This window comes from Chelmon rostratus, chromosome 13, assembly GCF_017976325.1.
Source record: "Chelmon rostratus isolate fCheRos1 chromosome 13, fCheRos1.pri, whole genome shotgun sequence".
Classification (NCBI taxonomy): Eukaryota; Metazoa; Chordata; class Actinopteri; order Chaetodontiformes; family Chaetodontidae; genus Chelmon; species Chelmon rostratus.
Window position 1 is genome coordinate 21,054,648 of NC_055670.1, and position 288,358 is coordinate 21,343,005.

At 41.1% G+C, this 288,358-nt stretch overlaps 10 protein-coding genes across 14 annotated transcripts; 6 read left to right on the top strand and 4 right to left on the bottom strand.

Annotated features, from left to right (window-relative positions):
- Positions 1-13,581: 13,581 nt before the first annotated feature.
- On the bottom strand, positions 13,582-23,049 carry LOC121616371 (lactase-phlorizin hydrolase-like). Its single transcript, XM_041951111.1, has 14 exons — positions 22,527-23,049; positions 20,725-20,803; positions 19,848-20,526; positions 19,113-19,761; positions 17,287-18,840; positions 16,786-17,054; positions 16,367-16,657; positions 15,933-16,131; positions 15,325-15,515; positions 14,985-15,091; positions 14,735-14,866; positions 14,361-14,584; positions 13,928-14,164; positions 13,582-13,796 (listed from the first exon to the last, which is right to left on the bottom strand). The coding sequence occupies exons 1-14, from the start codon at positions 23,047-23,049 to the stop codon at positions 13,582-13,584; spliced, it is 5,349 nt and encodes a 1,782-aa protein (XP_041807045.1).
- Positions 23,050-25,019: 1,970 nt separating this feature from the next.
- Positions 25,020-35,925, top strand: LOC121616372 (lactase-phlorizin hydrolase-like). The gene is made up of 15 exons (XM_041951112.1): positions 25,020-25,554; positions 28,596-28,680; positions 28,782-29,463; positions 29,550-30,198; positions 30,406-31,959; positions 32,062-32,330; positions 32,438-32,728; positions 32,830-33,028; positions 33,339-33,541; positions 33,683-33,789; positions 33,888-34,019; positions 34,162-34,385; positions 34,545-34,781; positions 35,278-35,377; positions 35,904-35,925. The coding sequence occupies exons 1-15, from the start codon at positions 25,020-25,022 to the stop codon at positions 35,923-35,925; spliced, it is 5,289 nt and encodes a 1,762-aa protein (XP_041807046.1).
- Positions 35,926-37,770: 1,845 nt separating this feature from the next.
- Positions 37,771-45,925, bottom strand: gjc4b (gap junction protein gamma 4b). Its single transcript, XM_041950406.1, has 3 exons — positions 45,780-45,925; positions 39,368-40,541; positions 37,771-39,250 (listed from the first exon to the last, which is right to left on the bottom strand). Exons 2-3 carry the CDS (start codon positions 40,512-40,514, stop codon positions 39,237-39,239), a joined length of 1,161 nt encoding a protein of 386 aa, XP_041806340.1. The 5' UTR covers positions 40,515-40,541; positions 45,780-45,925; the 3' UTR covers positions 37,771-39,236.
- Positions 45,926-68,277: 22,352 nt separating this feature from the next.
- Positions 68,278-71,775, top strand: cxcr2 (chemokine (C-X-C motif) receptor 2). Its single transcript, XM_041950574.1, has 2 exons — positions 68,278-68,377; positions 68,752-71,775. Exons 1-2 carry the CDS (start codon positions 68,312-68,314, stop codon positions 69,826-69,828), a joined length of 1,143 nt encoding a protein of 380 aa, XP_041806508.1. The 5' UTR covers positions 68,278-68,311; the 3' UTR covers positions 69,829-71,775.
- A 2,757-nt stretch (positions 71,776-74,532) lies between these two features.
- On the top strand, positions 74,533-79,139 carry faima (Fas apoptotic inhibitory molecule a). Of its 2 annotated transcripts, none has more exons than XM_041950575.1 (5): positions 74,533-74,652; positions 75,616-75,746; positions 75,864-76,092; positions 77,052-77,101; positions 77,349-79,139. In XM_041950575.1, the coding sequence occupies exons 2-5, from the start codon at positions 75,633-75,635 to the stop codon at positions 77,496-77,498; spliced, it is 543 nt and encodes a 180-aa protein (XP_041806509.1). In that variant the 5' UTR covers positions 74,533-74,652; positions 75,616-75,632; the 3' UTR covers positions 77,499-79,139. The 2 variants fall into 2 exon arrangements, with proteins under 2 accessions (XP_041806509.1, XP_041806510.1); XM_041950576.1 differs by lacking the exon at positions 74,533-74,652 and adding an exon at positions 75,355-75,465.
- A 597-nt stretch (positions 79,140-79,736) lies between these two features.
- Positions 79,737-84,757, bottom strand: parp9 (poly(ADP-ribose) polymerase family member 9). Its single transcript, XM_041950814.1, has 8 exons — positions 84,554-84,757; positions 82,792-83,691; positions 82,325-82,537; positions 81,794-82,009; positions 81,615-81,675; positions 80,854-81,329; positions 80,582-80,741; positions 79,737-80,401 (listed from the first exon to the last, which is right to left on the bottom strand). Exons 2-8 carry the CDS (start codon positions 83,674-83,676, stop codon positions 80,124-80,126), a joined length of 2,289 nt encoding a protein of 762 aa, XP_041806748.1. The 5' UTR covers positions 83,677-83,691; positions 84,554-84,757; the 3' UTR covers positions 79,737-80,123.
- Positions 84,758-84,839: 82 nt separating this feature from the next.
- parp14rs1 (poly(ADP-ribose) polymerase family member 14-related sequence 1) lies at positions 84,840-98,433 on the top strand. 2 transcript variants are annotated; one of them, XM_041950662.1, is made up of 17 exons: positions 84,840-85,025; positions 85,141-85,241; positions 85,856-85,886; positions 88,834-89,121; positions 89,928-90,152; positions 90,291-92,542; positions 92,778-93,008; positions 93,211-93,432; positions 94,218-94,296; positions 94,525-94,671; positions 95,005-95,067; positions 95,230-95,406; positions 95,759-95,965; positions 96,055-96,666; positions 97,023-97,159; positions 97,369-97,543; positions 97,655-98,433. In XM_041950662.1, the coding sequence occupies exons 1-17, from the start codon at positions 84,851-84,853 to the stop codon at positions 97,936-97,938; spliced, it is 5,406 nt and encodes a 1,801-aa protein (XP_041806596.1). In that variant the 5' UTR covers positions 84,840-84,850; the 3' UTR covers positions 97,939-98,433. The 2 variants fall into 2 exon arrangements, with proteins under 2 accessions (XP_041806596.1, XP_041806597.1); XM_041950663.1 differs by having other exon boundaries at positions 88,837-89,121.
- Positions 98,434-99,254: 821 nt separating this feature from the next.
- esyt3 (extended synaptotagmin-like protein 3) lies at positions 99,255-109,811 on the top strand. 2 transcript variants are annotated; one of them, XM_041950766.1, is made up of 23 exons: positions 99,255-99,781; positions 100,614-100,655; positions 101,037-101,171; positions 101,376-101,452; positions 101,548-101,617; positions 101,716-101,805; positions 101,889-101,944; positions 102,080-102,200; positions 102,409-102,585; positions 103,055-103,137; positions 103,549-103,597; positions 103,817-103,906; positions 104,042-104,104; positions 104,190-104,249; positions 105,555-105,626; positions 105,813-105,899; positions 106,389-106,538; positions 106,816-107,162; positions 107,276-107,374; positions 107,720-107,851; positions 107,998-108,103; positions 108,355-108,404; positions 109,049-109,811. In XM_041950766.1, the coding sequence occupies exons 1-23, from the start codon at positions 99,428-99,430 to the stop codon at positions 109,086-109,088; spliced, it is 2,550 nt and encodes an 849-aa protein (XP_041806700.1). In that variant the 5' UTR covers positions 99,255-99,427; the 3' UTR covers positions 109,089-109,811. The 2 variants fall into 2 exon arrangements, with proteins under 2 accessions (XP_041806700.1, XP_041806701.1); XM_041950767.1 differs by lacking the exon at positions 104,190-104,249.
- A 1,768-nt stretch (positions 109,812-111,579) lies between these two features.
- dnah7 (dynein, axonemal, heavy chain 7) lies at positions 111,580-183,440 on the top strand. The gene is made up of 66 exons (XM_041950039.1): positions 111,580-111,648; positions 111,908-112,004; positions 112,152-112,329; positions 112,641-112,719; positions 113,044-113,224; positions 113,490-113,562; positions 113,820-113,945; positions 114,715-114,834; positions 115,510-115,693; positions 115,844-116,023; positions 117,081-117,353; positions 117,682-117,809; positions 118,165-118,243; positions 118,607-118,831; positions 119,002-119,148; positions 119,627-119,806; positions 120,628-120,768; positions 120,935-121,302; positions 122,796-122,982; positions 128,336-128,529; positions 130,968-131,166; positions 132,220-132,360; positions 133,434-133,646; positions 133,745-133,854; positions 134,372-134,540; positions 135,300-135,402; positions 136,246-136,373; positions 136,658-136,870; positions 137,484-137,582; positions 137,955-138,203; positions 139,355-139,504; positions 143,192-143,374; positions 144,934-145,110; positions 145,506-145,637; positions 147,580-147,801; positions 148,522-148,719; positions 150,926-151,081; positions 151,314-151,482; positions 152,066-152,192; positions 152,930-153,149; positions 153,392-154,018; positions 154,312-154,557; positions 154,870-155,099; positions 155,299-155,629; positions 155,758-156,104; positions 156,713-156,893; positions 157,285-157,470; positions 158,199-158,362; positions 159,305-159,459; positions 162,133-162,323; positions 164,379-164,512; positions 164,599-164,934; positions 165,155-165,281; positions 165,600-165,794; positions 168,352-168,444; positions 168,533-168,709; positions 168,913-169,074; positions 169,171-169,371; positions 169,597-169,758; positions 170,468-170,653; positions 171,420-171,557; positions 173,724-173,954; positions 176,282-176,434; positions 179,582-179,759; positions 180,574-180,677; positions 183,234-183,440. The coding sequence occupies exons 1-66, from the start codon at positions 111,580-111,582 to the stop codon at positions 183,438-183,440; spliced, it is 12,009 nt and encodes a 4,002-aa protein (XP_041805973.1).
- Positions 183,441-183,967: 527 nt separating this feature from the next.
- Positions 183,968-211,148, bottom strand: slc39a10 (solute carrier family 39 member 10). 2 transcript variants are annotated; one of them, XM_041951408.1, is made up of 12 exons: positions 211,102-211,148; positions 205,223-205,291; positions 203,203-203,285; positions 198,845-200,203; positions 197,812-197,986; positions 191,457-191,632; positions 190,351-190,515; positions 190,068-190,176; positions 189,680-189,988; positions 189,043-189,123; positions 186,708-186,898; positions 183,968-186,522 (listed from the first exon to the last, which is right to left on the bottom strand). In XM_041951408.1, exons 2-12 carry the CDS (start codon positions 205,242-205,244, stop codon positions 186,370-186,372), a joined length of 2,823 nt encoding a protein of 940 aa, XP_041807342.1. In that variant the 5' UTR covers positions 205,245-205,291; positions 211,102-211,148; the 3' UTR covers positions 183,968-186,369. The 2 variants fall into 2 exon arrangements, with proteins under 2 accessions (XP_041807342.1, XP_041807343.1); XM_041951409.1 differs by lacking the exon at positions 205,223-205,291 and having other exon boundaries at positions 211,102-211,130.
- Positions 211,149-288,358: the final 77,210 nt, after the last annotated feature.

Below are 288,358 nucleotides of genomic sequence, written 5' to 3' on the forward strand. Positions count from 1 at the left end.
TACATGAACTGTGATCCAGGAAACGTATACATTATACATGTGAAACAGAAGTTCTGGTTCAGCTTAAACCTCATTAACCACATGATGACAAAGGTCTGCACTGCCTATCGCTGGTATTCTCCAATGGGCATACATGTTGTTTAGGCAACCAACCGACTCAGTGGTTTAATGTGCGGACATGTTGCATTTAGCTCAAAGTGCAGCCTCACGGAGTTGCCAGCGTGGCCGTTGAAAGTCTGAAAGGAAACCAACACCTCAACACCTTTGTGGAAGTTTTTACCGATCATTTCATAAAGTGTCAGAATGTCAACATTTGACAAAGTGACAAAAGTGACTCTTTTTTTTACTGTACAAGTTTGAATGACAAGAAAATGTGGCAAGAGAGACTTTTTCTCACCTGTGCTGACACTCATTTTGTCAGTGTTGTCAGCACTGGTGACACTCGTCTGGGCTTTAGAAAAAAAAGAATGACAGAAAAAGAGGCTTTTATTGGAAATTTTCGCTCGCTGGAATTGAAGACAAAAGAGAAACCTAAATACTGTGACAAACCTGAATGTTGTCATTGATAGGGGCCCTGCAGCTATGCTGTATAATTTGACATTTTGTTTTAATTCGGCAAAGTGATGTCAACATAAGCCTAAATGAGTCACAGTCTCCACATTTGCACTTTTTGGTTGTCAGTTGCAATACTGCCAAAGTCAGTTCTGTGCCTCAGATGAAACTCTGCAACTGGATAGATTTGCTCCAAGTTGTCAGTCACCTGTCAGTTTAGTGCTTGCATGGTTAATAGCGAGGAGAGAAGATCTCTGACAATTGTGTGACATGGGTTGAACTGGATTCACTTTGCTTTCAGATTTTGGTGCTAACGATAAAGGCTAAACTCAACAAGGTAACAAACAAATGATTTTTAGGCTATTTATGACTGTGCAATATTAAATTTAAGATTTGTGGGGAAAAACAGGGACATACATGCTTGGTAATGTGTGGCCATTTGCAGGGTGTGGTGGGCAGGATTTGCAGGGAAGCTAACTGAAAATCGAATTCACCCTGAACCACCCTAACAGCAAAGGGGAGTGAGTAACTTTCATAAATAAGTCCAAAATTTCTGAACATCATTTATTGACTCTTCATTTATACTTTTGTGTATATATCACTTGCTCTTCCATCTCATGAAATGATGAAAGGTCACAGTGCATTCTGGGTAGAATGTGCTTTATGACCTTATTGTCTGTGTACTCCTTTGATTTTTGAAAGGTGGATATAAACAAAAAACCTTACCTGAGTTTTCAGAATAATGAAGCTCAACATAAGAATCACAGTAATGTATTAATTACTGTACATCATGAAATATAAAGACAAGCAGGCCACAACAAAGTGTTTTGTGAAGTATTACGGAAGGTTAGGAACAATTAGGGCACAAATTTAGCATAAAATGATAATTTGGTGAGTTATTTGGTGTTGGTGCCACAGTTGTGAGGGTTTGGGTTAGGGTTAGCCGTTAGCCGTTAGCCTAAGGCTGGATTCTACCTGTGGAGTTTTGGCGGTGAAGCCGTGCTCTCCTGAACTGAGAAGCACAGAGTAGAAACAGTAATCTGATCTGAAATCTTTATCAGATGGACAAGTATATCATAAACTGCATTAAAAGCCGAGGGCTTTATTCTGGTTTTTGTCAGTAAAAACAATATGCACTTTGTCTTCATTGCACCAAAATACTAATAAGCCACAACTAATTCCTCTCTGCTAACAGAAGCAGCTTGTACACCCGAACGCTGTCAACAACCCTCCAGAAATGCCAGTACAGGCCTTTCAAAACACCTGCTTCATCAAATCTATCTGCTTTTCTTCCAAACGCGACTGGAAATTCTATCTGAGCTCCCGAGTCATCCAAGATCTGCAGGAAATACACACTGTGTGCCTTCATTGTCATGTTGCTTTGACAGCAGTGGATGGATTTCCTGCACGTTATGACGGGAAGATCAATTCTTCCAAACCCACGATAGCAGAGCGTTCTCCAGAGAGCACGGCATTATCTTTTAGGAGATAAGCTAAAGTTGGCACATTTGCACGCCGTCAGTTAATGCAATTCAAAGTGGGACAGAGCAGCGGAGGGTAGATGCCCGGGCATGCAAATGTGGCATAGAGGATATACAGGGGAAATTGCTGGTACTGTGATAAACTGCTGCGAGAGAGCAGGGTTTTACTTGCAACCCTTTTGGTATAATCTAATAATATTCCTCTTTTCCATTATCTTATTTAATTTCAAGATTTCAGCCACCCACAGAAGAAGGGGAAAGGCTAACAGGGCGTATGTTTGTGCATCCAGCTAACTTAATTAAGGCCCAGGGTTTCAGTCCTTTCTGTCGTGAATGCTCAGCTCGTTGATTTGGCCCACTGGTGCAGCACAGAGACAACTTTCTTTCAGACTCAAGTGATTTTTAGCCAAGGTGAGAAGCAAGGTTTCTGACTCTGGATGTGGGGGGGGGTCACAGTATGCAAGATCTGCATGATTGCGTCCTAGAGGTCTATTGATAGTGTGGGAATGGGAAACAGGCCTGCAGGCTGTAATTTGTTCGTCTGTCATCTCAGCTGTCTGATCCACACATGGCAAAAGCATTAGAGAAGATAGCGAACACCCATTGAGCAATTCAATATCGAGGAACACGTGATCCATGACACATGAACCCCTTAGCGCTGTACGCTGCTCAGGCACACAGTCAGCCTGGATGATTAATGCAGAAGTATAAGCTGTTGCTACATCTTTAAAGTGGAATAATTGTGTCAAACTGTATTTCCATCCTGTGACATAAGATATTTATACATATCTTCTATAAATATCTTATGTCACAGTGTCTGGATTAGCGTCTGGTCCAGAGCGCTATTTAGCATGCAGGCTAAGTATTTAAGCCTGCGAGCTATAGCTGGTGTGGACTGTGGGACCAGAGGAAAGCTTCAACAAGGAGAGAGCACAGGCCTCAGTTGTTTCTGGTTGGGTGAAGCCAAGGACACTATCCAAAGTGTTAATGAGAAGATCAGCACTGAGGCTCACAGCACTGTAAATCCAGGTATAGTGGGTTTTAAAGGACCTGATCTGAGACCAGAATACAAATAAAAGGATGATGAAAATAAAACAACAACAACGAGGAGCAGGTGGATTCTGAGATTTCAGGATTTCAGGGATGCTTTTTTAAAACGGAATATAATAAAATGTCACACAGTACAATAGAAATATCAACCAACACAAATGACTGGAGCTCTGGAATGTAATTCAGAAACTCTATAAGAACACACATAAGTGGTTTTGGATGTAATACGAAGCTTTTCCTGTGCCGCAGGTTTAAAGAAGGGATAACCAACAGATAGCAACAATTCTTCCTCCACAGTTTAAGGTGCAGTAAGTGGATAAGAGGGATTAATGGTATCCAAGCCACAACACACCAGCCAATCCTGTTAAGCCAAGCCAGGCACGGTGGCAGGAGTTCAGATGTGTATGGCTGCAGAGATCCCTCGTGGGTCTCCTCACACTGAGGATCCCACAGATGACTGTTATCGTGCCTGCCTGCGTATGTGCCATCTCCCCATTGTACGTTCCCCCGTGTGTTTCTCTCACTCTGTCTTTTATTCTTTGTCTTTCTCTTCCCCTTCGTCGTCGTTTTGAAGTGCAGACTCTATTGGCGTGACTGTGGAGACGCACATATCCTGTCTTCTTCTTTCCACTTTGTTTCTACACCAACAGTCTTGCCGTAATTCACGGCAGGACCTAACATTCATACCTCCTTTATCTGTTTTTCTTTTGACACATCTGCATCTGTCATGATGCATTTGGGAAGATGGATTAGATTCATTTGAGCCAGATAAAAGGACTTTTGTAAATGGCTTTCTCCTGAATGTAGAAAAAAACTGAATTTAGCCATCATCTCAGTTGAGTCCAGTTCATCCTACAATTTCAAGTCATATCTGATCCCTCTCCCAGACCACTAATGCTGACCCCCGGTGATAATGAGACTGGGCTGTGTCATCCGTTCGGCTTTGTCGCTCGCACAGATGCTCAATTCATAGAACATCCATAAAGCAGAATAATCCCTCCTAGATTTACAGCGAAAGCCGGAACAGTTTGCTTCTCACTTTTCACTCTGTTCTTTATCTTGTGCTTTTCATTAGATTTGGCTTAAGAGTTCAACATAAGATGAAATGTCTTATTTCGGCGGATTAGGTGTAGCCTTGTTTCTGGAGTAGAGACAATCCCTTGTTTTGTTACAGCAAATTTCTGAATACCTACGCCGAACCTGAAACAAGCAACGCAGTACATTTTCTATGTCTAAGCTTCATATGTTCCAGACTGCATGCTTGTTCACGAGCCCACACAATAATGCTGCCTCGGGAACATCCGAAAGGCACTAAGAGGTGTGGATAACACTTCGGCAGAGTCAAAGTCCTGTGACAGTGTGATAAACAAAATTCAGCTCTAATCCACCGACAACACCAACACATTAGTACTCAAAAAGAGAGCTCGAGGAGTGACAGCGAGGTGGAAAAGGAGCTTTGATTCTTACTTTCAACACAGTGCATATCCACGCCAGTTTTGAGCAGAATTGCTATGGTAACAGCGGATTATCATCTATTACATAACTGAGGCTGTGCACTTAAACCCAGTGGATAAAGAGTCACATTGTGCTGGTTTTGTTCCTGGCTTGTACAGTATAGGCAGTACAGATCACACGGCATTAGTTCACTGATGTATAATTTGAATAACACAGATGTGAGTGAGTGTGTGCCTGACACACACCCTTACTGTACTATAGTGGAGTTTCCCATTTGCAGTGTTTCATTAATAAATATGTAAACAGATCATTAAAAAGTGAAATAGAATACAATGACAATCAAGAAATAACCCTGCAACCCTGCAGCTCCGATTGCACCCTTTGATTAATTCATGTAACCCTGATCCTTGAGAGAGTGATCAAAAACGGAAAACATTTGCACTAATGTGGTGGTGCACTGACAGGTCATGGATCCTCAGAAATTGCATTTAGAGTCTAGACTCTCATTCCTCAGATTTTACAATGTGTTTGTGTTTGTAAAGTTACCTCTCGTCTGTCAAACTGAATGCTTTCAAAACACTCAACTGCTCAAGCTAATTAAGAATGCATTTATTTCTAATTACTGCACTGGATCATATGCAGTTTTTGCTTGCATAAGGTCAGAGCATTTTCTCATAGCTAAAATGTTCTCGTAGCTAAAACTGTGTCATAAAAGTCATGCTAATCTCCAACATACATTAGAAAACTGTGCAAACGTTCACTCTGTGACTCTAAATCGGTGCCTGGTTGTCTTATTGGGAGAGAATAAGAGCCACTGCATGATTCACCTTCACACCTTATGACAGAGGAAGCTCATTAATGGGCACACACTTAACACACATATACATTCTGCATAATTCTAACACTGCATACATACACAGGAGAAATAGCATTACGGTAACACAAGCTCAATACAAGTGCCACGTGTATCTAATCAGAGCGGCAAAGATACTTTAAATGGTGGACAGAATTTATGGAAATCTGTAGTGATTTTACATGCGCCTTTTCCTCATGTGAGACTGGGAATATGACGAGTGACAGAAGTCATACGTGACATTTTAAATGTGTAGTTTTTACAGACGTGAATCTATCGGACTGATAAATTGCCATTGCCGTCTCTATAAACCAGGTTGAGTTCACCTCAGTGCACAGAAGGAGCCGCACAGTGAACACCTACAGGGAATTTAACCGTGCACTCCAGTCAACAGTGAAATCCACCGGGCGAGTGTACCTCTCACTCCTAATTACTATGTTCCCTGGTGAAATTTAAACTCATTTATTCCTTTTGTTCCCTGGAAGAACTTTTAATGTAGAGCCCCTTGAAACATTTTGATTGTGTTTTTTTTTTTTTTTTAAATCAAGAATAGCAGTTAAGCAGAGAACGGGTATTCACAGCGTGGTTGTAAAAGATGTCCAGCTGATTTAGTTAGCTCCATGTTATCATTACTGTAAGTGGGGAGTTAGTTCACTATTGTTGCGACTTTCCTCAAATTTTCCTAGTTTTTTCCGATTGTTAAATGTTTTCAGAGTGCACATGTGTGGTAAAGTGTGTGGTCATTTGGTACAATGGAGCATCACAATGTTTCTGTTATTCACAGTAAGATCAACGCTAAGAGTCTGCAACCATGGGAGCAACCCTGTGAGGGGTACTCAGCCACAGGGGAGTACTAATATCACCATGCTAACATGCTCATGACGAAAAAGCTAATATGCTGATGTTTAGCAGGTAATGTTTGCCATGGTCACCATCTGTGTGTGTTAGCATGCTAGCATTTGCTAATTTATTTTATCACTAAAACTAAGGCTGGCGGGAATTCATTAGATTTGAGGGTACATTGAATTTTGGCCTGATGGTGGCGCTGGGTGAAAAAGCTTAACACAGGTTTTCTCTGAAAGCTCTGGTTTTGAATGTGCAAAGTGTCACTCTGGAACCACCACTGCAGCTCAGCCCACCGTCTCGTGCGTGAGTCCAGCATTGATTCACTTTAACTACATTTGACTCTGTCTCACTCAAGTGCAGCAGTGGAGGCAGTGAAGGGCACATGAGTCAGTCAGTGACTCATTCCGATTCAACTGGCAGTCCTAAACTAAAAACTCAGTGAAATCCAGTATCACTTTTTCCACTTTTCCATGTTTTGCATTTTTGTTTTACCGGCACAAAGAAGGAGTCATAGAAACATGCAGCGAGAGACAGAAAGGTTGATGTCAGAGGGACCAATGCAGAAATGACAGGAAGAAGTACTGATGAGACCCACTGAAGTCACATTCCCATCAGCTGATGATCAGCTTCACTCGTGCATTGCCTTAATTCATCAGCTGCTTGGCTACCAGCTGACTAGTAGCATCCAACCATGTTCATAGAGGTGGACAAAGCAGCCTTACAACACCTTTTATCAGCTTATTGACCGTATCAGCCTGGTTTGCTGCAGCAGTGCCCTCCACCACCCCAACCCCCTCCTTATCTGTCAGGCTTTTGTTAACTTTATTCAGATCTAATATTTATGTATTTGGTTATTAAGGGGGATTAGTTTAGACTGAAGGAGCAAAGAGCCAAATGTAGCCGTGGAACCATTTGCTATAAACAAGAAATGTGTCTGACTGAAAAACAATCAAATCATATTTCGTTACTGCTCATACTGCTTGAGCAAACCAATATTTAGAAAAGTTCAAGATTTACTCTTGTTAAATTAACCTCTATTGTGTCTTTGATGATACATAGTCGCAGACAGGAGACACCCTTGGAGACACTTGCATGGATATCTGCAAGAAATTCACACATTTTTATAATGACAACTTTGTTCCAAACGCACGTCTCTGCTATCAGTACAGTGCAGAATTACAACTATCGTGATAATATAATAAACACACAGGATTTGCTACAGTACGTACCTTTACAGCACCGCTGTCACAGAGCTAATTAAATTGCTCGTCTACCTGATGATCCCTCACTATTTTGTTTGTTTGTGTTTCAGAGTGAGGAGTCAGCAGCACAGGTTCTACTCAGCAGGGCGAGGGAGCCCTGCAGAAGAATGGCCGACTACATCCTGTCATGGTGGGGCTGTTGCTAATTGTTTCCCGGAGACCAGTGGCACACCAGACAGCCAGACCTAATTAGGACTTTCAAACAATCCAACCTGCCAGATTGCTCAGACCCATTCTGTGAGCGGAGGCGCACAATGACTTTGCAATGATCTTATCAGACATGTAGAGTCACACACTTGTGGACATAGTGTTGCATAATGGCCTGGCTGTTGATGACATGGTGGCTGCTGTACTTTTTGGTAAGAACCAGATTTTTAATAAGATTTGTAAAGAGATGTAACAAACTTAAAAAAAGAAGAAGTAGCATTTGCTGAAAGTGGTTTATTTACAATATCTTGGTTGCGTCCAGTCTCCGTATCCGTTCTCCCTTCAATCTCCATCTCATATTATGTCTGTCTCCCTCTGTATATTGGATGATATCCAAAAAATGCAGAAGAAGAATAAAAATCAAAACAGAAAATAAGACTGTAGTAAAAAACCCGAGTGTGGTAGCTCATGATTCTCTTTTCACCTCTGAAAATTAAGTGTTATAATCTGCAGAGACTCTAAACTGGATTTGGCACTCAGCAGACATTGGTGAGCAGCCTGGTAGCCACAGACACACCAAGCTGTATGCCAGCTGTTGTGTGCCATCCTGCCGCATGTCCTTTGAAGTGCTGCAGCTAACCAGGCCGCATGGAGAATGAGCCAAGACGGACTGAGGATGCCAAATGGCATGCTACCACCATGTCAGTGCCCCAACAATAAAAATTAATCTATCTTTGAAACAGGGGTTATATTGCATCACACGTCTGACCAGAATTGTCCCCTCAAGGACTGTGAGGATCATTAGAAAGGGCACACATACATCTGGTGAGTGTACGAGACTGGCATGTTCAGAGGAAATAGCAGTAGGCACAGCGGTCGCCCCAACACAACAGGACCCCTCTTTTCAATTTCCTGCTCCAGTTTCCATTCCTGCTTTATTTCATGCAGGGACCTGTGAAGTGGGAACCGCGAAGAAAGAATGCAGCATTTAGCCGATATGGCACCGCAGAGCACAAAACAAGGAAATTGATTCTGTCAAAGGCAATATTTGTGATAATGATCTCAATAAAAACATAGGGTGATTTCAAACAGGGTCCCCTCAGGAGACTTTACTTCTAGCACAGCACTGGTCTCTAACTGGCTTTAAAACAAGTGCTGTACAGTTAAAATGCAATATCAGCCTGTTACCTGATGTGTATTTTATGTCCTCATAAAAACTAAAGCTTTTCTTTCACATCAGGCCTGATATAAGTGGTGATGATGTGCATACTTTTTCCAGTTTGATTTAGTAGTGGTTCACTTTCGCGTCTGGGTGGCAGATGTCTTTTCATCCTACAGCGATGGTGTTCTGTTTTCTTAGGATGGATCTAATGAATTGTGTGCATACTGTCAGCGAGGCCTTCGTCTGAATAGACACGCCTATCGCAGATATAATCCACTGACTTTTTTATTCACAGTAAACTCACTTACCAGCACATGTAATTTACACATGTAAGACACATTTTTAGCAAAGCATCTCAAATGACCTACACTAGACATTTTTATAGTAATCATGTATCAAATGACAGTGTGAAAACAATGTGAAAGTGTCACTCGTAACAATCCTTCAGAAAATTATCACCTGAATCTGCAGCTCGGCTGTCCGGCTCACAACTTCCCTGTTATAAAGTGCTCTGAGAGTGTTGTTCTCAGCTGCAGCGGGCAGCTGTTTTCAGAGAAAAAGCTCTAAAAGCCCTCTGCACACTACCTGCTCGCCACCAAACAACAGACAGGCACATTTAGAGACTAGCTGGTTAACATTAAGCAGCTAAAGAGCCAGATATTTCCCTCATGAGTTGGTGGAAACCAACAACAGAGCCAAAAGAGAGTGAATATTGGACTTAAATGTAGCTGTTGGAGAGAAACACAACTCTAAATGAATGATAATGTTGCTGGATGTGGAAATAAGCCACTGTTTGGCTTAACTAATCTTAAAAGGTGGTGAAATATCAATGTCATGTTCACAGCTTGTTTCCACTTCCACCCAAGTGGGCAAAAATAACCGGTGATTGCAAGTTTAAATGATTTCTTTCATGAATTGTTGAGGCGTCCCGGTGGTCCAGCTCGAGGCTGGACGGTGATGTTTGCTGTATGACATGACACTCTCTCTTTGCTCTCCAGCAGACGTACATGTTGATACAAATATACTGCATTTGCGATGAGCTTACATCAGCTGTTATATTGCTCCATCTGACTTTTCGGTCAAGCTTTTTTAAAAGAAGACAAAACAGCAACTCACTGCATTCATGTTCGTGTGTGTGTGAGAGAGCGTGTGCTTCACTAATTAGACTCATAAAAGTAACACACAGCAACATTCTCACTAACCTGGATTTCCACATCTAAGGTTGCCACGGGAAGCAGACACAACAACACCCAACAACCATTTATTACTCTAATTCTTTGCAGATGCCATGTTTGTGAATAGATTGCTTGACTTTTTGTTTCAGCTGAAATTTCCCAGTACAATTCAGTGATGAGTCATACTCATCGTGACACCTTGGTGAAGCTGTAAATTGTGCATATGGGCCTCAACAGTACTTTAGAGCCACAATCTACCCAGTGACAGGATTTGTTTATGCTTTGACTCACAGACCTGAAGGTAGAAATGACTGACAGTGGTTGAAAGTGTGTGATTCTGATTATTTTCTCCTCCTTTGTTTGGCTAAAAATGTACTTTAAAGGAATGACACCTGGTATAACCTTCAGATCTGTGTTGCAGAAGGTGCTGGCTCCGACAGCCTTGGCTCCGCTGGAGACATTCTTAAAGTATCACATTGCTATTATTGGAATGAAAATATTCCCCCTCCATTTTGGTAGGCTCCAATTCCAGCGTCCCATCCCACACGATTTTTGAACAATAATGTTTTCCTGGTCTAGTATTTCAACTAGGAAGATCTCAGCCTCTTTCCTGGAAGGAGAGAAAGAGTGGAAAACACTCCCTCTTTTCTGAAAAAAAGGGCTTTTGCTTTGGTAAAGTGTAATTTAAGCCCTCATTGTACGTCACGCTGGATTAGAAGATCAGTAAGAAGCTCAAAATCTAAACATAAAATATAAGCACCAGTCACACACGGTCAGGATGTATAGAGCTAGCAAACACACTTCAGAGCAAAGTTCTAACTATTTTCTTCGCTTTGAAAAACTCATGTTGAGACTAACTGCTCCATCTTGCGCCCATAAAAGCAGAGGGCCTACTAGGGAGCAAAGATGGCATGCAGCAGTTCGCAATCACCATCACTCTGCCTCCATGACACAAAAGGGAGACCTCCACCCAGCAAGCCTTTGATTAAAAGCAGAACATCAAATCTCATCTTTGTGCCAATGCCGCATGCGGTATGGAGATGTTGTGCAGAGCAGCAGGTGTGTGGTATATTGCTTGTGCTTGTTTGTCTGTGCATACGAGGTTGTCATGGACACAGATGAGGAACAAGTGTCTTGAGGGCCTAAGGCATAATATGACATCTATTGTGATGTAACATTAAATTTAAATGTTATGCAAATGAGCTGTCTTCAGTTGGAGGCTATGAGTGTACGATCGTTTATCTGATGAGAGCCTGAGTGCATCCATATCTATACTCAAATACGCTGGTGAAAACCGCTCACTTGAACACAGTTGGACACACACTGAAGATGTTGGAGCGATCTATAACAACATGCTCCCTCTCCACATATTATTGAAACAGCCAATTGAATATTGTGCTGTGTTAAACTGATGCTTTAAGTCTTCTGTTAGATTCATTCGAGCAGATTGAAAAGATTTGAGCTACGTCCTGAGTTTGAGTCTGGAGGTGATGAGCTCGGAGTTATTTTCCACTTCTCATGTTTAACTGCATAAATATAGCACATGACAGACGTTCCCTCTTGCCATTTCACCGGTCTGTCTTCCTTTTTAGTGCACATTTCAAAGTTGAATGCAGATGATTGTGTTACAAATTGCGTAATAAAGAATAGCCTGTTGATGTGCAGTCACACACACCAACACACTCACACATGCAAATTGTAATACTGCTGCTGCTACTACTGGATTTTAATGATTGAATTACCGAGTCGATACTCCGCATGCAGCCTGTCATGTTTTATTAACTGCACAGATTGTATGCAATTATTTAAACTTGTTATAACAGTTACACTTTCTGAGTCTTTGCAGTATCTTACAGGAGTGCGTGTAACCCAGAGATTGGCAGGTACTCATACATGTGCAAGTCATCAAACTTTTATGCAAGTTAATCAAGCTGACCTAAAAACCTTTCATGAAACTATGAGCGAATGTGTTTTCTTCCAGTCTGACTCATACCCCATCCTGACAGACTCGGGGGTTTTTAGATATTGAACAGACCCCTTGTTGATCCGAGCTGTTAAGGAGCGAGCAGGGGAGAGCACGCAGAGCAGACACCCACCGTTCGTTAATGCGCACATCCTGTTGAGAAGGCGGGTCGCCCTGGAGACCAGACTTAGGTATCCTAGCAGGAGTGCAGAGAAGATGCTTATTTGCCCTGCGAGCCTCTTGTCAGGGACGAGCTGTTTGTGTGGATCATGTTATTGAGTAGGACAGACATGCAGGGGCATGTTTGACTGGCTCCTCCAGGCGGTGGTGGTTTTCTAGCCAGAGGTCATTGGTGGCACAGCAGTGACCAAGAGCCTGCAGGTGTGGGATTGTGACCTGAGAGGTAATGGTTCAAATCCCCAGACCATATTGGATAGTAGTTGGAAAAGTTGAGGTAGAAAATACCATTCCTCCTCTTTAAGAACTCATATTGAGGTGCTCTCAAGCAACAAACTTAATTTCAAAATGGCCTCTGACTGACTGAGCAACAGTTTAAGACTGATGATGTCCCCAAAAGCTATCAAATGGATAAATAAAGTGCTTTATTCGTCCCACTGGGCTGGGAAACTCTGTGAGTATTACATGAGCATGAAGCAGGTTGTAGTGTCAGAGTATTGTATGCATTCCTTATCAGGATGTTGAGTACATCTCCTTTGATCAATCTGGTGGTAAAAGAGCAAAAAGTATGAAAAGCATGAAAACATGAAAGATGCAAGAGTGTGTTGCTCATAGTGAAAGCATACTGTGCTGAATAGCCTGATCTCCAATGTGTTTTCTTGATTTTCCGTCTTCAGTTCACCTTCTTCAGCCTTAGCTTTAGATAATGGGATTTAATAATGTGAAAATGCTCTGTATTGTAGCAACAGCAGCATCAGGGCCACTGTCCTCACAGAAAATGATTTACTGGCGCCATCCAGAGGACGTTCATTGACAGTGACACAAGTGTGTGAAAACGTCACAGGTATACTGGTAATCTTTATTTCTCAAAATACATATTGGAAATTCATATGAATCCATTATTTACAGAGTTTTTCAGTGTAGCAGGAAGCAAAAACACAGAAGTGTTTGAAATGAAACCGACGAGTGACTGTGTGAATGCTGATTCGAGTTTTTGAGCAAAAGCTGTGTCAAGTTCCAATGATACACATTGCAATCATGTTAAGGAGACACGTTGCCATTAATTGAGCTGTTCGCTGCCTCAAATGCTTAATTTCACTAAACAAAATCATAATTTATTTAATGCATATACTTATATTATACATATATAATGCCATTAGTGTCATATTTTGCTGGGAAGAAACTTTTGAAGTACATATTGATCTTTTTTCTTTCTGGACTTTTGGTGATCAGAAAAATTTCATAGGTTTTTGCTATAAAAACAGGTTGAGTGCCACTAAACCCTAAAAAAAGCAGCTGTTCTATATTGTTTTAAGATTCCGACAAAAAAACTACATTGAGTTTCCTACTAACTAGGCAGCCATTCAACCTGAGTGTATGAGCTGGACCTGGACAAGCTGTTATGGAGATTTCCCTTGCCTCCAAAACTTCCCTCACATTCTCTCCATCTCCATCTGATCACTCGGCAGCTGTCTTTAACTTCCTTCTGGCTTTCAGGAGCCGGTACACAACAAAGACAATACCAAGTACACTTACAAGAAGAAATACAAAGATGACATAAAGTGCAACTTCAGCATCATGAGGTGAAAGCTCCAGACCCAGGAAGTCCACCATGTTCAGGGGCAGAGTGGGGGCAATTGTGTGTGCAGTGGTCACAGAGGGGATAGTTGTAGCTGTTGAAAGAGACGGACAAGAAACAAGGAAAAAATTAATCATTTATTCCTGTTAACCTACTGTCGGATCTACAAGATTTCCCTCCTAAATTCTGCAATGACTACATGTTTTTTTTAATATGTGGCATTACCTTCAGGGTCAGGCTTCAAACACTCATGGGGCCCGAGGGCCGGGTCTGGGAAACCATTGCAGGTGATGATGGTGGCGTAGCGAGAAGCAGAGTTTTTAGGGATGCGAGGAAGAGTGGGGTCGGAGCGGTTCACATAGAAAAGTCCAAATCGCTCAGAGTAGCCAGCAGCCCACTCAAAGTTGTCCATCAGTGACCAGGCTGTATATCCTCTCAGATCAACTCCATCCAGAACCAGGGCTGAAAGATCAACAGCAACGCCTACATTTAATATGCATGTACATATCTAAACAATAATAATAATAATAATGATAAAAATAATGGTTTGGGTGTTCAGTTGATGGTGATATTAATAAATAATAACAATCTCAATCCAACAAAAGCAATAAAATCCCCATAAATCCACCCGATGCTTCTTTTTTATTGGCTGCGGTACCTTTCAGGGCCTGGTTAATGTAGTTCTCATAGTAGTGCGATCTGTGGATGTCATTCAAGTTCACTGCTCCTCGCTCTGAGATCCCATTCTCTGTGACATATATGGGTGGGTTTCCATACTCATCCTTAATAAACTTGAGGATTTTCCTAAATCCAAAAGGAGTGATCTTCAGCCAGAAGGAGCCAGATTCAATCCAGGTGCGGTCATGTGTGGTTCCAGTGCCCCTGGATGTTGGATTGAACATTGGTTTGCTATGATTTGTCGCATTTAAACAGGCAGCTAAATAAACTATGACATTCATTTGTGGGTTTAATTCCCAGTTGTGCCAACCCTGTTATCAAGGGTTTTCTTTTTTTTTTTTTTTTTCAACCTACCTGTCACCTTCATAATCCTGCTGCTTTCCCAAATCAACTGGGAATGAAAGAACTGTTGTGTAATGATTGAAGCCAAAGTAATCATGAGTCCCTTTGATCCTGTTGATTTCCTCAGGGGTGAACTCAGGTAGCCTAAATTGGAAATAAGAGTCTTTTTCAAAATCGTACAGCAAATGTCTGTCGATGACATAATATTGTATAACAAACCAAATTTCTGTGCTTGTGATGGTATGACCTATTTTTCACTTACCGTGATTCGGGGAGACCTGCAGCCAGGCTTCTTTTACGAATGATTGTTTTCATTAAATCAGGATAATCACCGTTGAAGATCGGATGGGCAAACCAGCCAATGAAGAACTGCAGAAAATTATGCGTTATATGATTATTGTAAGTTAACCTGCTTTGGATACCAGCTGTGTGGGGTAAGATTACACATCCCTATGGGAAAAACAGTTAAATCTATGCTTGACATACTTTTTTGAGCTTTACTTTACTTGACACAATCTGACTTTCCTGATGCATGAAGCCCCATCTGGTAACTGAGACTGTGGGGAAAAAAATGCTCAAAGTGTCAGATGTTTATTGTCTACCTGCAGGTAGCGCTGGGCTGCATCCACGTCTTCTTGCTTGTGAGGGTTCCTTGGCTCCACCCAATCAGAATTAATGGTAATTGAGATGAGGCCGTCCTGTGTTGCTCGGTACTTTTCATTGTAGAGGTGCCAGGCCTCAGCATGGGCCTTGATCAGGTTGTGAGCTGCAATATACTGCTTACCCACAATGCCTGAAACATTTGGGGCGTGATTAACATTGTTGCCATTCATCATCATTTAGTGTAAAGTTTTCAAACATTTGTCATCATCTAAAAGTTTAAAGATATATATATATTTCCCTATACAGTGAGTAACCATGAGTGAAATATTGATAAAGCACAAGAAATTACAGCAACAATTCTATGATTTCAAGCTTTGACTCACTTTGTAAAAGTTCCTCACAACTCTAAACTAATTTGTAAAAGAAATCTATTTTTTCTTGAACACCTTTCACTGATTTTGTAGACCAAAAAAGTGAAAGCTGTCGATTTTTACAATCTCCATATAGTGGACAGTTCTGATCCACAGAAAAAGAACGTTCTCTACACTGTGAGATATAAACTGGTTAATTTGGGATGAAGCATCTCAAAAACAATTTACTTCATCACCTGGAGCAAAGGTACCATATCCATAGCCAAGGTTGGCCACAATGTAGGGTTCATTTAGAGTGATCCAGAACTTCACTCTGTTTCCAAGTCGGCTGAATAACACATCGGCATAATCTCTGAATCTTTGGACAATGGTTTCATTCAACCAGCCCCCCACTTTGTGTAGTTCCAGTGGGAGGTCCCAGTGGTACAGGGTCACCTGAGAAACAAAGGAGAGGAAATTTGTACTAAAGTACTACATACTTTTCCTATGGGTGATGCCTCACTCTCTGGGGCTTAATTATACTTTGCTAAGGCAATAATAACATGCACTGCTGATGTTCTTGATACTACCATAAGGAGCCTTCAAAGTCAAAAATATCCTTTTTTGGAGTTGGGCTTGTACATATACGAGCCATTCGTCATTATTAGTTCTGAACAACAACACTGTTTACCTGGGGCTGAATGTTAGCAGCTTCCAAAGCATCCAGTAATCTATGGTAGTAGTCCAGTCCAGCTTCATTTATGTGGTTGTTGGTGCCATCAGGAAGCACTCTGGGCCAGGATACAGAGAAGCGGTAGTGGGTCACCTTCAGCTTCTTCAGCACCTCCACGTCCTCGTCAATCTTGTTGTAACTATCACAAGCAATATCGGCATTGTCACTGTTGCTCGTCTTCAAAGGAGTATGGGCAAACTTGTCCCAGATACTCAATCCCTTTCCATGAGCTCTCCAGCTCCCTTCAATCTGAAATGATAGTTTGTCTTTCATTCACGTACATTGATAAAAGATACCTTAAAAGTAACTGAAGCACCACCATGCCAGTGTACAGCACTCCCTCATTGTAGAAGAGTGAATGTGTCAACGTTACTTACCTGGTATGAGGCACTGGCAGTACTCCAGTTAAAAGTTTTGGGAAAGAGTCCATAAAGTATTTTCTCGTCATCTGGTAATGGGAAGCCATTGTCCTTCATGACTTGGTAATAATAGTGAGCAGAGCGTTTGGGTGACCTTGGTTGGTTGGAGTTAGTGAAGTCTACATGGTGCAGCCCAAATCCTACTTTGTACCCATTGAGCCACTCAAAAGAATCCATGAGAGATGTGGCTATGTATCCTTTCACCTTCACACCATCAAGATTATGAGCTGTGCAAAACAAGTTAGGACAGAGATAACATGATTAGCAATAAAAAGATGACATTTGTGGATAGGTGGTCCATATTTCACATTATATTGTATAATTCCACAGACTATGGTGACTGGTCCGCATGGCACAACATGTGTCTATCTAATTTAAGACAAACACAAGAAGATGTTTGATAAATTTTAGCCCCAGCTAGATGAAAAAACAAAAAAAAACCTTTAAACACAAACTCACCCTTTAAAGCCTCATCAACATAGGTTTTGTGGTAGAATACTCGGTCCGTGTCATCAACTGTGGTCTTCATGTCTGTAGCTACTCCATTCTCAGTAATGTAAATCTCTGGATCTCCATACTCCTCTTTGATCCAGTTGAGAAGTCTTCTCAAACCCCATGCAACAGCTCTCTGGTTACTGATGGCAGTAGTTGGTGAATCTCCTTCTTCTGCTTCTGACAAGTCCTGGTCATATTTATAAGATTGAGGGTTAAGCCGAGCTGTAACATGGCTTACTATCTTTGTAGTGTAATGATTTACACAGAAGAAGTCAGCAGTTCCCTTAATGTGGCTCTTTTCTTCTTCAGTGAAGGAAGGTAGTCTTGACCATGAAAGACCTTGGAGCTCACTTTTGTTTCCAACTTGCCACTTCATTGCATCAGGATAGTCACCATTCTTGAAAATGGGGTGTGCAAACCAACCCAGTTGGAACTGCAGAGCACGGTCAGCAGCCACCACTTCACGGGGAACATTAACATCTTTAGGTTCAACCCAATCAGCATTGAGAGCAATGGATACCAGACCACCTTGGGATTTGCGATATTTATCATCATATGTGTGGTAAGCCTTAGCGTGTGCTTTTATAAGGTTGTGTGCAACTCTGTATGGTGCAGTTCCTGGGTTCTTAACATTTGGGGGGATCTGTCCAAGTCCATATCCTGACCATGCAATTGTGTGAGGCTGGTTAAAGGTCATCCAAAATTTCACTCTGTCTCCAAAGGTGGCAAAGCAAAAGTCACAAAAGTCATTAAAAGTTTCAGTCATGTTTACATTGTCCCAGCCACCAAGGTCTTGTAAAGCTTGAGGGAGATCCCAGTGGTAGAGTGTCACCATGGGAGTGATGTTATATGCTATGAGACCATCAATGAGTCGGTTGTAGTAGTTAACACCCTTCCAGTTCAGGGAGGTGCGATGACCATCAGGAAAGATCCTGGACCAAGACAAAGAGAATCTGTATGACTTCACCCTCAGAGCTCGAAGCATGTAGAGGTCCTCTTCAAGTCTGTGATAGCTGTCACAGGCCACATCTCCATTTGCATTAGCAGGAATACTTCCAGGTTTGTGGGTGAATGTGTCCCAAACACTGGGCCCCTTCCCATCAGCATTCCAGCCACCTTCAATCTGGTAAGCTGAAGACGATACTCCCCAGCTGAATCCTTGCGGGAAAGTACCGTAGTGGAAGAGTTTTCTCTGAAAATTGGATTGGCTGGAGAATTTCCTCCAAACAACCCTGGCTTGGGATGGGACTGTAGAAGGTGGGATTGATAAAAGTTTATTTGACTCTGTGTTTTTCACTTCTGGTACATGAAATAACAGGTTGTTGGGGGCAAAACCATTTTTCTCAATAACTTTGGAGTAAAAGTAGGCAGACTGCTTTGGAGTCCTGGGTCTGTCAGGCAGGTCAAAGTTGACATAGTGCAATCCAAAACGTTCACTGTATCCTTGTGGGCCTTCAAAGCCATCCATGAGTGACTGGACAGTAAACCGCTGCACATTTACTCCATCCAAATGTATAGCTGTGGAGAGTACAAAGATATTCAGCCACTGAATGCTATTTTACATAGTATGACAAGTTCTGAAAAAGCTGAAATTAGCAAAGAAATGCACACCCAGCTACAATTGCAAGCCACAGTATCATTAACAAATACAAATGATGGTTTCACTAACAAATGGTTAAGTTTGTAATGCAATGTCCAGTGTTAGGGGGCAAAAGCCTTGTCCAAAGTATGAATACAGGGATAAAAAATTACAAATGTATTCACATAAGCAACTGCTTTTAACACCATACCTTTCAGGGCCTCATTGATGTAACTCTTCATGTACTCTATTCGACTGGTGTCATTGAGAGTCTCCCCACTGTACTCAGTAGGCATACCATTCCCAGTTATATGGATGGGCACTTTGGTAGCCTTCAGGTATTCTGTAGAAATGTAGTTTAGAAGCCTTCTCAGACCCCAAGGTGCAGAATAGATCCAGTCAGAAGCTGTCGATGGCCATGAAGGGTCCACGTGTGCCTGGAAGTCACCGACCCCCTGAGGACCAGGGATGCAGCCACCATCACTGTTGTTGATCAACCGGGAGGTATAGTGGTTTAATCCGAAAAAGTCAGCTGTTCCACGTATCCTCTGGCTCTCTTTAGGAGTGAAAACTGGGAGTCTTGCAGGCTTAGAGTGGGGGCACTCATTTATTTTCTCTTCTACCTGAGTCTTTAATGTTGCAGGATAGTCTCCGTCCACAAATATGGGATGTGCAAACCAGCCCAACATGAACTGCAGGTAGCGATCTGCAGCTTCTATGTCTTCAGGTCTGGAGGGGTCCATAGGCTCAGCCCAGTCAGAGTTTAATGCAATGCCAACTTTCCCTCCTTGTGTCTTCCTGTACTTATCATTATAGAGATGCCAGGCTTCAGCATGGGCCTTGAGTATATTGTGAGTGACCTGCCAAGACAAAATAAATGCTTGGGTAAATATACAGATGAATGAAATAGTGGATATTTACATTAGGGTAAGACCATTACTCTCACCTGATAGGCAGCGTCCACATAGTCTTTGTCTCCAGGTGGGTGCTCACCAGTGCCATACCCAGCATGGCTCACCACCCATGGGCTACTGAATGTGTTCCAGATCTTGACCCTGTCTCCAAACCTGGAGAAGCAGAAATCTGCATAGTCCATGAAGGCTTCAATAATGGAAGCATTCCTCCATCCACCATAGTCCTGGAGTGCCTGGGGCAGATCCCAATGGTAGAGAGTGACAACAGGTTGTATGCCAGACTCAATGAGGGCATTGATTAACTTGTCATAGTAGAGAGCACCTTCCTCCAAGTGGCTGCCCCAGTGGCCTGAGGGGAAAATACGGGCCCAGGAGATAGAAAACTGGAAGGTGCTGACGTTAAGACCTCGCAGGAGGTAGACATCATAATCCACCTTGTGGAAACTGTCACAAGCTACATCAGCTGTCTGATTGTCAAAAACCTTGTGTTCATGACCAAAATGGTCCCAGATGGTCTGTCCTTTCCCACCTTCTAACCAGCCTCCTTCAACCTTGAAGGACTCACTGGAGGTGGCCCATTGGAAGTCAACAGGAAAGGACTCCTCCAGGAAGGCATCTCGCTCAGATGAGGTCACAGAGGCAACATCACTCCAAGTTTTGCAGTAGGTCGTAGAACATGATGATGTTTGAAGATTGTTTCTGTTATTGTCACTTTGGTGTGACCGACAAAAGGACCAAGATGTGGACAATAAAATTAGATGTGAGAAATCAAAAAATGTGTATGTGATGCCATACAATTACAACGTGAAATGCTTATTATCAGACATGAACACACACAAGAATTTTCACAGAGATGGTTAATGATATATTGTAGATCAAATCCTTAATTGTCTTTTTGCACTATAATACCTTTTTGGGAGAGTGTCAGCTTGATGCAACATGTCTTCCATGTCAAGTCCAAGAACACTGTAGTCTCCATTGCTCAGCACTGTAAAAGTATAAGAGTAGATCATAGTACATGTCATGTGTCATGTAATGCATGCTATAGATTTAATCAGAATTTTTCAGTCTGTGATGCCATGTTTCCTCACGTGACATAATTAAGTTACATCAATCTCAGGTATTCATAAATGAATGACTTAATATGACTACTTGACACTGCTTAAATAATCCAAATGTAGCGGGATTCGTTGTTTCTAACAGGAGGGCAGCTCAAAGCATCTAAAGCAATCTGTGATGCAATTTGGTTAAACCTTACGTTTTCAAGAATACTAATTCACACTAAGCAAACAACAGCATTTCACTTCTTCAAGGTTGTGACTCTTCATTCATCGTACAGATTACCTTTTAAGATTGTGTTATCTGACAGGAGCTGATAAAGGGAACAGTCATTGATGTTCACCTCATAAAAGAGAATGGGTTTGTGTCTGCACTTTCCCTAGAAGAAAACACTGATTCAATACAAGTGCATGTCACAGAATTCCTAGGATACGACAGTAAATGCTGACATTGTATTTTCTGTAGAACTGAAGACTGTTAACAAGATCTTGAAATAACTTTCTACATACCAAAACATCTTGCAGTTCCTCAGCCAGGTTTTGACCAGTGGCGCAGTCAAAATTAATTTTAATGGAGAGGAAATCTGAATATTTCTGAAAGAGAGATACATGTGTGAGTGCAGCTGGATGTTACTTTTCCCTAAAGCAAAAAAAAGTAATCAAACACATTTTTATACACATACTTTAATGTGCTTATGATCTGTGCAATTAAGATAAGATCAACTTTATAAATCTCCAGCTAGGGAAATTTGGTATTGATTATGTGATCTCACCAGTAATTGAGTGTCACAGATGACTGGAACTGTACTGGCCTTAACCCCAACCGATACTTCTCTATCTGTAAGACATGATACAATAATTCAGTTATAAGTCGACACTCCCTTTTCATGACCTTTTATACATGTGATATGGAAACCATTATCAAACATTGCCATAATTACTGCCTATAAGCTATCTATGTTGTGGAGGCACGCATAATGCACTCTGTGGAATAAGTTTCCCCTTTTGAAGACTATGAAGCCTATCTGTGGATGACTGTCATAAAGCTGGGCAATGACAACAGAAGATAAGAAAGATTGCTTTCAAAATATGATAAAAGCACCTCGACTTTGCTCCCAGTTGTGGTGATAGGTAAATACTGCAATAGATTATGTAAAAACAGACTGACAGGACTTTATGTCCATGCTTTAAAAGAAAGACAAGAAGCTCTCTTCTCACTGTATCATCTATAAAATGTACCTATTTCCCTATAAAACTACTGAGAAACTTTTGCCACTGCCTGTATTTTGCACTAGGACCCAGTGGGTCTCCATTGTGAACTGATGTGGTGTGGTTAAGCAAGCAAATCAAAATAATTTTGTCACATTATCACAATCACAATGTTCTGATGCAGCCATACACGGTCTCATGTGTTTGAATATTTGTAAGTATTTTTTTCAGGCTACTTAATGGGGAAATCTAAAGGAAAGTTAAGGCACACTAGGATGAAAGAAATTGCACATTTGGATAAATATTGACCAGATTTGTCTCTGTTTCTAACTAGGTGAACACTAATCAATATTTTCCTATTTGAATATACAAGAAATTACTAGTCTTCAGCTTTCCAGTGTTATTAGACTCAACACATAATACAATGAAATATTGAACTCCTACCTCTGCTAGGAAACAGCTGGTGGTAACGGTGGTAGACACTGATGTGTGCATCAACAGCGTTTTGCAGCTCAGCATCCCTCAGCTCATCCAAGCTGCTCAATGTCAGCCAGGAGTCTGCCAGCTCTCCAAACTCTCCAAACACAAACTCAGCATACTGCTTAAACATCTCTACCAGCTCCTGGCTCTCCCAGCCTCCATACCTTAATTTCAGAGTGTCTGGCACCGTGGATCCATGAAGGATGACCAGAGGCTGAAGGCCCACCTCCAGCAGCTGTTTCAGCAGGGTCTGGTAACAGGTAACCACAGCCTGCTTGGACTGGCTCGAGAGGCCTGAAGGTAGGAGATGAGCCCATGACAGCGGCACTTTGAAGTGGGTCACCCCTCTGCTCTGGAGGTACTCAAAGTACTGTCTAGAGCCTTGAGGTATGGGATGACTGCAGTCAAAGGTATCCACTGCTCCTTCAGAGGGTTTGCCATCCAGGCTCTTTACCTGTTCATTGGTCAAGGGACCTGCAAGAAACATGGCCGGATGTTGATCATCATGTTTCTGGCACATGCACCCATACACAAAGATCAAATACACAGAGAGAAGTTTCCCCAGTGACAACATATTGTCTGAGTGAGGGGAACTGAATTAGCCACAGCGTGGTCAACCTTTTATAGCACCTATGTTTACAGCTTGAACTTTCAGGCAAACCAGAGTTTCGTAAGTGACACTACGCAGGAGTCGCCACTGCACTGATAATATACGATATCTTTGGTAAGAGTGGTCACAGCCTTGAAAGTGTCTGATAAAGGTAAAAAGGGAGGTGAAAGAGGAAAAAAAGTGCACAGGACAAGGAGGAAATTCCTGAAAAATAAAGGCAACTATTGGTTCTGTAAGTGTTATATTAATTTCCATCAAGAAATTTAACCGCATTGGTCACCTCAATGTGTCATTTTGGTTGTTAGTTCTGTTATTTCCTGTTTTATGTTGAAAGTTGTCCTAATATGTTATGTTATGCTCCACTTCCCCTGTTTTTCCGCCGTTGTAATTGTTGATTTGTCCCTCCTTTGTTTCACCTGTTCCCTCATTAGCAGCCCCTCATTGTGTATTTGAGCCTGTTTCCCCCCAGTCTGTGCCAGTTCGTCCTTGTACATTGTGTGTAAAATGTGAACAGAAACAGAATGTGATGATTTGCAAAACACTGAAACCCCATATTTAACTTGAAAATAACACAAAGACTGAGAAAATTGTTAAATTTCTTTGTTTTGAAAATTATATCCTCATTAAAAATTTGATGCCAGCAATACATTAAAAAAATTGGGACAGTAGCACCAAAAGACTGAAAAAGTTGTGAACTGCTGAAAGAAAACAGCTAGTGGAACATCTCACACTTAGTCAGGTTAACCTGCAGCAGGCGAGTCACATGATTGGCTATAAAAAGGGCCTCCCAGAGAGGCTGAGTCTCTCTGAAGTAAAGATGAGGAGGGGTCCGCCACTCTGTGACAAACTGTGCTGGCAAAATTTAAGAATAAGGTTTCTCAATGTAAAATTGCTTGTCCACTGTACATAATGTCACTGATATATAAAGATGTGGAAAGAGTTGGCAGTGGAGTATAAGGGGACGGTTATTTTCTTCATGGAACCTCAACCCCTTTTAAAGTTTTTTTTATTTATTTATATATGTACATAGATAGATATATACACACAAACACATGCACACACAGGTGTTGGAGCAACACCACATTCTGCATGTATTCATACAGCATGGCTCTGGAGTAAAAGAGCCTAAGAGTCTCTGCTAAACCGGTCCGCTTGCAGTCCCGCTTAGCACCCATAGAAAATGTTTGGTGCAATATAGAGCGGAAAATAAAGGTGTCCCAACTCTTTTGGAAACAGGGTTGTGGCTGGATTTCCATATCTATCCTCATGGTATCCAAAAAGTCCCTGAATTCAAAGGTGGAGATCTTTAACCTTCAGAGGTTTGATTAGCCATATTTGTGAGGTGGAGTTTAATAACGGATGACTGGGCCTGTTGATAATATTTTATGATGGACATCATAGCTGTCATATAATTTAGCTGGTCATGAAGAAAACTGTCACTGTTGTGAACTAAGATGTATTTGTTACGCTTATGGGTTCGAATCAAGGTGATTACATTCGACAGCTTCTATATTTTCTCTTGCACTCCATCTGCATGCTGTGAAAGTAACTACATATTTCCTAGTGTTCAGTTATCACTTGATGTGTGAGTCCAAAGTCTGTCTGCCTGTATCACTCGGCTGCAATAAAACACTAAAACTTGCACGGATGGGATGTGATACCGGTGTTTATTGTGTAACGATGCAATAAGAAGAAAACAGAAAAGCTTTAAAGAGCTCAGCTGTAAGCGGATGATATCAGTCCATTCCCTCCCAGCCACAATGAAGTATCCATTGTGGGCTGCGTTTCTGTATGTTTTTTGTCTGTATGGATGCCGGAGCAGTGAGGTGAATGGAGAGAAGGACTTCATGCTTCTTGGAGGCCCTCTGAGGAAGCTGAAAGTGAGAGGTTCAGGCGGTGTGGAGAATGATGTCTTTGACTGTAGTGATCCCATACCTCCAGGCACTAGACAGTACTTTGAGTACCTCCAGAGCAGAGAGGTGACCCACTTCAAAGTACCGCTGTCGTGGACTCAACTCCTGCCTACAGGCCTCTCCAGCCAGCCGCAACAGGCCGTAGTTACCTGTTACAAGACTCTGCTGAAACTGCTGCACAGGGTCGGCCTGCAGCCTTTGGTCGTCCTTCATGGTTCCACGGTGCCAGAATCTCTGAAATCAAGGTATGGAGGCTGGGAGAGCCAGGAGCTGGTTCACATGTTCCAGCAGTATGCTGAGTTTGCCTTCCAGGAGTTTGGAGCGCTAGCATCCTCGTGGGTGACACTGAGTGACTTGGGCCATGTTCAACATGATGAGCAGACTGGAGGTGCTCCCAGGTCTCTACAAAATATCCTCCAACTCAACAAGAACATCTACCAGCTCTACCATCAACGGTTTCCTGAGAGCGGTAAGTAAGACTGATAGAAAAGGAAAAGAGGATTAAAGATGTGATCATGTGATTCATTGATCTGTTAATAGAATAGATAATTTGTTACTATGTTTTAAGAGTTAAACAAGAATTTTTTGTCACCATAATAATAAAAACCATTATGTAATCATTAATATGTTAATCTGAAACCCTTTACCCCATGATTCATGGCATGGATTATTATCTCAAACAATCAATAAAATGATTTAAGCACACTGTACAGCTGTGCCTGACACACCTTTTTCACAGCAGAGATTTTGAGTTGTCATATTAGGAAAAGCACAAGTGTTGCTACTAACATTAAGAATTACTGTTATTTTTAAGTGTCCCAGTAAACTATAACAGTATGACAGAGGGCCAGCGTTCAAAATACCAGGATGGGGGAACTGAGGCAACTAAATGGAATTCAGCTCATTCATTTATCTGCAGTGAAAAAGGCCTATTGATACTTAGCTGAAAACAAACTGAAGTCTGTCGCATATTCCTCGGCTGGTGGAAATTTAATAAACATGTGCACAGATGTTCCGTAGTCACGTTGTGTTAAAAGTGCTTCATGCTTCCATATTCACAGGGAGACGTCTTTCACTTGGGTTGAATGCCAGTGATGTTGCGATTATTTCACAGATCAAAGGTTCAACTACAGTAAGCTGCATCTTCTATTCTCTTATATGACAGAAGTGCCAATATTATGTATGTGTTGCATGTCTTCATCTTTCTTAATACGATAACGGTTAGGTGCTGTTGCTATAAGGCTCTAAATCAAAACCAATTGAAAATAGCAATTTAACATAAAAATACAGTAATTTTTAACATTGTAATGTAGTGAATGTTGTGTCAATCTAGAATTCTACCTGTATTAATAAAACAAAATTTGTCCATACACTTTTTGGCTAAAAAAGACTTCTTTGGTTTATATTTTTTTTAGTTTTCTTCATTTAGTGAAAACCTCAGATAAAGACACGGCTGCAGGGAAACCAATGAAAAATACACACCCTTAACTTTAGCCTTAATCCTTAATTCCAAAGACTTTCTGTGGTTGAACTGGCAGTGTGCTTAGGATCAATGTTTTGCTAAAGCTTAAACCTTTTAAAATCTTTCAAATGAAATCCTGGTTTACCTACAAGCGGCTAATTTTCCATTCTGATCATTCTGAATTTGTGTCATTTATTCTTGCAGAAAAGAAACAGCCTCTTCGTATGATGCTCCCCCTATATCCACCAAAGATGTCTTTAAGATTTAATCTTATCAGATTTTACATAATTAAATCTATACAAATTGTTCCCTCATATAAAGTGCCCATCTTGCCACATTTCCCTGCAAATTCTAGCATAATAGTTGTCGAGTGTGAGAAGGGGACAGACTGCACCACAAGTCTTCCACCTGTTTTACTGTTGCTTCCAACCTCTTGGTAGCTTTCCCATCAAGTCTTCTCTTTGCACACATGTCCACCGAAGTCCTGATCCTCTAGGCAAGGTCCTGGTGCCGTCTTATTTTCTGTATTTAATTCAGCATGCTCTGAAGTATATTTATGACTCTTCTTATCTTACCACTTTCGAAGTTTACGTATGCGCAAATTGTTGTCCTTGTCTGCCCTCATCGCAATACAATAAAATGTTATGTAACGCTTGTTAGTAGGGGTGTGTATAAAGTAAATTATAATGTGATTTAGTCTTTTTCTGTGTGGAATATGTATACTTTTTAAATGTTGTAGTGGGTTTCTTTTCATGATGTAAAGGCAGCTTCTTTTAAAATTCTCCATCATCCACATGTATGCATGTATTAGTTCTATGCCGGACTGTCAAAATGCCCAAGCTGCTTCATTGCTCTGGCTGTTACCTCGTGTAAACAATCCAACTGGGATATTCTCCTGCCCCCATGCCAGTAAAAGAAAAAGAATAATAATAATGTTGACAGTAAAAAAGCTATGGTGTGTAAGTTTTCCATACACTGTCAGAAAAGTGAGATTTTACTATGGCCAAAATTAAAACTGTCTGTCTGTAATGGTGTATTAATGTAGACCATATGGTAGCAAAACATAAATAACAGTTTGTTTTTCATTAAGAGGCATGAGAGTGATAATATACTGTGCTGTATCAACTCTTTTGAGCAGATGGATTTCTTGTCAGTCCACTTTGAATATGACTGTGCCTCGGCACCAAACTTTGCAAAGGGCCTGAACCGCTTAAAGGTACCGTAAACATTCACTTTGCATTTCATATTTTGCGTTGCTGTTACATTGCAGCCTCATGCATGTTTTATGTTTTATGTCATAGGAGTCCAGTGGGGATTTTCCTATCCTTATATATACGATCACTACTGATGGTTGTTTCCACAGTCAGTTGCAGCTCCTTGGTGATTTCCTACAAGGTAAGTATCATTACAGCTGACTTAATATCACTTTCATTTTTTGCCTTGTCTAATTTTCCTCACTCCTCTCATCAGATTATGACTAGGCAACAAGACTAGCCTGTTCTAAACGGCAATATCCTAAACTTTTAGGGTACAATAGTGAAAGACTAATCATATGGTATTGATTAACATAAATTCTTTTTGATATGGTCTTATAAAGCAAGTGTATATGAGCAATCAACACATATTGCTAAATGTTAAAAGGCCATTTCTGCTGGAATGTGGAAAGATATTTTTTAAAGATTTATTGGTTAGATGAAACATGTAGGGTTTAAAGCAGACGCTTAATTTATGTATTTGTTGGTGTAGTTTTTTGTTGTTGTTGGATGATGACGTCAGTCTGTCCGTCACTTCACCACTTTGACTGAAATATCTCGAGAAGAATACCTTAGACTGACGTGAAATCTGAACGTGTGAACATGGCGAACTCTATGCCCTCTTAGCATCAGCATGTTAGCATTGTGACCACATTAGCATGTTGACATTAGTATTTAGCACAAATCACTTGTGTGCTTAAGCCCAGCCTCACAGAGCCGGCAGGATGGATGTAGACTCTATGTCTAAATACTGTTCATATATCTGTCAGTAACTTTGCCTTTCACTCATTACAGTCCTGAAAAGCAATGATCTGAACATTGTGGGATGTGATGTGATGGATATGCTGCCTAAACTGGACGTGCAGGACGTCCCAACCAGGTAACACTTTATCTTGGTAATATGGGCAGTTTCAAATGTATTGACAACATTTTTTTGATGTATGTTTACATTGTTTTCTTCACAACTATCTTTTCCAACAGTCATGGTACTTTAGAGTATAAAAGAACTGCAACAGCAATTGGAGATAGTTACCAGAATGTGTGGAATAAGTTTGGGTCCCAGACAACTACAGAACGAGATCTTTTCATCAATGAATCATTCCCTTCTGGCTTCCAATGGGCCACCTCAAGTGAGTCCTTCAAGGTTGAAGGAGGTTGGTCAGAAGAAGGGAAGGGACAGACCATCTGGGACCGTTTTTGTCATGAGGGCCTTGCCTTTGAGAGACAGACAGCTGATGTAGCCTGTGACAGTTTCCACAAAGTGGATTATGATGTCTACCTCCTGCGAGGTCTTAACGTCAACACATACCAGTTTTCCATTTCCTGGGCCCGTATTTACCCAAACGTCTGGGGCTTCAGGCCCTCAGAGAAAGGGGCCCTCTACTATGACAAGTTGATTGATGCTCTCATTGAGTCTGGCATACAACCTGTTGTCACTCTCTACCATTGGGATCTGCCACTGCATCTCGCTTACATGGGTGGATGGGCTGACATACAAGCTGTTAGGTCCTTCACGGACTACGCAGACTTCTGCTTCTCCAGGTTTGGAGACAGAGTCAAGATCTGGAACACATTCAGTAGCCCATGGGTGGTGAGCCACGCTGGGTATGGCACTGGTGAGCACCCACCTGGAGACAAAGACTATGTGGACGCTGCCTATCAGGTGAGAGTAATGGTCTTACCCTAATGTAAATATCCACTATTTCATTCATCTGTATATTTACCCAAGCATTTATTTTGTCTTGGCAGGTCACTCACAATATACTCAAGGCCCATGCTGAAGCCTGGCATCTCTATAATGATAAGTACAGGAAGAAACAAGGAGGGAAAGTTGGCATCGCATTAAACTCTGACTGGGCTGAGCCTATGGACCCCTCCAGACCTGAAGACATAGCAGCTGCAGATCGCTACCTGCAGTTCATGTTGGGCTGGTTTGCACATCCCATATTTGTGGACGGAGACTATCCTGCAACATTAAAGACTCAGGTAGAAGAGAAAAGAAATAAGTGCCCAGACTCTGAGCCTGCAAGACTCCCAGTTTTCACTCCTGAAGAGAGCCAGAGGATACGTGGAACAGCTGACTTCTTCGGATTAAACCACTATACCTCCCGGTTGATCAACAACAGTGATGGTGGCTGCATCCCTGGTCCTCAGGGGGTCGGTGACTTCCAGGCACACGTGGACCCTTCATGGCCATCGACAGCTTCTGACTGGATCTATTCTGCACCTTGGGGTCTCAGAAGGCTTCTAAACTACATTTCTACAGAATACCTGAAGGCTACCAAAGTGCCCATCCATATAACTGGGAATGGTATGCCTACTGAGTACAGTGGGGAGACTCTCAATGACACCAGTCGAATAGAGTACATGAAGAGTTACATCAATGAGGCCCTGAAAGGTATGGTGTTGAAAGCAGTTGCTTATGTGAATACGTTTGTAATTTTTTATCCCTGTATTCATACTTTGGACAAGGCTTTTGCCCCCTAACACTGGACATTGCATTACAAACTTAACCATTTGTTAGTGAAACCATCATTTGTATTTGTTTATGATACTGTGTGTGTAAATAGGATTCAGTGGCTGAATATCTTTGTACTCTCCACAGCTATACATTTGGATGGAGTAAATGTGCAGCGGTTTACTGTCCAGTCACTCATGGATGGCTTTGAAGGTCCACAAGGATACAGTGAACGTTTTGGATTGCACTATGTCAACTTTGACCTGCCTGACAGACCCAGGACTCCAAAGCAGTCTGCCTACTTTTACTCCAAAGTTATTGAGAAAAATGGTTTTGCCCCCAACAACCTGTTATTTCATGTACCAGAAGTGAAAAACACAGAGTCAAATAAACTTTTATCAATCCCACCTTCTACAGTCCCATCCCAAGCCAGGGTTGTTTGGAGGAAATTCTCCAGCCAATCCAATTTTCAGAGAAAACTCTTCCACTACGGTACTTTCCCACAAGGATTCAGCTGGGGAGTATCGTCTTCAGCTTACCAGATTGAAGGTGGCTGGAATGCTGATGGGAAGGGGCCCAGCGTTTGGGACACATTCACCCACAGGCCTGGCAGTTTTTTTCCTATTCCAAATGGAGATGTGGCCTGTGACAGCTATCACAGACTTGAAGAGGACCTCTACATGCTTCGAGCTCTGAGGGTGAAGTCATACAGATTCTCTTTGTCTTGGTCCAGGATCTTTCCTGATGGTCATCGCACCTCCCTGAACTGGAAGGGGGTTGACTACTACAACAGACTTATTGATGGTCTCATAGCATATAACATCACTCCCATGGTGACACTCTACCACTGGGATCTCCCTCAAGCTTTACAAGACCTTGGTGGCTGGGACAATGTAAACATGACTGAAACTTTTAACGACTTTTGTGACTTTTGCTTTGCCACCTTTGGAGACAGAGTGAAATTTTGGATGACCTTTAACCAGCCTCACACAATTGCATGGTCAGGATATGGACTTGGACAGATCCCCCCAAATGTTAAGCGCCCAGGAACTGCACCATACAGAGTTGCACACAACATTATAAAAGCACACGCTAAGGCTTACCACACATATGATGATAAATATCGCAGTTACCAAGGTGGTCTGGTATCCATTGCTCTCAATGCTGATTGGGTTGAACCTAAAGATGTTAATGTTCTCCGTGAAGTGGTGGCTGCTGACCGCGCTCTGCAGTTCCAACTGGGTTGGTTTGCACACCCCATTTTCAAGAATGGTGACTATCCTGATGCAATGAAGTGGCAAGTTGGAAACAAAAGTGAGCTCCAAGGTCTTTCAGAGTCAAGACTACCTTCCTTCACTGAAGAAGAAAAGAGCTTCATTAACGGAACTGCTGACTTCTTCTGTGTAAATCATTACACTACAAAGATAGTAAGCCATGTTACAGCTCGGCTTAACCCTCAATCTTATAAATATGACAAGGACTTGTCAGAAGCAGTAGAAAAAGATTCACCAACTACTGCCATCAGTAACCAGACAGCTGTTGCATGGGGTTTGAGAAGACTTCTCAACTGGATCAAAGAGGAGTATGGCGATCCAGAGATTTACATTACTGAGAATGGAGTAGCTACAGGCATGAAGACCACAGTCGATGACACTGCCAGAGTATTTTATCACAAGACCTATATTGATGAGGCTTTCAAAGGTGCACTGACACAAATACAGTTCTTCAGAGACATATTAATGATTTTCATGACTGTTAAGATTTAGTCCTGATTATTTATTTGTGTGTATGTTTTAATAACAGCCTACGACCTTGATGGTGTGAAGGTGCGAGGATACATTGCGACGTCCCTCATGGATTCTTATGAGTGGCTCAATGGGTACAAAGTTGGATTTGGGTTGCACCATGTGGATTTCACTAACCCAAACCGGCCAAGGACACCAAAGTATTCAGCTCATGTCTACTACCAAGTCATAAAAGACAATGGTTTCCCTATGCCATATGATGAGAGGATGTATTACGAATTTTTCCCCAATGATTTTATTTGGAGTACTGCAACAGCATCCTACCAGGTAATTCTTTTGAAGAAGCCACTTTATCATAGCTGGATCAGCGAGTTACATATATATTCTATACTCTGTTTTCAACTATTTAAATGTTTTACATTTACTATCTCCAGATTGAAGGGGGGTGGAGAGCAGATGGAAAAGGTCTCAGCATCTGGGACAAGTTTGCTCACACTCCTCTCCGAGTGGGCAATGATGACAATGGGGACATTGCCTGTGACAGTTACCATAAAGTAGAAGAGGATGTTGCAATATTGAAACAACTCAAGGTGACCCATTATCGATTCTCCATTTCCTGGCCAAGGGTGCTTCCTGATGGCACCACCAAGTACATAAATGAGGCTGGACTCAACTACTATGACAGACTGGTGGATGCTCTGCTTGCTGCAAACATCCAACCTCATGTAAGTGTAACTCTTGCCAGCATCTCAAAAAAAAGAAAAAAAAATGCAACGTAAATCTCTGGAAATTCTGGGAACGTTAACTGTTTCTCCTTTGCTGTCAGATCACGCTCTACCACTGGGACCTCCCACAAGCTCTGCAGGATATTGGGGGCTGGGAGAATGAGACTGTAATTGACTATTTCAGGGATTATGCTGACATCATCTTTGACCGTCTTGGCCACAAAGTTAAATTTTGGATCACCATTAATGAGCCATACAATATAGCCATGGTAGGCAATGGCTATGGAGCAGCTGCCCCAGGTATGTGCTGACATTACTCTCTACCTCTTTCCAATGTATGCTCACTTGTTTGGTGGTTTGATTTTGTCAAAACAGTATTGGTCCACTATTTATTATTTTGTTGTTCTATAAGTACCACCAAGAGTTAAGATCACAGAACTAAAATTAACACCCAGGTAAAAATTTGAATCTGTCACAAAGCGCAATGTTATGAAACAGTCTGTTTTTTGTAAATCAGTTCTCAAACTTGACCTTTCTAGACCACAATGACAAAAAAGCATAAAGCTAAACAAACTAGCAAATGTGTCTATTGCTCCTTGTGTGTGTCCAGGGAACAGTTTCCGACCAGCCACTCTGCCTTACATTGTGGGTCACAACCTGCTTAAAGCTCATGCTGAGGTCTGGCACCTCTACAATGGCACGTACAGGGCCAAACAGGGGGGGCGAATCTCCATTACCCTCAATTCTGACTGGGCTGAACCCAGAAATCCCTATAAGCAGGAGGACATTGATGCTGCAAGACGTGTTGTGCAGGTACTTAAAAACACAAAATGTGTATTATTGTTTGTAGTTTGTTCTTTTGTACACGCATTTCCCCTCACATTTTACAAAAGACATGAAGCACAATAGTTGGAGTTAAGGTCTGTAATAGTTGACCTGTGTTTCCTTGTGCAGTTCACCATTGGCTGGTTTGCCCATCCCGTATTTATTGGAGACTACAGCAACATAATGAAGACAATCATTCGAGAACGGAGCTTAGCTGCCGGTCTGCTAAAATCTCGGTATTTTATATAAACTAATAAACTAACATTAAAGCTTGAAAGAGAAACAACGGAAGATTTTATATTTAAATTTACTGATTTCAATACAATCTCTCCAGGCTGCCAGAGTTCACTCCTGAGGAGATTAATAGGATTAGAGGTACCCATGATTACTTTGGATTCAACCATTACACCACTGTTCTGGCATTCCCTTTGGACTATAAAAATCATCAGCACTATGATGGCGATAAGTAAGCAAGTACCAACATATCTACAGTAATCAAGTGGAAGAAGCAAATCCTACATAATCACATGGTGATCAGCTGTGTGTGTGCATTATTTGAAAACTAATTTTTGTAAAATAAAATCATGTGACTGATTTGATCTACTCAGGGGTGCAGGAACAATTGCTGATCGCACCTGGCCAGATTCAGGCTCATCCTGGCTGAAGGTCACACCGTTTGGATTCCGGAGGATATTAAACTTCATTAAGAACGAGTATGGAAATCCACCAATCATCATCACAGAAAATGGCATCTCAGAGCGGGGGCCTATTGACCTAAATGATGTTCAGAGGAGCTACTACTATGAAAAATACATCAACCAGGTGCTCAAAGGTATCAAATCACAATTGTCACTGCACATTTTTCTCAAAATGCTAACGATTTAACAATATGTTGGGTAAAGTATCTCTATGTAATGAATGCAGAATAATGATTCATGCTGATTCTGCTGTTTCACAGAATAACCTCAGTGTGTTGTTTTTCTCCCCCCAGCTTCCGTGATAGATAATGTGAATATCCTTGGTTACACAGCGTGGTCGCTGATGGACAACCTAGAGTGGGCTACCGGCTTTTCAGAGAGATTTGGCCTTTTCTATGTCAATCGCTCAGACCCTACACTGCCTCGAGTGGCCAAGGCTTCTGTTGCTACATACTCCACCATCATCAAGTGCAAAGGATTTCCCAATCCCGCCCAGGGACCCCATGAGTGCATGACCTCCGTACCTCAAAGTGAGTTGATGCAGAGTTGCTCAGATGCCTGTTACCTCACCTTACTGGTGAACATGATGTAGTCATAAACCTACAGAGGGAACTCCAACATCCTCACTTTAAGTCATCAGTTATGTAATGTACAGTGTACGGTATCTAAAATGTGATTTGTCGTGACATACTGACCCATAATTACTAGTACGCCTATGGTAGTGATTTTTGTGAAAACCTAAAAGAACAGTGCAGCATGTTGGAGTTCATGAGAACACCGCTCTCATGCTGAAGCTGGAACAGTTAGCTTATTGTCTGAACGCAGGAGTAAACAGCTGGAGTGGCTTTGTCCATGATTTCTTCAACAACCTTCAGGGATAGTAGATAGTGGATATAGAGATTTTGTGGACTGGTAGGCCTAGATCTTCTGTGCCCACATTTAAAATGTTAAAAACACGTATGGTTTAGATTTACAGTTAGTCAGCAACATGTTTAAAAAGAATATGATGTGATGTCTTTTCTACAGAAACCAGAGGCAAAGCTGTGAGCTTCCTGGGTATGGAGCTCTCTATCGGCGAAGCTGAGATCGGACTTTACACCACCTTTGCTCTACTGATTGCTGCAGTGTTAGTGGCTATTTGTTTATCCGTTTGCTTCTGTAAAGTAAAAAAAGCTAGAAAATGAGAACAAAGAAGAATCAATGAACATGAAGGGGAAATTCTGATTGCAAATACTCAGAGTTGTAATGAAAGTCCAAAATACACTAAACTATCTCAGTAATCTAATATATGAGCTGCTTCTTCATATAAATACCATTTGACAAAACATCCTGCATATTATTAAAGCTGAAAATAAAATATTTAAGAGGCTGTAAAATTCTTGTGCTAAGTACTGATTAACAAAACGTCTGTTTTTCATTCATCCCATAGCATATCATTATCCAATATGGTTATTGTTGCTCTCAAGTCTCAGTTTATGGTGATGGTTGAAAAAAGCCGAGGCCAAATATTAAACTTTCTTCAACCACGTCTATTTCGTCTCTCAAAAATATTACTACGCAACTTAATCCAGTGAAATATTTCATGATTCGCTTTCAAATGCATCAATATAATAATGACTTCACAATCCCAACATCTGTGCACTGTTGTCCAGACTGCAGCAGTGCAAGTGTTGAGACTTAATGTTTTTCTACAGTGAGAAGTGCCGTTAGGTACTGTACCTTAAAGTACAAGATAGGCATCATCTGCACTTACATTGTGAAACAAAAGATATTGCAAATGCATGAAATACTGACTTGCGGAATTAGACGTTACTCAATAATGCCATGCATGCTCCATTACCTATCAGACGGGTCTCAAAGTGATGAAATTTGGGGAAAAGTCAATTTTTGGTTATTCATTTTGGAGACTGCGGCTCTATCAATAGGCTAGGCTAGGTTTAGATGTGACGCTTGGAGCAAAATCACATGGTCTCTTCAACCCCATGGCTGTGTTCACAGAGGCTGCAGGTTAAACTACACCTGTGGTTCAACATTGACATTGAAAAAAGCCCCTAATGTCACTAGAGGCCTCCACATGCTTGAGCTGATCCTGCTGCACGCCTGGCTTAAGAGGACATTCAGACCTTCTAAAAGTTTCTAAACCATTGACAGTCAATCATATTGTCTGACTAATGTAACATTTCCTAATCGCATTTGAAAGATTTGATATGCATCATGTGTAATGCCACTTTGTACGGAAGCCGAGAACGGCCAGGTCCGTATAAATGTTTTTTTAACCGTTTTCTCGTGATAACGAATTATTATTTCATTATTTCGAGATAACAAAGACCGTTTTCCTGTGAAAACGAATAAATTATTTCGTTATCTCGAGATAACAAAGGCCGTGTTCCCGTGATAAGGAATTAAATTATTTGGTTCTCTGCGTCCGTATAGCCTACACAAAGAGCCTCTAACAGGACGGCGGTTAATTTGATGACAAGGGAACACAGAGCCGAGGTGGATTTCTTACCAAGTTTGGCTCCGGACAACTCAGAGTTGAGTCAGGAGAGAGGAGTGCTCACAGAGCTAACATTAGCACCAATGCTGCTAACTTTATGTTGGCAACGGCAGCTGCAGTTAGCTCTCAGTTTAGTAAGGAAGCTGCTGTGCTCAGGGAGTTATTCATTGTAAAACTTGCTGTTTGTTAGGATGTCTTACTGTTAGCTGCTAATTTGGATGTTTGCACAAGCATACTCAAAATACTATTAAAATTGTCTAAAAAACAGCTGTCACAAAACAAAACTTGGTCGACATGAGTCGGTAAAAAAAATTTATATGGACGTTCTCGGCTTCCGTTAACTTTGAGTTCTGAATGACTTTAGTGACATGACATTAGTCAAGTCACAGATCAGAAAAAAACAAAAAAAATAAAAATGACCAATTCCCACTGAGGTTTTAGCTAGTTTAAGATATTTCATAAATTATTAATACTGAAGTCAATTATGTGGTATGCTGTATGGGTAAATATGATGAACATTTGTATAAATTGATCATGAATGATGTTTGTGATCTCGATGTTCCACTGATTTAGCGGTATTTCTGAATATTTCGTGATGTGGTGTCTAAACTGCAAATCAAAAATTTAAAGGTTTATTTGCAGTTTCCTCCAACACACAGCACAATGTGACCATACCTGAAAACTGGGCAGATCATTCATCCAGTTGAACCGCAATTTAACTTAACATGCAACTGCCTTTAAGCTCTTTATACTGTCAGTTTAGCTGAACAACTTTCAAAATGCACCAAACGCATTCAGATGTTAAGTGAGTAACAGTCTCTTTAAGTAAGGCAAAGTAAACGAATGTATTACTGAACCCGGTCTCAACATTTAACTTCTTTACAAAATTAATACGGCATCAGTCATTCGCTTACTTGGCCCACTAGATGTGATGTTGCACTTGCTTATAAAAACAAAACTGGAACTAGAAAAATGTACTATTTCAAGCGTGCAATAAATCCAGACAAACCACTTGGAAAAGCTGGTATTTGATGAAAAATTTTATTTTAAAAACTAACCACAAAGTACTATCAATACAAAAAAGTATAAAAAGTACAAAAAGCATTGCTCAAAAATAACTTGAGATGACAACATTTGAGTTGGCACTAATGGCACTGTGGGTATGATTCAAAATACAAAAGATGGCATCTTAGTAGAGCGCATTCAAGGCATTGAATTCACATTGAAATGATTACATGGTTTACAGCTCGCATTGAGACTCTGGAGCAGTGACAACACTAGTCCAAAAATCAGCACTTTCAGACATGGAACATGACCCCTCAATTAACCAACAGATGCAATTAAATTTGGGTCTGTATGGAAAAGGGGAAACGTTTGCTGGTCAAAAGGGATGTGTAAAAAATAAACTAAGATGCAGGTTACTGAGTATTTTTGTTATGCAAAAAACTGTCACAACTGAACTCAAACTGAACCACTTTCAGAATGCGCAGGTCCATGGGCTAAATCGGGCTTTAGGGAGCTAAGACAGCAGTGAATGTCATTCTTTGAAAATCAAAAATAAGCCACAGTGACAGAGCCTCTTTTCAATACCACAATACTCAAAACTAATACAAAAATAAAGAACAGTATCAAATACACGTTTGAACATGACAAGACAATATCAAGAGTTACATGTTTTTCAAGCATTACCCAGGTTTGTTTATTCCTTTGGACAAAGGCACCCCAAGTGTGTTCCAGTTACCATCGAGGCACCAGGCTTCGGAATGTTGACTGGTGCGGCGCCAACATCGTCAAAACAACCGACAGAAACATTTGTTTGCATTTAACACCTCAGAAAGTCTTCATCAGCACGACAATGACTCCAGTACCTTTCTTTTATTGAGTGGTGCCTTGTCTGTTAACCTTTAGTTTGCATCTACAAGCACGCACTCACTCACTGTTTCACTTCCTCACAGAGTACAAGGTTCTTACAGTTTAAACACCTTTTTTTGCACTACGACTGGCTTGGCCTTGCCTCAACAAAAATGCCATAAAACAGAGTTCCAGTTTAGGTCTAAGGCAAACTTGAGATGCACTCACTGAACTTCCAACAGATGACAAACTCTTAAAAATGACTAATAGCTCTAAGTCTCGTAATAATAAAAATATTTAAAAAAAGAATAGCTGCCCTGAGGGAGAAGGACACGTTAACCTTAACCGTTCTTGCTGCTCGACGGTAGTTTGTAAGCACTTTGGATCTTCAGACAGGCTGCTGTCTCAAGTATTGCTGGATTGAGACGACCATTCTCCTCCTTGTTTGACTCGATGCTCGACCATGACTGGCCGTAACACTGGACGGCTTGGGCTGACTTCATCCACCTCAAGCAAATTCATGTTGCGCACACACACACACCTAAACACACACTCACTCTCACTTTGATTCCCTTATGTCCGCTCATTGATCCTGATGTGAATTTAACTCTATAATGGCAGCTGGGCTGTTGAGAACCTATGCACGGAGACCTGTGAACGAAAACAGATGGCACCAATGTCAGCATAGTATTTCTTATTTACCACAGCAAAGTAAGATAAAAATCAAAGTGCGAACTTATGAAAGAATGAAATGGCTGGAAGTCTAACCTTTCTCACATGTACTGCTCTGCTTCTCCTGGGCAAAGTTTAGTCTGTTCTGCTCAACTGCGGTACCGTTGGACTCTGGGCTGCTGCTGCGTGACGGGCTGCTCTCCTCGTTCTGGTAAGCCATGTCCAGATGCTGCTGGGCCAGTTTTAGGTGTCTGCGCAGCCTCTCCAGCTCCCTCGACGAAGCCTCGTCCCCAAACGACTCGCGACCCGAGTCTCCCAGGTTATCTCTGAAGCCCATTTTTCCTGATGGGTCCTTCTTCAGAGCAGTGTGGTAGCCTGGAGGTGCAGAGGGCTGGCGGCAGATGGAGGACCTCTGGCTGGCCAGAGCTGGGTGACGGGGGGTGGGAGGCCGAGGCCGTGGTGCGCAGAAGCAGTCCCGAATGCCACTGATGCCGAGGTGAAGGATCTCCAGCACGGTGAAAAGCAGACACAAGGCGCTGACGGCGTACATGATGAGCAGGAAGATCGTTTTCTCCGTGGGACGTGAGACAAAGCAGTCCACAGTGTGTGGGCAAGGAGAGCGTGTGCATACGTACGACGGCACCACTTCCAGCCCATAGAGGATGTATTGTCCAAACAGGAACGAGACCTCAAAGATGGCACGTGACAGCAGCTGAAACACGTAGACCTTCATCAGGCCGTCACGCTTTATGCGACGCCGTCCGTCATGCTTTTTGCTAGGCTTCTCAACAGCTTCTTTTTCCTTTTCTGGCTCAATCTCTTCCAGGATCATGGGGTCCTCCTCCCCATTGTCCTCTGCTTCCTCGTAGTCCCGGTTGGCACCGCGGCTCACTATCGGCATCCTCTTCCTGCCCCGCGGCCGGTAGTCATCGTCCTCCATGCGGGCAATCTTATGCATAGCAAAGCCAAGGTACATGATGGTGGGGGTGGTGATCATAATCACCTGGAACACCCAGAAGCGAATGTGCGATAGCGGCGCGAAAGCATCGTAGCACACATTCTCACAACCAGGTTGCTGTGTGTTACACACAAATTTACTCTGTTCATCGTAGTAGATCGATTCGCCCCCGACAGCTGTCAGCACGATGCGGAAGACAATGAGGAAGGTGAGCCAGATTTTGCCCACAAAGGTGGAGTGGTTGGAAATCTCGTCCAACAGACGTGTAAGGAAGCTCCAGCTCATTTTGACTCAGGAGGAAACCTCTCAAACCTGCGCAGAAAAAAAAAACAGTCATCTTTACTTTACCAACAAAGTGGCCACTGACAAAAACATTTAGCCTCAAAAACAGAAAAACAGAAACCATCAATGTCCAAGCTGCATCAAGGGCATTCATTTGCAAAAATAGAACTGTTAGCAAACAAAAAAGTGATTTGGATTGGCACAGACATTGACATATTAGAAAAACTTGGTCACAATCAAGGTGACAGCTCAGACCAGGATAAATGTTGAGTAGACATTTAGAAAATTCAAATTAGAATATAAACTTCCATCACTTTTCACTACAATCCCAAATAAACACCACTTCTTCCATTACATATGTTTAATATTTCATTTTGGCAAACTGCAGTCCAAAAGTGCTCATCATGTGGATATGTGGTGTTATTGCACCACATATCCACATGGTGGAGCTATTGTATCACTGTAACAAAGCTGAGACATCCCAACCAACCCTCCCTGCACAGCCACAGTGAAATCACAGTCTTTGAGGACAGACAGCACGTTGCTTGAGGAACATCACACTGAAAAATGTGAAAAAATATGAGCTCCGGATTCACAAAGCACCCCAGTCGACTAGAAATGTCTGAAAGTACCTACAAACACACATAATTATATCCCATAATTTATAAACCAATGGCTTTAAGGAGGATTACCTATTTCAAAATTGACCTTAAGGCTGTTTTTCCATTGTTCACCAAATATAAAATGCCACAGTCGCCCTCAGCTACAGTATATATGATAATTCTATTCTCACCTGAACATTTGAAATGTACCTGAAACTCACATCACATTCAACTGCTGCTAGTCCTGGTTAAATAATCTGACTGAGGCTGCAAAAACAGAGTGAAGAGCTGCTAGTGAAAAGTCTAAATGAAGAGCTCCTGTGGTTTCACACCACATGTGAGTGAGCTTATAACCAACGTCTGCAGAGTAATTATCCACTACTATAAAACTACCAGGCTAGTAACAGGTAGGTCAGCTATATCGGCGTGTTTGTTGATAAATAAAAGCAAAGATTATATCATTATCTCATCTTCAGATCTATTTCATTACCTTTACTTCCTGGATTGTCTTTTAGATCAACAACAGTGCTGTCATCAACCACCAACCTATTTGCTCCCACAACTGTCTTTTCGGCTGCTCTTAGCCAGGGTTTAAGTCTTGGAAGTTGCAGATCCCTTTAAGTAAAGCTCTGCAGCTGCAGATGTCACAGAATCCAGCTGGATTTAACGGGTATCAAGTAGCCAACGGTGAATTCAGGAATTCTTGGCCCTCCATCGCACAGGATGGAACAAGTATTCTTAAAAACACTTTTTCGTTCAGTAGCGTGGTTCTATCTCTGAATTTTTCTGCCCGACCAGTGCCCCAGGTAAGGATGCAGATATTAAACCTAAACTAACTAAGCCTTTTCTCATATACAATAGAGGCAGACATACAAAGCTAAAGGTATATGGGGGAAAAAAAACTATGCAAAGACAGGCTATCTACCCAAATCTAAATCTTATATTTCACTATTTTTATTATCTTAATTGTCTTGTAAATTTAACAGCTAAAATATCAGTTCCAATCCCAGGTGAGGAACAAAGAAAACACATCCATAATTAAACCAATTACCCACATTGTGAAACCAAAGCACTGTGCTTCTTTAGACGACTGCTAAATTAAAAGAGCTCCCATTTTCCCCCTATTTCAAAAGCAGCTGCTTTCAGCAACTCTACATTAATATGTTAACAGTAAAATGGAGTCAATGAGTATAGTCTGTGTAAATATGACATATAACGAAGTTAAAAAAACAAATTTTAACCAACCACCAACAGGGCAAACAATCTTAATGTAAACGGTACAGTCCTCGAAAGTGCTGGAAAAACCACGAATCCATACAGACCTACACTTCCACTTAACTTTGTGGATTTCTATACAGTAGCGGCAGTGGCATTATATCTTGCCAAATGTGATGGATAATCCAAATGGATCATATCACCCCAAATCTGCAATAAACTTTAACAGGACATTTCAGTTTTGATAAAAGGAATGTAGGAATGGTAAAACAACATAGCTCAATCAAATAAGGAGAGCGTGACAATGCACAGTCCAACAATCCAATAACAAACTAGCACAGAGAAGCCTTTACAGATAATGGATCCCCCAAGCGCGCAAAGAGCTCCAGTACAGATATCTAACTATTTGCATTGGGTGGCTTCCAGGGTGCAAAAGAGAGTACTGTATAAATGTGACATTCAATGTTTAACATGGAGCAAAATATCCTTAGATAAATAAAAAGGCAGGATAGAGCATATGCATTTCCACTGTGCAAGAACAACTATAGGAACATTCTGAAGGACGATCGGGCTGCGACTCGAATAGGAACTCACTTTCTTGATCGACCCAGTGGCTGCCCTATCAAGACTCTTTGAAGAGATCATTGATTTTAGTTTGTGGTGATTAAGGGTCTACACTCTTGCTTGTAATCTGTGTGTTTACACGTAAAAAAAACACACACAGAGGGAGAGAGGGCAAGAGATTATACGACGTGTACTGTTCTCTAGATTGCATGTATGGCCCTGCTGTCTTCACCAGTAATGTCAAGCTAGCAGTTTCACCACAATTGTCCCCTTCATAGTTGCCCATGCTTCTCACTGACTTTATGACGTTTGCCTATGTACTGCCCCCAGTGACTACCATCATCATTAACGACAGTATAACATCTTTAGGGCCAAGTTTCCACATCAAGATAACCGACGAATGCCTCTCCTTGGTGGAGCAATGCGGTTTCAAACTGAAAATGCGAAAGGAGGAATACCTGGCGCCAACTCAACGACTGTACATGGGAAAATCTGTATCGGTTACCTAAAACGCAAGCTGCAATGCTCTTTTGCCGGGCTGCAAGAGACGTGTAAGAAATAGAAATCGACAGCACACACACACACACACAGAGCTTGCAATCTAGGTTAACGGTTAGGATTTGCCTCAAGCTACTGACAAATGTGACACCCACATCCAATGAAAACCACTGCCTCAATTAGGGTTGGGCCAATGTAAAAGCAAAAAAAATTCAACCTGGTTAGATGTTAAGACACCATTAACCATTAAAATTATCCTCTTTTAAAATGTAATATCAAAATAATGAATAAAATAAGACTTTGGCCAAGTGCAACTTTAGAAATATCAAAATGTTTCTGTCTATAAACAAATAGGCCTCAGAAAATATGCTTTTCCATTGCGCAATGTGTTTGAGATCAGAGCAGCCACGCACATGCCACCAGAAGCTCTGATTGGTTGACTGACCCAACCCAAGGCATCATGGGATTACCGGTGGATGGCTACCAACAGTTCTGTTTACAACACTGAAAAATGGATAAATAATCACAGAAGAAGTTCGGTTAATTTAACAGTGTCCAAAAAGGTACTGCGGTTCAATGCTGGATTACAAAGCTTCTTAAGGGGATGCAGTCGCGCCAGGATCTTGAGTAGAACGGCACCACGGTTGCATTATCTTTCTGGGGGGAAAAATAAGAACGTAAAAGTGAAAAGGACAAGCAAGGCCGTAACCAACCCAACTTCACGTGCAATGAGTGAATGCATGTCTAACCCCTGCACAAAGGCAGCTAGTCAGAAAAAAAAATCTCTATTTAAAGCTGAAATCTTAACCAGAATATTGTATTTTTCGTCAGGGGTGTTGTGTTGCAGGTTGTAAGACTTGCACATGGGTGGGTTTGCTGTGCATGTGCCACTGATCTGCCTTCCTCACTGCCAGAGCAAACAAAGCCAGTCACACCTGAGCTGTCACAGAGGAACAAAGGTGTTTTTCCAACATTTTCTGCAGCTAAAAAACGTGTTGCAACAATGCATTCTTATGATGCCGTTTAAACACCATTTTAAGTATTTCTTTCAGGAAACGATGTGTGGAAATATACAGCTTTCCAGCTTGATGCATAAATTTAGAGGCTACTGGTACACCTCAACCAGAGCATTTATGTAAATGTAAGACTACAGCAGAACCGGTTCTGGATCTGAGGGGGTGGACCATAAAAAGCAAATTTATAAGAGCTGCTTTAATGTTAACATCTTGAATCTTGTGCATATCCCAGTAAAATGCCGGTCTGCGTCTGGTGTTGATCAGACTTACAAAATAAACCTCTTGCCAATCAGCATTGATGAAATGTATTTTTATTGTCTAAAACTAGATTTCATGTCTTCTGTACTGAGGCATCCTCGGCCTGCGCCTACATCTGTGCCTGTTTCCAAGCAGAGCGCAGAGTTTCAGCAGTGGCCCTGCCGAACAGAGGGGCTTTTGTGGCTCTCACATCTGGGGGGCTAGTAAAGGTTCTCCCTCCGTAAGGCGATCCCAACGCTCTGACGCTCGGGGAGAACGAAAATTGACGAAAACAACCGAAATATGAGGCGAATCGATGAGTGACATCTGCTTAACTGTAGAGGTGAAACTCATTCACTTCGGTGAGAGGCTTAAAAACTGGATACACTAGTTGCTGAGTCTCCTGCTGGAGCAAAAATGTGAAAACACAGGACAAATGTGGAGTAGAAAACTAATCCACTTTGCACGCGGAGCAAACGGGGGGAAAATCCGCCTCGTGCCTAACGGGACAACGTCACCGCTGTGCTCCACATGCTCCAAACCACCGCACATCGATAGTCCAATAAGATAACGTGTGAAACGGTCACAGCACGTTTGAACAGAGTGACTACATGGTGATGAAAGTTAGTATAATCCCCGGAATGTGTGATTTTGGTGACCAGAGGAGGAAACCGAGAGGAGGGGGGAAAAACAGGACACGAAGCCTGCGCGTTCCTCCATCGCCAGAGACAGTCAAGATGCCCGATTAAATTACCAAAATACTCCGCATACCAGCACTATTATAAAAGGCATGTGGCAAGAATGACGACAAATTTGCGCCAATAGGCCGTTAATTGCATATAAATCCACATACCGCGATTAATTTTAGCGCTTTAACTGGGCTAGCGCTGCCTGCTGCCAGCCTGTGCGCGTAAACTTAAGTTCGCCTTTAAACAACACATCTACCCGCCCTGCTTTCGTGAAAGCGGGTTGTTAAAAAAATAAAAATAAAAAAATAGCAGCTTTACAAACAGCTCACCTTTCCGAAAGTTAAAGCTATAAGTTGAGCCAGAAGAGCACCATTGTTAGCCAAAGCTAAGAAGCTGCGCGGTGATGCTGCGTTTAGCGCGATTTGTTTGCGTGGTGCGTTCCCGTACCTTCGGTTGTGATTTCAGCTCCTCAAAGTTGCCGCTTGGTGCGAGAGCTTCTCCGCCGTTCTCTCTTTATTAAAGGCAGCCCTCCCGCTCTTGTATCAAGCCATCCAGTTTTTCTTTCCTGCGAGGAGCTCGTCTCCAGTTGTGTGTTGTACTGCGGGGTGAGGACAAAGACTATTCCCAAATCCCCCCTCCCCTCTTTCTCCTCCCAGTTTCAGCCGGGCACCCCACCCCCTGTCTGCGCAGAGTGGAGGAAAACGATCAACTGCCAGCATTCCTGATGCAATCCATGCTCCGTCTTTCGGTTAGAACTTTACCCTGAATTCAGACTCTGGGAATTAACTTGGACTGCAATCTGCAACACCAGAAGCCAAGAATAACTCCTGTCTTTGGTGGAAAAAATTAAATAAAGGGGCTGGAAATGTGCTTAGTACTTGGAATACACAACTTCCAATCAATGCAAAGTATTTTGATGGTTGCCAAAAGGACTACAACCTCTAGTTTTGCTTCATGTCACAACCTGCAGATGTGTCATCCACCTGCACCGCTTCAAGCAGTGGGTGAAGACACGCAGCGGGCACACATGTGTTTGTGTGGCCTGTCAGGAAGCATCGCCCTCGTTTCCGTTGGGGATGTGGGGCGACATACAGCCGATAGCGAGAACACGTCTTCCTGCTGATGCAGATATTCGGAAGTTGTTGCCAACTTGAGGCCCCTTCCTCTATGTCGCACTTTCTTTTGGCAAGGGTCACACGTGCCCTTCCTCAGCCCCCACCCTCACGTCTCTTTGAAGCTACACCCACACTTAATAATGTTCATTACCAGAAGACAAAGCCAAGTTAACTCTATTTTAAGCCTGGATTTATGTCCCATTAGGACTTTAGAAGGGGTCTGGAGCAGCGGAGTCATGAATCAAGGGAATAGCCAGTTGTCTGAACTCAGCACTATGTGGCTCTGCTGAAATACATCTACCATCTGCAGTATGGTGTTAGCCTTGCACTCAATCAACGCTGAGATGTCCTTTAAGCGGTTAAATTTCCAGTAGTCTTACACTGCAATTTTGCTCGAGGAGCAACTTTAATGAGATATGTGCTGTTACCCAGATTAAATATTGCAGGCATCCAGTCAGCATCAGTCTCCTGAATGATCAAACTGAATTGTCGCCTTCACTGCTCACCCACACCTCCAGACAAAAAACACACAAAGCAGGATACTTTCACGTATTGCTTGTTGCGTAAACGGACAGATGCATATGCAAAGATCAGGGGGCTGTTGTGTCGTCCGGCTCATCTCTTTTCAATAACGAGCCGCAGCTGGAGAAGGCACATTACTGCGAGCAGCAGTTATTGTTTAATATCTGCTGCAAACAGCAGGTCAGTTGAGGAATGCAAAGCCCTTCCCCCTTCTTAGGGAGCAGCGAAGCTCTATTGTGAACCACAAGCATGCTTTTATTCATAGGGTGCAATGTGGGGTGCCCTGGTAAACCACAGTCCAAATGACAGAGAAAGATAATCTGGAGACTGAACGGCTGAGCCTCGTGGTTCCTTCACACCGTGAGCTGAAGTTAGCTCTCGTGTTGCTAGCAGAATAAATGAGCGTATGCGCAGTTATACTTACTATTGACGTACACTGGTTGGCATCATGAGCATGCATGTTTATAATCAAGGTATAGGGATGAGCATGAACAGATTAGGCTGCATGCACTTGCGTGTGAACACCACAGAGTAAGCCTGTCTGCATTTTTAAAGCACAACATTGTTCCCATTGGTAATGGACTGTTATAGCCTCTTGAACCCGAAGCTGTTTTTCAGTTCCTTCCCAATCTTTTTGTAAATACTGACGCATGTAATATAATCTGGTTTAAGGCTGCTTGCTCAAGTGGCCTCTGATTACCCAATAGAGGAGATTTAAACATTGTCCTATTGTTGTGGTGTTTCAGTGCGGGCATCAAAGTTTTTAAAAACAAAAATAGCCTCATATGATTCATCCAGACTGGTATATATATGGTCTAACACTACTGCTTTGTTCCTGCTTCTACTCCATATCACTCTGTACAAGTTCAGTCTCTGCCTAACCACAACAAATGTGTCTGAACCGGCTGCTTTTATTACTTCTTACTAACAGACATGTTTTCCTTCGTGGTGACAGCTCTGCAGATATGATGTCGCAACATTTTCAAGGAGGTGAAAGGGCTTTGCTCAAGATCTGCCCTCTTGTTTGCTTCAGAACCTGACCCACTGTGAATCATCCGCTTGTGATGTTTGCTCTCCTGCCACAGACACCCACTTGCACGCGCATTTGATCGAGGAGTCGGCCTATGGCTGGTTTTGTGCCAGAATCCTCGTGCAAGTTCTATGAGCAAAGCCATAACGCTCTCCTTCAAGCAGTCCTACGACTGCGGAGCCGACAACCGAGATTCCTCCACTGAACTTGGTATGCGACGGTTCATCACCGTGGTACAAATATTCTGTGACGGGATTTCCTTTAGCTTTAAATTAACACTATCTGGCACACAAATGCTAAGCTACAGGGTCTTTGAGTTAGCAGAAATGCCTGCTGCATGCTCTGACTGGTTTTAATCTTTTAACTTGCATTCTTGAGGCAGTCTCCCTGCCAACACACCCAGAAAAATGCACAAGGGTGCTACTCATTTTATTGCTCTTCTGGCATTAGCGCAAGGTTAACCTGGCAACCGCCCAAGCTGACTTTGAAAAATGACCAGCTGTGTCTTTGCTGTGGGCCAGACTGGAATTCCTTGTTGTGAAACTTTATTAATTTGTCCGCTCCTCGTGGTTATTTATGGTTCTTTACGATTCCTTTCTTCAAACATCCATACTTACGTTAATGTGACTGTCTATCAAAGACACAAAGTTAGTGTTCAGGTAGCAAATCTACCTGCACCTGTAAGGTTTTGGCAATTACCGCCTGGACACAGAGTAATTAAGTTTAGCAGTGAACCTACAGTTTAATTCACAGTACAGTGGGGAAGTTGAGTTTCCTGCCAGCAAGACTAATTCTTTCCACCTGTGTGTTGTTTAAGAGTTTGTGTATCCCAAATAGTGCCTAATAAAGGTCTGCCTCAGATCAAAATGACTCAGTTTAACTAAACCACAAAATATAACCGATCTAGAGGGAGTGGACTCGCTGTCAGTGGTTGAGAAGAGTTTTGGACTGCGTGATTTCACAACAGCCCGTATTACAACAGAATGAAACAGTATGAACCATAAAACATGCTTACAGGCCTAAAATTGTCCAAGATTTTTAAATCTTAGGTGCTGTATATCACACGTACGTCCAATATGGTGTTTCTGTCGTGCACGCCAAGCAGTCAGTATAATTACAATGACCACAAATTGCTTATGAAAAAACTAACTTTGGAGGTCTGTATTTTTAAACTCTGGCACTCAAGAGCAACTGAAAGTGAGACATTTATAGCGTGTTCCAGACACCGTCAGTCTTCTATATAAACTACATTTATTGTGTAATTACTGGAGAAAGTTTGCAATTTAAAGATTTAATGTTTGAGGAGCTTCTTTTCTGAGCAAGATAAGATGAATAGCGTCATATTCAATGAAATGATTGCTGCAAGAGAAGTAAAGATTATTCATGAAGTTAGGCAGATGTGTGTTTTTTATAAGCTGTAAAGCTCTACATTTCGAAATGTGGGCTTTGTGGTGGGAGGGGACTTCAGTGAGTGGACGAGAGCGTTCTTCTGTGCCGTCTCTGAATTTTTCTGTCTGGTTTACTGCTCCTTCCTTGCTGATTTACTGCTTGGTCTTCCTTCCTACTCCTGCCTATCACCCCACTTCAGGGACAGTCTGCAGAGGGGGACATGGTGACTAGGCAAGGGGTAAAAGGGGGTGGGTGGGCTTAATTTGCAAGGTCACCTTCTTTTGCACGGGGGAAGGGGACTGGTGTTCTGAACAGTGTGGATCCTTGTTTTTTTGTACACCTTTGCAGTCATTCCATCTTTGTTTCACTGTACAATGTTGGACAGAAACGTGCTGAATATTATCAGTGGGTACAGATCCCATTACGAATCCTCTTGTGTGTGTCATGCAGTCAACACCAGCACCCCTCGGTAGCGTGGATTTGGGTACAGTTGGAACAGACTGCACGTGGGACACACAAAAGAAAGCTCAGTGCTCATAGGGAGGAGGGGTACAGAGTTACCATGGAAACAGACAGCCCTACCCCCGTAGCAGATGGTAGTGGTGAGGGTATCGGGGGCTGGGTGCAGTGATGGCGGGATCCAGAGATGATTATCTGTCCCGGGTTTCTGTCCTGAGACAACAGCTTTTGTGTGTCTCAACATAACAGGTGTCTTACGTTTGTCTTGAAGTGTTTCTGAATGTAAGAGGCAAGCTTTGTTCTGTGGGTCACAGGAAATATACATTACCACTTTTAATTAAAAAGCAACTATTTGTTTTGTTGCATTTTAATGACCCGTAGCGTGATTTTAGTCTTTGACTGAGTTTTAGTTCTTATTGTTCTAACAAATTGTTGGTTCTAAAATTCACAAGTTTCACCAGTTTCAGGTTCAGGTTTCATGTCAAATATAGCAAATTTTAACAAGATTTTCCAGAAAATCAGAAAAGGAAAATGTGAGTTAATGTGCATTTCCACCCACTTCTGTTATGTGAATATTAGAAATTGGGCACATCAAGATAAACAGTTTGTGGTGCTAATTCTCCTGCCAGCCATATTTGCAGAGGAGGAGGGTGCAATGAGAAGACTTAATTAAATGAGCCAATTAAACCTAAAATGATGGAAAACAAGTGGACAACATGATGAAATATGGCATTAATGGCTCACGTATTAATTTGGAAACCATTATTTATCCACCACCTACTAGTCTGTTTCCATTGGGCTTTGTCACATGTTGCTTTTATTGATACACCAACCTTTTGACCTTAGCCAAAGTGAAAATGTTTTTGCAATATTATATTGTTTGTATTTTTTTATTTATTTATTTATTTATTTATTTATTTATTTTTTACAAATTCTCAGCATTTCCAGGGAGTTTTTATGCACAAGTGAAAATGCATAAAAGAAACAGGTGGATGTTGATCCATATATGTCCATATGTAATTGAAGGAGATATCGGTTGCTGTAATTGTTCCTTTTGTTCATACTGGGCCATGAAAAAATCCCTGCCTAGTATGACTACAATGTTAAGAGACGAGAGAAAGCCACAGTTCTGGTTCTGTGCAAAAATCCAAAGTTCAGCCAAAGCTAATGGGGGGTTTTGGCAGACTGAGTTTGACAAATCATGTAGGTATTTTTCAGATTTACAGTTTTTTAATTCAAAATTCCCTCCTTAATGTTTCCCCAGATAGATTTCCTAAGATACATTTGATGGATCATAACACACAGGTGAAATGTCATTCTTAAAAAGAAACAGTAACTTTGGAAGATGTGCACTTAATTTGACTAATTCAGGGCGCTGAGGCCACATATCAGCTTTATTTAATCTTTAAAATGTATTTTTTACTGCGTGTTTTTAACAACTGTGGATTTTGTCTTCCAACTCTTAGGCTGCAGTCAGGCCAACGTTAACCCTGAGTGACAAAACGTAGCCTCCCCATTCATTTTGGTGAGGCCACTCCAGTAGCACAGCGAGGGTACAAACACAGATGGTCTGGAAAAAAAATGCAAAGTTGCAAGAACCGCAACACAACGTCACCCTGCAGTGGCAGATCACATTACTTCGGAACGTGAACATGGCATTTCTACAGTTTTCTACATGATCGTCTAAACCAAAGATAAACAGCTGCCGCCATGATAATTCCCCAGACTTGTAAAATCCTGTTTCAGAATATTATAGACTGCTGTGCCGTGTTTCGTTGTCTGGTACACCTTCCTATTCATGGAACTAGACTTTCTGGATTGTTTTTTATATCCCACTGGTATCCCGTAGCAACAAATCCCCACCAACGCAGTCCACAATGTTGTTTCAGCTGAGGACTGAACTACCCCTTTCCATCGTAATCACAATGTTTAAGCTCCAACTCTGTCTGACATTTCTTCAGCCAGCATCATATGTGACTTTACCAGCTCATAGCCGCCACAGCTAGCTGGGAAAAGGAAAGTCAAGTTAGCTACCAGGCTTTACTAGTTTAACATGCATTTTGAATGCATTAGATAGATAGCTACTCTTCTCATGTCAGCTTTGCTCAGCACCATACCAAAGTCCAATATTTATTATCCTTTAAGTCCAAATTCCCACATTCTGGCGACTGAATGAGTTTGCAGCCCTCTTTGGTAGATCAGAGTTACATCAATAGAAATTACAACAGAGTTTCTTACAAGTTAAATAGGAGCAATCTTTGATGCCTCGGAGCGAATGTGCTTGAGGCTGAAGAGCAAAGGCAGTCATTTAAAAAAGGGAAAAAAGAAACACTTCAAGGCACAGGAAACGTGGTTACAGAGGATGGCCTCTGTGGCCTACACCCCCCCCCCCCTCTCTCCAACCGACCCTGCTGCTTGCAACACATCTCTGGTTGGCAGACTCTTCCTTCCATTTGCAGTGTACGCGCACAAAACTTCTTTGTGAAATGTTTTTACTTCAATTTAGGAAAATGACAGAGAAAATTTGATGCGTGAATGATTAAGTAGCCCCAGAAACAGTGTATTCTTGTTTTTTTTCTGGCATCTCCAACCGCAAAAGCCGTGTAAGTAATTGAGGGAAATGTTTTTAGCACCAGCTATAACAAACTAAATGGGAGTACAGACTCCCTCACACTCTGTTATCTCTGCATGTGCCTGTGGACACTCTCCCTTTTTAACCGACTCCACGTGTAATTCAACTCTCCAGCTGCCCACATCTGGTTTGGAGGTTTTGTAACTCTGCTCTCAACCAAGCTTGTTTCCCTCTTTCCTCTTCCAGTGACACTCAATCTTGTGGCTTGTTGGAAAAAAGTCAGCCTATGTTTTTATCCCAATGCAGAGCGTTCTGTTTCATCTATAAATTCCTCCTATTAGCACTTGTGAAGCATCAAACAAATGGCAACTATAAAAGTAATTGTCCTTCATTCAAGCTATTAAACCCCTCAGCTTTTCTTGTCATAAACAGGCTGCTTTGGTGATGTCAGCATGACTGTGCCACAGAGCTATAAATGCGTAAAAGGCTTGGCAGCCATATTGCCAACCCTTCAAGTGAAGTTGGACAGAGAGGAATTATTGGCTGAGCAAAAGTGCTAAGATCACCATTGATTCAGCATGTACAGCGCCTCTCCTCTGGTCGACAGGAAAATGAGATAATCTATCAAGGCAGCAGTAAGAGACTGCAGAGAGAAAAATGATTTGGAGTCACGACAACACGGGGTGAAGGCTGAGCTTCAGTATCACCGTGGAATGCTTGTGCAAGTTCAGAGTGGACTAATCTGGATTTAAATCCAAGTTTACTACACTTGAAAATCATTAATTGTCTTGAATATCAGGGAATCTTTTTATCCAGCAGTTGCATTTCCAGCCACTTAATCTTGTTTTCCAAGTGTCTAATGGACTGACAGGAGGAGTTATGTTACACAACATGAGTTTTTGTGAGGAGTGCTATGTCCTTACACTTGCGAGGGTTTGCTTGGACGTGGTTCTTGTCCGGAACATGTGTTTATTCCATCTGGCCCTGCCCTCTCATGTCTGAGTGGTGATGTCATGAAATGAGAGGCTTTTTGGGTCTCACAGCTTCTTGTTAGACCACGTTTTACGCACAGGGTCAAAGTGGGACTTTTGGGAGGTTGTGGAGTGTGTGGGCTGAATGGGACACATCACGCATATTCTCCTCATGGTCAAAATTACTCTGTCGGAAAAACCATGACTCCAATCATGAGCCGCAGACTCACTGTGACGCTTGTTTTAAAAGTGAGAAGACTTACTTATACAAAGTTCGTCATCCGTGTGGATATAAGGATAGGAGTGGTTAGCGACAGTAGGGATACAGGAAATCACACAAAAGATTCAAATTTCTAGTAATGGGTCTGGTATCTATCCCACTGTTCCTTCATACATGGAAATGGAAGAGAGCAGGGCGTAAAGAAGCAAGACTATGCAAATGTGCTGATCTGACTGAGAATGAAATTCCGAAGGTGATACAGATAAGGGCATTTAAATGTGTTTGTGAGTGAATAGACAGTAAGTTAACTGCCTGAGGTAACACTTTTCTGAGCTTCTTGATTCAAAATGCAAACAAACACAAACAGAAGTAGAAGCAAAAAACTTCTTTCTTGACCTTGGGAATACTAGATGTGGTAGAAAATTGAAGAAAAAGCCAGTAAAATAGAGTTATTTTGTCAAGCAGAAACAGTTTATGGATGAGATAAAGAAAACAAAGTTCTCAGTAAGACATTTTGGGTAAAAAACAGCCGAATGTTACGACCGTACAAGCAAGGGCAAGGTGACATTGACTTCTAAATAAGGATGTAAAGCTTGTTTAGCCTGTTGTGACCCATTGTGAACCGCCGACATAAAACTGCTAAAAGAAGAGGTCTGACTTTGCTCTTTAAAATAATTTCTCAGACATTTTACGCACTGACTGGAAGGAAACTGCCCCAAAACACACGGATAGTGCTGAGTCGGAAGACTCACTTCTCAATATGCCTCATTTAAGCTTGTGTTATGAACTTCAACATCTAGTGGTAATGAGAATAACACGTTACTCCAAGTATGCATGAGGAAAAAAGTTGCGTGACTTCAGAGCTGCCATAGTGCATTGATGGGATTGCTCAGGGAACTGTTGGGCCTGTGTTCGGTCATTCAATGCATTTGTCAGCAAATCCAGTTTACTGGGTTGTACATGGCGGCAAACAACTGGACATGAAAGAAAGAGTTTGATTGTTGGATTCAGAACAACTGCACCTGAGAAAGTTTAGCCAAAGCCAGAGGTTCATACTGAAACAGATTTAATTAAGTATCTACATTTGTTTGTAGGTATCTCCAGAGCATTTTCAATCTGTTTTGAGCAGAAAAGACTGCTGCGAACACTTGAAAGATGTTGAGTCAGTGTTCAAATGTTTTCTCATTGTTATGAATCTGGCATTTGTGCAAAATTTCCTCTTACATCAGAACACTGTACAATGCACCAGCGTCGTTCTCACCATTGTTAGAGGTTTTGACAGGTCCTTTATCACACATTAAATCCTCGCTTCTTGTCTTCCTCAATAAGCAGCTTTACAAGTTCAATGTCAATGGCACATTTCACTGGCATATTTTATTGTTTATTGTTTAGTATATTTTATTGCCTTAGTATATTTTCATTCTGGTATATTTTTAATTGCATTGCGAATATTTTTATTGCACGTTGGTTTATTTTATTGTAGTTATCTTAATTTTATCCTTTCTAATCTTTCTTATCTTTCTTATTATCTTGGTCTAACATGGGGGTTGCAATGAAAATTTCATTGACATGTCATGCTAAATGACAACAAAAGATCTTGAATCTTGAATCAGAGACAATTCAAGCATTCAAAATGGCTGGAAAATCTTCTGGTCTAGACCATAGTGAAAAACATCTGGGTCGTCAGTTTCTAATGTGATTAAATTTGTGATTTCTGGGTAATTAGACCCACCCAGAACATCATTGGTACACATCAACTGAGAATCAGTAATATTGGTGAGGTGAGGTGCCTGCGCAGAGCCCAAATGATGCTAAAAACACTCACCTCAGCTACGGCCTGCCGCCTGACAAGCGATACAGAAGTATACGAGGTGTCATTGTGTGTAATTGAGTGTAAAGGAGTGTCAATGTTGTGGGCAACCTGTAATTCATTACTGATACTTTGATTTGTGAAGAGCTTAACTTTAGGTTTAAGTGTGATCAATTCAGAGCATTTCTGAAATGTTCCCTTCTTTCGTCACCTCTGGTCGCCAACCAAGGGAGGATCTGGTGGTTTGGCTCGAGGACAAAAACGTGGAAGACAAGCCTGGTGCTGAGCCAGTTCCAGAGACGCTCAGACTGTCTAAGCAACATGAGCAAACCCTGTCTCACCAGCTGACTAACACACTGAGCCCATACTGTGGATAATTCATCCATTTAGTTATCCACATGGTGAATCTTAACTTGTATTGGACAAATAACGGGAATGGTTATTGATAAAAACAGATTTATAGTAACAGCTGTGTCCTCCTCAAAAAGGATTTATGACCTTTCCGTTATTGCTATCTTCCAGACAAACAACGAAACAGCTGTTGGGTTGTGTAAGACTCAGGCCTGTTCATCCAATGAGCCATGAAAGAACGCTCAATGACTATCCACCACTTGACAAACAGTGTTCCCCAAGTGGACTGAACTCATCATGGTGACAATGATTAATTACCACATCCAGTCAAACAAAGCTAACACTAAGAGAGTATTCTCCTCTGTGAAATATAAATAGTGGTGGAGAGTAACATTTACTGAAGGAATGTACTTATGTACAGTTTTGAGGTACTTGTACTTAACTTGAATATTTCCATGTTCTACTACTGACTTACTTACTCCTCCTCCACTAGAATTCAGAGGCAAATTGTACTTCTTACTCCACTTCACTTCTTTTTGATCACTTCAGTAACAAACCACATTATTGTAAGCTTCCCTGCAATATATAAAGTGACTAAAATTAGTTCCACCTTTCTGCTACATGAAAGTGATGAACACATTAGCATCAATAATTATTATATTATTTTTAGCGAAAACAAGTGAAATTATTGTTTAGAGGTGCATTTTTATGCGCCACTTGTCCTCGTATTTCCTCTAACTGACAGACGCAGCTCTAGCTATCTACCATGACACATTTAATTCAGTGAGAAAGAGCAGCTAGTATCATTAATAAGTCTCTCTTTCCAGTAAATGACCCGTGTGTGTCCTAAACAATCAACAGGCAGCACAGGTTGAAAGAACAGATGCCTCCCTAACGCAGACGGCAATCTCGCTCTCCTGCGTCAAAGCCGCTTGATCCATCCAACCACCACACCTTTCTCCAAATGACAAGACTTTTCTCATTTTTTATACTACGGCAAAGAGGGTTTAGGTTAAAATAAGTACTTAGATAATCCTCTGTCAGATGTTTGAAAAAGTGTGAAGTGGTCCTTGAACTGGGTGGTTCTTTCAGTTCAGTAAAACAGTCTATTATTAAATTCCATGGCTCTCACCAGATGGCTACGTATTAATAGCTAATTATGCTCTCTGGGCTAGCAGGGAGTTTTCCCTCTTGGGATATGGAACATGTTGCACCCATTACTTTAGTCACTCGTGTGGTTTGAGGCACAAAAACAACTTCATTTATTCTGGTTTGGTTTCTGCCACCAGCCTGCGCAAGTATCTCACACTGACATTGTCGTCTGTTGGTGGGCACGTCACTGTCCCAACGTGACTTGGATAGCTTCAGTAATGTAACATGAAAACATGTACATGAAATTCTCAGTAGTGTTATGTAGTGTGATGACACCCCAGCGTCTTTGTCAGGTTAGGAGAAATGAGCTTTGCTGTCTTTGCAGCCCACAATTGGTGCAGAGATGAGTTGCAGAAAAGCCTGAGGCTGTTACAAAGCAAGCTATGTTTCATTTCTGGGGTGAGGAGCTTGTATATGTACATGCATGTTTCTCTTCCTCGTGTCTGTGCAGGAGTAGGCCTATGTGTGTGTGTGTGTGTGTGTGTGTGTGTGTGTGTGTGTCAAAGAGGGAAAGGAAGGGTCTCCTGTTTAGCAGGGTTGCACTCAATGCACAAGTGCAGCTGTCACGGAGTGACAAAGACATTGGTGTTATACTCAACAACTCTGACAGCCTTACCCTAACAATGAAGAGGTGGCAGTCAGCGAAGATACGTGTCTCATCAACAGCCCCCTGTTAAACAGGTATTTTAGGCCCAGTCATGCAGCTCATGAACATTGCAAACAAAACCTGCTGTTGAGTCACCAAATCCAGACGTAGGACATTTATTCACTGAATGCATTCAGTCAGAGCTCAGAATAACTGAATGGTGAATACATAAAATACTAAGTTTGATTTGTTAAATCTCATGTCTGTCACTTTATGATGTCATCAATGTAAATCCTATCACTGTGTGAATAGTAAACATTATGTTAGAATATTATTTTTATGTTGCAATGCTGTGTTTATAGCTTGTTCTGCTGCCCCCAAGTGGCCAAAAAGTCAATTAATGCAGCTTTAAGCATAATTAAATATGTCAACATCCAAGTCATAATAAATAAGCTTAGAATTGGATTAAATTGGATACACAAAAACAGTCTGTATACAAGTATAAAAAACATGTTACAGTGCAGCTTTGTAGTGCTACATACTGCTTATTCATGTATTTCATTTTATGATGTTGTCAATGGAAATCCTGTCACTTTGTGAATAGACACTGTAGGTTCTGTATATAACGTGCCTGGTGTGTAGTGTGAAGCTCATTCTTCTTATGAGAGGTCAATATTTGGTTTTATGGAGCAGGAGGGTTGAACTGGTTCCACTGGATGAAGAGGAATTACGCTTCCAGGTCACTGAATGAATTTTGGCCTTTGTCAGATGGGCCTTTTCTTCCTCTGTGTCCTCTGGCACACTGGACTGTTGCCTTATGGGATTTATTTGCTGTTCTTTGGAAAACAAAAAATGCCAGCCACTTAGCTGACTTTGATGCTCTGTCAATACCACAATCATTGTTGAGTATAATGTACTCGCCATAAGCATACAGAATATTTTCAGTTCACTGACAACACAAACATGTCTTTGGCCCTGTCAGATTGATGTGGCTTGAGCACTCAGTTTATTGGCTTCCACACATAGCCCCACCTAGTATTATCATCTTTAGCTGCATGCAATGCCTTGATTGTGGTCCTTTGGGTGAATAACACATTTTCAAACTCAATCCTCTCATTCTAGATGGCTTGCATGCGAATGATTCGTCAAAAACTGACACACACCTTCACAATAAATCTAACCTAATGAAATCGAATTAGTTGGGCGATAGGTCATGTGGGAAGTACAGCTGTTTTTCTGTCACATGACACGTCAGGTATGCCTTCTAGACAACAGCTGAAGTAAGCGAGAAACCCATTTTACCATTGTTCATAGAACCTCATATGGCTTGTTTTAAGGGCAGGGTAAAATCACATAACTTCAACTCTTTGCAAGGCTCAAAGGAGTTGCTTGTGCCACAGTACAAGACAAAAAAGAAACTAATTGTTTACTATTTCCATCAACACTTAAACATTTTCTACTGAACATCTGTAAAAACTTCTGCTGTCAAATGCTAACAGCTTGTTAGCAGGAGAAGCCCTGTGGTGGCTCATGGTGAAAAACAACAGCTCCAACACAACATCCATCATTTTTAAAGAGAAGGTGGACACATGAGGCGCGTGAAATAGCTATTGCAGAAACAGGACTAATGAAAAGCATCTTCACATTACCCGATGAGCTAACACTGCTTGTTAGCTGTCAACACAGTGCTGTTCTGAGCTGTATCCCAGCCTTTACACACCACTTACTGTTCTAATTAATTGCAGTCATCAATATTTTTATATCGTCTGTGGACTAAAGGATGTGAATGGAGTGTGATGTGAAAACGGTTGTTCATAGCGTTGCGCTCCTCAGCTCTACAGAGCCTTTCTGCTGCTTTTCAGCTTCTTTTCCTGCAGTGTAGCCAGTTTGTTTCATGCCCACAAACTCCAGTCTCATCAACCATGTTTCAGCTGTGGTGGGCAACTGCTTTCAGCAGTAAAGTTCTGATAAACTGACTCAGAGACAGTTCATAAACAGGATGGCGCACTTAAGAGTAATTTCCTGTGTTTGTGTCATTTGGGTGTTGCTGCTGATCCATCCTTTGGGAGACTTGCAGCAAGTCCTGAGTCTACTGACTCCATCGGAAGAAGCTAAAGTGAGCACAGATTGTGAACAATTCTTTCGCCCCATAGTTGCGGAAGTAAATATTAGATTCACTATTCACAAAGTCTTACTGTATCTAGCGTTGTATTGTTTTGTCATAGACAAGCAACAGTCCATCAGTAATGTGTTAGTGGTAAAAATGGCCAATACAAGTAGGGGGCCCACTGAGGAGACAGGAAGTGCATACCATTTCATGCCACTGGTGCAGTTTGTAATGGGTAGTCTTTTTTGTTACAGAACAGCTTTGACTGACTATGCGGCACCAAACAACAACCCAAGTTAGCAACTAGCTAGGGAACATACAACACTGAAGTAATGTTGTGTGTACAGGTTTTTCAATTAATGCAACTTCCAGCACAATTAAATATGTCAGCATCCTATTCTATCCTATATGATTAAATAAATGAATAATTGGATTGATCTGACCACGCAAAAACATTTTGTATGCAAGCGTAAAAAAAAGTCTGTTTCATGAATATGATAAAGAAAAAACTTTCACAGTGCAGCTTTATATTGCTGCATATTGCTTATTTGCCATTTGCTTCACACTTACGGTCACCTGAACTGGTCACATTGTGAGCAAAACTCATACTTTCAAAGGTTGCTTTCAGGGGCAATGTAGCCAAAATCTCAGGAGGAGTTCACATGTTGGCAAAAGAGTGACTTTGTCAGAGAAACCCAAATAGTTTGAGCCTTTCTCAGCCACTTAAACACACAGACTTCCTCCTGTTTTAGGCAAACAACACACCACCAGTGTGTGGGCTGGCATAACATTTCCATGGCTCCTTTCTGCTTTGTGAGAGAACAGGCATGTTATTTTAGGCTTGACTTGACTGCTCCTAAATGGCGCAGTGGTTGACCTTGATTAAGTCTTGGTTTTGGAGTATATATGCTGTGGCTTGTGTTGTTGTGACTCATGCTGAGTGTAATATAAACCAGGGAATCCAACCCAAAGCCTCTGGCTCCTTGACACGCCTTCTATTGAATGAAAAAGAGGATGGGTTCTAAAATAAGACCATCTGATGTCATCAAACATATAAAAACACATCCTCAGTCCGCACAGTTTGTGCTTTTGTTCTTCCAAAACTTACATGGGCACAGGAAGACTATAGAGCCCACAGGGGAACAGTATTAGTAAACAGATACCTTCAGAGTTGAGGAAAGAATGCATAAAGTAATGTGAACTCTAGCTGTATGATCTGCTGTCAGAAAACAGCAAATTTGTACAGCTTTCCAAACATGTGAACATCATTGTCTCCAAACTCAAGTGAAGATATGACTCTATGGCCAACATTTTATAATAAGTGAATTGGAAGTTTGATTTGAAACAAAAGCCTCATATTCCTCTGAGAAGAGGTGCTGTTGTGCTTTCAGAGAGGCCAAGTGAGTACGTGGGTCTGACACAAAGCTTTATGTAGCTGGTATTTAGTCTCATATCAATTCATGTATGAACTGTGAATTAACATTCCTTAACAGGTGTGAACTAATCACGTGAAGTCATAGTAACTTTATCAATGCTTAATGTTGAGCAACAGGAATTCATGGTACATCCTGCATGAATTCATGCATTCAGTCATGCATTCCTGTGTTAGTTAAGCATTGATGAAGTACATGATTTGTATGCTGAAGTGTCACCACTATATGCACCTAAAGCTGTTAAACAGGAAAAAAGAACATAGAACCAAGATTAAGTTAAGATATAAAAAGAAGCACAAGAAAATGCTGCATCCCAAACAGAATCCACACAGTTTCCTGAAACCCTGTGAGTATCTTATCCACAGTGAGTCAAATTCATTGCATGTGCCAACATTCCTGGTCTGCCACAGTCTGTGTCTCTGCCTCCTCGAACCACATCCCCACTTCTCCAAACCCTTGTTATTCTCCTACCATCCACAGGCGCGGCAGTCAGGTGATGGGGCAAGGATTCATCCTGCCCCATCACCTGACCGCCCAACCCATCTGCACACCTGCTCCCACTTCCCTCATCTGCTCTGCAGGTGCCTGAGCTTCCCCGCCTGCATCTCATTTCCTCATCAGCCTTGCAGCTGATGAGTCTGAGGATAGCAGTTCTGAGTGTGTATTCTTTACTCTCAATCACGCATCCGAGCCCTTCTGCCTGAGAAAACAATGTCCGCAGCAAACTGGTGTTTGTAGAGCGAATCTGTGAACTTCAGAAGCACATTAGTGCACTTTAAAGGAGACAGGAGGTGTAGGCTGGTACCGCATGTTTGCATCAAGCACAAGTCAGCTGCAAAGAAATGGCAATGGCAACTTTCCAGCACATTTCACAACACAAACACTACATAAAGTAAAAACTGATGAAAAGCTAATTCTGCTAACTGTTCACTGTGGACGCCGCCATACTGCTGTGGCTTCAGGTGTGTGTTTCTGACTTGGAATTCTGACTTCAATGACCATCCTGTTGTACTTTTCCTTTTTTCTTTCCCCAGTCAGTTGTCAGATCATTAAGTTGCATAGTTTCTTTGTTTTATAGCCACCTGTACCCACCTGTCTACCTGTGTCTGCCTGTAAAAGCCTGTGTGTATCTCCACCTGTTGTTTAAGTCATTGAACTGTCCCTATCTGCCTATATTATCTGCATTTGTCTGCTGTTAGACACATACTGTATAATGCAGTAAAAAGTACAATATTTGCCTCTAACAGGTAGTAAGGCAGACATATGATGCACAAAACGGAAATGAAGTAAAGTACAAGTACCTCATTTGCACTTAGAACCAGTACTTGTGAAAATGTACTTCTTTACATTCCATCACTGTCTGATTCTGACTCATACTATTTGGCAGCACATACTGCATCACGGGTCCAAGTAACTGCTGGCGAGCCTTGTCTGCAAGGGCAGATTGACCCTTTTGTACTAAACCTAGATAGCAGTGCATTTTATTGTCCATTTACACATACTGCACATGCTTTCCATTTTTTACAAGCTGCTCTATGCTTCACAAAGTTTAAAGCACCATGCTCTATCTTTTGTATTGATTGTCCCTTTGGCATTAAGTGGGCTTCCAATTATAAACTCGCTATGTATAATTTGTTGATCTCCAATAGACTTTGAATGGATGGATGAGTAGAATATCATCCTCATTATTGAGCTTTTTTTGTTGATCAGAGAGAGCATTACTTGAGCAGAGTCGTCATAAGACCAGGCAGGTCTTGTATGAATTCCTGCTAAATGTAAAATTTGATTCATGTGCAACGTGATTTTTAAATCGGCTGGCCATGTGGTAAAGGCGGTCTAAAAAGGAAGCTGATTCTTGCTGGTTCCTGTTCAGTAACAAAGAAGAGAAAGAGGGATGTGACTGACTTTTTGCACAGCAGGGACATTAAAGGAAATGCTGAGTCAGAGGTTTTATACTTCCAAGGATCCAGAGATCATTTTTCAAAAAGTACTTGTCCTTGTAAATGTCCTAAAAGTGTTCAGTGTAACGAAATGTGTAGAGCGCTTTATGAACCATAAAACACATTTTTAAAGACTGCTCTTTAGCTGTACTTCAGCGTCAGATAAAATTATGAGGAACTAAAGGAAACAAGACAGGAATCGTTTTTGAGGAAGTGTGTCACTTATTGCAATGCTGAATTCTTAAATTCTAGATGACCTGCTGTGGAAATGACCTGCAGGTAGCACAGGCTAAACGGGGGTTAACTTGACTGACAAACAGGAGTGTACACTGGCCACTGTTTTCTCAACCAACTTCACACCCATTGAAATAGACAGAAGTATGTCCACAACCTAATCTCCAGCCATCAAACAGACAAAGCAAAGGCAAACAGAGCAGGCCGGGCAGACAGGAGGATTGTCTGGGTGGTCCCGGTTTACACTGACAGCTCCTGAGGTAAACAGGTCAGTTGGTGTGCTAGATTTTCTTTTTAGTCTAACTGTAGATTGATGTATTCAAAAGGCAGGTAGCCCTGAAATAAGACCTTGAATGGACGCTTGTGGAAAGGGGATTTCGTAAGAGCTACCACATCATCTGAAGTTTCAGGCCGGCACCTATCCTCCTATCAGCAGTATGTACATGAAACAGACAACATGCACCTGCTCTGCTGAAGTATCTGCAGAACACACAGCAGCTCCACGGACATAATGAGAAGGTTTTATTTAAGCATTAAAACAGCATCACATCTTTACTATGACTGTCCTGAAGAAAAACACTAGAAATATCATTAATCACTATAACACTCAAAAAAAGAAAAAAAAAATCATTTCTGTTACTGTTCATTTATTTATTCACTTTTAACCATAAATATAATTAGGTTGCACCTGAAACAGCAGCTTTGCCCCATCACAGCTGAAGTTAAACTCCATTTCCTGATTATCTGACTTTAAGTCATTCAGAAATAAACTCGAAAACTAGAACTAGAAACTAGAAACTAAACTAGAAACTAAACGAACTAGAAAATGCTAAATGTAGTTCAATGTATGGACTGTTATAATCATGCAAACTCGTAAAAAATCCAGCCCAAAGACATTAAGTGGTTTAGCAGGCTAAGCTTATAGGGTGCAGTGGAATAGGGTGCAGTGGAAACATTTTTCGGGGATCTTCACCAACTCATGAGGGAAATATTTGACTCTTCAAATGCTGCACCACGTTCACCTGCTAATATTTTGTATTTCTAAATGTATTTTGTATTTCTAAATGTTAAGGGCAAGTACATTATGATGTTAGGCTACTTGTAGTTTTTTCCTTGACTCGGCAGCATTTAAAGTTTATTTGCTGAAATAAATAAATAAAACATTTTTGCAGGAATTCGTTGTGCGTCAAGAGGCATTTAGTGCAGGATTACGAATCTTTTAAGCCACCGTTTGGTAAGAGCTATTTATCATTCATTTTCCTATCTTCCCTGTCTATGGTAGTATCTGGCTAATGGGACCTATTAGCTCAAAAATATAGATATATAGTGCTATATGGCACCTCTAATGGCTCTATAGAGCACACTTTGACATGGTGCTATGTATCACCTTTTAAGATGTCCGCTATACAATTAAAAGAAGGTCCGCTATGATTACGAGCCAAAGAGCCACTTTTAGTGCTGTTTAGCCCTAATTTTGCTAAGTGTGTAATACTTGGCTAAAGTGTGAAACGTTGCTAACACATTAGTCATTTTTAACTCATTTGAAATCATGAAGGGTTTTAATTTCTAATAGCAAGCAGTGTAATGGATATTCATTTATCCTGGGATATGGGAATTAAACCCAAGGGACCCACATTTCACTGCAGATGTAATTCATCTCTGTAGAACTACAGTATATATGCACTGAAGAAAAAAAAAAACATCCCCAGAGCCTGATGTTTATTATTTAAGAAAGTGTCTCACAAGTTTAAACACTGTATCAATAAGGACTTATGTTACTTGCTTACCTCCAGACACAATTTAGATGAATTTGCTTGAGGGGTTTAACTGCTTTCTTGGGTACCTAATTTTATAATGACTGCATGTATTTGTTAATCAGAGCACATGGAATGGCTGGAGGACAAGGTATTGACATCTGACCTCTGCCCAGTCTTTCAGGCTACCGTGTGCTGATTAGGGCAGCCAGTGGTCCAACAGATGGAAACAGACAACAGTCTTTAAATGGACATGGCGGGGTTATATCGGGAAACATTTCCGTTCAGTTTAAGGGCTGGGAGGAGGTGGAAGGGTGGTGTAGGATCACCAGGATTCACCAGTGAAGGAGCCATGTGGCGGTGATGTCAGCCAAACATCTGTGGTGGGAGGTGCATACAGTACTTTGTAACCCCGATGACACTCCAGCTTTCCTTTGACGTGGACGTTTTTAAGTTAGAGCCAGTTCTATATATACAAAATGAAAAGCTTGATATTACTGAGTGGCAGAAGGTTTTTTCTTTAATGACACATCGACCATACACCACTTAAAAGCTGTTTTTAACATGAAAAGATGTTTGGGGATGCAGCGTTGGGTTTATTTTATTGTCTGGTGGAGTACTTTTCCACTTTCTATGGATAACTGGCCAAATGCTGATCATGTGGAGCCATTTCCCATGCAGTGTGTATTTTCAAACATGTAAGACTTCAGTGATAATAACATGTTGGTGCCAGTCTTACAGACTCAAGGAAAGACAGTCCATCTATCAAGACTCAATACTTCATAATCACACATTATGAGAAATCTATCAGAAGTCAAAAGAGATTAATGATCTTAATGCTGCAGCTTCAAACGCCAGTAACACTCCATCACTCTAATATTTCCGGAGGTGGGTTTGTTGTCTTGCTGAGAATCAGATAAGATGGTCGAAATTGCTTCTATCTGTGTCTAGACTGAAATCATCTAGGGTTTGTTTGAGTATACAGTATCTGCTGTTGTTGAGTAATTAGTAAAAAATGTGATTAGGCTTCTTCTTGACTGACTGTGTGCTGCATGCTTCCCATGTGTCACATTTCTGTCTTTCTCCTTATCTTTGTATCTTTGTTTTCCACGTTGTTTTTTATTGAACAATTTTATTTTTTGATTTTTCTGAAAACGGTACTTCAGCAGTTGACTCTTGCACTCCCATAAAGTTAGTGGCCTCACAAGAGACAGATGATAAAAACAATCCATCAGCATAGACAGCAGAGGCAGAGATATTCTGACTTTTAGTTGCCCTAATGAGTCAAGCACTAGACACATCACACAATGGATCCTACATTTCCCATGATGCATTTATAATCAGGCCCTTTAAAACTTTTTTCTTTTTTCTTTTTTTAATCCTTATAAGTCTGAGAGAAGGTCTGCAGTGAACACGTTAGATCATGACTGCTGCTGCCCCCCACTGGACAGTGAGCAGTACAGCAGCATTTTGGTATTTCACTAAATTAAAGGAAAATGGGATTCTGCAAGAATATGAAAATATGTAATTTCATAACTTATGCAAGCACAAGTCAACACAGATAAAACAATATCTAAATAAAACACTACAGAAGTATGTTTGTTGAATCTTCCATTGTGTTAGTTACATTGTGGGCTAAAGTGAAAGTGAAGTTTGAAATACAGACAGAGGTGAGCATGCACCTCTCTGGACATGCTTTTCACTGACTAGCATCAGTCATGATATCTGATGCAACAATTGTCAAATCTTATTGTTCTGCTTTTTGAAGTCTGTCACAACCCTAAATGAACATCATGAAGAAAAAGGAAAGGATCTGTGAAAAGGTCTTCAAGTATGTTCACAAGGAAATTACTTTCTGATGAAAGAAGGCATGTAAACAAACTCCATAAGCAGATAATCATCAAAAATAAATTTCCAAATATTTTGTGACTGTGTCCCTCTGGCATTTTCCTGTCAACCTGTAAATACATCTGACCTGCTCTGCTCAGCATGATTCCTTTCATTTGATGTGTGTGTACAGTTCAAATGAAAATAGTTAAAAATGGTTGTGTGTCTGATGCCATTGTATAAAAGCTGTAATAAGCTAACTGAGGCTCGAAGAGGATCCATGAGAATATGAATCCACATTAGATTTTTTTGTTTGCCGTCATTATAATCAAAAGCAAAGATCATGAAGTGGATTTAGAAGCCACATCTAAGAATGTCACCATAATAATATACAATAAGCAGTGCAGTACAGTTAGTTTGTAATGTCTCATACATGAAGTAATGTGGGTTTGTGGCATAAAATACAGAAGGTCATTATAAATTGTGAAAACCAGGCAAAGCAATATTATTTTTATAGCAAATGTTATAACAAGTAAAAGCTATGTGCTTTATGTTGCACTGCAATGCATACAGCAACAAGTAACATGTATGGAAGAATGTCAACAAAATGCAATAATTACAAAAGAAAAGAGCAAAATATACAATAAAAACCATCCAAAATACAGAGACAGACCCCACAGACACAAACCACAAGCACTCACATACACACAGCGACTATCAACCTGAGAAATTGAAGTGTTTATAGATTTATTTTTTATTTTTGGGCTTAAAAAAGCAAGGGTCCAAGAATTGGCCCTTGTGGAACCCCGGATAAAACAGTTTGGACAAATTAAAAGTACAAGTGGGAAGACTGAAGCACCTGTCCTTGAAGGAAAACAGTGAAGAACAGAGCTTAGAATAATTAACCATGTTAAAGGCAACAGTGAAGTAGAGCAATGGTACAGCAGATTTTGAATCAGTCTTGATCATGAGGTTACTGATTACTCTGATAAGGGCTGTTTCAACATTTACATCTGAAACCAGACTGGAAATCATCAAATGCTCTGTAGAAATCTCATTTTCTGGTCGTTTATGTACATTTTTTTCTGGTATTTTGCACATTTCAAACTGGTTTGTAGTCATCAGTTACAAAAGGTTGTAGCTCTGTTGTACCCTTTTATTTATTCGTCTTTACTTCATAGCTGGGCATCTCACACAGTGTGTTAGAAGAGAGAAAATTCATCAAGTCACATCCAGTAATTTACTGTCACATTATCAGCTTAACTCTGCAGGTTCAACTCCCCAGCAAGGCTACGTTCAGCATGGAAACGTGAGATCAAACATGAAGACAGCTTGAGAGACATCTGGCAGTAGTGGAGATGGCGATTGGTTAGGACAGATGATATTAGTGGTTTGTGTACTTCCCTTGAAATGATGCAAACTCATTACACAAGGCTTTCTGCTATGTTTCACTCTCTTTGCCAGATAGCTATATTCATGTCAAGCCGTGTGCCTCAAGAAAGCAGGGATGAAGCTGCAATTTTTCATCGTGAGCGTTTTGGTCCTAACCAATCAACAAGGAGGAGGAAAACAGGTGAACAATGGAATTCCTGATTTTTCTTAAGATTATTTTCATGTTTTACTTAGGGCATTGAATTGATTATAAAGAAATAGATTGTGAGATGGGATGAGAAAATGAGAAAAGCAAATAAATGTATTTCCCAAAACGTGAAACTATTCCTTTAAAGCTGGTGAGGTTGAGCCCATGCTGTATCTGGAGCGTTCACTTGTTTTTCATTCTGATGCTATTAAAGTACTGCTGCTGCTAATGCTGCACCAACTGCCTGACGCAGCTTTGACAGTATTTTTCTAATGTTACTGAAAGCTTTTCTCTGTTGTGCCACTATGGCAACACTGACCCGTCAGCTCTTCTACGGCTAACAAACAAATGATTTTGTTTTTATTTAGCTGCTGACAACAGTGGGATTTGATGAAGCTTACTTCAATTCCCTTCACAACTCCACATTTTCTGTGTATGAGGATGACTCATCTGCTCCTTGCAATATGGATGTGCCTGGATTTAATAGCTTGGGCCTCATGGTCACCTTCATCATAGTGTGTGTCTTCAGCATGATCGGCAACAGTGTAGTTGTCTATGTGGTTTGTTATATGAAGAAAGGTAGAGCCAGCACAGATATCTACTTGATGCACCTGGCGATGGCAGACCTCCTCTTCACTATTACCCTCCCGTTCTGGGCCGTCGATGCTCATTTAGGTTGGATTTTTGGCAACTTCCTGTGCAAAGTCCTGTCAGGCTTTCAGGAGGCAGCAGTGTACAGCGGCGTCTTCCTGCTGGCATGCATCAGCGTGGACCGACACTTTGCCATTGTGAGAGCTACACGTGTCCTGTCCTCCAATCACTTGTTGGTGAAAGTGGTGTGCAGCGTGGTGTGGCTTGTGGCTGGGCTGCTGTCCTTACCCGTGGCCATTCAGAAGCAGAGCATGAACGCTGCCGACCTGGGTCAGACCATTTGCTACGAAAACCTAACTGGGGAAAGCAGTGACCACTGGCGCGTTAGCCTGCGCGTTCTCCGTCACACGATGGGCTTTTTCCTGCCACTGGTAGTGATGGCTGTGTGCTACGGCTGGACGTTGGTGACGCTGCTACACACACGTAATCAACAAAAGCAAAAGGCCATACGCGTCATCCTGGCAGTGGTGTTGGCATTTGTTCTGTGCTGGCTGCCTTATAACATAACTGTTCTGATTGACACACTCATACGAGGCGGATCGATTGAAGTGCAGACATGCGAAACGGTGTACAGAGTGCACGTGACGCTAAATGTGACCCAAGTGTTGGCCTTCATGCACTGTGCTGTGAACCCAGTGCTGTACGCCTTCATCGGGCAGAAGTTCCGTAACCAGCTGCTCTTGGCGCTTTACAAGCACGGCCTCATCAGCAAAAGGATCCGGATGGCTTACAGGAAGGGCTCTCTCAACAGTATAGGGAGCACCAGATCTAGAAACACCTCTGCCACTATGTAAATAGGTTATTTTCATTTGCTTTTTCGATTGAAAAAATGTCGAGGATTACAGACCCGACAACAAAGAGGTGAAATTTGCTGAAATAGTACATGTACAATATAAAGAAGAGAAATACCAGAGAAACTAATATATATAGGAGCATCATTATTCAAAATCAAAATCAAGCTCTGTTTTTATTACTCAATCTGAATTTAAAGGAATATTCTACCATTTCTCCTTGTTTGAAGCTAACAGGATGCTGGCTCCAGCCTTATACTGAACGGACTGATATGAGAGTACTGAATTTCTCAAATAACTCAATAATTAACTGAATAGTCTCATTTCCCAAAAATGCCACCTGTTCCTTTAAATGATGTAATTAACCATTGTACAACATTGTACAGTGCACAGTACCATCCTCTGTTTAACTGCCAGAACAAATAGCGTCAGGGATGTACTGCAGGCCTTGCATGGTTCATGGCAAGTATTAAAGGTAAACTTGATAGCTGCTTCAAAGCTTCAGCTGGATGTCTGATTTAGGATCCTGTCACAACCCAGATGGGTATCCTATAGCTTAGGCTGAGCTATAGGCTTTTTGCCATTTTATTTTTTTTAATATATTCTTGCCTCAATGTCTTTTAAGTGATTTAATGTTGTTTGAAGTGACTGAGTGCAACATATTTCCAGAGAACGAAAAACTGGGTGCTCAGAGTCAAAAATATAAATCAGTTGTCGAAGGAGGAAAACATGGCACGCCATCAAAGTAGTTAGTGAGAAAGCTGCACAGCCAATGACTTCTTTGATAGAGTGCCACGTTGTATCTACTTTGAAAACTGGTCAATTATTGAGATTTTATTGTTGTTTATGTAGATACTACACAGCTTGTGTGGATTTTCATGAAAACAAAGCCATTGAAGTCTTTTAATTATGTATTTTCCTTGTGTTTTTGATTCCAAGACCTTGTGGACTTGAGCGGAGGACAAGCTTTTTATTTTTTGCACTGTGCATCGTTTTAACATCGTGAACTTAGATTTTTGACTTGGTTTTTGGAAGGTTTACACCAGACAGTTAAAACCAAAAAGTCTTTTTCGTGGAAATGTGTATCTTAATCTTTCAAAGAGGAAGAATGTGGTGAAATGAGCTGTTTTCAAAAATGAGATGCTATCTGTCTCTGATGACTGATTTTTATGTAGGCACAAAACTGCTGGTGCATTAAACATAACATTGTTCTTTGTAATTAATGCTATACTCTTAAAATGTCGTATTTGTGCAGTTGACACCCGGCTCTGATGCATGAGATACACTGCTTCTGTTTACTTAAATGTGGACCTTGATTGCCTATAATATTTGCTTAAGTGCAGTTGCCACATGTGGATATGGTGTGTGTGTGTACCTGTGCGTACCTGCATAGGGGGCTCTGTGGGTGGTGAGGGGTGACTGTGCTGCAGCCATGGTGGCAAAACAAAATAACATGTGAGGGGATGTTTTTACATTGTCTGATAATTGTATTGTTCTATTGTTCTCTTTTTTTTCTTCAAAGCTCATTTGAAAAAGCCTGATAGAGCCTGATAACTCAGCATACACAATATATTCACAGTTATTTTATTTTCAAGATACAGTATATAATATGTATATGTAAGTGCATTGTGTACTTTGAAATTCACATTTTTCCAATATGCAATATGAAGAAAATGTTAAATGGTGCAAAAATGATTTGAAAAGCAGATGAAGTGTAATTTGTGAATAGTTGATGACATAAGGTTTACTGAAGGTCCTCTCCTGTAGCATCCTTACTATTTTACTTTTTTTTTTACGTTTGCTTTCTGTATTGCACAGCTACATGGTTCAACACTCCATCTTTCCTTAGTTATTCACCTCAAACACAGCTAATGTTGCTTTCTAGATATGTCTGCAGTGTTTTTATTTTGGATTGATGTAGCTTATACTTGTGTTAAAATAAATCCTAAAACCCTGAACTATTTGAGGTCTCCCACATTTCCTCAGCCAAGCTGTGTGACTCAGTTTCATTCATTAAATTAATTCTACTATGTGTTACATTAGTCTAATTGGACTGAGGGTCAGGTCCTCTGTTATGAAAGTACAAGGTAAGATGTCCAAGTAACACATAAAGAGCTATGAATAAAATTTTGCATTTGAATGTTTTAACACTGCCTGAACATCTTGACATGCTTGACATCTGTCTCATGGAATCCACGATCTGGCCATGTTCCTGTTATATTTGTAGCCTCTAACACTGCTCTGCTAATATCCATAATGATTCTGATAATAAATTTTCACCATACGTGTATTTATCATTACTTTCATATACTGTTGCAACCTGGCTCACAAGCTACGACAAATAAAAAGGGAACAGTTGTTTAAAAAAGGTGTTTTATGATGTGAAGCAACTGGGAATACTGGGGACGGCTGATTTCAAATGCATTCACAAGTATTCTCGGTATTTATTCTACAACATTCTAAGGAAGTGAATTCTGTTCGAGAAAGAGGAGACGATGACTTTGAAAAAGATCTTGAAATCTGCTCGATGAAAAGGAGAAATAAATAGAGGAAGTACAGAATTTAAATTTGTCCATTGTTCATTGTTGACAATTCACTTTTGTGCTAAAAAAGCACGTCGTGCTTATGTGCTTTTTATGTTGTGCTGTCTGTCAAGATGTTTTTTTTTTCATTATACAATATTACTCTTATTATCTATTTCTAAAAATGCCACTTACCTCCCTCATTTCTTTGACCCCTCTGATCTTATATAATATAAAAAAGTGAATGAAAAAACAGATTCCAGAACAGAACACTTCCTGAGTAATGTAATGCTACATACTGTTGGGTAATTGAACACTGTTCTGATGACAAAATCACATCAGGTTAATTTTCCACTGTGTGTTCCTTAAATAAATAATTCTTAAATGAGATGCAGTCATCACATATCACTAGACATGAGGGCCTTCTGCCAGCAGATGGAGTTGTTTTACATCAAACCCTACAGTCCCTGAATCACTGAAGTTGTTAGTCTTCTATAATTTTTTAATTCTCACCAGCATATAGAGATTGGTGGAAGAGGTAATAATGGAAAAGGTCTAATTCGTCAGAATAATTGAAAACACCTGTGAGGGCAGGGGTGGAAGAACTATTCAGATGGGCCTTTTTCACGGGAGACATATCTGTGAATGATAAAACGAATGATGGCTGAATTCCATTTAGCGTCTTTGGCTTAAGGGTTCTATTAATATGCATGTCTGTTTAATGACTGTCATGGCCGACTGAGACACTTAACAGAGCCATTGCTAATGTCTTTAGTGACCTCCTTGCTTTTATCCTCAGTCAAAACGGCTTGTTGCTTACTTGACTAAAAAAAAGAAATTGCAAGCAAAAGGCCTTTAGTGACAAAGAAAATTATATTTGGGTAAAAACAGATAAGTATTATTAGGAAAAATAAAGCATTTTAAGTACTTAATTCAGAAGATGGTCAAATATGTGAGTGTGAGTGTTCTAATAATCAAACTGATCCAATAATATGTATTAATGCATGAATGTGTAAATAGCATTTTACTGCTCTAGCTGGTCAAGTTGGAGCTAATTTTAACTACGCATGATTTTGAGTTGTTTGGCACCAAAGAAGTCATGTAAATGTGGTCGAATCAAGAGTATGTTATTTCCCTCTGAGGCATAGAGGAGTTGAATTATAAACTAATATGAAATGGAAATACTCAAGTAAAGTACAAGTACTTAAAATTTGTACTTATGTGCAGTCCTTGAGTAAATGTACTTTCCATCACTATGTGTGAGTGTGCACTGTGCCATGCCTTTAATAGCCTTAATATTCCAGTAGATATTGAGTGACTGTGGTGCACATTGTTCATGTTTAATCAATAGTCATCAGTTAACACACAAACTCCAGGTTTATCCAGTCACACAACCTCTCTCATGTTAAATTGAACAACAAACTGTGGCAACAGATGTTATTCTATTGTACTGTAAGCTACAGCTGCCCTACTGGACAGACAGACGTGCAGCAATTTCAGTGTTTTGTAAATCATAAATTCAGCTCATAAAAAAATCCTTATTAACTGCCCTTCCATTGACAGAATATTTGAGGGGTTGTTCATTAGCATTTGGTCAAATACACCACACCGTCTGTCGATTTAAGCAGTCACTTCACCAAAATTTCTAAAAATATCTTATTGTCTCAGTTGCCTTTACATGCATTGCCATTTTTAATACAAATGAGATTAATGGAATTAATTTGTTGTTGCTCACAGCATTGAAAAAATGTGATAATGTACATGGAAAATGTATACAGTTAATCAACTGTATACATTTTCCATGAGAAAATAGCCCCCCTGTGACAAGTGGCCACAGTGAGGTCTGTGGATTTGCATTATCTCAGAGACAAATTATCTCAATGTCTGTACAAATAAAAACAAAACTTGCTTTAAAGATGCAACATTTCACAGTTGTCCGACATCAACACCATCAACTTGTTCCAGTTAATTCATTAAGAATCAGAATATCACAGCAGGTGGTTGTTAAAAGGTGGTTTAGGTTTAATGGCTGCTTTCTTCTTCAAGCTACAGCACACAACACTCACCTGAAACTCCTGCATGAGAGTTTAGAAACTGTTGTTTGTATTTACTTGCTGTTTCCTGAGTGGGCGTGGCTAAAGTGTACGTAGGCGGATATCATGTAACCATAGAAACAGCGTAGTCACAGCTCCTCTGTTGACTTTATGCCGTAGCTAGGCTAGCTACCTGTGATAAACTTCGGTAAAGTGGCCTGCTGATCATTTGTTAACCACAGAGCTGGTGCGCTTACTCCAGGACAATTCAGGTAATTCCGGTGCATAATGAGGGACGATTTTCGTGAGCTAATGTGTAGGATTATCCTCCTGACAAAAGAAGGTAACGTTCAGCGGTCAGAGCTACTGAAAAGATAGACATAATGCTTGACAGAAGCAGCAATGCTTCCGTTTTCTTTTCAAAACAAAATTCTAGATTATCGACACATGCTACGTATTACAATTTGATTGCAAACAGAATTATATATATGATTTTTTCGAACTAATATTTTGGTGTTTCGTAAGCTTTAGGTGAAGTCCATCTGTAACAGTCTCATGAGTCATGCTTGAGAACAGATAAGAGATCACTGCATTAAGACAATGTTGAGACTTGGATATACAAATATGTCTCCCTGGAGCTGAGTTTATTGAGTTTGTAGGTCGTACGTTTGGAAGAAAGCAAATACTGACCTGACAATTAAATACACATGGGATTTCCATGTCAATATTTTTTTTTTCAACAGCATGACGCCCAGGGGCTCCGTGAGATATTAATTTGCCCCGTTAAACATTTCTTGCGTCCATGTACGGTTTGCATAGGCTACGTGTTTTGTTAGAAACCACACACGACACTTGTATTTAACGCAAAAAGTTTTATTTCAAACAGTGCCTGCTGTAATTTTGAAAGGGAACCCCTGACACCGGAAGTCGTAATGCAACAAACACCGTCAACTTCCCACGTTATCTTTAGCCATGACTCGCTCACGAAATACCTAATTGACAGCGTTTTCAGATTATGTGCTCTGATTGCTGTACTTAAGTTTTAGTTTCTATAGGTTCATATACGCTTGAACCGTCACAGAAAAGTATGATTACGTTTCACGTCTCTTTCATTGGGTAACTAACGTCAGTTTGTTAGCTAGTTAGGTAACGTTAAGTAGCCTATTAGTTACTGTTAGTCATGTATTTGCTTCGACGTTTAGCAGGCTGATTGTTTCAGCGTTGGTCTCCTGCAGGGTCTAAAGAAGACAGGATGTCGAATGATCTTGCTGGTGTGTGGGAGGTGGCATTGAGTGATGGAGTCCACAGGATAGAGTTTGAGCATGGCACGACCACCGGAAAGAGGGTCATCTACGTTGATGGGAAGGTATGGATCGTGATCTTTAGCATTGTCAACCAGGGGAGAGAATAAACCTGGTTTGTGATCACAGCTTCTCATTTCGAGGTCAGCAATGTTCACTTCTGATTTCACATCACACTGCAGGAGATCCTGAGACGGGACTGGATGTTCAAGCTTGTGGGGAAGGAGACATTCAGTGTGGGCAAATCAGACACCAAAGCAACCATCAACATTGATGCAGTCAGTGGTTTTGCCTATGAGTACACCTTGGAGATCAACGGGAAGAGCCTGAAGAAGTACATGGAGAACAGATCAAAGGTCACCAGCACTTGGGTTCTCAACTTGGACGGCATTGACTGCAGGGTGGTCCTAGGTGAGTCTCTCCATGCTTTATATTATTCACCTATTGTCCTGATTATTTAGATAATATGTCTTTGTTTGTTGTGATGTTTTTTTTCATACAGCTTAGCCAAATATTCAGTTCTCAACATTTTATGTATACAGAGCAGGCAGCACAGTGAGTTGTTTTAGATAAGAGCATCTACCTTGAAATGTAATTAGTGTCTGGTCTTATTTGTTCATTCGTCTAATCGATCAGGGTCGATTCTGGATTGATATTTAGCACACAGGGTGATCTCTGCCCATTCAGAACCAGCCACTAATATTATGTTGGAGCTGAGGCTAAGCTCTTTAACAGCTTTAAGCCCTTAGCCATCGAGCCACCTCTGTCATCTGGGGAAGTTAATCCTTCTTGTAATTACACTGCTTACAGTTGATCAGGTGGCATACCACCTGAAGCATGTGCAGCACATGAGAACTACTGTACATTAGTGTGCAGTCGTTATCTATAAATCTCAGCAGTAGAATAGTCTAAACAAATAACTGAACTGGATCAACCCTTTTAAACAGAAATTATCTTCCAATGATACCAGTAATACCTTCAACTTTGTTTATTGCTTATTTGGATTGTGTTGTTGCAACTTGAAGTATCTTGCGTGCATTATCCTTTACCACCGTAACTATCATCATGTATTTCAAAAGAAGGAGGAATAAGAATGAGGTCTTATGTATTTGTTAAGGAAAGCCAGCAAGTGGTTCAAGAACATACCAATCAGGGCGTGCTCTCTTTCTTGATATTGTGGGAAACAAAATGATCAGATAAACTCAAACATTCTCACACCATTGCCTAACAGCATACGAACAAACAGCGACTCAAACCTGGCAGTACACATACTGAGACTTGTTTTGCAACTGTTAGCTGGCAGTCACATCACATGCTTGTATGGCCCAATAGTTGCATGTTTCATTGATTCAGTGTCTGTTTACTTTCAGAGAAAGACACCATGGATGTTTGGTGTAATGGACAAAATATTGAGACCGCAGTAAGTATAACAGCAGCTGATACTGATTTGTTGTGTAATAAAGGATACTTCACTGAATTTAAGAAGACACTTGTTAATTTTGCTGTCAATGAAAATCAAAATACAGACCTCTTAAAGTCAGCACTAAAAACCCTAAAACGTCTACGGGCAGAGAGCCTCTAACACCCTGTGGTTCTACAGTCAAGACCAGCTCCAGAGCCGACAATATGGAACTGAGCAGTCTTCTTCTTTGTCCGCACTTTTGTAGGGGGAGTTTGTAGATGATGGCACAGAAACACATTTCACGCTCGGAGACCACAACTGCTGCGTGAAGGCTGTGAGCAGCGGGAAGAGACGAGACGGGATCATTCACACGCTGCTCGTGGATGGCACAGAGATAGCTGAATGCACTGAGTGACGACATACTCGTGCTGCGGAAGCAGAGATCTGGTTTGTAGGTGGGACTCTTGGTGTCTTTGAAGAGTAGACGAATGTTATTTAAAGCTGTTGGAGTCAGGGACCAACTGACAGGAATATTCACTCCTGTGTTTGGATGGCCATACTCTGGGGGGTTTATTAGCCATACACTGGTACTGTAGTTAATATAGTATGAGTTAAAGACAGGGCCTGCGGTCTGGGCAGTTGTAGAGAGGGCACTGCCATAACTTTCAGTCAGATTTTACTGTCTCAAAATGTGACTTCACACTGAAAAACTTTTTGAGTTGCAAACATGTACTTTACTGTGATATAAATGCTACAAACTTCAGTATATTGGTGGCCAGATGTGCCATATTTAACTCAGCCTGGCTTTGCCCTCTGCTCATTAACATGAGCAGAGGTGTTCTGACTGCTGTCTGACTGTCATTTTGTAGAAAACAACCCACTTTACAAACAGCCAGGCCCAGTAAACCCCAGACGCAACCTGTTCTCCTTCTCTTTGTGCTTGCTTTCTTGTATTTTTCGTGCAGTACAAGAATCAAATATCAAGATACAAGATTATTCCTTGAATGTAGCATCATTCTAGTGTGCACTGCTCAGGAGTGATCTTTGTTTAGTCTTATGTTGACGTGTTAAATGGTCTGTCTATGATTGGTTCAGCCAGTTGATATGTGTAATTAGCTTTTAGCAGAACTGCTGTAGATGTGTCAAAGCATCTTTGTCTACAATTTAATAGCTATAACGATTTCACTGACAATCATTCAGATGTGGCAACATTATTGCCAGTAATAAATCTCATACACAGCTACAGTAAATCACTTGCTGATATCCAAACATACTTTGGAGACTCCCTGTCGTCCGCAGAGATGTGTGGAGTTCTGTTGTGCTGTGTAATTATCAGTCTGTTTTCTATGTTAGGCCAGATGTTGTGCTTGCACAGAATTTAAGATAAACGTTTTTATAAAGTCATTGTTAGAAACGAAAGATGAAAAATGTCTCCAATGTATCTCAAATGTTTGTTTACATTTTGCAAAGAGAGAGATTTACTATTTATTGTGCACTGGTAAAATACAGCACAGACACTTTCCAGTAACAGTTTTGTGCTTTGAACTTAAAGATGGTTAGAGTCGTTCTGGAGAAAGGTTAATAACTGCCATCTCCTTCACAATGTGATTACACCTTAGCATGCCAGAGCATGCCGTCCCTGTCGCTCCTTTTTTCCCCTCCCCTTCTAAAACAAACAGGGCTTTTTTGCAGCACACACACAGAACGCACAAATTGCAGACCATAACAAACTATTTCTTAATTTTAAATTAAAAATATTAACGTTTCTCCAAAATGACTCACCCCACCTTTAATTCAGGATCCACCCAACTGTCAAAGTCTCCATGCCAACTGAGTAAACTTCATCCACTGTAGATTGCAAGATGCAGCTGAAAGCTCCAGTAGAAGCTACTTAATGGACCTCTAGTTAAGTTTTTTTTTTTGTTAAGCTATTTCCAAGCTCAAGGATGAACTTTCATGCTCAACAGACTGTGATTTCTAACATTTGTGTTATTGTGTTATTAAAAATATGTCTTTCATATGTTAAGCATTTATTTCATTTTATTTTACTGTTATTGTATTGTATTATTGTATTTGACTTGTTGATACAGTGCAGTGGACAAGAACGTGAAATATTAGAAGGTTAAGATAAAAAGCTAAAGACAGTGATGGAGGAGGTGGGGGTTGTCTTGATGGTGGCTCTGTAGAGGGGAGATGTTCATCCTCCAAAGCAGTCTGAGGAAGAATATCCTCAGGTGTGCTCAGATCAGTGGTGATTGTGGAACTTTAAAACTTAACAGACTCCACCTTTTACAGCTGTGTTGTTGATGAGTAGTGGGGGGTGTGAGGGTTGGTGTTTCTGGACATCCATGACCATGTCGACCGTCTTGCTGACCGTGACAGTTGCCTGTAGGCCAACTCATCATAGTCCTTGATGAGGCCGAGGACCGCGGTGATGGAAGGGCTGCACGAGCTGATCAGGTTTTGTTGCTGAGCTCCAGGTTGAGCTCTTCAAATCTTAATAAACAAGGCAGCTCAAGTGTTGAAGATCATGCTCCCTGTTTCCATATTCTCTGAAGTGGTATCATGAGTTATGATTAGGTTCTAGAAGAAACTGCTGAGATTCTTTCAACAACAACAAAAAAGAATTGATGAATGAAACTTTTTTTCACATTTTTTTATTTTGATATCAGCATCAGGAACAATTTTGCAGCCATTGTCAACATTTACAATTAGGTTACAATCACGTATTTGTAGTGGTGCGGTAATGTACATCCCCTACCTGTCGATCAAAGCTTTTCCCTGTTTTATGAAGAATTACATCAGACTTCCATTAAATTAAATGAAATCACCCCAAAAGAAACAAGCTAGTAATGAAACAATGAGAAATTCAAAAAGAATCTTAACTCACTGAAGGTGCAGCTGTAACCAAAACATCTGAATATGTGTGATGTGATCCTCTGCAATGTTGTGCTACTGGTCTCCATTCTGTGGTTTCAACAAGTAATGCTAACAGCCTGATATCCTACAACCCAGAGGAGACAGTGAAAAAAATCCCCCTTCAGACATATAAGCTCTTACAGGTGATAATGTAGGTGGGCAGAGCCTGGTAACCACTGAATATGACAGAGATTTCAGGTCCGCTCACACTGTCGTACAAAGTGTGTGGCTCTGTCCCTACACTAGGGGGCAGAATGAGACCTGGTTTCCCAGGGGTGAAGGTTCCCGTCAGCACCTCAGCCTCCACGAAGTGCAGGTACTCCTTGTTTGGCTCCTTCCACACTTTCAAGGCCTTTTTCACTGTGCTGGCAAAGTAGATGCCCTCCCCATAAGCTGGATCTGTGTACAGAGAAAGATACACATGAAAAATAACTATTGTTTATATGCAGTATTTCTTTATTATAATCCTTTTTCTAACTTTGGTGTTCTGTATCTGTACGGCTGTAATTCTAATTTAAAACCAGAGAAAATGATCAGTTACCAGATGCAAAGAAATAGTTTGTAGAAGCATTATCATACCATCAGGTGGTGCGTACTCTGCGTGGAATCCAATATGGCTAACCATCTCACAGAACTGTGCAGGTATGCACTGAAACATTGTTTGAGGAGTGGAGCAGCCTAGCTGTTTTTTCTTGAGATCAAACAACATCTTCAGTGTTGCGTTCTCCACTTTGTCCACCTAAAAAAAAACATTTGGTCAAGCAGAGAAACCATGTTAGGGTGTATTAAAAAATCTAATTGTGATATTAAGCAGATATTAAGAGTTTCCTACAACATCAAGCATGCTATACCTTCACTATTCGCAGCCCTGTATGTTTGAGGGCAGCATATCTGTCTGAGAACTCTGGGCTTGAATAGTCCAATGTCTTTCTTTCAAAGGACACATTCTGAGCCAACATCAGGAACATGGCAGACTCTTCCTCTCTGACAAACTCCTTCTGGATGTTGCAGAGTAACGCCTCCACCTGCAACCCAGCAAACACGACATCTTCGCTTGAATCCCCGTCTACAATCACGCTTGCACGGCCTCTTTTAAAGAGCTCCTTAATGGAAACGCCCTTTTTCACGAGACGGGACAGCTGCAGATGTTCTTGCTCGCCGAAGTGCTGGATGAAGTTGTTGCAGATAATAACAGTGCCGAAGGATTCGAAGAGGAGGCCTTGGAGCCATCGTTCAGCCTCGCGCGTCGCTGCGTCCGAGGGGCCTCTCAGGCTGATCTGTGGAGCGGGAGCACCGCTGCCTGGGAAGTCATCTCTCTGCTCTAATGCTGGTGGGGAACACATGATTAAGACTGTTACTTTTAATAATTTCAGCAACAGGACTGGTCAAACATGCATCCCCACTATGAACAAAATGTTTACATTAGCTTCACTGGTTTCTATGGCAAACTCTGCTATAATTAGCAAAGTATGGAGAAATGAATCAATGAGACAACTCATATGCAGACGCATATTAATGTCGCTACAAGGACAGTGTGAACGTTGTCCCCATAAGTACTTGCATTCAAGGCCACCTTTGTGTGTATGAAATAATAACTGAAATATTGTGTTACCATGTGTTAGGCTGCGGGGAGATGCCATTTTCTGGAGACATCTCATTTGTTCCTCGAAAGCCTGGAAAGAGATGGTCATTCATATATCTGTATATTTCTTTTGCATGTCACAGAGCGTGATGAAATTTCACACGTCGCAAAATTAGTGTACAATCATGTGAGCATTTTTGCAATCAGACCTCGAATGTGTCACCGTCAGAAGGAAATATGACAAAATAAATGTCCATCTTGTCTGTGGCTGTTTGGGCGAAGTTGTCCACTGCTCTTGACATGGTCTGGGCAGCTTCATATTTATCGAATCCGAGGCCTCCGGTGCCGATGGCGGGAAAGGCGATTGACTTATGGTATTTCCTGGCTGCCAAATGTAAGCAGTCCAATATTGTCATGAAAAGACCCTGTGATAAATGAATGATTGGATAAATAGACAAAGAAAAATCTCTTATTAAAGTACAACCTAAACAGCTTATGTATGGTTATTTACTATCTTAACTATATTAATTCTACACTTTCAGTTTAGCTATATTTTATAACCATCTCAGCCTGATATCACCAAGAAGACAAATTTAAACAAATCAGCTGCGATACAGTATTGAGATGTGACATTTTTAATCCAAATTTGATTTATTTACAGTTTGGGATATATCAGACTATGAACATAATATATTATACCTTTACTTTAATGCACCATGACAGTTAAACTCATACTGTACCTCCTGTGCTGTTTCTTTCCAGTTTTCAGTGCAACAAGTGTGATACACCTCTTTACACTGCAGCTTGTAGGGTTTGGTGATGATGACACGTCCACTCATAGGAGCATTATATACTTCTTGTTGTATTTCATAACCAGCTTTCCGCAATAAAGCTTTGGATATCAGCCCATTTTCCAAGTTTCGGTTGAATATTGTGTCGACGATGACATCTGTCTGGCAGGATACAAAAGCAAGGATGTTAAATAAAATGGTTTCAGAACAAGAATATAGATTATTGGTATATCTTCAGAAAAAAAACCCTGGTGGAGCTCAATACACACAGACAGAATACATATGACATGAAGCACCTGTTAACATGCTGTTTGATTAAATATAAATGTTTATAAAAGCAGCCCTTCACACCAGTATGTACAAAATAAGTAAATAATCAGTTAATTTATTAATGAAGAAACTTTACAGATTCTTACCTGCTGCTCCTCAATACGGCCTGTCTTCAGTGTCAGACGGACGTTTCCCATCTGGACGCTAGATGTTGAGGTTTTAGCATTACCTCTCTTTTGGCTTGCTGCTGCCTGACTGTATGTTGTGGGTGAGCGGCTGCCTAATATCTGAAGACAGGCCCTCTCCATTTCCCTGACAGTAGGCTCATCATTGTTCACAAACAGAATCTCTTTAGGACAATGCCTTGAAGAGTATTCATAGTAGCGTTTCACAGTTGTCACTATGACGTTTGCACATTGAGTCAGGGGGTAGTTGAACAGTCCAGAGCTTATAGCAGGAATGGCAACAGTCTTCAGATGGTGCTCCTTAACTTTGTCAAGAATGCTGGTGATGGCCTTTTTCAAAAGCCATTCAGCATGAGAAACATCGGACTTCGAGGGGTGTTTTGATAGCTCTGGGCCCACAGCATGAATTATCTTGCTGCATGGTAGTGACCCAGCATCACAGACAATTGCCTCCCCTGTTTTCAAGCTACCGTACTTCTTGATGTAGTCGTCACTCTCTTTTTGGATTTGTGGACCCCCGGCGAAGGACAGAGCGAAAGCAAGCCCGCCACAATGCTGAAGACGCTCATTAGCAGCATTCACGACAGCATCCACACTGAAACTGGTGAGATCAGCCTTCCACACAGACACCTGAACGCCTGCAGCAAGCATACCATCAAACCTTTTCTCTGGGACAACAAGTGGCCTTTTCTGCTGTGCAATGCCCGGGTCTCCATCAAAATCCATGCCACCGATGGTGGCCACACATCCATATTTGCACTGAAGGACATCACTCAGAGCAACTCCACATTTTCTCACGATGTTGACTGCTGGCCCATGAAGAGGGATATCCAATTTACTGAGCATGGTTCCTAAAGAAAGCTGCACAAAAATTTTACAATGTCAAGTCAAGAAACATAAATGACTGATGATGCCTTTACATGCTCAATAAATACTTTGCTGAATATGTAAGAAATATGAATGTATGACTGAATGATTTTAAGTGGCTTTAATACAATGAAACAGGGAAATTAGTCAAATTGGAATCACAGATTCCAATGTGAAGCTTACTTTTGACTGGAAACTGAAACAAAACTTCATATTGGCTAATAACTTTACTAGCCTACATGGTGTTCACAGTGCTGTTTTCCTTTCCGTCCAGTAGAGGGAGACAGACACAGTATTCGATATACAAGGTATATCAATAATCTTACCTTGCCTCTTACCTCTCTGGAAAAAGAGCTAAATGTATTCCTGTTCCTGTTTACATTACACTACATAAAGTACAAACTGCGTAGCAATGTGCTTAGTATGCCACTCAGCCGTTTGTAGGCATTTAAAAGAGAACTTTACTGACATCTTAAGTATACTTAATTTGGACATTTTTATTATCAACACTGGGCTACTCAAAATGTGATTATGATAAGAAAAACGGTGGAAAAGATACGCATAGTATATATTATTTGTACCAGATTCACCGTTTACAAGTTTGTTTTGCCTTGTTAAAATAGCTAAATTGTCTACAGATTAATTAAAGTGCCTTTATGCCTGCTACACAACTGACAGTTATCAGCGCGTGCAACCTGACGTGCTGCGTTCACGTGAGAAGAAACAAACAGCTTTATGCTAGTTTTACGCCACGAATGCTAAGTCTAACGCGTATTTCGACGCTTATGCTCGATTTAGCGAAGCATACTTTCAATTTAAAGGACTAAAGAAGGAGTACTGAGAGAAATGGACTCACCCAGCGCTGAGCAAAGTGTCTGGGAAGAACTGAAAGTAGAGGAGGGCGAGAGGTTCCGGACCTCTCCAAAACTGCCTGTCGAGATGTTAGCTAAAATTCGTACCGGTTCAATCGGACGTTTCATCCATATGGTCACTAAATATTTTGTTTATTTTCTTGAGATGCAGGTAAATCTGCAGCAGCACTTCCGCCTGGTTGCAGTCTACAACGACGACAAGAGAAAAAAAAAATCCCCGTGTCATTTCTTAAGAATCAAAAGTGAAAGTAAAGCAGAGCAGAGAGTGTCAGGCTGCAGCGATGGCCGACGCTTGTAAGTACGCTGTGCTCGTCGAGCTGGAAGAAAGCAATGTACCACGATTAAAAAACAAATTGTGGAAATACTTTCAAAGCAAGAAATCTAACGGTGGCGACTGTGAAGTTGATTATGAAAATGGCAGCAGTACAGCGGTGGTTCGCTTCAGAAGAGAGGAGGGTAAGTGTGGTCCCGTGAATTACACCGTGTACGCTATTCTGACATTAAAAGTAACCTTAATCCCGTTTTTTATCAATCGACTTCTTTTGCTGAGGGTGTTTTTCCCTTCTCACAGACCAGCAGCGTGTTTTGGGGAAAGAGAGGCATGAGATCAGTGTGGATAAAGGTGTGCTTAAGATGACCGTTCGCTTACACACAGATGGGGCGACAGCACAGGTAAGTGCTCACGAGGTCAATATTAAAAAAATAGAGATTAATTTAGCGATTATTTTCAGATCCTATCTGAGTCATGTTGCTGTAGTTTCATTTATTAGTGTGACCGTGCCAAGAGGGTGAGGCCACGGACAATAAGAAACCTGCTCCTACCACAGTCATTCCTGTAACATTCAGTTTCTGTCTTAACCTAAAATGAAATAGCAGCCATCAGCTATTCCTCACTTACTGGAAATCCTTGAATCTACAACAGACAGTCAGAATACCAGTCAAAGAGGACAGAGAAGCTAGTAAACTGTTCCTGTGCAGCTCCATCTGACTTGAAGTCATGTTTACAATCATAAACACGAGCTGTTCCTGCTTTGTACTATGATTCACTGCATGTTCTTCTCAGTTCCTGGTGTTTGGATGTCATAGAGGTCTAAACCAAAAGTGCAAAACACTTCGAAAGCATCATCATGAGCACGGTTTATTTCCTTGTCACAAAACTGTTAAGTTGTCACATTGGATTCCCTATCAAAGCAGCAGGGCATTGTGCCATGTGAAACTGGTTGCATGAGATGTAATAAAGTATATATGTATATATATATATATATGTATATTTCCATTCTATACAGGAAGCTCCAGCTGATGAACTCAACAAGAAATGTAAGTACTGATTAAAGCAAATGTGTGTCCTGCTCCGTTTGTCTGTATTGCTTTTTGGATAATCTCAAAACAGAAACATATACACGCTCATCCCCACACAGGTTTTGAGTATTAAAACGACACTGAAATCAGTGTATTAACTATGCGTTATTAACTTTAATAGTCTTAATTAGTGTTATCAACACTTTTCTGTGGTCAGTTACACTTTGCAGCCCACTATTCAAACCAAACTGAAATAAAAATAGGAAGGCTTTTGTCACCTGAGATAGTGTTGTGTTCTTAATTACCAGAGTATAAGATCAAAAAAGTACACTTTTAAGTGTCCGATGGTAATATCGTATCTTTGCATGTTGGCCAGCCAGCCACAGAAAGTATAAACAACTTGGAGTAGTGAGGGCTGTAATTTCAACTATGGAGGTGGTGAGGACTAGACGCACTGATCTGAAATTTCAGTAACTGGAGAAATACCTTTCTCATAGTAGGCTACTGGCAGAATAACTTTAATTTCCTTCTTAACTCAAGAAGCCACCATCTTTACATAAATCTATTCTGATTGCACCAGTTGACTTTGTATTTTCAGTCATTTAGAATGCTCCCTTTAAACTCAACAAAAAAGGCTAGCTGTTTTTCAGCCCAGACTTTTTATTGATGTTTATGATGATTTGTAATCATACATTAAACAACTTCTCTGATTGCCTCAGTTTTGAGAAACCAGCACCGTAGGAAAAGAGAGTTGCAACACTCTTTGAACTCACCGCCATCTGGCCACAAGGTTCATGCAGGCTCAATAGTTCCAAACAAATCTGTGCAGTCAGCCTGTATGAATGGTTTCAAGCAGGGCAGACAGAAGCAGCTATATTTGGGGACTGCTCCCACCACATAAAATACATTTAACAGTGTTGGAACTGATCACTAATCAAGTGCTGCACTTACTGTTTCAAGGAGCTTGTATGTTACTTCAGTACTTTCACTTTCTGCTACTCTGTTACTTCTACTCAGCTGAGTATATTAGGGGCATGGTCACCTTGAGGGATAACTAGCAGGTAGGTTTCAACAACCAGGCTTCATTTGGCCTGCCTCAGCTGCACCAACACCCCACCTCTTTGCCCATTTTTAGATTAGCTGGGATTGATAGCTTCGGATGAGTCAGGCACTGCCAAGATGCCGACAGCCAGAGCCACCGTCACTGAGCTTCACAATGACTCTTCAGAAACCAATGTGTGACATCACAGAGACTGCGTCCATGTTTTATAGAAACTGTGCATAGCTAGTTAAGTGTTGCTCACTGCTAGTTAACTGCAATTAGATAGATAGATAGATAGATAGATAGATAGATAGATAGATAGATAGATAGATAGATAGATAGGTAGATAGATACTTTATTCATCTCCAAAGAGAATTTAAATTAGAATCTAACATGGTATTAAACATATTAAACATAAAACTGACTAAATGAAATACAAGCATTAAATAGAGATAATAAGAGATCAGGTCATGCATTGAAATGTCAAAAATGCAGTCATTTTATCACCTTTCCATTGAGTGTGCTTAGTTCAGTGCTTGAACTATTTGGATCTATCTTTTGCCCCACTCGTTACATCCGCATTGTACAATACCAACAAAGACAGTGGGAGTGTTGCGACGCTTGTTTTGTGCGGCGCTGTGAGAAACATAACATTCTGCTCCACTTTCATCCCGGGCTTTGAGCCAGTTGTTTATGCTATACTTCTGCTAAAGCAAATCATTTAACAGAAATACACTACATGAGCAAAGATAGTTTCACTTTCAGTTCCCACCACATACTTTTCTACTTCTCTTTCTCCCTCTCTCTCTCTCTCTGTTGCTGTTTTCCTTTTGCTCAATTAGTCTATTTGGGCAGTAGGTTAAATGTCATATAAAGATCAATAACAAGAAAATAAGTCACCCCAGCAGCAGTGCCTGACTTGTTTTAAGTCACAGTGATGGTCTAATTAAAATGACTGCTGAGTCACTCCCCTGACGTTTCCCATTCAGAATGCTGACAGGGTGAACAGACAAGTAGAACTCTCAGTGGTAAATAGACTATAAAGACATAAAAAAATACTGTGCTTAAAGAAATGTTGATAACTCACCAGTCGTGTTTAGGATAAGGTAGTACACGTCTTTTCAGAAACTGATACACAGGGAATAGGTATGCACATATAAATCGGCTGCTGATGGTTATTCATTGATATGTGATTGGGAGAGTGGGAGCGACTAGGTACTCCGTTTTGCTAATACCTCAGCTTTGTGATGGTTAAAAACATTACAAAGCCAGCCTGTTAAACTTGCATTAAATGAAAGCTGGCTTAGCTACATTTTCATAGCCTAGTCTATTAGATGAGCTTGACCTCTGCCAAGATCTGACTGATATTGTCAACATGATTCATACTGTCAGTCTAACATTTGATAATGTTCTCAGTTATAATTGACAAATGCACGGAAGCTTGCAACCATCGGAACCACTGTATAACCTTCGAAATGACCTACATCTTAACCGTGCATGTGCGTTTTTGTTTGCGCGTGATAGATGCACTCCTTTACTTAAAAAAATCGTATTACGCCACTGAACAAGACTTACTTTTGTGGTTCTTTACTTTATACTGTACAGTCACACAGCATTTATAACGTGGGTGAGGCTGCTACCTGGTGGAGATTCGAATACACTACAAAGCAGTCAAACTGACATGTTAACTGCCGTACCGGCTGCTATAACAGAACAAAAGAACGAGGCAATCAGTATCAGTGCAAAAAAAAAAAACATGATCGGAGCCCCCAAAAATAAATTTAATGTTTAATGTATGGAAACACTTGCAATGAACCTGCCACAAATAGAAAATGTATTCATGATCAGCTGATGTTTCGCGTTGTATTATCTCTCTTAATTATGAAACATGTGTTAAGTCACTTTACCTTTGTGTCTCATCAGCAGCAGTTGTTGCTGTGAGCAACAAACAATCAAGCACGGATGGGCACACACCTGCAGCTGAAGTTCAGACAGGAGTGAAAGGCAGAGATGTTGAGACAGCAGATGAAGAGCTCTGCTGCACCTCGGCTGTTTTAGAAAATATTCCAGAGACGTTAAACCAGGAGTTTTTGGAGATGATGGTGGAGAATATTTTAAGGGATCCTGACTCTCCCTCTGCCTCCCAAAGCTTCAATTTGGAAGTCATTCTTGGCAGTTCCTCTGCTGTGGTGACTTTCCAGAGTGGAAAAGGTACTCATTTAGTGTGTGTGTGTGTGTGTGTGTGTGTGTGTGTGTGTGTGTGTATTATTGGCTCCAAACAGCTCAATTTATACTTTTACACAGAATAAATGATACACCTGTGTAATCTCTAGCCTACCTTAGATGATTTTCATCAATTTGAATTAACACCAAACAAATTTCAGTTTTGCAAACTTGCATCTGTATGAGAAAACACATTTATGGCACGACACACATTGAGCTGGCTAACATGACCATTACTGTTGAGACATAACAACAAATCAGTTATTGTGAATGGTGAGAAATGACTTAATTCCTGCTGTTTCCCAGAGTGCTAATGAGCAGCACGAATAAAGAACACACAGGTTTCGCTGAATACTCGTAGCCAAAATAAAATTCCCACACTTGTCAGATGTATAGACCAGAACATATACATATTGGTCAGCAATGCACTGATACTAGAACCTGACAAACTGCTTTACTTCTTATTAAAGCATCCATGAACAGTAAGGGTGCCGTAAGTGTTTTTTCTTGCCAAGTTGTGTTTCAAATCAGGGGTTTTCACCAAGATGCATCATATGAATCTGTGCTACCTAGAAAACACATTGAATGCATGAAAACATCAGTTAGATTATGTATAATGTTACCTGGCGGTACGAGTGCATGCATGTACGTCCATCTGCATGTGCTTGAGATACAAACAAAGCATGGACCCATTCATAAAAAAAATGCTGCACAATGCTCGTCCAAAGAACTGTTTATTGTTTATGAAAGCGTGATTGCCTAATTACCTTTTGTTCTTTTTTAATATCTTACAGAAAACACAGATTTCATTACAAGATGCCCCCAAAACAGGACATTCACGAGGAAGGGACTATCAGTCCAGCCTCTTGAATTCACCGAGCAGGTTTTAGTTGAAGACCTCCGAAATGTTAGTGAAGATCTCCTCCGCCTTTATTTTGAGAATGCAGGTGGGGATGTGGAAAATGTTGTGCTTGATGAAGTGGAACAGTCTGCCATCATCACCTTTAACGACCATAAAGGTAGTTCAGTTGCAGTACATATTAAACATTACTGTGTGAATATACATGTAGTATAGCATATATTAGAGATTACCACCTTTGATTGAATTCTAGACAACGTGACAATGTAATGTTTGATTCTAAATTCTCTCCCCATAGCTGTTCAGAAAATCATGAAGAAGAAGCATCACATCAGACACGAAGAGATCAGAGTTTATCCTTTTTACAAATCTTTGGGAACAGCCCTCTATGGCAAAGACAGGCCTTCACTAAAACTCCCTGCTGCCATCTCTGAACCCATTGACAGTGCTGTCTGGAGATACCTAAATGGCAATCAATCAGCAGCAGAGACCATTCAAAGTCATTTGGCCAAACACTTCTGCACTGTCAACCTCAACCAATCTACTGTGTGTTTGAGCCCCGTATCTTCACTGCTACAGCAAAAGGATGCTAAAGCCATCATCAAAGAGTGGACGGATACTGTGAAGTCATCCTTTGCACACGCTCTGTCAAAATTCAAATCCCTGAAGCTTCAGCCAGAATCAGAGGTATGGGAAGAGTCTGAGGAAAAGATCAGACAGACCCTTTTGAATGAAGATGTGGTTGTAGTGCCTGATAAGTTCAATGGTGTCTTATCAGTGGCTGGCCTTGTGGCTGATGTCAACAGACTAGAGCAAACTCTTCGTGAAGTCGTAAATAAGATTGCTAGAAGGGTGCAGAGGGAGAAATCCAGTGTAACCCAAGAGATCAAAGTGTCAAAGTCAATTTTCCACATCCTATGTCACGATGGCCTTCAGGAGAAGCTGCTACGTGTGTACCCGGAACTTGAAATGTCATTTAGGAAAGATAGTCCGGATTTGAGAGTAACTGGCTTAAGTAATGAGGTTATTGCAGCAAGCAAAGTTATATATGACGCATTGTTTGCATTAAAACATCAGAATTTAGAAATGGATAACTTTGTGCTTGACTTGATGAGAGATGAACAACAGGAGGAGCTTACAAAAACTCTCCTCACATCTAATGGAATCAATGCAGTGTTTGAGATCAATGCACACACTGTGCAGCTCCTTGCTGTTTCTGACAGAGATCTAAATGAGGCTGAAGACTATTTGGGAAGGCTGCTAATATCTCAATACGTTGATGTTGAAGACGCTAATGTCCTGGAGAAGCCAGAGTGGGAGCACCTGGTCAGTCAATTGGAAAATGCCAACAATAAGTCATACAGGAGGATTCGAATCCATACCACTGGTCAGCAAGTTGTGGTCTCTGGCCACAAGGATAACGTCAATAGAGTTGCCAGTGAACTTGATGACTTTTTGATGCAGAATGCTCAAGTAGAAGAAACTGTTGTAGTCAAGCCCAACACAATAGTTGAATACATTAAAAAACTTGACACATCTTGGTTGGAGCAAGTGAATGACAAAGTGGTGGTGTCTTACAGAAAGGAGGCCATCTGTCTAAGTGGTGCTAGAGTTGATGTCACAGAGTGCAAGACCCTGGTTCAAAACATGGTGTCTTCTGTGGTCTTTGAAAGTTTAAATGTCTCCATGCCTGGAGCGAACAAGTTTTTCCAGGATAAAAAATCTTTGTATGTCAACTCAATCTGGAATGAAACTGATTGCCTGGTCCAGCTCGTTGATGAGGCTAGTGATGGACAGGACAATTTGGCCCACAGTCAAGTACCAAAATCTGTGTACCAGCTTCAGACATCTGATGGAGTTGAAATAGCCGTTTGCAAGGCAGATTTGTGCAGCTACCCAGTGCATGCAGTTGTCAATGTCTCTAATCAGGACTTGAAACACAATGGAGGTCTTGCTGCAGCTCTTCTTAATGCTGCTGGCCCTCAGTTGCAGAATGAATGTGACAAACTGATTAACTTGCATGGACAGCTCAAGCCTGGAGACTGTGTCATAACTGGTGCGGGGGGACAGCTGTTCTGCAGAAAAGTCATCCATGCAGTGGGACCAAAGTTTGATCTAGCTAATTCCCGGAAGGCTCTGGAGCAGTTGAAAAGGACTGTTAAAGGAAGCTTAGAACTGGCTGAAAAGCATGGCTGCACCTCTGTGGCCCTGCCTGCCATCAGCAGAAACCTAGGCTTCCCTCTCAGTTTGTGTGCAGTCACCATCATCGAAGCAGTCAAGGAACACTGTGATGAGAAGTACGATAACAACACCTTGAAGAAGATTCATTTTGTGGACAACGATGATGTTACTGTTAAAGCTATGGAGGCAGCTGTCAAACAAAAGTATGGAAATCATGGTGTCAGCCATTCTAAACAAACTCTTCCTACAAAAGCCATCAACGTTTCACTTGTGAAACATGCTGGATCTGATCCAAACTGCTTGGGTCAAGTACAAACCAAAGAGGGCCTGGGCATCACTCTCAGGACAGGAAATATCGAGTATGCCACGGTAATTTGGATTTTTTTTTTTTTATCCTGCATTAAGTGCAAACGGTTAGTTTAAGAGATGAAACATTCGTACATAGAGACTACTAGAATTTGTAGAATTAACTATTGACCTTATCCCCGAGCTCAAGAGTGTCTCTATTATTGAATGTGATCTTATGAGGGCTTGACTGATTCTTGTCTCAGTCTTGTCTGAGTCTTGTTTTCTAACTGATAACATTTTGTTAACACATTTTCAGACTATGGTGACCGTGAATACTGTGTTTGAAGATCTTGCACTGAACAAAGGGGCAGTTTCAAATGCCATCTTGGGTGTGGCTGGACCCAAACTTCAGGAGGTGGTAAATGCCAAAAATGCAAGTGGAAACATTGGTGAGGTCATTGTCACTGATGGCTGCGAGCTAAAGAGCAAACTAGTCTTTCATGCAGTCACACCTCACTGGGACAAAGGACAAGGCAACGCTGATAAGGTAGTATGCCTGTTCTGAATTTGATGAAAGGTCAAAACACATCATAAGGAATATACCTCAGATATATGTAATACTAATTTGTATAACACAAGACGTAATGCTTTCATGTGTTGTCTGCTGAGGTCACAGGGACTGGTAAATGGATGTAAACTTTCAATGTCTTGCACCTAAATATTTATTGCATTTATGCTCTGCCTCCCAGATCTTGAGTGGCATTTTCAAGGATTGCTTGGACAAGGCAGAGGACAGTGGTCTAACCTCCATATCCTTCCCTGCCATCGGCACTGGAAACCTGGGTTTCCCAAAAGTCCTTGTAGCCTCATTGATGTTGGATGAAATTTTGGCATTTAGCAGTAAGCAACAACCAAAGCATCTGAAGAAGGTTGTGATCATACTTTACCCAAAAGACACACAGACCATCCAGGTAAGGGAAGAAGACGTGTTGTAGGACTTTTATACTGTGAGTGCCGAACTAAAATTTAGCAGTGAAATTAATCTAAAATTATAATCTTTAAGATTTTAGACCTGCTTGATCTGTTGATACCTGTGCTAGTAATGGGAACATCACAGTCACTAAAAACTCAACAGCAGGACACAGTAAACGAGTGCTTGCTGAGAACATGTGCAGCAACAACAGCTCACTGACACTGTGTTACACATACAGGTAGTAGTAGTAGTTGGCAGTCTGGCCTCATAAAGCTTGTCCGACTGGACAGTTGTTTTCTGATGTAGCCTGATGTTCCCTGTCAAAAAATGTCAAAAATATCCATTAATATTCAATAAATTATCAGGGTTAGAGCTAACCTCAGTAGAAAACACATTCAGATTCCTGTGACTGTTTCAGAATATGTTAAATGATTTTAATGGGAACTAGCAGCAAATGGAAAAGTTCAGTTTGCATCAGCAGTAATTTAATACAGCTCAGATAAAACTATAGAGGGGTGAACAGTAAAAACAGTAACAGTTTAGTAAATAGTACCACTTGGATGCATCATTTCCTGTGAAACCATGTGGAATGAAGGACCCCACCACTAATCATGAAGACTATTACGTTGAAGTAATTTTACCATGTGAATGCATTGAAAAATGTCAGCCATAAATGGTTATGTTGGATCACATGAAAATCTGAGGAATTGGGATTTTAGTGAAAGTAGTGAGTGACGTTTGTGAGTGTTTTGGTATAATGTATCTGTCTGATTCTGTCTCCAGGTTTTTAGTGATGAATTTAAGAAGAAGTTCCCCAGTGCCTCTGGTGTTTCTGTGCCCACAAGTTCTCTACAAAGTCCAGGTAGACAATATTGTTCCAACATGGTTTGTTGCAGCTGTAGACAGCTAGCTCTATAGCTGTATTATAGAAATGTGTAAGGATTAAAATAATACTTCTCCAAACAAGCATATCATTATGGAGTGAAGCATTCTTTAATGGTAGCCAGCAAATCCTTGCATTTATAAAGCTGAAAAATATTCATTTTTACTTATTGAATACCGAATTTGAACTTTTGTCTGCTGCCTCAAGGTCCCTTCTCGAAAGTTGTCTCGAGCTCAGGAATGCATGAGACCAAAATGGGAAGTGTGGCTTTACAAGTGGTCACAGGAGACATAACCAAGGAGGCGACTGATGTCATTGTCAACTCTTCCAATGAAGCTTTCACTCTTAAGTCTGGTAAATGATACAGTTAATATTGTTTGCACTGTATATATCTTAATGTATTCTCAACTACCCCTTTTTGTTTATTCTATTTATTACCTCTACACATTTGTACATACTCTGTTTCAGTAATGAAAAATAATTGGAATTTTAGATTATTTTAGATTTAATGAAAATATTTACAAGTAGTCATAGTGGTAGTTCCAGTTATGTTACCTTCGAAGTATTGTCTGCCACAAGGCAACATATTTCTGAATCCTACTTAACATCAATATTGACACAAAAATAAGTCCACACAGTAATCATGTCATAATCATCAATCGTTTATCTCATATTTCTCTCCCATAGGAGTATCGAAGGCTATTCTGGATGCAGCTGGACAGGCTGTTGAGGCAGAATGCCAGAACCTTGGTAAGGAAACATTTACACACAGAGATCACACCAAACGCTGTGTACCAATTTTCGTGCTTGTTAATGACATGGATTGATCAGAAAGGAAGTGTGTCCTGAATACACACAGAGTCATGGTTGTCAAGATTCAGAGGCACTCAAATCTACTATCTATGCCTTCAGGTGCCCAGCCCAACCCAGGCATGATAATGACCCAACCAGGCAACCTCAAGTGTAAGAAGATCCTCCACCTAGTTGGACAGGCGGACCAACCAAAAATCCACAAAGTTGTGAAAGATGCACTCCAGATGTGTGTGAAAAACTCGTACACGTCTGTCTCATTTCCTGCCATTGGCACAGGTGAGATTCATCAGCGCATTGTGGTATTTATCTTTTGAAAAATCTTGAACATTTATCCTTTCGTAGTGGATGGGTTTGTGTACATAAATAAATTCTAAATTATGTTTATTGTAATTGTAGGAATCAAACTGGGTTTGCAATCAATTGGGATTCAATTAGGTTTCTTTTCAGGAAGATTTTGTTCAGATTTCCTCCTACTGCAGAACAAATTTTACAGAAATTTGAGGGGATAGTCTTGCGTTAATCTTGTTCATTCTGACAGCTTGTTTGGTGTGTTTGTTACAGTTTTATGCAGGAAGTCATTGTCTAATGTACTGCAGACAAAAGTGTAATGTGTACTGTACCATTTTAGGTCAGGGCAATGTACAAGCAGGGCAGGTGGCAGATGCCATGTTGGATGCAGTGATCGATGTGTTGAGCCAAAACACGTCTAGTAGCCTGAAGACAATCCGGATAGTTATTTTCCAGCCACCCATGCTAAATGACTTCTACAACAGTATGCACCAAAGAGAAGCTACTGAACCTAAAGATAAAACAGGGCTCTGGGAATGCTTCAAATGTAAGTACGGCGAAGAGAATAATTGTGTTCATTAATACATAATCACTTCTGAATTTTACGTACGTATATCTTGGTATTTGCTCTTTCAGCATTTTTTAGTGGAATTGCTCACAAGCGACAGGAAGAAGAGGATTTTGTCATTGAGGCTGTGAAAGTGGACCCTTCTTACTTCCACATCTGTGGTAGCTCACAGGCTAAAGTAGACTCAGCCAAGCAGTGGATCAAAGACCTCATTTCCAAAGAGCACAACAGCATCTGCATTTCAGACAACGCCATCCTCAGCTTCTCTGATGCTGACCACCAGCACATTGTTGACATCCAAAAGACCATGAGCGTGTGCATAAGGATTGAGAGCAAGAAGGCCCAAGCCTCACTTACCATCGAGGGGCTCAGCAAGGACGTGCTCAAAGCCAGCAATGAGATCCATGAGATGCTGAGGAAGGCAAGAGATAAGGAGGAGCTGAAGAAGAAGATGGAGCTGGCGGGCACAGTGGTGGACTGGCAGTACCAGCAGCAGGGGCTTCCATTTCGGAGTTTTAGTCCAATGACCAACTATGAGCTTGAGCAAGCGTTGGAAAAGAAGCTACCAAATGTAAAAGTTATCGTCCAGGGTCAAACCTACATAGTCACCATGCCAAATGGACCTGCCACTGATAACCGGGGACGTACCCTACAGATCAAACGCATTGACAAACTAAAAGGTATCTTACCTTTGTCCTCTGATAAGTGGAAACATGTTATTTGTCATAACCTTGCTTCTCCTTCTGCCTAACATTTATAACAGTGCAGGAGAATCTGATTGTGTCTTCATTATGAAGCCAGAATAAAGTGCATTCATTATAGATTTGAGCCATTTAAGTCAGTTGATGTATTATTAGGTTCAAGCATGCTTTTTTTAATGACCACTTTATCAGCTCTCTATATATCATTACATACTGTATATTGTTATCTGGTCATCAACACAGAAATCCTATGCCAGAGTTGCAAGGAAATTTTATCGCTGACTTGTTAATGCCAGGAATAATAATAAGGACGAACTTGTTTATTATACCACTAGATGAAGACATGCCAGAGTTCTGGGATACCATGCCGGCCAATACCTCGAGTCAGGGCGTCACCATCAAGGCTGGGACAGCAGAGCACACTGAAGTCCAGAATCTGTTCAGGGCTACATGCACACAAACCATCATTAAGGTAGACGACATTTAGCATGCACTGTACGTAATGAATAATGTTTTGTCTGTCACACCTCCATCATAATGTCTCTCATCATTAGGTCACACTAATAAATCAATTACATTTACATCACCAAATTACATTATTACAAATATGTTACATACAGGAAAAGGAAAAATAATGTAAAAGACATAACTTAAAGCAAAACAAAACTTCCCTTCTTTCAGATCGAGAGGATCCAGAACCCTGTATTGTGGAAAAGCCTGCAGATCAAGAAGCGTGACATGGAGCAGAGAAACGGCCATCAGAACAACGAGAAACGTCTCTTCCATGGCACCAGCCATGACACTGTGGCCTACATCAACGAACATGGCTTCAACAGGAGTTACGCAGGGAAGAATGGTGAGAAGTTTATGTTGAAAATGTGGGACAATGTTTAACCAGACATGAGGAAACTATAGCAAGAATCTCACAGATTAACTCAATATCTTTCTGCTGCTTTTCCATTTTCAGCTACTTGTTACGGCAAAGGCACATACTTTGCTGTCAGTGCTAGTTACTCTGCCAGTAACACCTACTCCCAGCCCAATCAGAATGGGGAGAAGTGCATGTACCTGTGCCGAGTGCTGACGGGGGATTACACCGCTGGACACCAAAATATGATCGTGCCACCAGCCAAGGGTGCCACCTCCATTCAGAAGTACGACAGTGTCGTGGACAACGTGGCCAAACCCACCATGTTCATTATCTTCCATGACAGCCAGGCTTATCCCGAATATTTGATTACATTCAAGTGACACAGCCATGCACTGAACTAACAAAAACAAATGCCTTATAACAAACAACTCTTCACCAGTTATTAGCTAGTTAACATGTTTGTTTTCTCATCCACTTAAGGTACTTGGTTTAAATTTACTATGAGCATGATACAAGCAATCAGCAATGATCACAGTGGTCAGTCATGGAAGTATTGATGGACCTGTATAGTGCCTTGAAAACATCTCTGTAAACAATAATCTTTCAAGAGGAACGTGAAGAATGGGGGGAAAATGAGAGGATTGCCGAAATAGTTTTGACTACTGCTACTATGTAATGCACTTTGTTATTGCACTTAGAGCTGGGATGCGGATGGAAAGTACCTGCTCCATTCCAGGAAATCGTGATAATAAAAGTTCTCAGTGTGCGCATGTCTAAATCAGGTTAACAATCAGTTTTGGTTTTGAAAGTAAAATTGACACTGAACTGCTGTTCCAATAATCAAGCCTGTACAAATAAAAGTTCATACAAGGACACTAATTTTTGACTGTTTTCTACTTTATTTAAAGTTTATTACTGACTACATTTGTGTCCACATCCTGTTGTACTGAAGCAGGCTCAACTTATTGTTAATTGTTTGTGTGTGAGCCTCAACACAAGCTTCACTCCAAAAACTTCAAGTTTAGGCCATGAGGTGTCAGTAGAACCAGACTAGTTAAGTTAATTAAATAAAACCTCTGCCACTGCATCTTTTTTAAAGTGGTGGCATTTTGTGCATAATAAATAAAGCTCTGTATTTGCAAATAAACATTGGAATGCTATACTTTGCCATGATTTCCATAAAGTTTGTAAGTGTAAGATCATTAACTTTTTCAAGCCTGAATACTGTATGCAGAATATGACCATTATCTGAGATAGTATGACAGTATGGCTCCACCTGCAGGTCTTCCTGCAGAATTACTACCTTGACTGTTATCTCTATTTGCCAAGTTATAAAGGCTTGGATTTAGGGCTTTGCAGATAACAAATATGGCAAACTACTGCTGTTTTACCAGTCACATAGGACAATAATATTGGATTAGTCACAAAAACATTAGGCTACAATAATAATATCCGACAACAAAACTGCCGATGTCTCCAAAAGAAAATTAATGGAAAAATACATAGTATAAAAATAGAATAAAGTTATAAAAGGCACGAAGAAATGAGGAACAAGAAAAGAAAAATAGTCCCACACAACATAAGGTTGCCCTTTCGCATTCATTTTTAGGGTGGAATTCCTTTTTTTGTTGTGGAGCGCATTCCCCACCCATGGGCGCAGGTGTGCATACCTGTCGTTTGGAAGTGTCAAACGCGGAAGTGTTAGTACAAGATTCATTATACAACTGTTGCGGTGTGCAGTTGGTTTGTCTTCAGCGTTTGCTTTCTTTTAAACCGAAATAAGGAAACAATCATAAATCTGTTCAGGCTATCGAGCTGAAACAGCTCTTTCGGAGGTGAGGAACCAGGCTCCAGCGGAAGTCCGACCCGATGGCATCCGCCGGACAGATGTATCCGAGCGGCCCGGCGGAGGGAGCGCGGCCCGGGGAAAGTCTGACGGTCCCCGGCGGCCCGGAGAAGCTGAACTCCTCCGCGGTCAATCGTATGCTGATGGAGTTCTTAATGTACTTTGGCCGAGCCGTGTTCGTCTTCTATCCGGTGTATCTGACAGGATACCTGGGCCTCAGTGTCAGCTGGGTGCTGCTGTGCATGGTGATGATCACCTGGTGGAAGAAGAACCGCCAGTGGAAGGACGCTCGGATCGGAACCGCCATCGAATTCGTGGACAATGAAACACATGTGGTCAACAAGGAGCTGCAAAGTGCCTTACAGATGGCATCATGGGTATGTATTGTATTAACATGCGATACATGCAATCACAGACTTTTTGTTTCTGAGCATCTTTACAGAGGCAGTAGGTGTGAACTGCCTTGCTTAAGGGCACTTCAGCAACAAGGCAGCAAAGGGATTCAACTGAGAGCGCTCCAGTCATCGAAGGCCCAACCTCAAACCTGTTTTTGCTGTGTTTTTGGAGGCACTGATATCTCTGCTAGTCAGACAAGCAAACGCCAAGCATGCAGCCAAACAGCATCCCATAACACTGAACACGCTTTCTGTCACTTTGACTGAAATCCACTTTATTTGCATGACAGCCAGACTCAGCCTGAAGCTCCAGGGTCCTCTCAGGGATGGGCTGAGCCAGCCGAAAGCACTTTCATTCTGCAGGACACATTTGGTTACGCCACACCCGCTCCAGCAGTGACTCATGGGAACTAAGAAGGGAGAGACAGTCAGATGGGATCTTCTAATGTCAGAGGAATGTCATATATGCACAGTGAATGTGAAATCACACTGCGTTTTAATGGTGGGGGCAGTTGGTGTCTTGCATCTGATGATGATGGCATACTTCATTTAGATAGATTTCCATTTTAAGATATGCAGATTTATGATTTCCACCTAATGTAAAAACCGGCTATATCAGTGGATCTTATTTTACCTCATTTATAGGTCTTGAAAAAGTGTACATAGTGTTTTCCCTCTTTAACATCTTCAGGCAGAACTCACTTAAATTTGCATGATGAAAGTTTAATAATTACTGACATGATTAGGTCCTCCGTCGCCGCCACCCTGCATGCCTTTCACCTCACTTCATGATCTTTTTTTTTTTTTTTCAAAGGTCCACTTTCCTGATGTTGAGAAAGTCGACTGGGTTAACAAGGTACAGTATCTCACTTGACCTCTTTCTGGTTTTATGGGTTCCCATCGTGGTAGAAGTCACATGGCCTGAATCTGAATGTGTTCAGTGTACATGAAAAGGTAGAGGCTGCAGTCAAGGTGCAGACTGTGTGGATTCTGGCAGTCAGGGTGGGCAGGGTGTGAACCTCCATGACTATGCTGTGCCCTGCCGAGATGAATGGGCCCAAAGCAACATACAGACTGCACCAGTTTTCAGCTGTATTGGTTTATTTTTCTGTAAATTAAAACATGCTATAAAAACACTTTCATGCACAATGCCTCTAAAAGTGAAAGTGAAATTTTCTTTGCTGTTTGATGAGGTGGAATCAAGGTGTTTTAGCTCTGTTTTGCTTTGTACGTTCAGGTGTTGGAGCAGGCCTGGCCTTTCTTTGGGATGTACATGGAGAAGCTCCTTAAAGAAAACATCCAGCCAGCTGTGCGGCTCTCCAGCCCCGCGCTCAAAACCTTCACCTTTACCAAGATCCACTTTGGACACATAGTGAGTTTGTATTTAGTTTACAGTTGTCCTCCATAACTTTTAAAGCCATTAACCTAATATTATCCTGTTTTTATGAGAAACAGCACACCCCTGTGATTTATACGGAAATGATGCCATCACACCTGTATCTGTTAAACTGAGAGAGTGTAGTGTCATATTAAAGGTGGTTGAGGAGGTTCCTTTAAAATGTCTCCCTGATTCCAGCCTCTCAGGATCACTGGAATGAAAGTGTACACACATGAAGTGGATCACCGGGAGGTGATCCTGGACTTGAATATCAGGTTGGTTCAGTTCTCTTTTCAGAGCTGTTTCTATGTTGCAGAAATGTGACCTGTATACTGTGTAACTCTGAGCAAGAGTCCTGTTCATTTTACAGTTATGAAGGTGATGTGGACATCGACACTGTGGTGAAGGAGCCAATCACAGCTGGGGTCAAAGGACTTAAAGTGGGCAACTCTTTTTTCGGTATTCTCTGCATTACCCTCATCGTCATCATCGTTGTATGTGTTTACTAGTGGTGTAAAAACTGTCCTGAATCTTGCAGCTCAAGGGGATGCTGAGGGTCATTTTGGAGCCGCTCATTGGCGAAGCACCACTGGTGGGAGGCGTCACCTTTTTTTTCATTCGCCGCCCCGTGAGTGCAGATTTTCATTAGCTCGCTGTCATTGATTCATCTGTGCCATTAGCCAAGTTTATCTTATCTAAGATCCTTTTCAGTCCCTAGAAATCAACTGGACTGGCATGACCAACCTCTTGGACAGCCCTGCCTTCAGGTTAGCTTCCACAGAAAACCCTCTGACCATAACAATGCCGGTCCTTTGTGATTGGCCTAAACGGAGCCTGAGCGGTCACCCCAGCATTTTGCTGTGTGGTTGTCTGGTTGTCTCATCTCATCTGTCCCCTTCCAGTTCATTGTCTGAGGAGACCATCATGGACATCATTGCCTCGCTCATGGTGTTGCCCAACCGCATGTGTGTGCCCCTCATAGACCAGGTCAAAGTGGACCAGATGAGGTTCCCGCTACCTCGCGTATGTCAAATATGCTTATTTGCATCTTCATCTTATCACCTGCATTTACTCGCATTGTTAAATACTGTTACGACACATGTTTTAGGAAAAAAGTCCCCTTCCAAAATAAAAGCTCCTATGATTTGGATGCACTTTTTATATGTAGGTGAAGATTTAGTCTTGGTTGATATTGTTAGTTTGACTCCTGCTCTCCTTGTCTGCTCCTCAGGGCGTGGTGAGGGTCCACCTGCTGGAGGCCAGAGACCTGGTGGCTAAGGACACGTACATGATGGGTTTAGTGAAAGGCAAATCAGACCCCTATGCAACACTCAGAGTCGGCAACCGGCATTTTAAAAGCAAGACCATCAAAGAGAATTTGAACCCCAGGTGGAATGAAGTGTATGAGGTACAGTAACTGTCAGTCATATTAGCTGCATTTCTGTGCTTTGCTTTCAATAATATGATTACTCTGTTATTCAGCTACTTTATGGACTTTAAAATTGCTTTAAAACACCTAGATAAACTTGTAAATGCATGATAGTTAAGCCTGAACTGCACTGTTTTTCATACTGTGTAATCCTGCAGCATTCCATGACACGTGTCCTAGTTAGTGAAAGGCAGAGCTGAAGATAAATACACTCTGTCTCCGGTTGCATTAAAGAGTTACTCAGATTACTGTTAGCAACTCATTATTTGAAAGCCGAGCTTGTCTCCAGCACGTGACTGTGTTTGTTTGAGGTTTTCATCATTTTCATCATCTGACATCCCTTTTCGATTTGTAATCTGCCAAAGCCTTCGAATCGAGTCGAACCGACGTCGACTGCCCCGCCTGAAACACACTAGATAACATCCACCTTTTCTCCATCTGTGCGCAGTTTGTCGTCCACGAGGCCCCAGGGCAAGAGCTGGAGCTGGAGCTCTATGATGAGGACACAGATAAAGACGACTTCATTGGAAGGTAAGAATATAGTAACGGCACAAACAAAGAGTTTCTAAAGCATTACTCATTATCCCTTTATGGCACTGCAATAAAAAAACACAAAGGAAGGAATTTTAATGGCATGCTCTCATCATTAACATTAGTGCCATGATTACTATGTATTATATTATTATTATTGTTGCTATTTATATGCAGGTAACATGTACTATATTTGAATAATGTTTTGTATCCTCAGTCTCAGCCTCAACAGTTAATATGATTATTTGGTTGAAAATATGCAGCACAGTAGCTTGTCTTTTGGGAAAACAGCTGAGTGGTGTTGTGGGATAGGTGAGAAGTATGAGTGCATATGGTATCAAAATATATTAGTTTGAAATGCTGTGAGCCTTCACTCTTCAGTGCGATCAGTTTTGATTACTGTCACCTTAGGTATCACCTTGATTTGGGAGAAGTAAAGAGGGACAAACAAATGGACCAGGTGAGCTTTTATTTAACATCGTGGACACGCTGAATAAAGCGTTTTGTGCCTGGTAAGAATAGTTTTTTCTCTGCAGAGGGAAAAACGTTCCTTTGCCAGCTTCACAGGACAGTATTGTTTCCTACTCTTTCAATTGCAGATGAAATGTCTTGCAGCAGCAGCGTTTTTTTAGAGTGGAAAAAGCTTTTAAATGCTAATGCAATCCCCTCGCTGTTGTAGTGGTTTCCACTGGAAGGGGTCCAGAATGGAGAAGTTCACCTCAAACTCCAGTGGTTTTCCCTGAAGACCGACCCCAGCCTGCTGACGGAGGTGACCTCATTGTTGCTTGTTTTAGTTTATTTTCACTAACCTTTGCATTCAGTATCTTCAGGCTCTTATTCTACTTGGTGAGTTACTGGGCCAGCAGTTAGTCAGCCGTGTCAATCATGTATTACTCTCTTCCAGACTTCAGACGGCCTTGCTTGTGCTATGCTTGCACTGTATCTGGACAATGCGTCAAACCTACCAGTAAGTGGCCTCTGATAGGGACTACTGTTGAGATGCATCATGGAAAGATGAATGTGCCGATGTGTGTTCTTGCGTTTTGCTTCAGAAAGACCACAGTGAGATCACAGAGCATCACAAACACGGGAAGCGCTCAAAGGACACTCGGGTAAGACGAGAGCTTTTTTAAAGCTTACGGTATTGTTGCATAAGGCTGTGACTCCAGCTGCCCTCCCTCCACCTATCCTCCTAAGAAGGAGCTGAGCTGGCGTTAGGGACCCCAGGCTCTCAGAGACCCCATTTTCACTGTGTCACCGCTGGTTTGCTGTTTGATTAATTGCCAATTTTTTTTGTGAATATTCAGCACTTAAGTGCAACATTTGCCCTTGAGAAGGAGGGTAACTGCCTTACACTTCAGCTCTTCTGTATCTTGATGTAAAAAAAAAAAAAAAAGCCTCAGTCAGATCAGATGTTTGCTGTTAGTGCTCCATGTTCACTTGTCCCTCAGCATAGCTGGTATTTCCTGTTTGTCTGGCGAATGCCTGTCATGGTATGTGGGTGTGTTATTACCAGCCTGTGTTGAACTTGTCAGATTTCTTCCTTAATCTGAGGCTTGTTCAGGCTCAGTTTGCCAGCATAAAGAAACGCAGACGTGCTGATTGAACAGTGAAGACACACTGAAGTGAGAACATAAATCAATATAATATATATCAGATTATATCTATAGTCATACATCTACACTATACATCTCTCTAAAGGTAATGTAGGCTGACAGATCACCTAACAGCTTCTGTGACAAACATTTTACCTCCTCACACATGTACCTATGCTATAAACCCCTCTACCTGGTAATTCATTTGACCCAGACCTGTGAAACATGTGTTTCAGTAGCAGCCATTGCCTCTGACTGCCCTCTGCTGGTGATTGTATGAAAATACAGTCATAAAGTGAAGTGGGAAAGACATGTGATCATCCTGAACTACGTACATATTTACTGTGATGTGGTTGTAGCTATTATTTAGTTTAAATAACAATAATAACAACAACAATGGTAATTTAATTTTATTATTTATTTTTTTTATTTCTAACTCCAGACAGTCTCAGCCCAAATATTGCATTCAATGATGGAACAACTGCATCAGCGTCTGAATATTTTCATTCCCCCTTGGACTGTTGGTAAAATGACAGTCAGACATGCTCACGCTAGCATGCTATCTGTGTCTACCACCAGTAGCATTCACATTCTTCATTTACTCTGTTCTTCTCTGTTTTTTGCCAGAGTAAACATCTGTTTCATGTGTTGCGGAGGGTGTGGTGTGTCTGCAGTGCATTAGGGATGGAATGCGTAACCTAGCAAAGGCAACAGGCTGCTTGTAGACAAACTCCCAGTGTTATTTTCTTGCTATTGGCCTTTTGTAGTGAGTGAAAGCATCATTTTAATAATGACTGCCTCACTGATTTGCTCTGTTTTCAGCTCACAAAGAGAACTTCTGGCCCAAACTCCTTTGTGGAATTTTCCATTGATGAAGAAGTTCAAAAAAGCAAGGTACAGCACTCACTTTATCACATTAATGCAGCATTTTCTCTTTAACTCAAGAGATCTGTGAAGTCATATCTGTTAATTACTGCTCATGCTGGTATTTTAGCACTGTACAAGAGAGCAGACTTGTAAAATAGATAGAAATAATTTTAAGTTGTCATGGCTGCGGCCGTGTTTCTTCCCTTTCCGTAGGTTGTGTATGCATCTAAAGACCCGGTGTGGGAGGAGGGCTTTACCTTCTTTGTGCATAACGTCCAAACACAGCGACTCATGGTGCAGGTTTGTCAATTTATATTTTACACACCAAACATTTCTCTACCCAGCAGAATCAAAAACCTTTGTTTCTCCATGTTTGTGATAATTACTTTTGAAAATCTCAAAAATGTGAATTAAAGTTGATTTCTTTTAGTTTATTTACACATTTTTCTGTTTTGACTGCAAATTAGCAAATGCCACAGTATGTGTGTGGCTGGACAGTCTGATCAGAAGTTTAGTGGTGACGAAGGCGTCATTATTATAAGAGGCTTGAAATTTAAATGAAGATCATCATATTTAGAAATGATCAGTCTTATTTTTTGTATTCATCCCTATAAACCTGTACGTATCAACATTTATTGCACCGAACTGGAAGCTGAAAAATAGGAAACACCAATGTTATAATCGCTGGATGAAACGAAATCTCTCTCAGTCAGGTGAATATCCTCAGGAGATATAAAACAATTTCCACTCACTGCTTGAATAGTTTGATTTTGTGTTCTTGTGGTCCAGGTCAAAGAGCATGAGAAGAAGACTCCGCTTGGCGTTCTCAACTTGCCCCTGACTCGCCTCCTCAACACCTCCGACATGACTCTGGACCAGCGCTTCCTGCTGGAGCGCTCCGGAGCGAACAGCCAGATCAAGATGAAAGCCATTCTCAGGGTGGGTGCAAAACGCTGGCAAGCGACACACACAAGTTTAGTACATAGCAACTCACATTACACACAGATCAAGCCCATCACACATTCAGTACAAAGATATGATCGCACATACCAAAACGCCAGTCAGTTACTTCCTGTTCAAAGCTAACAGTCTGTCATCTAATGTAAATTAGCATTTTGCTGCCATCTATTTCCAGTTGAAATAAGTCAATGTTATTCAGCCAACACCTACATACACTGTGTCACTGATGATAGCCATGTCATCAAACCCACAATAGATTCTTACTCTGGAAAAGCCTCCACCTAAGATCATCCTCAACCCTCCTCCACAAGTCAAACAAGGAGGACCACAGAGCAACCAAGGAGGTAACGCCCCAGAATCCTCTGCAGCACTTTCCTCCAGCACCGTCCAGTTCTCATCTCCGACCCAGCCCGCTGACTCCCACAACGGCCTTCGTGACGACTATTCAGCTCACCGCCGTGGCTCCCTCGCGGCTTCCGAAACCTCGCGGCCGGCTCCTTCCACCACGTCAAACATGCGTCGGTTCGACTCCCACAGCCTGCTGTCAGAGAACTCCATCGCTTCGTCGCGTTTCGACATTTCAGAGGGAGCCTCGTATCCAGAGTGAGTCTGTAGTTTTGTTTCGTGCGCGCTGACGTCTAACCTGATGTCTCAAGCCAACTATAGCGAGAGTTATATAATAAAAGTGACGTTTACAGATGCTTTGATCACTACAGGGCCATCAGGAAACATCAGGGTTCATTTGGGGAGATCCACCTGACTGTACGCTACGCCACCCTGAGGAACAAACTCATCATCATGGTTAACGGCTGCAGGTACATCAGAGAAATGCAGCAGAATATTTGGTCAACTGAGCTCTGAACACATTTTAGATCACCAGAAATTCACACTTCGGTTCCTGTGTGATGGCATTAAAAAGCAACTTTAACGGGTCATTTGTTGATATACTTGGTTTAGCATGTAGTGATGTAACCACAATATGAGGTTGCAGTTCTTGGTATGAACTTAGCATAGCTTCTTTTTCAGGCCTTGGTTGAGCATCAAAAACAGTTTTGTGTTGAGAACGTTTAATTTACTCTGTGTTTTATTGGTATGAATGATGTGACTGGGTCCGACATAACAAAAGAGGAAACTGAACATACAAGTGTTGTTGCCAACAGGAACTTATTCCCCTGCAGTGAGAATGGCACAGACTCTTATGTCCGCCTGTATTTGCTCCCTGAGCAAACCTGGAGACACCGCAAGAAGACGCACGTCAAGAAGAGAACAGTTAACCCTGTCTTCAATGAGAAGTAAGCTTACACTACACATCTGTATGGAAAAAACTGACATTTTCATCACCTGCTTTTCTGAATATCAGCGTGAAGAAGTTCAGAGGCACAGAAGCTGAGACTGTGTCCGGTACTTGATTCTTTCTGCCAACCCTCTTTTATCACAGGTTTGAATTTGATGTGTCGCTTAATGAAGCCCAAACAAGGAAGTTGGACGTGGCTGTGAAAAATAACAAGATGTTGTACACACGAGAGAGAAAGGACATTGGCATGGTGGGTAACGCTACTTGTGATAGACTGTAGATTTCATAGTAGTTCAGCAGTGGAAATGCTCCATGCTGTTAGACAGTTGAGTTTGGGTGAGACAAATGCAGCCGCTACATTTCCAACTTTGCTTCATTGTGGTTCAGAAATGTTTTTATTTCTAACACAAGTTACAGTGTCTTGATCACTACAGTTGTTCTGCAGTTTGCAGCTCAGCCCAGATAACTGACTGAATGTTGAAGTTCTGCTCCTGCCCACAGGTGATGATCGATTTTTCACAGGTGGATCTGGCCAAAGGCATCGCACAATGGTATGGAGCCCAGTTTTCTACTTCTCCATGATTTGTCTGAAAAAAGTAGCTGCAAGTAATTCTTGGTGTTTTGCTCTGAATGGAACACAAAGTTGAGTTTGACGTCTTATATCCAAACTGAAGTATCAGTTCATTTAATACACTCGTGTACATTTTCATGCGCTCATTACTTTGTTCAAGATAGAAAATCCTGCCCAACCAGCTTCTTTACAGGAAAAGTTTGACATTTTGAGAAAGACCTTTTCCTTCTCCTTCATGCTGAGGGTTAGAGGAGAAAATTGATAGCAGACTTACATATCTGTACAGTAAAATAAAGCTACTGCAAGCAGACAGTTTGCTTGTGCAAAGAAGAAACATTTATCTACACTCCAGAGGTAACAAAATCCAGCTACCTGCACCTAAACTGTCCAAAGCTGAAGTGTGAAAATAACTTGTTCTGCTTGTATAGGGGTTATGTGCTGGGCTCGTTGTCATGAGGTTTCCAAGCAACCAGGAAGTGTCAAACTATTCCTTTAAGCTGGTTACAACAAAAATCCGAAATAAGTGACGACTACTGTTTGACCCAAGTCTGGTTGGAGGGCAAATATATATATATAATATTATTATTATCTTATTATATTAATATATTTCTCTTTCCTCTTCAGGTTTGAGCTCACACTACCCGGGCTGAATAAATCCAGCTAGCAGGAAGAGCTGTTAAACTGCAGCTTACAGAGCAGCTTCACAGCCACTTCGAGGCCAAATACTGGCCTGATAAATGCTTGGAGAGTTACATAATGCTTGTCTTCCTTATCATCGCGGACCAGAGTTGGGTTTTCCAGAAGCAGCACTGTACCCACCTCAGACACGGGACATGTTTGGTCCCGTGTGTCAAAGTGTGGACAATCACAAGCACAGAAAATAAGATTCCACACCACAGCCTGACTTAAGGTCTACCTTGAAATAAAATGTTTAAGTGCATTTTGTCCCACTTACAAATATCCACCATCATTTAAGAAAATATTCAGAATAAGATACTGCCCTAAATTATCTTGACCACTGCAAACAAATAACTGCAAATAAGACTTTTAAACATGCTTCAGTATCCCAGATAATGTTAGCATGAGCAGTGTGTTATTTTATGATCAAATGTTTTGTAGGTTGTTTGAAGTGACGAGCAGAAACCAAATGAGTCTGAATCGTAATGAGCATTCACATTTTTCATAGAAAAAGAGAATGCAATTCATGAGAAAATGTTTGCATTGCTGTTCTACCGGGAAACAAGGTGATGTGTTTACTTTGGATATTTTTTGTGAGCTGGTTTGGTTTTTAAGTTGATCTGAACTAAAGTTGTATTTTCATGTAAATAGTTGTATTCATAGTTTTTTTAATGTAACATAGTAAGGGAATTAAAGGAAAAGTCATGCATGTGTGTTGCAGAAATTCAGAAAGTCTTGACCTGTGAAGAAGAGTTATGCGCTTTAGTACACACATCTATAAAAACGGTGGCCTATAAAAATTAGTTTTTAGAAGCTGCTTGAAACAGTCAAAAGATTCAGCACATTTGATAGATGAAGTAAGATCATTCTAGAGGGTTTGAACTAAAACAACAAAGGCACGATTGCCTTTTTTTTCCCAGCAGAGGATGGATAAATAGCTGGGATTAGGAGAAGTGGTTGAGAAGTGGGACACAGGACGAGGAGTCCAGCAATGTAACTGCAGGCAAGGTCATGCAGAGCCTTTTAAGTAATCGTCAGGATCTTGTAGTTTATTCTGTATTCTACAGAAGGCCACTGGGGGGAAGCAAGAACAGGGGTAATGGGGGACCATCAGCTGGTTCTAGTTAATAGCCTGGAAGCTACAGTCAGAACAGTTTAGAGCAGCTTGACTGAGACACGTGTTGAGGGAATTACAGTAATCAAGGCAGGAGAAAATAAAAGTATGAATCAATCAATTTTTGCAGCATTTCTTAGCTGAAGAAAACGAGTGAACAAGCTTAGTAACACATTAGTCAACAGTCATATATTAATCAAAAATGATGCCAAGATTCTAAGTGGCATATATGATATTTGAATGAAATGGACCAATAAACTTTTAAACAAAGGAAAAGTTCACTATCAATTAAAATAATTTTGAAGAAGTTACTCTATGATGCCTTGACCATAGTTATCAAGGGAGTGAGGAGTACATCTTTTAAACCTAACTCTCTTAATTTCCCACTTGGTCTCTGAGTGATCTTCAATTTCAACATTTAAAACACTATGAGTGGCTTGCATCTATTTCCAGGCCTTTGTAGGCCTATATCTGGACTGCCTTAGGCTTATGGTGACCTTCTATAATAACATGTTCTTTACTGTTGACTAATTGTGAAAAGGTGAAAGAAGAATTTGGCCTTGATTAGTGACGAGCTGTTTATCTGTTGTTCATTTAAATTATTCTGTAGCTGGAGAATTTATGCAAAGATTCCAGGTATGTTGTTTTTGAATCGACTCTCTAAATGACTGTTAATTATAAAACTAAATTCTATTAGTTTACAACAGTATGCTTCTATTCTAACATATGTATATATTCACTATCAATTTAAAGTTCCCTCATCATATTGTATCACCGTCAGTGCCCCCCTCCCCCCGCACATTATACATTAATGGACTATTCCATCACTGGGATCTATGGGCGACAGGTATTCTACACAACGTGACACTAAAGCAGAGATATCACAGTTGGAATTGTAAAGACGAAACACATGAGGGAAAGTAGACAAACCGTTAATTGCAAAACTTCCAGCGTTAACCTACCTCTGAGGTTTCACAGCTAGTTTGGTTACCTTGCGATTCATCTGAACTCGCGAGATCACAAGATCACGCAGGCCAAAGCTATCGTGCACGTCAGATTAGTTGAGCTTTGGCACTCAATTCGCGATAGAACTAGTCTAATCACCGATACCGTTTCACTGTTTGGTGGAATTTCGACAGCAGTTAAGTTTGTTCATAACCTTGTTTCCGTTGTGCTACTATTTATTAACAAAGCTTTATACTTGTACCATAGATTTAGGCACAAATCAAAAATATCCGCAAATCCCGCTGGTGCCCAGGAGTTCACGCGAGTTCACTGTTGCTTCCTTAGCAACGGCCCTAGCAACGACACAATGTTAGCCAGCTGTAGCGTTAGTTTGAGATAACTTTGCACAAGTGCCAACATGAGTTCGCCCTGGAAGAAAAAAAATATCACTGATAGTCTACCATTCCTACCACCAAATCCACCACAGGTAAGTTTAGAATACAGAACACTACGTGCAGTATTGTTGGAAAATGTCTATCCGTGTACAACTGATGTTATCTGCCACTTAACTGACCATGACACCACCACCTTTTCACATAGCTAGTCAAATGTGGACACTTAAAGTTAATGTCTTGCTCATGTTACTTTTAACATACGTTGCCATTTTCCAAAGTTTCCAAGGTTACATGCTTTCCTCAAATATCTGTGAAAACGACACCAAATTAACGGTAAATTATATTGTATAGGTCGACAGAAAACAGCCGTGGATGGAAACAAAGCCGTCATTTTCACTATGTCCACCACTCGTGCAGAAACCTCAAGAAACTGAATCAACAGTGAGAAGTGGGTTCAGTGGTCTTATCCCTCATCTCAAAAATCAGAATTATGATCACATATTTTATACTGCTGCTGTATTGCAATGCTCAATGCTGCTTTATTTTAGTACCATGATCAGTTCTGTTTGAAGTGTTTGCCATGTGTGTGCTCTAGGAGATCAACTGATTAAAGGGGAAGACAGCAGACCAGGTAGAAGTTATAGAGGTCAGAATCCGCTCCAGAGCAGGAAGACCGTGCAGATCTCTGGGGCCTCCAAGCATTGCAGCAGTAGCTACACACGACTCTTTAAAAAGCACAAAAATATCCGTGAAACCTTGGTTAAATTGATGTGGTGAGTTTTTCTCTCTTTTAAGTGTTAATTATCTGTCTGTCATGACATTTTAATTGATGTATTTATTCATCTCTACATCATTATTTCCTCTATATAGTTTGGAAGCATGGGAAGGGCATGACTAACTACCACTTAGATTAAATTAGATTTTGAATTTTGTTTATTATGATAAAATATCAAGCCCAAACCTTTTTCAAGGGAACTTTGTACTGTAAACAATAGGTTACCAGAACCACTGCCACCCTACATTGCACATCTAAGGATAGGAAATAGTGTGCATATCAGTCCCCCATTTTTGTCTCCCTTTTTAGCCAGCAGGAGGGGAAGGAGGATGACAACTCCTCACCATGTGACTCTCCCAGATATACAGCCAATGATAACCGTAAAATGGTAATAATACAATACACACTTGATTCCATATGTTTCATCACAGGCCCTCTTTTGTTGTACATATGCCCACAGTGAAGAAACTGTGCACATATTTTTTTTTCAGAATCTATTCAAGACATTTGATATTGTAATCTTTCAATCACTCACTGTTTTGTTAGTCTTAGTAGTTGCAGTTACTAGGTGTGTTTCTTCCTTTGAGAAAATGTAGATGTCTTTCCATCATCCTGTGTTAATCACCAGAAAAATAAAACTCATGCCAGGAATTGTTTCTTTACAATTCCCATACTGCTGCTGAAAATATGTTATAATATTCTGTTCTGTCAGAGATATAAGGACTACATCCAGAAAGGGATTGAGCTGGAGAATGTGGCTCCTCTGGAGGACTCTTGGCTGGAGAACATTAAGGAAATGGTCCCCTGCCACCTGAAGCGCTTGAGTGCACCAATGGAGCTGCTGGTTGATGAGATTAAGGAAGACTACTTGCTCAGCATCAAGAAAGCAATCTGTGTGTATTTTATTACACGTTAGAGTCAGCTTTTAACAGATACAAATATATGACCTTCATGCATACATAATCCTTTAAAAGTGACACACCATAATCAGGATGGAAAACTTTTATTTATGCAAAATTATTAAATTACAAAATGCTTCTTGAAATTAGAATTAAAATGAATGCATTAATGATTTTTTAATTCTTTATAGTGTTAACAGTGGTGCCCAAAGGTCTTTGGTGACTGCATAAATCTTTTTTTTTTTTTTTGTGATCCCAGTGAAATATACATTTAGAGGTTCAAGGGAAAATGACAAGGACAAAGTGAAAGATCTTCCCCCTCACAGACTTGAGTAAGTCAACATGAAGTGACAGAGAATGTTGCATGTTTATCTTCTGAGGAGTATACAGTGACTCTTCATCATACTGTATAGCATGGCTCTCCTGACTAGAACATGTAGAAATTCCTTGTTTTTCTTTGTACAAGGACAACTTGAGTTTTAATAAGCAGTGTCTGGAAGCCTTTGAAATTATGAACCATATGTTTTGCCAGAGGGGACAAAAAGTCTGGCCTTCAGTTATTTTTTGTTATTTTTCACTTCTTTTTCAGAGTTGAGGTAGTGCCAAAACCATGGAACAAAGCCTTTGTCCATGCACAAAAGAGAATGAGAGATAAGCTTCACTCTATCAACCCCACTATGCTGCAGGTGCTTTACCTTTGGCATGCCAGTTATAAGTAAGTGCTTCACCTTGGGTTCATTTATTTTTACTATTTAAAATGAAATTGTTATACATATTTAGGTGCTGAGTAAGTTTTACAAACTTTGGTCAAATTAGCCCTTTTAAAAATAGCGGTTAATTAATATTAAAAAAATGCATTTTTGAAATATCACTTACACTGTTTAAAACATTTTACATAATTTAATAATTTCTTCTGAGAAAACAATTCTCCTGATTAACATCTTTTATATTATGATACTTGATTAAAATGTCTGAACATGTCACAAGCTGGCAGTAGTGTGTGACCCACATAGTGTAAAGACCACAGACATAGTGTAGCAGACTGTTATTGAGTTTTGCTGGAAGCTGTATTCATCTAATATGCTAACTGTAGGTATATTAAAAAGCTTGTACATTATAGCAGCAGTTGGAAGCACATTTTCTGCTAAAAATGAAGATATTGACACAGAGCAAATAATAAACATGTACATTATAACTTTCCTGTTTTTTAGGATTTCAGGGGACAGTTTTCCAAACCTTACCCAATATTTTCAAGCTCTTGTGTTTTTTGCAAATAACTGCAACTGCTTTAACGGCATGGATATGGACATATAGACATAAGGACCGTAGACATAAAAGCCATAAGAAAGTGATGTTTGATTGACCTTCCAACATGTTTCCATTCTTTTTGAAAAACATTCCGGCACTACTTTATTATCCCATGCGACAAATCCCTGAAAATACTTCTGTTCACCATCTTACCCTCCCTGATGACCCGCTTGCAGAAATCTCCGTCTGATAGATGTAGAGGAGTTCCACAGCAGAGAGGAGTCCATGGAGCTCTCTGATTTTCAGCAGATAGTCACCAGACATATTGATAATGCCAGAGGAATCCTCCTCAAAAAGTGAGTCCATTTAATCACTTAAGACCAAGATACATGTGCTCAATTAAATAACAATAGGAGTCAAAATTGCTTTTCTTTTTGGATTTCATGTACAGATGTAATGACTGGGCATTGAATAGGGCTCAGGAGTACTTTTAAGTACAAAATAAACAATCTTTTAAGAGCAATAGCGATTTCAAAATGTACATTTCAAATCAAAAGTTAAATGAAATAAGAAAAAATAAAGACAGCATGCCTCAAATGCAGATATTAATTAATTAATGTATTAATTCCTTAAAATGCGATGCCAACTCTGCATCAGCATAGAAGATTTAATTGAAGCTTCATTGACCTTTCAAAAGTTCGCTTTTACTAGAAATACAACTAGGTGCACAGTGGGCAGATCAGGGGGGGCGTATTCCATGGTCTTTTCTTTAGAAATTTGAAATCAGCAGCCATTAAGGTAACAGAGGAGTTATTAGTGTGGATCAGCTACTCAAGTCTACTAAATTAATTATGGTTATTTTGTGCAAAGAGACTGCATAACATTCAGTCCAGTAGTAGTAGCAGTTTTAAATGCTCCAGTTAAATTCAATTTATTATCATTATTGACTGTTTTATAGTTACATCTGTAGTTTGAGTTTTAAATGCACATTCTATCAATATTGAATGTGATTTTGCTGTTTTCTACACCAGCTGGATTCCTGAAGTTCAAAATATTTACTACCAGGGGTGCAGGCACAAGCTGGTGCCTGCCTCCAGCAACATGCCCAAGCTACTGTCTTTCTACAACTGTGCCGCTGCACTGATGACCTCCCAGCTGCAGAACCTTGCAATAGACTCAATGAGGGATTATACACACCTAATTTCCAAGGACCCGGTAGGAGAAAGCTTATAAACTTCAGGTCAATATATTGTAGAAGAGTGGAACAGACTGGTCTTGAAAAAAGTCATTTCAATAAATGTTTAGATTTTGATCCAGATGAACAGGTGTACACTTCAAATTTTGCTGTCTTTCTGTCTTGTGTAGCGGTCCGAGGGAGCCTATGAGCACTCCGGCTTTGTGCTGCATCTGATCCTGGAGGACAGAGAAATCAAGTTTGAGCCCAGCCTCAAATTGTTTGAGGCAGCCCTCCTTAATGTCTATGAGTTCATGCTGAGTTCTATCAGCCTGATACCTCGTGTGGAAACCAAACTGTACTCTGAGGTGGTAAGAGGAAGAGTGTGCGTACGTGTGTGCATGTGTTTATTAGGTAGACCTGCCTAAAACTAATGCGGTCTAATCCAGCAGTCCTGCAATAATACTTTATACAAATAATTATACAAATAGGTGTTTATGTGATTTAACCCACTCTCATTGATATAAATGGAATGGACAAAATAATGGAAACACCTCTCAATACAGGTCAACAGGACCACAGCTACAGCCTCCAAATTTCTCCGAAAGTGCTTCCAAGTAACACAATTGTGTAACATCATTTAAGACTTTGGAAGAGAATATACATACAGCCTCCAAAATAACCATGAAGTTGACTCGACAACTCAGCAAAACCTAAATATTATAACTTGCATGATTTGTTTTTTTGCAGGCCTGTTATATTAAACTGCATTAGTTTTAGCGAGGTGTACCTAATAATCTTACAACTGACTGAAATAACTGCAAGAAGTCCGTTACACATGAGTAACAACCTGCATTCTGTATTTATACTGTATACTGTGTCCTACTCAGAGGCACAGGGACAATTTCTGCTGGTAGAATGCTTTATATCTTTTATTCATTATTGACATCTGTATGTATTGATATTCTGAATGTGAAATCATTACTTAATAACCCAGAATATGATCATGGTGTCTTTTTAACACTGGAAATCATTTATTAATGTTTGAGGGAAGGTCTGAGGCTAGGATTAGTTTGAGGACATGGGACACCAATAGTAGTAATATGATTCATTTTCTCCACCAGACAATTCTCCCACCTGTGGATGCAGATACTCAAAATGGATTTAGTTATCTTTTGCATACAGCACATGGAGCTCTCTGTCATTGTTTTATATTGAGAAAGGTTTCTAATTCTCAGACTCATTGATAGCATTGATAATTTCTGACAGTAGTATCAATAATAGTGCCTTAGTAATTGTCTATTAGTAATTTTCTTGAAGTCATATTTTCTGGATGCCATATTCTGTATTTTAAAATCACCCTAGCCAACCATGAAATTGCATCAACATCTACTTTTACCTGCTGGTGCCTGCTTCTTGTCTTCCTAGCCAGGCTCCCTGTCTGGAAGCACCCTGAAGCCCATCATTCTCCCAGAGATCCTTCAGGCCCAGCAGGAGGAGGTGTGTAGGGTGTTCTGGGCTGAGTGCGTCAGGCCCAAGGAGTATGTCCAGGAGTATGATAAATACGCCCCACTTGTATCCAGGCAGGCGGAGGAAGATGTGGAGCAGTTCCTAAGTGAGCAGCACTCATTCCAGGAAATCATGGAAGAGATGATACACTACCAGCAGCTTGCTGACCAGATCCAGTACACATCATGCAAGGTATTTGGTCAGCAAGGTGGACCTCACCAGAAATGACAATGTTATGGCCATGAAAGTTATATATTGCATTTGAATTTTAGACAGTTCACTGCTTGTGACATCTGAAGCAGTGATGTTACTGATGTGTCTTTACACTCTAATTCCAATTGTTATCCCACATAGAAAGCTGTCTGATCTAAATCCTGAAAACCGAAACAGTCTGATAATCTCAAAAGCTACAGTCTTTAAATGTTTCCCAGGGCCACAACTGTCTATGCTTATTGGAAATTGGATTTCTTTAATGATGTGACATAACAGTGGTGTTACTGATCCATACTTTGGGCTGTAGGTGGTGCGTCTTGGCATGTTTGAGGTTCAGTCCCATAAGCTCCTCCACACTCTCTTCAAGCGTGCTCAGGAGCTTCAGCAGAAACTGGTTACACGGATGCTACAGGACCATCAGGAAATCAACAAGAAGTCAGTCTTTTCACCCTTTTCATTTTTTTGCTCCATAGCCATGCAAAATTTTCATAATGCTGCTGAAGCAAGTTATTATTTTTTTAATAACTGATAGGATTTAACAGCAATGTCTCTGTTGAAATATGCATAGGGAGGTTTCAGAGTTTACACCTTAGTTGGCCATGCTGGAGCCTGGAAATAGACGTTGTACAAGTCAAATGAATGCAGTATTTTGTGTTTTAGACCCAGTGTTAGCTGCTGTATTAGCCTCTATCCCAGTAGGGATTCTTAGCTCCAAGCAATACTGTATCTGTATATGTAATCTGTGAAGCCTTTTGTGTATGTCCCTGAATTAATGTTCTTTCTCTCACAGGCTCTGTAATGAATTTGAAAAGATTGCAGAGAAAGCCCTGAGCACACCACCTGACACGCAGAAACTGATGGAGCTTAAAGTAACTACCCCAAATTCTTGCTACACAGACCAGCTTGTGTGATATGCCCTGTACATCTTATTGTCATTCACACCTGTGTCCACAAAGCAGTTCCTGGCATTACATTAGATTACATTAGATCTAGTCAGTAGTAACAGATGGAAACTTTAAAATTTTTGTCAATGTGGTGCCTAGTGCTTTATGTTAGAGGCTCAAGGGCTAACCTAAACTCACTATCATTCACCCACTTCATTTCACACCTAGTAACTAGCTCAGGACAGTAACTGGACTGTGGCTGTGACAGTGCTTAAATACTTTTGTTTTAAATATAAATTATTGTTGTTGTACTGAACCAGTTTGCTGTTGCCCTGTGCCCCCATCCAGTCCTTCATGAATAAGGTGAAGACGACAGAGATGCCGTTGTTGAAGCAAAGATTGTCAGACTCCATCACACAGTTGTGTTTTCTGATGGACTTTGTCACCCTCTCACCACTGGACATGGAGCTCAACACACAAACCATCCAGTGGCTTAAGCATATGCCATCCATCTTTAAGGAACACAAACAGATCATTACTGAGAAGACAGAGCAATATCAGAATGGCCTTAAGGTCTGTGTTTCTACTCTGTATATCATCCTGTTGATCTATTGAACAATTGATCTGATAACTGGAAGGTGGATGTTTTTGCATCTGAACTGTAGAACTAAATAATGAATGAGAATGTAAAATTAAAAAATGTGCAAGAAAACAAAAAGTGCATTTCTGTATGTGCCTTCCAGTTGTGCCGTGATCGCTTTGTGGAAGAACTGGAGAGCTACAGTGTACAGGTGGAGGAGTGTACCACGTCTGGTGAGCTGAAGGATCTCAGCAAATATTTGAAGAAATCCCAGACTCTCAATGCCAAACTGGAGTTAGCCATGGAAAAGGTACTTAAGGATTTCAGTGCTTTAAAATGATGGAGTACACAAAAGTGAGGTCAGTAGGCCAGTATTGTAGTAAATTGTGCAAAAGAAGTTAGGATAATACCTATCTATAGCATGAATTTCTTTGTGTAAAGGGAAGCTTACAAAGGTGTGAAAGATCCACTTTTGCAATATGATTCAAGGCTGAGAATGAATTGGTAGTCATACATGCTTCTGATTGAAAGATACACATTCATTGTACAGTGGATTATTGCATTGTATGTGAAGTTGAATCTGCTAGCAAATATTTAACCCCTAGAGGTCAGTATTGGCTGTAACAAAAGCTCAGTGACAGGAGCTGTAAGAGGCTTTATCAGGAGTTTGTCATCCATACATAGAGTGAGTTACTCATCCATCTATCTCTTCTTTGTCTGTTATTTTTTTTCTTCCTTCTATCCTTCCGGCCTTACTTCTCTTTCAACCTTTCTGCCACTCTGGAAAGATAAATTATTTCAATGCAGAGGAAGAAGCCTATGGCTGGCCTGTGTCCCAGTACCCACAACGTAAGAAGATCCAGGACAAGCTCACACCCTTCCTGCGCCTCTATGAAACAGCCACAGATTTCCTTGACCAGTACGAGCAGTGGCTCCATGGCCCGCTCTCGGGTGTGAACCCAGACAAGGTACCAGAACTTGGAAAATCCTTTGTTATACGGTTGGTTCTGTGAAAATTTGATTAGCAAACCATCAGGTATTTCACATTTTTTTACAGCTTCATACAAGTCCTGTGCTGGAAAACTATGACTATAGGGAAAATTTTACCATGTAACAAACTTAGAATGATTAGGCTACTATATTATCTGCATATGAACTGTCACAGTAATTAACAGCAATAGTAAGGAAATAACATATTGCAGTTGTTTTGTAGCACTGTAAATGCCCAGAACAGTGTGAGCTAGTAAAGAAAGCTAAGTGTGAAAAGGCATCTTCACAAGGCAATTCAATTCAAGAGCTTTATATGCATAAACATACATTTAAATAGCAATAAAAAGGCATCAGAAGAAACACAAGACAATATAAAAAAGACACCCAAATAGGATTAAAATGAGTAAGATGACATAAAAAATGAAAATAAGTTAGAAGTGAAAAGAAAAGATTAAACAGGATAATAAAACTTAAGCAAAGTTACAGTGCAGTGTATAACTGTACTTCACAGGTGATACTAATAAGATTAATGATGACTTATTTCTAATGAAGCCAGCCTGCTGTCATTTATATAACTAAGGCCTTGTAACAGTTATATCTAAAGGGAAAGAAGACAATATCAATGTTATTAATTACACCTATATCTGCTTTTTACGTTATTTTACGCATTAACATGTCTACTATGAAAAAGGTATATGGCTTTCATTCTTGGCATTATGGTCTTCATTGTTTTTACTATCGCCCCTACACTCTCTGGCACCCTTCATTCTCTCCATAATGCAAAACCCCACCCATGTAGGTAGAGGGTGATGTTGGTAACTACTGGCGCACTCTGTACAAGCTGGAGAAAAGCTTCAGTGATGTACCCAACGCCCTGAACATAGCCACTACTGTGAAGACTAAGGTGGAGGACTTCAAGAAGCATATTCCTATGGTGCAGGTAAGATCCCAAGAGAGAGATTTAATATCCGTAGAAGTCAAAATAATGTTCATAATTCCTTTGGCATTCCAACATACTTCATATCATACTTAATGTCAGTTTAAATTAAAATGTCTTTCCACTCCTTTATAAAAGTATTTTCTTCGGTACTACTCCTCTTTCATAGGTGCTGTGCAACCCAGGCTTACGTGACCGCCACTGGGATGCCATGTCTGAGATGGCTGGCATCTCCCTGCAGCCAGCTGATAACCAGGCCTGTGTGGCTGACTTCGTGTCCATGCGCCTGGAACAGCACCTGAGCAGCTTTGAGGGCATCAGTGAAGCAGCCAGCAAGGAGTACTCCCTGGAGAAGGCCATGGAAAAAATGGCCTGTGAGTGGAGTGACATGGAGTTCAGTCTCCTGGCCTATCGAGAGACGGGTACCTTCATCCTGTCATCTGTGGATGAAGTGCAGATGCTGTTGGACGATCACATCGTGAAGACACAAACCATGAGGGGCTCACCTTTCATTAAACCTTTTGAGGTGGAGATACGGTAAGAGATACGAAGATTTGCTTGAGAAGTATTTTGCTTAGCTTGTTTGAAAAAGCAAATCAGTGATGTTATGCAATATGTTCGCATGGAAGGGCTAATTGAAATTAGTCAAACAAGGATGCATTTAGTTTTGTGGTTTATTAACCTGGGCCTTTTATTTTGGTAGTAAACAGCATTATGTTGTCAACTATTGCAGTTATTATCTGCTTTGGACAGGACTTGCAGGCTGAACTATTATATGAGAAAAATACTATAACTCATGGTTAAGGTACAAGCCATTACCAGTGTAGCATTGCATGCTGGACTACATAGAAATTACAGAGCAAATGCAGACGTCTTCTCCCCACCACCCTCACCCCTAATATTGGCCTATTTAATAATTATGCAACCAAAATTAATCTTTCTTTGAAAAAGCTGTGCTGCCCGGTACCCCAGCAAACAAACAACAGAACAGATTTATATAGAGATTAATGCTGATAGTGAGTTAATCATCTCTGTCCAGAAGGACTTGACTGCTGGACAATGCCACAGCATGTAGATTAAAGTATCCACAATCACGCCAGCAGAGATAAGAGGACCTTTTTTTTTTTCTAAGTTGGGAGAGGGTAATACAACGTCTATGTAAACATTCTAATTGTATCATATAATGCGTCTGAGCTGAAGCATTGGAATTTTTAGACTAGTGAATCAACAACCTATAGAAACCTGAAATTATCTGAAGCTAAATACCTGAATTGTTTGTCTGTCTCAGAATTGTGGTTAAAATATTCTTTGTGAAACTTGGAAAACAAAGGTTTCAGCTGAGCACACAATATAATTCATTCATTACTATTCTGTTTTTATCTGCCTCTGTGTTCAGCAAATGATAAAATTTCCACATCCCGTATAATTTGTGAGATTATTGCAATATTGTGTTGCTGCCAGTCACAGTTTGACACAGGATTCCCTGCAGCTTTTAAAATGTATTGCGCCATATTGGGCAGGATGCTGGAGCAGCTACTGTTCTGTTTTTGATGAACTTTTTTGTAATATCACTTAATGTCATTATCTGGCTTTGTGGGTGGGAGAGGATGATACCACAAGGGTGATAAAGAAATCGTTTTTTTCAATACATTATACAAGTTACTCCCAGAGCCAGTCCCAACTACCTTTTATACTGAGTGTACTAACTACAGATCAGAGTATGTCTGGCATTAAATACAAAATAATATAAATATACAAACATTTTGGGTTCCAAAACTGCTTCTACCTTTGAGCAGTGGCAGTTTGTACTGATTAATTCTAAGCTTCTTGTCCTTCCAAAGAAACACTGCAAAAAGTGGAGAATGATTTCGTAAACCTAGTTAAGTGATTATTGATTATAGTTGGTTAGGAATTGCCTTTCATGGTGTTTTTGTGAGCTGGAGATGGCTTTGAAACTCTGTTCCTTTTACAGGTGACATAGACCCTGTTATCACCCATATACATATCCTCCATCTCATTTTCTCCTGTAGGGAATGGGAGGGAAAATTGCTGCTCCTCCAAGAGATCCTGGATGAATGGTTAAAGGTGCAGAACACTTGGCTTTACCTGGAGCCAATATTCAGCTCCCCAGATATCATGACTCAAATGCCAGAAGAGGGACGCCGTTTCACAACTGTTGGCAAAGCCTGGAGGGACACCATGAAACAAGTTTCCCTGGTAAGTTGTTCGATTTAATTTAGTTTTGTTATGTTTTACCCTCAAGAATGCCTTAAAGGGATTTCTTCAAATTTGGCACAAATGTTCACTTGAACTGAGGCATGAACTGATTTGAGTCTGGTAGTCAAAGGTCAAGGTCACTGTGACCTCTGTTCCGTTTCCATGAATGTGATATCTCAGTAATGCGTGGTTAGAATTTCATTTCATCTGGAAAAAACATTCACTTGGACTCAACAGTGAACTGTTTAGATGTTCTAGTTTCATTATGATTGAATTATTGCAGCAGGGTGTGGTAATGATTCGGCAGACCATCTTTAATGCAGGGAACTCTTGGAGTGGCACAAGCAAAAAGTTGAGTTTCTTCTTAAGTCAGCTGACTATCACTATCCACAAGGAAGAAACTGGAGGATGATCTGTTTTCCAGGGCAGATATTGCCAAGATAACGGCATTATATTTTCTTACTGACACACTAGCATTTAGATGGTTAGAGGACCGCACAGTGGCACACAGAGTGTCAGCCAATTAAATCTTGGTCAACCAGGAACACATTCAACCATCCAATTAATGCACTGAGCTTACAGAGCCATTTCCTACAGAATGGTTGCTGTGTTTGTATCATATCTTTTAACTGGAGTAATAATGATCCTCTAACTACACCACACATTTCTGTAATGTAAAAAACAACCAATAGTTGTGAATCGTGACATACCGCAAGCTTGATCAGAAACTTTATTGGTCATGTCAGCAGAAAGCTGCTTTTAATGTTCAGCAGCAGAAAATAAGGTAATACTGTCTCTTTTTTCTGATGACATAACACAGTCAGGAGTCCTGTGGCTTGAACCACAAATATGAAATACGCAGCTCAGGTCTGGTATTTCCCAGGAAGAGTGCTCATTAAAATATAAGGTTGTCTACTATAATGAGAAGAAATTCAACATACAGCTTCGACTTGTATAATAGTATTAGTCTAACCAGGTTGGATGAAACAAACACAAACACAGAAACATGTACAATGGTGAGAGTGACAGCAGAGGGTGAGAACGACATACAGAGGAAAACAAGGGGCACACTAGAACACAGTTGAAACCGAAAGGGGTGTTTAGACTGAGATAGGGAGGGAAAGACAGGGCATACAGTGGAGGGAAAAGGATAGGGAGCAAGAAACAACAGAACGAGGACAGAAAGTCAGTGTTGCACCAGCATCCTCAAAGAGTTTCCAAAGGGTAATTGGCGTCCTCAGTAGACCTGAAATGAGACACATCAATTTCAGGCAGTGTCCTCCAGAAAGCCCAGCCTGACTGCACCATCAAATAGAAATTATGGATTTTGTCTGGAAGGGGCAGGGCTATACTGAGCCACAAAGAAAATGAGGTCACCATGGGACAGGGAGCCTACACACACAGATGTGCATGCATATTGTCTTAGCTAGTGTGAGCTGTATACACACTGTTATGGAGCATGTTGGCACAAATGTTTGTATGGTACTTTTTATACTTGCATTTGCGCTTACTTTTCTTAAGTTCGCTGAAGTTGTGAAGTGCTGCACTATGTGGATGCTGGGAAACCATTGTCATACATTATGCTAATGTTAAGAAAAGAAAAAACAGAAAAACTAATCATGGAGAATATATTGTATTATTTAATGGATGATTGCACAACATTTCAACAAATATTTATTTACCATAATTTGATAAAAGTAATTTAAGATGGAAGTATCAGACATTTAAGATACTGGTACTGAGGTCCCCTGTCAAACCTTGAACCTTTTGTTAAGTATATGATGGAGAAACGCACTAAGAACAGTTTTATAGTACATGTACTTTAGTTAATATTGATGTGCATCTATGTGATTAAACAAAGCAAAAAATTCTACTGCTGAGGATTTGTATTTTGTTAAACTGGCGAGCTTCCACACAGCTGCTTACCTTAATGGGCTTAGACAGTCAGGAAGGATTTTTCATTGTTACCTGCTGTGTGAATTTAATCAGAAAATAAATATGCTATTTGATGTTGGAATTTTCTTCCTTAGTGAGGTAATTATGTAGTTTCAGGGCACTGAAGAGTGTCAGTTATCCAAATGAACAGGCAGGTACCTGCTTTACTACTTGCTACTGCCAACTGTTTCAGAACAGTAACACTGATCACAAGTAAAGTAAAACCAGTGTGTGTGTGTGTGTGTGTGTGGGTGTGTGTGTGTGTGTGTGTGTGTGTGTGTGTGTGTGTGTTTGTGTGTGTGTGTGTGTGTGTGTGTGTGTTGTTAACATGAAAATCTAATCCCTGTCTGTTTACTGCTCCTAATTATCAGTCATGACAATTGAGACCTAAAAGTTTCCACCAATATGAGACTGTATTAATACATATTTGGAACACTACTGAAACAGTCACTTGTAGTTGTAAATATAGTAATATGCTTGAAGTGTTCTGAATTTGCAGAAAAAAAATCACAAGGTATGATCCCAAATGGGAATAGTGGCCATTTCAAATCTAGTTGCTCCCCAGGACATTTGAACACTGATAGTTATTTGTCTAAATGATTTTAGCAACAAAGCAAAATTATCAAAATATTTTCAACCAGTAATGGACAATGCTTAATACTTCAAATTAAGAAGGCAAAATTATGACTTGCACTCTCTGCCTTCTTCTGTAATGTGCACTGTACCATGTAGGCCAGCCAGAATGAACACCCCTCGGCGTAGCCTCATACTGCATCGACATCTTGACAAAGAAAATACCCCTTCATCTCATCCATAGCATTGATCAGCAGTGCATGAAATTGGGATCATCTCAACTCCATACTACCACAGTGTGAGCAAAAAGGCAGGCTACAGTGCAGCTCTCCAAGCCACAAATCACATCAAGGTTTTTGCCTGGGCTGTTTTCATCAGATCAACCACTGGGAGCTGCTCAAGATCCACTGATCTCCCAGTGCCTTCCAGCCTCCACAATTTAACTTCTTTTCCCTCCCCTTTTCCTTATGCGCTACCTGCTTTAATATCTCATTTATCTACTATTGCATGCACGATTGCAGATGAAAACAGGGCCAAATCTATTTAAAAGACTTGTTTCTATGAACCTGCTTTCTTTCAACTTTGCAACCCACCACACCCTTGCCCCCTCTAATGAGCTGAGGAAGGAGGAAACATTATTGAGCGTCTGAGCTGATGGAGAAGATGACTGACATGCTGTTTACTAATAAACTGATGGATTCACCCAATAATAACACAATTATTGTCAGTAAAAGAATAACTCACTTAATATCACACTCACGCTCATGCAGATATAATTATCTGCATGATGTGCATAGAAGACATTTTTTTAATCCTGTATGTGTGATGTGTGTCACATTAGAACAAAGAGCAATACCGTCTTTAGGTTCTGGTTCTTTTTGGCCCAACAGATTGCAGACTTGCTATATCAGCTCATTGAAGCCATCTGTTTGGTGCATAAAAAACACATTATCACACATAATACATGCATTAGAACATTGTTATCCCTTCACTGTGCTCATGAATAGCTTCCCGCTGGCAGACTGAATATAAAAATAGCCCTCTTATTACATCGCCCTCTTAGAGAATGGCCCAAAATCACGAGTCTGATGAAGTCTATGAAAAGCCAGAATCGCAGTTCATCAATCAGACACCCTCAGCCAGTATAATTGTATAGCCCATTGAAATACAGTCAAAGCTTGATTGTTTGATTTAGCTTTAAAATGAGTGTCCGTCGCTGTAGTCTTTTCTACAAACTATTGCCCCATAAAAAAAAATCATCTAAATGACTTTAATCTCTGTTTATTACTTGTATTATATAGTGACCCCATATGAGGAAAAGTCACTTTGCCATAAATCAACAGCCTACTTCCACATCATACAACATCAATACCAAATCATGAGAGATCAAAAATAATAATTATCACATTCTAGATACTCTTTGTGGTTGTGGTTTCTAACAGACCTTGAAGAGATCTTTCAGTGGCTGTGCCTCCATTTAATGGACTGTTGCCCTTCTTTGACACAAAACAGAAGCTGTGCCAAGTCAAAGCGAATGCAATAATGTACATCCTCCTCCTTTGCTGCTTTTCTAGCACTATTGATTGTAGATTTTCCAGATAATCTTTTACTGTAGAACTGTTTGTATTACACACACTGCCCAACATGAATAGTTGCTGTATACGTTTTCTTTCTTTTTCTTCAGAATTGTAATAACATCATTGCGTATGTGGCAACATCATATTTATCAAGACATATATGACATGTAGATAGTTTCATGTTTCAGTGCTTGGACATCCAGTTGTCTATAGTTACAAAGCAAAAACAGGGTCATAGCTAATTTATGACATCCAACAAAGATGAAAGCACACCATCCTTTTTGTAGGCTAGCTATTCAGCTATATTAGCAGCTTATTACAATTTATATTTTTTCCATTTGCAAAAGGTAGAAACCATTTTGACATGTGTTGCATCATTTAGAAGAGTAGTGTTATTTCTTGCAGGGTGAAGTGGTCTATAAATGAAAAGTTTATAGGCAGATGGTTTAAAATACTATAGAGCAACAAAACAAAGATAGCTCTCTGTTTTCAACATCTCTACCTTTTATGTCTGTTAAGAGTTGTCAGCCATAAAAGGCAGAGATAGCATGTTCTTATGTTGCTCCATGTTTTTCACTTTAGCTCCCTGCTAGCTCTGCATTCTCCTCCTTCGTGCCTTTTATTTCATTCCATTCAGAAGATGATATCAGGCTGTATGCTTCGTTTCAGCATCAACAACGTTTTCATATGAGCAGGTTCAGGCATTCACTCGTCCAACCTTGAAGATTAGATAGAGTTTTTATTTAGGCACTTCCTGGGGGTGACAGTTCCAGAGGATATTGAATTAGTGTACAGATGGGATGATATTAAAGCTGAAATATTTCATAGGTGCTAGACAGGCCTCAGGTGAAATCTCTATTAATGTCCCATCATAGATTTTTTTGGGCACTGTGTGACAAGTGGGCCTCACGGTGGAACATAGAGTGGATGTTGCTATAGTGTTACCTTCAAGGCAGCAGTGACAACACTACACTGCTGGATAAACATGAACACAAGACGCCACGTTCCTGTCATATGTTTTCTTAATGAACTACTACAGTATATTGCCAGTACTTAGAATTTTCCTTATTTGTAGAATTTTAAGTTAGGGTGGGATTCTGTGCAACACATACTCTGTAGGCTGTTTTACAGATGATCATGTCATTTAACAGGGGAGTAAATGTGATAAAATTTTGCTTTCTTGCAGAAAGAGCAGACTTGAGTATTCTGTTAGAAAAGGCTTTACAGTACTTAACCAATTAAATGCTATTCTCTCCTGTCTGTGTCAGGACAAGCACGTGTTGGCAGTGATAGCCATTGACAAGATGCTAGAGAGGCTAAAAAAGTCCAATGAGCTTCTGGAGATGATCCTCAAAGGTCTTAATAACTACCTGGAGAAGAAGAGGCTCTATTTTCCACGGTTCTTTTTCCTGTCAAATGAGGAGCTGCTGGAAATCCTCTCTGAGACCAAGGACCTGACAAGGTAAACAGCTTTGACACGTTGGCATAATTGTGCAAACAATCATAAGGATATTTCTATTATATTAGTCATTATCCCTGATTACAATTAACAGCATTGGTGCATGTCAAGTCAAGTCAAATTTATTTATAGACATAGGAGCAACACATGCACATCAGGAGGATTGAAACGCTATTCGATAAAATTACGTTTTGAAGGCGGATACTGTTCCAGAGTCTTGGGGCTGCAACAGCAAAGGTGTGGTCACCCATGAGCTTAAGTTTAGATTGTGGGACAGCCAGGAGCCCCAAGTCAGCTGACCAGAGGAACCTGGAGGTAGAATGAAGGCTTAGGAGGTCTGCAATATAGGGGATTTATAAACAAATAAGAGAACCATAAAATCAATTCTGAATCATACTGGCATCCAGTGGAGAGAGGCCAGAATAGGGGTCATATGGTCTCTCCTTTGGGCACCTTGCTGGTGCGTTCTTGACCAGTTGCAGGAAGGACAGGGACTACTGACTAATCCCAGTATACAAGGAGTTGCAGTAGTTCAAACAGGAGGATATAAATGTGTGAATTACTTTCTCAAGATCTCTGAAAGAGAGAAACAGCTTGGTTTTGGCAATAGTACAAAACTGGAAAAATTGGCTTTTAATGCATTAATTTGCTTGCCAAACTTAAAAGCAGAATCAAATATGATACCAAGGTTTTTGACAAGGGCTTTGACATGGGTGGACAGGTTGCCAAGGACTGTTGGTTATTAGCTTAATGGAGTCAGGAGGACTTTCTTTCATTCAGCTGTAGGACGTTTTTTGCCATCCAACAGTTTATGTCCTCAAGACAGTTCATGAGACTGTCCAGATTAGACTCGTTGTTTTGTTTCAGGGGGAGATAAGGCTGTGTGTCGTCAGCATAACAGTGGAAGGTAATGTTGTATGTATTGTATGTTTCATTGAATGATTTGGCCAAGGGGATGCATGTACATAGGGAAAAGACTAGGACCTAGTCTGTACAGCAAGAGGGCTTGCTTTTGTCTCAGAGATTTCTATAAAACGAACTCCTAATTTTTTCGACTTGTCTCATCTGTTGGAGGTACTCTGACAAACTAATAAATTCAGTCCTTAGATGTTACAGATAAATAATAGGTCTCTAATTAAATGTATGTGTGAAAATGCAAACAGTAAAAATGTAAATGAAATGTAAAAAAGACTTGTGATTTAATGGAGTAAACCACACTTGAATATAATTGTGAGACCATTAAAATTCATTTGTGACCTTGTAATTAGTAGTTTACCAAAATAATCTTGACTCAAGGTCCATTCACTAGATTTTTTTTTGCTTCTTATGGGTTGTAAACTACTGTTTTTTATAATGTACTGATGAAATATGACTAGGGCAACCATCACATCTGAGCACAGATTGCCAGTGGTGTAGTTATCTCATTAAACCTTGTTTAGTTTGACCACTTAAAAACCTGTCCGTTAGTTTTCAGGTGGAAATGCAGTCATGCTCAAGGGCAATTGTCCTATAACACGGGACCTGATCTAAGAAAAGGAGGTGTGGGATCAGAAACAGTAAAAATGTGTTGTAGCTTTGAGACAAAGTCTGCAGTCTTTTTTCATTTTTTATGATTTCACAGGAGGGGGACAGACATTCAGACTGTGTGCATCGTTATTCCTTTATATAATAAATACACATTTTAACATTATCTGCAAAAAGCAGCATGAATACTGAGTGATGCGAACTAATAAACCACCCTAACTGTATGGGTTACCTATACCCATTAAAAGTCCCTATGTGTGGAGTTTTTATGTGATTGTAATCTTTCAAATTATGATGTCTGCTTTATTTGTAGACAGTTGAGACAATCCTGGTGATGACTGGTGCATGTACTTTCAAGCCATTCACCCATCTTTTCCTGGGTGTGATCTGGAGGGAGAAGGGAGAGGGAATATATGTGTGTTTTGTACAAACTGTTATAACTAAAATCAGAAGTTTCTCAGATTCTACACATCGGAGCCTTAAGTACATAAAAACATAGAAATATGTCTAGGTAATATTGATCCTGACAATACTGACAATTTACTTCTTGTCTTGCTGGTTGCGCAGTCAAAGCAGCAAATGAACAGCTCAACAGCAACATCTGTAGTCATCTGTCACTGTCTACACTGGATTCATTCATGTGCAGTTCTGCTGTGCACTCAGGCATTTTGAGAAAGATTGCAATCAAGCACACAATCACGTACTTGTGTGCATAAAGTGTGAGTAAAGCTTGGGCAACGAGCGAAAATATTGAAAATAACTTAATTGGTTTAAATGGAAATAGATATGTGTCCACATGATTTAACTTACAGTACATTGTTTAGGGCCACTGTTGGATATACTTCACTCATTAGATCAGATATACTCTAGACATTAGACAATACCTAAGTGATTATATTTTCTTGTCTCTATTCCAGGGTGCAGCCCCATCTGAAGAAGTGCTTTGAAGGCATTGCTAGTGTGGTGTTCACTGATGTGCTGGACATCACCCACATGAAAAGCAGTGAGGGTGAAGTAGTGCAGCTGCTGGATATCATTTCTACCTCCAAAGCCAGGGGCCAGGTGGAGAAGTGGCTTCTGGAACTAGAGAATGGCATGATTGCCTCCCTCCATAAGGTGCTGTTGTCAGGAAATTATGGATTTAAGGGGGAACTAAGGGGTTGAACCCAAATGCAGACACAAGGGGGCGCAGATATAAATTAACTTATTTAACACAAGGAAAACCAAAACTCGGGAAACTATGAATAAACACACACTAGGGTAAAGGGCTTACACAGAGAACGAAGACAACACAGGGAAACACTGATCAAACACAACACACAAACACAAAATTCAACGGGGCATGGCTAAAGACAAAGACAGCACTAGAGACTTGCTAACAAAACACATGGCATGACTAAGACAATGCTTGAAACACACACACATGAAACCTGGCATGACTAAGACAAGACTAGAAACAAACTAACAGGGACTGTGGCAAGGTTAGGGAACATGGACTACACAAGAACACGGAGGACAAACACTTAACATGAAACTTGGTACAGACGAACCAAAGACAATGGACAAACACTTACTGAAGGCATGGGCAAAGGCAAGGGATTCACAGACAATTAAGGTGACGCAAACAGCAAGGTAATGCAGACAACGATGCGACAAAGACTGGGGGAAAGACACAGACTTATATACACAAGGAGGGACAACTAATGACACACAGGTGAAAACGACTAGACAATCACAAGGGCGGGAAAACACAGGAAGTAAAGCACACAAAGAAACATAACTTGAGCCTTCAAAATAAAACAGGATGTGACAAAAACCAGACAAAGACAACACACAAGGGGAATCTTCAACAAAAAACAGGTGTGCACCGCACGGGCCATGACAGAACAAAGAAAAACCAACATATATCAGACGTGGCAAGCACAGATCATGACAGTTGTGTGTATTGTTATTCTTTACTAGATGTTTTAGCTACATTTATATATGGGAATAAATACATTTTTTTTTTTTTTTGCGATGTTGAAGTACAATTTTAACACACTTGACTCAGTTTTTGACACCATAATTGAACCTGCACATTCAAGGCATCTCCCCATATGCTTTCTAATATCTTCCATGATACACATAGTAGTGAGTTAAAGCCTCTGTTCCTGTTGTGGTCCATTGTAGGTAATTGGGGAGGCAATCGAGGCATACCCCAAAGAGCTGAGGATTGACTGGGTGCGTGCTTGGCCAGGCCAGACGGTGCTGTGTGTCTCACAGGTCTACTGGACGAAAAATATTCATGAAGCCATTAATTCAGGACAGAAGGTGCTTATGGTATTTGTTTACATGCATTATGTACAGCATTCTGAATTACAGTTAACATACTGTATCTAGTGTTGGGCTAAGATCCTTTTTCATAGTATAAGGCAATTAAAATTGTTGCTGGGGATTTTTCATACAGAGGGCTCTCATGTAAAGTGTTGCCATTACATTGAAGTCACAGGGCTGAGCATCTGTTTTTCTTAAATAGATAAGTCCCGGACTATGTTAAAAACCCAGAATGTTGTTTAACAACACTTAGTGCTGTTTGGAACGTCTTTCAAGAATCCTAACCATCTGGATAGAAAAAATAGCCCGTCCATACTGAAACAAATCATGTACAGTATGCTCTGAAGTTCCATGTTGTCTGTATCAAAGCTGTAACCATGGCAACGTATGCTGTGAAGGAGCTCATGTCAGACAGAGCGCAAGAAGCAGCTAAAATATTTTTAGAGGTTGTCAAGTTGAGGTCAACAAAGTCTGATCAGTCTTGGGTAAACTATGTGACAAACAGCGTACCTTTCAATAAGTACAGTGATGACTTAGCTAGTGGCACTGTCTACAAGCTGTCATTTAATCCAAAACGGTTCAGCTTTAAACACGGAAACTGAAATGGATATGGGAACAACTGGGCTGAATTAGGATTATAAACTGTATTCAAGCTGTCACATCAAATGAAGAGCACCTATATCTCATAAGATGACAAATCTTATTTAGCTGATGTAGCCAGCAGAGGCCTGCTGCCATAACCAGTTGCGGTATAATGCTGTTTTATAAAGGTGGACTGCACAACCCTTTGTATCGCAGGTTTTATGTACATATTGTATTTTTTTTCCTTTTTTTAAATGTCCTTTAAGACACAAGTTTGTACATTTTACCTCATAAGGTGAAGATTGTGCCCAGCCAGTAATAGCACCCAGAAAAGAAGGAAAAGTGTGGTGCTTTTCTCATAGATGTTTTGACAATGATGGACTTTCTTGCAGCGATCAAACTTCTGACCTTCATAGATGGGGTCCCTTTTTTTCTTGCTAAGCTCCAGCATGCTCTGCCTTCTATTTAATCATACTTCTCTCCCTCAGGCCTTGGATGCCTACCTGGAGCAGAACAATAGACAAATTGACGACATTGTGGCACTTGTACGTGGCAAGCTATCCAAGCAGAACCGGGTGACCCTCGGAGCTCTTGTTGTTCTGGATGTCCATGCCAGGGATGTGCTCGCTACACTGGTTCAAAAGGGAATAAGTGACGAGAATGACTTTGAGTGGCTCAGCCAACTGCGCTACTACTGGGTGGTATGTGAAAGGGGCAGGGGAAGTGTTAGAGGGTTCATGTCAACTGGTGATACATACCCAGTGATTGACTTCTGAACTCTGTATCACACCCTGTGTAGGAGAATCACCTTCAGACCAAGATGATCAATGCTGGATTGCCTTATGGTTATGAATACCTCGGCAACACTCCACGCCTGGTCATTACCCCACTCACTGACCGCTGCTACCGGTAAAAGCTGCTACACAAGCACCCCAGTTCCCTGTCTTTTTCTAAGGTTTATTTGCTGGTGATGCTTACAGCAATGTACAATGACACTTAAATGACAAGTATACAGTGTGCTTCATCTTGCAGAAACTTTGGTTATGGCTTCAAAAATCTTATGTGGTCAGCGTTTAGAGTTTGTTTTGAAACCCTTAACAACAGTCACCGCCTCAATTCTCTAATACATTATTTGCCAAATCCCTGTATTGCAATGCAAAACATACTTACAGTATGTGTAAGTATTAGATTGCAATGTGTGCACTCAAAAGCTGCCACCTTCCACTATACAGCTTTCCTGCATAAAGACTCTCAGTCACTTCAGTATCCTACTAAATGCTTTGTCAGTGGGCCGGAGTGGACCTATTTCGACAGATTTCTGTCGATGAAAATATATAGCGCACTGAGGATACACATAATGACATGAATTACTGACAGGCCATAAAGTATTACATGAGCTTTCTCCAATCTGTTTCTCCTACTTCAGCACTTTGTTTGGTGCCCTCCACCTCCATTTGGGAGGCGCCCCTGAGGGCCCAGCTGGCACTGGCAAAACAGAGACAACCAAAGACTTGGCCAAAGCTGTGGCCAAGCAGTGTGTGGTCTTCAACTGCTCTGATGGACTGGACTACATTGCTCTGGGCAAGTTCTTCAAAGTGAGTACAGTTTGTACTATTAATTAGAATTGCTAGAATTTTCTTACCCCTTGCAACCCAAGCTTTAGCTCTCACACACATCAATCATCAATTAAAACTGAACACTAGGAAACCTCTTTCCTACACACTAGTGAAACCAAGCATGTAGAAAAACTGTTTACATCTGATTTACTTCTGATAGTGAATCCAAAGTAAATACTGTATTTCCTGATGCTGTTGCCTTCTTTTTGATGGAAGTGCTCTAGGACAGATAGTTACACCTTAGGATATACTACTAGCATAACTATCAACACTTAAGAGAGTCACATCATAAGAGGGAGACACAGAGGTTACATTTCCCTCCCATTCTTATTTCTTCCTGTCACAGAATGGCATACAAACACTGATGTCATTGTCTGCACACCACTACAATCTATCCTTACAGATATACTGCAGTGTGGTAATGAATCTGTGTTTGCCGACCATTATGCACATAAAGTATAATGGCATAGAAATAAAAATGAAATGTGAAATATATGCAGTCAGTTACACATGTACATTCGTCCTGTCACAATATTGTATTGCAGGTGTAAGAAGAACTGTCGAATATTAATATGTCATTATGTGTGTGTCTTGAATGTGGGAAGCCACAAGAGCCACACTAAATGACTGCAAAAAATACCAGTTTCTTTTTACACTGAAATTGTGTAGACCCTACTGAAATGTGTGTATGCATGTGCCAATGTGTGTGTGTGTGTGCGTGTGTGTGTGTGTGACCAGGGCCTTTTGTCCTGCGGAGCTTGGGCCTGCTTTGATGAGTTTAACCGCATTGACTTGGAGGTACTGTCTGTGGTGGCTCAACAGATTCTCACCATACAGAGAGGTTTGTGCTGTTTTTTTGACTTTCTGTCTTTTTTCCCCCCCTTTGATCTTTGCATAAGCCAGCAGTATATCAGAAAATAGTTTGGCATATTCTCATCAGTAAAAAAGCAGGTTTTTGACTACAAAGAGATGCAACACAGAGCTAAGGCAGTTTGTGTAGGCTGGCCAGCAGAACTTCAAGCATAACTTTGTTCAACGCTGCGCAGCAGTGTGTCCTATGTGTTCTACAGGCATCGAGTGACTTGCCATAACATGCAAGAGCCAAAGGGGTATACAGATTTTTCTTAGCTCAAAACTAAAGTTTGAAAATGCTAATAGGTTTCTGTTACTTAACTTCTGCTACAGCTAAACTATTTTTCACATTTGTTTTTAGTTTTTCCAAGTTTATCCAAATGGTGTTGTGATTTGTACATAATGCCTTTTCAAGCAAATTTGTGACTTTGGGCTAAATAAAATTGACCTAACATCACTTGTCTGACCTAAGCTGTAGGTTGTGACAAAAGTGAAAGCTTCTAAGCCTGTGGCCCATTAACATAACTGTTAAGGTGTGCATTTGTATTTGTATGTACAATGAGGTATGCACAGGCCCATGACATGTCTCTGATAGGCACGTGCATTTGTCATCTACTGATGCGGCGCACAGTTGTGCAGGACATGGTGTCTACAGATATGTCCCTCAGGCTGTGCTCATTACCCGAAAGTGTCAGGGCAGTGCCCTGAATCAGCAGTGGGAATGAAGACTGGAGCTTTAAATGGTGTAATCTACCCTTCTTTTCAACTGTCTTCATCAGAGTCAAGAGTACAAATTAATACATACTGTATCGTACTGCATCTGTGTGTTCAGGAATCGCTGCGCATACTGAGATACTGATGTTTGAAGGGACAGAGCTAAAACTGGACCCCTCCTGTGCTGTGTTCATTACTATGAATCCTGGCTACGCTGGACGTTCTGAGCTACCAGATAACCTCAAAGTACTGTATCAGTTTCTCAACTATTCCTTCTATTTTAAATGTCCAAACATGGATTTCTGGAACACAACGTTTGAGGCATTTTCACATACAGTTGGAAGATCAGCATTCTGTGTTTCTTAGCTAAAAGTAGTTAGAAATATAGGTGTGTTTTATGCCTCTCCCAAAATGCTACCTATGTAAAAACTTTTAAAATACAACTAAAAGAGCATAAAAAATACAGACCTTCGCTTTAAAATGTTTTGAAATACTTGTTTCCATTCAGCAAAAGTGTCTCTTTACACCAGGCTCTGTTCAGGACTGTGGCTATGATGGTACCGGACTATGCAATGATTGCAGAGATTGTGCTCTACTCGTGCGGCTTTGTGACTGCACGGCCCCTGTCTGTGAAAATTGTGGCAACTTATCGACTCTGTTCAGAGCAGCTCTCCTCACAGCATCATTATGACTATGGAATGAGGGCTGTCAAGTCTGTGCTGACTGCTGCTGGAAACCTTAAGGTATCTTAATGCAGATTCATTTTAATGTGGTGTAATTGAATTTTCTGTTCATTTGCGTGATTTTTTTTCCTCAAAACAGTCCTGGTGTCAGCTTTTTAATGCGTCATACTGTTATTGTGACATTTTTAGAGATTTTAATGACATTTTCTTTCCAGTAAAACATGTTTCCATAAAGTAGAACAATCTTTGCCTAGCTGAGAGGCAACTGTTTCTCAACTCTTGCCTTGTCTGTGTTGATGAAAGTAGTGCTGAGCAAGTTAAAAGGTAAATATGAACATGCTGTAGCTGACTGTAATGTCTTGCCTCATCCTCATAATGGACTTGGTAACATTTTAATGCAAAACACGCAAGTTTATTTTGAGTAGGGTGGGGTTACATGTTACACACAAAGAAGGGTGTCTTCTTTTTGTGTATTTCTTGCCAGAGTTACTTCCTTTCACTTTTTACAACTGATGATGGTGTTTAGATGAACACCGAAACACCTTGTTGATTCTTTCTTTTTAATAATCTAGTGGTTTAAATATAACTTTTTTGATATTTCTGTCATTATAACTCCTATTTAATCATCTCCTTTTCTCCTCATCTTCCTTGGGGCGGTTTGGTTGCACAACAGCTCGCTTTTCCAGAGGAGAATGAAGACACCCTGTTGCTGAGATCCATTATTGATGTCAATCTGCCCAAGTTCCTGGCCCATGATCTAAAGCTATTTGAGGTGCTACAGAGTGCAGCTTCTCCTGTCTTGATTAATGGAGCGATACACATCATGTGATGTCAGCCCATGTTAATTCCAGTTGGTTCCTTTGGACCCATGATGCACAATGACAGTTTAAGTCTGTTTGAGTCAGAACAGTTCACTGGATTATGTGTCTGTGCATGAGTGAAAGGTTATTTTCTCTGAGTTTCTGAATATGTATGTGTCCATCATTTGTCTGACTATCTCAAGGTGAGCGTGTGTGTGCATGTAAGTACGCTTGTGTGTTTCCATTGTATGTTGTGTTTAAAAATGTGTTTAAGTACGTGTGTTCAACTCAACCCTAAGATTCCTCCCTCACTGTTCCCCAACTACTTTGCCTTTCACTCTCAGGGTATCACCTCTGACCTCTTCCCGGGGGTCAAGCTTCCAAAACGGGACTATCGCATCCTGCTTGAAGCCATCAGGGAAAACTGCCAGCGCATGAACCTGCAAGTCACCGATTTCTTCGCTGAGAAAATCCTGCAGATCTTTGAGATGATGATAGTGAGGCATGGTTTCATGCTGGTGGGTGAGCCCTTTGGAGGCAAGACCAGCGCCTATCGTGTCCTGGCAGCAGCCCTTAATGACATCTGTAAAAAGGTATGATGTCCTGTTTAAATCTAACTAGTAGACTGTAGTGGAAGGTGGATGCTCTGCTCTCCATATGTTGACAAGAATAATTAAGGAATACAAGCTGGTATGCTAACTGTGGTTTTTGGCAAAATTATGAAAGAATTGTAAAAAGAATGAAAAGAATGGAAACAGAAGTGGAGAAAAGTGGCATGTTAGGTTGCAAGCTGTATCCTATATTTAATGATTCCTTATGTAGCACTAAATCCTGATCAATAGCTACTGTAAACTACTTTGTTTTCTCTATTGTATTCCCAGAGTTGTCCTTGAGGTCCAACTTATTAATTATGGTCCTGTCACGAATTAACCTTGAAAGCCCAATTTCCAGATTGTTAACCATGCATCTTTTAAATTGTGTTTTAGTACAGATTTTCTTGGGCTTTCTTGAGTCCTTGGGACATGAACTTGTTCAGTCAGTAAAAAAAAAAATCATATATACCTTCATGTCAAGTAAAAATATGTGTTACACTCAATATCCAAGGCTTATCTGAGCTACATGTTTGTCTCAAGTAAACACATCCATCCAATTTGTCAGAGCTGTAGTCTTTGTTTAGTAGTTATCGATCTCACAGAGAAGAGCAGGACTGGCTTGTTGTATTTACATGGCTGAGAAGGCTGAGAGGCATCCCACCAAGGAGACAGATGAAGGCCTGCTGATGGAACGCCTGGGAATGCCACATTTATCATCGTCATCCTTGTTGCTGCACATCCACTGATCATGTCCAACCTCCCCCCACCCCCACCCTCCTTGCCGTTGTTTTTTTTTTTTTCAGCCACTCACTTTTCTCATTGTTTTTAACTCAAACTGACACCATCTGTCTGAGAAGCCGTTTGTTGCAGTTTTTACTTCTCTTCCTCAGTTAGCAGAAGTCCTGTCATACAGACGCTAATCTTCTATGCAATTTATGAGTCTTGGTGGAGACAAGTTGGTCAAATAAGTGGCTCGTCATGCTCATTTTCCTGTTTTTTCAAGAGTATTTATATATGTATGTATGTGTGACAGTTACTTACAGTGTCTAATTTGTATTTGTCTGTACACCCCTTTTTCTTCAGATTATGACATCTCTGTGTGTATTCTATATGTCTGTTGTGTGTTTGTCTGTATGTGGTTGTTGCACCAGGGTTTGATGGATGAGAACCAGGTACAAATCACAGTTATCAATCCCAAATCCATCACCATGGGCCAGCTGTACGGCCAGTTTGACTCCGTCTCTCACGAGTGGTCTGATGGCATCCTCGCCGTCAGCTACAGAACCTTCGCTGCCTCCCAGGTAAGATGGCTGCCCAGAGTACAGCAGTTTAAACTGTTGTAGGTTCAGACTCAAGCAAACAAGCACACAGTACAGTCTAACCGGTGAAGCAGCAGGTTCCCTCAGTGACAGGCTCCTTCAGACGTGCATACAGATGTTTACCGTTGTGCAGAGTTAGTTGCACACCACCTGTTCATCTTTTGGATACAGAGCACTTGAAATCCATTATAATCATGGTTATATGTATGATAAAATGTTCTTCTTTCATATAATAATTCATGCTGCACAAACTCTGATATGGTGCCAATTAAGCAAATTATTTATGGAAGCTGTAACACCACAGCTTTCCATGTGCCTAATAGTGTGCATATTCACAAATAATTGCTTAAAATGTTGATTTTAACTGAAACCATTTTATTTTATACCCACATCCTGTTGGAGAGACTGTGGTAAATTTGTTTATTCCCCTCAAAAGGAAGAAAAAAGAATTGGATTCATAGTGATGCCATGCCATGTGATGTGTCCATTTTGTCATCTATAACAACAATCTCTATTTTTATAACAGCAATATTCTTGACACTCAGACCCATTTATTATTGTTTTTTTAATTTTTTCTTTATTTTGTGTTTTGGACAACAAATGTTTTTCTATTGTAAATGTGTTTGAAATGGTAATCAAGCACAAATCAAGAGTGTTGTTGCTATGGTTGCCTGTAATTTAATATATCTTGCAGACAGTTTAGAAGAGTGGTTAACTGGAAATATGTTTGAGGTCCCCAGTTAAAGTATTTTCACAGCCTTTTGCCAGTCAATCAGAAACAAGTATTTTCTGTTGGCTTGATGAAGCAAATAGAAATATTCTTCTGTTTGTATTATTGTGGATCTTAAAAGCTGAAAACCTTTTGATGTTTATCAGAGTTGCTCCCTCAGTCATGATAGAAAATGGGAAATCCATATCATTTATCCTCGTGGAGATGCCACACCTCCTGGTGAATGAGGACATGGCAGAGGACACAAGCTAGGAAGGGGCCTTACAATACTCTGTGAGATTTCTCAAGGTCATTGATTGAGTCTGTGCCTGGGAAACTACTCTATGTTTATACAGGCTGCCAGAAATACACACAGAGCTCCTCTGAGGGCCTATATTTTGTTCATGTACAACACGGCCAAATAATGTTCTGTGTGCAGTCACTTTTCACATCAGTGGTAACAGAGCCCAATGTGCCCCCTGTTAGATTCATTCAGGCTTTCACACTTTCTTTTTCATCCTAAAATGTCATTGCAAAAATATGATCTTCTGTTTAGTTTATTACACACAAAACTGTTGTTCTGAAACTGTTATCAGACCAGTCTTGACTTATAAGCTTTTTCGCGTCTGTCAAAAGACTAAAAAGCGACTATGCATGTCTTTGTGAAAAAGGTATAGCTGTAGGAGCGATGTAAACATTTTTTAAAGATGATGTTTCTCAGAGGAACATGCAGTGCAGTGTTATACTGCTCAGCATCAGCTGGATCACAGTCGGCTGGATTTCTTTTTGATGTAAGCACCCAGCATTTAAGTAATGCATCAAACTGGGCTTCACTTATTTTGACTCTAAAGGGCATCATCAGAATTTTCAATGCAGGTCTTTCAGTGTTTCAGTGGAAAATAAACACACTAACCAGTCTCAAATGGAAATGACTGGAAACTATAATATCAACATTTAAGCTATGGATTTAGTTTACATAGTAACTGGAATCTATGTGACTGGATTTTTTGTACAAAGGTATCAGTTGTTTATTCTGACATTATCATTTTCTTTTCAAGAGAACTTACATATAAATTACTACAACTAGTCAAAGAAACAACGTCTTTACTGATACATAATATCAGCATAAATCACAGGCTTTAAAACTGATACTGTTTCCATGGAAACAGGCGTTTGAAGCAACTTCGTATCATGAGTTGAAGCAAAAAGTATTTCAATTATATCTCTGTCTCAGCTACTTGACACCGTGTAGCTACATAGCTGCTCAAAATAGACATTCAGGTTGCCTACTAGTAAGGCAGCACTGAGATGACAACAGTAGAGATGTAAAATTATGCTATCACATTAAAGCCATGTGCTTCCTTCATAATGATCAGTTCAGAAAACTCCTGCTTTTCTTCCTACAGGTTAAAATCTTAAAACATGTCGCACTTGTGGCATATTAGGATGTGGCCAGAGATGCAACGTACTCATATGTTTCATGTTTTAGGGAGCTGTACAGCAAGATGAGACTTAGATGCATTATCGTATGCTCATTCTTAGTTCACGATGGATCATTATACAATAGGCACGGCATTCCAATTAATTTCAAGCTGGTAGAAAGAAAAGCTGCAGTGACATGGTAAACAAAAGAAACATTTTGCTGTCTTGTTAAATTTAGATCTTTAATTCATGTGTTCTTTCATTCATGCACATTCACACTAGACACACATGGACAGGCGATTTACAGATGGCATTGGTTGCACGTCGTAATGGAAAATCATTTGTTCGCCCTATTCTCAGATTGTTTCCAAATGAACTTGTCATTTTAAAAATTGTCTCTGTATATAAAGTTGTCATTTTACAAATTGTTTTTTTGTCAATGAATAACGTGTGTGAGGAGTGGTTATGACAGCGGAGGCAGTACATACTGATGCAATGAAAATAGAAAACGAGAACAAGGCTGGTCTTAATTCAGTTTCAAAAAAACTCATTTTCCTCTCTGGGAGAAAGTCTTTCTTTCTCTTACTCTTTTTTCTGAACCACATTTTACTAAACTAATTCTTCGTGCGCTAATCTGGAGTCAGCAGCAGTGTGGTGTATTAAACGCACTGCATACACAATGTTCTCCTTTTTTTCAGAGCCAACACTCTCTGTCAGATCATTACATTACAGCAAACTCGCTTCCCTCTCAAGCACCAGATGGCCCCAGCCCAGGCATCGCCATTTGTTTATATTTCATATATAACAAATCAATTTAAAGCACAGCCCTTGCCAGTCCATTTAACTGGAGAATTGACTCTTGTTGTCAACCCCTATTATGACAGTGTAGGTGTTAATTTCATTCATTTAGCAAGCATTCTTTGCTTAGATTATAATGCACAGGGGTTTTTTTGTGACCTTGAAAATATGCTCAGAGATTTCTGTGAGATTTGAAAAAAGTATGTAGCAAATGATTAAAGGCACTGTCTTTATAAACCAAGTGGTAGAACGCAAGTTCTTTTCAATGCACATTTAAGCTGTTCTTCTAAACTTTAAAGCTCCATGAATACTTAGGAAATTTTGCATATTTTAACACTGCAGGGGCCAACCTTCCGGTAAATTTAGCTTGTCTTTTCCTTGAAGTAAAAAGCCTCCCTAGGGTTTAAAGCTTTAAGTGTTTATCTCTCTGTCTGACTGTCTATCGGTTGTGCTTTCTTACATCAGTACATCCCCCCTTCCATTTGTCATGCTGCCTCAAAACCAAGAATTACATAATTTTACTTGGCTGTACCATAGCTATATTTGTTTGATATGATTATTTATATACCTTTTTGTTAGTTATAATGAATGATGCAGATAGGCCAGGATGTCACCAATGTGGTCAATATTGGTGGCTGCTGGTGACCTTTCTTTTGATGTATACATGTATAATTGTGCTATAAACTGTGCTTTAAATATTCATTTAAGGTGTAAGCAATCCTGTTTCTTCCTTATCTCAGAGCCCTGACAGAAAGTGGCTTATCTTTGACGGCCCAGTGGATGCCGTGTGGATTGAGAATATGAACACAGTACTTGACGACAACAAGAAGCTGTGTCTGATGAGCGGTGAGATCATTCAGATGTCACCGCAAATGAGCCTCATCTTTGAGCCCATGGACCTGGAGGTGGCATCGCCAGCCACAGTGAGAAGCACCTTTTCTTCGATTAAGGGTTTCATCACAATGTATCTTGTTTTTCTATTTTGTTAGCAGTGAAGGTTGCCAACCTCTGGATATAGCTGAGGATGAATCACTTATTTTATTCATTTAGAGTCATACAAGTGTTGCACTGAGATTGTGCTTTTCTTCCTGTAACATTATGCTGCACTGGTTCTGACCACATTTTGGGAAATATAGCCCATCACTTCCTAACCCACATCACCTTATTATCCTTCCAGTTACACAAATGTTTTTGCTCATGATGCCATCATGCCTGTCTTTATTACACACATTCAGTATTATTTCAGTGGTCATGCCATGGTGCTGTCTGCTTCCATTTTCGGTTGACTGCCCAAACAGTGTAGAGTTTGTCAAAAAAGGAACAACTATACAAAATATTTTCTGGTTTTATCTATTAAATCCTTGGGTCAGTATTTACAGATTATATTTAGTCTTTGCTTAAATTTCATTGAAGTGTCGGATGGGTGTAATGAATGCTTTTAAGCTCAGACAGTCACAAGGAAGTACGCCTTTTGAAAATCAGCCCGAAACTATTTTTCGTACCAGGCTGTAAACATGTTTATTTCACCCATAAAGTTGGGCATTTTAATATGGGGGTCTATAGGGATTGACTCACTTTTGGAACCAGATTCAAGTGGCCATTTGAGGAACAGCAGTTTTTGGCTCTTCCGTGTTGGCTTCATTTTTCAGCCCTGGAGGTTGCTGCTTGACAAAAAAGCTTTTTTTTTTGTTAAATAGTACCTTTCCTTGTGGTTTTTTGTTGTGCAGCAGTAACAAAAGCTCTTGATTTCAATACATGGATACCTTTAGAGAATACCTTTGCATCTCCCTGGCTCTGCTTTTTTTACATAAAACAGACTTCTATTTTTGATTCTCTGTAGCCTGCCAGCTGTTTCTTTCACCATGGCATCAACATTTCTGTGATCACAGTGAACTTTCCCCACTTTGTGCAGGGTCCCTTTTGTGCACAGTTGATCTCTCTGCCTCTGTCTTTTTTTCTTCATTTTTCCTCTCTTTTTCTCTTTATCTATGAAAGGTACTTTTCTCCCCCATGCACTGTCTTTAAGCCCTATTTTTCTTTTTCTCTCCTATAATATCTGCATTTCTCTTAGCTACTGCTCATACATCATGTCTTCACCCATCTCTGCTTATCGTATTTCTAACTTAACCTGCATGCCTTTCTGAAGCTATTCCTTGGGTGCGACTTGGAACTATGGGATCTCATTAAAAAGCTTCTCTTTGGGAAAAGGCTGTAATATATTCATGAGATTGTCATTGGACATGCTATCACATATGCAGCACAAACTTTTTTCAAGTATATACCAGTATAAAGGATATGATAAATGTAAATGTTATGCTGTTCAGTCAGATTAGGGCAATACACTGCATTTAAAGTAATTTGCTGATCATTAACCTATTGTAGCTATGGGTACTGGTCAGATCTCTTATAAAGTGATTGTTCTTTATGAGTTAAGTACCACTGGTGTAGATGTGTATTTTCAGATGTGATATGTTTGTGGCAGGTGTCTCGCTGTGGTATGATATACATGGAGCCTCATATGCTTGGCTGGCGGCCCCTTATGCTGTCCTGGCTCCATACCCTGCCCGCCACAGTCAGTGCAGCTCACAAAGACCTCATCACTGCCCTTTTTGACCGCATACTGCCCACCTGTATACAGCTCATTCGAAAAGCCACGAAGGTGCTGAACCATCCTCAGGAAATATGTCTTTGTTTCTTTTGTTTGTTTTTTCTAGCTGTAAGTGGTCTGCAGATGAATATGTTGTTTTTACTCTAAAGGTATTTTTTCACACTCTATCTCAGATTTTGCTTCAGTTTCTCATTACAAAAATCCATAACTATTACGTTTAGAAATGCTGTCTGCCTGCATGTTTTAGAAGCTAATTTTTAGGGTTTTTAAATAGTTCCATTTTTGTGTTATTTTAGTTTTACTTTTCAGTTTTGTACAGCAATATTTCTTGATTGACAAGTTTAGTCAATTTCTGACTTTTTAATTAATTCTGAGTCCAGCAGTATACTCAGACATCACTTCTTTTCAAGTTTTTATGTGTGTTGTTTCTTTTCGCTCAATCTCAGGAGCTGTCCCCGACCTCTGACACCAATCTAGTCAAGTCCCTGATGAATCTGATGGACTGTATGATAGATGAGTTTCACGATGAAGCAAAGATCAAGAGCATGAATGAAAAAGATATTTGCTCCTGGTTAGAGGTTTGTGCACACACCCACTACACAGTGCAACTAAAAGCATGCTTAATGTTATAATAATAATAATAATAATAATAATAATAATAATAATAATAATAATACAATATTGATTGAATATATAATCCACAAGTGGCTACAGCATCATAAAATGACCATCATGCATGATTAGACAGCATGAATTATTGAGTTGATTGAGGTTTAACAGTGCAGCCCAGTGTCCTGAAAGGAGTCCCCCGCATACAATATGTGCTTCCCACTCCCACAAGTGTCAACACAACCATCCCTCTGTTTCATAAGGTCTAAGTGTTACAAGTCTACTTCCATAATTAACCTACAGCATTCTTGCCAAATTAGTGTAATATGATTCAGTCAAAAAAATAAACCCAAACAAAAAACTGACGAAAAGACCAAGCTGACATCCAAGAGTAAATGATGTGTCAATTTACATTTAATCAGATCTCATTCAATAAGTTGCACTTGAACACACCGCAAAGACCAAAGCTGACCATGCATGTATGTTCTGTGCTTGGGTGAGAAGAAATAACTCACAAGCAGTCTGTCTTTGTACTCCAAACTGTCAACAGTCTACATTCACTGAATACAAATTGAGAACATTTCTGATGTAAAAAAAATTGCATTGTCAAGTTTTGTTTTGCTTTGTATTCATGTTGTAAGTCTGTGGTTTTGCTTGTTGAAGCAGAAATACATGGTGGGGCTAAAAAAAGGTTTACATAAAGAGAGAAACTGCACTAAATGGGTAAAATCACTGGTTTGCTGGGCTGAGCAGCAAGAGAAAAGAGAGGCAGTCAGTGAAAGAAGACTGTTCTCTATCATAGGGACTGACGAGAGCCAGTGGTACCTCTGAATCCTGTCTTTTGAAAGCACTGCTATTATCCCCCTGTGGCACACTGCACTGATGAATTCTTTCCAACCCTCTCTCCAATGTTTCTCAGCAAGTCATTATCAAAGGGTTGAATTAATCAGCCTTTTAACAGCAGGATCTATCATGAGGCTGCTAAGCTCATGATAACTCAAGAGGCCATAGGAATTTTCAATTCCTGAAGTATTCCTGCTGTTTCCTCCCAGCAAAGGCATCTCTCCTCTTTGGATTCTGGTGTCGCGTAAAATAATCTGTACACTGTATATTTGATTTGATCAATTCAGCAATTGCAGACCTTGTCTGCATGATGATATTTTTGACTGCAAACACTCTCTACACAGGGATTTCTGATCTTTGACTTTTGTTACAGTATGATAGTATCTTTTTACATAGTCTACATAGTTACTTATCAATACTCCACAAGCACCATCTTGAACATGAATTTGTTCATTTTGTGTAAGTCCACAGGTAAGCACTATACATAAAATTTGATGAAATATAAGAAGTACAAAAAATTCAGCTGCAAAGCAAGATATATTTTATGATACTGATGAATATAATGGAACAATAATCTTCACCTCATGCAAACAAGTTCCGTGTTCACTTAGTAATTAGATTCTGTTTTAGCAACCAGACTGATGCTTTAATGTTGTCATCCAACCTGTTAACTGAACAGTAAATGTCCCTCCCACACAGGAGCACATGCAGCAAAATGTGTATTTACTCAAGCGCTTGATAATTTTGATGGACTGGCACCTTACTGAGTGCATTTATTTTAATTTAGAATGCACTTACTCCAGTACATTTCAGAGGGAAATTTTATTTTATACTTCATTGCATTCATCTGATAATAGTGCTTAGTTGTTTTTCTTTATTAAAAGCTCATAAATATGGTGCAACGACTGTATGGACTAGCAAACCTACCCAAAGGCCAACTAAAACAATTTATATACTTGTACTACTTTACATCTACTTTAATGGAACAATTGACTCACATTATATACACAAATTAATATGATTAAGTGTCGAAAAGGCAGTGATGGTTGTTCCTCCCCTTTTACACAGGGTATCTTTGTGTTCTGCCTGGTGTGGTCAGTGGGTGCCAGCTGTGATGATTCGGGACGAGACAAGTTTGATGGAGTGGTGAGGGAGATATTGAACGGCCCTTTAAGTGAAGAGACACGGGCCAGCCATGGCATTCTGGCCACTGTTGAGGTTCCACCTAAACAACTCACAGTACCCCTACCCACTGAGGGAACAGTCTACCAGTATCGCTTCATTAAAGAGGTAGGCCTGCTTCTGATAATTGTGCAGCAGAGAGCACTTTGCTGCAATTTTTTACATAGCCTGAAATGTGCACTTCTTCATGAGCTGCTAATGGAAAAAGCAAGGGGAAATTTTAGTTGTGGTTTACAGATTAGGAGTTAAGCATGACAAAAAAAAAACAAATATCTCTGTCACAGTCAAGAATACAAATGGTTTTATTATGCTGTAGTTTTGTTTATACCATCAAACTTCCCATCAGCATGTTACCATAACAGCTTACAACAAACAGCCCATTTGTGATAAGATAGTTTGGGCTAAGAAAACCTCTATTTAGGAGAGGTCAGTTTTATCTTACAAGCAGATCAGAGTAAAAGAGTTGGCATGGATGGATTTAAAGAAGCAGTGTGACTATACAGGATTTCTATGGTTTTGTATTTAGTGCTAAAGGCTATGGGATGGTCAGTGCCAAATTTAGCTTCAGAGCCATTTCCTTCATGTACATCAACTTTTGATATTTTTGTAGGTTACTGATATGAATCATCTCACAAGGAAAGGGTCACATTAAGATTAGAGGCATTTTATGTTCGAATACCTGTATTGTCTATGTCTCACAGCATAGACAAATCCATTTGTGTGTTCCATATTGTCATATGTTATTACCTACAGTCAGAAACTAGATATTATGTGTCTCTTTGGTGTGTTGGGTGTTCTTGCTTTTTCTGAGTGTGGCTTTCTCTTCAGGGCCCAGGCAGGTGGGAGCTGTGGACAGATGAGCTAAAGACTGCTCCCGCCATATGCAAAGACATGCAGTTCAATGAGATCATTGTGCCCACTGAGAACACAGTACGCTACATGGCACTGATGGAACTCCTCATCACCCACCAGAGGCCCGCTATTTTCATCGGCCCGACTGGTACTGGCAAAAGTGTCTACATTACAGTGAGTCACCTGCTTTGTACAGTATTACTTCATTAATGTAACATTTAGAAAGTACTAAGGCATTTAGCCTTTAGCAGAAGCAAATGTTCAGCAGGAATGATGCAGATGCACCATATCCAGTATCAACAAGAGCTACTTAACATTAATTTTGTACAGTGACCAGTCAGGAAAATGAATCTCTCAACTGTTGCCAGGTATATATTCTCAATCCATCGTGGGAGTTATCTTAAATATTGTCAGACTTTTTTATGTTACTTTAAAGTTGTTTTCCTGTAACAAAATTTATGTTTACATTCAGTGTTTCTTACCAAAATGTGTTAAGTGTTTGATGTCCAACAAACATGCATATCCTTTCTCAGTAAGATGACTTTTTCAATATTTTGAAACCTTTATTGTTTTCATGTGTATTTGTTAGCAATGCCCTTCTTCTCTATGTTTGCTAGCACATTGCTATTTTTTGGTACCTTTACGCCACAAACTGTCAATCAGTAAAATAACAGTAAACCATCAGCAGTAATGGGAATCGCACAACCTGCATGCTCATGCATGTGACTCCCAAAATACAAACAAAACTTTCATCAAAACATTGCCCCAATGTGCCACGTGGTCAAAAACTTGGTCTGCTTTTTTAGCTCTCTTTCTCTCTATTTCTGCCTGTCCTCTGTTCTCCATTGGGAATGGATTTAAGCAGTTTTTATTAGCAGAATTTTTTATTATGACATGCAGAAAAACATTGCTTGTGCGATCAATAGCTTCATTCTGTAGGGTGAGTGAGCATTCATTTCTAAGCAGTGTAGTCTCATCCTCAGAAAACTAAAGTAACACACAAATCATTTGGAGGCAACACAGCTACAGACACCAGGTGTGAAATGGCCACCTTGGAGGAATACTGAGTATCTCTCAGCAGACCTTCAGCTATTTATATCAAGGACTAATCCCCCTCCTTCCCTTTGCTTCATTAGTTCATCCATTAGTGTGCTCAAACTCGAGACTCTGGGGTGAATAGAGATCATCTCACTGGGGATCCTGCCTTGTTCTCGACTTCCTGCCTGTCTGTGTGGTGGAGCAGCTCTGTCCCATTGAACCAGCAGACAGTTGCTGACTCCCAAATCTGGCAGAAGTGACAAAGGAGTACTAGCTACTCAGACCACAGGAATGTGACTGGCATGATGCTGGCACCAGAACCATCAGACAGCTGTACACAAGGCTCCTTCACCTGCCTCAGTCGACTCTTGAGTGAGACAGAAGGAAGCTGTGCCACTGGTTTCTAATTTAGACAAGAGGATGATGATGCACCATGTCTGCAGCCTGTGATCATTCACATCATAAGTCCCCTTTAATTATGCAGGTCATTACTCACATGATGGGACAAGAATATCTACGAGCACTGTGTGCATGCTTATACACATGTGCGCAGGGAAAGCTAGAGCATGACACACGGTACATAATGATAGTGCCATGATAATAGATCAAATCCTATCCTAAAGACATCAAATCACCCATGACTACTTTCTCTGTTCTCTGGTGTCTGTTCATAGAAACATAAATGCTAATGTGTCTGGAAGGGCATTTTATCAAAATGGCCTTTCTAAAAAGTCTCCTTTAGCTTTTAGTGAAATGCCCTTTTGTAAACCTTCATGCAAAATCAAAAATTCATCGATTTTACCCTTTTGACCTGCAGAACATTACTTCAAATCATGTCCACAGAGGGCAACTAACTCCCTACTTCATTTCACAGTCATTTTCAGGGATTAAGTGAGACCCAGTTTTTATCTAATGAAATGCTCACTAAATGCCACATATAATTAGATTATGAAGCTGATCACAACCATTGCCAGAATCAAGTTAGTGCGTTGTTTGCACAGTTTTTCATTGAGTCAAGTCCACATTACCAGACCTTCATTAGCCACTTTAGGTGTTCAGAATATCCTAATAAAAACATATATTATTGTACTACAATACAACAACAAAGCGTGTACTTCATGAGTAAATGCTTACCCAACCCATGCAATCATTCCATCGATTGTCAAACAGTACTTATTTATTTTATATAAGTGTCCCGTTTCCTAATCGTATCTCTTATTGTAGTACCATGGCGGTATGTCACCATTTTGCATTATTGTGTTGTACATGGTGATAATATACAATAAACTTCCAAACTACGAGATGATAATCTGTGTTCGTATTTCTGATATCTCTTGCCCAGGACTTCCTATTGAATCAGCTGCAGAAGGATGTGTACAGCCCGTTATTTATCAACTTTTCAGCCCAGACTACAGCAGCCCAGACCCAAAACATTATTATGTCTAAGCTAGATAAGCGGCGCAAAGGAGTGTTCGGTCCTCCATTGGGGAAGAAAATGGTACAGCCTCTTTCTCTCTTTCTTAAGTTCATATGATGTTTTATGTTGTTATGACTTGTTTGTTTTTCAGTTGGCGCTCATATCAGTGAAGTGAGCCACTAAAATCTTAGCAGTTGTAAAGATTTGTAGTCCTTTTTATAACAAACACCATTTTATTTTGAGATGCATCTGTTAAACATCTATACAAAAACCTTTGTAGTTTTAAATATCAAATGTTGTGTTATATTATCAGGTGGTATTTGTGGATGATGTGAACATGCCAGCTAGGGAGGTGTATGGTGCCCAGCCCCCTGTGGAGCTGCTGCGTCAGTGGCTGGACCACTGGAACTGGTATGACATGAAGGATTGCTCGATGATCAACCTGGTGGATATACAGATCATATGTGCTATGGGCCCACCTGGTGAGTAGCAGCTGTGGAACCCTAAAATTTATTAAAATCAGATTGTTACAGCAGTGATATTGTATAAGTGCCCTGCATTGGTTGACAAAATGCAGGTGGTGAAGAGGGTAAAGTGAATACTTTCTTTTCTAAACTGCTGCTGAGGTGTTGCCGAGTCAGTGTCACAAACCACTTGCTGCTGTTTTGTGGAGCTCCTCACTGCCTAAAGGTGCTTACAGATAGCAAGTGTTTACCACTTCCACCTCCACTACAACTACCAGTGTAAACATCAAACCAGCCCTGTCCACTGAGGCAGCTGGCAGCGACAGCTGCAAAAGGAGGAGGGTGGGTGACACACTCAGGTGCCCACACGATTGCAGTGTTTGCTCCTGATGCCTGTGCTGACTGTTGTTTAGCTTTTCTATGCTGCTGCCCGGTATGGCCATGGCAACCACTGAACCCACACCAGAGAAAACAACAGAGGAGCCTGTTTGCACTGATGTCCAAGTATTTTGGATTACCAATGTAAACTTGTGTCCCAAAGTGTTAGAGCACTAGAAACACTCAGAAATAGTTTTGTTTTTTTGTCCTGCTTGTTTCTAAGGTGGAGGGCGGAACCCTGTTACGCCTCGGTACCTGCGCCATTTCAACATGATTACCATTAATGATTTTGACGAGAAGACCATGTATACAATCTTCTCCAGGATCATAGACTGGCATTTCACCAAACGGTAATTACAAAGCATGTGTAATTTGTGTGGTGCTTTTTCCCAAATCGACACAGAGTGAATGCATATGCTTACGAATGTTCAGAATCAAACCTCTACATATAATCCAATTAGCTACTCTGGTGCATCTGAACTACATCTTTCAGTTTTGCCCCGGGGTAGTGTCCAGACACTTTTAGCAACACAATGAACTGTAAATTATTACTAATCAAAGATTTGTATGTCATTTCTGATAAAAGCTATGGTTGTTAGGTCATCTTTTAATGCATTAATGCACTTAATAACTGAAATGATAATACTATTGTAACAAAGAGGCAGCTAAAAGTAAAGGGAATAAATTATTCTGCACATCAGTTTCTGTTTCAATAATTACAGGATTAAATATGCTCTTTTTCCTCCCTTCTTAATGCACAGCTACAGTGCTTACCTCAGAGATCACAAGTCCTAAAGCAATCAAATCTGTTGGATAGGTTTCAAATCTACCCAACCACTCCAGCAAACAGAAGTATCACTTGCATTTTAACAAGATAGCAATTTCACACTTTCACAGTTTTTGGTGTTTTGGAAATACATTATTAATGCTAATGATAAAAAAATATTCTTGATCATATATATTTTATTTATCTATCTTATAAATATTTCATTGACACAACCACAAATTACGGATTCAATTTCACAACTAAACTGTGCGAAATAATCTGCATGGGATCTGACCAATAAATCAACCATTTCATCAACAGGTTTTCTTTTTCCAAGCCATTTGAAGCTCTGACCTCTCAGATCGTTAACAGTACCATGTCAGTGTACCAAGAGGCCACCAAGAACCTGCTACCAACCCCCACAAAGTCCCATTACTTGTTCAATCTGCGAGATGTCTCCCGGGTCATCCAGGGCATCTGCTTGTCGCGGCCAGAGACTGCAGATGAACCATCTGTCGTCAAACGCCTCTGGGTGCATGAGGTAATGTTCAAAACAGCAGGCAGTGGAAAATACCTGACCGCCATGTAACTAAAGTAACATACAAATAGAATAGAGATATCATGAATATACAAAAAGTGGAAATACAAAGAGCTGAGGTGAATCTAACCCCTGCCTGTTAGACATGGTGTTTCTTCGGAACTTCCTTTGTTGCCATTTTTCTGTAGTTTACTCTCTCTTTAGCTGCCTCTCACTCACTTTTCCTTTGTCTTATTGATCCTCAGGTCCTGAGGGTTTACTATGATCGGCTGGTTCACGACACAGATCGGTCCTGGCTCGTAAGCCATTTACAGGTGGTGTTTCTGAGTCACATGAAGGAAAGCTTCCATCAACTTTTCCAGCATCTGGACCAGGACCATGATGGAAAAGTCACTGAGGATGACTTGCGCAGCCTGATGTTCTGCGACTTTCATGACCCCAAGGGTGAAGACCGCAACTACCGTGAGGTCCACAACCTCGACCAGCTCCGACAGGTGGTGGAGTCGCACCTGGAGGAGTTCAACAACATCAGCAAAGCACCCATGAATCTGGTGCTCTTTCGTTTTGCCATCGAACATGTGTGCCGCATTTCCCGCATCCTGAAGCAACCAAGGGGTCACGCCCTGCTGGTGGGAGTGGGCGGGAGTGGGCGTCAGTCTCTCACCCGGTTGGCTGCCTACATGGCAGAGGCAGAGCTGTTCCAGGTGGAAATCTCCAAGACCTACGGAACCACTGAATGGCATGATGACCTGAAACTTATCATGAGGAAGTCGACGCAGGGTGAAGCTCATGGCGTTTTCCTCTTCACAGACACTCAAATCAAAATGGAGTCATTCCTGGAGGACATTGGCAACCTGCTCAACACTGGTGAGGTAAAGTGGACTAGAGGAGACATGGATGGATTGATGTAGGAGTTGAGGTATAGATAGCGTACAAACTGATTTAAAGATTGGTCAGTGAATGAAGGTATAAAAGGTTTAGTATAAGTAAGCACTGACTGAGAGAAAGATGTCTGTGTGGCTACAGTGAGAGATGGATAAATGGTTGAGAAATATATGTTTAGACAAATACAGTAGATGCGAATAGACAGAATGGTAAAACAGGCAGAAAATGTACAACAGCGTTTTATTTGAGCATCGTTTTGTTATTTTTTGGTTGTTTCCAGGTGCCTAACCTGTTTGCAGTTGATGAGAAGCAGGAAATCTGTGAGCGAATGCGAGTGTTGGACCGACAACGTGACCGTGACAAACAGACCGATGGCAGCCCTTTGTCCCTTTTCAACATGTTCGTAGAGCGCTGTCGCACACAGCTGCATGTGGTCTTAGCCATGAGTCCCATTGGAGATGCCTTTAGGAACCGTTTGAGACGTTTCCCTGCCCTCATTAACTGCTGCACCATTAACTGGTTCCAGGTGTGTGTATATATGTTGCATGAGTTCCCATGTCGTACCAAAAGATGTCTCAGTTAGTTAATCAAAGGATAGCACAATATACTATATAGTGCATGAATGTTAGTCCATCATCACCGTGGTGAATATGAATAATGTAAGACAAAAATATGTAAAATTTGTGTTTTTTATACGTCAACTCTTAACGTAATCAATGATGGACAAGGCCAAGTCATTATTCTGGCTTTGACAGTACCATAAAATTATAGCAGAGATTAAAATACACTCTGTATATGGCAGCACTGTGGCAGATCAGCATATTTCTTTCCTTATCAGACCTGGCCCGAGGATGCCCTGCAGGCAGTGGCCTGTCGCTTCCTGGAGGACATTGAGATGACAGATGAGTCCCGCGAAGGCTGCATCAACATGTGCAAGAGCTTCCACACCTCGACCATAGAGCTATCGATTCGCTTTTCCGCTGAGTTGCAGCGCCACAACTATGTCACCCCAACCTCATACTTGGAACTCATTTCCACTTTTAAGGCTCTGCTAAAGTCAAAAAGAGCGTAAGATTTACGATGTACTGTATATGTATATTGTGATTTTAACTGTTTTAGATTAAGCTTCCTGTAGCTATAAAGGACTTGAATTGGAAGCAGGTCCCAAAAGGACCTGATCAGGACACACTGACAGAAAAGCAAAAAATCCAGAATCCATTTTTAAAATAAGGACATGTATTCTTTATCTCTCTCTGTCTTTGCATAGTGAGGTGATGAAGCTGAAACGGCGATATGAGGTGGGCCTTGAAAAGCTACAGTCAGCAGCAGACCAGGTGGCCTCTATGCAAGTTGAGCTGGAGGCCCTACAGCCACAGCTGCTTGTGGCCAGCAAAGAGGTAGATGAGATGATGGTGGTGATTGAGCACGAATCTGTGGAGGTGGCTAAGACAGAGAAGGTGGTGAAAGTGGATGAGGCTGTGGCCAACGAACAAGCCATGGCTGCCAAGGCCATTAAGGATGAGTGTGATGCTGACCTGGCCGAAGCCATGCCTATCCTTGAGTCAGCCCTGGCTGCGCTGAATACTCTCACTACTCAGGTAAAAGGAGCAATATGTTTTCTTTCCTAATATAGGATAGTCCCCTTGCATCTGGCTCAAAGGTCATTTGTACTGGAATAGTATAGTGAAGAGGGCAGGCCTATATATGTGGCTCTTTTTTTGTACAGGATATCACAGTGGTGAAGTCCATGAAAAGCCCACCCACAGCGGTCAAGCTGGTGATGGAGGCAATCTGCATTCTCAAAGGCATCAAGCCAGATCGTGTTCCCGACCCCTCAGGCTCAGGTAAAAAAGTTGAGGACTTTTGGGGCCCAGCCAAAAAGCTTCTGGGAGACATGAGGTTTCTCCAAAGCCTCCATGAGTATGACAAGGACAACATCCCACAAAATTTCATGGCCATCATCCGCAACAAGTACATTACCAATCCAGACTTTGTACCAGAGAAGATTCGAACCGCTTCCACTGCAGCTGAAGGCATGTGTAAGTGGGTCTGTGCCATGGACAAATATGACAAGTAAGTAATGTTCTTCTCTATCTGTGCTCTCAGTTCTGAAAATTGATTCACTAAGGTTGAGACAGCTTTTGTAACGATGTCTGGGTGCAAGTGTACCCAGGTGATTAATATAACAGGCCAAATCAAGTTGCAAATAATTGAAAGGAAAAAGTTCACATTATTGTTCTGACAATCTTAAATGTTATCCACGTTTATAGAAGCTAAAGGTTGTAATATATACCTAATACATAGTAACAAAACTCCTTTTTTTGCTCACAGTTAAGTTTATAAGAAAACACTGTGTTTCAGTCCCCACATAATAATACTTCTCATACATAGTCAACCACTATAGTCATACTAAGAACAGCACATTGCATAAATCTCATCATATTACATCCTGTGCCATAAATCAAACAAAAGCCATCAATTTGATTAGCAAAGTACACAAGAGATATTCTGAGGCATATAGTGTTTGACAGTGTTGTCACCTGTATCACAGTGTTGATTTCATTTGTAGCTCAAATACGTATCTAGTACATCCAACTCATTTAATCCTCACAGTTCTTTGTCTGGTAAATGTTTATATATTACTTCATTCTCCTGAGTGAAATGCTTCATGTGTCCTTCAGAGTGGCCAAGGTGGTGGCTCCGAAGAAGGAGAAGCTGGCACAGGCCGAGGGCGAGCTGAAGGTGGCCATGGAGAGCCTCAGGAAAAAGCAGGCAGCCCTCAAAGAAGTCCAAGATAAACTTGCAAAGCTTCAGGAAACTTTCGATGCTAACAAAAACAAAAAAGCTGACCTGGAGAATCAGGTTTGTTCTTTTTGTATCTGTTAGTGTAAGTGCTTTTGTGATTGTAGATAGCTGACTGAAAAGTCAACTTTTCAGGTGGATTAATGGATATGTATGGATTTCTAGCTCTGTAGTGGAAAACAAGTGTACTATTAAGTACAGTTCCAGATGAAAGTCTGAGAAATAAACATGATAACAAAGAAGAGACTGCCGCTGACTAAACAGCCAGGCAAAGATAACTGGCTCATAACCTATTGAGGCCACTGATAGACCTAACAGCTGGCCCAAGTCGGTGACTACTCAATTACACAAACTTGCTACGGCTAGCATGACCTTCATTCTGTTCCTTGACTTGGGAAAACAGCCACAGTGCAGTAAATCTTTGCTTCCCTCCTCCGATGATGTCCTTCAGGTGGATCTGTGCAGTAAGAAGCTGGAGCGAGCTGAGCAACTTATTGGAGGCCTGGGTGGAGAAAAGACACGCTGGAGCGAAATGGCCTTCAATCTCGGAGAGCTCTACAATAATCTGACTGGGGACATCCTTATCTCAGCGGGCATAGTGGCCTACCTGGGAGCTTTCATCTCTAGCTATAGACAGGTAATCTGAGGGAAGTGCATACTTGGAAGCTGATAGTAACAATATATTATTACCTTACTCAAAGCCCTGCACCTACATAGATTTTTGAGCGACAGCATTTTGGTTTTACTGTTGGTACACACTTAATGAGTATACAGTCCAGCATTTTTTATGTATTTCTACCTTTGTTTATGTAAAGTTTGTGTTCAGAGGGACATTGCTGCTTCATTTGGTTTAAACATTTCATTAATTATGAGGCTAATGATTTGTGAAGCAAATCCCAGCACTGTTTTTAGACCAATAAAAGCCAAATGCTTTAGCGCTGTTTGGCGGAAAATAAACGCACCTGAGGTTTTTTCCTTGTGCTAAACTTCACCTGTCTCTGCCAGTGTTTAAAGGTCATCTTTTATACTTTGTCACACAGAGGGCTATTGTGATGCTGGAAAACAGAAAGGAGGAGAGTGAATTAGTTATTTCTTTCATCCAACTGCATAATTGTGAGTGTGAATGGGAATGTGTGTGAGTGGCTGTGCAAGTGTGTTGCTAAATTCACGCCTTCAAAATCACTCTCTTTTAGTTGGACTGTCTACATGTGCCTTATTACTGTTATTTAGTCAATTTACAAGAATCTCTATATTTATATGTGAAGCTGAATTGTCCATACATGCATGTGTGCTCATCTGTTTTCAGATTCTGACATGTAGTGAAGTGAAAATGAAGTCATTAACAGTGAATGTACTCCTCTCCAGGATCAGACAGAGGAGTGGATGAATCTTTGTAAGAGCAGAGAGATCCCGTGCTCCCCCAACATGTCTCTGATGAACTCTCTGGGCGATCCAGTAAAGATTCGTGCGTGGACCATCGCTGGCTTACCATCAGACAGCTTCTCCATAGACAACGGTATCATAATCTCGTAAGTATTAAAGACAACCTTTACACTGATGTGGCATTCTCTCTAGAGATGCATTCACCAGAATTCCTTTGTACTCAGTGTTGTACTGCAAAGAGGTCAATGCACCAACTATGGCTGTCTCAAGCAACATTTTTGCTGCTCTTGATCCGAATCATTTCATAATGAGCATCTACCGACAGCCAGTGTTGATACAACGTGTATATTTCCTACACAATAAAGATGTACAGTGAAGTGCATAATAAACCTGTACTTGAATTGTTGTGGTAGAAAAGTCTGGGTAAGATTTGGACAGCATCTCAAAATTACATAATGACATGAGCACAGACTGAAAATTGACTTTCAAATGCACTTTTCACAAATGCAGCATTTTAGAAGCGTGGCGCCTCTGCAAATTGTTGCTGGAATAGAGGCAATGCAATCGATCTTTTTTTTAAACCCAAAGGGCCTCTGTTCGCTTCACGCCTCTGAGCATGAATATCGTCATTGAAACTGCTGGCTGCTGTGTATTTCTTATACCACTTTTTGCTCACTGTGCATAAGGCATATTGTAGGTTCCAGTGTTTTAAAGGTGTGCAGTTGTTTGGTTTTGACAGCTGGTGTACCTTGATCAATTTTGCTTATAATTAATTAAAGGATCTAGATTAGATTTCCCGTTACAAATCACTCTATGACATAACTGTCTAACCTTTCCTACAAGTAACATTGTCTGATTTAACCTTAAGGTGCAGGAAAAAAGTAATATCACAAGACATCTGCTTGTTTGTGTAAATGAAGCAGCAGCATTGCTTTTTAATCACAATACTATGGCCCCTGGTGTGCTACCCAACTGTGAGCTGTCTAACTGTGCTCTCTCACTCTCACAAGGCAGTACCATTTGATCAGCCACTACTGTGTGTGTGTGTGTGTGTGTGTGTGTGTGTGTGTGTGTGTGTGTGTGTGTAGTAACGCCAGGCGGTGGCCTCTGATGATTGATCCGCAGGGCCAGGCCAACAAGTGGGTGAAAAACATGGAGAAGGCCAATAGCCTGCATATCATTAAACTAAGTGATGCTGACTTTGTACGCACTCTGGAGAACTGCATCCAGTTTGGAACACCAGGTAAGCTCAAGTGTGTCTCTGGTTTGATGCCTCTGCTGTTGCTGCCTAGGTATGTATGCGCATGTGCCTCACCCACATTGTTGCAGTTCCTGTCACTGCCTGCTGAGGTCTCTCTTCACCACAGGCAGTAATAACAGCTGTGCAATAGCAGTTTTTCTCCTTTGTTCTCTGTTCTGCAGTGGGAGAATTCTTATAAGCTATATTTCTGTGTGAGATGCTCTAATGAACCTTTATGCCTATTGCACAATTAGTATGCCAAACTACTGTCAATCCTACGAAGTCCCAGTATCAGGGTCATATTGATATCTGTAAGGAGATGTGACTATTTTCTGTGCTTCTAGTATATACTCAGAATTATATTTTATAGGATTTTTAGAGGGTATGAGAGCAAACAGCAAGACACGAATCAGAGTTACAAACAGAAAGAGGTGAGTGTCTGTGTACGTGAATGACCTGTCCCCCCCCATATACTGTCTACTTTGAATACATTTAATTTACCACATTCCCACTTTCCCACCAAGTTTGTAGTTATATTAAAGCTAATATAACTTCCTTTCCTAATTTGCTTGATGAGTCGCCCATGGAATCTCTGTTTTCCTCTGAGCCTTAGAAAAGGGTTGTCATGTCATTTATATATAGTTTTCTTGCCTCATTTACAAAACCCATCACTGGAGATTTTAAGGTCTGCATGGTAGGGAGATTTGGGGGTAGCTTTGACAATGGAGCAGTGGAGAAAAGCCCTTGACGGGATGCATACAAACTGGTGTGGTCTGATTCAATTCAAGGAGCAGCGCAGATGTAGATTCTAACTGTGACAGATGTAGACTTTCACCTACCACTCGATCACACTCATTCAGAAAATGTCCTAATCTGTCCACCTATTGTATTAAATTTTCAAAACATTGTCGGATATTTTCTAATTGCTAATTCAGTCAGATCCTACAAAAGCTATTTTTTGGCTTTGTTAGCACAGAAATGGATTCTTCTCGACTGGAATAATCCTCGTTCTCTGAGCTAGACTGAGGGAGGCGCTGCAGCATCTCAAACTGAAGAAGTTGAGATTCACAGTTCGTGGCTCCTCTGGTAAATTGGACAGAATTTGGAAACTATTTATGTATTACATTAGAGCTAAGCTTTAAACCCCCACCTTCCTGAATGTAACTCCAAATGGAAAAATCACGTTTTTTTGTTATCTTGCATCTTTCTCTGTCTTTGCAGCCCATCACAATGATTTGCCTTTAAATTGCGCAACTGCCTGTTTGTTAATATGTCTGTCTCTGTATTTCTTTTTTGTTCTCTTCGTTGCATTCCCTTTACATTGTTGTATTCAAAAAGGCCAATAAAGTATGTTAAAAAAAAAAGAAGAAAGAAAACAGACAGAGGCAGCTATACAGCCATTAAAAAGACATCTAAATAATGACCAAACTCAGCCAGCCGTTGGGTCTTTGCTTACTGTCAGACTGCAAGGCTAACAGTTCAGAAAGTAGCTTGTCCTTGCAGGGTGCAAAGTAGTCCCCGGAGGCTCCAGTTCCACACTCCACAGCCAATTCTCTTACACACTTTTACAGTTTTTTGCTGTTTGTATTGCAGCCTATAACCCTGATTATGTGCTGGTATTCTTTATTTTAGCGTGGCTAAACCTATGTTTCCCTGCTAGGCTAGGTTCTATTAAATGATACAAGGTGCTATTTAATTTGATTAATTGTTAGCAATACTGATGTAATGTACAAGGACATCCAAAGCAATTTGGAGACGGTTGACCTGATTTTATTCCCTATCTTGTGAGAGAAGTTTATGAGCTGTCACCAGCACTGAATCCTGTATCAAAACATAGTTACACCTCAAGGCATAGTGTCAATTATTAATATCTTAACATGAGAACAGCATTATCATACTTAATGTGCATTCACATTAGCAATGATGTCATGGGAACAAGGCACCTCTAAGTTCATGGAACTTATGTAAGTTTCTCAGTGTAGTATGACTTTCATTGCTGGAAAAGGTCCTCCACAGCTCCAGTAAAAATATTAATAACCAATGTTTAATTTATAGAGAACTTTTAAGGCAAGATGCACAAAGTGTTTTCCAGATGCAGAAAGATATACACAATGATGGGAAGTTAATTAATTAATTATATATTATTTGCTGATAGAAACCATTGTCTAAAAGCATTATTAGCTGACATTATTAGCTGACCTGATGCTCAGTGGAGGGCTGTCACAGATAAAATAGGATCAAATTGACAAAAGACCCTGCCACTGACAAAGACCCAAACTGATCTCTATGGTCTTTGATGATGTAAGGGGCTAGAAGCATAATAGTAATCATGCAGGAATATAGGGCCTTGCCAGGAATTAGTAATTTTTTATTTGACTTTAAACTGTATTGTAAAAGAAGCAGTGCAGTGTTGCTAAGATGTGGGTGATCTGGGGAAAAATCATTTGCATTGATTAGTATTGTGGCTACCAAAATTTGTCCAGTTTGAAGTTGTGAAAATCACTGAACTGTTGAGGAAGTAGAGTTGGTCAACAGCAGAAAACAGTGGTTGCATTTGACAGCTTCAATATGAGATTGCTTGTAAATGTGAGTATAATGAAATGCCTGTAAATTCCTGAACAAAGTCGGCCTCTCCTTGTTAGAAAATATTGTTAAAGTTTGGACATTTTATTTCAGTGCTGCTGGAGAATGTCGGTGAGGAGCTGGACCCTATCCTGGAGCCTCTGCTGCTGAGACAGACCTTTAAACAGGGTGGTGCCATGTGTATCCGCCTGGGAGACTCCACCATAGAATATGCTTCAAACTTTCGCTTCTACATTACTACCAAGCTACGCAACCCACACTACTTGCCTGAGACCTCTGTCAAGGTACTGTAGTGCCTCAGGAATGGCTATATTTTTTCAGTACACTTTCACTCCCTTTACATTGTAGAAACACATTTTGTTATTAACATGGAACATACTGTGCAATAATAATACTTTCACGCTATACTGGGAGCACTGTTTGCCGTATTCAAATGGTAACATTTGAAACTATTTGCTAAATGGTATAATGACCTGCCACCAGTTTCACTGGTCAGCTTGCTACCGTTCAACAAGAGGGGAAGGGCAACAGACCTGGTCCCCAGACATGAACCTGCACACACCTTTAGTCATGATGGTGTAATCTGAGCATTTCCTGACAGTAGTCACAGGACTTAGCTGTTTTCAGAGAGTGTTAGTCTTGTTGTATTGAGCCCTTTGCAATCCTTGATGCCTCCTCTACCCACCACTTCCATGCAGATGGAGCTGGGGCCTAACGATAGATGTCTCTTTTCCAACAAATCTGCTGCCAAACTAGAGGGGAGTAGTCGAATACATGCTCTCACTGGAATCGGTCAGACCACCACTTTGGTCCAGACTGTAATTTGACAACTTTTTGAATCCTATTGACTTTGGTGATCCTCTGACTTTTCTTTTAGTACCACCCCAAGGTCAAAGTTTTCAATTATTTAGTGAAATATCTCAACGTCGACTAGAACGGATTGGCTGTACAGACAGTTGTAGTTCCCAGACATGTGTACTTATGACTTTGGTGATACACTGATTTTGGGTCTTTATTATTGGATGGATTGACATGAAATCAGCTACAGACATTTACACCCCTTTAGGATGAATCATACTAACTTAAAAACTTTGAATACTGTACCACTAGTTTGGTTTACATTATGCAAATTGGCAAATCTCAGTGAGCAAACATGCTAAACTTAGATGGCTGACATTATAAATAATATATATGCTAAATATTAGCATGTTAGCATTGTCATTTTGTGCATGTCAACATTTTAGTTCAAAGCCTAAATTCTCTCTCACAGAGCTGCTAGCATGTCTGTAGACTCCTAGTCTTGCTTATTTTAAAATTTCAACTCAATAGCAAGTTGTTACACTGAATAATTATTTTAGAACTTCAGAACTTTTTTTTCCAACTGATAGATGAGGTTTACGTTCCCCTGTTGGTTCCCACTTACTGCATCATTCCACTCATATAGCAGCACGTTTTTACCCTAGCAACACAGTGAATCATGATACTGTGATACCACCTCCCCTCTGGAATACAGTCTACCAAAAAAAATCCAAGAAAAAGAGCATTAAAGGAAATTGCATTACATAGAGGCAAGGGGTTGGAAAGCATTATGGAAGATCACATTTCAGGCATCTATTTGCAGGGGCCCCACTCTTTATGGGCAGCTATTAGATAGATTCAACTCATTTTTCACAACTGACCCAATCCTTCTTATTTTCTTTATGCTTAGGTCTTTTTTTATTTTTTTGCTTACAGTACAGTACTCTGTGAGGCTTCCATTATTCCCATTAAGCTCTGTTTGAAATGCAATACTTTCAAATACAAGAGGGAAAGCATCAAGTAAACCAACCCTTAAGGAGCTCAAGGGATGGAGGGAAGCAAAGAAGGAGGGTGTATGTGTGAAAAGGACAAACAGGAGATTTATATGGGCTCTGAGTCTTTACCACCAGCTGAGTGGGTCCGCAGCATCAATAGAAATGGAATTAGGCCCTGAGAGAAGTGCACTCGTTTATTAGGGCAGCGAGTAGATAGCAGATACAGTATAGGCTTTTAACCTCTGGGTAAGTGCAGAGCAGAATGACTAAGGCTATGCTAAAAGACACACTCATTCACTTCCAGCTGCAACGCTTTTCACAGAAAAGAAAAAAGTATTTGTGTCCTACTTGTGCTTTGCCAAGACTGGAGTGGTTATTGGATATGGTTGCATGGAGAGGCACTGTAGATGATCAACACTGCTCTGTAAAGTACTTCACTTAAAAATGAGAGTAAGGGTGGGGCACCCCACGCCCAAACACACACACTCATGTGCATGTTTATGTCTGTTTACTGCATGTCTGTGTATTTCTTCTTCTGTGGTGTAGGTGACCCTTCTGAACTTCATGATCACCCCAGAGGGCATCCAGGACCAGCTACTGGGCATTGTGGTGGCCCGGGAAAGGCCTGACCTAGAGGAAGAGAAACAGGCTCTCATCCTGCAGGGAGCAGAGAACAAAAGGTACAGCAGTACACACCAGACTCAGGTATATACTAATCAAATAAAATGTCTCCTTCCTCACGGTGCAAACTTGGATTTGTCACCAGACAACTGAAGGAGATTGAGGACAAAATCTTAGAGGTGCTCTCGTCTTCTGAGGGCAACATCCTGGAGGACGAGACAGCTGTCAAGATCCTCTCCTGCTCCAAAGTGCTATCCAATGAAATCACAGAGAAGCAGGCTGTGGCTGAGGAGACGGAGCAGAAGATCGATGAGACCCGCATGGGCTACACACCCATCGCCGTGCATTCAGCCATCTTGTTCTTCTCCATTGCTGAGCTGGCTAACATTGAGCCCATGTACCAGTACTCCCTCACCTGGTTCATTAACCTCTTCATCAGCTCCATCGATAACTCAGACAAGAGTGAAGACTTGGAGCAAAGGTAAGCAGAGCTGACAAATGAACTAGCCAAATAATTGTTCCTACAAGTCACTTAAGCAGGTCATTGAACAATAGCTCGGAGCTTTCTGTCCGCTCAGAAAATCATATTTGGCTTGTTAAAAAAGTGAAACTGTTAAACAAGAATCAGTGTGGACAAGTTTGTGAGTTCTGTTTGGTTTTGAACAAGATTATTAAAATGCTGGCATGTGTATCTTCCTCAGATTGCAGATCCTGAGAGACCACTTTACCTACACGTTGTATGTGAATGTGTGTCGCTCACTGTTTGAGAAGGATAAGCTGCTCTTTTCCTTCTGCCTCAGTGTCAATCTGCTCATGTACAAGAAGCTGGTAGGCATATACACACACTGCACACATTTACAGATTAACAGCACTTCACTTAAAAACTATGTCTGTTGTTTGAGAGCACATTCAGTATTGTTGTTTGATGGTTTTGTTCATAAGTGGCTAGCTGATCAAACAAGCTGGTTAGCCTGGTTCACAATCAGAGTAGAGTATCTGTATCTCGTATTTTCAATTTGCATAGATGTCTTATCCAAGGATAATCTCCCAAAATGGTTAAGATTTAAATCACTTAATCACAAATTCTAGTTAATCTTCCAATGCGTTAAGACTACATTAGCTACATGACAGTAATTAATGTCGCAGGTAGATGAGGGTGATTGGCGCTTCCTTCTGACGGGTGGTGTGGGCCTGGACAACCCCCACTCGAATCCCTGCACCTGGCTTCCCAAGAAGTCCTGGGATGAGATATGCCGCTTGGATGAGATGAAGCATTTCAAAGGTCTGCGTCGTGACATGGCTCGCCTCAGGAATGAGTGGAAGAAGGTCTACGACAGCCCAGTGAGTGTCATCAAGCCAACTGGCTGGGGCTCTGTCTGTGGTTGTTGTCTATGTTTCTGTGTTGGTAAAGACAAACTGGCAAAAGTTAGTTGTTTCCTGTACTTCCTTTCTTTAAAAAGATCAGTGTGGTTATATACAGTACCTGATAGCAGACAACTGGGATTATTTTTCTTAAATCGGCATACCCAATCAAAAAAACCAAGAGAACTAGATGGAGACCCCAAATGCAAATTTAGTGGATATTCATATGGTATGGCTGGTAACTTGGTGTAGAAACTATAAATGTGTTTGACTTTCAGCTGAAAATGTGTTTGTGGTTAGTAGTGTAGCAGCCTAGCATTTTTTGCTGGGGCACCAACAAAATGATAGACCACAAAATAACACATCTTGCTGCAGTGTACTGCCTCTAAAACCACCAGAACATTTGGGTTCTGGAGGAGCCACTGGACCAAAGTCTATCGAGCAAATGGTAAAGATATTTAGGGTTTTTGTCAGATATTTTGTCAACATATGGGGTATGTGGACACTAAGGCCTTATACACACAGTCTTAGGTAGAACTAGTAGGCACAAGCTTGAGCAATTGTTTGCCTGTGAGGACAGAGCAAACCTCACAGCAGTGCCACCTTGGGTGTTGTACACTGCTTTGATTTACAATGCAAATTATTCAAAATGTAAGGTTTTTTTGCAGCCAACCTCTCTAAGCATGCCCAGATTATAGCTGACCAAACAGGGTAAATATGGAGAAAACATGACTGACTTTACAAAACTATAATATTGTTCAAATTCCAAAATTGCTTTTTTGTTGTTGTTGTTTTGTCTTTAGGATTACATTAAAATCCAGCATGTAATGACGTGTTGGTGTTGAGATACTATCATACAAAGAACAATGTAGCCTATAGTGAAATCCATTGTTTGCATTTAACCCATCATAAGCACTAGAAGCAGTGGCAACCATGGGAACAACGCAGAGTGGTTTTCCATTGGGTTTGGCACATGAACCACAGGCCAGCTTTGTGCGCTCTATAGCTCAGCAGGGTAGCTCAGTGGGATCCCACAACACTCATGCATATATTACATTAACAGGACACATTTCATGATTACTGCATATTCTCGTGTTTTCTTCATTTTTATTTCCCCAAGCAGTTCTGCTCCTTTAACTGCCTTCGATTTGCATGTCTTCAAATATGAAACAATTTCATTCCTGATAGCTGCCAAATAGGTCTTTGTTTACAACACTATAATCACATTATATGACTGTTAATGTTACATTCTTGGTGCTTGCTGTAAATATCCTATTTAAATTAATATTTAATTCTTTTATGTTGTCTTATAAATAAATCTGTTTTGTTAGTTTAAATGAAACAGAGACAAATGGGACAGGGAAGGAAAGAAAACGTTGGAGGAAAGTAATTTGCCTGTGTGCAGGTGTAGATGATGCACACAGACACTCCTCCTCTATCTTTGGATGATAAAGAATCTAAAATTGAAGTTGTATCTAATTACATCTTTTTTGTTCCTGTTCCTGTTCTAGTCACATCCATGCAGTCTAGCTGCAAGAACAGCTGTTTAATCAACGTGTGGTACACATAAACATGTATGCAGCACTCGTGCTTGTCTCTGTGCTGTCACACACACACACACACACACACGCACACACACACACACACACACACACACATACACACACACCATCTTTGATTTATAATCAACAGAATCAGCCACAACACTTCTATCTAATTAAATCTAGTTTGTTCCAGTTGTAGAATTCACATTTATTCAATCTTGATGCAAGAACAGCTGTTCAATCAAGCGCACCGGCACTCAGGCTCACACACGCTAACACACCCCTGAACACACAGAGAATCCCCAGGAGATCCTAAATAGGTGTATCCATCTCAAAGCACCTGCCAACACACATAGCCAGAAGTCTCTCGATAAACAGCCCGGGGAAAATAATTCCAAAAGTTACAGCTACCATAGCTCACTTCCTCTGGTACACTTGTTCTACAAATTAATCAAACATATTGCTCTGACCCAGTACCCAGTGGCTTTTCTGTTTCCCCACCTCTTTCTCCTTCTGCTTTTTTCCTTTTCCACGGTCTTTGCTTGTTCATACATATTTATCTATCTCCCAGCGTTACTCTCCTCCCCATTCACATTACAGATTACCCCTCTTTTTGCTTAATTACATTGCTTAATCTTGCAACAGCTTGATACTGTGCAGAACTGCCCTCATCCTCTCCAAGAAAAGTCAAAAAGGCATTCAGCTGCATGCTTCCTGAAGGTAACCTAATGAGGGGCCTGCCTGATGAATAAAAATGACTGAATTTTCTCACTCGAAACAGCATTAAAAGATGTCAGTTGGCTATCTAAGTGGCTTTTTAAGTCCTCTGGTTTACTTGAGTGTATTGTAGGCCAGTCACTTAAGTGTTGGCATGGGAACTATTCAGGTTTATGCAATCGAATTACTACATGATCTTCTCTCCGGTGTGAAATCTGAAGTTACTCTCATGTACAGTCTGATTTCAGTATGGGCTGTGTTGTGCATATCTGCAGAACCCACATCAGACTCTCTTTCCTGATGAGTGGCAGGAGAAGCTGACCCAGTTTCAGAAAATGCTGGTGATCCGCTGTCTGAGACCAGACAAGGTCAGTTCATACGTTTTAACTTAATTTTTTCCAAATTTCCTGAAAATGGACTACGTTTATACACACACTCTATTTGTGTTTGCCCCAGATTATTCCCATGGTGCAGGAATTTGTTTCAGACAGTTTGGGTCGTCCCTTCATCGAAGCGCCACCCTTCAACCTGAGTAAGGCCTTCGTTGATAGCCACTGCTGTGCCCCCCTCATCTTCATCCTCTCCCCTGGCTCAGACCCCATGGCTGCATTGCTCAAGTTTGGAGATGAAAAGGTACAGAGACAACTGGGAAATTCAGCAGCTTTGAAGCCCGCCATGTGTGCAAACTCAGAATGAAAGGAGAAATTGAATCCTCCAGATTTCCCAGGCTCCCAAACACATCTTGAAAGCACTGAAAAGTATTTTGCCTCCTTCCCATTAAAAAAGCAGCTACATAAGTGAGTGTGTGTGTGTGCACGGCTGTTCTTACCCCATAGGGCTTCACTGGTAACAAGCTGACCTCCCTTTCTCTGGGCCAAGGCCAGGGTCCCATTGCTATGCGTATGATTGAGACAGGCATTAAAGAGGGCACGTGGGTGGTTCTTCAGAACTGCCACTTGGCCACATCGTGGATGTCAACACTGGAGAGAGTCTGTGAGGTCAGAACACACACTTGTGCTTTTTATACACCAGATGGCAACAGTGCTAATACATATGCTAACTTTTTTTTACTTGGTCTTTGTGGCTGTGAGCAGGAGCTGAACCCAGACACTACCCACCCAGATTTCAGGCTCTGGCTGACGAGCTACCCGTCTCCCACCTTCCCTGTTGCAGTGCTTCAGAATGGGGTGAAGATGACCAATGAGGCTCCGAAGGGCCTCCGCTCCAACATTGCACGCTCCTTCTTAATGGACCCCATCTCTGACCCAGAGTTTTTTGGCAGCTGCAGCAAGCCGGTCAGTGTGTGTGTGCATGTCTCTGTGTATGTCTGAGCAGCTTGCTGTGCATATCCATCAAGCCAACATCAGTGGGTGTCCTGAGCTCCTTTGTGTCTGTTGTCTCCCCCTCTGTGCATTTCAAAGTGTGTTTGTTTTAACTGTGGAAATACTAAACTACCACCACTATTAATGTAATTATTTACCAAAGACCAGGTCTTCCATTTCTGTTTATACACCTCTCAGGCTGTGTTCAAGAAACTACTGTACGGCCTGTGTTTCTTCCACGCCCTGACCCAGGAGAGGCGGAAGTTTGGACCTTTAGGCTGGAACATTCCATATGAGTTCAATGAGACCGACCTGCGTATCTCAGTACAGCAGCTACACATGTTCCTTGAACAGTACCAGGTAGTTATTTTATTAATTCCTCTGCCTTCAAGGATGATTTTTTAATGTCTTTTGTTTCCCCAATGGTGGAACAGTAGTATACAGGCTAGTGCACACAAACACAGCTTTATTCTGTTACACCTACTTTACATACACTCACATGACCTGCTCATATATCTCTGGGACAGAGTAAAACTCCTGATAACAGATGCACCTACACCATCCACTCCTACATATAATATTCAACATCTAAGCCCATAATAGAAATTCTGGCTTTTACAAGTGGGTGTCTCTTCACTCAAGTATCCGCTTTCATCAGCTATATTCAGAAAACCTCTTGACATTTTTCCACAAACAGATAGCACTCCAACCCTCCACCATTCCCTGTTCCACTGCTTTAGCTGAGAAAAGGGGAGGAAGGAATAAACTACTGAGGGTGTCTTTTTGAACGGAGTGACATTTTCATCTTGTAACCAAGTGTCTCTCACTGAATTTGTTAGTGAAATCCTGCAGAAAAGGCCACAGGGGCCACAGCTCCACCCTTTTACCTCCTATTACGTCAGTTTCCATTCAAAAGTCAAGAAGTGAATTTTAGCAAGGTTTCCTGTTTCAGAAGAACATACACATAACATAACTAAGAATGTACACACACACACTGAAATCCTGCATTTCTCAATGCTCACCCCCTCTCAAAACATGCAATCCTAACATGAGTCCTTGTTTCCTGCAGGAAGTGCCGTTTGACGCACTCCGCTACATGACTGGTGAATGTAACTATGGAGGCCGTGTGACAGATGACTGGGACAGAAGGACCCTGCGCACGATCCTCTCTATCTTCTACACCTCAAAGATCATTGAGGACCCTGATTACATGTTTGATCCCAGTGGGCTCTACTATGCACCTGCTGAAGGAGATGTAAGAAACAGAAAATGGCTATAAATAATTTTATCAAGAAGATTTTTGTTTTTTTAATAGATCTCAACTCTATCTTAGATTTGGCTGTAAGTACAAAAATGCGTACAAAATTTTCAGAGACTGTAGATACTGTAAGTATTTACCAGGGAAAATTAATACAGTATTTCGCATAGTATGGAAAAGTCTGTTGTTAGATGCAAATCACTCAGTCACATGTAGCAGGTTGCAGATTCATCCCCAGGGGGAGCTGTTTACTGTTAAGTTGCTCTTTTTTGCTTTCATCAGTACTTTCAGAACCATCAGTTACACTGAAGGTGCCTGGAGTGTCATTGCCTTAAAAACTCAAGAAAAGTTAAACTCACTTTTATGTGCTTGTTTTTAAACTAAGCCTATTACAGGACTCACAGTTGCTTAGCACTGTTGTTGAGCTACCTTTAAAAAGTCATTAGGAGATAAAATGTGTGTAACAAGGCACAGCAGGCAGCCACCATCAGTGAGGGTTGATATATTTGTTAACACAAGTGCAATCTATGGCGCGCTCCATTTTATCTGGCATTTTGTTCTCCAGTGCCGCACCCCCCTCCAACCACATCTTTTATTCATGAAGTCACATTTACATAGTCATTATAATAAATGTCAGCAATCTAAGGAGCCGACTTGTTTTTCAATGAGTGTTATTACTCGAGATGTTTCCTGATGTTGCGCTGAAAATTGTCCTCTTACTTCACTCATTCCTCTCCCTCTGCTTTCTGCATCTCTGTTGCAGTACAATAGCTACATAGAATACACCAAGTCGCTGCCGCTCAACCCCTCGCCAGAGATTTTTGGCATGAATGCCAATGCAGATATCACCAAGGATCAGGCTGAGACACAACTGCTGTTTGACAGTATCTTGCTGACACAGGTAAATCCACCTGAGCCTGTGAAACACCAAGTCATATTGATTATCTGCTAGTCAGGAGCTGAGTAAAAAGCACAAACAAGTGGTAAAACACACACACACACTCTTTCTTTTTTATACTATTTGTTATAATAATGAAGACAATTCTTTATTATGCCATTAAATAACCTGGAGGTTTATGACCATAGACAAATAATAAATATCAGACATTAACCAGCACTGTGGCCTGGCATGGGAACAGGTGAAAACAAACAAAAAAAGTTCACAAATTTTTCAGTGCCAGCAGCCCTGGGTCTCTTCCTAAATAAATGTGCCCCCTCTTGGCCAACATCCCAGATGCTCAGTTGGAATGTCACCACTCAGCTGGTACATTTTCAAATTGTGGATAGCGTGCATCACACTCTTACCCAACAAGTGCATGACACACACATTCACTCAAAACAAATAAACTGGGGTACACTCTGAAATACTGTTTCACATAAATGCATACAGCGCCAATATGCTTCCCTCAAGTTTCCTCTAACTTTCATAAGTATCCATGCCAGGATTAAATATTTTATCGCCCTCCATTAAAATGTGCTATGCAACATTAATTAAAGAGAAAAAATATAAATAAATATTTCAGTTGTTTGTAGAGAGACTTCTTAAAGAACAAAAAAAAAAAAAAAACATGTTAGGTTGCCTTCCTTTGACACTGAAAAGACACAGTATGACTCACAGTGGCTCTGGCGGAGCTGTGTGATCCCACATCATTATATCTCAGCTGTGCAGAGTTAGACTAGTTTAGCTTGTTGAGGATTATATCTTACCACTTCCCAGCTCCAGTCGATGTTGGCTACAAATCAAATCTCAGAGCTTTCACATCAAGACCTACTTGAAGATGACAGAAGTGCAGCTTCTCCTGCAAAATGGAAAGCGATATTTATTTATCCCTGTATCCGTTTATTTATTTTAAGATACAGAGCAGTGTGTCTTGCTCAGCAAAGATTTCCCACTATGCCAAAACATGTCTGAATTCCTCTGAGAATTAAACTTGATATCTATCTACAAGTGCAAGCGATGTACATATAGAACAAGACCACACTCCTCATGGATCCTGTACATTCTAATTCCTCTCCTTTAATCTCTTTGCCTAATATACCAGTATACAGTGTACATATGCTGTCACAAACACTAAAAGTATATTTAGACAGCTACAGACCTGGCTTGCTGCAGAAAAATAGAGAATTATTTTTACAGGCGTTGCCACTTCTAGACTTCAAGTTAAAATTAAAGCTCAATGGAGTCTGGCATTTATTCATATAAACTCCTTTCAACAAGATTAATAATGGCTTCAGTCATGTGTGGACTTTATTAGCATCTAATACATTCTCATCAGTCTCAATGACCGATAAACAGGGAGAGGCTCCAAATGGAATGAAACAGCTATTTGTCATTCCGCTACTGTAACCCCAGTGCCATTAGCCAATGATTATCCATTACCGCTGGCTAGTGACTGAGCATCAAATAGGTAAATGGTGCAAGTTGGGCTGAGAGGAAAGCGGAAAAATCACAGATTAGAGTGAATGATTATTAGCATGAATGATTATTAGAATTGTTGATAAGATTGTGTCAAATTTCTCTGAATATGGAGGGGAGACGTTGTGAAGGCTTCCGTCTTATTATGAGGTGCTGTGCGTGTGTGTGCGTGTGTGTGTGTGTGTGTGTGTGCCTGCGCATGCATGTGTGTGCGTGTGTGTGTGCTTGTTCACACAGGGATACCAGTAAATACGTGTGCATGCTCAGAATCTCATCATCAGTGGTATTACAGTGATAGCGGGAGGCTAGCCTGGGAAATGTCAAATCAAGAAAAGGAATGTAAAATTATTAGGTCATATTACTCTGATATTCTCTGTTATTTTGAAAGCATAAATCTGAATCAATTCCGAACAAAGACAATGAAATATAAGCAAAGTCAAGTCAGAAGTCAGAACCTCTTAACAAGAGGGTCTTTTTGGGACCAAAATAGCACCAATGCGAAAGAGTCCTGAAAAGGGAATACATCATTTGACAAGTCAAAGACAGCCAAAGATAATTTCCCCAAAAAGCTATGAACTGTCAAACCAATCCGAGCCACAAGTCCTGCCTTCCCTTCTCATTCGTCCTCTGTTGCTCTGTGTCTCTGATCAGTCCCGCTCTTCAGGCGGAGACGCCAAATCCTCAGATGACATGGTCTTTGATGTGGCAGCTGACATCCTGAGCAAGCTGCCTGGAGACTTTGACTTGGAGGCAGCGATGAGGCGCTTTCCCACCAGCTACAATCAGAGCATGAACACAGTGCTCGTGCAGGAGATGGGCCGCTTCAACAACCTGCTCTGCACCATCCGAGATTCCTGTGTCAACATTCAGAAGGCCATAAAGGTACACAGGAGGCCCTTGTAGAGAAAAAATGTTGTTATTATATTTTTACAACCCTGGTTTGAAAATAGTTGGGATATGTAAAATTTAAATAAAAACAGAATGCAATCATTTGCAAACAAACTGACATGACAGCTGTTTAGGAAGTGTTCCTGAAGTAATATTAAAATAGTAATATTCTTCATACAATCATGTGTTCACAAAGCGGTGAACCTCACTCCACCCTTGCTTGTGAGTGACTGAGCCTTTAGAGGATGCTCCTTTCATACCCAGTCATCTTTTGTTGCCACTGTCCCAGCTTACGTGTTGCTACATCAAATTCAGAATAAGCATATATTTATGAAAATCAATGACGTTGGTGAGGGGAAACATTAAAAGTATTGTCCTTGTACTGTTTTCAATTGAGTAGATGCCAAAAAGGATTTGCAAATTATCATTTTCTGTGATACTTGTTGTTTGGATACTCACAGTGTGATACTCTCTGGCCAAATCTACTGAAATTACACTAAATGTGTGTTTTTTGGATAAACAGTAAGGCCAAATGATGAATCATCATTGATTTTACATTTTTGTACAGTGAAAGCAATATTTCATGAGAGGAGGCACACCTCTACTGAATGATTACAGGGGAAACTCTGGTAATAAATCTTCAGAAATCAGATACTTAAGTATTCTGCACAACACTCCAAATACACTAGTTTAACACTATAATTTGTTGGTAAAAGGAAACACTTCAACAGTAACTGTGAAAGTTTCGGGCCAATAGCCACCATACAGAGGAACTGCTTCCTCCTGAAAGTCTATGTACAGTGTGTTACTGTATTTCGTATCTTACAGGCACTGTTGTTCGACAACACACTAGGCAAAGTTAAAAAGCAATGAAATGAAATGTATATATTCTAGAAATGTTGTTGACCTTGTGGGAATGAACAGGATGAAGCAGCCCACCTAAACCTCTAAATCATTAACGAGTGCTCCTGACCTTCTCTCAGAAAGTGCTCTTTTCCACTGTAGCACAAAGGAGAGAACTGAGTCAACTCTGCTATGCCATTATGTATTCATGCCACATCCTTTGGCCCAGACTATAGACTGTACACTATAATCTACAGCCATGCTAGTGACTCTCTGAGGCTGTGCTTAGGCACAGTGGTGCTTAAATGCTAATGTCAACTTGCGAACATGCTCACAATGTCGATGTTCAGAGAATAGCAGGTATAATGTTAACCATGTTCATCATCTTATTTTAGCGTGTTAGCATGCTAGGTTTTTCTCATTAGTCTGAAGCATAATGTACAGCTGAAGCTGATGGGAATGTCAGGAAATCACCAAAGTTATGGCCTTCATCCTCACTCGAGAATGTCTGCACCAGATTTTATAGTAAATCATCCAAGAGCTGTGGAGACATTCCAGTGTGGACCAAAGTGGCTTGATGACTGAAAATGGCCATCTCCGCGAGCCACGCCGTAACATTGCTCATAATAAGAACGTGTGTACATGATGTCAGATTTCTAAATGAATATTTGAAACTAGGGTTTTGCTTTTGCACTCACTGGATCCATAAAAATGATGAGGAAGAGTGCCTAAGTAGTAGGGAAGACTAAGTATTGGCAGGAACCAGGACTGCTGTGTGTGATGGATGTAGCTAAAAAAAGAAGACCCCCAAATATAGCTATCTTAAAGCCTTAACATAATTTTAATCAGTGTTTTTTTCCCCAAAATGCCACCAAGAGACACACTTGTAGAAGTAAAAGTATCCATTTAGGCCACAACATCCTCAGACAAAACAAAGAAATTCTGACTTTGTATTTCCAAGTGTTTGGAGATTTCACACATGCCAGGACACAGCCTGCAATTAGACTGCATTAGACTAAGACTGTAATTAGTTAGTTCATAGAATGATGTAGTTAAAACCACAGACCAAACAGGATATCTTCTGAATATATGTGCCTGAATATGTGTAGTATTGCACGCCTAATTACACCATATTCAGACCATGCCTGAACACGTGTGTGTATCTTTACACTGTTTAATAAACAGACTCCATACACATTTCTTCTCCTCCTGAGATACACCAGTCTCATGGGCTTGAAGTGGGGAGAGCATGAAGAGTCAGGAAGGGGAATGAGCACATCATCTTTCATACTGGTATCAAAGGCTCCCCACTGAGTGATAAGGATTCCCATTATGTGGCTGTCTGTCACCTATCTCCAGAGAGACATTTTTAAGTGGCATGCTTGAATTTCTCTCATATTTGATTCAGTGTTAAACAGGGCTTTAACAACATTTTCAAGTAGTGAAGATGTTGATCACGTGTGTGTGCTCATGTGTAGGGGCTGGTGGTGATGTCTGCGGAGCTGGAGGAGGTGGTTAGCAGCATCTTGAAGGGTCGTGTCCCAGGCATGTGGATGAAGAAGTCCTACCCCAGCCTCAAACCGCTGGGGAGCTACATCAGCGACTTCCTGGAGCGACTCAAGTTCTTACAGGTACTGAAACCTGCCGTAATCAGATGCTGAAAAATGTTTTTGGGTCCGTCATAATGACTGGTATGAATAAATATACATAATGGTTACTTTATTGTTTTCATTGTAAAAAGGAAATTTAGAAAAGAAAACTTTCTTAATTATTCTCCACAGCACAGTCAAATGAGTGCATACATATTGTGGCCACTCCCCATTGAAAGGCAAAACAGTCAGCATACATGGAAAAAACAAAAACATGGAAAACACTGCTTTAAAAGCTGATGTGTAATAGACTGCACCATCAGATTAAGTCTTTGTTTAGGATAATGTTTTTTCACCAATGTTGAGCTACACACTATATGGTGTTTTCTCAACAAACAGCTCTGGGGAGTCTCTGAGAGGAACTACCCACTGGGGAGCTCCCCTGAGAACTATATACTTCCAGGGGCTGTTCTTCCATTTGCATTCACATCGCCAGCAGGAACACAGAAGTGACGTGAGCTGGACTGCTGTTGGTATAGCAACATCACTTCTGTGCAACATACAGCAGCAACAACAAAGCCTACACTGTTGATTCATTTGTCCGTCTTATGTTCCATGTTTTAAGGCTACCATCACAAGCTGTTGCTAACATCTTACACAGGTTTTTAAAAATGGTGGTTGACGATGTTGCATTGACTTATGGGTTTGACCAGTCAGCATACTATTAAATCTGGGCCAATTACTTGCATCACTCCTTCCCATAGTGCTGAGAAAGTAGGAGCTAACAAAAGTCCTTTAAAGCAGTGTTCTAAGAACTGTAATCATTATAGTTGTTAGTGTGGATACAATAAAAAGGGGATTAAAAAGGGGATTCTTCAAAAAACGCCAATATGCTGTAAGAATATTAAAGGAAAAAAACAAAATAGAAAGATTTAGTACAGTACTGGGCCACCACAAACCTTGACATGGACTGTAAAAGTCTCTGGAACCATGTTTGACCTGTCAGAGGTGAGGAGCTAGTATCACGAGTTACATCAGTACACTTTGTTCCCTCTACACTGAATTGAAATCCTGCCTTAAGCTTTGTCACACTTGAGTTACACAAGACCACTTCACTTACCATCACGTAGAAGGTAGGGGCGATCTAGTAATGCTTTTCACTCATGGGCAGATTTGGTAAAGGAAACCCATGCCAGACATGTGAGTCTGCAAAGTGAACTTCGTCAGTTCCCATATTTCCCTTTCTGCTTCCACTGGAGAAGTGCTGTATTCCTCCTGTTCATCAAAACTCATTGGAGTGAAAAGAATGTATTGTGTGTCTCTGGAATGTCCACCCATGACTCCCCACAGGGTGAGCTGGAAAGTCACGGGTTTCTTATCTAGGACAGCTCGCTTATACCTTGACTTTTTGCTGTTTTAACAAGTGAAGAAAAACACACACTGTCAAAATACTCCACTTTAGCTTTATGCTTTTTGCATTCATACTACTGCTGCATTAATGTGTATGCTGCATTTTACTACTATAGATATTCAAGTGTGAGCTAATTTTAATTACTTTATATTCTGTTGTTGTAGTTTAATGTACAGCCATGCATCATATTCTATAAGATCACCATAAGTTTGTTTTTTTCTGTGAGAACCACGTGTCTCTGAAAAGTCAACTCCTTATGAACTCGGAAAAACAAGCCCTTTTTTCAACTTTGTGACATTTCCCAACTAATCCAAGAGGGTTTTAAATAGTTTGATTTAAGAAGTAGGTTAATTTTCCCAACAAGTAATCCTTCATTTTATTAGAAACAAATCAAATTAAAAATCACTACATTTGGAGATACTCGGCTTTCACTAAACAGCAAGAGACTGAATCTGAAAAGTAACTAAAGCTGTCAGACAAATGTGGTGGAATAAAAAAAACAGTATTTGCTTCTGAAATGTGATGTTAAGGAAGTTGCATAAATTGCAAGTAAAGTAAATGTACATCAAATTTCCACTGAAGCACAGTACTTGAGTAAATATATGTAGTTACTTTCCACTGCATTTTAGCCTAGCTTCAATAGTACCACAGCTACTGAAAATATAGTTGTATGTTACACAGGTCCAGTTTCAGGTTACAGGTCTAGCTTTTGAAGTTCATAAATGTGCTTTGAAGGAACTTCAAAAGGCTTGTTTCATCCTGCTTCCAGTCTTGTTCTTCTTCTCACCTCATACAGGAAACAAGCATATCTTCCTTTCATATAAACCGAAAAGCTAAAAAATGGAAAATATTTAAAAAAAAAAAAACAAAAAAAAGGATGGTCCAACTTGAATTCATGTCTGTTTTAGTCCTCCTGTGTATATACAGGAAAGAACAGATCATTGGGAACACAGCAAATTAACGATTTTTCCAAAGACATAATTTATTTTGTTTGCTTAACTAAAGTACACTGTAGTGTAGTGAACTTGGCAATTATTGTTCCCTCAAAAACTTTCCAAAGAGCTTATCGTTACTCCCTCTAAACCTGGTGTGGTTGTGGGTCCTTAATTCCACAATGTCCTTCTGGACAGAAGTGATTAACTCACTATCTGTATCTGTGAATGTAAATCTCTCTGTTTGTCCTGTTGTTTGTTTGCTGGGGTCCAGGGCTGCAAAGGTAATGAAAAAGTCAGCCGGTTGGGCTGCCAAGAGAGTGACTTTGTTGAACTGGCGGGTCCATAAGCATATTTGCTTTTAGCTGTGCTAGTCGGTCCACTACCGCAGTCCAGACTGAAATATATCAACAACTGTCATCAACTTGTCCAACACTTCATGACCAAATGCCTGCAAAACTTAAGACGCTTGCCTCTGTACTTTGTCTTTAGTGCTAATTAGCATGCTAAACTAAGATGGCGAACATAGCAAACATTAGCAAACATATTACATCAGCATAGTAACATTGTATTTGTGAGCATGCTAGAAGGTTGATGTTAGCGTTTGGCTCATAGCGCGGCTGTGCCTAAGTACAGCCTCACAGAGCTGCTAGCATGGCTGCAGACTCTCAGTGGGTAGACTTGTAAAATGTCCAGTCACATAATCAACTGAATGTTATATTTAACCATATTGTAGTGTACTGCAGTAGCTATCCATACATTGTGTTTTGTTGTTCATTTGTGCTTTTTTAAATGTATTTTTTCTTTTATGTTTTAACTCTCTTCTCTGACCTGCTGTGTTTTCAGGACTGGTATGAGCAGGGAACGCCTGCTGTATTCTGGGTATCAGGATTCTTCTTCACCCAGGCCTTCCTCACAGGCAGCCAGCAGAACTATGCCAGGAAACACACCGTCCCTATTGATGTGCTTGGCTTTGACTTTGAGGTCCTGGATGACAAACAATATAAAAAGCCCCCAGAGAATGGTAGGATACTAACAGGGGTGTTGGAGAAGATTGGGTGTAAAACAGTGTTTTTAGACAGAGGCAAGGATGGTACTTTAATAGTAAAAGAAGGATATCTGGATAGCTTTTGATTGGATAAAATGGCCCTATCCAGCAAACCACCCCCTACTTTAATGAAGGTGAAGAAAAGACACCAGGAAGATAGAGAGAGCAGTTGAAGAGGAGTCAGAAACGGATTAAAAATGCTTCAAGGGGATGAAAAGTGAGGTTTCTAAGCAGAAAGTGAAATGAGCAGTGGGTGGAAGAGAAGAGACAAACAGATGAAAACTGACATTCGGCTGACTGAATGTGAGAGCAGCAGAGTGTAAAGTGAGAGAGGAAGTTAAAGCAAAGCCTCCCTGTCTTTCGTCTGCATGCAGACCTGCGTCAGCCCCTCGCTGTGCCTCCAGCTCTGCAGTGAGATTCTCAGTCGAAGCCCCACATAAAGCCTCACCCTCAATCAGTCCCCAGCTGGGGCGCCATCACACCAACACAGCCACAAATCTGACAGTGTGTTTGTGCATTTAGGTGTGTGCTACTGACAGGATGCAGACAGTCAGGTATCTCCAAATCTCACCCTTTTCTCTTATCCTATTAGTAGGAGAGCTCATATTAGCTTTATGAAAAGACACCGATATAGAGGTCAGTTCAGCGTGATTCACAAAGTTTTATGGTTCCTGAAAGGGCCAGCATGCATCGTAGTCACAGGATAGACAGTAGCTGGTGATGTTTATGTGATAGTAACAGCTGCCTCTCTAATGCCTCCGAGCTGTGCTTCTGTTTGTGTGTGACACAGGTGTGTACATCAGAGGGCTGTTTCTTGATGGTGCCCGCTGGGACAGAAAGACCAAACTTCTTGCTGAGTCATACCCCAAAGTGCTGCATGACCCCATGCCCGTGGTGAGGAGCACTCACAGCACACAGACACTGTACACAGATATTAGATTAGGATCCTCAGAAATGGCCTGATAATCACACAGAGCTTCCATTTTATCCCACATTCTTCCTTCAGCCTGACATCATGTTCATGTTTGCTAATTTCCTTTCATTTGTTTGCGATGACCAGCCCATAGTGAGTGATGAATCTGTCTAACTGTCATATTCAGTCAAAGCGGAGGCTGTAATGGCGTTAGCGAGGAGCAGTGTTTCATGATGATTGAAATAATACAATTGTGTGTTTTTTGTAAGCTTTCACCACCCTGTGCAGCTGTGTCGATCTCATCCATGCTGTTAGCATTTTTGTGGCAATTTGTCTATCTGCTACTTTTCATGGATGTAGCTAAAAAGCTATACAGGCAGACGATTCTTTATCCTGTCTACTGAGCTCTGATTGGTTGATTGAATCCCCAATTGCCTGAAATATGGATGTGAAATGGGAGATGCTGCTGGTTCTGGAAGTGTTTTACCTTTTCAAATGTCTCTTTAAACAATATCCTCAGTGTTGCTCAATGTAGAAACACAGGATGCTCCTGGATATTGTAACAAAATGCATGTATGAGAGAAGCCAGTAGGAGGCAAGGATCATAGCCATATGAATGGGATGCTAAAAACTTTAAGCTCTGGATGGATGTTTCTTGCTGAAATGCACCTGGGGAGTCATAGTTAACCTCTTCCCTGAAGTTTTTATGTCCACAAGCCTGTAGTTTTTGTCAAAGAACCAGATGTTGTCGAACACAGTTGTTAATCTTTTGGACTGATGTTTCAACCAGGAGAGTTTCATGCTGATCCAAGTTGTAGAATATGTCAGTGGGCACCACAGCTGAGTTAAATCACTCAAAGATCTTGAACCAGGTTACCTGAAAATGTAAAAAAAAAGATACAGGTGACAATAGTTTCACCTGAAGGTCAAGATAGTAGCTGTTCCAAGTTGGCTTTAAAGTTAATGGACTTTTTTGGGAGTGTAAGTTGAGGGCTTTTTTAAATTTAACATTTTATCAATACCTTAGAGATACCTTTTACCCGATGGGGAATTGGGAATCCCCATTTGATTGGAATTGGAATAAGAGTTGAGGTGCGAATTTGTCAGAATTTTTGCTTTGTTAAAAGCACTTTTTATCACTAAAAGTAAAAATCTGCAGAGAGAAATGTGTGGGTTTACATTTTCTATATTGTTCTGGTTTGACTCCTCATTGTGGGCGGCTATTAGGTCTTGGTGTAAGATAGCTTGGCAGTGTATGGTGAAAAACACTGCAGGCAACCAGGCAAAAAAAAAAAGAAAGAAAGTTGCATAACATGTTCTTACATAAATTTTGAGGGGAGGAACCTATTGATTCTGCTCCTGCGAATCCCTCTGGGTGTCAAACGAGACAAAAGATAATATCTATCCACATATCGAATTATGAAAATGGGGCAGATTCCAGCATTATTCAGCTTGTAAACTCCTACGAGGCGGCTGTTTTTTTTTCCATCAGAGACCGATATTGAGTCTCTGAGGAGAAAGTGAACAACAGCTTCCATCCTGTAGCCACAGCTCTACCCAGGAGGATGTTCACAGCTCCTCGTTCTCAGGACCTGATTCTGAGCAGCAGCATTGTGCCTGAAGGAAGCCTCGCTCCTTTGCTCTCTCATCCTTTTATTAATTAACTGAGCTTGATACGGTGTATGAAAGCAGACTGACAGTGATGGAAACAGAGTGCCAGTGGCAGAGAGCGAGGACTGATCAAGTTTTTTATTCTTTTTCTCCCTCTGTTCTCTCTTCTCCACAATGCATTCAGTGATTATGAATAATGCACAAGACTGTTTTTTTAATATTCAGACATTTCAGGCCAAGTTATTAACAGAATCAGTTTTTGACTCGAGCGGAACTTAATTAAAAATGTGTTTATTATTTGTGTGCGTGTTGGGCGGGGGAGGGGCTGGCTTTGAAATGCAAATCCTAACAGAGACGCCCGTTATGGAACCAGATGAGTACTTTTCTGGCTGCAACTCAACAAGCTGTTTTTGTTTTTCCTTTTAAAGATGTTTTTTTTAAATGTGTCCCAGTTTATCTCTTTTGCATAACCAAGACTTCTTAATAGCCCATGGGGACTCTTCCTTGTTAATGCTATTGTTTTATAAGTTTATGTCCCCAAAGTTCCAATTTGTAAGTTAACATTTGGGTTAAAAAAAAGAAGATCCAGGTTAGTTTTATGTGTCGCTTTCTGTCCTGACCTGTGAACCTTTTTGTTTCTTTCACAACACCCACATCCACTCATCATCATGCACTTTTCATATAATCAAGACTGTTAACTCTGTTGCTTGTCAGCGGAGGCGTAGAGAATTTCATTTGCCAGTATAATTATTCCACCAGTCAAATGTTTCTGAATGGAAAATAGCCTCTAAATGACAGTGACTATTTGCTGAAGTAGCTAATGGAGGTAGAGTGAGCGAATGTGGCAGCCACAGCTTAAAATTTATAATCTTGTCATTTGACCCGGTCGCCCCCTCCAATGCCTCTGTCTCCTCTCTCTCCATCAGATGTGGTTGAAGCCTGTCAAACGACAGGACCTTCCCCAGAGGATGTGTTACGTGGTGCCCGTCTACAAAACCAGTGAGCGGCGCGGCACCCTGTCCACCACCGGCCACTCCACCAATTATGTCATCGCCATGACGCTCAACTCCAACGTGCCGGCTGAACACTGGATCAGGCGAGGGGTAGCACTGCTCTGTCAGCTCAGCTCCTAGCCTCTGTCAGTCTGTTTCATTGAAAAGAATCAAAAGAAAACAGTCTCTACTTTATGTAGTACATAGAAATGAAAATGGTAACAATGACTACTAGTTCTTGCTTTAAGTATTAAAGTATTGTGATGATTCAGTTGATTGTGGATAACCTTAAAGTATACAATAGCTATTACTTAGCATGTAAGCATTGGTGTATGAGGACAAGTCAACAGTAATGTGCCCAAACATAGCCGCAACATTACCGATAATTGATGTTAACGTGTTGTACTTTGTAACTCAGCCACACCTGATACATTTATCTGGTTTCTAAATGTATGCATCGTTCACTGAGCCATAGCTTTCATTTAAGAATCAACTCAGCTAAACCTGCTGAACTGATAGCAGGTTTGACGAGTGAGGAGAGAAGCAGCGAGAGGCAGAGAAATGTTAACTGATGAATGTGCTACGCTACTGCGGTTTCGCAGCTGTTCACCAGTTTGTCTCTGTAACATTATGCCAGAACCATCAGAAATCATGAGTCTGGGATCTTTTCAGAGTTTATTTTCCTTTCATAATGGGGAGAATGCACAGACAGGCAAACAGCAAGGATGTCACATTTTGCATTTTATATCCAGATTACTAAACAAACATACAACAAAGCAAAAATGAGAAAAATCATGGACCTTCATTTTACAAACAGTGCCCAATAACCAGTGAAGAAACATATTCTTTGGGGTATAGTGTCTTTAAGTGTTACTCACTCTTATCAAACACCTGACAGTACATTTTTCATTTAAATTATACAAAGAATACAGGAACTCAAAAGAGAAATACTGTTTCAAAAAAAGGTCAATCGATCAAAATAAATAAATGTCGAAGTCATATTTGAAAGATAGAAAATTATGAACTTTACTCAGTGTTGAATGAAAACACATTCAGGTACACTTTAGTAATTGTGTGTGCCAACATATACAAACATAAGATTAAATAATAAAATGTAAAAAGATGCAGGTAAGTTAAACGCTCTCACACCTGCATCATTAAATAAAGCCCTTAACACCAGGTACACTACACCCCAAAGAATCTCCATGATCTTCATACAGTTACTTTAAAAAGTAACAAGTTTACACTCGACACAATGTCTGTACCGTTTCACTCAAACTTCATGCATGATTCAGTCAGATCAATGACATGAGTTCAATGTGACTGACGAATGTTTACAGCCAGTTAAGACATAAGACGATGGATGTCACACAGTGACAGGATAAATGAAGCCACACACATTATCTGTGTGCTTCAGCAGCTGAAGCTAGGCTAGCTAGCTTCGTGCATGAGCTGCAGAACAGCCAATGGAATGTCGGGGGGTTGGGGGGGTTCAAGCACCAGCCACTGAAAAGCCGCACTTGGGCACAGTCAGCAGAGTGATTAGAATGCACACCCTCAGAAACATACATGAAAAATTGCAAATAACAATAATAATCTTTATCCTACAGTTGTCGGGTTAAACATTAATTATATTCGCTGGGATGCTGATGCTGCCATTTGAACACACACAGTACATCATGCTGTTGTGTGCTGTGTTCTGTCTTTTGCCTGGTCTGTCTCTGATTTTCAGGAAGTTAACTGATTCCTTTACATAAGTACTATTATTTAGCAGGAGCAATTAGCTTTTATCTGCTCCCCTACTGACACTACAAAGACCACATGTACTTAGAATACCTTGAAAACTCAACCTCATACTGTAATTAAAGGTCCACTGCAGGGTGGTCCGATTGGACAAAGCACCTTTAAGGAACTCAAAGAGGCACCTAAATAAATCTAGTAAACTACAACACTTGTTGATGAAGACAAGAATAACTAGTTTTTCTGAATTCACAGTTTAAACCTACTGATTCTTATAAAGAAAAATAATAATAGAAAAGCCTAAAAAGGATATGTGTCCTTTGGCTACAGATTGTCTAACCCTTAAAAGAGACTTTTTTTCTAGTTTCTCAACAAAAACATTGCTAAGTCTTAAATGCTAATTTGTAAAGGTTTTGGCAGCTGTATTAGCTATCACTATGAAATACAAAGGCTTAATGATCCCGAAGACGAAATTAGACAATAATACATAACTGAAGTAATTAATGGAGAAAGTTGTACCAAAAAAAAGAAACAAAAAAACACTCCAGTTGTGAGAACACTTTTCTGTTTTGACACTATATGGCACATTTTGCAGGCGAAGCAACATGAGCCAACAGGTTGATTCCAGACGTAGCGCATAGCTAAACTGAGCTCTGTCATGGTGTGATGGTGCGAGGAGCGGCTCTGGTGCTGCTCCAGTGGCCAGGGCTTGGCACAGAGAGACACGAGATCTGATACACAGCGTGATGACATCAAAAGCTGATGATGGATGCCGGGTGGAACACACACCACAGATGTATGAGGCATGGATGATGGGACACAGCACAGAGCGGATAAGAGACGGGTGGTGGTAGGGGGTACGACGACAACATGCTAACAATAGGTGATGATGTATAGGCGGCGAGCTGCTGGGCCGTGACAGCTGCCTCTCTGCAGGAACAGGCTTCCTGCACCACCTTACTATCTGCAGCTCTTTTTTTTTTAAAGATGGAGTTTACTGATCAGAGCAAAGGAGGTGTTTTCTGGTTGGAGTGCAGTCTCCCTCTTCTTTCATTCGGCCTTCTTTTGCTTCACAGACAGCAGACAGATTGGAGCTGACAGAGGAGAGGTGATGGAGGAGCAGAGTGTAAACATCACTGGCAGAGTCATGAGATATGCATAAGCTACCGCAGCTTGTTTGGAATGGAGGCACGGGCCATGAACGAGACTCACATTGCATGCAAGACTGGGCCGTTACATTGCAAACAAAGCATGTTAAGGCCTAGAAGAACAATATTGATACATCCAGCTCTCCCCTCCTTCACTTCCCAGCACCACCCTCTCTCCTAGACTAAAAGCCAAAATCGAAAACGATTTGGTCTTCGAAGATGGCGATGAGCAGCATGATGCTGAACCCGGTCAGCATTCCCAGGTTCTGCAGGATAAAGTGTCCCAGCTGGCAGCGCTTGTGGTCCTCGCTGTCCCCGTGAAGCATTTCTGGCAGCTATGAAAGAGACAAAGTAACCAGTTGGGATCAGAAACAGACTTTGCTGGAATTAGCATTGCAGATCAGGAGGCAGAGAGAAGAGGACCGACTGCCCATGTGGGAGAGGAGACAGTGAAAGTTAAGCTGATGTTGTTGGGGACAATTATCACTCTGGGGCTGTCCAGTGCAGTGTGCCAACTTACCATATCCACCAGAGCCACATAAAGGAACATGCCAGCTGTGATGGCGAAGATCCAGCTGGTGACATTGTGTGTGTACTGGCCCACAGCTGTGCCAATCAGCATGCCAACGTAGGCCATGAGGGCGGACAGCAGATTGTAGACAATGGCCTGCTTCACACTCATCCCTGCTTTCAGCAGCACCGCAAAGTCACCTGTCAGCCAGGAGAGAGACGCACTCATTTTAACACCATTAAAGCAATCCCCATGCATCCATCCGACTCTTATTTTGACGCACATGTCCCAACATGCAACAGCTCGGTCTTTGTCGTGAAAGCTGGTTCAAGCTGTTTATGAAAGCTAAAAGTGACAGAAGAGTGTAAAGCTGCAGCAGTGACAGCAGTGTGTCCAATTTCTGTTTACAGTTTGCAAAGTGACATGCACTTTGCTGCGTATAAACCCCTCGGTGAATAGCTCGGCATGTCATGCTGCGTTTTTCTTGACTTTTCCCGTCTATTCTGACTATGTGATGAGGCGAATCTGTTCAAAGCAAAACTCCCTCCATACAGATGCCACCCCTATCTGTCTCCAAGCAGGTGAAAACAGACCAGGAGCTGCTCTTTCTAAGAAATGTGTCTTTAACTCCCTTCTGATATACTTATGATTACATATGCACGCCGTAGCCTCTCTACCCTCTTCAATCATTGCCGGGCCAAATGCGGGAAGAGGCCCAAGTCTCAGCGGAAACGCCCTGGATTTGGAGAGAGAGATGAATACTGAGGGGGTGGCCTACATTTCCTGCACCGTGTAACAAGCGGCCTCTTTTCCTTGCTAATTACCACAATGAATATATTACTACTCTGCTCTCATCCATCAATCAAACCCAGAGAAAAGGGGGGAGAAGTTAAAGAGAGACGGTCCACACACACCTCACTTGAATATCTGTTTTTTTTTTCTTCTTCAACTTACTCTGGAGTTTCCTGCCTCCCTGGTTCCAATCCGTCAGACACTCAGACACGCCTGCCGCCGCCTCATCTACCGCAATTAACACACCCATCACTGCCAATTAGCTTCACTCTGGGTGGTTAAAGAACCCTCATAATCATCATCTTTGCCATCCAGCTGCCAGTCGGGGGACAGCTTTTGTGTTCAAGAGGAGCTGAGAGGTGCACTTGTCAAACTGCTGGGTTTTTCTGACAAGCGGCCCTACAGGGGTGAAGGCACAACAGCAAGTGCTCCTGAAGAACGGGCGCCGAATCAACAGGAAATGTGAAATTACACAGGGAGAGATTGATCTCGCAAATCTTTCTCAGACAGGACTAGTGCTGCAGTTAACCATCTGGAAACTCGAGCACAACAGAGTAAAAATAGCGATAAAAAGGACAGAAACGTTGGACCAGAATCAAAGCTCTTAGCCGTCTCGTTCTATCTTGAAGCCACACAGATACAGCAGATTTTCTGGCACTTAAAACAGCTAAATGCTAAACCTCGCAAGCTTTAAAGCAGGTTTTTGCAGCATTAGTTAAACCCAAATGTGTTTCATCCTCCTTCATCTTGTAGATGCTTTGAACAGATTTTTCCTCTTTTTCTCCCAAACACAACAATAACAACAGGAAAGGATGCTGCTAGTCAACACAAGAGGGAGCAGGCAGACAAACGTAGGCCATTACACTCTGCCATAATTGACACTACTCTATTCATCAAGCACACAAACGAGGCATGGAAACTGCAACGCGACAAGACACATCATTAGTACTGATCTGCTGTGGATGGCCCCATTGTCTGTCTTTTTCACCCCACTCTCGCCACCTATTCCTCTCACTATAAACAAACAGGCAGAGGAGAGCACTGTGGAGCAAAAAAAAAAGCACGACTCTGAACAAAAATGTTCATAGTTGCTGAAATCAAACTGAATCAAAAGGGTCCTTGGAGAGAACAGATTTGAATGCAAATGAACGCGCCAGCAGCTGTACCGTCTTTGAGTCTGACTGTATTGAACAATGTGTGCCAGGCGCCGTACATCATCCTCACTGACAGACACATTGACAAGCCATTTCGCTGCTGTCAGACAAAAGCTATTAATCTGGGGGGGGGAAGTACATTTTTCTAGAGTGAGGAGAGCAGATTATTGACACCACTGTTACAGAGGGTCGTGAGACCAACTCCGATCAAAGTTTCGGTTCAGGTAAGAAAAAGCCGCTTTGCATGAGGCACTGATTTAGAAGCTGGTTGTCATTATGTGAACGAACTGCAACGCCTTCACAACACAGCTTTGTTGTACTTGTTGAATAACTGAAGTGAGCAGTGTCTAGTGTGTAATGAGTAAATGACTTGTTTTGTTTGTGTGCAATCCACTTACCAAGTTCATGAGGTAATTCATGGCAGAAAACAGCCACTGATGTACTGATGCCTCCTGTCAGGTTTGCACTGAATGCTGCACCTGCAGAGAGAACAAGTTCAGGAAAACTGTCAGGTGGGAAAAGTTTGACACTTTGGGAAATACGCTTGGTTAGTTTTGTTCTGAAAGCTGAGACACTTTCATTTCTGCACTCGAAATGTGAAGATAGATTTTGATGATTATCTTAAATACTGGAAACAGGCTCGCCTTGACCAGGCACAGTGACTTCCTTGTTACCTTTGGACAAAGCCAGGCTCGCTGTTTCCCCCTGTTTCCCATCTTTGTGCTAAGCTAAGCTAGTCTGCATGCTTCATATTTAGCACACAGGTATGAGAGTGGTGGTGGTGCTCATAGAATCTAACCCAGTCACCATATTTTTATATATGGTTTAATTTACTAATCATAACCTCTGAACTGAATGTGGCAACACAACTATTCTGCTGATCCCTGTTTTCCCCACATATACAATAGCAAAACTAGCTTGATAATCAGACGAGCTTGCCCTTTTTTCTAGTATCAACAGATGTGGAATAACACATGAATTCCTGAGTTATTAACTAAAGTGGACACAGTGCGGGTAAAATACCAAACCTCTTACCTATAGCCAGGCCGTCACTGAAGTTATGCATGCCGTCGCCCATGATGACCATCCAGGCGATACTGGCTATACCAGCGTCCTTCATCTCCTGGTCAGAGTGGCAGTTCCCTCCGTGAGAGTGACCGTGGCCATGCGAGTGGCTGTGCTGCTTGGCCTTGCGTCCGTTCTCTTTGGTGGGTGACTGCTGGTGTTGTTGGGTGTTTATGGGTGCCAGTGGCGTCTTGTTTGTGGGAGAGTCGGGCGTCTGCAGCTCCGTCAGCTGCGTGTCGTTGTGACCGTTGTCGCAGGAGATGGCGGTGCTGCCCGGGTCTGCAGGAGAGAGAAAATGTTACGCCGACAGCTGCAGAAACAACGTGCTGTAAAGACTGCGTGAGGCTACGCTTCTTACCTTCACTGAGGGGCTTCAGGTGCAGCCACTCTGCATCTGAGCGACGGTTTAACTTGTGATCTGACAACTTCCTGCCAATCTTGCCCTCCTCCCTCCCCTTCTTCATGCCCTGTGAGCGGAGACATCATTGTAAGATCTAGCCACAGGAATTCATTACAGATCAAAATCGACAAGTACCAAACTCAAGGAATACAGCAAACAAAAGCAACTGCATGTGAGAATTATCTTCAAATAATAGTCAAGGGTTAAGCCGTCCTCCACAGCCAGGTGATGTTTATCTTACCCTGTGGTCTTTGTAGTGCTTAAACATGCCGATACAGTGTTCGATGATGAAGAGCAGGTAGATGCCGGCTAGCGCTGTGAGGCCCTTCCACACTCCATCAAAGGCTGTTACCAGATCGCCGTCGTGGCTCGTCCCAGGCTTGCTGTGGTCGTGCTGCCCTTGAGACTGTAGACAGGAAGAAGAACGGAGGATGACGAGAGAGAAGGATGGGAGTGAGGGAGGAGGATCGCACATTTATCAGAACATAGATTTTATTTCTTAGGGTCACACAGATCGAACCCCCGAGGCCTCTCACAGCTGAGAGAAAGAACAGAACGAGCAGAGGATGGTTGATGATCACTGAAACTTATTATGTGTCTGTGCACACAGATCGACTTGGTGCCCTAAGACATTTACTGACGATTGGCCAGAGGAAGAGACATTTGGAGGTTTCAGTATTCAGAACTAGGTCAGCAGTGACTACTGCCCATCACAGCAGCGTGGACACGCAAAGGATGTTTAGCTACCTTGTTGACTTCTGAATAAATGCCGTGTATAAATATTACAGCTTGGCCGCAGCTGCAGTCAGCGGAGAGCAGCTACACATTTTCCATATTTTGCAAATGCATGATGAGAAGTTAACAAAAGATTCAGCGTCCGCCCCGCGCTGCCCATACAACATCAAAAGTTCATGACATGATGGATTCTGCTGGAAGTTTGTGTGACTGGACCTGTTGTTTATATTAAATAATTTTATTTCAGTCATGAAAAGTGCAATAATAAGATTATCTGAGCTGTGAGATGCAAGAACTCAGGTTAGGTTCAAAGAAAATGACACAAAACATAACTACATCCATAAACTGGAAATGTTATAAGATTTTTATGAATGATATACGGAGCAGCACAGCATGACATTACTCTCAGCTTCCTACTTTTACATACTGACAGATTTTTTGTCACATCATCATAGCTGCTCCATAGTTAACCTTGATTCATCGATTTCATCCCTTGCTCGGGTGTAACCTCAAGAAGGCAAGAGTACAAATGTCATAAGAGTCCACCGCTCTACAAAAAGGTTTTTAATCCACTGTAAACAAACTGTGTTGGGCCGTCTGTGGCGGACTCACGTGAGGCAGCAGATGAAGGAGAGCGTCGCCGCTGAGCGTGCCCACTGCCAGCGCCACCAGGAAGGTGAGCAGGAACTTGAAGCAGGATTGCTTGAGGATGGGTACGAGGACCACGCCCAGCAGAGACAGCAGGCTGATGATGGTGATGGACACAAAACCCCACAGCCACACCAACGCTGGAGGAAGAGACAGACAGACGGACAGAATTATTATCTGCATTTTACTATACAGTGAGGGTCAGGAGTGCTCGTTAGCCACATGCAGCGCGTTTGGAGTTGTAGCATGACTCATAAACTGTGAAGGTGCATAAGAAAAAAAGGAGGACCTGTAGGGTTGATTGAGAAGCTGTCATGATTTTGTCAGAGGAAAGACCAAACTAACAGCTACAGCTTTGCCATCATTCGGCTATTGGCTGGAGGTATTTTCCCACCCTGTTCTCATGTGAAGGAGAGTATCCTCCTCAGGTTTTCCATCCATGTGTCCTTGTGATGACACACGACGCCTGAAGCAAGAAATGCGAAGTGACATTTCAGCAGAATTCTGCTTACCTCATTTTTCATTCAAGGCCACAGACATGACACATGAAGCAGAACAGGAAAACGTCAGAAAGGTACACTATCATTTAAACTGCCAGTCCACCTGTCAGCCCGTGATGCGTTTCAAAACAGCCGAAAAGACTGAGTGAGAAAAACTTTACGATTCGTTCATCACAGAGGACAAAGTCTTTAATGTCGTATGAAATTCAATGTCACACCAAAGCTGCCGGTGTGTTTACTAAAGCGATGCTGGGTCCTTCGCTGCTGACATTCAGCTATAGGACATCTACTGACGAAAACGCAGTGAGCATGAAATGCACATCTTACAGACAGTTGACTTCAGGGAGGCGTTTTAGCGAATGCTCTATAAATATAGCACAGAAAGGTACAGCAAATGTCTGTTCCTCACAGATTTGCTCTGATTGCCAGGGCCAAAAGGTTTGATCATGGGAAGTATTTGACCACTAATATCCAATATATTACAAACTATTGAGCACCGATAGGGCTCAATTCATACAAACAGAAGAAACAAATTTGCCACCAAAGCCAGAGGGAAAAATGACTAATGACAGTAAAATCTCACTAGCAGACACACTTCCTCTCCTCATCTAATCGGCCCCAGGTGGTGTTGCTTGTGAAGAGATAATCTGAAACATGTCTTATGCCTGACAGAGTGGTCTTTAGAGAGACTGAATCAAGCTGTTACTGTCCCATTACCCAGCTGTAGGATTAAAAAACACTACAAAAAAAGTCGCTCCCCGGGCGGCCGTCTCTCCACCCAGAAAACAGGAGGCTGGAGCTCCTCCGGGGGAAATATTTTAACTGAAGAGGAAGGCCCTCATGCTTAAGTGCTGATTACACAGCTACTTGTCATTAGCTTTTGGGAAGCTAACCCTCACTCTCACTGCAGGTTTACGTGTGCCCCCCAAAAATCTGAGGCGTTTGGTGTTTAACAATGGTGTTCATCACTCCAAAAATCTCCCATAGGTGTTAAATAGGTGGAGATTCGGTGACTGTGGAGGCCATAGCATACTGTACGATTCACCATTTTCATGCTCATCGAACCATGCGGTGAGTTGAGTAGCATCTGGCTGAAGACGGACCTCTGCAGTGAAGTCGGTGTACAGACCACAGTGGAGCATTCAGGACGCTTTCAACTCCCTGAATTGAAGTCATAAAATACAATATTTTAACACAGGAGCTCCCCACCGGCGTGTAAATGCAACACACATTTCAGACTGTCTGAAGAATCGCCAGCAAAGTCTTTGTGTCGAGTAATTTGACAATATGCAAATACAGGCTGAATGATTGGGTTTGCAGTATTATCTGATGAAATTTTTAAAGAAAAAAGCAAATCTGCTGGCTTTACTGTTTATCTACAAATTATCATAAACATAATAATGTAATGTAAATAATGTAAATCTTGTTATGTGGATTAATTATGAGCACTACTACTATAATACTTTCTGAATAATGTATGCGTAAAGCATATTTTGTGCTGTCACTGTATTTGAAACTACTGTAATAACAATAACCCCTGACAGGCGTTAGTAACTCTGAATATAAAATGAAGATCAAGGACCGATGTCCCCACTATGTTTCTCCGTATTAAAATGACTAAGAGCCTACAGTCTCCATAGTTAGAGAGACAGTTAATGGGATGGTTAAATATTTTAGACCACATATTTATAATAATAATGTGACAGTTAGCCGATGCATTGCCTAGTTTTCCATAAAAGCAAAGGATGCCCTCCGCTTCATATGTAGAGATCAGTAGCTCACATCCATCAGTCCCTGCTGCCAGTTAATCGACTGCACATACTGTGGAGGAACTCGTTAGGAAGGACAAGCTGGACAGGCTGAACTCATTTTCTCACTACGGATGAAAATGTCTTCAATCGCTCTTCGTTTTATTGTTACCACCATTTTCAGCGCGCCTTACAAAAGTAGAGGTTCTACAGCTGACTGCTTTCTTACTGGTCGCATCAAGCGGAACGTCGTGCAGCCCTGAGAGGCAACTGTACATCAGCCAGGCTGTACATCAGCAGCAGCGCCTCACGCTCACGCAGCTCATCTGCTTCTCTATCTCATTACCCCCACGCAGTTGTGGTTTCTCGTGCGTGTGGACGTGCAGGCGTCCGGGGGGTTGCAGCGGGGCGACAGAAAGTGGAGGTATGGGAACAGAGAAGAGTAGGGGGAGACCCACTGGTCTGTGTCTTCTCTCCAATTATGCACCTCCTGTGAGCCATGGCTCAGAAAAATGGCCCAGGGTGTTGCTTGGGCTCTCCTAATTGGCACAGTGCAGAAAAAGAGGGGAGTGGGGACCAGGGAGAAACCAACTGCAAATTTGCGGCGCTCCCCCACGGATGCTGGCAGGAAGTAAATGAGAGGTAGCGCCGCGGTGTGTGGTGATGCCTATGGTTGAATATTGGTGCACCATTACAGACAATCTAGTGCCTCTAGTTTTCCACTAATGAGGAGCCATTTGTGCCCTTTTGACTTGTTCGCGCTGTCTTCCTCTTCGTCATTAGCGTTTTTATGACTTTTCAGCGGTGGCACACTGCTGCCTGCGGCACATGTGATACAGGTGTCTCCAGAGGGGAGTGTGTGATTAATAATTAAAGATTTAAGAGGGCGCACACTTAAGGAATTGCTCCAATTGCACGGTTGAACTTAAGTGCCTGCTTCTGTGACAGTGTTATTGTACGCTGAAGCTCACACAAGCAAGAAGAACTTATTATATAAATTATTCTTTATTTTTTGTCATAAAAATGGCATTTTCTACCTTTAATTAAGACTAAACCCAGGTAGTGCAGAACATCTTATGACCCCACACTTGCCATGTTGTCCGTTGTTTATCGTGACAGCTCCCAAACTTCTGGCCTACTTTGCATAACTTCAATGAAAAGTAAAATCCAATTACGCTGCGGTATAATACAGAACATGAGAACAAGTGAATTTATCAGGTGTAAATGCAGCGTGGTCGGATTGATTATCATGCAGCGTTCACTTTCTTTTCATTCCAGGCATGTTTTCGATTCCTACAGATTTACATTTACATTACCCACTTATACACACACGGCACCATAACACCTAAGAAAAAAGAAGCCTTTTCTCTAGTTTGCTGATTTTGTGTGCAGAAACTGTGATTACTGATCCCGGTTTGATTTGTAGGAATCTTTTATGGCTTTACTCATGACCTGTAACTCATTAACTTTAAAGCACTGTGATTTTATGATTTGCATTCTCATAAACCTGGAAACACTGAGGTCCCTGAGCAGGGCTTAACATTGACCTTTATTCTTTGTAGCTGATCTTTCAGCCTCTTCCTTGGTTTTCCTCTCTGAATATAATTACTTCAGGGATTTGGAGCACAAACTGAAAGAGAAGTGATCACCGGAAGAAAGACGCCTCTTTCAACAGAAGTGAGATGGGTCCACAAAAGAAAGACACAAAAAAATCCTTTTTGCAATTTCAAAATTGTTAATGCATAATAGCAAGACTCCTTTGCTGCCATGGCAACTAAAATGATTTAATAACAAGGGCGCACATGTGCACAGACACAAAGCGTCCTACACAAATCGTGAGTGCTGCAGTTATACGAGTGAGTGATCCTGATTTGAAGCGTCGATCACGTGATCTGCTCTTTTGAGAAGAGCTGGTGTGATTTGGCTAATTGGCTGGCTGTTCATTCAAACATTAACCTTCTCCCAGCTCTCTTAATACATTCACTGCCCATCAACACCCACTGATGGCCATTAGTTTTGCATTTGCCCACTTCTGATTGACTGCTAGCATTAATCAATTAAGGGTGCTACATACTTGCTGCATCCACAATCACGTCTAAAAATAACTTACATCTTTCTCATTATATGGCTAATAACTAGCACATACCCTCTTATGAAGCTAGGCTGTTAAGAGGTTGTTCACTGTGCTGGTTTTTCCTCATACCATCCACACCTACATCTGCAGGTAAATGCATTTAACTGCAGTCTACCTGACGAATGTGGGTTTTTGACACATCAGTTACCAGTGTGACTTCAAGACCTGCTATGTAAATGAGTGGGAGGCTAAACAACCCTCTGCTGTCCCACTGCATCCACCAGCGCGCCCACAAGTAAGTCATTTAACTACAGGCAGCAAAGCAGGTTCCAGAAGTGAATGAAAAGCAAGATTTCCTGAGAAAAAAAAAACACGTGGGGTTGTCAGAAACATGTGATTGTAGATAGTCGTGTGGCTGTGTGCAGACTTAGCAAAATGTTATCAAGATCAAAGAGCACGGTTATCACTAAAGAAGAAAAGCCCCTCTTTTATCATGAGACTGCGCTACAACTGAAGAGCCAAATCTCGAACCAACATGATTCAAAGCCATCAGATGCTTTGCTTTCTTCGTCTGTAAAGAAAAGTTAATAAGCACTGGCGTTGTAGGAATACAAGACACTTAAACTAGCCAGCGACAGCGTATTCACTGGGTCTCGGGGTCTCAGCTGTGCTCTCAAATTACTCAAAGAAACTTGCTCTGACTTTCAACATCCTTTGTATTATTATTATTGTTATTTTTTTTTTTAAAATGAATGTCAGTGTTGAAATTACACTCTGGTGAGTGTTCACTGCTGCTCTGGATGGCAGAAAGTGAGAGGAAGAAATTGCCCCATCAGTGAACTGAAAATGAGAAGACGGCGTGAACAATGGAGGGCTCACCCAGAGGATTATGGTTCTAATTCCCAGTTCACTTCAATTACCATCACTATAAAATATGGCCTTATTAGTTCAAATCAATGTTGTGTTATGCAGGTCTGACACTCCTCCCCAAGAGAGAAGCTCCAGGATCTCCATCCTGATAGCATCACATTATAAACCCCAATGGTTTCCTGTGGTTTCCCTCTTGTGAAGATCGCTGTTTCCTCTGGCCGAAGGCACAAGATACAGACACTAACTCGCGTTTCACTCTCATAGAGCACATCCTTATCACTATACATGCTACTTTAACACCGGATGTTCAATCCATTATTTAAATGGATAATAATTCCTTTCAATGCTTTAATAATATCTCATCTTCTCTGGGCTCGCAGTCACGATGATATTGCTGAATTAATGTGTAAGAACACAACAATGATCTACTAAACAAACTCAAAGTGTGATCATGCACTGACGGGTTAAAAAGGTACTGCTGCTTGATCCATTATCCAAATAAAGTTCATTCTCACTCCATTTGATCAAAATATTGGTGAGAAGATCGCACAACTTCCCAAGACTAAATATCTGAGCATTACAGATTTGCAAAATAGCTGAAATCTCCTGCAAATCTGGATGCTGTTCAGCAGTGGCTTCTCCAATCTAAACTTATGGCAGCGCAGCCACATGTTTTCTATCACTGTGAAAAACATGTGGCAACAAAACAAAACCGGGCTGAACAGTGAGTGATTTTCGCATGCTGTTATTACAATTTCTAACGGCGAACCACTTCTTTTGACAGGGAATGTTTTATGCAGAGCGGTTTGGTCTGGAGCTGCAGGCTCTTACGGCACTTTGGGCAAACATCAGACACCTAACATGCATATTGATGACCGACTCTGTCATTTCCTCACTGTGAAACACTTCTGGAAGAAAAACAGAGAAATAACCAAACCAACAACCTGACAGTCTGCTGCTCATAGCCTTATTTGTGTCTGGACTAAGACCTTGAGTGAGGTCTCGAGTACTTCAGGCTCTTAACGGTGTTGTGGTTGACACTTGCTGAAATGATCGTTTGCTTCTTTTCTACATTACAAGTCTTTTTAGCCGAGATGGACTGGATCGATAGGATACTTGGCTCTTACCGGAACTGACAGGCTCCAAGGATTCCTGCTCCACTATCTTGTGGTAATGGCGGATGCAGACACGACTATCTATCTGGTAGAGCAGGGCGGGACACAGATAGGTGAACTGGCTGGGGGAGATGGGAGATTCAGGATTCAGGCCGTAGTAGCTGAGGAGCTGAGTCAGGTTCAGACACTGGAGGGAGAAGGATGGCACAAGTATGAGAGGAAAAAATAATAAAATTGATACCACTTGAACAGTTCAGGTTTTTCAGGTTCAGCATTGATTAATAAACTCTTTAATCCTGAAGCAAAGCCAGAGATTTCCTGGTGTTTTGCTTTTAAGAACAGCAAAAAAAGGGACGTGTCAGAGGTGATCAGAAAAACCTTAAAAGTTAGATAAAACCCTGCACATTAAAAATAACTTTACAAGGATGAGTATTAACAGGAAAGACTCGACATTTCTATTCTATTCTGTGTAGGCTTCTTTTTATTCTGACATCAGCTGTTCAGAATGAATGGCACTAAGTATAAAAATCTCAGCATATTTGGAAGATTTATCAGGTAGCTAGAGCCTCTTTCACACATACAGCAGTTCCCGGTAAATTACTGGGATAACCTTTCAGGCCTCACTAGTGATTTCCACGTTTCACACGTGCAGCTCATCAGGAATATTTCCATCTTGTGCCTTTTCACACATCCCACAGCACTGCTGGAGTAGACGGGGCAATGTGAAAACATCTGCTGTCAGACGGATGTAACCCTTTATGTGCTTGTCCTGCAATGTTACTGCTTTCACTCGCAGCACAGCATTTTCCCTGAAATGTCACCACTGAGAAACTGGCAGCACACAAATATCGACCTCGGCTCCCGTTCACACACGACCCCGTGCAGGATAGACTACGTGTGTGAAAAGAGCTTAAGATACTGACAAAGAGTCTTTAGATGACTGCTCAGTTCATCAGCAGGACACTTGTTGCATCACTAACATATATTTCAGAGGTTTTCTCCTATAGAAGATATCAAAGCTGACCTCAGCTCAAACAGGTCCTACCTCCTCATGCTGATGAAACAATCCTCCTTGATGGCCAGACAAGATGTGGGCTGGCAAAGTGGAGGTGGCAGGTCCTGCCGGTGCTTCTCTCTTGTCTTTATGAGAATGGCTGTGACCGTGACCGTTCTCGTGGTCATGACTGTGTTCAGACTGATGATCCTCGGACAGAGGTGTGAGAGGTGAAGGGGTTCTGTTTTGCCCTCTCTGTCCTCTGACCCTGGCCGGCTTTCTTGCCTTCTTGGGTCGGCTTTCTGTGGTGGCAGGAGACGACTGTGGCTCCTGAGGGACCTGGGACGGCTCCAACTGGGGAGAGGGCTGCTGTTTGTGGTTGATGGGAGGAACGTCTGCACCTGTTTGCTGGTCATGGACATGATTGTGGTCGTGGTCGCTGTGGTCGTGGTCGCTGTGTGCGTGGTCGCTGTGGGCGTGGTCACTGTGGTTGTGGTCGTGATCGCTGTGGTCGTGGTCGCTGTGGTCGTGGTCGCTGTGGTCGTGATCACTGTGGGCATGATCACTGTGGGCGTGATCACTGTGGTTGTGGCTGCTGTGGTCATGATCACTGTGAGGTTGCGCAGACAGGTCCTTGTGCACCAGTACCTGCTCGTGTTTGTGCTCTTTGTCATGTACATGATCATGGTCATGATCATGTGTGTCCTGCACATGTCCATCAGAATGTTTATGGTCACTATCGTCTACCTTGGCACGATCATGGTCATGTTCTGTATCATGACTGTGGTCGTGATCATGTTCATGGTCGTGTCCTGCAGGTGCACCAGCAGCTGGACTGGCAGCAGTAGCCTGCTGGCTGCACTGCGTGGGAAGCTGTTCTTTGTGTGGACGGCGGGAGCCGGGCTTCTGGCGTGGATGACCATGCCCGTGCCCGTGCCCGTGCCCATGGCCATGGCCATGGCCGTCGTTGGTGGATGAATGTGAGTGATGGCCCTCCTGAACAGCAATCGCGTCGAGGTGAGCTACATGGTCATGGCCCAGATCCTCATGAGCCACACCTACCAGCTTCACTTTACCCAGACCCAAGCTCATCAGCAGACTCTGAAATCCCTGGAAATCTAACCGGCCTTTCTGGCCGTAGCGCCTGAACAGCTCCTGGATGTAGAAGCGTTGCTCCTCCTCTAGAGTTTCCCCCTGAGAACTGCTGGGCTCCGGCGACAGAGTGGCTCCTCTCACGTACGGAGCCTTGGAAATCTGCAGGTCACTGTGGGCGTCGTGATGTCCGCCGTGCTGATGGCTGTGCCCTTCTCCATGGCAGTGGCTGCACTGATGGAAGATGAAGGTGAGCACACACAGGAAACAGAACTTGGTGTGCACCTGAACTCGCATTGTCCCCTCACTTCTGGTCCCCTGCCAAGAGCAACAATATCAGAATTTGAATCACTTTTTATTTCAAACTAATGATTAAATGTAGCAATTATTTAGTTCATCAATTGTATATCACTTGTTAGTAGCCAAAAATACAATATATTTCATAATTTATTCAGTGCCATTAAAATTTTGACAGTATGTGTTTCTGACTACTGCGCCAGTAAATTTCAAAACTATCTGTGGGCGACACACTCTGAGTGCTGCGTCTGGCTCCATATCTCCTCACCCGGTTTAAAGACCACAATGGCAAAAGACCACAGTGACTGTGTTACTTTTAGATAGTTAGATTCATGAAAACAGTAACTGTGACTTTGTTTCCTGTTTGGCCTTTTTATCTGGAGTGTAAGACAAGTACAAAGCTTTCTCTAACATCTAACAGCTGCCTAGACCTGAGGACAGTATCAGCATATTGCAAGTTAGACTGAAGTATCATAATATTCATGTTTATGACATTGATACATATCTCAATATGTCAACTGTGGGCAAACATCACATAAAAGACTCTAATTGATGTCCAATGCAAGGAATTATGTTCCACTGTTATGAATCGCATCAGAGAAATAAGTCTTAATGTGCAAAATGAAACTAATTTAGTTCGTTTTTAATTACTGTTTAATTGGAATAATTACTTTGGACGGCAGAATTCTGCAACATAATAACACAATGATTAAATCATCTCAAGAGATTCCACTCAGAAGTCAAGAATTATGGACTGGCAGCGAGTGAGAGTTAAAGAGGCCCAGTTGCTGAATGTAACTGTATATTCCCACACATTCACTTTTAAAATTAGTCACAGTAAACGCAGTTATCATGGTAAATGACGTGAGGCAAAGTGGTAGCTTTTACGTGGACTCTTGCGAGGAAGTGCTCTTCAAAAATGATTGCGAGCAGGAACCACTATCAGATTAATCAATCTTGATGTTATTAAACCGGTGATCAATATCGGCCTTAAAAGGCTCATCACCCCTTCCCCAGCTATGACATCTTACAGTATTATAAGGTCAGTGTTAGTTCACATATAATTATCAAAACAAACACGAGAGATTTCCGATAAGAAGTCTGTCCATCATGCATACTGTAAAAACAGCAATCAAATCACCTGCGGCTACCTTTAGCTTAGCATAACAGATCTAATAACTGAAAGAGAGGGCCTTCTGGAGCACATTAAACTCTCTGCTGAGAATTGTGTAACAAATTGCTTGCCCCCCCCCACTCTAAAAAGCCTGAAGCAGCAATATCATTCCAGTCAGATGATCCTCATAAGGTCTCTTGTGAAGCCTGTGGGTGGTTGATGTGTGAGGGGTGGGAGTGGGGCTGGGGTGGGGGGGAAGTAAAGAGAAGTCAGATGAGAAATACAGGAGAATGGTAAGTCAGCACACAGCAGAGACCAGTCACACACACACACAATCACACAGGTCTTTGGAAGCCAGCTTGTTAGCAAAGTTTATGCTATATTTACGGCGTGTGCATCATGAGGGAATAAATTTGTGCTGTGCAGACCACAGATACTGGGCTAAATGTTAATAGCAAAGAGGGTGATAGATCCTCCGCACCATTATCAAGGCTCGTAACAACAGATTGCACACTGCAGGCTTGTGGGAGCAACAACAACAACAAAAGATTTCTTTCTGGATACCCACACAAAGCAAGAAACTCAGAGGAGAGGATACAGAAAATAAGTCAAAAGATCACTTGAATAATATCACACAACAGCCTCATTTCAGAACATAGTGTGATAGACTTACAACGTGCTGCTGTTACTCCTTTTTTTTTGGTGAAATGTTAAAAAAACAAAACAAAAAACAGTGCACCGAAGATGATGTTTTGATCCAACAAAAAGACAAGAATCCCGAACTCTAAAGTATTTGTGTCCATCTCACTAAAATGCTTTAGAGAGAACACACTTCAAAAACCTTGGCTAAAACAAAGCCATTGTTTAGTCTGCAAAGCCTTGATCATCGTGCAGACGACATCAACAACTTATCAGCAAGTCACTTTTTTTAGACCTTCTTCTCCCCGAATGACAAGAACGTGTGAAAAAGTATGTAAGTGCATCATGTCATGTCATAAAAGAGGGAATTTTTATGTCAAAGTGTTAACAAGGATTTTTTGTTCGCACTGAAATTTCTGCACAAACCACAGCTGAAAAACAGACCCGACTTATGCACGTTCATAGTGAGTCATCCAGGTGACAGACCACGTGGCGCAATTCAACACCTTCAAAACGTCTTAAGCAGATCAAACAGTAAAAACAATGCCCAGTAAACGCTGACTCCAGTCTCATCTATGCTTGCCTTCAGAAAATGGAAGCGAGGCTACTCACCGCTGTGTGCCTTTGAATGACTGGTGTGAAATTTAGTTTGGCCAAGGCGTGAATAAAGGTGCTCTGACTCAAGCGGCAGACGTGAAGAGTGGTTACAAGGCTGCTTCACGGCGGTCGACGAGACAGTGTTTTTAAACATGAGGCAGCGGTGACCTATGAACCTTGCAGCAGATAGGTTGGGGCAGAAGCAGGACTTATTTTTATGAGCACACCCTCCAAGCAGCAACAGAGCCTGCTGTGTTTTCCTGATTAGAGTCATTGTTCTGCTTCTTCTATGATGGAAAAAGACTCTCCATTTACATAGCATGAGCGTTAAATAATGCCTTACACAAACCCCTAAAATCTAAAAAGAAAGCATTACAAATTCATTTAAAGCCTACCATGATTTTTTTTTTGTCTCTGAATTGAGATTATTAACTTATTTTAGGCAAACATTTACAGTTTACTATTCTAATAAATGGAAAAAATAAAGGGAGCTGTACAATATGCACCGCAGGTTTGTTTTTATTAAAGGGATATGAATGCAGAAAACAGTACATTACCTAAACTCATTTCCCCGAGTTGTTGTTGATGTAATCACAAATTCTTTCAGCCCAACAACAGAGGTAAATAATCCGATCATTGTACTGTGGGACACAATAACTTGCTAACTTACCGTAAAACACTTCTCTTTTTGACCCCCAGTTCTGCCGCTACCGTATAAGGGGGGGGATTTCCAACTCTTCTGAAACTCACACTCTGGAAAAACATTAAAGAGGACAGACGATGAAATTCAGGCTCACCACTTCACATTTTTTACCCCAAGCCAACAGATTATTCCACATAAGAACAACCCCCAATTCCAGGTTTGAATCATAAACTCAACTGAAAAAGCTGTGACACTGAGAGGAACAGGAAAAAATGTCTTAACAAGAAGGTGACCAGCATGACGTCTGGAACAGTCACTGGTCTGTGGACCTTTTTTTAAAAAAAAAAAAAAAAAGTATTCTTGTTGTTGTTGCTGCTGCTAGTAGAACATATGCACAAAGTCTGAAACCTGTATGTCGATGTCTGATCCTACTTTAAGGCACGGTTTGTCAGCCTAGTTCTATTTCATAGAACAAGCATAGAGCAGCATTCTCAATATTAAAATGATCTAAAAAAAAAAAAAAAAAAAAAAAAATCGTTACTCATCCTCTCAGGTATGTGTGACCTGTGAGCCAAATCAGACCTTTGTCATTGATGACATTTTGAAATGTCACAGTAGGAAAAGCACAGGCAAAATTATAAAATTGATGATGGCTGAATTCCATTTAGCTGCTTCAGATTCAGGGTGCTGTGTTGTACGTGTTGGCTCACTGTCACACTGTCATGACTTCCTGAGACACCTGAGTTCAACAGATCCATCATCACTGTAAGCAGTAACATCTGTGTTTTTCCTGCAATGGCAAGAAAAAATTCTTAATCCTAGACGACGAAGTTTTCAAAGACATTAAACATGTCAGGAAGAATTACGAGGCCAGCACCCTGGGAATTACGAAATGGAATGAGGAAAAAGAAACCGCAAGCCTGTCAGTATGTGGACGAACAGGTGCAGTCGATGATAACAATAATAATGTAAGAGCAAAGGGCTTCTTATTGGGTGACGGCAATCAGAGGAGAAAAAACCTTCTTGTGTGTCCACATACTCAGAATGTCCTTACAGCACAACCGACAGCTTGCCAGAACTGGTAGAACAGGAAGTGATGCAATCAGTACTGACGTTAAACTACAAAGCTGTTTAATATCTATCTTTACATAACTTTAAGACAATGCTTTACATAAAATCAATACATTTGGAAAAGGGGGCAGGATAAATAAGCTTCCTCCTGCTGCTTTTCGGGCATTTTTTTTTTTGTGGTATACATGTCTGAAATAAAGTTCATTTATTTATTCATTCATTCAATTTTCTCTTTGAAAAGTATCAGAAATCAATAAAAATTAGCAAGGTAAAGTCAAACTTTGCCAAAGAAACCTTTTTCTGCTCTGTTGTAATGTGTTATTGTGAAGCACCGATGAAGGACTATGACTCAGAGACACAGTGGGTAAGAGCCTGAATTTTGGGGGAAACGTGTATAAAAGTTACAAAACTCATCTTGTGCATTTCTATTTGATGTAATGGTGCCACTTTAAGAACACAACAACTTTGTTTTTAAGGAAGTGTGGGAAGGTTTTTCCTAACTTTGGGACAAATTCAAGGTTCAATCAGCGTGTAGGAGCTTTATAAATATTCTTTATGATTAATATGACGTTTACTTAAAGAGAACTAGACATCCTCTAAAAACTGTGATGAAATTAGAAATGTCTTGGAGGAGCATACAAAGAAGTCAGTTCCTTTTGATATAAAATACCAGTGAAGAAGAAAATACACCTTAATGCTACATAATGATACTAGTGCATACTTTTACACAAAAAAATAGAAAAACCTCCACTACTACCTGCTATTAGCTGATTTTGCAGGCTTCAACTACCACATGAGCATGAACGTGTCAAAACAGCTTGAAAACTTTATTACATGAAACTTCTGAAAACATTTGTGATTTCTTAATACATCATGCCTCAAAAATATCTTCTGCTTCCCGGTTCTCGTTGACAACAGGAACATTGTTGTTTCTGTATTTTATGGGAAGAAAAAAAAAAAAAAAAAAAAAACTTACTTTGGCCCTTAAGCTGCTTCATATGATTTTCACACGACCATACACATCCCTCTCATCTCCCGGCGTCTGCTGGGAAACGGAAAACAGGAGCATAGTGTAAATCTCTCTTCTGGTGTTCGAGAAACAGCTTCAAATGGAAAACTTTTTTCCCTGTTTGATTAATAAGTAAAGTGTTCTGCTTTCGCCACAAATCCTTACATGATATTTATGTTTCTTACAGAAAACAACTCAGTGCACTCTCAGCTGACCTGCACTAAGAAAAATATAACCTGAGGGGTGTCAGTGTGGATCTGAGGCAGTGTGAAGGTTTTTGACGCACAGAGGCAAAGCAGCGTTGATAACGTCTTAAAGCAGCGTGGGATCATGGGAGTTGTTGTCTCCACTGTTAAACAACCACCACTGCTGATGAAAATCTGACGTGACGTGTTCAAGGGGGGGTAAAGGTGCCCAGATGAAATGTACCTTCAATACAATTACGGATTGTCTGGGTTTGAACATTGTTGGAAACATTTGGGATAATGTAAGTACGCAACTCAATGAAATACATACATAGACATAGTCCTTTTTAGACATTTTAATGCAGAAATGTTAAAATATATACCTTTAAGGTCCATAAATAAAAGGTTTCCCAGGGCTGGTTATATTTTTAATGTTTACTGCGAGGCCAGGGAATCATACAACCAAAAGTTGCACTAAGCAGGAGGTGAGAACACAATTCTTGACAGTTCTTGAGTTAGAGCGGAGGGTTTTTTTAGTAAGGCCTGAGGTGCGCAAGAGAGGGCAGATGTCAGCTGCCACATGGACCCAGCTCGCAGCAGATGGTCTGTGGGAGTCTTAGAGGACCACAATCTTCAGTTGTATCATCAAAATTAGGAAAGTAAAACACAGATGAGACACCTGAGCTCAAGCGACATCTCTCTGCTGACAATCACTGCAGAAATAATAGCAGGTCAGCTGTTTTCAGCCATCCCATCAGTGTTTCCTAAGCCTTCACCCAACAGTGCTGCACAGTGAGACGTTACCAACACCGGCAGACAGAATGTGAAATCATTACAGCTTAGCTCAACTGTCCACAAGAAGCACCGCTAAGGCTACACCTCATGTTTACGGGCAAGAGTGTTTTTGTCACTGTGTGAACAACCACCCACTACCGCTGCAAAACAAAAACAGCGATCACGGTAGTCATCTGGACAGATCGAACTAGCAATCCTCTGATCCAGAGTAGCTATTCTGTGGAATCAGTCATAAGCTGCAAACCTCCTGACTCAAGCACCTGGCATATTCACACTCATTAAAGCAGACTCAGCGCAGGTGTTAGCTGAAGACACACATGTTTCAGACTGAACACACTTATCATCAGATCAGTCTGATGACAAATTATTGGCCATGAAAAGTCAAGCCTTTCCAAGTCATGCAAATTTCCAGCTTCTCCATGTCTGAGTGATAGTCCTGAGTCGCCTCTGTGAGTAAATCAACTCCATTGAGAAAACAAGCCATCAAATTTTTTGGCAAATACCCTGCATCCCTCTGTGGTATGAAATTAAGATGCGGGCTACCATGATACATGCAGGTTCAAATAAAACCAGTGTAAGCAGGCCACATCTTCCCTGAACTTCTCACCAAGTCAAAGGACAACAAGTAACACACTAAGTTCAGGTTTTCTAGGTTGAAGCAGCGGTGTCATTTAAACAATGTTAGATGCTGTATGAAGCCCTGAATTCCTCAAAAGGAATCGAGGCGCTGCAATGCGAAACAGCGAGCGACCACTGTGGCAAGACGCAGGTGCGTGGCTGATGCTCTGTGGCCTGGAAGCATGTTCAGCGCAGTGTAAAAACAGGCTAAGACTACAAGGCTAAGCAGAACAATCGGCTGAAGAGTGCACCGTGCAGATGTCTGAGAAATAACACCTCTGCAGCACACACGGTGATGCTTACCTCCGGTCATAAATAAGCCAGAAAGGAAAGGAAGACACTCCACGGCGATACAAAATGTTCACGCCAGCAGTAACATAAGTAACAGGTTGGATGTTTTGAGGCTTTTGAGTCCAGTGACTTAACTAATTTGTACAGGGAGGAGGGGAGGCGCAGGGAGGGAATGTGTGTGTGTGTGTGTTTTAGAAGTCAGGGAGCTGTATCTAGCACTGACCACCTGACCAGCCACTCATGGTCTGCTCTTGCTAGGACATTCTGCCCATTTTAGCACTTTGTCTTGATGTAAATCAGCAATTTGAAATGTGCAGAATGTATCCACATGTCCCACCACAGCTTTATCCCTGACGTTCTTGTTTACTGAAACACTGGGATGTCCTTTAAAATAACATCCTCGCTAAGTTTGCACAAACATGAAAGCTCATCCACCTAATGTCAGCACTGATCTGGACTGACTCCGTGCCGTCCTCCTGGCTTAGTCTGACATGCAGTGCAGAGGTATGTGCTCTATTCGGATTGTCTTAAACATTGGTGGGAGCACTACATTTGTACACTAAGCCGATGCCTAACATAGTCAGCGCTGAAGCTAGATTGCAATGGTGCTCGTCATCAAACTCCTACAGAAGCAAGGGTGAGGTTAATAAATGTTAGCTAGCATGACTTAAAACGCCCCGTCTGCAAAAAAAAAAAAGACTATACCATGAACAGCAGGAGTGTGGGAATGGTGTTACATGTGCAGCAGATTGTAGATACTGTGCACACTAAAACAAACACACCGGCCAGGCCTATGTTTACAATATTCTTATTAGAAACCTGCAGCTGGCAGCAACAGAGACTTCCACTGAGGGTTTGATCTGTAAGGTATGAAGGTAGGGTTACAACACCCTCCCATGCTTCTGAATGTTTGGGGTTTTTAAGGGAAGATGAAGCGGATCTCTAATCTGGGATTCATTTATAACGGCCCTTTTATCCCCAGTCCCCTGCGGACACTGGCATGGAACCAAGAGACAAATGTATGTAAAGAAACAGTTCAACCCAACAAAAGATGTAGTTAATGAAAATGTTAAATGAAGACTTTCAGGCTTCGGGGGTGTGGGTACCAGGTACTGTATGAAACTCTGAGACAGGATTAGGTTTGTAGTCAGTGCCTGATGTGGTTTTGTGATGTGTCATTCTGAGTATAGTTGGGGGGAAAAAAACTACACAGACAGCATGTGATTCAGGCTGGATTGTAAAATCAGCAGACACATTTTTAGCAAATTACATCAATTGCAGGACAAACCTTCTAGTTGTAAATAATATTAAACCACATGTTAAAAAAAACCCTCATCCAGTCATTTTAGGGTGATTCTGGGCTTTTTTAATCACATTAGTGGTTGAGAGGTCACTGCTGGAGTATCAGTGTGGCTCAGTCTAACGCCCCTACACTGTGGCTTTGTCCTCAGTGGACCTGAAATGACAGAAAATTCACAGAAGCTTGGACTGCATACAATCCAGTTTTAACAAAAAGCAAACTCAGACACAACAGACCGGTGCAATCCGGTGAGCACTGTGTTTGCTTTCTTTGGATCCCAGTGTAATCCAAAAATAAGCGACAAAACCATTTGTAAATAGCTACACACTTAAACGAGCCCGGGTTTTCTGTCCGCACACAGTGAGCCCACTTTAGATGTTTAGCAAGCAAAGCCGATTTCAGCAACGGCGTTCAAGACAGTGTGCGCATTTGATTTGAAAGACAAAGTTGGTTGCATTGTAATACACAGAGCGGATAAACTGAAGAGATGCCATCTGTAAAGCTGCTGAGCCTCACTTCTGTTTTCCAGCGCTGCCCTGCATCTCAATCATACAACTGTACTTCTTTTCTTCTTCAGTACATCTTATGAACTTTGCAGGCTGTTTACCACATTCATCATGTAGCCCTGTAATGCACAATGACACAATGGAAGCCTCTACATAATATCCTTAAGCTACACTTTCAAGCTGTACACCAAAACAACAAAGAGCTACCGGTGTGTAGCAGTTGTAAACAAGGTTTGGTAATTCAGCTTAACATCCGTGTGAAGGGAAACTCCACCGATATCTCACATGAAGGCTAATTCTCTCGCAACTCAGACCACATACACAATGCACATGTACAAACCATTTTACACTGCCGTAGAGAATTCATATGTAAGCAGTGGAGCTAATTTTATTGTGGTCTACCTGACATGACCCATCTTTTAATTCAGCGTTTACCTGGTTTACTGCCCCCTTTTAACCACCGAAAACCGAAGCTGGTACTGAGGGGGGAAACACAGATGATCTAAATTCTGGGTCAGGCGTCTCAAAAATCACACTAGCAATATTAACTCTGTGACTTTCTTACATGCCAACAAAACGAGACGTGGTTTGTAAAGCTTGTTCACATGACAAGCTCGACTGCACATTTCGCGGGTGGTGATCGATGGCGCTTTTCAATCGAGTTTAATTACTTGTTACATTAGATACTGTTAGCTCGTAAACTGAAGGGAGCGATCAATTACCTTACCCAGACCAGACCGAAACAAAGCTACATAAAAGACCATACTCTGAACCAGTTTAGTCTGCTTTTCGTCCAAATGTTTGTCCAATTTGTCCAAATTTCCAAAACAGTGAGCAAATGAAATGTGATTCTGTACAGGGAGCTCATTTAAGGTGACATTTACATGATTAATGTGTGACATTATGAATCATGCACACTGGATAAGCCAAAATCTAACATTATATACTGTAAACACATGATGCTATTGTGGTATCTGTACTTTCTCCATTTTATGCTACTTTATTCCTCTACTACAACTAATATTGCACTTTTTACTGCATTACAATTCTTTGAGAGCTTTAGTTACAAGTTACTTTGCAGATTTATATTAATACAAACTATAAATCAACTTAATTTCTGATATATGTTAAGCTACACAGCATATAAAGTAATTAAAATTAGTCCCAAATGCAAGTGATACACATCAATGCATCATTAATCATAATTCAATTTAATGGAAAGCGACACTGTGCATGAGTACTTTACTTCGTGAGATTTTGAATGCAGGACTTTCACTTGTAAGAATGTTTTGAATGCTGTAGAACTGCTTTTACTTAAAAGTAGATCTGAGTACTTCTGCCACTGCTCAATGCTCTCACATCAGCACACTAATTACTTTCCAAACCTTATCAAACATTTCTTCACGATGTCTCAAAATTAAGCTTTAACACTGATTTGTTTATGCTGAGATGTGCCAAGACAATACGTGCACTGAATAGTCATCGGGAGGGACAATGAGACTTAAATGTCACATTTGCATATCACCGAAAGCAGCCGCTACACATGCTGTGTCCGCCTAAAAAGGAGGCTGGAAAAAAAAGCCAACTTCAATTCAAACCCAACTTAGTGATATAATTTGATTTGGCTTTAAAACGATCTTATTTTAATGTTAAAGAGGTAGAGCAGCGATACCGCCTATAAGTCGCCAGTCTGGTCGGAAGGGGCTTGAACACCGCACGTGGTGCGCAAACTGCGATCGTCATTGAAACGTGCCCACTAAACAGCAGCGCGTGAACGGATAAAAATGACTAAATCACCAGCAAGTAGGAAGTCACGAACACCCAAAGCCAGAACCGGAGAACTACCAGAAATATTATAAGTTCGAAGATAACTACCCGGTTTGTCCTGTTAAAGAGTCGCCCCTTTCGGGCAAGCTAACGCTAACGCTAGCTGAAAACGAAGCCAACAATTCAGCCAGCTAACGTTAGCTAGCAGACGACTCAGAGGAAATTAGCTTACACCCTACAAAGAGCAACGATAACATTTGGGGTCTGAAATTCCGCAACAAATGTTCACAACAGTGGCAGGAAACATCTACGCGTTGAGGCAAACGCTGCCCGGGTCCATGTTGTGGGAGTGAATGATAACAAATGGCTTTTTTATATAGTTACCTCACTCGAGTGCCGTGTGCATCTCCTCTCCGCTCGGTACCAAAAAAAAAAAAAAACGTCACGTTTACGTCAACGCACGAAGCGACAGCCATTCTCCAACGGCTCTCGCGAACTTTCCGTAGGATCCCAGCAGGGGCGGGCAACAGTCTGCGCTATCTGCGTAGCGCTTTGAAAAAAGCACTCGCTTCTGTCCGCCACATTGTGTCTGGGCTGTCATATGACTAATTGCGGAAATGATGCTCAGACAGTGACGGTGGTGCCCGACAGAAAACAATGCTGTCATCAAATAAATAAAGTTTATGGTCGCAAGTCATATCCTCCCTGTGCTTACAGCTTATCATTTGAGTCCTGAAAGATGATGTTGCTCTGACAAACACTTTGCCTCACTTGGTTACAGGGTGCCATGCTGTCTTAAAGTGCGTCACAAGTTTTCACAAGTAGATGAGTTGTGTCCTGAAGTGAAAAAAACAGAATAACATCTGTGAATCATTTGAAACTAGCTGAACCTGACTTTCTTGGTTTGCAGGTTCCTCATTCTCATAAGTCGACCTAAGGTTTGAACTAACACACAGTTGTTACGCAGTATGTGAAAAGCACATGTAAGTACACTCACAATGATTACAAGTGTTATCATGCATGCAGTCCATGATTGGATTATCACTTTCGGTATGCCGGGCACATGACCATGACCGGGTCGTAGCTGAGGACACAGCAGTCACGTCCTCGTTATTGTGTCTGAGAATGTGGAGGTTTCAGTCACCGTGGGAGTTTACATTTCCACACAGATCAAACATAGTGAGGTTTAAAAGGCGATATTTTTTACACTCAACATTGACTAGTTTTAAGCAAAACATTAACATATTCATTCTTTAAATAGAATAGATCGAGTATCTTTAGTATTTCTTGACTACAATTATACAGTATTCATGGCAACATTTTGAAGGCTTTAAAACAGCCTTGAAACGTTCATGTGAGGAGATGAAATTTACAGAAAATATGGTACATGACCTAAGGAAGTTCAAGTTCCATGATTTCACTAATCTATCTTAAACTTAAAACAATAGAAAAAAAGTACCAGTTTTAAGTGATTAAACATTTTGTGTCACTGACTGTTTTCAAGCTGAGACGTGACTTTTAAAATTAAGGATATCTGTAATGAAATTTTAAGCCCAAACACACATGAAAACAGGCAAAATCAATGCAGACTCAAAGCAAGACTGTGACATGTGGGCAGAACAGTGGCCTCTGTGGCCACAAACGGTAATTACAGCATGATGACACTTTGTATTTCACTTCATTTCCCAAGATCCTCTGAAGTCAGAGACAAAGGCTGTGATGACTAGCTTTTTCTGGAGCTTTCAACCACACCTCACATTCTTCCTCTGCAGTTGAAGCTACTTCAAACCAGCTGTTCCTGTAGCTTTTAACCACTACTGAAAGAGATGTGGTTGGAAGCTCTGGGAAAAGCTATGCTATGTGCTATGCATGTATAAATAATGAATGTAAAATAATGAATGTCAAACGGTGCACTGCTATGTTAATGGTAAGATAAGATAAGATACTGGTCATTCCAACCAAGTAAGCCTTTAGTGTCAAAGCCCCTGAGGGTACTGGATTCATAAATGGTGCATGTTATTGCTCATGAATTCAGTTTTTCATTTGGAAGAGGAAGATTGGGTTATTTTATCTTTGAAAAGATACAGAGTCTGGCTTTAATGAACTGGGCTCACTGTATGGAATGGTGTACCATCAGCACCTACTGGATTCCAGTTGAAACGCTGAACAGGTATTGTCCTTTTTGTGGAGGACAGAGACAAAAACCCAGTATTATTGGACACTGTGGCTGTGTCTGAAATCACTCCCACTCATTCAGCTCAATTCATTCACTTCCAATGTAGCACACACTCATTTTGCGCAATAGGGAACAGTAAAGTGGGATTTCAGATAGTTATGAATCATCATCATTTTGTGTCATTATTTGCATCGGATGACTGTAATTTTCACATCTATATCTGCCATGAACACTACTTTTTTTGTTCCGTTTTAGACATTTTTGAGGATACTATGGACATTCAAATAAAATGCTATAGGGTAAATATAGTGTATGCCAGTATAGTATGTTTGTGTAGTGCCTCAGGGGCTCAACATCTCTGTGCTGATTTTATCTTTGACCTTTTTGTTTTTACTCTGGACTTTTTATACAGTATTTGCAAGCAATCAATAATTTCACATGCAGTGCTTCAAGCAATCATTCAGGTGATATGCTCTGAAATTTCATGTCTTATCACATTATGCAGTATGGGAGAGGAAAGGCTCTGGACCACTGACCTTCACTGACTGTGTGGAGGTGGCTGTGTGTGTGTGCAGGTGGGTGCGAGGCACTTGGATAGCGCGAGCGGACGCACGGCTAATTTCTGTCGGCCCCTGCACCACCTGGGTCCACTTCCCGGCTCCTCCACGCTGCAGGTTTCCCCTCTCATATCGGCCGTCTCTCCTGAACACAGGGAGATTAATATCAAGTGATTGGCAGCCATGTTCTCACTTAGCACTCCAGTCATGGTGCCCCAGGGTCTCTGCCAGTCATAAAGCAATAGTGGAAGTGCCATTGTGGCTTTCACTGTCATTTAGCCAGTACCCAGCCCCAGCAGACAGAGGATGAAAAGTGCCAACGGCCGCTTTGAATTATGAGCTCCACTCAGCCCCAGCCATATATATACAACCCAGCACAGGGAGCCATTTCCTGCTGAAATGCCTCTTGCTGCAGATTACTGAGGTAATATTTCCTGCACTGCAACTAGAGTGGTTATGGTCCGCAGGCAATCTACCTGACGCAGCTTTTGCCTACGAATTGACGACTGGTATGAAAGACGAGGCGCCGGCTCGTCGTGGAATTGCCCTTTATATCACACGGTGGTTAAACAGGTGAGGTGATTTTTAATGAGGACAACAAGTGTAACTTTTCACACCAGCCTGAGGCCATTAAGGGCTCGAACAGCCATCATGTGCATAATTACAGACACAAGTGAAATAGTTCGTTCGAGTCATATACCCTATTATATACCTATATTACCGGAGTCAAATTAAGGTCCTCCATCTTGAATTCGCCTTTCCAGTTGATGGAAATAGGCACTAGGGATACGCAGTCTGGATCCTGTGTATGTGTGTGCGTGTGTTCCTGGCTGACATTTTGCTGATGCAGAGCAATATTGGCACCCCAGCAGACCCGCTGGTGCTCTGTCCTGGAGGGCAGCCAAAGCCTGAAAGAAAAAGAGAGAAAGAGGGAGAGACACGGCAAGTGACAAGTTTTAAATATCAGCTCATTAGCCACCTGTAAACCCATCTAATGAGTGCTCATGGATTTTTCATTCCCTTTAATTGGGTAGAGGTTGGGGAAAGGCGAGTGCACTTGCTTGTTTCCCCTCAGGTTTGTTGTACTTGCCAAAGCTATAACGCACACACATACGACTCCGATAGCCGACCAGCACCCACCCACTCCAGCTCACACATCCTGGATCGATGTGAGCAGAGGGAGAGTGCCCAGCAAGCTGCATCAGGCTTGCAGCTGGCCCATATGAATGTCCACTGATGAATTAGATTTACAGTGTTAATACTCACTGTTCATGGAAGTGTGTCCTATGATTTCAGAGCTGTTTTTGTAAACACTTAAGAAATGAAAACGTTGTCATGTTTGCTAAAAAAGGAGGTTCTGTCTCACGCAATAAAGCTTTTCTGTTTAATTCATGCAGCTCATTCAAACGTGCCGTTAAAGGTCACTGATCAATGTGGATCTGTAAGTCAGAGCGTGCAGCATTTTCAATGTCACATCAATTTTTTATAGGGGACAGCAAGGGATTTCAATATTGAATTTTATGAATAACATATATATTTGTTTTCACCTGCTGTTGTAATGTGTTGGGACTGACTAAACTGACTGCTGAATATTTTCTTTAAAGAAATAAAGACATTGAGGCTCTGCAACACCATCATGTAGACAGCAAGGTTAGAAAAAAAAATAGAATCCACTGTCCTGCTTGCATATAATCAATCAAAAAACAATATGTATTTACTTGTTAAGCATATCAGGTACTGTTTATAACCAAGGCCCAAAGATTGATGCCTAACAGACATGGATGAGTCTCATCTGTAGCAAAAAGTGTCTCATTAATTGCTATTAATTTATATCTGATCCTGTATGAATGAGCTTAAGTCCACTCATGTGTACTCACTTCATCAGCCTTAAATCCTCATGATGAAACTCTAATTTTAAGACTTTTTGATTACCATAAACTACACAAACAGGCACTGAAGGTAAGAGATGATGTTGCTGAAGTGTTAGCGCTGCAGAGTTGAGTGACTGTTCTCCAATTTGTCATTGGGAGCCTTTCATATCACACGTAGCAGTTTGATTCTTTCTTGATATATAGAAAAGCAGCCGTCTTTGCTAAAGCTCACACCAAAAGTGCGGTTTGTCACTACACAATCAACCTCCACCTGTGGCTTCTTATGCTCAGGCAATCATCTTTTTTTCCCTTTACTGCCATTAGACCTGGTCTGCAGCTCACCTGCAGCAACCTCCATCCCAACACACACACACACACACACACACACACACACACACACACACACACACAGATGTGGACATTGCTGCCTCCCTGTAAATACAGTCCTCTGCTCTTCTTTTTAACTGCTGTGAAGACAAACAGGAAATCATTCGAAATCATGGTGATATAACAGGCAAAATCAGATGATGCATGAGCTGCTAAGTGCAATGTCAGTAGTCATGAAGGCTTTCGGAGGGACATGTTAATTACAGATATGTGTATGCGGCACATTTCACACCACTTCATAGGGGACAGTTTGTCCACTTGGGGACAAAAGCCGTGTTCCTGATGTCATGTCCTGCCGTGTCTGATGTGTCTGTTCACAGTGTTTAGTTTTGTCGGGCACTTCCTGTTTTATTGTGAAACCCTAACTCTCCTCTCGTTTCAGACCCTGACTTCCTGATGTGCTTCCCGCTTGTCTGATTGTCTGCCCCGCCCTGATTGTCTCCACCTGTTCATTGTTACCTCATGTATATATAGTCCGCGTCTCCCTTTGTCTTGTGCCAGATTGTCTTGTACGTCATGTGCTCCCTGTATCTCGTCTTGCTAAAAGTACCTTCGTAGTCTATTGTCTTGATTACCGTAGCGTCCTTAGTTCTCCTTTTTGAAAGCCTTAGCGTTTTTTGTTCTTGCTTCTGACACTACATCTGAGCCATGAGTTTGCCTGTATTGCCCTTTGCTTTTTGTAAATAAATCAGCCATAGTGCTGTGTTTGGTCTCCTGCCTTTGAGTCCTGACTCCTTCGAGCCCTTGGGCCTTTCACCTGATTGGGAAAAAGCAGGGTTTTTTTTATTTTCAGTGGCCTGTGAGGTTTAGGGTGATGTTTAATCCATAGCAGACATGGTTGTGTCTTGTGTACAACAAGAAGAAGAATGACAACTGACCCTCGCTTGTGTTTCATCATCTTAAAATCCCACAGGTGAAACTCCATCTAAAGTGGAGAAAAAAAAGAGAAAACTCTTCGTACTCTCCTTTTTCATGACTATAAACTAGGCCTACATGAACAGGTACTGAAGGTATGAAGTGTTATTCACTGATTTCTGTACAAGATCAAGTGTTCACAATAAAAGAACATTATTCTTTCAAGACAAATCCCGTCCTTTTCCACACACAGAGGAGTGCCTTTGATTGCTGACAGGCCTGACATTTTCTTCTATTCAGCCGCAGCTCCTCCTGTCAATAGCAGCCCCGTTACTATTTCTCACTCTCGGAGATCTTACAGGCAAAGAATTGGGCATGTTCAAAGGATCCCTGAAGAGAAGCGCCGTTTCAAAGGTGTTGAAAATCTCACGTCTACACACCAGGGCCAATCAAATTAAACTATATTTTATTTGCTTTTAATGACGCGGCAAAGATGAAGTGGAGCATCTGATGACATTGTGCTTGCTGCACAATGTGCACATTTTACAGTTGTTACGCTATTGTTATTAGTCAGGGAATCTTTTTGAAGGTCTGCTGCAGTGCGATCATTAATCGCACTGCCCCTAATATTGTTCCGCATTGTAAAAATCCTCATGCAGTAAACCATCTGATTCTCCACTCCACTGAACTCTAAGAAATAATTCACAGGATTAGTGCATAACAATTACAATAAATAGGCTAATTTTGTTTGTCAGTTGACACCTTAATTTTATCGTCTTAACTGATTAATATGTCAATTTTGAACAAATATTTGCTAAATCCAGTGAGTTACAACTCCCCACAAGAGGAAGGAGGAGAAACCAGCAAACTGTATCAGCACACAGTGCAAGATATTGTTGTCATGCAGCTCTCAACTAAAGTGAACTGACACCTTGTCCTCAGTTAATTTAGCAGTTGTTGATAGTTGACTGAACAGTTCTTTCAGCTACAGCTGCCTACTCCTTTCTTGAGTGGGATTTGGCCTGCTGTGTCATTACCCACCGCAGAGGTCGGGGTCATCACTCCTCAACCCTCAGGTGTTTAAAAAGATCAGCAGCTAAATTCACAATTTTGAAGCATTCATAGATGAAAAACCGAGTCAACAATAATGTTCAATGATTAATAAGCTCGATCAGTCATCTCCAGACACTGAACCAGCATATCTGTCTGGGAAACTTATATTTCTGTCCAGCAGTTGTTGACAGTGGGCATGTGTGCACACATGATCGCATAAGAATCATTCATGCAAACTCCTTGTACATAAATAGTTTTATGATAAACAGTTTGATCATAAAAAATGGATTTGCTATGTGTTTTTCTTCCTAACTTAACTGAAATAAATTACTAATATACTACGGGAATGATGCAACAATTTGCACAACGGACATGTCTGAGTAAAGTGGAAATAAAATCATTTGACAACTTTGTGAATGAATATTAAGTTGGTTTTACTAATTAAGCTTTTAGAAGTCAGCATGAATCATGCTTGTTGTACTAAATTAACTGGGATAGTCTTAAAATAGATGCACGCAACTGTTACCTTATTTTTTAAGGTGAGCCTGTTTATTCTTTTGTAGTGTGCAAGTAGCAAAGAGGTCAGTCTGGTGTGGAGCTGATGAAATGACGAACCTTATGGTGTTGAAAATGAGAGCGCCGCTGCCTCGGTGGTCGAGCTGCTTGGTTCAGCTGTTTGGATCTGCTGATTTCTGTTTTGAGCTGCAGCTGTTCAGATTAGGTAGTAAGTTTAAGTGAGTCAACCTGCTACCAGGTGCACTCAATCAGTCATTAGGGCATCGGCATTAATAACGCACACTATACACCATAAAAAAATAAGTTAACCTGCTTGCTATGATTAAAAAGGTTCCTTCACCAACACTGGAAAAACATGTTTGGTCACACAGCTTTAAAGTGGATTTGCAGTTGTGCATTCAGGGGTTTGGTCGCACCTATACTACTCTGATTGGTCAGCTTTAGCTGCTCAGTTTCTGAAGCTGGTAGAGATTGTTGAGAGCATGATTACCTTCTGCTGCTCAGAAACACACCTCTGTACACAGCCACCTCACTGTGACCACTGAATGAACTTAAGCACAACAAATGCAAAGCAATGGTGTCACATTTACCAAACATATAGTCATGTGTGCGAAGAGTTCAGCATTCTGACCCTGTTTTTCCCTCGAAGCTTCAGGCCTGATTTAGAGTATGAAAAGCTGTAGTGTTACATGGCAGCACCTGACTGCAGTATAGCCAACTACCAGTTATCACAGAAGATAAACATGTTTTTGTGCTGGTGGGCCGCCGTGCTGTGTAGTTTGTTGGCAGTCTGATCCCGGCATCGCACGCATGCTGACCTCTAATGTGTGTAGCTGACTGTCAGACTGAAAGTAATTGAAAGAGTGTGAACACATGAAGCAAGATGCAGAAGCACATGTTACACATGTTAACACTTAAACGGTGAAGCCCTTTAACTTTTCAGAGGATTTATGACTCGTGCCCAGCGAGAGCAAAAGAGGAACTAGCGAGATGCTGATATAGACACAAAGTGTGCAGAGGGAAGAGATGACAATATTTAAGACTTAAACACAGGAAACTGCGGAAGTTTCCCTTAACTTTCCCTTAACTTTGTGGCTAACTTTAGCCAAAGCCTTGTCAGATCATTTTGAAATGCCAATGTTGTCCCATTGATGGGATATCAGATCAGAGTCAGCTCTGACCAACGACCTGTTTTCTCATTTAATCTGCAGGACTTGACGGCATGAACAGATTTAGCAACAACCAGAAACTTAAACCACATTAATTAGCCACTGTTTAATGTTGGATATTTTTTTAAAGAGTTCTTACACTCTGCCGCCCCCCATCCTCCCACTCTTTCCATCTCTGGAACTTATTTTTTTGACACCTGCCTAGACCTGGTTTCTTGGGAGATCACATAGAAAAATTTATGAGACCTGTCACTCAGATGAAGCGTTCGTTCTGGGTGTCATTTTTTATCCCCTATGCACTTGCTGTCTTTCTTTTGTTCCTTCATTTTTTTGGTTTCGCTCATGCTTTTTTTTTCTTTTCCCTTTCTTGTCCTTCCTCTTCATCTGCAACATGCCCACAGATAAAAGACACAAAAGCACACACAGTCAGTGCATGCGATGTTCACGCACTCCAGTATTTGATCAAACATAAACAGGGGTTTTGTGTTATTGCTGACATAAAAAAAATTCATCTTATGTAAAACAGAGCCCTTCCTTTACGGTCTTTCATATCTTCCACGTATGGCAGTCATGACAAGGAGTTGGGATTGCAGCTCACACACCATGACAAAAATAATAGCTGACATTTTTATTTCACTTGCATGGGAATTCTTCATTTTTATCTTTTTAGAAAAAAAAATCATTTCTACATACACTGCTGCTAATGCACAGTCACTCCTATTCCACGTTCTTCTTACCGATTGCCCACAGCGCAGCATAGCAATACAAAAGGTGATTTGATATATACAGATTTTATTACACTACCCAATCATTATCATAATTTTACGAGTTTTCCGTCACATCTGTTATGGAAACGGCTCGTCTGATGGCTGTGCTGTGCCTTTACCCTGACATCCCAAATCCGTTTTGCACCGCGCTGTCACGATCCATCAGGTTAATTTGAAAGATCACAATCGTACTTGGCCACAAGCGTCGATGCTGTTATTCAATAAGACGACCATGCTTCATTCTTCATCTGCCGCGGTACCGGTGAGGAAAGTGTGAGGGGGCTGCAGCTTCCTTCCCAACCGGCGAACTCGTGAGACCCACCCGCTCAGAGATCTATGGATGTGAGGTCACAGGAATGTCAATGGTTTTCCAAAGGTCAAAGGTCAAATTCAAGAAACTCATACTTCTTTTATCACATAAGAGAATGCATTAAAGAATGGCTTTTGAGATGAGAAGGGAATTTTGCTGCTGTGGATGGAAAATGATTAACACCCGAGGGAATACATCAGATCAAATACCACAGTGCAAGAAATGACACAGCTTTCTGATTGGAATATCTCCCCCCACAATATTCAGATTATTTTAATAACAGCCAACAGAGCAATGCCACTTTGTCTTCTTATTGTTTCCAATTTCATTATTTTCATGAATTAGGAAGTGAAATAACCACATTATTTAACCTGATTATTCCTAATGCGTTGGACACACTATATTGTCATATTAATCTCCCGCCAATACAACACTCTAACATTTTCTGGGAAATGCAAATACTCGCTTTCTTGCCAAGAGTTAGACTAATGTCTGATGACTCATGTCTGCACATTAAATATGAAACTATATGAAGCAGTCTGTGGGTGTAGGTTTGCATAAAGACTGGAAACAAGGGGAGTAGCTAGCAGATAGCACCTTTAAAGCTGCGCCCATTCAATAAATGCTCCCTGACATAACGTCAAAACCAGAAATCGGCATTCTTGCAGTTCATTTTTGCACATATTGTTAATTGGTGGGATTTTAGGGGTACAGGTAGGTGGATTTTGTTACTTTCAAACAGTGTCAGCATGGTTTCTAGCCTTTATTATAAGCTAAGCTAACAAGCTGCCGACTATAGCTTCATATTTAGCATATATACATTAGCCTGGCATCAATGTTATCATCTTAACTCTTGGCAAGAAAGATAACAAATGTATTGTCCCTCTAGTTGCACTATAGGAAGCTGTTTTTTTATGCGTCTGTGTTTTCAGGTTCGCACATCCGTCTGTGCAGACGTACATGTGCAACCTGGTGTGCTTGCAAAGAGCCAAGTGCACACAGGTGACGCAATACACTTTCCTGTCAATGGTGTCACACTGTTCCGGTAATCTGCAGGTGGCAGGACTGCATCAAGATATGCAGTAACGCTCCGGCAAAGGCAGGAAAGAACAGCAAGGTTAGCTAGTAAACATGAATATTGCCTTTGCAAATGTTTCATGAGCAAGAAATGCGTTCATCACATTTGTGATGGACACACTGAGGTTGTCAACCAGTAAACTAAGTTGTCTATCATATTATTGACTTAATGTTGAGGAGAAAAGGTTTTGGGGGTAAAGTGTTTCAACCACTATGCAAGTCTGGGCTCCAGCAGGGGAATGATCTCTGCTGTATTATCTTTGTACATCATGGAAAAATTATCTATTTATTAAATGACTGACTCCTGTCATTAAACACTTGTCTGAACAGTGATGCTCATTAGTTTTTGTAGACCAAATGATCCATTTGTCTCTTTCATCTAAACCTTCCAACCTTTTTTATTCATGTGTAATTCAAGCCTTCATTTAGTCCTGGAGTTATTCTAATCTTCCTTCAGAAAATCAGCGCAGTTGATTTAAGACTTGGCTAAACTCAGGACTATTCTAAATCGTGTCCGAGAAAGGAAATTTTTGTTAATCTGGTTTTAAAGGCCTCTTTATTTTAATGCCAGCCCTAATCCCTGTGATGGAAATTGGCCCAAAAATGAGCAGAGGACACCAAAGAGAGTTTACATTGTAATTTGCATGCTGGCCCTGAGCAGCAGCTTAGCTGGCTTATGCCTCAGGCTGCCTGTGACAAAGTATCCTCCAAAGAAAAGTCTGCTTCATCGCAGTTGGGAACGACAAAATAATAAAATAGAAACTTGCTTTAAAAGTCCTCAAGCATGGTTTGGAGTTTCCCAAGTGTTTCATGATGTCCGATGACATTTAGATAGGAGGCAAAGGGCTCTCTGCTCGAGTTCATTAATAAAAGTCTAAAACACACAGAGAAGGCAGATAACTTGGAGTTATTCCTTCTAAAGGTCAAGTGGATCTCATGCAATTACTGAGTGACAGGGCAAATCTAGCATGTGCCAGAACTCATTGTGGAAAAGAAGCGAAGGATGAGAGGTTCTTATACCCCATGTAACTGCACAGTGTACCAAATGTTATACTGATCAGCTGAAAGATATCTTAGTTGCTCATATTGAAGTTGCACAAAGTTCAAAAGTTTATGAAACACCCACATGTTCGACAATAATTTCAGTCTTTAACACAAGGATTGTGGTGCATTGCTGTGATATTTACAACTGTCTATTTATTCTTTCTGCATTTTTTGAATAATACTATACTATGAATAATAATGTGGATTTTGAATCACACTCAAAATTAAAGTGGAAAAGCACACTGCAGTGTGTGGCCTCCACGTGCCTGTATGACCTCCCTACAACGCCTGGGCATGCTCCTGATGAGGTGGCGGATGGTCTCCTGAGGGATCCCCTTCCAGACCTGGACTAAAGCATCCGCCAACTCCTGGACAGTCTGTGGTGCAACGTGGTTTTGGTGGATGGAGCGAGACATGATGTCCCAGATGTGCTCAGTTAGATTCAGGTCTGGGGAACAGGCGGGCCGGTCCATAGCAGCCACATGAGGTCTAGCATTGTCTTGCATTAGGAGGAACCCAGAGCCAACCAGCATATGGTCTCACAGGGGGTCTGAGGATCTCATCTTGGCAGTCAGGCTACCTCTGGTGAGCACATGGAGGGCTGTGCGGCCCCCCAAAGAAATGCCACCCCACACCATTACTGACCCCTTGTCAAACCGGTCATGCTGGAGGATGTTGCAGGCAGCAGAACATTCTCCACGGCGTCTCCAGACTCTGTCACGTCTGTCACATGTGCTCAGTGTGAACCTGCTTTCCTCTGTGAAGACACATGCACATTTGTGGCCTGCTGGCAGTCATTTTGCAGGGCTCTGGCAGTGCTCCTCCTGTTCCTCCTTGCACAAAGGCGGAGGTAGCGGTCCTGCTGCTGGGTTGCGCTCCTACGGCCTCCTCCAAATCTCCTGATGTACTGGCCTGTCTCCTGGTAGCGTCTCCATGCTGTGGACACTACGCTGACTGACACAGCAAACCTTCTTGTCACAGCTCGCATTGATGTGCCATCCTGGATGAGCTGCACTATCTGAGCCACTTGTGTGGGTTGTAGACTCCGTCTCATGCTACCACTAGGGTTAAAGCACCGCCAGCATTCAAAAGTGACCAAAACATCAGCCAGAAAGCATAGGAACTGAGAAGTGGTCTGTGGTCACCACTTGCAGAACCACTCCTTTATTGGGGGTGTCTTGCTAATTGCCTATAATTTCTACCTGTTGTCTATTTTATTTACACAACAGCATGTGAAACTCATTGTCAATCAGTGTTGCTCCCTAAGTGGACAGTTTGATTTTACAGAAGTGTGATTGACTTGGAGCTACATTGTGTTGTTTGAGTGTTCCCTTTTTACATTTTTTTGAGCAGTGTATATAGACACAGCACAATCCAGTCACATAGCTTGCAGTGTGTCTTTATGGTAATGTTAAAACTTTGGTTTGTGGTTGGACCGATTGGATTTTGTACAGACATTCATGTTAGTACCTGTTTACAAGCTGTTTAACCATCACAGTATATATTTATGTGTACTACCTGTGCAATTCCTGTTTTTACCATAATCCAATTGATCATCCCATACAAACTACAATACTGCACAACTTGTCTTCTTTACAGTTTATTCTTTTTATCATTACTTCTATTATGAGACGCTGTGTAAAACATAAATAAAACAAAATGTGATAACTTCCTAATCCTTTTTGACACATGCTCAACTGAAAACAGTACAAAGACAATAAATTTAATGTTTAACCTCATCAACTTCAGTTCTACGCTATTTTCTGTCTTTATGTCTTCGATTCTCATTTTTTACTAATGTGATTGAAATGAATGAAATGTCTTGACAGATTTTGTATGGATTGCCATGAAGTTTGGTGCACACATTCATGCCCCCCAAGGGTTGATCTGTAATAACGCCGGTGATTCCCTGACGTTACGTTTAGCACCATTGTCAGGCCAAAAATGTGTTGTTTATGAACGAATACCTCCAAATGCAACGGCATTCCCATCACCCTCAGCTGTATTTTGTCTTTAGTGCTAACATTAGCATGCAAGCATGCTAAGCTAAGATGGCGAACGTGGTAAGCGTCTTGTCCACATGTCAGGATGTCTTTGTGTAAGACGCTGAGCTCTAATTGCTTTGCATGTGTGAATGGGAATAAGAGGCCAGCAGCTCTGGAAAGGGGAGCAATACAAATGCAGTCCAGTTTCTACAGTTTTATAAAAAGCTGCCAGTCACACACAGTATATAAAGACATACTGACGGACGCACAGGGACTGACACTTACATGATCAGTGAGCCATTTATACCACATTAATACAACTTGCTATTTGAAAGTTCCACATTAAGCGAAGTAATTGACAGTCTTTATTTGTGCTGCATCTCCTGCTGGTTTCTTTGTGACCTCTCTACTTTCTCTTCTGCAGACACGCCCGAGTGTGTTATGTGACCTATATGACTATTCTGTTGTGTTGTTTCCAAGACGGAAGAAGCAGACAGCGCGAAGGAAAATACAGCGATTTATTATGCAGCTGTCCCTCGGTCACAAGAACGAACTTCAGAACAAGTGAACACTTAATTTATGATCCGGGTCTATTTATGGGGAACCTTTTTGTAATCCCTCACTTTTATCTTGTTGAATGTATTAAGCATCTGAATGTCTCACATTCAAGTCTGCCTCGGTCTTTGTCGGGCTCTCTTTCTTTCTCCCTCATTATCTGCCATCCGCCGAGAACACTGTGGAATCAATGCAAAGAGGACTTTCACCAGTCATCTCGCACCATGGCACACAAAATGTGGCACCTCCAGCACAGATATGACAATGAAACGGCAAGTCAGTGGTCCTGACATAAAAGCAGAGCGGTTACTAAATTAATGTGCTGTTGCTTAATAGGGAACTGTTCTCTGTGACCTTCTTGGAAACACTTCACATAGTCCTTCATCAATAGATTGGAGCTTGTACAGCTTGAAGCATGGTCTTTATTTAAGTAATAAATATGCAACTCCTCTTCTAACACTCTTTCTCACATGCTCCGTATTCTTCCCTATCCCTATGAAAGAAACCCAGCCTTTCGAGCATTCGATGGAACAAAAGTAACTCTGTATAATGTCAAGGTTGGATAAGGATATATCACTTCATGCAGACTGATGATGTTTTCGTCATCAGGGCGGTAATGAGCTGTCCTCACCAACACTGTTACTGGAAAGCTGACAGGTCCCATCACTTCCTCCTCAGTGCAGCTTGTTGCAGACTAGCGCCTGTGTTCTCGCAGGCATTTGCAGGTTGTCATCCCAGACACAAGAACGGGGTAGAAGGAGCAAATCTTGATGATGATATTCACTGATCTAACTTTGGACCATTTATAGTTTAGTTCGACAAAAGAATAATCAGCTTACAAACAGTGCAACTTCAGTATTGCTTTCTTATTGCTGTCTGATCTGGCAAGAAAATTCCTGCATCAGAACATATAGCAACCCCGTCGACTACAAATTACATTTTGAAACTGACTGCATGAGTAAATATGTTTTTGGAAGAAACTGCAATGTGGTGCAATGACAAGGAGACATATAGCAAAATTCACTTCTGCAGACTGCTCAAAACAAACATATCTCGTCAAACATTTGCTGGCAATTGAAGTTTTTTATGGTTATGTTTATGTTTCAATGCAGACTTAATGGGATATGTTGTCTTTTTCAATATTTAACAAACGTCATATTCCTGTGGTTTGTACACACTGCGTTACAGTAATATGATTCGTTTTTTTAGTCAGCTCATTTTCTGTTTTGCCAGAGATCGTATTCATCAGTATAGATTTGTCAGGACATTTTAGCTGAGCGCAGGGGCTTATTTCCATGTTGTGTCTAGTTAGCTAGCCCCTGGTAATCCTGCACCCACGTGACTGAACGCTGCACTGTGAGGACGTGCTTTTTGGAGCGCTGTCGCAGAGGCTAAGCCAGCTGATCGGCAAACACCTCCAAACTGAAGGCTGGCTGCTTGTTAAACCACGATGTCTTGTTTTCTAATTGCACAGGTTAAACCACCTGTTAATAAGAGTCTTTGGGACCATGCGGCCTGCTCAGGTGAGTGTGCGTGGTAAGATACAGAGTTGGCTTGTTTTTTGATCTTTTTGGTTGTTTTCCTGTCTTGTTTGCTTCTTGAAGGAAATGTTAGGGTTTGTTTTCCTGCTTTGTTTGCTTTTTGAAGGAAATGGTAGGGTTTGCTGCTTCTTGAAGGAAATGTTAGAAGAGGCTGTTAAATCTAGTCGGTGGTTTAGGCCTCCACCTTCAGCACCCTCTAAATTTTCCACCCCCTACCCGAACAAGGGTCTGTATCCAATCCCTACTTTCATCTTTTGACTCTACCTCTTTATTTTCTATCCCCTACCCGAACCAGGGTTTGTATTCCCACCCCGCTTTTTCTTGGTGCAGTTGGTGAGAGGCAGGGGTAGATGATGGTAGTGTGGCAATCGGCAGTTATATGTGGCATCTAGGCCTGTGGTAGCATTGTAGCAGCTAACAATAGCTAAAGCGGTGAGAGTATGATAGTATCTTAGCAGTTAGTATTGGTAGCTAGCAATTAACATTAACAGTATAGGTGAATCTAGCTTTATTATCTTCTTCTGTTCGTCTTAGCAGGTAGCGGTTAGCACGTAGCATTAGCTAAATGGTAGCATCGGAACTGTATTGTCTTCTTCTGTTCTTCCTTGCGGTTAGCATCAGCATTAGCAATAGTTAAATGGTAGCATCGGTACTGGCCACTACCTGGAGCATCTCTGGGTCAGCTGAACGTGGCGGTGCTGTTTGGATTGTGTAGGAGCAGTGTGAACTGGCACTAGGGGGGGTGACTCTGGGACGCCGGGAATGTCATTAATTTTGCAAGTATTTGGTCATGAACCAAAGTATGGGACAAACTATAATTTGGTGCTCCAAGATGAAAAGTTGCAGCTATCATCGCCTAATTAATCCTGACAGGACCATGGGTGTATGCAGCATACCCCATGCTGATTCTCCCAACATTTATTGAAATATTTAATACCACAGTGGTGGACCAGCCGTGCGACCAGCAGACTGACATCGCCATCCCCAGAGCAGCGTTGCTCACGAGGCTAAAAACAGCACAAGATGTGACATGGATGCGGATCGAGGCATTGAAGCTGATGACCAAGCTGAGGTGAGTGACAGAAAAAACAAGTAAAAAACAATTACTTCTGTCAAGTAAAGGTAGTTCAAATATTATTGAGCAATTGATGCCTACATTTTTCAAGTAACTTTAAACACTCGATATAACATCCCGTAAGGTCACAGCCCTTATTTATGTGACAGAACGTGAAACAAGTGGCTTGAGCTTGATGAACTCTAATTCCTGATAGATACAGACTTTATTTATTATGTATAAACGCAGTCTGGCAAAGAATAGCTCCAGCATGTGTTTGGAGCAAGGCTGAAAGAGAAGGTTCCTCTAACTCACACTATGTTTTGGCCCTTTGGGAGGTAACACTTCTGTACAGACTGGAAGTCATGGAACCATTTTGGGCCAGAATGAATAAATAATGGAACACAGAGTAAAGCAGAAGAAGCTGGCTAAATTTTTCATCCCTCCAGCCCCGTGCTGTGACCTAAAATTTGCACAGCAACAGCAGACAAGCGCCAATTCTGAAATAAAATAAAAATGAATTGAACTGTTTCCACTTGAGTGGAAATTGTTATCGCTTTAGTGCGGTGGGATTTGAGGTGGCGGGGAAGATTTTTAATGCAACATACATTGAAAAGTTTACTTGGAGTCTTGCATATGATACAAACCCTCTATTTTTAAGGCTGCCATTTCACCTGTGGTCACTGCTTCAATGCAGTGAGCAGCAGGTGTGGACCACATAGCAGGAGATGCTTTTTGCACACCGTGGAGCGAAGCTACAGAGGTAGGTTCAATAAATGAAATAAAGCAACCCTTTCAGTCCATTTGAGTCTATTTAAAAAGAAAGCTGATTTGTTCTGTTCTTATTTGCTCTACATAAACATCATTGGTTGTACAGGTTAAATCTAACTTGAACACAATTAGAGGCCCTTAATTAGCAAGACGAGTCCATTTCTTAGCTCTTTCCGGCTCTAAAACGAGGATTCAGGATTCTTTCCTCGATATGGAAGGAAATCGGGTCAGATGCTTCACCGCGATGGTCCATAATTTGTACCACTGACACTTTAAAATGACTTTCCATCAGATCTCCACTCAGTTTGCTGCAGTCACACACGCTTTGCAGTGTAGTTGATGCTTCACAGAGTAGACATCATTAGCCTTCTCTTGTACGCCCACAGAGTCTCCAGCATCATATTCATCCTGATGACAAGAATCAGGGTTATTCACTGTGCATCTTCTGGTCCATGTTTATCAAAGTCTGTGACAGAAAGCTTACAGTTTGTGGAGATTTTTTTTTTTTTCAAATAATAGTAGTAATAGTAATAATAGTTTTGCCTCTGTGTGATTATGCAGCTGAACAGAGACAGCAAAGGGCCCCTGGCTGGAATTTGACCCGGGCCCCTGCAGTAAGGACACAGCCTTAGTACATGGAGCACGCACTCCACAAGAATCATTCCAAGAATCAGCACAAAATCATTTTATTTTCCAAACCTGTCATGATAATGACATTTAATAGATGGGTTGACTGACTTACAGATAGGGAGAGCTGCATTATTCAGGCTGTGAGGAACGGCTGGAAAGATGAGATTACGAGAAATAAGAGACAAGATGCTGAGCAAAGTAAAACTAAAACTGTAGTCTGTACCGTAGGAATAATAACAATTATGGCGCTATGCAGCTACAAGTCATCTGTCAAAGAGACAATATTGGCTTCAAAAAGATTCAAAAAGGACTGAAAACACGAGAAGATGAGCGTTCATACAGTTGTCATCAGGTCTAGTTGCAGGAACTGAGACACGTTTCATGTGCCGAGCCGAGGACGGAGCGCTACATGTTTAAATCAACAAGCTGACAGCCGAGTCTTCAAACAGGACTGTGACTAGAAAATGATGACACACAAGGAGGAAAGAGGATTTCTGAGCATTTTGAGCTTTTTTATAAATCAAATCAGCTTACAGCAAGTAAGCGATTGCAGTCTTATCATCAGTTGCAGTGCGAGCGGTGTTTGCTCGCCGTTACTGATTGCTGTATTTATTCAGAAATGAAATGAAACAAGGCAAATTATGACAGTTTCAGTGTACTGAACGGGCGCTTACTGACGTTTCTAAGCTAGACCAAACAGAAAGGAGAGCAAAACAGAAACCAAACTTAAACTCGCAAATTGGTATGAAATTTGTGCCTGTTTCTTAAAATAATCTGATTAATATGAAAGTTGAGATATTGTCAGTTGATGGCGCGTCTCTCTCACCGTGTGCTCCGTGTTCGAAATTGCATTGAAACCAGAGATAATTGATTTTTAGCTGACAAGAAGATCAACAACGAAAAAAGAAAAAAAAAAAAAAAGTGGACCACAACAAAAGAGCTGAAGACCTGACGTGACCTCTGTTCCACTCAGCTCACTCTCTCATTCAACATTTATATCCTCGGTCTCTGAACAAGATGATACGGTCTCTAGAGTTTACTATCAAACATTCAAAGATGAATGAGTGTCTGTGACTGTTAGCTGAATTTGCTATTATACAAAAAAACTACATTGTTACTTAGTTTTGTCCATATCCATAATATCCACCAACTCTCTCCTCCAGTGTCATTAACTTTTCAATGTATGTTTTTCCATTAGTGAGCTACTAATGTTAATATTCATTTATCATAAAAAATACTCCAATGTGAATATATATATACTTTAAATATGTAATTGACAGTATCTGTAAAAAGTATTTTACAAGGTCCTATTTATTGTGATTTTCTCGAGCTTATTTTCTACTGTAGAATTATGAAAATTATGCAAAAGTTTTGATCACTTTAAGTTGAACTCTTCAGCTTTCATCAAATACTTTGTTGGAGGGCCAGCTTTGGCCCAGGGGCCACCCTTTGCCTCCCACTGGTCTAAGACTTATGGGAAATGGTGTTCGATAAATACCGCAAGAAATATTAAATGAATACCTATATGTATAAACTCTATATATATTAATTTGCATTATTTTCAGTGGGATTTTGAATGATTTTTGCAGCTGAACGCAGAAGTTCCAGTTTCACTTCTGTTCTCTAAACATTGACACACTGTACAGCATTGAGGCAGCTGTTCCTCTTTAAGATTCTGCCTGTGTTTTGGTCAATTAACATAAAGTATAATCAAATTTAAATTGTTAACTTCCAGATTATCCCCCCATTAATTCCCCTGATGTTATTAGTTTTTTAATAAAGATGAGGTCTCTTAATGGGTCTTGATTATTTCGACGAAGTGCAGGAAAAGCGCAGTGTCGGTGTGTGATAGTGATTCAGACTTTCCAGCATCAGAGACCACCGTCATGTTTATTCATGCCTCCTGCAGCGGCACTATTGTTTGTAAGTTGCCCCACTGTCTGGCAAAAATGAGACGCCTCAAAAATCAGCAGTGCAGGGGGAGGACTTGATTCTCAACCCTCATTAATAGTCAAAAAGCAGTGGCGCCATCTAATTATGAAACTCATCCATCAACTCTAACAAGGGCTGTCATCGATATTTAGTTGGGCATAAAAGCCGGCACGCTCTGCTTTATATGCTAAGCGAGACGCCACAAAGAATTTGCAAGTTCCCAATCTTGACACTAATGGCATTCCATAATTTGATGAATGATGTATTAAACCGAGGTGGGAACCTTGGAGGACTGGAGGAACGAGCTGGGAGATACAAACAAAAGTCAGTGCCTGTAATTTACTTGAGAAACTCTTAACCTATGCGAAAGAAGGAGGGAGGGAAGAGGGCGGTGAACTATCACCTCGCCACCTCTGCTTGAGCTGAGCGGGGACTCGCGCGTCAACTTGCTTCTCTGTGGCGAGCTGTCATTGGAATGCAAAGGCCATTTCTGTCTCTTGTTAATTAACACCTCTTAATTATAATGAGTTGACTGATCAGCCATGCATATGAGTAGGGGGAGAGGAGAGGACGGATAACAGTCGATGCTATCAGTTATTGCTCTTTGAACCAAGATGCACAACAGTTGTACAGCTTTTGTGCAAAACAAAGAGGATGAATCATTCAGAATGAAGGGGTTGATCCACTCTATAGAGCATGCATCATTATTTGAAACGGCGGCTCTTTAGCAGTGTTTTCAGCAACATGCTCATTCATGTTCTCTTATTAACCGAAACTAAGATTTGTGTTTGTTGCTGTGAGCTTTGTTCTCTTGGGTGGTGAGATAATATGCACCACCCGCATGTGCGCGCTGAAATTCTTCCTTACAGGCCTGCAATTTTTTCCCACAAATGAAGCCATTATTTTGCCTGTATCAAATCTGGTGGTGTGAGGTTAATGGCTTCATTAGGCAGCGAATCGCCATCCAGGGCCTGTGTAATGCACTTTGCCTGTCCTGTCCTGGCTATGTTTCATCGTTTGCCATGTATGAAGGTATTAAATTACAGGGAAACAGATTAGCCCAGGCTAACAACATGGAATGCTTTTATTGTACAATGTGATTCAGAGCAACAATTTATAACAACCACTGGGTCTGTGCGGATAATTTAGCGCCCTGTGGGCAGGCTGCCAGGACTGATACGTGTCTGACGCCTGAGAGAGAGACTCGCTGACCTGCAGCTTGGTCTTTCTGAGGCACGAGTACTCGGCGGAAAGCTCTTCAACAGAGAAACGTCTCTTTTGAAAACATCTCTCTGGTAGAAAGAGCTTTGTTTCCCGAGCTGACCGTCAAACAGGGACGTGCTCCTGAAGAAACACCGAAACATAACAAGCACTTAGACACTCGCCTGAACACTGTAAAAAGTGTTGGTCTCTTTTAAGAATAAGTTTACAGCACCAGTAAGGATTATCCTTGAGCATTTAAAGCTACACAAACTTTACAACAATCAGTAAATATGAACTTTTTTATTGATATTTTCATAGACATAGTTAAAGCAGCCAAAATTGATTTTTTGTCGCTTCAGCAAGCTTTAAAAAACAACATTAATATAAAATATAAGACTTTTTAAAAAGTCATTATGGCTAACGAGTTAGCCGTTGCATATTTACACATCCAGGAGATGAGAGGGAAACAATGGCATTAACTTTCAGTCCAATTGTCGATGTCCTTTCAGCTCGATTGTTTGTCTCCACCAACTACTTTACCTGCTAAATGCTCCATCATGTTCACCAGCTAGTCGCTAAATTTGCCCGCGTGCTGTTTGGTGCTGGGCAGGTAGAGTAACATCTGAAAACGAGGTTGATGAGAGAAGCGAGACCAAACGAGTTTGGTGATAATCCCACTGCTACACTACACACAGTCATTTGATGCATTGTTGGTATAAAATGCAGATTTGTGCAGCTTTAGGCCTTCGGCATTCTCAGTGTTTGTTTGCAGCAGTGCCTTTCAAGTGCTTTGCACATTCAGTATACTTTAGTAGCAAAACTAAAAGCACTCATTATGCAGAATAGGCCATTTTCATGCCGTTATACGTGTTATATCAAAACGTGTCTTCATTACTGAGGCCTTAATGGAAGCAGCCTTTAAATGTTGCAGCCCGGTCACAGTGGAGTTAATTTTAACTCTTACATGTAGTATAACCAAAGAAGATAACATGTGTGTTGGGGTGGAGAGTGAAATATTTCCCTCTGACATGCTTGAAGTGGCAGAAAATATGAATACCAACACTAAAATACTGTCTCTGCTCTCACATTCTATTCATACGTTCTGCACATTCATCATGGAGTGCGTGGCGTCAGCTCGGTGCAGTGTGAAATCATTTCACAGTGTTTTAAAAACAATTATGATGCGGTCTCTGAAATATGGACACGAGCCCGTGATATGTCTCTCTGTAAATACGGGCGGCCGTGCGCTCGAAATGCACGCTTTAGCAGGCGATGCCTCACGGCTAACTCTGTGTGCAGCCGTGATGTTTAATTCATGCCCGTGTGCGTTCGACTGATTCCATTCCAGGTGAGTCTGCGACAACCGCCGTCACTATAATGGAGTTGGAGGGGGTTCTGTGGCAATAAAAATGATAATTAAATGACAGACAGAGGCCACATTGAGCAAATAACTGTAAAGCTGGTGGGGTGAGTCAAGTGCCGAACGCCGCCTCAAGAGCCGAGCTTTCTTGAAGGTGTGATGTTATCTTCAATGAAAGGGTGCAATAAAATCAGGGAATCAGAGAAAAATAAATCCTGGTGAAAGCCGTTCTGAATCAAGGCTGGTCGGGCTCTCCTGTAAACAAAGCAGTTCTCATCTATTAGTCCCATCTATAAGATCGTGTAGCAGTGTCACTATAGTCGGGTCAGAAAGACAAGCAGAAATTTGCTGTTGTCACTGACAACACAAATCTCGCTTTAGTTTTTTCTCATTTCCATTTCACAAATTCCCCGAGTGTTTATTGTGTGAGGTCCAGTGCTTTGACCACACTGTTAATGAGGAAAAAAAGACTCCTGCTTCAAGCAAGGAGCACTCCAGCTCCCATTCTCCATGAACTTAACCTACCTGAATGAATGTCTTTGAAAAGCTGCTTTGTTCGCCGGCGGATTTGAAATCAGGCTCGCGGTCCCGGCCTCCTTTGAGATGATTTGTAAAAATGTGACGGGCCGCGCAAAAGAGTGATTTCAGACGGATGTTCGAAAGCCGTCTGTGGCTGTTTTCACATTCGACTGACAAACAAGAGCGTACTCTGAATGCATCCTACATTTTTCTCTGACCTGTGCTGCAATTTTCTGTTAATTTATTCACAACAGGCAGCTGCAGAAAGCAAATTACTACCTCTGCTAGGGAAATATAAACTTAAAGACCGGGATCATTTTTCTTCATTTAACAGTAACATAAAAAACGTGCAGTGCTAATATTTACAGTTTATATGATTAAGTATCCAATGAAAAGTATTTTTACCAGCCTATTTTGGTAGCGGGGACCAAAACAGTGACAGATGTGGAACTAATATTAAAATTTCCCCCAAGCGTCGAAGCGCCGTGATTACACAGAAGTGCAGAGGAAACTGGTGTGCCCACATTAATCGGCTTTTAGTCACACGTCTCTCTTTTTTTTTTTTTACCTTTTGGGTGATGTTCCGCCTAAAATTAGATTAATGTTCGGTGTGCTTGACGGATAATTTCATTACATGTGATTAGAGATTTGAGACATCTAAGCCTCGCTGTAGTCTAAATGAGTGTAAACGTAAATGTATGAAGAAAGTGAGTGTGTGTGTGCAATCATTTGCAAGCAAACTTTATGAAGTGTTCCTGAGTCCATGCAGAAATCTCTGTTATCCAGTCATGTGTTGACAAAGTGGTGAACCTCGCTCCATCCCCGCTTGTGAACCACTGAGCCTTTCCAGGATGCTCCTTTCATACCCAATCATGAAACTATCACCTGTTACCAATCAACCTGTTTACCTGTGGAATGATCCAAACAGGTGTTTTTGGAGCGTTCCACATCTTTCCCAGTCTTTTGTGGCTCCTGTCCCAACTTGTGTGAAACGTATTGCTGCATCAAATTCAGAATAAGCAGATATTTACAACAATCAATGAAGCTGATGAGTAAAAACATTAAATATACATTGTCTCTGTTTTCAGTTGAGTATACGTCAAAGAGGATCAGCAGGTATCACAGACTCGGGGTCGTACGTGAAGTTTGAACCTCTCATGCTTCACACACTGTGGGCCATTGATTACTTGCAGAGGGGGAGTCACATGACCTGGAGGAAGAATGCAGATGGAAACGTAAGTTGAATGAATCTCATTCACGAAGGAACAAAAAACAATCTACAGAGCTCTGATCCTGGAAAGTCTATGAGGATTCAGGTCAGCTACATTTTTTTCAGGCAGAAAAACATCATGTGAAACAAACAGTAGTGGAATGTACATTTACTCAAGTACTGCACTGCAGGACAAATTTGAGGTACTTGAACTTTATACTTCTACTCCACTACATCTCAACAGCAAATATTGTACTTTTTACTCCACTACATTTGTCTGAGCTTTAGTTACTAGTTACTTTTCAGATTCCAGTGTTTTATACCCTTCCTGTCCAGTGAAAACCACGTATCTCCACATTTGTTATTATGAATATGAATGCTTCTGATAAACTGAGGGATGAAGCGTTGCTCTGTGGTTCGAGAACATTCTCCTTCCTCTGAACCTATATAAACAATTTAAAAACCCTCTAACAGAGCGGAAAATATGAGAGATATGTGGTTTTTACAGGAAACATATGATGATCTTGCAGAATATGATGCATTGATGTAGATTAAACGACCCAGCAGTTTCTTAAGTAGTTAAAATGAGCTTTAAACATCTACGGCATGAAAATTCAGCACACACATTAATGCTGCAGTAATGCTATTTGTGAACATCGGCTTTTTGCTGTAGTGGAGTATTTTCACAGTCTGGTATTAGTACTTTTAGTTAGGATCTGAGTACTACACTGGAAATACAAGATGGTTTGATGTCGAAGAAAAGAAGAAGTGAATTCTCATCAAGCAAACGTGGCAAAAATGACACAGCGTTCATCTACGTAGAGGTGTGCAGGTAAATCATTGACGATAGCTTCATTAGCTTTTTGAGCTAAAGCTGTCACACTCACTCCTTTCTTTAGCTGAAGTTGCTACACTTGACTCGTGTGATTCGTGTCCCTGGCTCACAATAATGATCCCCTCTGAGGCCATGATGTGACTGGAGACGAGAGATTACGGAGAAAAAGCTCAAATCGATGGATAATGAATATCAATCAATCACTGGCGGGGGAAGGTGGGAGTATGTGGCAACAGAGAGAGCTCTCTTGGTCTCTGGCATCTGTTTGATTAATGCCTTGTCTCGCAGTGCGTGGTGACCGGGACTCCCATAATGCATTGCAGACCACTGTCTGGAGACTTAATTTTCTTCACCCTCAATCCCCGAAACCCTCTCCATCCTCTCGCAGCTTTGTGTGATGATGCCTCCCAGCTGACCGAGGCAGTAATGCCACCATTAATAGTGTTGCCATGGTGATTAATCACAAACCCTGACTGAGTCCAACCTCTTTGTGCTGTCTGAAAATATAGATTTTTTAGGGGGTACACTTTTTGTTGCCCTTGGTGTGACTGACACTTGCATGCCACCTGTGCACTTTTACTTCAGAGCCATAAGCTGAGCAGAATACGGCTGTATTCTGCTCACATGGTGCATGTCTCGCAGCGCGGCTCCTGTCGGTGACACGCGAGTTTAACAAACGAGATGAGGTGCAAAATGACAGATAAGAAAAAAACTTAATTGGATCCCTGTGGGGAATTAGACCACCGCAGCAGCAGCGGTAATGGGATTCAGCAGGGAAAAAAAAAGCAAAGATAAGGAAAATGCATGACTGAGTTTAAATAAACAATAAAAATTCATGAAACAATAAATACATGAAATGTGTCCTGCAGTTTGGCTTCGTGAAAGAACGCCCATCTCTTATTACATCTCTTATTACATTACAGCGATGGAGATATGTAAGACGTATAAAAATGTATGAATTTAAGTTGATAAACAATTAGAATTGGTACAAAAGCATGTTGCTAGCAGACATAATGACATATTACACATGCTTTATTTATGCCAAATCAGATTACAGGTACAATGGATCATTATTCATGAAAGTGAAAAATCATCACGTTTTGGTTGTTTTCCATCAGCACTAAGAGGAACTGGCTCTCTAAATGTGAGCTTTTTAAGAAAAGTTACCAAATATCATTAATAAGTTTTAGCATCTTTTTTTTTATCCAAATCAGCTGACGAATCGATTAGTTGATCGGCAGAATATGACTCATTCAGCTCCATTTTTCATTTACATGCTTGAAAATATGAAGATTTGCTTCTTTTCCTGTCTTTAATCAAAGTGAACTGAAAGTATTTGTTTGGATTTCTTTTTTGGAAATAAAGTAATGTGAGGACGTCACCTTGGGTTGAATGATGACGGACATTTTACTGTATTTTCCGATGTTCTGCAGACCAAACCATTGATCATTATAGTATTATTATAGTGTAAGTACTAGCAGTAGTAGTATTCTAGTAGTCTGACTTGATGTAGAAGGTTGCACAACAGATCTATTTCTATATAGCTAGTTGCTATTTATTGTAGTGTAATACACATAGTTTACACATCTCCATTTATATATTTCATATTGCTCATCATTCATGGTTGATTTATATTGTTGCATAGTGAACATATTTTTACTCATTTCTCACACTGATGTTTCATATTTCAACTGTTATTGTAACTGCAACTGACCCAACTTCCCCTCGTGGATCAATAAAGCATTCAGATTCTCATCACTTAATAAAGAAAATCATTTGTACATTATTCAATAATAAAGATAATTGTTAGTTGCAGCCCGGCTTTGTCATTCATATTCTGTATTTCATTTTGAGACTATTCTTATTCACAAACGGTTTTGCTGTTTGTATTTGTGACCAATTACTTCAGCATGCACGATATCCAAATCTCACAGAAAACACACCTCAAGCTTTGGGAGTTTTCATAACCTCAATTTCTTTTTATTCAGATAAGAGAACAAACATTTCAGAAATGCTGCTTTTGTACTTCACTCCAGACAAGTATAATCAATAATGGCAGCACTCACTGTCAAAACAAGCTCCTGGACTTATTCTGGGGCTCGTGGGAAATTTGTTTCAACTACCTTCGGAGGAAAAATTAAGTTTTAGCCTTGAGCTTAAAATGGCTGAATATAAAATTATTGAAATTGGGAGTATAGATCTTTGCGAGTGGTCTTTATTGCCTTCCCTCTGCTCCTCAGAGGCCACAACAAGTGCACACAAGCAAAGCCTGGATTAGTGGGTAATGGCTGGCATCAATATGACCGTAATGTCATTTCGTGATGCATCCTGGTCGTTACCGGCTCGGCAAAGAGTGGTCCTCGGCTCGCTGTAATGACCGGGATGTCAGGAAAACAAATGTTATTACGCAGCAGTATTAAATATAGCTGTTATTTCTGTGACAGAAGTGGGAGAAGAAGAGCAGTCAGCTGATTTCTAATCTGTTTCTTTCAGTCGGACGAGAGCGCGCTGCTCACTGTGTGTCTTCAGCGGCACGGAAACATTTCGCTTCTGCAAAGAACCAGTCGCTTTCTTTGGATTTCATTGAAGCCCGATTGAGTCATTCTTCAGCTGTCGCGAAAAATGTAGCTGAATATGATTCTTGTTCACAGATTCATGCAGATCCTCTCTGAAGAAACAAAAAAGAAAGATATGTCATTATCAGCTGTGGGGGTAGCGGCTCTTTGTTAGGAGCAACTGTGGGAGATAAAGTTGGAAATGACTGTGGGTTCGCAGTAAATAGCAGACCTCAGTGGATGAACTCACTCCTCTGAAAACATCTACAGAGTAATTTTAAGTCCTGCAGCAAAACCAGCTTGTATTTGTATTTATTAGCCACTAGGGTGTAATGTTTTATAATGCTGCTCGAACTAAAAATCACTCTTTGTGTATCGGCTCGTTCTTATTCCCCTCTCTTTTTACTATTTTAATGATTAATAATGAATGTTTGTGTTTCCCTATTTTATGCGAGCAAGAATAAAAGCTAGTCTGTGTGTCTGGATCCAAAGCAGAAGGCATATGCTCTAAAATAGTTACGCTAATGAGATGAGATTCGTTATTAGAGTACAGGATGTCGGGGTGCAGCAGAGAAACAAAGAGCATCTTGTAATTGTCATATAATCCTTCGGGCTTTTGTTTTGTTCTTGGGAAGAAAAAAGTTTGCACTAAACAACACTAAGATAGAAACAGCAGTAGATAATAGAGAGCTACATCCCAGGTTCTGTTTATTTATTCTTGTTCTTCTTTCATTATCACTTCCTGTTTTGTTTTGAAAATGCCTACCTCTTGTCTCCTTTCAGATCACTTCACTTCCTGTCTTTGTGTGTTGTCCCACCTGTATTCACCTGTTCCTCGTTAGTTTTCCCTCCCTGCTGTATTTAGCCTTTGTACTCCAGCTTTCCTCCTGTATTCCTCGAGGTAATTGGTGTGGAAACCTCGTGTTTTTTGACTCTGTCTTAGCTTTGTGGTGCTTGATACCTGCGCTTCAAGTCAAGACTTTTGCATCCATCTGCTCTGAGTGTCTGTTGGTACCAGCGCCAGGATCGTACATTTGTTAAAGCATTTATTGGCACAGTTTCACAGTGGACAGTGATGCACATGCAGCGCTGCAGCATAACAGGGCAACACCTCATGAGACTGGAGACAAAACAAAAACGGGAGCTGCATGCAAAGGAAATAATGAGACAGCGGGGGATTGTGCTCCGTATCTTGCCATCATTTCATCACATGTATTCTGGTGTATTCTTGTTTTTGCACCCGTATCCTGCTTGGATTTCATCTTTTGTGATAGTCTGATTGATGAGTAAAAATTGTACTTCCAGGTCAGTTTTTATTTTAGTGAATAAAAAATGCTTCATTAGTGCAAACAGACCCCACACAATGGTGGTGGTGTGAAGTTTGCTTAAGAAACAAAATAATCTAGCTATACCCAAGAGAACAAGGTCACAAATAGAAGCGTGCATGACTTTTCTTAGCTATTTAGCCTGAACTACAGAATCCAGTCTCCATCCAGCATGTCAAGAATTTCAGACAGCCCAAGGTCTTATAATCTTTCTGACTAGACAGTCTGAACCTCCTCACAGGCTTGGCAGCGAAGGTAAAAGCCAGGGTCAGTTAACCATGACAATGCAGAGATATATATAAGATTAACTTTTCTGCCACACTGATGATACTGTGCAGATTCAGATTTGACTTCACCTCAGCTTTTGTGCTCGCACTATCTGCACAAATGCAGTCGAGTTTGCAGGAAAACACCATCCGCCTCCTCTCGCTTTCGAAAAAGAATATCTGACAACTGGAGGTTAAGGACAGCAACTCAAAATATCTTCATCAGCCTGATCGCATGAGTTTGCATTTTAATGCATGTTCCTGTTTTTTTTTGTTTCACTATATGCTTCATTTTCTACTCTGAGCAGAACGCAGAAGCCTTCAGAAGGTCAGGCTGCAGGGCTCCCCGCCACTGTCATTCATTATGCGTGTCGCTTTTACCGCCTTTTTAAAAAATGGTCCCGCAACTTGTTATTAACATGGACATCGTCTCTCTGGGAGCCCCGTAGGATTTAGGGTAATGAGGGAAATTGGCCGGCAGCGTCCTCCAGCTCAGCTCATCCTCCATCAGTGCTGCTCAAGATGTCTGGCTTCTCTGCATAATGAGAAATTTAGCAGTGAAGCGAGAGCAACGTCTCAATTTGTCCTTCTCCTCACTGTTGACACAGGTGGACGATCATGCTTTTTCCTATATATGTGCTGCCATCCAGATGTACAGTAAATGAGGCTGGAGACATAATATCCTTGTAGCCATGATTCAAACAGGCATGCTGATTAAAAAATGCTGTTATTTATCGCCTATAGCAGGTGTTATTGTCACACATGGGCGTCCTCTGGTGGAGCCACCGTCCAGCTGGATGGATGCTGCAGGAGGACAAACTTTGTGTCCTGATGATAACTTCTAAATACTTGATGCTGTCCTTCACACGTCTGATTCAAAAGGACTTTAAAATGACTTCATGAAAAGAAAGAAAGAAATAGAAATAAAACATTCTCTTTCAATAAACTGCAATATTTTGCGGCCAGAACAAAAACTGGGCCGTAAGCAATACATACACGGCCCGTATCCTCTTACAGACAAATTCTTTCAAGCTGTTGTACTTGTGTTGAATGAAGAGGAGACATATTGATCAGTGCATTTGGGAAAGGCAGTAAGACCTTGTGTTTAAGGACACTATCCTGTAAATAAAGACACGTTTGATCCTCACAACTTGCACTTTCCATTATCATCCGCGTGTTAATCAATAACTTGCTCTGCAGAACCCTGTGAACCAGCAATCAGCCACTGATTATAAGTCGATGCAGAGAGGTATATATACCTCGTCATTAACTCGTACCTCTGTGCTGATGTTAACACTTTGGATATTTTACACAAAATAAAGCTGCAGAACTCAAACCAGCTGACAGCTTATTGTTGTTGTTGTTTAGTGAGAAAATAGCAGATTGATCAGTTTAGCAAGGAACTGTGCCTTGATGCTAGGAGGCTAAGCTAAACAGCTGCTAGCCATGGCTTTACATTGGACGCAGACATCTGGGGGTTGTGCTCATTTATAGAAGCACGGTGTTGCGGAGGTTGTTTTAATCATGGTGCAATGTGATTTAAATATCGGCGTAACAAAATCTCATCGTGCAAGGTGTTATGTTAGAACGGTTCTCGCTGATTCATCTCATGTCAGAGCAACCGTGAAAATATGTTGTTTTTTTTCTTTGTTTCTCACCACAAGCCTCTGTTCTTTGCTCTCCTCATTATCAAACACTCTCCGCTGGCAACGCTAACTGCAGCGCTCGTCAAGCTCCAGGCTGAATCTAGGTTAACTCAAATCACAGAGATGAATACCCATGTTCCCTATAACAAACCTTACTCCCCTTGTTAATGTACCTCTCGATTTACATACGGCCCACCACTCATTAATCATAATGAAACGCAAATATTCCCAACAGTTTCACATCTCTCCTCAGCAATCTATCCTCATTTGTTTTCTCCCACTTAATAAAGATACTACATGTTCGCCACTAGGATCTATTTTGCATGGTGACATTTTTAAATACGCAGTGTCTGAAAAGCTCCAAGGGTGATTTTCTCACCTTTACAAACTTCTACTTCCTGATGTAGAAAGTCGGGGTCTGCATGGTTTCTAGGCAAGGCTTCAAAAGGGGGAGAAAATGAGGAAGAAAAAAAGAGAAATGCATCATTAGGATTTCCTTACGCTGTCTGTGCTGCTAATTACATACAGTAAGAAACCTCTAAGGAGGATGAGGTGTTGCTTTATGTCAAAAACCTTGGTGGTCGTTTTTCTCTCTGCCTCTTTGTTGATGATGTGGATAATGAGCCACCTGTCTTACTGGAGTCCTGCAATATTTCACTCAGTATTTCATCTGCCGGCGCGCAGGGAATAAAATGCTCAGTGTGGTATGAAAGGAGTGGCAGATTCTTGGCTCGGCTGCTCCACCTGCACAGCGCACATTTTTATCTGTTTTTGCAAATTGTCTGCACCCTATTTTTCTAATCTCCAGACCTTCTCTGGGAGCACTGACGCTTAAATCTTTAAAATTTTCAATAATTATCATGATCATATCCGACTGCTCGGAGTTTTACCCATGATAGTGACGTAATATGTGCATTTGCTCCCTCCATACTCTGCCACTGAGAAATGAAATAGAAATTAGGTCTTTCGGGTCAGTTCTGTGTTGGTTCATGACATTTTCGCTGCACAGCGCCAAAGAAAAAGTAAAATAACTGAGGAAGTGTGGCTGAGGATGCACCGTCATGTTGGTGCTGCCAGAAAGCACAGTTTAAGTTTTAATAGGTAGGCTTCTGTTGTGGCTCAGGCAATGAGGACTAGGACCCAGATGCAGAGGGGAAAAGCAACAAGGTTTATTCAAAAACAAAGTACAACTAAGGACGCCAAAAACGGAAAAAAGAGTTCAGTGATCAAAGTATCAACTAAAGAGTTACAAAACACAAAACGCCCGAAGGGGAATAATATACTAAGCAAAGTAACAACAAAAGATCAAGACAGAAAATACTCGTAATAAATAACTCAGGGAAATACGCAGAAATACAAAAGCTGGTACGTGGCTAGAGTCTTCCTCAGGAGCGAGACAATACGTGCTACATGCAGGAATAATCTGGCACCGGAGGAGTGCTTGGACTGGGCTTAAGTAGCCAGCGCTGATTGGGCTGATTACTGTCAGGTGTGGTAGTCAGCTTCGCTCCTGAAGAAGATCGGCCCCGCCCCTGCTCATGCACCTGTGGCCAGAGGGAGAGAGAGAGAGAGTGAGCACAGGATAACAGAACAGATCGTAACATGACAGCTTCATGGCTTATAAGAGCTAGTACTAACAATTTATATGCACAATACTGCTTAGATTACAGAGGAGGCCATGCAGCTCTGTAAGGCTCATGCACAGTGATGCTTCAATCTCAATGCTAACATTAGCATGCTAACATGCTAACAATGATAATGCATGTTGATATCTACAATGTTGACCATGTTCACCTGTCTTAGTTTGTCACTAAAATTTGTTAATTAGCACAAAGTAAGTGTGGTTCATGGTTGTTAGTTGTTAGCTGGGACATGCTAATCAAAGTACTGGACAGTTTTCTTTTTGGCCTGATGATGGCGCTAGAGGAAAAGCCAGGGGATCATCAAGCATTTTTGAGACATGGACCGACTGACTAACATGAGGGCAATTCCATCTATAGAGCAATGATGCTAACATGGAGAAAAATAATGACTTATTGGATTACTGTGAATTATTTGCAGTGGCTTTTGTCCTATTGTTGCAGATGGCCATGTTCAAATTGAAAGACAAAATGCATGTACAGAATAGTTTGGTCTTTAAGTAAAAAAGTGTAATATTTTTACTTGGAAGACAATTTAGTTGGCCAGACAGCTGTAGTTGTTGTGCACACACGTTTCTCTGCCTTCCCTCCACCCACAGAGTAACAGTGGGGACTGTGTGGAAAGCAGTGGCTTCTGCTATGCAAAATGCAAATGTGAACTTTTGCAGACAGACCAACTTTGATGCCCGGGTCTCCTTGGTTAGCTGAGAAGGAACAAAAGGATCAGTCGATGTGCCTTCATGTCTGGGTGCCTATTTGTGGTTTCAGTGGGTGGTTAACAAGGCAGCTGTGTCGACTGCATCTGCAGATAACACAGAGGTGGCCATGCTAACTCTCTGGGTCAGCGCATAACACTTTGAATGAGGTGCACAAGTAGGGACTTCTTGGATTTTCTTTCAAGACAGGAATGTGGACTTTTTAGCCCTACAGGCCAAAGTGGCATCTGGAGATAAGAGTGTTGTTGAGTTGGTCAGTCAGTTCAAAACTATAGACTATAAGTGCTTGAAGCAAAGAATTTACTTTCTACGAATTCTGTATAAATGCATTTATTTATCAGATAAAAACGTGCTATTACGAAGAGGCATAGATGTGTCTCAAAATATACATTATTAATTCCTTAAAATGTCTATAATCAATATTTCTATAATGACAGTGTATCAAATGATGTTTCTCTGCAACTATTGGATGTGTAAAAATGCATCTCTTTGCTCACAAATCACAATAAGGTGATATGTAAAAAAAGGCCAAAACCAAGCAGAAAATTGGCTTTTGCAGTAATATGTAATGGAACAATTGGACAAAATCACCATAAGTGCATTAATGTTTGCTGTAGTATGAAACTACCACTGTGGGATGTCAAATAAAGGACTTTTCAGTTTGTGCACAAAGTGGATTTAAAGGTGCTGGACAATCTGTCACTCGTTCACTTTTAAGAACAGATGTGCTTCAGTTTCATCATTTTTCATTTTTCATGTACCAAAACTCACAAACTCACACACAAGAGATGCTTAAATGACATACTTTACTACCTGACCCCCTGCGGCCTCTTACACCCAAACTCTGTTTTTTTTTTTTTTCTCTAGGAGGCTTAATGAAGCGTCACCTCTGTAGGCAGCTGTTCAAACCACACAGTTCTCCAGCGGTCTGTGTGTTGTGAATTTATATCTACCATGACTGATCAAGCCTCCTAATTTCACCATGAGCTTCCTGGTTTAATATAGAAATTTAGATCTACGGTGGGCGGGAAGAAATTTAATAGGAAGCCTACCTGAAAGCTATTTCTGTCGAGCAGATTCTCAGACGTTCTTCTACTCGGCCTGGTAAAGACTGCTTTAAGTGTATCAGGCTGATTTCTTCACAGCTGTTGTGGAGATCAGAGGTGGTGTGGATTGTTTGGAAGGATGCTCACTTGTCATTGCAGTGATGTAGCATCTATGCATTCCCAGTCAGTCTTGTTTTCTGTTTATCTATCTCTGAAGAAGCCTCATCTCTCTTAAAGATCAACAGGAGGTGACAGAGTTCAATGGCAATATCAACAGACATGACAACATGATTCAAAAATGCCAGGAAACGTATGTAAACATGTTTGTGCTCAATTTTCATTGACAACTCAGATTTATTCAGTTTGCTGCTTGAGTGCTTCTTATTCAAAGCGTCCTTTAAGCGGGGGGAAATGCCCATTTATGCCTAATGGGGTCAAGAGCATTGTTTATTTATATCCCAAAATGCCATATACTTAAATATATTCCTCAAACTAGACTGTCTGATACAAAACTCCACATTTTCATTTGGGACAGGCAGTAGCTGAGGAACTGGGCGAAAATTGAAGTCTTGCATCTCTCTCATTAACACCACTGTGGCACCCTTGAACCAGGCTCATAACCCCCAACTGAACCCCAGTGGAACTCCTGAGCAGCAGATCCGACTGTCAGCATTGTTCTCCGGTTAAATTAAGTTTGAAAAATAGATTGTAACTCGTCCTGTTCCTTGTAGAACAAGAAATGCTTTGCGTAAATGACCTGGTAGCAAACCTGTGTCATTAGATGGAGTCTATTGTCATCTATTGCCGCAGCTGTATAGTGGAAGATGGGTCGGTGACCGACACTGCATGCTGTCATGTTTATCGCCTTGTTTAATAATCCATCTTTATCTCGTGAGAACAGACCGTATCCTGCATTTGCATGATGAAACAATGGGGCACATTTGGGGTGTCAGCTGTTTCTTCTCCAAAATAATTGTAATGTGATCATGAGCTGTGATGCAATGTGTGTTATTAAAGAATAGCTCACTGGGTGAAGTACGCGTGTCACAGACTGTCTGGGTGAAGGAATGTGGCGGTGAGAAATGATACGGTTTGATTTTCACACACAAATGTACCAGGAGCAGTAGTATAGTCCAAGTATAGTGAAGTAAAAGGCCTGTTCCTATTTTAAAAGGATTCTCACTGTGGTTTCGAGTCTGAGCACTTATTCTGGCTAAATATTGACACGATTCATTTATATTCCTGAATGATATAAGTTTGTTAGGGGTCAGCAGGGAAAACTAGACTGACAATTTAAAGCATCAAAGTGAATTTAAGACATTCAGTATCACCCTGCCTTTGAAGAATGCTTTAAAATCCTCCTCTAGCTGGACAGTTTTGTTGTGTGTCACATCCACACAGTTTTGGATTTGTTAATTTTTAACAGGGGGTATGTTCCTAACCCAAAGCCTAAGCCCTAAACCCTAATCCTAAAGTAAGAACTAGATCTGCACTCATGTCTAGCCTAAAATATGTTGTTATAGAGGGAGAGAATATTCAGCAGCATAGACGCTACTGAGTGATTATAAAAAATATGAGTAATACTTGAAGTGTAAGCAGTAGCTAAACTGGCTCAATTTTTTTCCCAAATTTTAAGTGTACTGAAGTACACCAGTGAAACACACTTGCAGTGCATTTGTATTATATCACCACTGTTGGAAACATACTTAAATGTACTTACAATGAAGTTAAATTAAAGTACACTTTAATTAACTAAGCATGATAATAGTGTATTACAAAGGACCTGAAAATTAGTATAGTTTTCATAAGTACACTTATTCCTATTAAAAGTATTTGTACTTTAGCACACTTTTTAAGTACATTTAAGTTCAGTTTATAATACACTTACAATAAAGTACACTTTTTTATGCCACTTTAACTACTGCATTATGTATATGTATATACATAATTACATCTATTTTCAAGTACACTCTTTAAAAGGTTTATGTCAAAGATACTTTAAATTAAGCACAAAAAGTAAAAGTGTACTTGTGATGACTTTTATAGACTTCTATAAATTATATTTCTAACACACTAAAGTGTACTTCTATTTGATCTTGGATATTATAGGAATACTGCAGGCAGCAGTGTGTCTCTATGATCCTCTCGCTCTTCAGTGACTACACAGTGCGTCTCTACACTTTAATCATGAAGGTAACACCACTCCATTGAGTAAATAGGCTATAATATAGTATAGAATTGTGTATTTGTAGTATACAGTTTAGAGAATATTACAAATTAGAGATGAAGCTGCCTGAGAGAAAAAGGAGTAATTACAGAGCCATCTGCTGCTTCAGCACCACGGACAGCGCCATTGATTGATCCATACACAGCACAGTTACAGTGCTGATATTCAGACATATGGTCGAGAGTCTAACTTGTCCAAACCTCGGTCAGATAAAGGATCAATGAGTCAGGCAGACTAGACTAACATTCAACTAATCAACACCTCTGCACTCTGCTACCAGGTGACGGAGAGGGGGGACAGCAGGTTAACAAGGGAGGTGGCACCTCCCCCTCAAATCACCTACGACACTTTGTATTATTTTTTTGCAGACTCTGACACTTGATCAAATAGCTAGTGTACAAAAATGCTTTCAATGATTGTCATTATCATTTTAATAATTGTGACTGAACAGACCAACAGATACTTACTGTTACTACAAACCACAAACTCCTTAACAGGTTATTTTTCATCCTTTGTCACAATTTGTTGTTATATTTCCCTGACGTGTGTGATGAAAAAGCTCCAGTTTTTGACTGTTTTAGTGAAACAGTTTTCAGTAGAGTAGTCTGAGGCACAAGTATAGACTGAGGTGCTTTTTCATCTGGGCAATCTTGGAAATAACCAACAGTTTCATGAGTAGGGAGGCTTGCTCAGTGAATCTGTTATCTCAGTACCGAGAAGAAGGAATGAATAATGTGGTTCAAACCCATTTCAGTGCATGTCAGGGAGGGCAATGAAATTATTGACCCGGAATAGGGAAGCAACGTTACTGTGCATCTCAAAAAGCTCAAACTTCACCTTGCAAAATCACTGCAAGAATGAAATGTATGTTCACACTATTTGCTGAGTCATGTTATATCTGAGGAAAGCTGAAGCATACCTGTCTGTATCGGCCACGGCAGACACTGGCACAACCGGCTAAACCACAGGCGCTACTAAAAACATGAACAATGACTCTGTTCAAATGTCCCGGTAAGCCATGACGGTGAGCCAAGATGCACAATACCAGGAGCCTGAAAGTTAAGCAGCTAAATGGAACGCAACCATCAGTCATTTTATCATGTAGAGTTATGATATTGTTACTGAAACATAGTCGAAATGTCACAGTATAAAAGGAAAAGAGGTCTGTAGCTGTCACAGATGATTGCATTGTTCTGCCGATTCACAATTAGAGCAGCAGCCTAAATTTGTATTGTTTGCTGTAGCGTACCCCAGATACATTTCAAGCAATGCGATGGAAGCTGCAGAAAGTGGTGACACAGCTCTGTGTTAAAAAAACAGCTTTAGATGTTGTCTACGAACCCCCAAAGCGGTATGAGGATAACTGTTTAGTGTGTTTAGTGTATACTTTTGAGTTTTATCATGTAGCACTGAAATGGGACACACACTTTGTTCCCATCTCTCAAAATGTCTGTCAAAGTGAGTCATTTTAAGACTTGGCTAGCAGAGCTTGTTAGATATCTGCACCTTTGTGATCGATCAAACGGCTTCTAAATCCTCCCTTTCCCTCAGCTGCCTCAGTCGCTCTTTCACTGGAGCCATTGTTTTTTGTTCTTTGAGTTTTTGTCACTGCCATTTCTGGCTCCCCCAAGGTTACTGCTGCCGTTTTAATCTCAGTGTACCCCCACCGGTATGCTGTGCAGAAATACAAACAATAGACAGCCATGGAACTCAGCTGTGTTTCTGTTTTGGGCACACATTTGACTTTGTTTTGAGAATGAAGCCGCCTTTAAGCCACAGTGGCCCGAACAAATGCATGCTGCAAATGCTGTGTTAGTGTCTCTGGAGTGCTCTGGACAAAAGGTACCTGCAGGCGGGAGTTACGGTTACATCGCATTCATTTAGCAGATGTAAAGTGAGGCATAATAAGGCCTTTTACAGTATGTCTACTGGAGGAAATAGATGCCATCAAAAACCGCGTCTGAGTGTGTGTTCACTGCTGCAGGAAATGAGACATCAGGAGGTGCTAGACTAGTGTGTCAGTGCAAGTCTGAAAATGGGGGGTGGAGGATAAGCAGTGCCTCTGCTGTCATGACTCCACCAGTGTGGGGTCAGGATGGAGAACAGATGAGCGACCACAGGGTTCTTTGAGAGACAGGGTGTCCATTCATGTGGATAATGAGGGTTTGAACATAGCTAATGCCGAGTTCAGACTGTATGATAGTAGCACAACCAGGCAGACGTTGGGAATGACACTTAATTGTTTCATCTGGTGCAACGTCACATAGGCCTCGTTTCCACTGCGTACTACAGCTCGACTCGATTTTTCTTGATTTTGTTTTCCACTGCAGATATTACCCCCAAATGATGGTGTTCTTAGCCAGAAGACAAACTTTTTTTGGGAAAAGGCTGAAGGCAGCGAGACAAAATACTGCTTCAGATAGAGTTTGGGAAATCTTACATCAGAGCGCAGACGACAAGATGACTCTGGTTGTGTTGATTCTCTCTGACCAATCAGTGGTCTGCAGTGTTCTCACTTCTTGCCGACTCGGCTTGCTTGGACCCTCGACCGAGGAGGTACCAAAGAAAGTACCGCACGGCATTTCCATGCAGTGAAAATGAGGCAATAGAGGACGACAACGCCGCATCTGGGAATCGTGTCAGAATTTTTTTTACCTTCCACAACAAACTGCATGACGTGCTCCGTGGTGCTGACCAATAGCAGCACAGAGCGCTCTTCTGTGCACCACAAGAAACGTTAGTGCTGCAAGGTGGAAGTGGGAAACACAGGAAAGGTCACATTTACTTTTTTCTACTTCCCCTTTTGGACTTTTTTCCCAGTCTGTCATGTCTCTTGGTCAAGTCACGGCAAGAATGTGACACTGACACAGTGACCATGGTCACAGTCTAAAATATTGTGTAGTCTGAAACCAGCATGCTTTCACCAGCATGTAGGCTAGAGCAAAGTCTGGTTAGGAGCAGCAACCAGAGGCCAGTGCAACATGGAGATACGGATCTGTGGTAGAACTTTGGGTGGTTGAACACAAGACAGGCAGCGGCATTTCGGGCTAACTGCAGGTTCAGAGGCTCCTGCAAGGAGGGAGTCGTGTGCTGAGCTTGTGGGATTATTGATTCAACTAATCTTTAATTTACATGTATGTGTTTACGAAAGGGAGCTCCGTTGTCCCCTGATAATTGTCGATACTCAAATTCTAAAACAGCAGAGCCTTTTTTCAAACCGTACCAGCAATGGAGTTTCCAATGAGCTTCACCTGAAAGACTGTGGGACCAGGATGCAGAGGAATTTCAGGCAGTTGCATCGAGCCCAGGACCTTCTACCAGTAACCAGAAGTCATAACCGCAGCAATAACTCGTAATCCCATCCCAACAGGATACTCTGAGACGCAAATGTAAACAAATGAGTCACCCAAACACTAAAAATTTAACTTCTGACTGCTGACGGCAAGAAAAATCTGTTGAAATCAAAGTTGATATTTTGTAGTTTCAGTCTATAAGTCAGTGAGATTTGAGGATATAGTGTTGAAATGTTACACAGACATTCTACTTGATGAATTAGCTTTTGAATTAACAGGTTTTCCAACTGGGCTTTTTCATTTGAAATATTTTATTTTCATGCATCATTCAAAAACATTAATGCTGCTTTTGAAATTCTGCTTTATGCCGTTTTGTCTGAGGTTAGCTGGACTATGTGAAGTGGTTGTGCAGGGACACAACCGCTTTTGAGGAGCTCCTTTCATCCGTCGCCATATTGTTCTCAGCCACAGTCACATATTTTCAAGAGCAGGAGTCTTGTCCTTGAGCTTTTTGTAATGTATCACTGCCAGTTTGGTTTGCGGTTGAGTGAAAGGCACCTTTGTCCTGTTTTCCAATGAACGTGCATCACAACAAGTTAGAGATAGAAATGTTTCTTTACAGTGACTTGGTGAAGGTAGTGTGTTTTGCTCTTATCCAGGGCAAAGTTTGTTGCATTCTGCTTCATTTTTTTCCCTCTTTGTTTGTTTGCGCACTGCTGTTCAAACCAGTTGAAAAGAGCCATGAGACTGAATGCTGCGCAGTATGATGTCACTAAACTAATTAAGTAAAGTAGTAAACTAGCCCGTATCAATCAAAGACATTTTAAAACCAGTTGGAAGTTGGGCTGATCAGAGAAAAAAAGGAAAATGATTTGTTTTTCTCCGCTTTTCTTTTCTATTCGTCAACCCTGTATGGGGCAGCGTCCTACTAGGAGGAAAAATCATTACCTCTCACTTTGAGGCTCCCACTTTCCCTCTTTGTGCTGCACACATAACGTTTGGAGCTACCTTCCCATGCTCTGGACCCTATGCCCGCTTATGTACTGTAAGTAAAAGAACAAAAAGACTGTGACGTCATATCGCTTTGTGCCCCCAACGCACTTCAAAAGCTCCCAGCTGTGCACTCGATCTCCCATTCATCAAGCTTAGATCAAAAATCCCCTAACTTTTTCATGGTGCTGCCATGGAAGGAGAAGACAGAATAAAGCCATAGCTGGGTTGCAAATGATGAGGGAGTGCGTGAGCAAGATAGAGAAAGAAAGAGAGAGAGAAACAAACATGATTGATTGCATGAGTATTACATGAGTAGTGTGCAATGCCACCCTCTGTGGTTTTGATCTGCTGCAAGTTGGAAGTGAATCCTACTGTATGCGCCTCCCGGAGTTCACAGGCAGATTCGTCTTTTGTTGCACCAATGAGAGAGTGAAGGGGTGATGAGAGAGGCAGATGGAGCAACAGAGAGCGTCTGAATGACACAGACAAAGGCGAAGACAGACAGCGGGAACGTCTCTGTGTCTGGATTTCGAGATGGATGCGAAAACGAAGATGTCACTGTGTGTCACCGTGCACGCCGCTGCAACACGTGCAATTAAAGTGATTTGTGTGTCTGTCAGGAGACATTTTCACCACGCAGGTCTTTAGGGATGTTTATACTGCTAACAGTCAGGGCACGCCGGCATCACTCAACACACATACCGCATGTATATTGAATGTGTTTTGCACATGCGATCCATCCATGTCTTCGTGGCTCTTCATGACTTTGTGTGACATTTCTGATGGTGCATTTACGAATGATTCTCCAAACTGCAATAACACACGACAAACAAAAGTAACTGCTGTAAATGATCAGGTTTGTGACACCAGCACAGTGACCAGGGAGCCTGTCCTGCAGGAGAAGAGACGTGTGCAAGCATGTGCTTAAAGAATGTATCAGCGTCATTGCAGCATTTGTCATTATTCATGTGTCCTCTGATGTACATATGACTGATGAATATGCAGTGTATATATATTTTTTATAAAGGTTACTCCTTTAAAGCAATGCTGTGAGAAAATGTGTAAAATAAATGATAAAAAACATCCAATTCTGTAAAGAGTATAGCACCAACCAACTGACCCCACCTTACTCTTGCTGCTATTTTGTTAAAGTAGGCCTATTAGTGGTATTATTTTCCTTTTAAAAACAGTGTTTCTGCTGACATTGTATAGTGGGAAGCAGGAGAGGGGTGGAAATGGCTCCTTTACTCTCCTCTCCTGCAGAGGGTGCCGTGGTTCTGCTCATGTTGCTGTCATTGCTTCTGTCTGTTGCACAGATACTGTACTGTGGCACAGTGAAAAGACGATGCACTGCTGTGGCTCAAATGATGCAATGCATGCTTGTTACATAAAAGGATGTTATGTTTTAGACAAAAAAAACCCCAAAACAATCATGTAAATTTTAAAATCAACGAGATTTGAGGCAGGAAATACACTCAACGGCTAAAAATTAGCATATAATTTACATCTGAGATGGAAAACCTTAAGCTCCAGTAACTGGTCTTTGTGCAGTCAATGAGTTATTGATTACACAGAATAACATACGTGCAATCCTATTTAATGATATAGGATTGCACATAACCTTATAGTGTGCTATAAAGCATTGTTAACTGATTACACAAATACACCAATCATTCCCAGGCAGGTTTAAAGCTGTTTATAACTGTGCTCATAACTCATGAAAAAATGATGAGTAGTTTGTCAAAAACCCTTAACTCAAGATCGACTTACTAGGATTCTGGAGCTTTTAGTCTTGATGGCTTGAGGCTTCATCACTACACAGAGTTTGTTCAGTTTTCATGGAAAGTGAAGTAATGTGAATGATACTAATAAACGTACTACAATAGATACTTAACACGTAAAAGCATTAAAATGAAAAATAATCATTGATAAATAAATAGAATTACAACTGTTATGTTGTAAATCATTCGTTATCTGATAGAACATTATATTCAACAAGAAATGTCAAGGTTTAAGCCGATTGCTTTTTTCTTTGGCAGTGTTATGGAATGTACATCAGACCATTTCTATGCATCGGTCATTTGAACGCTCATCATGGGAAAACACTGAAAGAAATTCTCATAGATTGTCAAGAAGAGGTGACATACCTCTGTGACACTGATAGATCAGTGTTAAACGAACAGTCACATGTCTGCATGTGTGCGCGCTGAACAGAAGCCACAGCGCAGCGGTAGGAAATTATTCTCCCTTTGTACACCATGTGAAGGCTTTTCATCCATTGCACTGTGGGTTTTACCATTAACTGTGAAATACTACACAGTGTATCACTCAGAGGAGATGTTGGACTGTTTTTCTGTTTGATATTTAAAGTGATTCTTACATTTTCATGCTGGAAGCTCTATTTTTTGCCGCACAAAATGCAACGCTGCAGTGCTGCTGTAATGTTTTTTTTTTTCCAAGAGAGGAAATGTTTGGAAAATCGTAATTATGTTGTCTCTTAAGGCCAACCAGGAGGCAAACTGAATGATAACCAGTTGCAAGTGAGACATGAGCTTTGTATTGTTTTGCTGCGTTCCTGTTTATGGAAATCAATAGCTGCTGTAGCCCCCACGGTACAAATGAAGGATAGATGCAGATGGAGATTTATCATAGCTGCTATCATCGCTGTGCTATTTACAAAAGGAAGAGAATCCAGCATTGTAGCACACATTCAGACGCTCCTCTCTGTGTTCAAGGGCTGACATTGATATTGCTAAGCTAACAAACAAAACAGAACATGTGATTGAATGTACTTTATTGTCCCATCAGTACAATATAACATGCCACAACCCAAGGCCATCATAAAGGAGTCACTCCACGGCTCAAATCTCACCCCAGTGTACTCAATCAAGAAGCTAACAAGCCGAGAGCTGGAGGACTCCTGGACTGATGTGTGAACAAGGGCTGTATAATATATGGGACCAGAAGATGGTGTTCAGAAAATGATGTTTAATTCAAAGGGATTTTTTATTTTTTTTGATGAACTGATTGTACATCCTGCTGTGACTTCTTGCACAGTTGCATACTTGGAACATACAGTACAGAGAACATGTGTCCTCAGAGGTCTGTAGTTATTGGAGGGGTCATGACTCTTTTATGGGTTGAAGAACATAATAAAGTACGTGGAATGAATATTTAAGAGGGGCAGGGTATTCAGTGATATCTTTCAAAATCTAAAGGTTATTCAGTTCTTGAGGTTTTCCATTCCAAATAAATAAATAAAATAAAAATCTGCAATAATTAAGTGTAGGGTGATATAAACATGTTATTTTAAGGATTTTGAGCCTGAAATTCTTCAGTTTTTATAGGTGGAACTGTCCCACACACACACATGCACGTACAAACTCGCTCTCACACACACCTTCTCACTAATGCATATCCATTTGTCTGTGTAAAAGCAAGGTGAGCAGTGCAACTGGAACTCAAAGTGCTTGGCCGTGCTGAGGGACTGTGTATCCACCCTGCAGGACATCCATATTTCCCCTTAAGACCACCAGCTGAATTACTCTTTCATTCCATTTCTATACCCGATGTCCTTTTTTTTTTTTTTTAACCCTCGGGGAGATCAAAAACAAAGTGCTCTGTGGCCTGCTGTGACTCTGTGGCGGGGCAACACAAAGGGCAACCCAGCCCCTCACGTGAGTCACATGGTGAAGTTCAAGTTCTGTATTAGTGATGATAGGGAGGTTAAGCGGCAGTGCAGTCATCACATGCTGATGCAGGCATTATAGCCATGTGTCTGTGCTTTATTCACTCTACACTGCTGATTGCAATATAATATATATACTGATATGAAATGTGTTTTTTTCCCCTCTTTTTTCTTTCAATATTTGTGCATGACCACTATGGAGCAGTACGGTACCTTGAAGATGAAGAAGATTCTTTATTGTGACATACAGACAACGTTTGTTCTCTGCATTTAACCCATCCCTGCGGCGCAGTGGGAGGCCACTGTGCAGCGCCCGGGGACCGACCCCAGCTCTAAGCCTCTGGCCTCGGTCACGGGCTCTGATTGTGGCTCGTATGCACCAAACTACCGAGGGAAATCCTTTGTATGTGAAAACCTTCTTGGAAATGAACCTATTCCTGATTCTGATTCTCATTAAAGGCTCCCTGGTGAGGTTTTCACCACTGCTAGCATTTAATTCCCTGAATTTAAAATGAATAAATAAACAAAACAAACAAACAAACAAAAAAACCCCATTGGCAATGCGATACACGTTCCTGCAGCTGTTTTCCCATTGTTTCACTAACTGACTGTTGGTGGTGGTTATACCCAGGAAAGAGTAGCAATGCACCGACAAAGGCAGTGAAGAAGAAGACTGAAAGCTAACAAACATGGCCACACAAGCATTGTTCGACCTCAAGGACACACAGTGCATTTTGGGGAAAAAAAACATAATGTGAATGTAACTTTTGTTTGTTTCATAGAAGAGGGGAAGGGAAGGGGACGGGTTGTGATTATGGCAAAAAAAAAATATCTGTGTATGTTTTAAACTTGCTCACGCACACTTTTCTGGATCTCCAGTTATCCTGACAGGTTAAACTGCTTTACCTGAACCGTAAACTGACATTTACAGCATGAGAAAAGCTTTAACAGCATTTCTTTAGTTGTTTACGAGTGACTGTATTATTTTTGGTTTGACAATAGTTTACAATTCAGTCTTGAATTTTGGTGCTTTTAAGTTTATATTGTGCGACAGTTGTCATGCACGAGTTTAAATCTGGAATAAGAAATATTTAACACTAACTTTGAAGCTAAAACTCAGTGTTGAATCTTATTCTGGTTGTTATGGAGAAAGCACCAGTTTTATCAGTGTTCATCCAGTTCCTGGCCACAACATCGATTTTGGATGATTCTGCAAAACCCACAATTACATTAAAATAAAATGGTCTTGAACTTTCAGCACATTTTTCATTTTCTAGTATTAATTCCAACAATATGCATGCATAGCAATTACTATGAATAAAGTCAGTCCCTATTTTGATGAAAAAAAAAAAAACACCCTCTGGACAGTCTCCATTACTACATCTTAATACTGCAATGATTAGTAGATAGATAGATAGATAGATAGATAGATAGATAGATAGATAGATAGATAGATAGATAGATAGATACTTTATTTATCTCCAAGGAGAAATTTGCAGTAATAATATTGCGAATAAGAGAGGCCATAAGACGGACTCCTCACTTCTCTTTACTGGCCAATAGGAGCCACAACTGATCAGCAACTGCTTCAGTTCGCCCTCAGACACACCTGCCGGTAGTGATGCATGGATCTACCTTGATATCATCCAAGTCCACATGTACACATAAATCATCCGCCCGCCACCCATCCACCCGAACAAATTATTTTCTCCAATTTAGAGACACACATGGACATTTCACTGCACCTCTACCAGTCCCTTTAGGCTGTAACGTCTTTTAATTACGTGAAGCAGCGCGAGCTTTCCAGGTGATTTCTTTACTGGGTGCTGCATTGATGCATGAGTGTTTTCTTTAATGATTTGCTTTAATGATTAGAGAGACTGCTTTCAGCAGTTTTAAAGGTTTCCACGTGCACTAATGTCACTGCAGCAAAGATCGTGATCATGCTCAATAGGAACCAACATTGACTGTCTGTAGAAAGTGGGAAATGTACAGTGGTCTCCAGTGTGCAGTCCAATGGTTTGTTGACCCATCCATTAACTCCAACCCTCCTCCCTCTGCAGACTTTTTGACTCTATAATAACATCATCTGATTTCCTCCTTTGCTCCCGATGGACAGGAGTTGTAATTAGTGCAGCAGCCAGAGGACTTAATAACATCAATGTGTCATTTTGGTGACATTTTTCTGAAACGGCATTTCCCGAACTGCCTTTTTCTTTCACAAACAGTCTATTGATACCAGCCACTGTATGATGCGCTGTGTTTGTGGTCAGGGATTCACAGTCAGACCTCAGTATCAACAACAACAGCCTGCAGCAAACTCTTCAACAAAGGTCACCACTGTACAGGAGAAAGGTCGTCACTGTACAGCAGCAGCCTACGGTGTATTTCCATGTCACGACATAGTAAATAAGCGCTGGAAATATTATAGCGTTCAGGGTCCTGATCCCTCACATGCATAGAATAATTGACAGCTGACTGAAAAGGTTCTTCGCTGTGGAACTTTTCCGTTTTGCAGGGGCCACGGAGTTGCACAATGCACTCAATCACAAATGTGCATTTACATTTAACAGTGAGCACATAGTTTCAAACCTCAGAAACCTCAGCACTTATTCAAATTTGTGTCGTTTGACAGGTTTCCATGCACATTTCCAAACTGCGATGCATGTGCACAAGCCCGAGCGCGCAGATTCACAGAGAGATACGGGTTTGCGTTTAATGTTCAAGCCTCAATACAGTCAATTCACAATGTGTGATGATACATCCTGTATGTAAATTACGTGCTCAACGCAACATATAGACAGAGCTATATTTGATGTGGTTAGAGACTGTTACCACTTTGTGTGTGTGTATGTGTGAATGATGGCGACGGCTTTGAAGCCTGCTTCAGTGTTAGGCTGAAGATGTCTGAGCTGCATAGTTTTCACTTTGCTGGGCTTAATATATAGATGTTTATTTACTGCATCATAGAATCCCGAGGTGATGCATTTTACTTTATTTTACAATCTCAAGCATCTTGGGAGTAGTGACGAAATCCACTGATTGATCTATTACAGTGCTCTGCTTTGTAAAAAATACATTTCCTCCAGTGTTTACAGTATTTATCTTGATATGTTCTTCAGCACAGCTTACGATTTTTCTGTGCTCAGATCTATTTAAGACATTTAAAAATGCCTTAGAGCCTGTCAAGAAGAAAACAAATTGGTTGCCATGGGTTGAATAAACATCATCTCAAACCTGTAACACTAACAAGTCTGGTCCAGAGTATTTTGACAACCTCTTTTCGCGATTAATGACAGAAATGACATGTTCTGGTCTATTTCTGAACCTTACACGCTTTTTCATAAAACTCAACATGAAACCTAGAGAGCTACTAATGTCACTGGGCACACATAGCATGCTATCCATCTGTCTGTGACCCACACTCAGTGTCTTTCACAGCCCCTCCACACACACACATTCATCTCCATTAAAGCCAGTAAGGGGTCTGCCAAGCCCTTCGCACCCCTGTCAGTCCCCATACTTTGGATGACATTGAGCCCAGCAGTTGTCAAAGAGCTACAGGGGAGGTGAGGGTAGCACAGTGAGAGTCCACAAAGTGCTGCACTGCTACTGCTACGACTACAGCTAATGATACTACTACTACTAATGCTAGTGAATATACTTACTACAACTGTTGTCTACAACTATTACTACAACTACCTCGACCAGTACTACTAGTATAATAGCATCTAAAACCACTACTGATAAAACTGCTGCTATTAGGTGTCTACTACTGCAGCAACAAATATTACTAAGACTTCTGCTGGTCCTTCATTCCAACAGCTGTCAGACTGTTTAACTCTTCTGATGCATCTGATAACTGGAACATGATACATGCTACTACTGATACTTGCTGCAGCTGCTGATGCAACTTCCATAATGGACCTTTACTGCAAGTTTTCTGGCTTTTTCACATTAGTGCAGAAATACCTCAAATAAAATAAAATGAGCTTTACATAATTTATTTCAAATGCTCCAGGTCTTTTCTAAACAAATGTACAAATGTCTTCTAATGTTTTGGAATGACTAAGAGATGTTGGAGATGGTTCAGAGGCTGCTGTCTGGCTAGCAATAGTTGAGCAACCCCCCTCCCCTTTGCCCTTCCACCCACCATTGCATATGACCCACAGCAGACCTGCAGCAATCAGCAAGGGGATGGACACTCTGACACGGCACGGTAAAGCAGGCCAGTGGACCATAGCGGCTTCATTAACACCGGTACATTAACTGTAAATCCAGGCGAAGACCCCCCTCCTCCAGGTCTCCATCTAGAACATCAGGTGAGAGGCCTCCAGCTACAGCTTGTGAGGGTCAATCTGCAATAAAAGGCATCCGTTTTCACGGCCTGCGGCAGAGAGATTGGAGACCTCCCACTCCTCTTCGAGCCATTAACTTCACCCTTTCATGGCAAGCAGAGGGACCAGTCACTGAGCTCCCATAATCCCTAGTATTACCTTCACCTGACCTTCATATGCTGACGGAAAGAGCAAGGAAGTATGAAAAGATGGGACAACTGAAAAGAGACTGCAGCTGTTGAAAGAGCATTCAGTAAAGGAGAGATACAGTGTGTGTGTGAAGTTGCATTAGTATTATGCATTTTGAAAGAGTCACGTCAGAAGTCATGGATTAAAATAGAAAAAAAAATCAGCCCTGTCTCTCCAGGAGTTTTGTTCATATTGGACAATTCTGCAGCACAGCATATGATTGAGTATGAATATGACTGTTAAAAAATGTAGAGAACAGACAGTCAGATGTATAAAAAGTTCCTAAAAATCAAGGAAACTCCTCTCTGATACAATATTCATAGGAAACAATCTGCTCAAAATACATCCAAATCACTTATTTTACACAAATGTTACACAAATGATAGAAAAAGTTGGCCTGTAAGGAACCAATGTTTTTGACTAGATAGCTAAGAAGAGTTTCTTCTATTTGTGCCATTTGTGCAAAGCCATTACTGTTGTGTGGAGTCTGGGTACCTGTATCTTAAATGAAATGCTGAAAACTAGAAGAGTGCACTCAGTAGAGTGCAGATCGCAGATAATCAGACGGGTCTGGTCATGAAAATAATACTCTGATTAATAGCGGAGTGCATCTCCCCATAAAGAGAGACGTTGTGTGCTTTCATGCACCAGCCACAAAAATGTAACTTCAGTCATTGTTCAATCTCCAATCGCAAGATGGGTCAGGATCTGTTGTTAATGAATGTGTTCTTTTACGCATCCAAAAGGTCACAGTCCAGGTTCATATAGTGAAACTGTTTGGAGTAAAGCTGCCGTCCTCCTGATGAATCTTGAGCTCCATCAGAGCTGTCAAAAAAGATGTATCTCAGAAGCTAAAAAAAACCCCCAACACATAAAGGAATCACCTGGCAAGCTCGCCTTAATTTCAAAGACAATGTAGCCTAAAAGGGTGAGTAGATGTGCATTGTTTTGAATGCAGGTGCAGCACAAAATGGACTATAAAAATAAATAAAATGTAAACACGCTCGTTCAACACTGACTTGCTGTCTAACCTTATGTTGAGGGAGCTTGTTTTCTCTCGATTGCTCTCTTTATTCTCTTGGAGATGCGGATTCTGAGTTCAGTATGCTGCAAGAGTAAGGTAAAACCTGTAAGTGTACTGGCAGCAATAAACATAACAGTGTTTATTTCATACATAAAATCCAAGTTTGTGTAAATTATTCTTATTGCTCTTAAACAGGTGTTTGTCCTTTGGGGAAACAATGCTGTGTACAGTGGAAGGTGTAAAGCTTTACCTTAACTGAATTGAGTGACACTTCAACTATGGAATAATTTGAAATGCAGTTCAATTTGCATACATTAAAAGCTGCATAAAACACCTATTCATCCACTCACACACACACACACACACACACACACACACACACACACTGCTTACCCTGTTGTGTGTATTAGTGGGCTAAAACCTGCCACATCATGCATTGGTTTATGCAGCAGTTTATGCTCCCTGAACACGCTGCCGGACTAGCCTTAATGATGCCCGAACAACACAAGACATGATTAGCACCTCGGTGTCAGGATTGAGAGCATGGATCCACTATTGTAGACAAAGACCCAGATGTTGATAAGAACATCTGCATGGCCTGACTCGTCAGCTTTTGTCACAGCGGGGTAAACACAGCGAGACCTGTGAAATGATGAGGCCACATCATCGCTTGCTTTGAGAAAGTGATTGCACTTTGATGAGTGGGGAGGTTAGGGGGAAGGGTGGTGCCAAGTGGCCCAGCACCATTATTTAGCACTACATTACCTCCCACCCCATCCCTATTAGCAGGTACAGATGGTGCTCCTTGTGCCACTTAAAGGCGCTCGCAGCTGGCAAACCTGAACTACGTCTGGACTTTGGCCATTCACATAGCAGACCAGATGGAAGGTGGGTCTATCAGTGTATGAGAGCGTGATCATAGACACACCCCTATAGGTGAATACACGTTTCACACTAGAAACTCAGATGATTTTAAGAACATATATTCCAGCACTTTAGATGTACAATGTTATCATTTTGCACATGATTGCATTGTACAGTTTATTTTTGGTCCAGGTGGTAAAACTGTGGTTACTCAGTCGCTAATGGCCGACGTGTTGGCCCCTTGTGCTTGTTGAGGTCTGTTTACGTGTTATCGCCCCTTTTATTTTCCACTGCCATTACTGCCTGATTATATTAGTATGGCTCTAGAAATGGCAATGTTGGACGGTTAGTTGGTCCACTACTTTGGCCCTGACTGAAATATTTCAACAACTATTCAAATAGTTAGATGTTTGGAGCAGACTAAATGGCCTTTGTGAACTTTTGGTGATCCTCTGACTTTTCATCTAGCATATAATCTAAAATCCACAATGAAATCTTCTCAAGGGCAACAAAAAACATTCAAAACATTGTTGCGAGGACGAAAAAAGTGAAGTAGTTGAAATAGAACAGTAACAAAGAATTCTTTCTTTGTTACTGTTCTGGGGAAGAAACAGCAAACACACAATTGTACTTAGTTTAGTGCTCAGCAAAATGTTGACATACAGTAAATACTGAATTTAACACAAATAATCCATAGACAATTCAAAAATCTTCTCATTAATAAAATTGATTGCTCCAAAAACGGTACTTTAAGGAAAATAAAAACCCCAAGTGTATTGAAGAATTTACTATCATGAAATGATTTGTGTGACTTTTTGTATTGACTCTCTGGCCAGTTAAGATAAGATAAGATACACTTTATTAATCCCCAGCTGGGGAAATTCGGTTGTTGCAAGCAGCAGGTAATGACAGTTACAAAAAAGTAGCAATAGAAATAGAGAAATACAAGATACAAAATACAAAATAAAAGCGGACTATATAGATGTACAATTATACAAAGGGCTTATGTCAGAAAAAATGTAAAAAGTTATTAGAGTCACTTCACCACCACAGCTATAGGGCAGCTTTCACAGTATTGTATAAATAAGTGTAAATTGCACATTGGCAAGTTGTTAACTAGCTAGCTAAACTTTTATCACTGCAGCTAAATTAAACTAAAGAGCTGAAGTGCAAAAGTGATCCTTGTACTGGAATGCTTGGCAGTTGACCAAACAGCTTCAAGCGCGTTACCACCACGCTCTGGACTGGAGTGGAGCTGACCCTGATTTGCATGTAGCCCCAGAAAGCCAAGACGGCTTGCAATCAGGGCAAAAGTGCATTAAATCACACTTAGAGTTCACCAGGATGCATTGTTTTTTGGTATCAAATCAAAGAGATTTGAATATTAATCTACAAAAATTCAAGATGTGTTTGCACAGAGGCCATTGCAGCTTGTGTCATCAGAGAAACATGTATCTCCTGGATCACACATTTCTCCCTGCATGGTATAAATTGTGAGGGAGTGACTGCAAAAGCAAATGCTGCATTTTAGCAGAGGTGGAAATACCTTATTGTGCGGCTGACTGAGGAAAAGAAATGAAAGCAGTGAAGCAAGACTAAAAAGTGTGCACGTAAACACAGCGCACCGCCCTGAAACTGGGCTCACTGGTCCTTTTCCCTTTTCATTTTCCTTTTGACGGAGTAAAGGTCTTTTGAAAGTGGGTTTTGATAAAGGAATCCAAGGCTTTCTAATAGGTTGGTTTTTAGCCATACACAGTACCTCACGCCAGCAGTGCCCTGGATTTGATGTTAGCGTAGACCTTCAGTGTCTACTCTTTCTCTCACTCCTCTTCATTCTTGTCTGCAGAGTGTCTATTGTCCACCTATTGACAAATAAAACCACACATGAGAAATGCGAAGCACTGCAGGAATCCGTCTCTCATAAACAAACAATTTCACGACACATTGCGAGCGCTGACCTCGCCTCAGTCACGGCTCCTGGGCGCCAGGTCTGGCCTGTCCCTTGCCTGCCTGAGGTGCAGCTGGCCCTCCCTGTCAAGCCTGCCAAGCCACTGTCTCCAGGCAACAGACTCAGGGGCCACCTGTCATTTTGGATCAATGGACACACCTGCACACCCACCTGTCCACAGTCTTGTCACACAGCGAGACGAGAGGAGGAAAAAAAAGGAGAGAGAGATTGGACTCTTCCTGGATGGTTGATGACCTGATTCTAAATGAATGGATGATTCTGAACAGCTTGATTGAGGTTGACAGACCTGAGAGAAGCTCGTGTCTGGATATTAACGTTGGGGTAATAATGACTGCTTTTGTCTGCACCGAGCGGATACATACGCCTTGCCTTCGCAGGGATGATGACCTCTTTCTCACAAACTGTAACTATTATTCAGAAAAATCCTCATCTCTGTCTTTCAGAAGCCTGGATACTGTGCTGATTACCCGCTTTAACAAGGACTGGACTCCGGCAGAAGCTTCCACTGTCATAACCATTAGTTCCATTTGGATTCATCCACTGAATGACGGACGACTGACAGCTCATGTTCATCGTCAGACGCTGGAGACACTTAATTTATTTTAATACTGACAATTCATTATCACGAATGCATCGATGACCTCTGTGTAGACTGGAGTCATTTTGCCTGCTGCTCTGGATAGATTTGCACCAGTATACAGATGTAGAAATGTGATAAAGGGCTTCAGGGATCATGACAGGAAAAAATGATAATTTTTATCTGTTGTTAGTTTAACAGATTCAGATACATCTGTGTTGCAAAGAAGGACGTCTAAACTTTGAATTATTTCTTGGTCCTGTGGTCTGAGGAAGTTACATAAGACACTGCATGCATAGTCATGAGGTTGGGAAGTTAAATAACTTCCACGTGTGGGCTGGAAGTGGACTTACTGTACTGTAGTTTGATCGTTGGTGTTGTCTGAGCACAGAATATAAAGCCTGTGTGTGGAAAACAGGGTTTGCATCAGAGAGCTGGGACTGGCCGAGGTTTTTCCAGTTCGCTAACTGGCTACTTTCAAGGGCCATTCCTGCTCTTACACAGCCATCCTTTCTTATATGCAGCTAATTTGAAAAAGTGATGTAGGTTCACTGGCAACTCCAGTACAGGAAGCGGTTTTCTTATGCAAAGAGAAAAATAAGGGTATAGAAGGGACACTCTGCTGAGTCGTAGGACAGTAAGTAAGCGTTTACTTTTTCATTATTTATGTAAGACTACTGTGTTTCCCTTACTTTAACTAAGAGGTTTACTTCAACCAACTGAACCACCATTAACCGTACTGTAATCACCACGACCACAATCTGTCTTTAACAAGTCTTTAGGAGCTTTTAGCTGCCCAGTTATAATCACACAGTAAAAACCTTTATCATGTCACAAGAAATGAAATGAGAGGCCTCGACTTTATGCAGATGCGTTCAGTATGAACATCAACACGGACATATCTTCAATAAGTGTCGCAGGGAGTTTTTTTTTGCAGATATGCAAACAGTTAATATGGCAGCAAGTCAATTCGATGTCTCATCATCCGTTTCAGAACAGCTTGCCAAATTTTCAACTGCAGTTGAAAATTAGCCAGCTGGCTGACACCGGCACATTCACAGAAGTGTTGATTAACGTACACTGTCCTTATAAATAAAGAAAATTATTTAATATTAACACTTTGATAATGGCTCTGTGAGCTTTGAGCTAAACCCTAACACCAGCGTGGCAACAGGTTTTCAATGACGATGCAAATGCTGCAGCTGATGCTGAGCACACATTATACATACATATACGAAATTCTATAGCAATCTATGCAGCATTTGTTTGTCATACTGCGCTGAGGCGAAGTAGTGGTCTGACCAACAAACCAACCAATATTGCCATGCCTTTAATCTCCCCAAAAAAACCTTGTTAATGCAAAATAGTTCTGCATGAATATAACTCACATTAAACTACTGCTCTGTCTCTCTTGCTATGTGCAGACCTCTCTTCATTTACTCATTACAGCATTTCCTGCATTTCTTCCTTCACACACACATTTAATAATAATGCTAATTTCTCAACCACACTGCCCATGGACTGTTATGCTTTCTACAGATTCACTGTTAAAACTATACACAACCAAATCACACCATATATTACTGTATAGTGCATCGTTCTTTTGGCATCCTGTTTTAGCGAAACGTACATGTAATGGAATATAATCATGTTTGTCATTAAGTAGACCGGTTATCAGAATAATGTTTTCTGCTAATATTTATTTCAAATCACGTGCCTCCTCAGCTAGAACACAGTGTGCTGAAGTTGTTATGTGTGCAGCATCCACACAAACACACGCATGTGCACGCATGCACGCACGCACACACACACACACACACACATACACACACAAAAAAAGCCTGAGACTGTTGCAGCTGACCTTTGTGCCCACAGCCAGGATTCAATTCTTTTTAACACAGTCTTCAGCTTTAAAAGTTGTCTGAGTCTCCATACGCTGCAGGTCTGGGCTCTGCGGAGATATTTCCAGCACCTCGGGAGCACAAAGGGAAATAACAGATTTCAATCTCAGCAAGACCTCTAGAGCAGTTTTAAAGTTTGTTTTTTCAGTTAAAGCCTTTTTTTTTTCTCACGGAGGTACAGTATGTGACAGACCTGGATCTCTAAGTATTTGAAAATACTTATCGTCCTCTGTGTAAGCCTCCTTAACTCCAAAATGGGTGCCATTTGTCACAATTACACTAAGTGCCAGGAAGGTTGGTAAAGTAGTTTAGAGATAGAGCAGTGTGGTTCTGTCTGTCCTGTGGATTACGACTTACTTATCTTGAACCGCACTAATACTGTACTTGTCTGGTTCTAAGTGCAAAAAGGCTTTTTGATCAACAATATTTTATTGATATTGTATGTTTTAATCCCTAGTTTCTTTACCTTGCACCATATACACACATTTTATTAAGATCTCTTTTACCTCACATGCCAGCAATGTCACCCAATGACCCATGTAACAGATTAGGAGCCAGTGGATGTTGTATTATTGCATAATAAAAGTGTTGTTTGAGAACTTGTCGCCTTGTGCTTTTGCACTGCAAGCATACAGTATATAGTGGAAATCTAATTAGTGATGTATAATGTGGTTGCCCTTTGGGAGCTGGCTGTTTCGAGTTTATTCAGCCTAATTAGCGGGGCTTGCTATGTTGCCTAAGGAATGTATTGAGGAGCTGTCGTCTGTGCCATAATTGTATCTACAAGCTGCTACTGAGGATGCATTGATGTAGTTCTGTACAATTTGCTAATATTCATTTCAATTATACAAATGTGCTCGGTTAAACTGTTTTTCTGTGGACGTCTGGAAGAATGTCCCATTTGGTCTTAAAGACACACCAACAGTGAGAGAGACAGAGAGAGAGAATAAATGAAGAAGAGGTAGCATATTTATAGGTCACATGGCAGAGCTGGTATCCCTAGTTGAAATCCAATTCAGTCAAATTGTATTGAAATGCTAATCTGCTTGCAGCGCAAGATGTCAGCCTATTTCAGCATCTATCCTACGTTCTGTCACAGTAAAAATCTGTACAAAATCAGCTGACAAGCAAAACACTTAATTACCTTATTTTGTCCGTATTGAAACTGCCATTACTTCAATTTCAGTACAACGTGAGTGGGCAGCAGAATACATATTGATTCTGTGGGTCACACAGAGGTATGTGTGACTGTTTTGTGAATCGGCGTCACAGAACAATCACCCATACCCAGCATACCCACACTCCCATCATAATTTCGGCGTGATCGTGCCTTCATGCTTCTGTAATTTAAATATTTAGCGGGCAGTGCATCCACATCCACAATCCTCCACCCTTAATTTGCATATTGATAAGGAGGCCAATAGGGCAGAGAGGTTCGGAATAAATACTGTGTCATCAGCATGTGCTCACTCAGAGCTGAAATTACCATGGACCTTTTGGCCACAGTTCTCGCAACAGAAGTGCCTCTTTTAAATTGGCCATGAGGGGTCATGATACCCCTGGGACGACAAAACACACTCGTGTTTAGAATGTACAATCGCATAAAATCCTTCCAGGCACCGAGTTGTGCAGCAAGACCGAGGCAATTTTCTTTTCTGCAAAGTGGTGATGGCTAAGATGAGACTGTGATGTAATGTCACACAAAAACAGTGATGTTTGAAGCACATTAAAAAGGGGATAGCCCACAGTATAAAGTATATTTGCACTCACAGATCTTCCTGGAAACAAATACTGATGATATTTAAACACCGTCTAAATATAGTTTCACAGGTCTTATTATTGTTTTATTGCATATTATTTTGTTGTCCAGATGTAGACTGTTGTTATCAGGCATAAGCTTTGCTGTAAAGCAGCGCTAATCAATGTTTTTTTTTTAATATGAACAATGTATGAAATGACTATTATGTGCAAGGTGTTGCTAGCAGTGACGAGCACGCAAAGAACTTTTCTCATCCAACTGCTTTGTGAAGCTTTTCGGCGTCTTTCGGCTCATTGTGTTGCCTTTACAGCCCACATCTTTACTGTTTTATTTCGCGCTCATCAACCTAATTTTGCAGTAGGCAAGTTTTTTATCTCTGATAACCCCCCTGTGCACCATCTTTCCAGCACTAAACAACAAAGTCTGGCGAACATAGTGTAACATTAAGCAATTAAAGAGCCACATATGTTTCTCATGAGTTGGTAGAGAGAAAAAAACACAGCTAAAAGGAGACTGGGCATCAATCATGTGGCCAGAAACAGGACTCCCAATCAATGCTAGTGTTATTCCCTGTCTGCTGGATGTATAAATAAACAACTCTTTGCTAACACATAATTTCATATCATGATAATGTGTCAGTGTCATCTTTAAAGCTTGCTGTGCTCCCAAGTGACTAAAATATTTTTCAAAGCAGCTTTAAATTAAGCTTATTATGCTCCTTAACTGCAAATCATATATGTTTTACATCTTAATTCAAGATGAAATGAGTGCAGTTTCATACTCTTACATGTAGTTCTCCTGTTACAAGCAGTCATGGGTTTCCATTAATTCCAGCACAACATGAAAATTTATTAGCAGACTCCATCAGAGTGACCATGACAACATCTGCATTCATTTATGTCAGTGGTACATTATCTTTGTCTGGTGTGCTACCATGCAACAACGGTGGGACTTTAAAAAGTCTGATGGCATAAATGGTTCAGAAATTAAATTGTAAATTGACTAAAACAATAAAAAACATTGTTGGAGCGCCGCAGCCCTGCACCAACACCAAGTGAGGACACAAATTATGGATATTGTGGCGTACTGCCCTCTCTAAACTTATGCTATTTTTCCAAGTGATGTGAAGCTTATTTATACCTGGAATTTAATGAGAGCTGTGCTCAGGTGACTGCAACTGATCCACAATACGCTTAAATTTGTTATTAAATCTTTTAGCAGCCAGATAGATGTGGTATCTGTCCAGCCAAACAAGAGATATCAGAGATTTAATGAGCTTTCCCCTTTGACACGCCAACAGTAAACATTTGGTTTCCGCAAACCTCACCAGTCATTAAATGTGTGATTGAGGTACCTGCTCCTTTGCAGCTTTTACCCATTAATTATTCAGTGGAAATATTTGAATCTAATTTGGGTAGTTTTCCTCTCAGTTGCTTTAAAGTGCTGAATTATGATTGAAATGGATACTTATCACCACTTTCAAGATAATGAAACTGGGTTTTTGAACAATAGCCGTCAATGTGCCATCTAAATATTAGCACAGCGTCTATTTAACGATATTAAAGATACAATCTGATACAATAAATCTTTGTGAGTGGGCTGTAAGATGAGGGACGCACTGAAAGAAAGATAAAGATATAATGAAAGGGAAGACAGGAAAGGGTCAAGCTATTGTCACTGACGCATTCATACTGATTAACTGTGGGGCCTGGAGGACTTTCAGCGCAGTGAGGCAGCTAGCACGCTGACTAAGCTGCATGGATTACTTTAAGGCACTGGCATAAACATTCTGCTGCACTTCCCAGGGTGCCTCCAGTCCCCTTTGAGCTTGATGCAAAGAGACAGTGACACTTTGAGGATGCCAGTGGGAACCTTGATAGAGCTTTGAATAAACAAACACTCTTGCTTGGGGCTACATGTGGAGTGCCAAGTTACAAGCGTGCCCGACCTGTGGATGCTTTATACTGAGGTGAGTGGCAATGAAAGTAAAGTAAAAGTAATGATGCCCGACCAGGAAGCCGCTTATACACTCATTTCAGTAATTATAAGTCGTGAGGTGAATCCATGTTAAAAGCTACACTCCCTTGCTGATCCCTCCTATTTAATCTGTAATTGCAAAGGAGGGATAGTTGTTGAGAAGCAGCTAGAACAAGATTCAAAGGGTTACTGGCCAATGCAATCATTCTTCATCTCCATGCTGGCTGGTCATGAAGTGGACCCATCCGAATACGACTCCAGTGTAAGGTATTTCTTACTGTGTAATCACATCAAGAGGGGATCCTCTCATGACCTGTGTGGACTGGAGGAGTGTTTCCAGTGCCCAATAACTCATATAAAGTTCATAAAAATAGTTTAATTTAAACTAGAAAACAAAAACATGTGTTAAAAGATGAATCCCTTCTTGTTGACGGAGAAAAAAAGCTGCTCCTGCTGCTTGTGATTCAGCTTGATATCTGCAGACAGCTGCAGCTTTAACCCAGGAGGGACCATGCAGTCTGCGGTGCGGACAGACTGAAATAAATAGAATCCACGCATTGTTCAGTCGGCTCCTGTGGCTCCATCTCTCCACCAGAGATAATATTGGCGCTCATATTAGTGTGCAGTCTTTCTTACAGTCAGTCTCTGTTGTAGATGGAACCTGGAGTTACGTGGTCTGTGGCAGGTGTGCATTTGTGGCTGTTCTGCTGCAGTTTGCAGGACTGTCATTACGGCAGCTAATGTAGGCGGCTGTTAGCTACGTTACTTTTTGCAGATTATGACCTTTGGTGCATGCTGTAATTTCAACCATGTAGAAATTTAGATACTGTGTAAAAACAAAAATAAAATACAGAAATATATCGGCCAGCCCTGCAAGGAGTTTTGTTTAGAGCAAGAGAGGATAACCCCTTGGTGACACTGTGTTTTAAAAACTTGTGGTTGCCTCTGCAAGCACTTGTGTGAAACTTGATTTAGTTTGCGTGAAATCAAAGTACCAGCGCAGTCTCGATGTGACAGAGATGCATCCTCTTGACTACACCCCCTGAACTGAAGGCTGCAACACAACATGCAAGCGCAGCCATCTCACTTGACTTCAAATACATTCTCATTAGAGCTCAAATAAACATTGCCAGCGTGTTGTGCTTTCGGGCTACTTTAAGTAGTTCAGTAGTGTTTGTAGATTGAAATGTTCTTTCATGTGTCTTGGGAAGTTTAATATACTTTTGCACTGCGATTCTGAAAGGTGGTGTCCTTTGTGTTTGTGGTATACAATTAAGTATGGGCTTGTCCATGGCTTTTAGGGTCCAGGCACAACTGGGAGTCATTGCAAAAGCTTCCAGGATTCAGTTCTAACCAGGACCACAGTCAAAACGCTGCTGTTAGAACAAGATATATGTTGGATTCTTGTGTCCTGAAACTGGTATGCTGTACATCAAATTCTCTCAAACTCCATATTATTCATGAGACACCAGATTTCCAGAGATAAAATCCTTGTCCATGAAGCAACTGATGGGTATAAAAAAATCTGACACAAGCTCCCATCCATCAATAAGTAAACACAGATTCTATTATTGTGACTGAATAAAGAAGGCATACGTGCATCAGGGTATTCTGTGTGTGCGTGCCCATTGAGAGTAAGCTTCAAAGGGGTTGACATTGCCAGTAAATAACTCATGAACACACTAAATGGGTCGAGGATAGAAGAGTCACAATGGCAGTGTCCTTTATGAAAAATCCAGGGGCTGTGAGTGTGTGATTTTGATTCTGGAGGGGAAGACCTTGGAGGTTGCAGTGGGAGCCCCTTATGCCACACTTCACTAGCTAAGAGGAACTTTTAGTCGGGGAAATCTGTCTTCACTTGTCTGAGATGAGTAGTGTGGCTCAGCTGCATTAGAGTATGAATGAAGTGCTATCAGTGTACCCACTTGTGCGTACGTTTAACATTTAAATGAGATGTCCTAGTCCGATCTACTTGACATACAGGCTTTGGACAAAAGTCCTCCAATAAAACCAATTCAGCGTTAAAACCACCTAAATATGTTGCTCAGCATAAGATCCTTGTTGTTTGTTCTGCCCCTGCTTACAGTTTTATCATCTTTTTAGCCCTGCTAGCTGCAGGGCCCTAGGAAAGGCAATGTTGGTAGGTTGGTTGGTTAGTCCACCACTTTAGTCCAGACATAAATTAAAAAATGTTGGATTACCATGAAATTTTGGTCCCCAGCGTATCCATCCTAATGAATAAATTAATCCCCTGACTGTCCGTTGGCGCCACCATCAGGTTTACATTTGTGGTTTTGAGTGAAATGTCTCGACTCGGATGGATTGTCATGATAATTTAGCTCAAAACAGCACTGTGTCCAAGCACAACCTCTCAAAGCTGACAGCGTGGCTGTGGACTCTTACGCTCGTTTCATAATATAAAATGATCTCTCGCCAACACTACCCCTTATACTCCCTGCAATAAAAACCCTATACTGGTTTTTGTAGACTCTTGCAAGAACAGGTCCCAGATGTCTAGAAGTAAACTGCGATCACAACACAGGAGGTGTGATAACGACTAATAATAAAAAGGAAGAGAGGGAAGCTAATATGTTTGAAACAGACAACTGTTGCTCTCACTGGTGCAAAATGCATGAACTAGAACTGCACTGCCACTTTCAGTTTTTTCACAGTATCATGAACTTATGCAACATCTAGAGCTATAACAGTGCACGCTGTCATACATTAGTGACAGGTCTATAAATGGAAAATGCCAGAATGTAGTGAGGAGCTGTGTGGATTGACTTGTCAAGATGCAACTGCTGGTATGCCAATCAAACTCTCTTGCGCAAGTACAGTCCACTCATTTCAGTTGCACCACCACAGTGAAGTTGTTTCTCATACTCTTTTGCCGCCATAGATGCAACTGCATCTTTACAAAGCTCCCTCCAAAAAGCATGAGGACTTTCATCTGCTTTTTTTTTTTTTTTTTGCTTTGTTTGACTGACTGCACAAAATGCTTCTAATAAAACTTAAATCAGGCCAGATGACTGTTCTGACAGCTGCCAATAGAAAATTATATGCACACAACTCAGAGGATGTGTTTCAGCTATATCCCTATAGACTATCCGCCATGACTGTGCTGTCAGTCTGGCTGGTCATGTATTGTATTTGTTTGCTGACATCTTTATTTATTTATCAGTGTTTAGCATGCAATCATGGTTGGCATGAAACTCCCTGATGTAAATTATAGAGAGTCAATATTCCGATTTCTCTGCCAGCTTTTGCTGCTATAGAGACTTGGATCCGTGCCATGTGTGTTACCCACACCTCATATTGATGGGAGAGGCAACAAACACCATGCGCATAGAATACTAATAAGGAGTAGCTGCTTATCTGTTCTGAAGTTATGTCAATACACAGTCTTCCTGCCCAACGGCTAAAGGTGAAATTTTGACATGAAGGCGACTCTTGATACAGTGAGGTCTGGTATCTCCGCAGTTCCTCCAGCGTGATTTGAACTGATCTGAAACAGCTCCCTTACGGCGGTTCGCTCAAATTCTTATTTCCTTTATTATTTTTGTCAGTCTGGATTATTATTTAGAAAGTAAGTTGGAAAGTAGTTAACAGAAACAGAATGTGATTTAGCATTTTTGTCTTACTCGTAGGGTGCGAATCAGTGTTTTATGACCAAGAGTAGGTTCAGGAAAATTCTGGTCTCTGGACTCCTGAAACTGCAGTTTAACTCACACCTTTTTTCTTGAGTGATGCACAATAGATTCATATAAAACAGAATGAGCAAGACTTAAAGAGAACTTGGTCCAGGTTTGATGTCTTCTGTCTGACATAACAGCCCACGATGCTAATGTCAGAGGCAAACATCCATCCATCCAATAATTAAACCCTGCACTACTGAACCTTATGATTTATGTCCAATGCCAACAATGCAGTCTGCCCTTTAGTCAGGCAGAAAGCAAGGATGTGGAGGTTGCAGAGGTGGACTGGTCTGTCTGGTCTCACTTTCAAGCTGGACACCAGAGTTTATGTTCTTTCTTTGCTTTTTAAAAACTGTAAAAATGATCTTTCTTTTTCGTAAACCAGACGTTTTAGCTAAATAACCTTCACCAGAACCCAACACAGACACTCTTAGTATTATTGAATCTCAGTGCTGCATTCGACAACGTTAAGCCACAGTCTATAACTAGAGAGACTGAAAAACTTGATCAGACTTCTTGGCACAGTGTTAAACTTGTTTGAATCCTATTTGAAGGGAATTCCCCAGGGCTCCGTTCTCCGGCCTCTTCAGTTCACCATCTACATGTAGTGAAAACAACATATCTTAGCATAATTATCAGTTTTTATGCACCACATATCTGCAATGAACTGCCCAAAAGCTCAAGGTCAGATCCAACACTGCCTTTTTATTAAATAAAAAGTTGTACTATTCACTCATATTTCACACTACATAGGAGCTTTCATTCTCTTGTTTTGTCAGCTTTAATCAATTTCAGCTTATATTTGATTTTATTATTTGCATGCTATTTACACGTCTGTCATTAAAATGACTTTTGTTTCCTTTATATCCAGTCGTAAAGCCTTTCGTGATGTTGTGCTTTATGAAGGGCGCTGAACAAACTTGCCTCACCTTGCCATGAACATCTTCTCTTTCTCAAACCTTTACTTTGCTGCCATGGGAGATATTGTGGAAAACTTAACCTGAGATGGTGTAATTCCTATACTTCTCCCTCTTTGAACCTCCCTCATTCTACCATGTCCTGCCTCAGAGCACCGATTAAAACTTGAAGTCCAATAAACTACTCGTTGTGCGAGTCTACCCAGAAAGCCTTGCTCCTGTGACTCAGCGGGAAGCAAGCAGGAAAATGCATCCTTCAAAAACCTGCTGGGAGACCTGGGCCTCACCAAAATTGTCCTCCATTTCGGCTGAAATCGTTCATCCACTTCATTACAGGAAATGGAAAGCAACCTGCCACCTTCCCAGGGTGTTTAAACCAAATTGAACAAACTTTCAAGCTGAGTCGAACAAGCAGAGCGGGGTCCTTATTGTCCGTGTGCCCTTTTCCCTTTCCGAGTGGCACGGACTACCTTTATCACACAAATTGCAGTGTTGCGGTGGGACTGTGATGTCAAGCCGCATTGTAAAAATGACACTCACGTTGCATGCTTGGCAGAAACCCAACTACCCAGGGCTTTGCTTGTGTCAGAGCTGCTGATGAGAGAGACTTGTTGGCATGTTGGAGAATTGTTGAGTCTTCAATGACTGGCATGGCTTGTTTCTTTTTCCTCAGCTCTGCACATTCTGAAAGTGTGTTAACAAGTGCTGGAAAACAGGTAAGAAAGGATCCTGCAGGATAGAGCTGACAGCTGAATTAAATTTACTGTAAATTCCTCCTTCGGTTTATTTCTCTTATAGAATTAATGATAACACTTTTTAATATAATGAAAGGGGATATAACTAATGGCTTCATTAATTGTTAATAAATAGCATTCTCATGCTTTATAGATCAGTTCTAAGCATTAATAAGAATGAATTTTTGACTGGTTTGACCATTGACTGAGACCTTGACCACAATCCTCTCTGACAAACTTACTACTAACATTGAGCACAGTGCTGATGTTGTTTCACATCACAACAAAACAAACCTTGTTTTGCTCTACTCCATTATTTATGCTAACATTTGCTATTATCCATTACATCTGTGCAAATATCTCATGCAACATTATATATTTTTATTGTGTTTTTCTACCGTGCAACAGTACAAAAACACTGTATTTTTTTTACCCATATCTTACCCATGTGCAATTAAAAACTTTTCCTTTGAGAAACTGAGCCATCCTTTCTGAAGGCAATAGGATTTTTATAGTCTTGTATATAATGCATATATATATATATATATATATATATAGTTGATATTATTCTTATTTTATTCTCCTTTATTATTTTCTGCCTGTATTGTTGAAAGATAGAACTGTCACTCTCTTAAAAGTTTTTTTCATTCATGTCAGCAGAGTTAATTCACAAGGTGTCTGGCCTCACTCTCATTCAGCCATTGAAGCGACACTGGTCACGCTGCAAGTGTTGTCCACAGCACAGCAGGGCAAGGGTAAAGGCAGCGATGAAGTGTTGGGAGGAGCACACAGAACCAAAGTGGAGCACGGTCACCTGCGGCTCTTCCAAGTGGCAACCTTCTGGGCTGAATAATGACGCCAGCAGAGAAGTGCCACAAACTGCAGTTCCTTCAACGATCACTTGAGCGTCAGAGGTGAGTCCGTCCCCTTAGACCTTCATGTGAAAATTCCCAACTTTACTGCAGAAATAGACATGTTTACAGCCTAGTACAAAAAAAAGTTGAATTTATTTAACTAATATTACCGTCATGACAACTGCACAACGGGTGAATTTTTATATAATTTGTGTGTAAATGATATTGAGGCTTAAAGTTATGCATCATTATGGGTATGGCCACTTTGACAGCTAGCTGCTAGCTTTTATTTGGCCAGCCGCAGCTCCACCCACGCTCCATCTCTTTGCCCATTTTTGGATTGGCCGGGAGTGCTGGGTGTCAGGCACTGCTAAGACGGCGACAGCTGGAGTCACTGTCAGTGAGCTTCAGAAAACTATGGGTGACGTCATGGAAACAACGTCCATGTCTCTGGAGGGGATGTCCAACTTTGACAAGAGCCTGGGATAGATCCAGTAAATGCCGGAGGCACTACACGTCTCATCTGGCGTGGGAAGACCTCATGATTCCTCATGCTGGAGGATGTGGCAGGGGAGTAAGAGGTCTGGGCCACCTTATTTGCTTCCTGACATACAACAAATGATTCCAGATGAGGTCCTATGATTAATATGATTAATATGATTCTCTAGTAATCTATAATGAACCTTAGTTTCATAGTGACCATCATTTTCATCATCGAAATAATCTCCCTTTGCTTTGTTCTACACCATCAATCAAATCCACATCCAGAACATTCACACAGAGAGTCCCTGCCCAGGCTGGGCTTTGAACCCAGGACCTCCCTGCTCTGAGGCGACAGCACTGACCTCCCCTCGCTTTGTGCGATGTACATCATGGATGGTTTGGACTACACTCCATGTTTTCCAAGTGAGATGTGAAATTCTCATGAACTGCAGATGTTTTTTTGCAAAAATATGAGGGTGATGAAGGTCTGGGCGATTGCAATGTGTTTGTGCATGTATGCGGGAGCACATATGCATTGAGGAAGGTACTCCTGTGTCCTGAGAGGTATAATGTATCTAACATTAGATGTTATCATTACACTGTGTGTGTGTTTTAAAAGACATTACATCATAGCGATTTTATAAAGGCTGATTTTCAATGGAAATCCTTTCATTTGAAATGGACCCACTGCACTGCTGCTATTCACTATTTTTTGATCTACTCTGATCTTGTTTCAGTAAAAGGGATTTTAAAGTAATAAAAGAGAAATCACTTGGGATCCAAAAGTTGAAAGAATAGAAGTTTTGAATGATATAATCCTTAATCTTTATTCTATGTGTTTACCAAAGGACAACCCATCACAGTATAAGACTACTTATACAGCCAATGAATATTTGATTTAAGCAAAGCCTTGGTCTAAAAGTAAAATGTGTGCAAATAGATTATGCATCGCCCCATCCGCTGCTCTCTGTTGTGCACACTGATTTGATTAGCAATGTGAAGCATCATTTCATACATATTTATAATACCTACCATTAAAGCTAGAGTTAGAAAGTTGATTAGCTACCAAACCCTGGAGGGCATTGGTAGGATTTTGTAAAGTGCAAACAATAAGCACGCAAAAGTAAAACTGCCTAAAAGCAACTGAATAATGAAACCAGAAGAAACCTTAAGTGGACTGCATGAAAGGACTTTGCAACACAGCCTGAAACACACTGAAAAGTCTCTTAAAACATGTGTTCATTTTAGGTACCAATTCCCACAATGTTTTTTTTTTCTACTTCTGCATGTTTTAAGATATATATAAAACAATGTCATTTGACTAATAATGCATTCCTGGTGTGTTTTGTTCACAAACAAAGTGAAGTTATCTTGTTAAAAGTTTGTTTAGACATTGGAGGCTCCACATCACACTTGTCAAAGTTGAATATTGGATCTGGATTGGCTTCCAAACTATTTGTGATGTCACAAATCACGCCTCTAAATTAGATTTTCAGAGAGCACAGAGAAACATTCCACTTTGAGCAGATGAACGCGAAAACAGGCTCGCAGTGTGGAACTCTGGAAAGTGAAGAACCAACTAGAGGAAAAAACATACTTCTGAATAGAGGGGCGAGTTTTTATATTAATTTCTGTTCGCTGACAAGTTTGAAAGGTGTGATATAATACTAATATCAGTTTCATGCACACACACACACTGTTGTCAGTTAAAGCCCAGCCTGCGACAAAGCCTCCATGTTGGACAATAACCAAGAGTCTGCTGCCTGGTGCTCACAGCAGAACACACGAGGAATGTAATCTGTTAGAGTGGTACTTGAATGAAGCTGAAGGACAAAAGAGACAGATTTTTAAAAGTATTATCAAAATTGAAGCAGCAGAGATCCCTCATTATCGAGACCTTCGGTCCCTGGAACGGAACGAGCTCCCAGAATCCCGGAGTCGACATTTCTCATAATAGATTTTGTTTTAAAGATTTCACCTTTATTGGACAGTGAGAGGTGAAGAGGCGAGCGGGAAACAGGCCGAGAGAGTGGTACGACATGCAACAAAGGTCACCAGCTCGAGCAGAGTGCTGCAGGGATGACATTCTGCCGAAAATAGTAAAAAAAGGTTTAGGATACGTACGTTTTGTTAAGCAAGATAATCTTCACAAATCAACACCACTTAATTCTCTCTATATTCATACGTCTTAAAAATTTTTGAAGCTTAAAGGCAGTCGCCGGAGGTAAAAAGCTGAGGTTATAAGCTATAAATGAACATTTATACACCAACGTCACACAACTTTAAGTAAACTTTCCTACTACACTATACTACATACACACTTTACTTTAATAAACTGATAGCAATTGGAAAAGTTTGAGTTACAATAGTTTGCAAGAGTGTGAGTGTTACTATGACGAGGCTGTGGAGGCGGACCAGCGGGCAGGTGAGTTTCTGTGTTCTGCGATGACCAAGTGACCTTTATGTGTAAAATCAACGAGTGCGAAATCCTGCCATTTCTCTTCATGCTAAACAAAAAATAAAGCTTATCCAGATGCTCCGCAGCCATGTTGATGCTGTAGAGAGCAGAAGGAGCCATGTGATGGAGAGATATGCACATTTAGTGAAGCCGGTGATCAACAAATCCAATGAAAGGAACAAAAAACAAAACCAAATGAATTTATCCTATTAACTACTGTTTCCTGTGTCGGCAAAGCCTGATAGAGCTTATTCCTCTGTGCCACAGAGCGCCAAGCTATTTAAAATGCGCTAATTAGCCCGACTGCTGCATCGGCTAACGCCTTCCTTCATTACAGTGAGCGTGGGAACTGTTCAGTTGAAACTTCATTTAATTCACTGCACTTATGAGTAACTGCCGGTTGCGTCTGCACAACGCTGACCAAAAACCTTGTGTGAAGTAACTCATAAAAGACACACACAGAGTCCTGCTGGCCCAGATCAAGACGGCTTAACGTGCCGCCACTCCTCGAGGCACTTCAAAGCGTTGAAAATGTCCAGACACGTTGAAGCAGCCTAAAACGTCTCCTTACTTGTTTTGATGTGTTGCTACTAAAGGTAGTAAATTAAAACAGCGATAAAACAGAGAATCTGAAACCAATTTTCTTATCAGCTGGAGTGAAAGAGGAAGAAAATAAGAGGAGACAATTTGTCACAGTGCGCCTTACCGTATCGGCACGTTGCTATATTTAGCATGGCTTTTGGTCTGATCTGCTTTGACAAGTGTAAGCTAGTTGAAGATGAGTGCAGATTACTTCTGTTAAATCAGATTGTCTTTTTGATTAAGTTCAAACCAGTTGTGAAATTCTTATCTCCTCATTAACGATGCTGCAAATCTGTCTGGGTTGAACTTGCACATTGCTGACCCGTCTTTTAAATTAAGGTGAGCTGTTTTTCAATTGAATTAATCACAAAATGCAAATGGAGATGAATATGACACGGAGAGAAATATGTAAATGGCAAGAACAAAATTAAACTTTTTTTTTCCATCTGAACTCTAAATAACTAACTGCATTTAATTGCTATTAATCAGCACACGTAATGATCTCAGGCTTTTAAGCTGTTATGCTTCATCGTCACAAACGTGCAGCTCCTCATGGACAGGTGACACTCATCAGGCTCAAACAAGCAATTATGACAAATTTGTGCAGGTAAAGTTTGACTTGAAGCAAACAGAAAAAATAAGAGCGGCTCCAGATAAGAAGACAAAAACAACACATCTGGAGTTACAACATACAGGTATTCTCATTTTTATCTCTTTCTCTCAACTTTGCCCCTTTTAACATGTTTTTATTCATTGAGGTATAATTTACTTGTGAACCCTTTGCTATTGTTGTTAATGTCACAAGGCTTCATATCTGATTCTTGATGGCTCACCTGGCCCAGAGGATCTTATCTCGTTTAGACGAATAGCGGTGGATCCGTTGATACTTAAAACAGAAAAATCCTCTCTGATTGATTCGGATGAACGACACAATTCTCCAAGTTATCAAGTTCCCCGAGAGCAGGAAAGACACTCTATAAGTGGAGGTGACAGCACACTTGCCTGCACCTGTGATCGTGATACAGGTGGGAAGTGCGGATCACTTGCTATTAAACTGAGTGTAAATGTAAAATGACATCATGTACATATAAAAAGATCTTGTTCGAGTTTACTCTTGATAGTCCATAGCAACAAGTCCATTTTAGACTTACTGGACAGAGTTTTAGCCGCTGAAATTCACACCCACAGTTCGACGGAAAAAAAAAAATACACCCACATACCAATAAAAAGTTTGCAGTGAGAGAGGCTGATGGAGCAGGAATAGACAGGGATTTAGACATGATACCAAAGAGATGGAGGAAAAGGAGATGTCTTGATTATTGCCACGCAGACTCACTTCAGGCAGTTTGCTAAGACTAACAAATTTTCAATGTGCCTTGGATCCCTGCCAATCAGTCGCTGTGCATAGTAATGCAGCCAGAAGGTGTTGGATTCTGCAGTAATGTAGGAGGTCAGTGGAGAACAGTGCCGCTGGCATCCAGCACCCATTCTGCTGGAAATATGCTTGAAAAATGTCATCCGCAGGTGCCACGGATGCCACAGATTTGAAATGGCAGTGTGCACATGCAGACAACAGGAGCTGGAATAACACACTGACTGCAGAGAGTTTGCATATATTGTACATTTTTTGGATATGGGCATGTAAATAATTGGTATTCATTTTGATTTTTACCCAAATATAAAACCTAAAGTGGCTGACTTGAACGTTTGAAGGCGCAAATATTTGCCAAAGGGAGGATTTGCACACGCACGAATACTCTCACGCTTGCAAATGCGCACGCACAGATGTTGTCTCAGTGTCATAACTGTGAGCTATCATAACCACACTGGAGGAAGTGCCAGCCTCTGGCTCCCTCAAGGATGACAGGCAGGTGACAGCACACACAGCGAGGCAGCTGCACGCCATCATCTTCAAAAAGCCGCATGGGCTGGAAAAATCCTGTCTCGTGGTGGAGTTCGTCACAGGAGACCCAACCAGGCTCAGAGACCAGCGTTCATGTCCTGCAGTCCGTGTGTTGTTCTGTTCAGGCTATTTTGAAGGTCGGTTGAAGTCAGAAAAAGATCATGGTTGTGCTCCAGTGTTGAAAAACTCCCCTTGTCCTGTTTTTCAAGTCAGGTGCTGGTTTGAAACCACAGTAACTGTTGTTCACTCCCAGCACTTTGGCATTTGCTTCATCATACTAACGCACCTGGTCGAAGAACAGCACGTATCTCATAAATAGCCCAAATAGATTTTAGCAAATTGACATGCAAATTGTTCTCCTTGCTTATTGGACGGTTTTGCTGCTGCATGTTTCGAGTCTTATCATTTTGGGCAGGTTGTTCCTTCATCTGTCTAGATTACTGTTAAGCGTATTACATCAATATAAGGACTGTGGGAAAGAGAGAGCAGCTCAATAATGTAATTTGGATCAGCCCATGTGTGCTTTAACAATAATGACTCAAAATCCTGTAATGTATCTCAGGCTCCCTGCCAGAGAAAGGAGGTTTAAACAAGAATAAAATGGGCGCTTTCTAGGAGCTCCGGTGAAAAAGGAGCAAAAATATTTGTATGATGGGGCTCAAGCTCTGTTTCCCCACAGAAGGTAGCTGCGTTTACACAGAGCCCGTAATTCCCCCCAAAATGTGAACCAAAGCCTGATGAAAAGAAGTCTCATGTAAAGGCCTCAATCTGAATAAACTGGGTCATTCCACAATTTGACTGAGTGGGATGATTCAAACTTTCAATAGCAAGTTTTGACGAATAAACTTTAAAACTGAATATCGTAGCAGGATTTCTTTATCTGTTTCAAGCGCTTCCAGCACCATTCCCAAAAGCCTTCTTTAAAAGTTTTGACGAGCGGGTTTCTAGATTCCTGCGGGACGGTAAAAGTTCCTCGAGTCAAGCTCAAAATCCTCCGTTTGTGCCACTGAACATGGAGAGCTAAACCTACCTGACTTATATGTATTTGGCTGCCCATCCAGAGCTATTTGGATTTGAACATGGATTAAAAACTTGAGACACCCTCTGGCATGGAAACAAATTGACAGTCTCATACAGGAAAAGTGCTGTCAAGTATTCCATTTGTGAAACATGAAACTCAAAATCCAATGATAAAACATGCCTCTGAAATATGAGATGAAATTTGAGTAGTTTGAAAGTGTTGCACAATATACAGATATACTCCATTTTATCCCTGACCACTGAAATTTGGACGTCTAATGGAGCACAACAATTTCAAATCCTTTAAACAACTGAAATCCACTTTGGGCTTACTTCGGCACATTTTAAAAAACATCCACAGGTTAGAGAGCATATTAGAGTACGGCAAGGTTGGAAACTTTTTCCCAATAGAAATTTAATGATGCAAGAAAAGCAATTGTAATGGTTTTCTATCTGTTGCCTCTAACAGACAGCTCTTAATGCAAAGGTTAAATGGGACATTGGCTCAAGGACTCTGAATGGCAGCTGATTTGTGATAGGGCTCAGTCACACTCCTAAAACACTTGACACACACTCTCACAGTTAAACCTGACACACAGGGTTTACTTGGCACCTCAACGCCTCCAGAGGATAAGTAGTAGCTACTGAGAATATTGTCTTAGCTGTATGACTGAAACAGGAGCTCTTTCACACGTGTTCTTGGGATCTATTTTGGATATCATGAAGATAATATTGGGGGTGGAGATTCCAACCAACCCGAGGGCTGACAGCACTGGGGGACTTCTCAGTTTAACCACTCAATATTAGAGGCACTGTATGCTTTATCAGACTTAATTAAATGTATAGCAATTTGCTATAGAGCCCCCAGTGTATCTTTGCAGCTTAAAGAGCTTTCATCATAGTTTCCTTTAGAAACGACTGTTTAATCTCAGGGAAAAAAACACTACTTTTTGATCAGTTCTGGGGAGGCTTTGTAAATAGAACATCTTGATGTTTATGGTCAGACTTGAATCTCTCTGGGATTCAAGTCTCTCTAGCTTTCAGTCCAGGTGATCCTGGTGGGTATCTCAGGCTTTTCAGTGGTCCTAAAGGTTGCTTAAACCATAAAAAGGCTGAGTGCACTGCAACATATAGAGCAGAATAACATACCACATGCATTATCTGGTAGTGTGTCTCTTGTACTTGCAACTTTTTTGTTTTTCCCGCTAAAACATGTTGTTTCTGTCGCAGCTGTGAACACTGATTTTCTAAGCATTCTTCTAATTAGCATTGCAATTATCTTGCTTTAATTTATTTAACCCTTTTTTGTTCATTATGGACATTTCAGAGAGGGAAGGGTGGAACTGATGTTTGATGCTGTTTGTTCTTCATTATGTTTTTTTGTGGGGAAAAAAAGGAAAACCTCAAACATATTGTTTAAAAGAATATTATGTTTAAAGAATGACACGTTGTCATGCATTCTCTTTCAGATTACTTTTTATTTGCAGAACCTTCATTTTCCTCCATGTTTGTTCGCCGGTTTGGTAGAAGCGCTGCAGCCTCTTAAGTGTGTAATTTTCATCTTTCCCTGGGGACTCATCTATGTCTTTTTTTTTAATATATAGTCACTAACTTTAAATATTGTATAGCTGACAGAGCTGTTGCTTCAGTAGAGGAAGAATCAAAGGAATCAAACGTAATCCGTGGGTGAGTGCTTCCACTTTGCACAATAATTTTATTTAGCACTCATGTTAATACTTTTGTATGAACTAATTGATTGATTGCAGTCTGAAAGTAGGACATTGGACTTGAGGGGGGGAGAGGACTGAGTATACAGGACCCTCATGTGAGAAGGGGGCCACAAGGATACAAGAATGAATAGCTATGGATTTGGGGAGGGGCCCACAAGAGAATGCCTATGTACAGGATCCGGAATTGATGATACGCCCCCCCCGTTGTGAAGCATGAATGCTGTTCCAGGAGCAGCGTCAGTCTGTCTTTTTATTAGGACTGTGAAAAACATGCTCTAAGGGTAACATGTATTATCCAGGGATGAAAAGGAAGTGAGTTGAAAACAAATACATCTTCAACAACACCTCTGCCTGCGCTCAGTATATGTTGGAGATAAATAAAGCTATGTGCCATGGATGTGCATGTCAAATGATGCACAGAGGTAAAGAGCACTCACATATAAACCAATTAAAACTGATCATTTCTGTGTTAATGTGAACATCTGTCAGTTTCTTAATTGAAGGCACAAAAACATTTTCACAATCATTTCTGGAGTGGCTGATGGACGAAAACTAGGCTGGATTGAGAAAATAAAACCTAAACTGCAGTTAAGTTTGAGAAAAATACTTTAATTCATCCTCTGTTTCTGATGGATGCAGCGTGTGCTCCTTGGCATTTCTTAATGGACGACCTTTGTGTATTTCGAGGTCAGAGACGGATGGGAAGTTGTTTTGTTTCCACCTCCAGCCACTTTCACACCTCTAAGTGCCCCTATAATTTATTCATAAAGGGAGAGACCAGCCGCGAGCGAGGCCAAGATCATTCTCGTGAGCTCTCACTTGACATCCAGCCACATCCGTAGCCACATGAAACACACGTAAACAGGACCGCACACATTCCCTGGAGGTTCACCCTGAACCATAAAAAGCCCAATCCTAATGATGAAAGAAACCATTTCACTCACACTGAAGGCGATGAAAGCAAAACCATAAAGCACGTTCCTAAGTGGAAACTGTCGATATGAGGACCCGGCTACAGATAAATATTATTAATCAGCTAGTTCCTGCTGGCAGAAGTGAACGTCAGGTGAGACAGCAGAGCTAGCTCACTGGGAAACTGCAGGACTAGCTGCTTACGATGCAGGAGAGGTGACTGACCATTGGTGATTTTACAGTCTTTCAGGGCTGCTCAAACACACCTAACTATCATCTCAGCACCACTAAAAAACATTATTGTCAATTATTTTTAACTTTCCTTATGATTAAATCCTAGCAACCCTGAAAGAAACAAAATACAGTTGTATGAAAAAGTTTGGGCACCCCTCTGAGGCTGCATAATAATTTACTTTATCTTCACAGGAAATGATAAAAGTGGCATGCCATTCATTTCCTAATCAAAGCTGAGTACTGGGGTGTTTTTGAGACAAAAACTTTAAGTGTGTCGATATTCAATTGTATGTAATTAAATCAGAGGTTAGAAATAGGCTGTGCAAAAATTTGGGCACCCTTGTCATTTCACTGATTTGAATACCTGTAACTACTTATTGGAATACAAAACTGGTCTGATGAGCTCATTCAGCATTGAACTCCACACACAGGTGTATCCAATCATGAGAAAAGGTATTTAAGGTGGCCAATTTCAACATGTTCTTCTCTTTGACTCTCCTCTGAAGAGTGGCGAAATGGGGGCTTCAAAACAACTCTCAAATGACCTGAAAACAAAGATTACTCAGCATTATGATTTAGGGGAAGGCAAATAACAAAAAGCTATCTCAGAGATTTCAGCTGTCAGTTTCCACTGTGAGGAACATAGTGAGGAAATGGAAGGCTACAGGCACAGTTCTTGTTAAGGCCAGAAGTGGCAGGCCACGAAAAATATCAGAGAGGCAAAGGCGAAGAATGGTGAGAATGGTCAAAAACAACCCACAGACCACCTCTAAAGAACTTCAAGATCATCTTGCATCAGATGGTGTGGATGTGCATCGTTCAACAATTCAGCGCACTTTGCACAAGGAAAAGCTGTACGGGAGAGTGATGCGGAAGAAGCCTTTTCTGAGCACACGCCACAAACAGAGTCGCTTGAGGTATGCAAAAGCACATTTGGACAAGCCAGCTTCATTTTGGAATAAGGTGCTGTGGAGTGATGAAACAAAGATTGAGTTATTTGGGCATAACAAGCGCCGTTTTGGATGGCGGCAGAAGAACACAGCATTCCAAGAAAAAAACTTGTTACCCACAGTAAAATTGGTGGAGGTTCCATCATGCTGTGGGGCTGTGTTGCGAGTGCTGGTACTGGGAATCTTGTTAAAGTTGAGGGTCGCATGGATTCCACTCAATACCAGCAAATTCTTGAGAATAATGTTCAAGAATCTGTCACAAAGTTGAAGTTACGCTGGGGCTGGATATTTTAACAAGACAACGACCCAAAACACTGCTCAACATCTTTTTAGGCATTCATGAAGAGGAACAAATACAATGTTCTGGAATGGCCATCCCAGTCCCCAGACTTGAATATCATTGAAAATCTGTGGGATGATTTGAAGCGGGCTGTCCATGCTCGGAAACCATCGAACCTGACTGAACTAGAGATGTTTTGTAAAGAAGAATGGTCCAAAATACCTTCATCTAGAATCCAGACACTTATTACAGGCTATAGGAAGCGTCTGGTGGCTGTTATTTTTTCAAAAGGGGGCTCAACTAAATATTGATGAGATTTTTCTGTTGGGGTGCCCAAATTTATGCACATGTCTAATTTTGTTTTGATTCATATTGCACATTTACTGTTAATCCAATAAACCTCATTTCACCTCTGAAATATTATTGTGTCCATCAGTTATTTGATAGATCAAAATGAAGTTGCTGATACAAACACCCAATGATTTATAAATGAAAATGACAGAAATTGTCAGGGGTGCCCAAACTTTTTCATACAACTGTATATGATTTGTTATCAGATTATTTTACTGCATTTTGCATGCATGCACACACACACATGCACACAAGTGAAGATAATGTTTCTCAACAACTCGTACTTCCTGTACGTGCAGTAAAAGCTTCCCAACAGAAGTAATGTCCCTCTAAAAACTAAAGGTGGAGAGATGTGAACGGCTGCGAGGAGCTCTGCTGCTAATGGGAGGGGCGCCCGTCCTGGCTGGAGCGCTAGCGGCTCTCCTGCTGATACAGCTGCGCCCCCCGCAAGCACAGGAGGACAGGCTTTGATCCATCCTGGCTGTCAGAGAGGAAATACTCTATTAGACCGATATAGCACATTTTTAGACAGTGACTTGAAGCGCTGGAACCTTACACATCTTTCCCTGTTTTGTTCTGTTTAGGAGGCAGCATGAATTTGCTGAGGCAACTTCAAATTCATGTATGACCCGAAAGAAATGTCATCGATTCCCCCCCCCGCCTCAGTTTAACAGGCAGGTTCAGATGACGCAGTAAGGCTGCTGACTGCATTTTCCACAGCAACCCAGTTTTCAGTTAGAACAATCCTATAAATTGATATGGTTAATGGGTTACCAGTCAGAAATGTAAAATTAAGATTTGCCAGGATGTGCCTAAATAAATAAACAATTATTCGCTGCAGGCCAGAGAGTCCGCCTCGACATCTGGACCCAAAAGGGACTTCGAGCATAATTTCTCACCATGAGCTCTCTTTCATTGTAGAGCAGAGAAGATAATGGTGGCTTCTGAACAATCATCTCACCTGCACAGGTTTGCGTTCAGAGCAGACCCTTACAGTCATCAGGCACAGTGGCGGTAGCACTGCTCTGTTGTCGCTGCTCAATGTTTTTTCGATCACCTTATTCCTGTGTAGCCCAGTGTCCTCCATTGTTGTCCTGTCCTCGCTCCTCACTCCCATCCCTTTGGTGAAGTTGATGAAAGCCTTATACAGTATGGCAAGAATCTGTACA

What these genes read in the sequence shown, in the direction of transcription:
- LOC121616371 (XM_041951111.1), bottom strand. Translation starts at nt 23,049, where the DNA reads ATGTTTCTTGCAGGTCCCTTGACCAATGAACAGGTAAAGAGCCTGGAT. An exon ending in CCAGCTGTTTCCTAGCAGAG is followed by an intron (nt 20,804 to 22,526) that starts GTAGGAGTTCAA and finishes ATACTTTTACAG; the next exon opens with TGCTGAGCAATGGAGACTAC. An exon ending in CTGCCAGTGCCTCATACCAG is followed by an intron (nt 16,658 to 16,785) that starts GTAAGTAACGTT and finishes CTATCATTTCAG; the next exon opens with ATTGAAGGGAGCTGGAGAGC.
- LOC121616372 (XM_041951112.1), top strand. Translation starts at nt 25,020, where the DNA reads ATGCTTCTTGGAGGCCCTCTGAGGAAGCTGAAAGTGAGAGGTTCAGGC. An exon ending in GTGCAGGACGTCCCAACCAG is followed by an intron (nt 28,681 to 28,781) that starts GTAACACTTTAT and finishes CTTTTCCAACAG; the next exon opens with TCATGGTACTTTAGAGTATA. An exon ending in TATTGATGAGGCTTTCAAAG is followed by an intron (nt 31,960 to 32,061) that starts GTGCACTGACAC and finishes TTTTAATAACAG; the next exon opens with CCTACGACCTTGATGGTGTG.
- gjc4b (XM_041950406.1), bottom strand. Translation starts at nt 40,514, where the DNA reads ATGAGCTGGAGCTTCCTTACACGTCTGTTGGACGAGATTTCCAACCAC.
- cxcr2 (XM_041950574.1), top strand. Translation starts at nt 68,312, where the DNA reads ATGAAGCTGCAATTTTTCATCGTGAGCGTTTTGGTCCTAACCAATCAA. An exon ending in AACAAGGAGGAGGAAAACAG is followed by an intron (nt 68,378 to 68,751) that starts GTGAACAATGGA and finishes GTTTTTATTTAG; the next exon opens with CTGCTGACAACAGTGGGATT.
- faima (XM_041950575.1), top strand. Translation starts at nt 75,633, where the DNA reads ATGTCGAATGATCTTGCTGGTGTGTGGGAGGTGGCATTGAGTGATGGA. An exon ending in TGACTGCAGGGTGGTCCTAG is followed by an intron (nt 76,093 to 77,051) that starts GTGAGTCTCTCC and finishes GTTTACTTTCAG; the next exon opens with AGAAAGACACCATGGATGTT. An exon ending in GACAAAATATTGAGACCGCA is followed by an intron (nt 77,102 to 77,348) that starts GTAAGTATAACA and finishes GCACTTTTGTAG; the next exon opens with GGGGAGTTTGTAGATGATGG.
- parp9 (XM_041950814.1), bottom strand. Translation starts at nt 83,676, where the DNA reads ATGCTCAGTAAATTGGATATCCCTCTTCATGGGCCAGCAGTCAACATC. An exon ending in GGAAAGAAACAGCACAGGAG is followed by an intron (nt 82,010 to 82,324) that starts GTACAGTATGAG and finishes CATTTATCACAG; the next exon opens with GGTCTTTTCATGACAATATT. An exon ending in CAGGGCTGCGAATAGTGAAG is followed by an intron (nt 80,742 to 80,853) that starts GTATAGCATGCT and finishes GTTTTTTTTTAG; the next exon opens with GTGGACAAAGTGGAGAACGC.
- parp14rs1 (XM_041950662.1), top strand. Translation starts at nt 84,851, where the DNA reads ATGGCCGACGCTTGTAAGTACGCTGTGCTCGTCGAGCTGGAAGAAAGC. An exon ending in AGCTTTCACTCTTAAGTCTG is followed by an intron (nt 94,672 to 95,004) that starts GTAAATGATACA and finishes TCTCTCCCATAG; the next exon opens with GAGTATCGAAGGCTATTCTG. An exon ending in ACGCATTGACAAACTAAAAG is followed by an intron (nt 96,667 to 97,022) that starts GTATCTTACCTT and finishes TTATACCACTAG; the next exon opens with ATGAAGACATGCCAGAGTTC.
- esyt3 (XM_041950766.1), top strand. Translation starts at nt 99,428, where the DNA reads ATGGCATCCGCCGGACAGATGTATCCGAGCGGCCCGGCGGAGGGAGCG. An exon ending in AGAGAAAGGACATTGGCATG is followed by an intron (nt 108,104 to 108,354) that starts GTGGGTAACGCT and finishes TCCTGCCCACAG; the next exon opens with GTGATGATCGATTTTTCACA. An exon ending in GCCAAAGGCATCGCACAATG is followed by an intron (nt 108,405 to 109,048) that starts GTATGGAGCCCA and finishes TTTCCTCTTCAG; the next exon opens with GTTTGAGCTCACACTACCCG.
- dnah7 (XM_041950039.1), top strand. Translation starts at nt 111,580, where the DNA reads ATGAGTTCGCCCTGGAAGAAAAAAAATATCACTGATAGTCTACCATTC. An exon ending in CTCACTGACCGCTGCTACCG is followed by an intron (nt 133,855 to 134,371) that starts GTAAAAGCTGCT and finishes CTCCTACTTCAG; the next exon opens with CACTTTGTTTGGTGCCCTCC. An exon ending in TGTTCCTTGAACAGTACCAG is followed by an intron (nt 169,759 to 170,467) that starts GTAGTTATTTTA and finishes TGTTTCCTGCAG; the next exon opens with GAAGTGCCGTTTGACGCACT.
- slc39a10 (XM_041951408.1), bottom strand. Translation starts at nt 205,244, where the DNA reads ATGAAGCAGCTTAAGGGCCAAA. An exon ending in TGAATTACCTCATGAACTTG is followed by an intron (nt 186,899 to 189,042) that starts GTAAGTGGATTG and finishes CCTGGCTGACAG; the next exon opens with GTGACTTTGCGGTGCTGCTG. An exon ending in ATGTGGCTCTGGTGGATATG is followed by an intron (nt 186,523 to 186,707) that starts GTAAGTTGGCAC and finishes TCTCTTTCATAG; the next exon opens with CTGCCAGAAATGCTTCACGG.